The sequence below is a fragment of the Canis lupus genome, chromosome 7 (genome assembly GCF_048164855.1).
Source record: "Canis lupus baileyi chromosome 7, mCanLup2.hap1, whole genome shotgun sequence".
Taxonomy (NCBI): Eukaryota; Metazoa; Chordata; class Mammalia; order Carnivora; family Canidae; genus Canis; species Canis lupus.
This window is the reverse complement of record NC_132844.1, coordinates 26,187,702-26,476,059: the sequence shown is the minus strand read 5'-3', so window position 1 is coordinate 26,476,059 and position 288,358 is coordinate 26,187,702. Positions and strand designations below refer to the sequence as shown.

General features: G+C 37.3%; 1 long non-coding RNA gene and 1 pseudogene across 1 annotated transcript; one reads left to right on the top strand and one right to left on the bottom strand.

Annotated features, from left to right (window-relative positions):
* The first annotated feature begins 210,275 nt into the window (after nt 1-210,275).
* Nucleotides 210,276-210,458, top strand: LOC140636256 (metallothionein-2 pseudogene; annotated as a pseudogene).
* A 20,592-nt stretch (nt 210,459-231,050) lies between these two features.
* Nucleotides 231,051-234,697, bottom strand: LOC140636258 (uncharacterized). Its single transcript, XR_012033553.1, has 2 exons — nt 232,023-234,697; nt 231,051-231,206 (listed from the first exon to the last, which is right to left on the bottom strand). It is a non-coding gene; the product is annotated as an uncharacterized lncRNA (long non-coding RNA).
* Between the last annotated feature and the right edge of the window lie 53,661 nt (nt 234,698-288,358).

The following is a 288,358-nucleotide window of genomic DNA, read 5'->3' as shown; positions in this document are numbered from 1 at the left end:
CCACTAGATGCTGAGTGTTGAGGCCCCTCCTACAGGAATTCGTAGCAGATCCATGGGGAATGAGCTGTGCTTAGGTACCCAGCACACACTCAGGTCTGTTGAGCTCAAAGATAGGCGGAGGCTCCATTAGGAAGGTGGGAGTTGATATCCAACTGCTAAATGAAGATTCTGAAGGAGCCTGAACCCACCCCACATGCATCATGATGCCTTTCCTAGAGGAGAACATACTCATTAGTCATAAATAAGTCCTGTGAAATGCCTCCCACATCCCACGTGAATATTCAGACATCGTGCTTAGCAAAAAAAGAAAAAAGAAAAGAAAGGAAAAGAAAAGAAAAAGAAAAGGAAAAAAAAGAAAGAAAAAAGAAATCTCTACCTTTTGGTTTTTAGCATGAGTTTGCTTATTATTAGATTTCATCTCCTGAAAACATTTTTGCTATGATATCTGTTAAACAGTTCCTCCCTGATATTTCCAAGTGAAACCCAAATATTCGGGCAAAGACTTGTGCTTCTTGGGTCCCATCAACTCTTCTTTGTACTCCTTTTACTCCCTACTACTAGAGGCCTTCCCATACTGGAGGTTGGTGAGGTGCTATGAGAGGAAATCTCATAAAGATGGGTGGTAGGGAAGCAGATTTCCTTATGCTGCTAGCATCTAGTCGTGCAAGTTGTCAGTACATAATTCTACAGTTGTTTTACTCCCCATTTATTCAAGCAGCAAACATTTACTTAATAGTTACTACATAGCAGGCAGTGTTCTATACATTAATGGGGAAAAATGACTAAGGCACTTCTCTTTGCTCTGAAATTTGTATCTGATCAGAATTGTGTCTATCTTGGCTCTCTGATCTTTCTTCCACTTCATACCTCTACTGCTTTGTGTACATGTAGTACTTAAAGGTCCATAAAAGATCATAAAGTAAGTAAAGCTATTTTGAGGGTAACTAAGGTAACAAAAAATAGAAAATAATCAATTTGTTCTCATCTTTCTGACATCTTCACGAACTCTTTTTCCTGGGATACAAGAAGCAGAGAAGTATGGCTTAAATAAAGACTATGCTAAATTCTCTAACTCCTAGGTCAGAGAAGACACAGGGGTCATCAGGGCCCATGGCTGTAGGGTTTGGTTGGGAGCCACGCAGCTCCAGTGTGGAGCATGAGACTGTGTCATTGCAACATCTCCTGTGATGATACCTCAGGAGCTGCCCTTTGCTCCAGATGAACCTTGTTAGTTGTGGCCCTTACTTTTTCAGCCTCTCATCTATTTTGGTAGTATGGCTTTATGTGAAAGAAAACTTGATGTGGCTCTAGAAATCTATGAACAAATAATAAATTATATTTGGGTGAAGTTATAAAGGCAGTTCAGGCCCATAACAGAAAAGAAAAAGCCTCTGCAAAATGCCTAAAACACACCCAGAGAAAGAATTGTGTATGTTGCCTTTTCACAAGCCTAAGATGGCATTCACTTTGACATGTGTCATCCCACTCAAAACTTCCAAAATCTGATGATGTATTAGTTACATCAAAAGCACAGTAGAAAGTAGATCATAGTCACTTGCCCCTGTGATGACTGGAATGACTATGTGTTCGAGCAAAGACGTGACAAATAAGAATGCATTAATTTCACAAATGCTAAAGTGATGCGGTTTAAACAAATCATAGATGACTTTAGTGACAGTGTTGTTTTTCAAGTACATAATAAATGAGAGGGATATTCTGAAGTGTTCTTGCTTCCGTGAGCCACAGCTATGAAGAGAATTTATTTCTTAGGGACAGGACAAAGACTTTGAAGCAGTCAGAAATGCATCACAGTCTGAAGGAATGGCTATTTTACATTACAGAAATCACTTTGTGGTGGTTTTAATAACACTGTCCTGGGAGGCACTAACATGGGCTCTTGTCTCTACTGTCACTAGGTGTCGACAAGTTATTTCACTCAGTGTTCTCATCTATAAAACGGTAAGCGTCCTAGCGTAGACATAATGGGTCCATAAAACCATCTTGTGGTGATTTTTCTAGTTCCTAGGTATACAATAAACAATTTGTCATCAGCTTTCAGAGTTTCTATTTTAGCTCCTTGACCCATGGACTTTAGTATGCCATGTGTGGTAGCGAGGGTTGAATGGAAGTTCCTAAATTTCCCTCTCCGCTCCCTCCCAACCCAAATCGCAAAGATGTGGGAGGCTAGAGTGGAGGGGTAATGATTGTCATCACATTCTCCTTTTACCCACTTGTTTGACTTATGCAAACGATGTAGGATTAGCAATGAATTATTCCAAGTTTAATTAGCAGGTATCTTGAATTACAATTGCTCCTCTAGATGGAATGTCTTTACTGACATAAATAGACAAAGTCTTTGACACCTATTATGTAGTTACAGATCTGGCTACCTCCAAATTCATAGTTAACAGTGTAGCACATTTCAGAGAGTGGGATCTAACTTTGTGAGAGGAGGCCAAAGGGAAAGGGCTGGATGTTGCAACTGTAAGTAGGGGGGAGTTAATCTCTCATGGTGTAAACTTTGACCACGGGACATACTTAACGGGAGAGATCCAGGCAGATAAATAGCAGATCCCAGGAGGGATGCTCTATAGCTTGTAAGTATGTGCATCTAGAGAATGAGGGGAAAAAAAAAAATCTCTATGAGAATTGAAGGGAATACCTTGGTTTCCTTTCTCTTACTGACAGATTGTTCCACATTACAACTTCTTTGCATAGTTTGTCCAGGCTCATCTTGCCTGGCTGAGCAGAAATGCCTTGTCTTTTCACGACTCGTTTCAAAGGCCTGGCCATAATGATTAATCATCAGCTTGTATTGTTTCTTATCCTTCCCTGGATCACTTTTCCTTCCCTCACTTTTTGTCCCCAGGGATTGAATCTCTTGTCCTGTTATTGACATAAGGTAATAATATTATTGAATGAAATGCACTTTGCTTTGAGCAAATGCCTACCCATGCCTTTCGGTCAAAATGGGAGGCAGGGATTGGTGAATTGAGGAAAAGAACCGAAACGTACATGCTATTAGATGGCTCAAGATGTTGGTTTAACACAATACATCCTCATCATCGAATGTACTTTTATCAAGATATTCTCTCTCATCTACACATCTTTTGATTTTGGAGTGAGAAAGAAACTTGTAGAATATGAAAGTGGATCATAGATTGAGAGTTAGAATCCTTGTTTGCCTGGAGTTGGGCAGAGACTGAAGAGGAAGCACCATGTCTTATAATGGAGAAGGAGGGAAAGCCACAGACAGTGATGCTCACAGGTGGTTTGTGTGTATTTAGGGGAAGGATGAAATAATAATGGGGGAGAGTCCTATGCCACTAATATCATGTCTTTGCTCCTTGGTGCATGTTTCATAGATTTCATATCTATGCTGTTATATACCTTTTAAGTCTAAACAAAGAACTTCTCTAAAGGGTTGGCTAAGCCAAGACAATGAGTCTAGGAAGAGGGATCTAAGAAAGTGACTCACAGGGAGATTTTCTGGTGAACCTGGAGTCGTACTGTATTAATTATCACTTATTATGCTTAACTCAGGGTAAGGAGCTGGCCTGGTCACTCCAGAGGCAGAAGGAATTTCAGAAGAAGGTGGCAGTGGTCATTAGCATCAGATACATACAGGTAAACACAATTATGATGAGATTGATGAAAGTATTGACATGACTGGAAATAGAGACTGGGATTTCTGGGGCTCCAAAATCATAACAAAAAGTGTCATGATGATGAAAAAAGTTTCATGATGAATAAAATTCACAAGGCTTCCAGTGTTGGGAGGCTAGATTTTGTATCTCAGCAATCTGTATGGCTTGTGTTGCATTCTAGGTTAACCTAAAAAAGGCAGAGTGATGCTAGGGAAGCTTTAGGGAGCTCCATGGGAAAAACAATGCGATACCTTAAACTTCACATTTGCATGTTTGATCGAGGCTCACACAAAATAAACTGTGTACATGGGGCTGGGGGGCTGGGGATGTGAACTTCCTTAAGACCTAATTTTTTTTTTATTGGTGATAAATAACTAAAATTGGCATTGTAAAATTATAAAATTAAAACTGACATCACACTTTGTTAGACCCAGAGTTTCATTTTGTTTTTAATTTATTTGAGAGAAAGGGTGAGTGAGAGAGAGAGCATGAATGGGGGCAGAGGCAGAGAGCAAGGGAGAAGCAGACTCCCTTGTTGAGCAGGGAGCCTGATGCAGAGCTTGGTCTCAGGACCCTGGGATCATGACCTGAGCCAAAGGTGGATGCTTAACCAACTCAGCCACCCAGGTGCCCTAGACCCAGAGTCATTTAATATTTATATACTAGAGAGAGGTTGCCTTTCTTTCAGGATCATTGAAGGCCTACTGGTGAGGAACAAGGATAGGAAAAAAGTAGACAAAAATATGTTTAAGGAAAAAAAAAAAGGTAGAAATCTAAATGCAGATATCTTGGCATTCAAGCTATTATTGTCCCCAGCCTAGTATCAAATATCTGTTGATAAGTGGGGAGTGGTTGCTTCAAAGTATTCTTGCTCATTTGTAGCTTACTCTATCATATTTTAATATTGATATGTAGCAACTTTAATGCACATTTTTACTTCATTCAGCTGGTTCATTTATAGGCTTCTTCCACAGAAGCAAGATCTCATACTAATGTAGGTGCAAATGATTTCCTGTAATATATGAAATAGCTCTGTTCTGTTATTGGCACTCAAAGGCTCTCACTTTTAGATAGCCTTCCACACGAGGCCTCTAAGTCGACTTAATCTTATAGGCTATTTAATTTTGTAGCTGCTCTGAGAGATCTGGTGGGACTGGAGATCACTTGGACATTAAACCTGAGCTCCCCATGAACTTCTAGAGCCTCTGGGCTGTATGTTCCCCTGAAAGCCTGACAGCCAGAGCTGGGGGCTCTGGTAGTGGTAGGATGAGGAAAGGACAGATTCACACCCAGAGATGGGGGGGAAGATGGGGAGAGACAAGCAGACAAACACCCTCACTCCATGGTGAAGACTTGCAGACTAAAGAGTGCCTGAAAATTGTCAGTTGTCAACTCGCTGCTGGTGTAGACCCAATAGAGCAGATGCTCAATTTACCCAAAAATAGAAAGATGGATGGGTGGTGATATTCTAGAGTAAGGAAAGCAGTGAAGCAGTGTTTTCTTCTTCTTCTCTTTCCTCCCTTGTTTTATAATATACCTGTCTGAATTTGACATTATTTTTAAACAGACTATCTACTCCTGTGCTAGAAAAGGAGAGTGTTCTGATATGCAAATTTGGGCTATATTAAATGAATAGAAAGGAAGACTGTGATCAAAAGATAACATTTTTTTCCCTACACATAGTTTCCATTTTCATCGATTCCCCAAACTCCTCAAATTTTTAAGTTCTTATTTTTCTTCTTATTTGAAGAAAGGTAACTATTTGCCTGGATGGATTTGTTACCTGTAGAAAAGGACACATTACAAGGCATTGGGAACTTGCTGCTTTTCTTTGCTGAAGAAAGAATATTGTACAACTTCATAGAACTTAAGCTGAGAAAATATCATTAAATATATACTTTTAGGTAAATACCAAAAGGAATGTTTAAGTTTTCTTCCTTTACCCTTCAGAGTGCATTCTTATTAGGGATATGTACAATTAAGTAAAAAAGGAACAGGCAAGGGATACACAAAATCAAAGGCATGGGAAAAGTTATTTTTGGTTGGAGGAACTAGATTGGGTTCCTCCAACCTACACTTAAACCAAGGCAGTATACAGTTACAGAACTTCTTGCAAACTCTGTGTCCTCATGCCCCAGTTGTACATAATACCCCTTTCTCATGGCCAACATGCATTTTAACTTCTCAAAGCTTCTTAGTTACAAGAATATTTTTATTTTATTTTAGTAAGAAAGCCTCCACTTGAGAAAATGTGACACCCAGCCAAGAAGTGTTTCTTCCTTCCTCTTATTGCTTAGATAAGTCCTCCATAAGTAAAGTTCAAAAAAGAGTGGCAGATGCCTGTTGAGATGACACTCTGGCAAATTAGACAATTGAACATGTTTGTAGTATTACATGAAATTTCTATTTTTAATAGTGTTGTCACAAAGTTGTACCACAGGTACATGGTTCAGTTGTGAGTTGCCAGTTACTACTGGTTAGATGCCTTACCCAAGGGACCAGACCTAGTAAGAGAATGAGACACTTGTGGTTTTGATGGAATGTCTGTGTGTGGTTCCATTTATGTAGAACTCAAGAGTGACTTTCTTGAAGATCTGTGTCTATGTTGATGTTTGGTCATCTCAGCTTTGATGGAATCTCTTGAAGTTATCAGTGGATGTTCTTTTGGCTAAGGATCTATGTCAAGTAATATTTTTGTAGTTCTCATGAGATTTGGTAAACTACAAAAGCCCTTTTATGAAGAAATATGCTTGGAATCACAATTCTGTTTAAATTCTTTGGCAGTAATTTTCCATCATACACTCTTTGTACTTGCAGACTCCATCTACTCCAATCTACTTCCTTATTGACTTAATATGAAATAATTTCCAAATTAAATATCATAAAAATTATCATCTTTAAGTTCTTGTTATATCACATTATAGCAATTATTAAATTTATAATATTATTTCAAATGTAATAATCATTAATTAATATTTATTTCACAGCATTCCAAATTCAAATAGTATTGCTATTGCTAAGTTACCCTTTTGGATCCCCTTCATACTGATGATTATGGTAATACAATCATCGACCTTTATTTAATTTTGTATCACATAGATCTCACAATGTAAATATGGCAGCTAAAACTAACCTCTCCATGTTTCATTATTCCTAGGAATCAAAAATCTTATATTAAACCAATTATTTGCTTCCTTTGTGCCCAGACAAAAATCATTAAATAGTTAAGGTTGGGTGCTATCTTAATTCATGATCAAAGTTGGAGGAGCATTTTATTAACAACTCTGGCTTCCATGAAGAAATATATTTCCCTTAATGTCCTTTACTCTGTTCTACTCAGGGCAAGAGAATTGACTTTTCTGATTTGAGAGTTTGAGGGGAAAATCTGAGTGTGCCCCCGGCTCAGTCCTTCCTTTTCCCTATCTTATTGTGATGTATCCAACTGCAGAGAGCACACACTGCTCTGCTCCTCCAAGCTGTCTAAATTTCAGGGATAGGCTCAACCTTTGTAAGGAGATGGGAAACAGAGGTGTCCTTCAGTGATCCTTCTCTGATCCAATATTTGGTGCATGGGCTGAGGATCTTAAGAAATAAATAAGGAGTGGAATTTGGGAAGAAAAGCAACACCCAGAGATTGAAACTTTGGAATGGGTCAGGCCATGGTTTTTTGTTGTGTTGAGTTTGGCAGCTGTGGGTGTCTATATTGTGTTATGCTGTCCATTTTTACAAATTGGGCAGAGTTGAGGGTAAAGGGGCTTTTCTTTTCTTTTAAATTGGTGAAATGGACTTTTAACAACAAATGAGTTTAGGTTTTAAAGTATAGGCTGCTTCAGTTTGGCTTGATATTACAAGAAAGCTGGGATAAGATTAGACCTTTCAGGTGTTGGTTAGACAGACAATATTTGCTCTATTGACAGTGTGTTCCAGCTAGGTTAATAGGCAGGAATTTTAATGTCAAGGGATCTGAGTTCTGCATATCTTACAGAGCATTCATGGTCCTTGAGATTTCAGTTGTACCTGCCAGGTCTAAGTAGGCAGCTCTGGATTGGCTGCTTAAATTCCATTTTACATTGTAGACCAAGAGAAGACAAGGGAGGCTTTAGGCTAAGTTTGGGTTAATGTGGCTTATCATAAGTGTGGGTTATTCCCTACCATATCCCTTCAAATTTGTTTTCTTCTTTCTTTCTTTCTTTCTTTCTTTCTTTCTTTCTTTCTTTCTTTCTTTCTTTCTCTTTCTTTCTTTCTTTCTTTCTTTCTTTCTTTCTTTCTTTCTTTTTCTTTCTTTCTTTCTTTCTTTCTTTCTTTCTTTCTTTCTTTCTTTCTTTCTTCTTTCTTTCTTTCTTTCTTTCTTTCTTTCTTTCTTTCTTTCTTTCTTTTCTTTCTCTCTTTTTCTTCTTTCTTTTATATGGAATACTTCACGAATTTGTATGCACAGGGGTCATGTTAATCTTCTCTATCATTCTAGTTTTTTAGTATATGTACTGCTGAGGGAAGTACTGGCTCTGAATTTCTTAAAAACAGAATCTCTACCTTTGACTTTAGTTTTCAGAGAGCCAAACTCAGAGTCCAACTGAAGAAGTGTGGTAGATTTTACTAATAAAACGATAAAAGGGTTTAAAGCCCTCATTATGACAAAAACATGCCAAAGTTTTCAATGAATTAATAAAGTTACCACAGACCCAGAACCTGGGAATATAATGAAAAAGATGTTGTCCAGGAATTTCCTTTTTCTAAGGATCAGATTTGCCTAGAAATCAATAAGGAGCTGGAGTAATCTGAAAATAATTCCTCAAAAAAAGAGGTCCTATTCAGTCCAACTAATAAAAAAAAGTAATAGAAGAAATAAAATGAAATAAAAACTTAAGAGGCTGATGAACAAAAAGAGAAAGAGAGAACTTTAAGTGAAACACAGATATTAGAAGGCAAGCTGAACAGCTACGAAGGGGAAAATGAGACCTTGAGAGCTGCAGGTCAGCCCCTACCTCTGTAATGGGAAAGATGACATGTAGCCAGGCTTACCTGCTGTTAAAGGACTATTTGAAGAATGGGACTTGTTTTGCATAGTAATTAGATTAGAAAAACAAATATAAACCCTAAACAGTATAACAGAGAAAGAAGAGCATCATTTTAAGCACTGACTAGAATGATTGCCTGAGTGAGCCAGACCTCAGGACACAGTGAGAAAGGTGTTTTTTTTTTTTAAGTTTCTATTTAAATTCCAATTAGTTAACATACAGTGCCATATTAGCTTCAGGTGTACAATATAGTGATTCAACACTTCCATACAACACTTGGTGCTTATCACAACTGGCAGTTCCTTAATTCCATCACCTATTTCACACATTCGTCTCTCCACCCAGCTCCCTTCTGGTAACCATCAGCTTGTTCTCTTAAGCTTTAGCTGTAGAGTCTAAACCAGGAATGGGTGGAAGACCACCTTTACTCTTTCTTGCTGATTGTCCTTTCATCTTCCAAGGTAGCATATTACCTGCATCCCAAATTCAGGTCACTATCCCATGGATAGTGAGGAGGAGGATAAGATCTTTGTATATAAAACTTCTTTTTTTTAAATTTTATTTTTATTTTATTATTATCTTTTAAGATTTTATTTATTTATTCATGAGACATGCACACACACACACACACACACAGAGACATAGGCAGAGGGAGAAGCAGGGAGCCTGATGTGGGACCCGATCCTGGGACTCCAGGGTCACGCCCCGAGCCGAAGGCAGACGCTTAACCCCTGAACCACACAGGTGTCCCTTTTTTTTTTTTAAATTAAGATTTTATTTATTTATTTGGGAGAAGGAGAGGGTGAGTGCATGGGTGGGGGCTGAGAAGGGCAGAGGGAGAAGCAGGCTCCCAGCTGAGCAGGGATCCCTGACCTGGGCTCAATCTGAGAACGCTGAGATCATGACCTGAACCAAAGGCAGATGCTTAACTGACTAAGCCACCCAGGAGTCACTATAAAAAAAACTCTAAACAGCTCCCAGGCACTCGCCCTATATAAAATCTATAAAAACCTTAAAACAAAGACTAGTCAACTACTAGGTATTGTCAAAGAGACTTCTCAGGAGGATGTCAAAGATGAGAAATATTAAATTCCAAAAGTGAAGTGGTAGTGTTCATAGAACACAATGGGTAAAGCAGGAGAAATAATGATACAGTTTATTTAACTAGTTGTATAGTATTTTGTTGTTTAAAAATACTTTCATACATCTCATTTTCTCAGAGTCTCACAATGCCCTGTGTATGGGATTGATTACTTCTAGAATTATCAATGGTGGAACTAAAGCTCAGCAGGCTGTTACTTGCTAAAGGGCATTCAACTAGTAATTGAGTTATAATCCAGATCTCTGAGTTAGGCCATTCACCTTACTCCTCTGGACCACACATCTTCACAGCCCTGAGCCTGAGGACTGAACAATGGTAACGTGGGACCTGGGTAAGGTAGTAAGATAAAAATGTTTTGCACTAATACTGTCAGGTTTAATCCGATCAGTAGGGAAATGGAATAGAGAGGCCAGGCAAAAGTTGGTCAAAACTGGCTTTTAATGGGTTTTAATGGGTGCTCTCAGGGGAGGTTCTGTAGCCCGCGGGAGAGGGAGGGAGGGAGGGAGTAGCAGCCTGGGGAAGTCACCCTTAGGCAGGTCACAGGAGGGTTTATAAGGAGTTTTTGGTGGGAGAGTTGGTAGGGCAATATGGGGTGAGGTTTCCTTATTTAGTGGTGTTTTTCAGGTTTTCGGTCTTTTCCAGGTCTTGTGTTTTGTGTTTTGTGTTTTTTTTTTTTTTTTTTTCCGGTTAGGGCAAGAGTTACCGGTTTTGTAAGCTAAGTTAGGGTAGGGCGGCAAGGCGGTGTTGGCAGGAAGATGGGGGTAGGGTGGCATTATTGGGAGGTTGCTGGCCTCCGGTGGGCTATTTTGAGGTCCCCAGTCTCGCCAGCCCAACAAATACTATGAAAGAGAGCAAGTGATCAAATTTGAAACTTTGGCATTTTAAGAAATCCTTGATAAGTGATTCTATTTGGTGTGAAGAACTAACAGTATTTTAAAACAAGATTTTAAACATATTTGAGTGGATTCAGAAAATTCTTACACATGATAAAAACACTCCTCCTCCAGCTAGCCGGCACAGTTATTATTATGAATAATTTATGTTTCTCTGGGGGATTTTGCTATTTATTGCTCTTAATTATTTGCTTTTCAAGTGCCACTATAGATTCCCTGGGAAAACTCTTGAGGGAAGGAAGTTGTCATGCTGGGGGAAGCATCAGCCTGATGACTCGCTGGCACTAAAGCCCTGGGTCTGCGGGTGACAGCAATTACCCTTCATTAGCCAGCAGAGCTGATGGAGCAAAGTTCTTCTAAATGGGCACTTGACATGGGCATTAACTTCATCTTTTCCAAAGAAAAATTTCTCTGGGGAAGAATGTACAAAAATAGAAATGGAGCATTGAAAAGAGAGGAGAATCACAAGCTGTTTTTATTCTTTGTACTAAATCAAATATTTTATTAAATAGCCTAAGAACAATGTGGGCACTGAAAAGAATAAGTTAGGGGATGCTATATTTGAGTTCTGTTACAAAGGTGCCATTAACCCACTAGGATTTGTATGCCATCGATTCTTAATTTGTAAAATGGTGTGGGAAGTGGTAATGAGGAAGATTTGGACCAAATATAGGAAGTCTTAGTTCAATACCAGGGGGATTGGACTGAACAAAAGACAGTCGAACTACAGAAAAAGAAATGCCTTGAAGCGGTTGACTCGGGCAATCTAGGTTAAATCCACAATTTCTTTAGCTATCCTTTTAGCATCCAGAGAAAAGTGGTCAAGAGTTAAGTTCCCCAGGATCATAAGAACAGAATGGTTGTGAGCAATTCAAATCTGCTGCTATAGCTCTAGAGTACCTCCTTACAGGGGTGAGGGGTGGTGTAGGGGGATGGTTCTGAGATGCCAAAAGGGCAGCCATCTGGGTCATGGATAATATGCAGATGGCATGCATTAATGCCAATCATCTGTGACTTCCAGACTCTTTGTCATTGCCAGTTCCTTACTGATTATTAAATATTTTTAATACTTAGCCTAGTCTGGGGTTGACTTTAGAGTTAAGATAGCTACTGACCAGCTGTGTCAACTTATTAGCCTCTTAGAACCTGAGTTTTTAATAAGAAGGTTGTGCTACAGGACCTCTACATTTTTTTTACTACTGCATGCGTTCTCTGGTGTTCTGTACCTCAGATTCTCATCTCCTGGGGTGCAGGTCAAAAAAATTAGTTCCAAAACATAGTACACAGTAGTGTGTGTGTGTATGTTTTTTTTTTTTTTTTTTTTTTTTAACATCACTGAATACCCATTAACCACTATCCTAATGAATTGGAAGAGTCAAGCTAATGGTTCTAAAAAGAGAGGATAATTGGGAAACAAAGCCAGCAACATGATTCTTTGCACAAATCCTGGTACACCCAATCCTTAAAATCAGTAGAAGATTATGTTAATATGCTAATATGTTTCTTTTATAAAAAGCACAACATGATGGTCACTAAAGGAATAAGAAGTTGGCAGCAGCAGAGCTCTAAAATTAATTTGAATCATTAATAAGAGTGAATTAGATATTATTTGTATTCATAAAACCAAGCCCCATTCTGTTGGTTTTGGAAGGACTAAAGACTCAGCAAGTGCATGCTTAGGTAACTACGTTAGCAGTAGAGTAGTGCGTATATGTGTATATATAAACACATATACATACCTTGACAAATGAACTAAATCTTATTTTTCCTTCATTTTATAAGTTGCAGTACAACATCCCTTCTGAACGCTAGAGATTGGTGTGTGTGTGTGTGTACACATGCATATTTAGAACAAGTAGAACTTGGCCTGGAAGAACTAGGTCACTGGTCACATAGGTTACTGACTCATGGAAGGACACTGCCCTCCAGAGGCTGGCCTCACTCTCCTTTGCCCAAATCCCACTTGGTCTGCACGGGCACTGATGCTGACACATTAGTTTAAGTTTCTGCACAAAGTAGTTTTAACATCACTGTCATATTCGGGGTAGTGAGCCCAATGTCTTCCTCTAGGATGCAAATTGAACTACTATTTATCACCCCCACTAACAAGCATGTAGCACTTGGGTTAGAGATAAGATTATTATTGGCCTTGTTTAAACTCTAGAGTCAGATGTTGGGCAAGGTTTAGGGGATGGGTGGTGAGCCCTAAAGTGAGTTTAAAAACAGCAAGGCCCATGCTTATCTCAGGATACTTGGGCACAGATGAACTGTCCCTGATAATATGGAGCTTTCCCTCTGAAGAAATGCTATAAGGGTTAATTTTATGTGTCAGTTTGACTAGGTCACAGGATGTGAGAGTCTTTAGTTAAACATTATTTCTGTATGTCTCTGTGAAGGTTTTTCTTGATAAGATTAGCATTTGAACTGGTAGACTGAGCAAAGCAGATTGCCTTCCACAAGGAATCATCCAATCCATTGAGGGCCTAAACAGAACATAAAGGTGAAGGAAGCCAGAATTCACTCTCTCTGGCTGAGCTGAGACATTGGTCTTCTCCAACTTTCCTACTGGGGCTTTACCATAAGTACCTCTGGTTCTCATGTCTTTGGACTGTACTTCTGGATTTTCTCGGTCGTCAGCTTTCAGACAGCAGATTGTGGGACTTCTAAGCCTCTGTGATTGCTTGAGCCAATTCCTTGTAATAAATCTCTTTGTACTAGAAATCTCTTTCTAATAAAATATTTTTCTATATATTGATTCTGACTCTCTGGACAACCCTGACTAGTATAGATGCCTTTATACCTGCATTTCTATAGTCACCAGCCAGGTGAGACAGGAGCCTTTTGGTCAGTGGGAGGCAATGCCTAATAATGTCCTTGCGTGCCAAACTGACACAGGCCCAAAAATCACGAGTCCATTTCTCTACTGCTGTCATTTGATGTTTGGCCCACTTCCAGATTGAGTGTTCTGAATCAGAAGACAGCACTTTCTTTGCTTTTTGGCATCAGATACAGCAGTTTGAGATTATGGGGAGGATTGGTTTGTAATATTACATCTACTTTTTGGTAGATTCTAACCTATTCTACTTTTTGTATCTTAGGGACAACAAACACTTTTTAATCCAGAGACAATACAGGGCACCTGGATGGCTCAGTTGGTTGAGTGCCCGACTCTTAGTTTCAGCTCAGGTCATGATCTCAGGGTTGTGAAACTGAGCCCTGAGTGGGCTCCATTCTCAGCAGTCTCCTTGAGATTCTTTCCCCTTCATTCTCTCCCCTTCTATTCCTCCCCCTACTTGCATGTGTGCTGCCTCTCTCAAATAAATAAATAAGTGACACCTTAAAAAAAAAATCCAGAGATAATAAAGAAAAAAAAACTTGGATAAAAATTGTGATAATAAGGCAGCCCGGGTGGCTCAGCGGTTTAGCACTGCCTTCGGCCCAGGGCCTGACCCTGGAGTCTCAGGTCTAGTCCCACGTAGGGTTCCCTGCATGGGGCCTGCTTCTCCAGCTGCCTGTGTCTCTGCCTCTCTCTCTCTCTCTCATGAATAAATAAATAAATAATTTAAAAAACTGTGATAATAATAGACCGTTAAATCCAGGGAGAGTCTTAATATCTTACTGTCTGCAGTCTTGGGTAGGAATAAGTAGAAGTCTGGTTCTTGGGCAGGATGGTGAAAAATGTCTTCAGAAAAGATAGCAAAAGGTGGAAGAGGATGCTAGATCAGGACTAGGGATTGGCTGAGCACCCACCATGCTCTCTACTCAGAGCTTAGTTCACCAAAGAGAAACAAAAACCACTCATTTATGCACTTTATATTTATTAAGTTCCTATCTTGTGTCAGGCACTATTGTGGGCACTAGTTGTGACCAAAACAGACTAAAATCTTGCTTTCATTCATTTTATATTCCAGTGATGCTCAATCAATATATAGATGCTACTGGGAGACAGTGTAGTGTATTAGAACAGGAATGGGTCTTGGAATCAAACTGTTTAAATCCCGGCTTCACCACTTTCTTGATGTATTACTGGGATGGTTAAAACAAACAAACAAACAAACAAACAAGCAAAATAAAAGCCCCTTTCAATTTCAATTTTCTAATCAGTAAAGTAGGGACGATAAATGGCAATAATGTATGTAAAGTCCTTGGCCCAGGTCCAGTACATAGGTGAGGCTCCACCCAGGGAATTTTTTTTTTTAATGGATCAGTTGTTTAATTAGGTTCTTTGTAAGAAATTTAGAACACGAATTTGTTTGTTCTAAATATTTTTTTCACCCAGGGAATTTTTATTGACTTGTTGGCAGACAGAATTGTTTAAAGACAGAGAGGAAGAAGAGTTAGTGTTCACTTTTCCCCCAACTCCCATTTACATTGCCCTGTTTATTATTCTTTTTTACTTGGAGAACTTGGAAACCAGTTTTGCTGCCCTTCTAGTTATTGGATGGAAAATGGGAGGCATTGAAGAGAGAGAAGATAAGAAGCATGATACAAATCATAAAGGACAGAGCTACACATAAGTAATAATTGCAAATTCATGCCTGCCCAAGGACAAATGCCAACACATCAATGTTAACCTCTTTCTGGTTTCCCTAGGTGAGTCTGTCAGGAAGTAGCACACTGGGTATGTTTCCAGTACTTCCTTCAGAGAGTACAAGTGTTGGAAACTCCTATTTCAAGAACCTGGCAGGAAGTGAAGGAAGAAAAGAGGAGGACTCTTGTACTTAACTTATCCTTACTGTCATCATTGTTATTGTTGTTTTGCTTGTCAATAGACAGATGGTCCTAATTCTCACTTGGAAGATTCCAATAAGTATGTAGGATGCCTACACAGAAGTCAAGTAGAAAATAAGTACACCTTGGAATGAGGCTTAACTCTCATATTCTTAGAGGTTTATCTTTTCTCTCTCTCTCTCTCTCTTTGTATGTCTGTGTCTCTTTGGTCACCTTGTAAATATCTATATTTATGAACTACACTACCCACTGCAGCTAGTTACCTTCTCTGGCATAAAATGACCAGTTCCCCCACCCTACCTCCAGCACTAGGGCAGCATCTCTGGTACCTGTAGCACCTTGCCTACGCTTGGGAGAATCATCCTATTCAATCACAGATGTGTTTATGACATTTCTGTAAGAGCAAAGAGTCTTGTTTTTTCATGTGCTGGATTTACTTATTCACTTATTATTATTTTTTTTTACCAGTGAAAAGATTTCATTTGTATTCTGATTGCTTTTATCTTTAATTTCTTAAAAGAATGATGACTTCCATTTAAATTATTAGAAAAATTTCCTCATATAGAGTGAGGAAATCCTCTTCCAAATAAAATTTTTCAAAACAAATCCTTCTCCTGACAATTCGTTATACTTTGTTGTAAATTCCAAGGATAAGCTTGCTTTCCCCGCATGAGAAAACAAAAGAATACAAAATATTTCATCTCAAATGTTAATCTCAAAATTATAGGTGAACTGGGGAGGCACCATTCCTGAGAGGCCATTGGGTAGGTAGTTAATTCCTACCCAACCAATCTCAGCTCACTGATTTATTATCTAATGCAAAATTTGGGAGAGGAAGGGAGGTTACAGGAGGTTGAGAAGATTCATAGAAATTGATCTGTGCTGTGCTTGAAGGTTGGACTTCTGATTAGCATATAAACAGTGTGCTATTTCCTTACCTGATGGCCATACTTTTATTTCTACTATTCAATTACAAAAAGAAAATCAGTAGGTGTGAAATAATCTGAGACTTGGCCTTTTGGAATTAGAAATATATAAATTGGGGAAGAGAGGCTGAATTGAGGATCAATAGAAGCACCTGAGCCCACTCCATGAGGTTGACACACATTCATTGGTCATTATGGCATCAGAAATAGGAAACAGTTCTTTTTTTTTTTTTTTTTTTTAGATGATTCTTTGTATACTTGGGCAACTGGAGGCAAGGTAAAAGTAGCAGAACTGAAATATGCAGACTATTCTCAGAAGCAATTAATCTATGGAAACTCAGGTTGGATTTGTGAACTAGAATGCCCACAGGATCAAGGCAGGGATTGAAAATGTACAAGACTGATAAAACCTGGTAAACAGCAAAAGACATCAGGAAAGTTGAAGGCCATCAAGGAGCTCATGCCCTACGTGAAGAGATACTTCCTGTTCAGTCTCCAGTGTTGCTATGAGAAGTTAGGTAGACAGCACGCTTATGAGAGCACACACACAAGTTGTGTCTTTCCACAATGTCAGGTTTATTCAATTGTAAAGCAAAGCTAACATAATTGCAAAGCAGTTACAGGATTCCAAATTCAATGGTATTTCACTACACATTTAACTTACGTTCTTATACATTGCACAAAGCAAAGCACAATACAAATCACACAACAAAGGATACAAGGGGAAGGAAGTTAACCAACCAAATACGAAGTCAGTCCAGAGTCTGCAGTTGAGATGAGACCTCTGTCTGGTCTGGGTCAGCTCTCAGTGCAGGGTCTTATTATGTTTAAGCAGTAGAGAATCTCTTTTATGTTTAGAGATCAATCGGGCAGAGCCTTTGGCAGCAGTTGCCTTTTTGATGTGGTCTGACGTGAAAGGGTCAGCATCTGGAAAGTCTGACAGTCTGCTGCAAATATACTCCCCTTTTAAAGGAGTTTAATCAGTCTTATGCCTTGGCAGACTGCTGGTTATCAGTTCTAGGTGTCATCAGCCTATTCAGAGTTTGATGATGGCTGGTCTTAGCTGCAATGCCCTTGGCTGCTTATGTCACTGCCTGACATAAGTCACTGCTTGCCATGAGTGACTCCATCTCTACTTGTTATGATCCCAGTAGCCCAAGATCTTGCAATAATTTTAAGAAGTTATTTAAAGAGGATTTCATGACCAGTCTCTGAGTTCCAAATGCTGTCAACTAATTTAAATTTTAAAACTTTGTGTAGGGTAGATGATATTTTTAGGACTTGAATTTAGGCCATAGGCTGGCTACCAATTCTCACCTTTGCTATCTGATGAGGAATAATGGAGACTTTTTTGAGCAAGGGGAGTAAAATTTATTCTTTTATTCATCCATTTAACATCTGTCTGTTGAATGCCTACTATACTCTAGATTCTGTGACATAGTACCAGCCTTTATAAAACTTACATTCTAATGAGGAGATAGATTATGAATGAAAAAAGAAATAAGTGACATAATTCAGGTAGTGATAAGTTTTATGGAGAACAGAAATTAGGCTAAAGGGACAGAAGAGGGTGCTATCTTGAATATCACTCGCAAAGGTCTCTATGAATAGATTCTACTAGAACACAGACCCACATAAAGTAAGGGGGTACATCATGCAGTGTGTGTTTGTATGAAGTGGGAAGTGGAAGAAGGAAGCTCCAGGCAGAGTGCAAACACTCTGAGGCAAAATTGTGCTTTTGTGTACTGTATCTAGGGGAGGAGGGCCAGGAGGGCTGCAGCAAAGTGACCAGCAGGCCTGTCAGGATCAGAAGTAGCAAGAATTCATGTCACATAGGCCACATGGAGCTACTCTTAAATACTGTGCTTTTTTCAAAGTCCAATTCAAAGAGGGATAGTTGAAACAATAGGGAAAATATTGATAGTGTTTGAAGCTAGATGATGGGTACATGGATTACCAGAGAAATTGCTGTATCTTTTGCTTTGTGTAAGTTGGGTAATTTTTAAAACAAAAATTTAGGAAGTTCCCATTCAAGTTTTATATTTCCCTTTCTTGTTCTGATTGTTTCCCTGAACTTTCAAAGTACTTTTTTTTTTTAAATAACTCAATCAAACGGTGACTTGATTTTTTTAAAAGATGTTATTTATTTATTCATGGCACACACACACACACACACAAGCAGAGACAAAGGCAGAGGGAGAAGCAGCCTCTATGCAGGGAGCCTGATGTGGGACTCGATCCTAGGTCTCCAGGATCATACCCTGGGCTGAAGGTAGTGCCAAACCGCTGGGCCATTGGGGCTGCCCTTGATTTTGTAATTTATTTATTGTCCTGTATGTGTCTTTTCTTCTAATTTGTTTAAAATCAGGACCATGATTCATATTTCTTTTCTTTCTTAGCATTTAGCATATTGCTAGACCCACAGAATTCACTTAATAACTATTAATTGATGGTGGATTCATCCAATATTTCAGTGTCTTTTTTATGCCCCACTGTGTGATAGATAAAAGTGAGAGAAGGGATACTAAGATATGATTCTTGTCCCCTAGGAACTTCCAGTGTTCAGGTAGACACTGATGATACAGGATAGAACGTTGAGAATTTATTAGGGTGCATGTAATAAATGTAAAAGGGGGAATCTAAGGGCTAGATATGCAGAGATACTGTTGACTCTTCCATGTAAAACTGCTCTGTTCATCCTTACCGTCTATATCTGCTGGTTACCAAGTGAAAACAAAATGAAACAAAAATACAAATAAAAACTTCTATTCTAATATGGTGATCTTAATTTGATATGATAAACTTTTAATAGTTCCTTTGGGCTATGTTCAATGTCTTTAAGAAAAAAAAAGAAACACTAGTGCCCTAGACTTACTTGTTTTCTTTTTCTCTCTCCATGACCCAAGCAAAAATTGCACTGAACAACGTTAAATGAGTAAAGAAGATTTTATTTAGAGCTATTGCAATAGGGGAGAGAGATTGGAACTCAGTCTGAACTGAATTCTGCTGAAACAAAGAGTGTGAGCATTTTTAAGCATTGACCACCTGTGTTTGCTAATTGACTTTACCCAAAGGAAAGTAAACGTTCTCCTGTCTTTAAGACAGGAGGTAGTTTTGTCACTGGAGCAAAGTGTCTGCTGAAGTTAGGCCCATGGGAACCAGAAGATAGGTGTACTATCTCCCCCTATGCTTACATTTCAAAAGATGGCTACTAAATCCTTGAGAAAGACATTTCTGAGTTGTAAAGCTGGCAAGAAGCTTTTTAAAAGATTTACATATATCTCAAAGAGGCAGAGAAAGAATTTATGATGATAAATTTTCTTAAGTAAGTTCTATAAGGAGAAGAAGGTCAAGGCTTAGAGCCAGGAAGAAGTCTATCTGATGTTTAGTCAGGCTGAAGTCCATCTTGTCACTACCTTTTCCTCTCCAACATGGCATTTGGGGGTATGGGAAGGTATCTTGGAGATTGTGATGGTGTGATCCTCAAGTCTTCTAGTTTCTCTGTCTCCATGATGATGTCTCTCATCTGCCTGACTGCTGATTCTCCCACTTGCCCTTATGGCTGAAGTGTACTTGTGTGACTTGTTTTCCAGCCCTTTTCTTGGCTTGATAAAAGTCTGGAGCAATGTCTCTCAATCATGAATAATCCTCCCACCCCCAATCAAGTAGAGAGTATAGAGGTGGGCTGGGCATGGACAGTATGTGAAATAAAATCTTCCATGAGTCAAAACATGAACTGGAACAAAAAGTCTTTTGCATTCAGGATCTTTTTCAATGTATCTAACATTCCTTCTTTTTCCTAAGCAAACATCTGAAAAGGTGAATGGAGCATCTACGATGATTCTAACTCCACTCCTCTATTCCTCTTTCTGTCTCCCTTCTTCCTGAAATACTCTGGGACTGGCTGAAACAGGCTTCTCTTTTGTCTTCCCTACTTGATATCTTCATTTTTCTGCAAGGCAGACTTGGGATCCAGCCTGTACAGGAGGAAAGGACTAAGTACTTCGGGGAGACAACTCAAGTATTTGAGATAAGCCAAAGGAATTTGGAAAATATTCAGTCTAGTCTGCTATTTAAGCTTATTGTTTTGCCCTGGAATTTAAATCTCAAGTTTTGGCCTCAGAGAGTAGAAGGCTACAGGCAATATGATATAAGAAAACTAAAAGGCATCAATCTAATATTTGCAAAATGGGATCCTCATTGTAAATGTCTACTTCTATTTTAGAAGGTGCTAAGGAGAGTATCCTGGTGTGGGTGAAGTGTGAGCTTAAAGGAAGAGTAAAGCAAGAGATAAGGAAGTTTGAATATAGGCTGAATATGGTAGGAAAGCCAAGAGGCAGATAAATTTTCAATTAAATAAAATTAGATTTAAAATCTGAAAATATCACTGGAGTGGAGAAGTGGGGGACTTTCCTCAGGAGACTTTAAAATTCTGGAGTTTGTACAGGTCCAGGTGACATGATTTCTCAGAAATATCCCTCAGCTAGTGGGTGAATTCTAGTTTTCATTCTGGAGAACCCATGTTATACTCCCAACATGGCAGTATGTAATAAAGTGGGGTAACCAAGACTAGCATCATCACTAGGCACAAATCCTGTTGGAATATTAGATGGCTTGCACTAAGTTGCACTAAGTTGCACTAAGGTTGTAAGTTCCCTGTCCTTCTCCTTCTGCTTACTAACCCTCTACTCACACCACACTCATACCTATTCTCTCAACTAAGCTTAGTCTATAGGTAATTAAGGTCTATGCAAATATATGTTTATATATATATGTGAAACCATGTATATATATGTATATATATGTGAAACCATCTCAGCAACTTATTTTTGAGAGATTTTGGAAACATCTACATATTAGTATGTTGAATTTTCATGAAATAAATAATGTGATGAGAAGCCCCAAGATAAAATTTCCTTAAATAGCTCACAGTCAGCGATCATCTCCACGCACAGAGCCCATGAGGTTCTCCATCTGTACAATCAGCCCATAATTCGGTTATTCACACCACATTTCTCTTTGAGATGTCTTTTTTGGGGGGTAGAGGAGAGAGAGAGAGAGATAGAGATAGAGAGAGCATGAGCAGGGGCAGGAGGGGCAAAGGGAGAGTGAGAGAGAGAATCTTAAGCAGGCTCCACACCTAGCATGGAGCATGACTTGGGTCTTGGTCTCATGACCATGAGATTCAGGTCATCCTGAACCAAAATCAAGAGTCCCATGCTTACTCAACTGAGCCACCCAGGTGCCCCGGGATGCCTTTTAATGTACAGGGATCAATACATGTAAACCAGTACTTTTATTTAAATGCCATCTCATAAAGACAGGCAACACAGCTAAACCCTTCCCTGAGCAAGTGTATTCTAATATATTCCTCACAGATGGCAAAACCTTCTCTTCATCCCAGTCACTTAACCAAATTTACTCACATTTATTTCTCTAAAAGTTATCTACTGCCCACTGAAGAAATGAAACATGCAGAAATAATTTTATAGGAGAAAAAACACCTTGGAATACACAAAAAATCAAGTCATTTTTTTCCGAGGCTGCCTTCTTCTCAAGAGTTTATCTCTGGTCTCTGAATTTCATAACTAGTGGTCTGTCAGTGGGACAAGTTGAGGTAGAGAATATATACACACTGTGAGGTGAATATGAAGAGTGAGGTGGAGAAGAGAACTTTTTAGAAATTTTATCTTCCATTCTCATTTTTTTTTTTCTGATGACTTTTCAAAACCTAACTGGCCCTGAAAACTAATTTTCTTCCTTTTTTTTTTTTTTTTTTGTATTTTTAGACCAAGTAGGGCAAAGGACAATGATGCAAAATAACAAAGGCACCAATCATGAAAATTAGTATGTTCAATAGCCTGCTTACCATTATTTGCAATTTGAAAACCTCTCTCCAATGTTTCTTTCCACTTATTATGGGCGTGTCTGATCAATGTTTTGCATGTGATACAATTTGATTATCTGAAAACTCACAAAATATAATTTCTTCTTTCTACAATTGTTGTCCTAATATATTAGAGGTGGAATCCTGAAGTTGTGCATGTTCACAGTTTTTAGATTTTTCTTCTCACTTCCATCTCTCTTTCCTTACCCTTCTTCTCCCTCTTCCTTGTCTCTATAGTTGAAATAAAGGAACTTTAGCATTAGACTGAATTGATTTTAAGTTCTTACTCTCCCAGACACTGATTATTTAGTTTTGAGTAAGTCAGTTAATTTTTTAAATACCTCTGGTGAAAAGTGGGCAATATTGCTTTCCTTGCATGATTCCTTTAAGATAATAATTTATCAAACAAATATTTTTTACTTACCATATATAAGAAACCATATTGATGTGCATATCACTGTGTTTTGACATGCATATCAAAATACTATCTAACAAATAATCTAATTACTTGGCATTACAAATAGCAGACTTTATCATGGGCAAAGCCAGGGCAAATTGCTAGTTATGACTTGTGATCTAACTCATTAGTGCAATGAGGATAGGTCTATTCCAGGACTGTTAACTTATAATCCATGTTAGTTATTGTCCATGGAAAGGGTGTAGCTTCAGGTGTGAGCACTTTAATCTTATAATAATCCACACCCCTCCCAATTGTCATCACGACAAGCCATTTGGTTTAGAGAATGGACAATGGGTAACATAATGAACTTCTGTATATGTATTTATTTAGTATACCAATGTATAAGGCCTTTAGTTCTATTCCTAGGGAGAGGATATATGTGGAAGACTTTCTTATCAAAAAGCTGTGTTAAAAAATAGGTGAGATTGAGTTAAAAAGGCTAAGAGCTAATAGAATATCTTCCTTATCCTTCTTTATATTGGCATTTCCCACCTGCTCAGCTTTCCCTTTTCCCATCCCACAGTAAAATTTTAGAATTCCATTGATATTTATTTTCTTTGGAACAATGGAACTTGTTTGTTTTGCAGCTATCAGGCAAAATAACTGATCAGCACCTCTTTTATGGACTAAACAAATTATATATCACTTTTCTGGGCACAGAATATTCCAGGGTGAAGGGGTATGTTACAGTGGTTAAGAGTGCTGGCACTCAAATTCCAGGTGCACTGTTTTCCGGTGTGTCCTTGTGCAAGTTATTTATCGTCACTGAGTCTCAAGCCCTTGTCAGAAAAATAGGGTTTATTGAAAGCATCAAACAGAATCATGACCTATAATACTTAATACAGTGCCTGCATGTAGTAGACACTTGAAACATTATAGGTATTATTATTAGGATTGCATAGGACTTTAATCTTAATTATGGCTAGGTACATTGCAATGAACTCTCCCATATGTGAAATTTTTATTGGCCATTCATATACTATGCTGATTCAGTGGGCCTCTTATTTAAGACAGATTTATAAATGTATGGATTTCAGAACTGGACTTCTCTTGCTGCTTAAAATAAAAGTTCAACATACTTTAGGATATTATGGGGAATTAGGGAACACTTTCTAGAAGAACTGATTTCCAAATTGAGGCTTAAAAGATGAATAGAAGTCAAAGAGGGAAGAACGAAGGGGAAAAGCATTCAGGGCAGAAGTAACAACATATACCTAAACCTGAGGATGGAGGTAAACAAGGCAAATTCAAAAAGATGAAAGATATTAAATATGCTGTCACATAGCATGCTGCATTTGGAGAATGTTCAGAATGAGCTAGAAAGATGAGTCAGTTCAGGTCTCAGAGGGTTGTACAAGCCATAGTAAGTATTTTGGACTTTATTCTAAGGTACAAGGTAGACAGTGCTGGGTATTAAGAAAAGGAGAGGAACAATTAGGTCTGTATTTAGAAAAATGTATCTGGGCCACATTGTGGAAAATAAGTGGTAGGTCAAGTTGGGAAGCATGGAGAAAAGTTAAGAGGGTGATTCAGTTGTCCAAGTTAGTGAAAACAGTGGCCTGGAAAAGTGGAATGGCAGCAATAATGGAGAAAGTGAATCTGGGTATAGATTCACTAGGACATGATGGTAGATTAGATATCAGTGATAAAAAAAAAAGATATCAGTGATTAAGAAAAAGAGGAGGTGATGACAACTACCAAATGTCTTGCTAAGACACTGGCATCACCACTGGGTTACACACACACAAACAAAACAAAACAAAACAAAACAAAACAGGAGATCTTAGGTAGGAGGTTATTATCTCCACATTATCACCATTTTGGACAAATTGGTAGCATGGGTGGGGATGCGCGAGTAGTTGGATGTGTGAGTTGGAAGCTCATGAGAATTTAGAGGAAGATTTGACATCTAGGTGAATTGCAGAAGGGTGGGTACAATGATAAGACAGATTTATAGTTGATAACCACCTTAGCCACAGTCATTCAGGGTTTATTAGTCTAGACAAGTATCCTTAGACTCATGATTTAAGGTTACGGTTTTCTTTCCTGGCCAACTGTTAGAATTGGAGAACATACATTTATTTGTTGTTTTTGTTTGTTTTGTTTTGTTTCTTTGTGTGTTAGTTTATGAGAGAGAGAGAGGAGAGAGAGAGAGGGGGGGGAGAGAGAGAGAGAGAGAGAGAGAGAGAGAGAGATCAGGGGCAGAGGAAGAGAGAGAGAAAGAAAAACCCAAGCAGACTGCTGAGTGCAAAGCCCCATACGGGGCTCGAGCTCATGATGCTGAGATCAGACCCCAGCCTAAATCAAGAGTGACATTTAACCAACTGGGCCACCCAGGTGCCCCTTGGAAGCTCAGGAGAGAAGTCTGAGCTGTAAATATAAATTTTTGAATCATCATCATAGACATGAGAATTGAAGCCGTAGGAGTAGCTTTGATAGACCAAGATGAATATGAGGAGATCATAACTTTGAAGAACTGGTTATAACCTTTTACAGTTACATGACAAAGAGAGGGAAAATACTGGAAAAGAGAGTGAGAAAATATGAGAACAAGGAAGTAAGAGGAAAACTATGAGAGGGTGGTGGTATAAAAACACACAGTGGGCAGGGAACATTTCAGGGAGAGTGAAGTGATCTCCAGTGTCAACATGACTGCTGATAGATCACATAAAAGTAAAGGAAGATAGAAGCAGTGAGTAGGAATGGGTAGAAAAGAGAATGTGGGGATACCAAGAGAGGATAATTCTTTCAAGAAGTTTGGTTATGAATGGGTGACTAGGGAAGTTGATGGAGGAGTGGAGAGAGAATTTTTGTTTTGTTTTGTTTTGAAATGGGAGCACTGGAGCAGGTTAATTTCAAAGGGAAGGAGCCAGTAGTGTGAGAAACTGAAGATACAGGGATGAGAAGATGCCTGAAAGATCCAAGTCCCGGAGAAAGTGGGAGGATAAAATTCAGGCACAGCAGAGGATTGATATCAGATAGGGGAAGAGATTCATTTTTCCTGAATGGGAAGGAAGGGAGGGCAGGGGGTGGATGCAGATAAGTTTGCAGATTTAGTCTAGGAATTGAGAAATCCTGTTTTCTCTGAGAATGAGGAGAAACCATCTGCTGTATACAGAGGCGTAAGGTAGCAGGACTGTAGTTGTAAAAGTGAAGGTCATAAACAGTCCTCTGCAATGAGTGGAAGAGAGCTTAATCAGGGAAGGGCAGAAATTTTGACTGTGGCACTAAGATCTCTGATCAAGTAGGAGCTTATGATTTGCAAGTAGATCCTATCTTCACTTGAAGTGGGGGGACTGTGTGGTTTTTCTCCAGTAGCCTGGTTTGGGCTCAGGGAGCTGGGCATGTAGATTCATTGAGGGTTGAGTTTTTTTTTTTTTTTTTTTTTTTCTAGGCAAGTTAATGGAAAGAAAATGGAGCAAAGGAATAGGTAAGACAATAGTTGATATGACAGGACATGAAACCCATTATGGAAAGGAAAGAAAGTGAATAGAGAAGGCTGTTGATTGGAAAGGAAAACAATGAGAGGGGAGGTCAAAGAAGAGTCTTGGTGAAGTCAGACAGCAGCTGAAATGGGAGTACCTGAGTGGAAAGGCTGAACATATAGGTAGTTATGGGAACACAGTTTTATCGAGGAACTTTACTGATGACCTTGCTGAATTCTGCCTTTTACCTAGCTCAATTTGGCTGATGCTATTTAAAAGTTATGGTTAGTGAATCTCCTATGATTATGAATAGAATGTTTCTCACATTGCCATAAAATGTTCACAGAATGGTAAACGTAAATATCAGTGTGAGATAACTGAATGCAGTGGTTAATAGCTCAAGACTGGAGGTTGGATAGTCGGGTTAAAATTTTCTCTTGAACCTGTTTTCTTATTTATAAAATAGGGGTAAAATGGTATTTACTAAAGAAAAATAGTTAAATGACTCAACAAACATAAAGTATTTAGAATAGTTTGGGGCACATGGTAAGTATCCAGTAAATGTTAGTTATTATTACCATTACCATTATTATTAGAACTCATCATCCTGCTAAATCCAAAAATTTTGTCTGATTAGCTCATTTTACAGATGAGGAACCTGAGATTCATCAACAAATACTGAAATTCCCAAGTCAGGCAGTAAAATTAGGTCTATATCCAGGTCTCTAGATTCTTAGTCATTCTCTATCCTTTCTGTGTCATGATGTTTGGATTTTAGCTACTTACAAGTCACCAGACCTATCCACAGGCTCCTGCCCCTGAAACAGAGGAATGTATAACACAGAGATGCCCAGCAGCATTCCTCCCCAGGCCTCTCCTGTGCCTTCATAGTAGGAGGCAGTCATGCATAAGAGGCAGTGCAAGCAAACCCAAAGATCTATGGCAAGGTCACCGAACTGCCCCTTCACGGGCCTTGTGCCATCTCGTCATAACAAAGACAATTTCACTTTCACAAGCTTCACTGCATTTTCTGTGAAATGAAGGCAACAGCCGTTCCCATCCAATTTACTGTCCTGTCCAGATGGTGCCAAAAAAGATATAATTGAAGTCATTGATGGTATTTTAAAGTCGGGGCTCTGTAAGCACCAACACTTTCCAGGCTTTTATTGTTTACAAAGTCTTCCAGCCAAAATTAGATGCAAACTGGCCTGTCCTGCTCTGAAGTAATGGAGCTAATGCTGAGAAAAATTGGTGATTACTTTCTCAATTCCTATGCCTCCAAAGATTGTGTGCACAAATTTCTCTGACTGATGGCCTCTGGATCTCTGTCATGACCAAATACTCAGGCAATCCTTCTTAAGAAGTGTATCACCTCTAAAATTTGCCTAACTTTATTATTAAGGAACTTACACTGAATCCTTGAAAATCATACAGGGCAAATCATGTTGATGAGATTTCCAAACCAATTTTGGGTTCAGGTGGCCTAATTTCATTCAAATCCCTGTGTGCGCCAAATCAGAATCTTGATTTGTGGTTTCTCAGCTGTGCATCAGCCTTTCTACACAATAGTCAGATTTTTTGTTTTGTTTTGTTTTGCTTTGACTTATTTTGTTGTGGCTGTTGCTGTTATTTTTTTCTTTCTAATTGAAATTAGAAACAAAGACTATGTGAGTTATGTATAGTTGCCACATTTGACATCACAATATGTATTTAGGTCTAGAGAAGTAGCTACTAACCTCCACTGTACATCAGATTTGCCTGGTAAGCTTTTTTAAAAAATAGATTTTTGGGTGATATTTTTCAAGAATTTACAAAGTGGTTCAAATGTAAGGCAAGACTGAGAACGATTTCTCTAGACATGTACTTCCCAAACTTTAATGTTTATATAAGTTTTTATTCTGAAAATGTGGTCTATAAATTTGCACCATTGACATCACTCAGCATATTAGAAATGCAGAGTCTTAGGTCCTACTGCAGATCCACTGAGTCAGAATCTGTACTGTAACAGGATTCCAGATGTGTCATGTACACATTAAAGCTTGAGAAGCCCTGTTTCCTTCTATAGACCATGGCTTAGTATGCTGTCACTGAATAGATGTGCCTGAATGGCATGGAAATCCCAACAAATAGACTTCCCTGAGTCAAAGATCATTAAAGGCTTTTTCATATTACTACTAAATTTTCAAAAAAGTGAGGTATAAAAATGTCTACAAAAATGGTTCCAGTTATACAAAATGCAAATAAAAATAAAGGAAATATATTTTATCGCTGAGTTATAAAAATGTGGGTCATTTTTATTTCTTTACATTATCTGTATTTTACTCATTTTCTAAAATCCTATAATCAGAAAAAGAAGATTTGGGGCAGCCCAGATGGCTCAGTGGTTTAGCACCTGCCTTCAGCCCAGGGCCTGATCCTGGAGTCCCAGGATCGAGTCCCACGTCAGGCTCCCTGCATGGAGCCTGCTTCTCCAACTCTGCCTGTGTCTCTGCACCTCTCTCTCTCTGTGTGTGTACCTCATGAATAAATAAAATCTTTAAAAAAAAAAAAAAGATTTGTTTTTCCTCTCTCTGATTTTTTTTGTATATTTTTTTTATTGGAGTTTGATTTGCCAACATATAGTATAACACCCAGTGCTCATCCCGTCAAGTGCCCATCTCAGTGCCTGTCACCCAGCCAGCCCAACCCCCCACCCACTTCCCTTTCCACTACCCCTTGTTCGTTTCCCAGAGTTAGGAGTCTCTCATGTTCTGTCACCCTCACTGGTATTTCCACTCATTTTCTCCTTTCTCCTTTATTCCCTTTCACTAATTTTTATATTCCCCATATGAATAAGACCACATAATGTTTGTCCTTCTCTGATCGACTTACTTCACTCAGCATAATACCCTCCAGTTCCATCTACGTCGAAGCAAATGGTGGGAATTTGTTGTTTCTAATGGCTGAGTAATATTCTATTGTGTATATAGACCACATCTTCTTTATCCATTCATCTTTTGATGGACACTGAGGCTCCTTCCACAGTTTGGCTATTGTGGACATTGCTGCTATAAACATCGGGGTGCAGGTGTCCCGGCGTTTCATTGCATCTGTATCTTTGGGATAAATCCCCAGCAGTGTAATTGCTGGGTCGTAGGGTAGGTCTATTTTTAACTGTTTGAGGAACCTCCACACAGGTTTCCAGAGTGGCTGCACCAGTTCACATTCCCACCAACAGTGCAAGAGGACTTTCTCCACATCCTCTCCAACATTTGTTGTTTCCTGTCTTGTTAATTTTCCCCATTCTCACTAGTGTGAGGTGGTATCTCATTGTGGTTTTGATTTGTATTTCCCTGATGGCCAGTGATGCGGAGCATTTTCTCATGTGCTTGTTGGCCACGTCTATGTCTTCCTCTGTGAGATTTCTGTTCATCTCTTTTGCCCATTTCATGATTGGATTGTTTGTTTCTTTGGTGTTGAGTTTAATAAGTTCTTTATAGACCTTGGATACTAGCCCTTCATCTGATAGGTCATTTGCAAATATCTTCTCCCATTCTGTCTTAGTTTTGTTGACTGTTTCTTTTGCTGTGCAGAAGCTTTTTATCTTGATGAAGTCCCAATAGTTCATTTTTGCTTTTGTTTCTCTTGCCTTCATGGATGTATCTTGCAAGAAGTTACTGTGGTAACAGGGTGTTGCCTGTGTTCTCTAGGATTTTGATGGATTCTTGTCTCACTTTTAGATCTTTCATCCATTTTGAGTTTATCTTTGTGTATGGTGTAAGAGAGTGGTCCAGTTTAATCCTTCTGCATGTGGATGTCCAATTTTCCCAGCACCATTTATTGAAGAGACTGTCCTTTTTCCAGTGGATAGTCTTTCCTGCTTTGTTGAATATTAGTTGACCATACAGTTGAGGGTCCATTTCTGGGTTCTCTGTTTTGTTCCATTGATCTATGTGTCTGTTTTTGTGCCAGTACCATACTGTCTTGATGATCACAGCTTTGTAGTACGACTTGAAATTTGGCATTGTGATGCCCCCAGGTCTGGTTTAAACAAGACAAAGATCCTATAAACTTTCTAAATTTCTCATTATCATTTATTCTTCTTAGTCCCTACAGCGAAAAAAATACAGTTTAATGTTGAAGTATATCTAGAGATGTTATTTCAACATGTTTATTCTCTAGGCTTTTCTGTTGTTAGGCAAAAAAATCTGATTTTTAAAAGAGCAAGAGGTTCAATATCTCAGAGCATATAGTGATGAACTTCATGTCAGTCTTGAGGAAAATCCCAGGGAAAAAATTGCATTCATAGAGGGTGGGAGGAGGTAACTGTTGGAGGCTGGCATAAGTAACACAAAAGTGATGCAGGATTAACACTATTTTCTTTTATTGCCAAGTCAACAGAATGATAAAGAAAGATGATGTTTTAAATCTTATCTATCTCACTTTTCCCCAAAAAGTGCATTTCATATTATTTGATTACAATATTAAAAATATCAAGAACTGTGCCTTGAATGATATTATAATGGGTAACGATCAGTCAGTATCCCAGTAGGAATGAAACATTCAAATAGGTTCATAGAAGAGCATTTAATAAGGGACAATTGCAAAGTTGGAGTAGTACAGAGGGATTAGAAATAATGGAGACTTGCTACAACCTGGTGCCTGCAGGTGTGAGGGGAAGAGGTTACGAGAAGGCAGAGAGAGCTCCTGTATGGAGGTTTGACAAAAGCCATGGTTTTAATAAACGGAACTAAACCACAGCAATCTGGGAAAAGGAGTTACTTCAACTACAAAAGGGGCTACTCACTCTTCACTTCTGGATTTCACCTGGTATCTAACAAAGGTTAGAGGCTAGGGAGCCTGTCCATGCTGGTCAGCCTCCCTTAGCGCCAGGCATAGCAGTAAGTAGATTCACAAATGCACATGGAAAATATTAGTCATAAGCCTAAGTGGATCCCTCCTGAGTTGAAGGATGGGAGAGAATGTGAAAGAATTGGTTAATGGTTTAGAAATCCTTTTATGGCTTTGCATCTTTCAACATTTCATCTATTATTTGAACATACAGAGGATATGTGTAACAAATTTGAAGATGTCACAAAACTAGAGAATATAGGAAATATCAGAAGACAGAGTCAGAAGTCAAAAGAATGATGTTCTGGTTCTAATATGAAACATTTAATGGATATAAATGGAAGGCCAGCATTTGAATTAAAAACATAAAATGTCTCTATAATTGTGAGAGAGATATGACTAAGTAATATCGCTTATCATTAAGATTTTTTTAATTGACAAGATATGTAATTGACTAATATGTAACCAATCAGTCATGTGAAAAGACTGCCCCTGCAAACTAACATGATTTTAGTCTGAATTAGAATCAAAGTGTACGGAAAGAGGGGCAAAAGTCTCACTCTATTCTATGCTGAATGGGCAGTAATGATAAAATGAATTATATGAGGATGCCTGGGTCGTTCAGTGGTTGAACATCTGCCTTTGACTCAGGTCATGATCCCAGGATCCTGGGATCGAATCCCACATTAGGCTCTCTGTGGGGAGCCTGATTCTCCCTCTACCTGTACCTTTGTCTCTCATGAATACATAAAATCTTTTTAAAAATGAATTATGTGCAGGGGATTTAGGGTGGTAAATATTTAACCTGGAGAATGAGACTCTGTTCAGGAAAGGAGGTAAAGGAACAGATTCTAGGGTAAGTTTCCAAATGTCTGAAGGACTCCCTGTAAAGACTGGTATGACTTTTTTCCAGCTCTGGGGGCAGAGGGTCATAGGCACAGGGAACAGAAATAAGATTACATAAAGGATGATCATCTGAACGATCCGTGCCATCTGAAAATTAAAAGGATCTGCCCATGAGATGGTAAATTCTTTATCTTATTGAAACAAAGGTTGAATGACCACTTACCAGATGTACCGCTAAGAAGCTTGGTTGTTGAGAACTGTGTTCTTTGTTAGCTTGGAGGTGAGATCCCACCACACCTGAATCCACAGGGTTACAATGGACCTTTAGTCTTATTTTCTCCTCTATGCTTCTATCAATACTGCATGTTGGTGGTTTCTGCACTTCTCTTTCCCAGAGCTAAGTAGAAATAGAAGCTTAAGCTGTGGGGTTTTAGAAGGTTTTTTGAAGCTGTAGATCTGTTGTTCCTAATTTCTACTAATGGCTTAAATCTTCTCAATAAACATTAAGTGCCAAAGCAGCTCTTCTGATCTCCTACACCAGTCGCTCTTTTTAAAGAAAAAGCAAGCTCTAATTCCAAATATAATATTAAAAACAAGTTTTGACTTAAGCCTTCATTTAGTTAATTTAAGTTTCTGTCTATAAAAGTTCAAATAAATTTAAAAAGGTATAAATGAAAGCAAAAATCTCTAGAAATCCTACCACCCAGAAATAATCACTATCAATGTTTTGGTGAGGATTCTTTATGGACTTCTCTCTGTGAGTACCACCATATGGCTTTCTGGATCCATGGAAAGATAATTTTACATAGGCGAGTTTATATTATACATGCTGCTATGCCATCTGCTTTTTATATGGAACATCATGTTGTTGAAATACTTCCACGTTAGTGAGTGCTTTTTAATGCTCTGTATGGATATGAATATCATGTGGATATGAATATATAGCTATCTAAATAAAACATAGTAAAATATTTAAGATGCATGCATTGGTTCTTTTAAAAATGGACTACTAAGAGAATATGGTATCCCAGCTGATACAATTTCAGCTCCCTTTCTGGATGACAGCAGTCCTCAAGAGGACAGGTCCATGAATATGTAGCAAGGCCACATGGGATGCTCAGAAAAGCTGGAGATATAAGGCTTAAGTGAAAATTATCAAACTATCAAATTCAAGAATGAAGAAAAGTATTTATGGACTCATTTCTATGATAAGATGAAAATTTAGTATTTTTCTCTCTTCTATCCTCCTTACACATATTGAATGGATTTGCTTTATTTTTAATATGCTTATTTTTTTTAGTGTCTATCAGATTATATTATCTGAAATCCTTGAAGATCTAAAGATCTTGTTTGTTTCTGTTAAGATCTCCTGATCATTGGATTTTCTTCTGTGCTTTGTTGTTTTGAATTCTGAGCTCATCTTCTGTGAGCCTTTATCTATATATAAATGCTGTGACCCATGGGCCAGAAATGTATCTCTCCAAAGAGACTTTGTTTTTCATTATGCTAAATGTCCCAGGGATTAATTTATAAGGTAATTTTTATTTGAGGGGCTTTCTACATCATGTACGTAGTATAAACTCAAAGCACACTTTCTATGAACACAGGTATGCGGTTACTATAATTTCTTAGAACCCTGGCCGGAGTACAGGCCTTTTTGTCATCTTGTTATGCTGGTGAGAAGAACTTTTTAAATTTTCTCTTCCATTGAGGGTTCTGGCTTACACTGAGGCAGGGGGGCTTTAGAAGGAGCAGTTATCACCATGCTCATTAGTAGTAAAATACTGAAGTTTTGTTCCTGAGACTGACACTAAGACAAAGATTTTGTTCATTATCACCACTTCTATTCAGTATGGTATTGGAAGAACTAGCCAGGGCAATAACGCAAGAGAAAGAAATAGAAGGGATATAGGTTAAAAAGGAAGAAATAAAACTTTTTACTCTTAGATAATATCATTGTTTCATAAAGAATACAAAAAATATGTAAACTATTATAAATAATAGGTGAATTTAGCAATATTATTAAATACAAGTTCAACATATAAAAATCAATTGTGTTTGTATATAGTTGGTGGCAAACAGTTGAAAAACAAAAACAATAACATTTATAATGGCATCAAAAAATACCTACTAATAAATCTGATGAAATACATGTAAAACTTCGACATTATTAAAAGAAACAACGGGAAAATTAAGGAAGACCTAAATGAAGAAATATACATGGAAAGATATTGTATGTTAATGTGTTGGAAGATTTGATATGGTTGTTGATTCTCCTAAAATTGATTTGTGGACTCAATGTAGCCTAAATCAAAATCACAGTAGGTGTGTGTGTGTGTGTGTGTGTTCGTGTGAAAATTGGCAGGCTGATTCTAAACTGTATATGAGAATGCAAAGGACTGAAAAAGAACAAATCTGGCGATCTTCCTCCATCAGACTTTAATTTACTATGAAGCTGTGATATTATAGTAGTTAAGACATCTTGGCATTGGTGCAAAGCTAGAAAAAAGAACAATGGTACTGAGATGCCAGAAATAGACACATACATATATGGTCATTTGGTTTACTAAAAGGTACCACTTCTATTCAATGAAGATAAAAAAGTTCTTTCAATGAATAATGCTGGAGCAATTAGAAACGTGGGAACAAACAGAGTCTATGACTCCTATATCAAACCATATACAAAAGTTAATTTGAAGTGGATCATTGACCTTTAGCTTCTTAGTGGAAGCTAAAAATAAAATAAGCTCTAGAATAAACTAGGGAAATATTTTAATAACCTTGAGGTCACCAATGTGTTGGTTTGTAACTCTCTCTGGAGCTTCTCTGTTTTAACCTGAAACTGGCTCCTGTACTCGGCAGGGAGAGACTAAAGAATGAGGAAGACCACTTTAGGTTGATAGGAGGTATATTGTAATAAGCAAGGGATGTTATAGATGAGGCTTGTTTTGGATGGCAGCAAAATGAATGAATCCTTGCTCCCACCTGCAAAATCTTAAAAATTTATAAATTTTTATATGTAAATATAAATTTATAAATATATAAAATTTAAATTTTTATACAAATTTATATAAATATATATATATGTTTATAATATAGCGTGTTCTCAACATCACTATCTCAAGGCTGTATCCTTGGAGCAGCCTCTGCCAATGGGAAAGACAAGAATCACCTGTATTTCAAGGACAAGGGAGGTGGTGAAGAGCCTCTGAGTGCTTAGATCCAGCTTACAGGTCAATTAGTGGTTATGTCTTTTTAAAAATATTTTATTTATTTATTTGAGAGAGAGAGAGAAGAGAGACAGACAGACAGACAGAAAGCACAGGCAGGAAAAGGGGCAGAAGGAGAGGGAAAAGCAGCTCCCTGCTCAATGTGGATCTCAATCTCAGGACCCTGGGATCATGACCTGAACTGAAGGCAGATGCTTAACCAACTCATACACCCAAGTGCCTCAGGTTATGTCTTTTCAATGATGTTCCTCAAAACTATAATTCTTAAAGAAGACCAAAACTACCAAAACTACCAACCATAAAAATGAAAAAAAAATCCAAAGAAATATACTGTTGGACTTTATTAAAATTAAGAACATCTTTAATTAAAGACTATCTGTTTGACTTCAGATAAAGTACTGAACATGTGGATAGGAAGTCCTTAGATCAGAAGTTATTGGCCATGTGAAGGTCTTATCTAGAGAGTACTTGAAGAACTTTTCAAAACTAATAAGAAAAAATAAAAGGTACCAATAAAGAATAGGCAAAAGATTTGAACAAGCACGTCACAAAAGATACAGCCAACAAGCATATAAAATGGCTCCAAATGATCTGTAATCAGAGAAATGCAAGTTAAAGCCACAATAAAATATCACCTCCTGCCTATAGGAAGAATTACAATTTTTAAAAAGTTGACAATGCTTATTGTTAGTGAGAATGTGGAACAACTAGAATTCTCATATATTGCTGGTAAACTGGTTCAACCACCTTGGAAAACAATTTGGCAGCATCTATTAAGTATATAGTTAACTTATGACTCAGTAAACCTACTCTTAGTTACATATCCAAGAGAAATTAGTGGCTTTTTGCACTAAATATGTACAAAAATACTCACAGTTGTTTTGTTCTTAATAGTCAAATACTGGAAATGACCCAAATGTCCATCAAGAGGAGAATGGATCAGGAGGGGGCAAGCTGGCGGAAGAGTAGGGTCCCCAAGTCACCTGGCCCCACCAAATTACCTAGATAACTTTCAATCATCCTGAAAACCTATGAATTCGGCCTGAGATTTAAAGAGAGAACAGCTGGAATGCTACAGTGAGAAGAGTTCACGCTTCTATCAAGGTAGGAAGACAGAAAAAAAATAAAGAAATAAAAAAGCATCTGAGGGGGAGGGGGCCTGCGAGGAGCTGGCCAAGGCCACTTGGCGAGAGCCCCCAGGACAGGAAAGCCCATGGCGGAGAAGCAGGAGCTTTACCAATCTTCCCGGATGGAAAGGCACTCCCAGGGAGTTGGAGCAGGATCCCAGGAGGGCAGGGATGCCCTCAGGCTCCCAGGGGCAGTAACAGAGGACCTGCGCCCCAGAGAGAGCACGCCACACTCCGCGGGGAGCTCCCTAAAGGGCTGCCCCACGCCCGGCAGGGCCCCAGGAGCAGCTGGGAGGGTGGCTCCGCAGGAGGGAGCTGCGCGACCCGGGAGCACGATTCCAGCTGCGCAGGTCCCAGAGCCCAGGGCACCGGGGGGCACAGCCCAGGATCCGGCGCTTCCCCCGGGACAGGCAGAGGCGGGGAGGGCCCAGGACAGCAAGGACGCTCCAGCCTCCTGGGCAGCTCAGAGCTGAGCAGATCAGCGGCCCTGCCCCCAGAGTATCCAGGCCCCTGCAGACTGAGAGCGACCCTAGTTACTGCAGCAGCTGACTCTAGGGCTGGAGAGCTGGCCGCCACCACTGTTGTTGCTCCTCCTGGGGCCTCACAGGATAAACAACCCCCAATGAGCCTCACAGTGGCCTCACAGGATAAACAGGATAAACAATTCCCACTGAGCCTGCACCAGGCAGGGGGCTGAGCAGCTCCCCCAGGTGCACACACCTGAGAATCAGCACAGCAGGCCCCTGCCCCAGAAGACCAGCTAGATGGACAGGGGAAAAGCAAGTTGTTGACCAAGCAGCACTGCAAAGTTCCAGGGGAAGTCAAGGGATTTACAGTATATAGAATCAGAGGATACTCCCTCTTGTTTTTTGTATTCTGTTTGCTTCCCTCCCTTTTTTTCCTTATTTCTTCCTTTTTTCACTTCTTTTTCTCCTTTTTCCAGTACAACTTATTTTTGGCCACTCTGCACTGAGCAAAATGACTAGAAGGAAAAACTCACCTCAAAGTAAAGAATCAGAAACAGTCCTCTCTCCCACAAAGTTACAAAATTTGGATTACAATTCAATGTCAGAAAGCCAATTCAGAAGCACAATTATAAAGCTACTGGTGGCTCTGGAAAAAAGCATAAAGGATCAAGAGACTTCATGACTGCAGAATTTAGATCCAATCAGGCAGAAATTAAAACTCAATAAATGAGATGCAATCCAAACTAGAGGTCCTAATGATGAGGGTTAATGAGGTAGAAGAACGAGTGAGTGACATAGAAGACAAGTTGATGGCAAGAGGGAAACTGAGGAAAAAAGAGAAAAACAATTAAAAGATCATGAGGATAGGTTAAGGGAAATAAATGACAGCCTCAGAAGGAAAAAATCTACGTTTACTTGGGGTTCCTGAGGGCGCCAAAAGGGACAGAGGACCAGAATATGTATTTGAACAAATCATAGCTGAGAACTTTCCTAACTTGGGAAAGGAAACAGGCATTCAGATCCAGGGGATAGCAAGATCCCCCACCCCTCTAAAATCAATAAAAACTGCTCAACACCTCGGCATTTAATAGTGAAACTTGGAAATTCCAGAGATAAAAAGAAGATCCTTAAAGCAGCAAGAGACAAGAAATCTCTAACTTTTATGGGGAGAATATTAGATTAACAGCAGACCTCTACACAAGACCTGGCAGGCCAGAAAGGGCTGGCAGGATATATTCAGGGTCCTAAATGAGAAGAACCTGCAGCCAAGAATACTTTATCCAGCAAGGCTCTCATTTCAGAATAGAAGAAGAGATAAAAAGCTTCCGAGATACGCAGAAACTGAAAGAATATGTGACCACAAAGCCAGGTCTGCAAGAAATACTAAGGAGGACTCTGTAATAGAAAGAGGAAGTCCAAGGGAACAATCCATACAAACAGGGACTGAAGAGGTACCATGATGACACTAAATTCATATCTTTCAATAGTAACTCTGAACGTGAATGGGCTTAATGACCACATCAAAAGGCGCAGGGTTTCAGACTGGATAAAAAAGCAAGACCCATCTATTTGCTGTCTACAAGAGACTCATTTTGGACGTAAGGACACCTGAAAATAAAAGGTTGGAGAACCATGTACCATTCAAATGGTCCTCAAAAGAAAGCAGAGGTAGCCATCCTTATATCAGATAAATTAAAGTTTATCCCAAAGACTGTCATAAGAGATGAAGAGGGACACTATCATACTTAAAGGATCTATCCAACAAGAGGACCTAACAATAATCAATATTTATGCCCCAAATGTGGGTGCTGCCAAGTATATCAAACAATTAATAACCAAAGTTAAGACATACTTAGATAATAATACACTTATACTTGATGACTTGAATGTAGTGCTTTCCACAATCGACAGATAGTCTAAGCACAACATCTCCAAAGAAACAAGAGCTTTAAATGACACACTGGACCAGATGGATTTCACAGATATTTACAGAACTTTACATCCAAATGCAACTGAATACACATTCTTCTCAAGTGCACATGGAACTTCCTCCAGAATAGACCACATACTGCATCACAAATCAGGTCTTAACTGATACCAAAAGACTGGGATCGTCCCCTGCTTATTTTCAGACCATAATGCTTTGAAATTAGAACTAAATCACAAGAAGAAGTTTGGAAGGATTTCAAACACATGGAGGTTAAGGACCATCCTGCTAAAAGATGAAAGGGTGAACCAGGAAATTAGAGAAGAATTAAAAAGATTCATGGAAACTAATGAGAATGAAGATACAACTGTTCAAAATCTTTGGGATACAGCAAAAGCAGTCCTGAGGGGGAAATACATTGCAATACAAGCATCCATCCAAAAACTGGAAAGAACTCAAATACAAAAGCTAACCTTGCACCTAAAGGAGCTGGAGAAAAAACAGCAAATAGATCCTACCCCCAGCAGAAGAAGAGAGTTAATAAAGATTCAAGCAGAACTCAACGAAACAGAGACCAGAAGAACTGTGGAATGGATCAACAAAACCAGGAGTTGGTTCTTTGAAAGAATTAATAACATAGATAAACCATTAGCCAGCCTTATTAAAAAGAAGAAAGAAAAGACTCAGATTAATACAATAATGAATGAGAAAGGAGAGATCACCACAAATACCAAGGAAATACAAATGATCTTAAAAACTTATTATAAGCAGCTATACACCAATAAGTTAGGCAATGCAGAAAAAATGGACGCATTTCTGGAAAACCACAAACTACCAAAACTGGAATAGGAAGAAATAGAAAACCTGAACAGGCCAATAACCAGGAAGGAGATTGAAGCAGTCATCAAAAACCACCCGAGACACAAAAGTCCAGGGCCAGATAGCTTCCCAGGGGAATTCTATCAAACATTTAAAGAAGAAACCATACCTATTCTACTAAAGCTGTTCGGAAAGATAGAAAGAGACGGAGTACTTCCAAACTCATTCTATGAGGCCAGCATCACCTTAATTCCAAAACCAGACAAAGACCCCACCAAAAAGGAGAATTATAGACCAATATCCCTGATGAACATGGATGCAAAAATTCTCAACAAGATACTAGCCAATAGGATCCAACAATACATTAAGAAGATTATTCATCATGACCAAGTGGGATTTATCTGTGGGATGCAAGTGTGGTTCAACACTCATAAAGCAATCAATGTGATTGATCATATCAACAAGAGAAAAAAAAAACTGTATGATCCTCACAATAGATGCAGAGAGAGCATTTGACAAAATACAGCATCCATTCCTGATCAAAACTCTTCAGAGTATAGGGATATAGGGAACATTCCTCAACATCTTAAAAGCCATATACAAAAGCCCAAAGCAAATATCATTCTCAATGGGGAAACACTGGGAGCCTTTCCCCTAAGATCAGGAACAAGACAGGGATGTCCACTCTCACCACTGCTATTCAACATAGTACTGGAAGTCCTAGCCTCAGCAATCAGACAACAAAAAGACATTAAAGGCATTCAAATTGGCAAAGAAGAAGTCAAACTCTCCCTCTTCGCCGATGACATGATACTCTACATAGAAAACCCAAAAGACTCCACCTCGAGATTGCTAGAACTCATATAGCAATTCGGCAGTGTGGCAGGATACAAAATCAATGTCCAGAAATCAGTGGCATTTCTATACACTAACAATGAGACTGAAGAAAGAGAAATGAAGGAGTCAATCCCATTTATAATTGTACCCAAAAGCATAAGATACCTAGGAATAAACCTAAGCAAAGAGGTAAAGGATCTATACCCTAAAAACTATAGAACACTTCTGAAAGAAATTGAGGAAGACACAAAGAGATGGAAAAATAGTCCATGCTCATGGATTGGAAAAATTAATATTGTGAAAATGTCAATGCTACCCAGGGCAATTTACACATTTAATGCAATCCCTATCAAAATACCATGGACTTTCTTCAGAAAGCTGGAACAAATCATCTTAAGATTTGTGTGGAATCAGAAAAGACCCCATGGGAATATTAAAACAGAAAGCCAGAGCTGGGGGTATCACAATGCCAGATTTCAGTTTGTCCTACATAGCTGTGGTCATCAAGACAGTGTGATACTGGCCAAAACCAGACACATAGATCAATAGAACAGAATAGAGAATCCAGAAGTGGACCCTGAACTTTATGGTCAACTAGTGTCTGACAAAGCAAGAAAGACTATCCACTGGAAAAAAGACAGTCTCTTCAATAAATGGTGCTGGGAAAATTGGACATCCACATGCAGAAGAATGAAACTGGACCGTTCTCTTACACCATACACAAAGATAAACTCAAAATGGATGAAAGTCTAAATGTGAGACAAGAATCCATCAAAATCCTAGAGGAGAACGCAGGCCACACTCTTTTTGAACTTGACCACAGTAACTTCTTGCAAGATACATCCATGAAGGCAAGAGAAACAAAAGCAAAAATGAATTATTGGGACTTCATCAAGATAAGAAGCGTCTACACAGCAAAAGAAACAGTCAACAAAACTAAAAGACAACCTACAGAATGGGAGAAGATATTTGCAAATGACCTATCAGATAAAGGGCTAGTAGCCAAGATCTATAAAGAACTTATTAAATTCAACAAGAAAGAAACAAACAGTCCAATCATGAAATGGGCAAAAGACATGAACAGAAATTTCACAGAGGAAGACATAGATATGGCCAACAAGCACATGAGAAAATGCTTCACATCACTGGCCATCAGGGAAATACAAATCAAAACCACAATGAGATACCACCTCACACCAGTGAGAATGATGAAAATTAACACGACCAGAAACAACAAATGTTGGAGAGGATGTGGAGAAAGGGGAACCCTCTTGCACTATGGGTGGGAATGTGAACTGGTGCAGCCACTCTGGAAAACTGTGTGGCGGTTCCTCAAAGAGTTAAAAATAGGTCTGCCCTACGACCCAGCAATTGCACTGCTGGGGATTGACCCCAAAGATACAGATGCAGTGAAACGCCGGGACACCTGCACCCTGATGTTTATAGCAGCAATGTCCACAATAGCCAAACTGTGGAAGGAGCCTTGGTGTCCATCGAAAGATGAATGGATAAAGAAGATGTGGTCTATGTATACAATGGAATATTACTCAGCCATTAGAAACAACAAATATGCACCATTTGCTTCAACGTGGATGGAACTGGAGGGTATTATGCTGAGTGAAATGAGTCAATCGTAGAAGGACAAACATTATATGTTCTCATTCATTTGGGGAATATAAGTAATAGTGAAAGGGAATAGAAGGGAAGGGAGAAGAAATGGGTAGGAAATATCAGAAAGGGAGACAGAACATAAAGACTCCTAACCCTGGGAAAAAAACTGGGGTGGTGGAAGGGGCGGAGGGTGGGGGGTGGGGGTGAATGAGTGACGGGCACTTAGAGGGGCATTTGACTGGATGAGCACTGGGTGTTATTCTGTATGTTGGCAAATTGAACACCAATAAAAAATAAATTTATTATTAAAAAAAATAACAAATACCCACTATTTGCTTCGACGTGGATGGAACTGGAGGGTATTATGCTGAGTGAAGTAAGTCAATCAGAGAAGGACAAACATTTAATGGTCTCATTCATTTGGGGAATATAAAAATTAGTGAAAGGGAATAAAGGGGAAGGGAGAGAAAATGAGTGGGAAATATCAGAGAGGGAGACAGAACATGAGAGACTCTTACCTCTGGGAAACGAAAAAGGGGTGGTGGAAAGGGAGGTGGGTGGGGGGTGGGGGTTACTGGGTGTCGGGCACTGAGGGGGACACTTGATGGGATGAGCACTGGGTGTTATGCTATTCGTTGGCAAATTGAACTCCAATAGAAATAAATATAAATAAATAAATAAATAAATAAATAAATAAATAAATAAATAAGGAGAATGGATCAAAGTGTAGCATATTCATATAATGGAATGTGACACAGTGAAAGAAATAAAAAAAAAACAGGAAAAGGGGAACTATTAATACACGCAACATGCATGAATAACATGACATTATGGTGAGTGAAAGAATACAAGAGTGTACACTGTATGATTCCATTTATATGAAGTTCAAGAATAGGCAAAACTCATCTATTGTGATAGAAATAAAAATAATAGTTAACTGCAGAAGACCAGTGACTGCGAAGGGGTATGAGGATAAGTTGTGAGTGATAGAATTTTTCTGTATCTTGATCTGGGTGATGGGCTATAGCCTGTAGATACCTAAAAATGCACCTAGCTACATTATGCACTTAAGATTTATGAACTTTATTGTCCATAAATTAACCTCATTTAGAGCACTAAGTGAAAATATAAATATTAGTTTATAGAATTGTTACTAAGCTGCTAACGACCAAAACAGCCTCTGACAAAAATTACCACCAAACTCAAAACCTTCAAAAAAGTTGTCTACCAACTCTAGTAATTTTCTTGCCATATATGCACTCTTTATTGCATTCTATTTTTCACACATCCTCCCCAAGTGTCTTTCTGGGATCGTCATTACGCCATGTGGTTAGATCCAATAAGTATTTTTCAATCCCTAGTATTTTGACCTTTCAGCAGCCTTCAGTACTATTGAACAACTAGTCTTAAAATATACTTTGCTTTTTGGCTTTTGTGATATCCTTTTTTCTGGGTTTCCGATTAGCCCTTTGGTTGTTCATGTTCACTCTTCCTTGTCTAACTAATCTTTAAGTGTTACTATTTTTCAGAACTTAACCCTGGTATCTCGAGATTTCTCTGTATCCTTCCTCTCTCCTTTTTTGCAACTCTCTCTATATCATTTAGGATATTTAAATACTATCTATAAGTCTTTGATGCCCAAATTTTTAACATTAGCCAGACTTCTTTTGAGAGCTACAAGTATGTAGGTTCAAAATCCTATCCTTTATCTTCATTTGGAAGTTCTATAAAAGCCTCAAATGCAACATGCGCAGAAATACACTACTGACCTACCCCACACTCTGACTTGCTCTGTGTCCAGGATTCACTACTTCAAGTACATATTCCATGATCTACACAGTTGCCCCTCTTTAAATTCTTCCCTCCTCAGACAGTCTAGAAAAGAATTAAAATTTTCTGAGAAACTGTCCCTGTTTTCTCTGTTTGCTTTGTTTTGTTAATTTACATTTGACGAGTTTTTAGTGCTTTTTTTTTTTTAAATAAAGACTTCCAATTGAGGTTTTGTGCAAAAATTTATTAGATTTCATTCTTAAATCACAGCACACATATTGCAATAAACCTTCTTTTCGAAGCCATTTTTGATATCACTTAGAAAAAATGATGTTAGGAAAGTCCTATGAATAGTACAGTAATCTTCCCCCCATTTTAAAAGTAGATATAAGTTTTCAGCCTTTAAAGGCCTTGAAATTCTGAGAAAGCCACTATTATTTAGTAGAAATAAGGGAAAATAACCGAAAAGCATCATATATATATATTACACATATTTGTATTTCAGTGAGTTGAGCTGATGTCAGAACTTGTTTCCATTCATAATAAGTTTATTCTTAGATTTAAACTCTGTATGCTAATATTGGAAGTCTTTTCTAGGATAACGTAAATTCTTTTTAAAAGTAAGATTTACTGGGCAACCCAAGTCGCTCAGCGGTTAGCGCTGCCTTCGGCCCAGGGTGTGACCCCAGGGTCCCGTGATCAAGTCCCACATCCGGCTCCCTGCATGGAGCCTGCTTCTCCCTCTGCCTGTGTCTCTGCCTCTCTCCCCACCCCCCCCCCCCCGTCTCTCACAAATAAATAAATAAATCTTTAAAAAAAAAGAGTAAGATTTACTATACAGACATCTTGAGTAAATAAATTAGCTGATAGTGCCAATCGATTTATATTTCTGGACACATTCAGAGAAGTCTATTTTCAGATTTTTGTAATCCTTCTTCTTTGCTCTACATCTGAAATTATCTAGAGTTGTTACTAAAGTTCATGGCTGTAAGAATAGTAAGAACTACTATTAAAAAGACTCATATGGATATTAGTCGGTCAACATTATAAAGAATATAACTAAATTATGTGGACCTGTAATGTACTCCTAGCTGTGTTTTATCCTCTTAAAACCAGGATGTGAGGAAGGTTATTGTCTGTTTGTACTTCCATATCTATTATACACTCTTTTCCACACGCTCTGTGCTCAGGGTGACTGCCCTTTGTATCCTGGGCACATAAGCTCCCTATTTTCTTGATCTGTGTGAATTCAGAAGGAAATGCTAGCAAGTGATGGAAAGGTTCTGGAGAGAGAGATATTTATCATTCCCCCTCACTCCCTATTGGACCATAAATTGGTTTGTTTTGTTTTGTTTTTGTTTCTACACTGAAAGCCATAGCCTTTATAAGGAGGTTCTTTATCATATCCACAGATTTCTCTCTTAGTTCTGGCAACTGCCCCTTTTGTTTGTCCTTTCATGCCCAATGGTTCTCACCTCTATGCCATTTGTGAATTTAGGGATATGCATTCTTCCCTAATATGTCAGTAGTCCCTTCATTAAACTCTCCTCAATCACGCCATTCAACTGTGCCATATCCTTTCAGGACACTGCTGATACAGACAATTCAGCACTTGCCCAAACTTGGATCATATGTTCATCCAGGTCCAATTCACCCACTTAGTGTGATGGCTGCTGAAGTGTATGGAATAGGCTTCTTAGAGAAAAGGGACCATGACTGTGCAGACACTCCTAAAATAAATCTAATAAATGATCATTCACTTTTTAGGTCCTTCCTGCTTAAAGCTATGGGGTGTCAAACTTTCTTTAGCACCAATAATCAAAAAATCTGCTTATTACCACTGTAAAAGGCTGCCATTTGCAGAGGGCAGAAATTTGCATAGGAACGCATGATACTTGATTTCTAATCTTAGTTTTGCTATCAACCAGCTGTGTGATTATAGACCTGTCTCTTTTCCTCTTAGAGTCTCGGTTCCTTCTGTAAATTAATGTTTTCATACCAGATGTTTTATAAGATCTCTTCTGTTTTTATTATTCTATCTCAATTTATATTATTCACTGCATGTTATAGATTACACATATATTTATATATTATATTATGTACATAAAAGTTTCCATTAGACTTTTATTAGAATAAGGAGAGTATGATAGATCAAAATTAAGCAAAGAACTTTCGGAGTTTTTATTTGCCCTTGCTCATATTACATATATAGAAATGATTGAGAGAGGAAAATCTGCAAGAGCTCAAAATATCCTGAATTCTATTAGAAAAAATAACCAAACTACTCTAGAGTAATTATACAAATATCATTAAAAATATTACTTCTTTTTCTGTAATCAAAACAAATGTTAAGTTACTGTCATGTGTAACAAGATATAGGAACTTTCCGAGTTCATAAATTGAATAAAAATTATGCTTATTATTTACATCATATCTATTTCTAAAGAATTAAAATTTCACTGTTTTAAAGGAATATTTTCATTTTTAAAATTAGGAATGAACTTTAATGAATGTATTATTATCTTATTGGCAGTTAATTTTTCAGAGAGCAAATGCAACAGTTGAGACTTGAAAAGCAGTTGACTCATCTTTTACTCTTTGACTTTCTAAGTCTCTAGAAAAGCTTAGTGCCTTGATTTTTCTCACTTAAACATTTTTATAGGGAAAGACTAACATTTTCTTGGAGTATTTATAAGTTTTTGTTTGTCCATATATCTATCACAGGCCTTCTGCTTTCAGTTAGAAAGTCACTCAAAGAAAACCAAGTGAACTAAATTTTACAATTATAAGTCCCTTTCTGGGGGAAAAGAGGCCCATGGCTGTTTTCTTCACTGGCATTTCAGCAATAGGAAGTAAAGGAGAAACCAGCCAAACTTTTATGTAGGTTGGTGTGATGGATTAGAAGCTATAGATACAGAGCAGCCTTCATCTACCCATCATAGACCTTCACCAAGTATGCCAGGAAAATAAGGTTGGGGCCAGGGCAGAAGAGATGAGGGCCATCTATGTGAGGAATCTCTTAGTCATTGAGGTGCCTTGTTGGTCTGCATCCCTTTATAGAGTCCAGTGGTTATTTAAAAGTTGAGGAGATCCTTCTGTTCCTAGCATTAGGAATGATAAATTTGTGACAGATTTGATCTTTTAAGGTTATGGCTCTTAAAACCACATACTCAACCATAGTTACCAGAATGTGTGCTCTATGCTCAGAGGCTGTATGGGGGGGGGGGGGGGGAATCTTAATTAATTTCGTTTGGCACTCTAGACTTAAAACCTTGTATTGTTTAACCTAGACCCTTTAGGAGAATTTCACTAAATGTGGACTATTACTATAGTAGCTAAGTTAGCAGGACAGAGTCTGAAAGAGAAATAAATCTATACGTTTCATTACTGATCTCTAGGTAAGGAAGTAGCTAAAGAAAAGAAAAAAAAACTTCTGTAAACTTGCCTGTTATGTGGATATAGCAGGAGATTTTTTAAATGTTCATTTTATTCTTTAACTGGGAAAATCCAAAGTGCTGTTTTATGTGAAAAGTCTCTATGTGAACTTATTAAAAATTAGATCATAGTGTATAGTGTTTCTTGGACGGTTTTAGTAATATACAACTGCACAGGTGGACTTCCTGTCTGTGATGATAGGCCATTTATTAGGCAAGAATGGAATCCTGTGGGTTGAGATGGAAATGTACGGGAAGACCCTAATTAAGCTGGGGGCACTGAGCTCCTAATTTCTGATGAATCTTCTTTTTCAGTAGAAGAGGTCTGACCCTCAGAGGAAGTGGTTTCCCTACCCCTATTAATAGTGGCTTCTCCACCCAGTGGTACTTCTGCCCACGATGGTATTGGCCTTTCTACCTCTATCTGAGAAAATTAACCCTGTATGGCCTGAGGAAACAGTAATGGTCTTCCCTGAGGCAGTTGCCATGCAAGACAAGGCAGATTTCCCTGAATACCCTCATCAACATTCTTTGCTTCTACACCTATAATAGACTGACGTCCTAACAGGACCTAAAGGTAAACTGGTCAATGAGAAGGTGTGCTACACTCTAAAAGAACTACTTGAGTTTTCTACCTTATACAAGCAGAAATCTAGAGAATATATGTGGGAATGGACACTAAGGGTGTGAGATAATGATGGAAGGAAGATAAAGTGGCATCAGGCTGAATTTATTGATATGGCTCAGATTTAACAGATTGTATCATTGGTTGGCTGAAACATGGACCAAGAGATGGCTCACTGTGAACAAACTGGAAATGCCCGACATCTGTTGGTTTAATGGAAAGGAAGAGATTCAGAAACTTAGGGAGCTTGAAGTGTTAGAGTGGATTGGTCATTTAAGACTTTCTCACTCATCCTGGGAAGTCCAAAAGACATATCTTTCACCAATACTTCGAGAAATGAATTTGCGGGCGTAGCCCCAGCATCCTTGAAGTGCTCTGTGGTTGCTTTTCTCTGTAGACCAGACCTTACAATGGGAGCCATAGTGATTCAATTGGAAAACCTAGATGCAGTAGCAATAATTGGATCCTGGCATAGCAAGGGCCAGTGGTGGCACTCAATGGCCAAAGGCAAGGTGGCTTGGTTATCATAATGGATAGCAGAGTCAAAGCAGCAATCTGAATAGCCTGACTCATGCAGACCCATGATATTGGCTATTCATGGTGTTCCTAGAAATGAAATAGATAGAAAATCTACTAAATTCTTACATACTTTAAATAAGCATAAATGTTCTAGGTCAAATGAAAAAATCTAATTATAAAAACAGAGGCACATTCCCTCAAGAATTCCCAGACAATCCAGTTTACAAACTCAAAACCTCTTGAATAAAGGAAAGGCTGAGTCCCTTTGAGGAAGATGCCCTATTCATCTTTCTCCCAGACTCCCCCAAAGGCACTATGGCCTTTACCAGGGTAACTGTATATTAGGGAAAAGGAAATCATCAGGCCTTTCAGGTAATATTGGACACTGGTTCTAAACTGATACTCATTCCAGGAGACCCTAAATGTCACTGTGGCTCTCCGGTATCAGAGTAGGGGCTTATGGAAGTCAAGTGATCAATGGGATTTTAGCTCAGGTCCATCTCACAGTGGGTCCAGTGGGTCCCCAAATCCATACTGTGTTTATTTCCCCAGTTCCAGAGAATACAAAACTGGAATAGATGTAAAGCAGTCAGAGTCCCCACATTGGTTCTCTAACCTGTGAAATGAGGGCTATTATAGTGGGAATGGCCAAGTGGAAGCAATGAAAATAGTAAATGAAAACCAATACTATATTCCTGGAGGGATCTCAGAGATTAGTGCCACAATCAAGGATTTGAAAGACACAGGGGTGGAAATTCCCACCACATCCCCATTCAACTCTCCATTTGCCCTGTAGGGAAGACAGATGGATCTTAGAGAATAACAGTGGATTATTGTACCCTTAACCAGGTAGTGACTCCAAATTGTAGCAGCTGTATCAGATGTAATTTTATTGCTTATGCAAATTAATACTGGTACCTAGTATGCAGCTAACTATTGATCTGGCAAATATCTTTTTCTCTGTCACTGTCCATAATGTCCACCAGAATCAATTTGCTTTCAGCTGGTGAGGTCAGCAGTACGCTTTCATTGTCCTAGCTCAGAGGTATACCAACTTTTCAGTTCTGTCATAATTTAGTTTGCAGAGATCTTGGTTGCTTTTCCCTCCACAAGATAAAACTCTGGTCCTTTACATTGATGGAATTATGCTAATTGAACCTAGTGAGTGATAAGTAACAACTACTCTAGCCTTATTGGTAAGACATTTGTATGTCAGAGGGTAGTAAATAAATCCAATTAAAATTTTAGGGATCGAATGTTGTGGGGCATGTCAAGAATTCCCTTCTAATGTGAAGGATAAGTTGTATCTGGCCCCTCCTACAAACAAGAGGCATGAAAGCTAGGGGGACTCTTTTGATTTTGGAGGTAATGTATTTCTCATTTGGTTATTGGTCTGTCTGGCCCATTTGCTAAATAACCTGAAAACTGAAAAGCTACTAGTTTTGAGTGAGGCTCAGAAGAGAAGGCTCTGCAAACTTTACCACTTATACCATTGGATCTGATCCAGTAAATCCAACGGTATTTGAAGTGTCAGTGGTAGATAGGGGTGCTGTTTGGAGCCATTGCCAGGTCCCTACAGGTGAATTGCAACACGAATCTTTGGGTTTTGGAGGAAGGCCCTGCCACCTTGCCATCATCGACAGATAACTACTCTCCTATTGAGAAACAGCTCTTGGGCTATAGTAGAGACTGAGCAATTGACCATGGATCACCTTCTGCCAAGAAAAGAACCATGACCAGCTGAGGTTTGTGCTAAAGGCAAAGGAAATACAGAATGTGTAGGAAAAAATGATGGAAAATACCAGCTATGACCATGTGACTACTTACCCAAATAAGTACTGTGATTATGATGAATATTTCTCATTATTTTGTTATGAACATACTTGTGGGCATATATACATATATTAAGCAAATATCTTCTTGTTTTTCCTTGTTATTTAAGGTAAAATGTGTTGAGTTCATATCAGTATCAATCTATCATCTATTTATCTACCTATGATTACTAACATTTATTTATTTATTATTTATTTATTTATTTATTTATTTATTTATTTATTTATTTTTAAAGATTTTATTTACCTATTCATGAGAGACACAGAGAGAGAGAGGCAGAGACACAGGCAGAGAGAGAAGCAGGCTCCATGCAGGGAGCCCGATGTGGGACCCGATCCAGGGTCTCCAGGATCTCGCCCTGGGCCAAAGGTAAACCTAAACCTCTGGGCCGCCAGGGCTGCCCGTGATTACTAACATTTATTGAGTGATTATTTGATGCTGAGCTCTGTGCTGTGTTCTTTTAAATTAGTTTTTCTATGTATCAGTATTTAAATATTGTTAACTTTGTATCATAATATTTAAATTTTGGATATCAAAAGAGTAAATATTATTCAAAGATTTTACCTCCTTTTCTGCAGAAGGGATTGGTACACATTCAATTACATACAGGATAGTTTTATCATGTTAGTTAGAATTATGGCTTTAAAAAATAAATAAAAAAGAATTATGGCTTTATTATTGTCTTTCTTTGGAGATTAAGTAAGGTTTAAGAAATTGTGTCATATAGATAAAAGGTGGATTTGTGATGGTTAATTTTATGTGTCAACTTGACTAGGCTACTGGAAATCTGGAAATCCAGATAACTGGTAAACATCATTTCTGAATTTGCCTATGAGGGTGTCTCCAGAAGAAATTAGCATTTGAATCAGTAGACTGAATAAAGAATATTGTCCTTACTAATGTGGTGGGTAAGATCCAAGCCACTGAGGGCCTGAAAAGAACAAAAACAGTGGAGGAATGGTGAATTTGTTTCTACTTGAGATGAGACATCCATCTTCTCCTGCTGTCAGACATCAGTGCTCCTGGTACTTGAATTTTGAGCTCAAACTGAGACTTGAAGTCTGATTCCCATGAAGCCAGTAATCCATGAGCTCAACAATTTATAGGTATCATCACAAATCCTGCCTATTTGGGGAAACTGGCCATGGTCAAGAAACTGAATGTTAAGATACTGTTACCAATTCCTGTGACTGTTTTTTTTTTTTTTTCATTCATTCAGGGATTTATCTGATGCCTGCTATGTACAGAATACTTCTCTAGGAATTGGAAATTCACTAGAATCAAATAATCACTCAATAAATGTTAGTGAAAAGGATCTAGGAGTTTTCTGACCTCATAGGACCTACAACCTAGCATGAGAAAGAAAGACAATAAACAAATCAACAAATTAATAGATAATATATCAGATGGTGATAAAATGCTATGAAGAAAAATAAGACAGGAAGAGGGGACAGGGAGGCATAGAGGGCAGATTTAAAGAATTTACATGAATCAATAAAAAAAGTCTAACACTACAAGAATACAGAAGATAAATCAGTAGGAATACAGGCATAAGTTATAAACAGGTATTTCACAGAAAAAGAAAGCTGAGTACCTAATAAACAGAAAAATATATTAGTAGTTATTAGGAAAATAGAAATCAAAATAATGAGACACCATTCCTTAAGATTCCATTAGATCAAATTATAGTCTGAAAAAAAGTTTTGGCAAGGCTGCAGAATAACAGGAACTCTTATCCACTTTTGATAAGTTGTATAAAAATTGGCTCAACCTCTTTAGAAAACAGTTTGGCATAATATACTGAAGTTGAATAGATGCATACCAAACAAATCTATTCTTACTACCAATGTCAGGATAAGATACATAATGCTTTGGGTAACAAACCCAGGTGACCTAAAATAGCAAAGGTTTCTGTCTTACTCGTGATGCATGATCATAGTGGGCTAAATGGAAACCTGACTCTATGTCATTGTCACCCTTACTTGGAAATCCATGCAGACTGAGCAGCTGCTATGTGGAATACTTCCAGGCACCATAGAAAAGGAAAAAGAATATTGCATATATTGCTTCTGAAAGCTTCTGCCCAGAAATGTCACACATCACTTCTGCTCACATTTCATTAGTCCAATATGACCATATCTAAATTAAGTGAGCAGCAAAGTGTATCATAACATGAGCCCTGATGGGAAACAGCAGCAGAATATATGTGACCAATGCTAATGACCTATACAGTATACTCCTTCGAGAAACTTTTGCACATGCATGCCAGGGGTCACCTAACAAGAATTCCAAGCAGCACTGCCTATAAGCATGAAGTTTCCACCAACAGTAAAAATGGATAACAAACCATGTTATGTTCAAAATGAACTACTAAACATCAATGAACAAAACAAACCATCACTATATATGTTGTTATAGTTAAATCTTAAAATACTGAGTGAAAAAGAAAGTCATAGAAGTATATTGTGTTATTCATTTATGCAAAGTGCAAAATCAGGAAAAATCAAACAACATACTGTGTTGGAATCAGTTGTATGTGGTAAAACTATACATAAGAGCAAGAGAATGATTAACAATACAGGATTTTGGTTACTTCTGGACTAGCAAGAAGTAGTGGACGAAAGAGGATATCAGAAGGGAGTACACACATGAGGCTTCAAAGATACTGGATATGTTATAATTTTTTAAAGATTTATTTATTTATTTGAGAGAGATTGGGCATGAGCAGGGGGAGGAGCAGAGGGAGAGAGAGAGAATCTCAAGCATACTCTGCACTGAGTGCAGAGCTTGACTCTGGGCTAGATCTCACAACCCTGAGCTCATGACCTGAGCCAAAACCAAGAATGGGATGCTCAACTGACTGAATCACCCACGCATTCCAATATATTCTATCTTTTTAAGTTGGCTGGTGGTACATAGGTATTTTGTTTTATTTTTATTCTTTAAAAAATATATATCTTAGTCTGCTTGGGCTGCTATAACAAAAATTCTAAAGACTAGGTGCCTTAAACAACAAATACTATTTTCTCAGTTCCAGAGGCTGGAATTCTGAGATGAAGGTGTTGGCCAATTTCATTCCTGGTGGGAATCTTCCTCATGGTGGCCTAACACTATATTCTCATATGGCAGAGGGAGAAACCATCTCTCTTACAAAGGCACTAAGGCTATTCATAAAGGCTCCACCTTCATGACCTAAGTACCTCCTAGAGGCCCCATCTCTAAATAATATATATAAAATATCTTGCATGTATGTCATTCCACAATAAAAAAAGGAGTCTTTTAAGTGATCCTTCCTGCATGGTGAGTAGTTTATCTGCCTTTAATGGTAGCTTCTTGGATTCTCACCAGCTAAGCATACGTACCCAGTGCCAATGCCAAGAGATTGACCTCCTTACATGGTCTCATAGAGGGGAGAGGGTTGAATGCTACTCTGAAGACAACTGACTTTTATTGGGCTGGCCATATCAACAGAGAAGAATGTTTTAGGATCCTGAGAATAGTTTTCTCTGACCTGTCCTATGGTCCAATGTAGTTTAATAGATACCTCATATTATAAATTGTTTACGAAGGTAACTTAGAAGATGTTTAGCATCTGTCCTTAGAAGTAGATGGTAAGAAAGCAAAGAGTTCGTATGTGGCACATGGAATGCTCCCACTCCTTCCAGCTGTTTGTGAAGCTTTTCGTACCATTAGCAGAGATGAAAAAGAGAGCAGAGCAAAGCATGAGCTATGCAGATATCAGAACTCTTGAGTCTCCTTGGGTCCTTGCAGAGCTGGAATCTGGATGGTCCTCTTGCCAAGAACACACCCCAAGAGAGCAACTGTGATCTTTGGCTGAAGTCACCCAATATGTGGAGGGACCTGGGCTAACATTGGACATGTCTTAGTTAAAATGAAAAATCAGTGCAGTCCAATGGGAAAATGGAGTTTGTTAAAAGACAAGCAGGAATAGAATGGCTTGGTCTCTATTCTCTGTTCCACTAACTAGAAAGAATGTAGAACCACAGAATCATAAACATTTTGTTATTTCAGACACAAAGAACTAAGGGCAAATATGTAAACTTCACTGATTGTACTGTCTGCAGAGGCAAAGTGGAGTGAAAGGTTATGATAATTTTCTGGGCAACAAAGGTCATTCCACCATTCTAAGTAAGAAAACATCTTGTAAGGGGCACCTTGGTGGCTCAGTTGGTTAGGCACCTGCCTTCCCAGGGTCATGATCCCACGGCCCTGAGATCAAGCCCCACACTGGGGCTTCTTCCTCTGCCTTTCCCCCTGTTCCTGCATGCACCTTCGCTCTCTCTTCCACATGCTCTCTCTGTCTCAAGTAAATAAATAAGCAAATAAATAAATAAATAAAATCTTAAAAAAAAAGGAAACATCTTTTTTAAAAATCTATATTCTCTACAGTTGTTATCTATCTGTATTTCATCAATGGTAATTGCATAAATTGTACGGCAGTGTGACCTAATGAAAAATAGACTTTAAACTTCCAACCTTGGGATCCCTGGGTGGCGTAGCGGTTTGGCGCCTGCCTTTGGCCCAGGGCACGATCCTGGAGACCCGGGATCAAATCCCACATCAGGCTCCCGGTGCATGGAGCCTGCTTCTCCCTCTGCCTGTGTCTCTGTCTCTCTCTCTCTCTCTGATGACTATCATAAATAAATAAAATAAAAAAATAAATAAATAAACTTCCAACCTTGACACTTGTTAGTTTGTGTGACTCTGTCCCAGCATGCTTTTAGTTGCAAATTAATATAAAAAATAATAATAATTGGTTAAACCATTACGCCTCAAACATTAATGTGTATATGAATCACCTGGGAACTTGTTAAAATACAGATTCTGATTCAGTAGGTATCAGGTGGGGTCCAAGATTCTGCATTCCCAACAATATCCCAAGTGATGCTGATGATGCTTGCACACAGACCACACTTTGAGTAGCATAGGCTGAAATACTAAGTATATTTATGAAGTACATAGAAAGAAGTGCAGATGTACTTGGCTAATTTAATAGTTCAAAGATGTCATAAGGACTTACTTACTTTTGCTTTGCCACCTTAGAATAGCAGTGACAACTTTTGATTGCAGAATGGCTTTAGCAGTTTTCATATCAACTTCTCAGACTTCGGTTTCCAGAGGCACTTTCTCCTTGGCCTTCAATTGACTCCCTTTCTTATTTTACAAGTGAGAATTGCACCACCAGTCCATTCCTAATTCCATAACTGGCAAGAGGAATGGGGTTACCTCTTGATAGTCTTCGACTAATCAATAGATTTCCCCCCTTTCTGCTACCATTCCTAGCCTGTGGAGGGAATTGGCTTTCTCCAAAAGGAGACTAGATAATGGATAGATATATGATCTACAGTGTCTGCTATGATCTTCAGCAAGTTATGTTAAATGAAAATACATATGGCAGACAGGTTGGATCCATACTGCTGGGGTGGAAAAAGATCCCTCATAGGTTGTATCTTGGGCAATGAAATGAAAGCAGAACTCTCAACAAATTAAGGAGTAAAATCATTTAGCATGGTAAAGTAAAATCCACTTAAGTCTAGGTCCAAGATGCCCAGACTGTGTATGTTATAATGAACATCTGTTATTTTGACACCCAGTATCCCTTTGCCTTTCTTCTATATGTACAGTATGATTTCTGGAGGGAGACCAGTTCTCCACCTCTCTCAACTCCAGAATAGACCTTGGCTAAGCTAGTCACAATTTTCATCCCCTTAGTCATGGTCATTGGTTTAGGGATTGGCATAAGACCTAACTTAGACCAAACAGGTTCAAAAAGATTTATTTTAGGTATTTTCGTTTTACTGTAGGGGAAATAATTCTTCCTTATGTGTTTTTAAGAACAAAAAGCCAAAAGAATTAGGGCTCATTAGAAACCCCAAACAATCCAGGCTAATTTCAATAATCAATGTCTATATAAGCCCAGAATATATACTTAAAAATATTGGTTGAATTGCCATGTCAAGACCCAATATGCAGTATTTAATGAAGTCGAGTATATGGATAATTGATGACCTAATACTTTCAGGTATGTACCCTAGAGAAATCCTCACACAAGTCAACATGCGTCATTGGTGGTGGTAGCAAGAATTTGTAGCAATCTAGGAAATCAATCAATAGGGAAAACATTTTTTTAAAGATTTTATTTATTCACAAGAGACATACACACAGAGGCAGAAACATAGGCAGAGGGAGAGGTAGGCTCCCTGTGGGAAGCCGATGCAGGACTTGATCCCAGGACTCTGGGATCATGACTTGAGCCAAAGGCAGATGCTCAACCACTGAGCCACCCAGGTGCTTCCCAGTAGGCAAACTAATCAATAAAATATTGAGTATACAATACAATGCTATCTCTGAGTCAGCTTTGAAAACCATACTACATTAAAAAAAGGAGTCAGAATGGGAATACGACAAACAAAAAAGGAATGGGAATTCAGTACCACACCAATCATATAAAAAATTCAAAGCATACCTGTGGCAGCCATGAAGTTGTGTCACTTGGATCTCCCTTCAAGAAAGAGCCTCCTGTTCAATTGCTGCAAGTGCAGTTGGCTGAAAGCCTCCATCTATAGAGATTTCAGGATACTCCTTAGATTTTAAACTGAGGCTACATTACTCTAGGTATGTACCCAAAGTCTGAGCCTGGTTGCAATACTAGGGACCTGGTCATTTTTGCCCAATGTGGGGATCTACTAATGGGCTATATTTGCTCTGGAGTTTCCCATTGGGGTTGGCTGACAGTTTTTCAGGGCACCATTACCTGAATTGCTCCTTCTCTCATCCTGCTCTGCCTTCATTTCTTTCATTGGTGTCAGTGGTGGGAAGATAAAGTTTATGAAAAGCCCCAACAGGAGAATTACAGTGCAAATCCTTGATTTTCTGAAGTAAAGCCATGTCATCTGTAGTAGGCAACAGCCTTTGAAAATTAGCTTTTAGCATGCTACAAGGCCCTAATGAAGATGAAACATTTGGCAATGGAACATCAAGTGGTCATGCACTGGAACTGCACATCACAATCTGGGTTCTATTAAAGCCACTATGTTGTAAAGTCCGATAGGTCCAGCAGCAATCTATTGTGAAATGATTTCATTTCACAATGAAGAAGATACATCTAGAATCAAGCTTTAGTAGAACCAGGTTATATGAATAACTACATGAACAGGTAGCCTAGAAAGCTATATTATCCACCATTGTTGCACAACCTCCCAACCACCTATGGCTATATAGGAGGATCCTCCTATAAAGCCACCCAAAGAAAGGAAAAAGTCCAAATTTGGTTTATGGATGCATAGCCCTCCTATGTGGATGCAACTCCAAAATGGAATGGCAACTGCATTATAATCACACCGAAGGGTAGCCTTAAAAAATAGTGGTAAGGGAAAAATCTCACAAACTGGTAGGTTTTAGGTGATGTACAGCTCATCTACTTTGTGCACAAAGAGAAGTGACCCAAAGTGAGAATATATATAAGTTCATAGGGAGGGGTGAATGGCTTGGCTGGCTGGTCAGGAGCCTTGATGTGTGAATAGTGGAAGGTCTGGGTTAGAAGTATGGTTGGTCTAGTTAGAGGTTTCTGGAATGGATGGACATATGAGATGAGGACCTTTGTATCATATGTAAACACTGGAGAAATCACCCACCTTGGGAGAAGCACTGAACAATCAAGTAAAGAAAATGGGTTGGCCAGTGGACTTCGGCAATTTTGTCATTGGTGATCCCAGAAATGGCATGATGAGCACATGAAGAAAGGACCACCATATCTAGTAATTGGTGCTTTCTGAGTGTCTCAGCATGCCTACAAAAGACATGAGTGAGTCGTCATGTGGTACTAATCCTCAACAAGGATAATGGGCCACTTTTTGACTAGTGATCTACATCAGACACCTTTTATCCTGCTTTCTCCCCTTTTCCTTTCATGGGTCAAATCTAAATCACACTCTGAAGGCTTTCCTGGCCCAGTTCTTCTCTCCTCACCCCTGTACATAGGCATTACTTCTTGATAAAGTATTAACTCTCTAGTCTCCATCTTAGTATATATTCTCCAGATGACCCACTGAAACAATATCCAAAACAATACTATATATTGTTTATAGATATATTTATATGCAAATAATTTTGAAGCACATTAAATACATCAGAATTGGTGCTTATAGGGAGGTGAGGGGAATGTAATAATTTGGGCCAAAATAAAAGGAATAAAAGAAGAGCCAAGATTAGATGGTGAACTATGTGCCATAAATAGAAATATGGCTGATTATGTCAATCCAGTTATGTGCTTCTGAGGTCTACCGTGGAAAATTTATAATTTACATTTCTTGTTTTTCTCCTGAAGGCTGACTCTTTTCAGCCCATCTGATTCTGATTGGACAGTGATAGACTCAGGGCTGACTCTAGGGTGGGCTTTTGTCAAGCAACTTCTCACTTTTCTCTGAAGGAAGAAAGAATATCCTTAAGTCTAGTTACCATAACTTTCCCAAATGGGTTTCAGGATTCCTGAATGTAGGATATATTCTGTAATATTTCCCAATTTTCTATTTCTAAAAGAATGTTCAACAGTCCTAAATGTGGAGCTAAGCTCCGGTGGGTTTCATGTTTTGTTTTGTTTTTTCATTTGTTTGTTTTTTTAATACCATCCCCAGCACCCAACCACCACCTTACTTCATGCTCTTCTTCAACAGCAACCTTCCCATATCTTTACTACCTAATTTTGGCTATTTCTACTCATCTGAAGCTGGGAGATCCCTGTTCTTGGATCTGTAAAGACCTCCCTCTTTTCCTATAGATTTGGTTGACCTACAAAATTTGAAAGAGCATAACTTTCTACAGGGATCTTCCACTGTATAATTCTTAAAGGATGGTTAAGGGTGTCCTTTTTTTTTCTCCCAGGTTGAGCATACTCTGACTTCAGGTCACAGGTTTCTGTCATCTCTTCCCAGTTCCTTCTTCCTAATCCCTTGCTCATTAAAGGAGAACCAAAAAAGACTGCAGAAATTAAGATAATTATTCAAAATTATTTGCAAAACAAAGGGTCCCCTGAGCTTTCTGTATTATTCCTTGTGGTGAAGAAGTGTGATGCCTCTTGGACATTGGTACATTGGAAGCCAGTGGATTCTGTTCTTAGTTGATAACCTAACTTCCCATGATGAGCACATGATGAGCTGTGGCTACAATTGCTGTTGCTGATTTGTCTGAATTTTGGGACAAGAACATTGCCCTTTAGAAAGTAAGGACTTCTTTTAGATGCTTCTCTAGGAAGAACTTTGGGTAAAATATTAATACTCTTAGCCCAGCCTAACTTGGGGGTAGACTCTGTAACCATCAGAGTCATAAAACTGAATTTCACTTTACATAATTCTTTTCCACAGCACATGTGAGATATGTGAAGTCCATGTGGCTTGGCACTCTCGGCCATACATAAGGAATGCATACTTAAAACATTCATATTTGTCTTTTCTTTTTTCCTTCCCAAGAGTAAGTTATAAAACTACTTTCTTTCTGAGATGCCTAAGTGGCTCAGTCAGTTAAGTGTCAGACTCTTGATTTCAGATCAGATCATGAACTCAGGGTCGTGGGATCAGGCCCTGCCTTAGGCTCTGTGCTCAGTGAAAAATCTGCTGGAGATTCTCTCTCTCCCACTCCCTCTGACCCTCCCCCCAATTGTGCACACATGTGATCTCAAAATAAATAAATGAATAAATAAAATCTTTTAAAAACCCTACTTTCTGTCAGTTGCCTGAGTACTACTCTCAACACCTTCATAATAATAAAAATTTTTATATTCTCAATTCTAAGAATTTTATAGCATTTCAAATTTTCTGAAGTGTCTAATAATGGATGTATGTATTTGATATGGTAGTGTGAGTTTTCTTCCCCTAATATATGATGTAATTTAAAATTGCTAGCACTTGGGGTCCAAGAAAATGCAACATTGCTGCTCAGCTTCCTATATATGCCATGAAATAATATGACCCTAATGGACAGGGAAAAATCATCCTAGTGACAAAAGATCCCTATGAGGTATAGCTCAAGGTAGAGATACTGGAGAGAATTTTTTGTTCCAAAAAAGAACCTATAATATCATTCCTTAGGATTATGATGGTTCCCTTCTAAACAGAAAACGTTCTCCAGGTAAACATTGGGACGGTATTCTAAGTACCTCTCTATACACGCAAATACCTGGGGAGCTTACTAAAAAATATAAAGACGTCACTATCACAGATAAAATTTGAATCGATCTGGGGAGGGTGGGGAGCAAGTATGAGTATTTTTAAAAGTTTCTCAAGTGACACTAATGTGCAGAGAAGTTGAGAACCAATGTGCTAACATCTTTGTTTCCAACAAATTCCTTCTTTAATAGATATTAATGAACACAGGACAAATGTAACTTGTAACTCAAGATTATATCTGGTGAATATTTTCCTCTGGAGGAGAAGTTTGTTAATAGAAGAAAAGGAGGGACGCCTGGGTGGCTCAGCGGTTGGGCACCTGCCTTCCCGTCAGGTCGTGATCCTGGGATCCAGGATTGAGTCCTGCATCAGGCTCCCTGCAAGGAGCCTGCTTCTCCTCCGTCTGCCTATATCTCTGCCTCTCTCTCTCTTTCTGTGTCTCTCATGAATAAATAAATCTTTAAAAAAAAATAGGAGAAACGGAGCTAGAAGTGGAGTTAGAAAGTACTAAGGATGTATTTCTACTCCAAAATTGTTCAAAGGGCCCCTAACTATACCTCCTGACTCTCTGGTAGCTGGATGTGTCAACTCAACATCAACAAATGAGAACTCTCTGAATAACTTGTGATTTTATGTTAATTGACCCAAATTGGGTCATTTATAATTGATTTTAGAATTTAAAAGAGCATAATGATTTATCTGACTCTTAGAGTGGACACATGTTGATGGCATTCCTAGTTTCCCTTCCTTTCACCTACTACATGTGGTCCTGGTACTCTGCCTGCCTAACAGTAGAGGTGGACATGTGATACAGGCTAGTCCCTAGTTCATGTGTCAGTATTTTCCTAAAGTAAAGTCTCAGAAGTAAAATTACTGAGTTCTAGAATATGCATATTTTCCATTTAGGATATATCTAAATGCCCTCCAAAACTGGTATATTAACTTACACTTTTGTGAGAAGTGAAAAAAAAACAGTTTATTCTTTATTTAATATCATCAGACCTAAAAAAAACTTTCTCTTTACATTTTTAAGAAAGATTTTATTTATACTAGAGAGAATGAGAAAAAGAGAGAGAGAAAAAACGAGCAGGGAAGAGGGAGAAGCAGACTCTGTTGAGCATTGAGTCCAATGTGGGACTTGATCTCAGGACCCCAGGATCATGACCTGAGCTGAAGGCAGATGCTTAACTGACCAAGCAACCCAGACACCCTCTGTCTCTAAATTATTATCTCTCTAAATATTTATCTTAAAAATTATTTTATTTTATTTATTTTTAGATTTTTAAAAATTTATTTATTAGAGACACAGAGAGAGAGAGAGAGGCAGACACACAGGCAGAAGGAGAAAAGAGAAGCAGGCTCCATGCAGAGAGCTGGACACGGGACTCGATCCCGAGTCTCCAGGATCACACCCTGGGCTGAAGGTGGCGCTAAACCGCTAAGCCACCGGGGCTGCCCCTATCTTAAAAAAATTGAAATCTAAAATGTATGAAATGATATCTTTGGTTGCCTTATTTTGTGCTTCTATGGTATTAAATGAGTTTAAGCATGTTTTCAATGTTTATTGGACATTTTTATTGTCTACTGTGAAATGTCAGTACTGTGAAATGTCTACTACTATCCTTTGGCCATTTAAATTGTAGTTTGGAGTTTAAATTGATTTTTTATGAAACGCAGTTTGACTTTGAATTTTTGATTATTTCATGAATTTTTGCTTATATCATGGGGCCTATATCAAATTAAATTTATGAAAATTTATTCAAAGAAATATATTATTAGATATTATGTCAAGAAACTTCATCATAGCACTGATTACCATTTTAACGAAAAAGAAGAACCAAAAGAGATGTCCAGCAATAATGAATTTTTAAATAATTTATAATAAATATATAATTATTCTTCAAAAAAAAATTATTCTTCATATAATGATGATGTAAGAGATAATAGTCACAACATATAGATAAGTAATTTTTAAAAAGAATGTATAATATATCCCCACCTTTGGAAAAGTAAGTTATATATGTGTATATGTATATTTTTTTTCAAAAGGCTAGAAGGAAGTTTAAAAACATGACAAGCTAAAATCATAGGTAATTTTTCTTTTTCTTCTTGTTGATGAACAGTATTATCCAAATTTTGTATAAAAGACCTGTATAACTTTGTAATGAGGCAAAATAATAAATTTTAACTAGTGATCAAACTAAACCTTTTGGTTGGCCAAACAAAATTTGGCTATCTTAATTTACCTCCTTAGTGTTTGCATTTTAAATGTGATAATCATGCTGTTTTATTGAAATTTGCATTGGATTTTTGCCGAAAGTCCATTGGCATCATGATGCTATAATCTACAAACATGGTAATCTAATAATTAGTAGAAATTATATACTTTAAGAAAATGAACTGTATTAAGTTCTGCAGCTGCTTCAGTTATAATCTAGAAGTAAATAATAGCAGGCTTAACCCTTTCCATCAAGCTTTTGAAACACATTATAGTGTACTATGAATATTATTGCTACCAATTGAGTCACAGAATAATGAAAACAGCACACACTTGATTGTTGGTAACCATTTCCTTAAGATCTTGATTCCTACTGTAGGATCCTTAATTCTGGTCTGAAATGGGCCAATTTATAATCATGCTCAGGAAGGAGAACTGTTCATGGTATGTTCTTGTAATGTTTTCATGACTGAGCCATATGTGGCTATTTAGGAAAGGGTAAATGAGTAATGGCACCAATACTGTTATTTAGCCTGTTAACAGAAAAAAATCACAACTTTTCATTAAGTTATTAAAGACTCATTTTATTGAGATAATACATATTTCTTGGTTGTTTTCTACCTGTTGCTTCACCTGAGGGAAATTTGTACCTAAAAATTAACTCTATCCAAAGTTGCTGTGAATGCCGTAACAGAGAATTATTTATTGGTCTCTAGAGACATAATAGATATAAAGCCTTTATATTTTTCCAGTTTCTACATTTTTAAAATTTAAATTCAATTTGCCAACATATAATACCCATTGCCCATCCTGTCAAGTGCCCTCCTCAGTGCCCATCACCCAGTTACTCCATCTCCCTACCTACCTCCCCTTCCACAACCCTTTGTTTGTTTCCTAGAGTTAGGAGTCTCTCATGGTTGTCTAGCTCTAATTTTTCCCACTCAGTTCCCCTCCTTTCCCTTATTAATAATACCTTTCACTATTTCTTATATACTACATATGAGTGAAACCATATGATGATTTTCCTCTGATTGACTTGTTTCACTCAACATTATACCCTCCAGTTCCATCCATGTCAAAGCAAGTGGTGGGTATTCCTCTCTTCTGATGAGTGAGTAATATTCCATTGTATATATAGACCACAGCTTCTTTATCCATTCATCTTTCAATGGACACCAAGGCTCCTTCCACAGTTTGGCTATTGTGGACATTGCTGCTATGACTATTGGGGTGCAGGTGTCCTGGTGTTTCACTACATCAATATCTTTGGGGTAAATCCCCAGCAGTGTAATTGCTGGGTCATAGGGTATCTCTATTTTTAACTCCTTGAAGAATCTCCACAGTGTTTTCCAGAGTGGCTGTACAAGTTTGCATTCCCACAAACAATGCAAGAATGTCCCTTTTCTCCACATCCTCTCCAACATTTATTGTTTCCTGCCTTGTTAATTTTCACCATTCTCACTGGTGTGAGGTGGTATCTAATTGTGGTTTTGATTTGCATTTCCCTGATGGCAAGTGATGCAGAGCATTTTCTCATGTGCTTGTTGGCCATGTCTGTCTTCTTCTGTGAGATTTCTGTTCATGTCTTTTGCTCATTTCATGATTGGATTGTTTGTTTCTTTGCTGTTGAGTTTAAGAAGTTCTTTATAGACCTTGGATACTAGTCCTTTATCTGATAGGTAATTTGCAAATATCTTCTCCCATTCTGTAGGTTGTCTTTCAGTTTTGTTGACTATTTCTTTTGCTGTGCAGAGCTTTTTACCTTAAGTTCCAATAGTTCATTTTTACTTTTGTTTCCCTTGCCTTCATAGATGTATCTTGCAAGAAGTTACTGTGGCCAAGTTTGAAAAGGGTGTTGCCTGTGTTCCTCTAAATGTCTCACATTTAGATCTTTTCAATGATTTTGAGTTTATATTTGTGTATGATGTAAGAGAATGGTCTAGTTTCATTCTTCTGCATGTGGCTGTCCAATTTTCCCAGCACTATTTATTGAAGAGACTGCCCTTTTTCTTCTGGATATTCTTTCTTGCTTTTTTTGAATATTATTTGACCATAGAGTTGAGTGTCCATTTCCAGCTTCTCTATTCTGTTTCATTGATCTCTGTGTCTGTTTTGTGCCAGTACCTTACTGTCCTGATGATCACAACATGTAGTACAGCTTGAAATCTGGCATCATGATGCCCTCGGCATTGGTTTTCTTCTTCAATATTCCTCTGGCTATTTGGTAGCCATACAAATCCATACAAATCTTAATATTATTTGTTCCAATTCTCTGAAGAAAGTCCATGGTACTTTGATAGGGTTTGCACTGAACGTGTAAATTGCCCTGGGTAGCATAGACATTTTCACAATATTTATTCTTCCAATCCATGAGCATGGAGGCTTTTCTATCTCTTTACATCTTCCTCAATTTCTTTCAGAAATGTTCTGTAGTTTTAAGGGTATAGATCCTTTACCTCTTTTGTTAGGTTTATTCCCCGGTATCTTATGCATTTGGGTGCAATTGTAAGTGGGATTGATTTCTTAATTTCTCTTTATTCAGTCTCATTGTCAGTGTATAGAAATGCCACTGATTTCTGGGCATTGATTTTGTATCGTGCCACATTGTAAAACTGCGGTAAGAGTTCTAGTAATCTTGGGGTAGAGTCTTTTGGGTATTCTATGTGTAGTATCATATCATCTGTGAAGAGGAAGAGTTTGATTTCTTCTTTGCCAATTTGAATGCCTTTTATTTATTTATTTTTTTTGTAGTCTGATTGCTTGATGCTAGGACTTCTAGTATTATGTTGAATAGTAGTGGTGAGAGTGGACATCTCTGTCATGTTCCTGATCTTAGGGGAAAGGTTCTCAATTTTTCCCCATTGAGAATGATATTTGCTGTGGGCTTTTCATAAGTGGCTTTTAAGATATTGAGGAATGTTCCCTCTATCCCTACATTTTGAAGAGTTCTAATCAGGAATGGATGCTGTATTTTGTCAAATGCTTTCTCTGTATCTATTGAGAGGATCATATGGTTCTTGTTTTTTTCTCTTGTTGATATGATCTATCACATTGATTGTTTTTCGAGTATTGAACCACACTTGCATCCCAGGGATAAATCCCACTTGGTTACGGTGTATAATCCTCTTATTGTACTGCTGGATCCTATTGGCTAGTATCTTGGTAAGAATTTTTTCATCCATGTTCATCAGGGATATTGGTCTGTAGTCTTCCTTTTTGGTGGGGTCTTTTCTGGTTTTGGAATCAAGATAATGCTGGCCTCATAAAATGAGTTTGGAAGTATTACATCCCTTTCTATCCTTCAAAACATCTTTAGTAGAATAGGTATTATTCTTCTTTAAACATTTTGTAGAATTCCCCAGGGAAGCCATCCGGCCCTGAACTTTTGTGTCTTGGGTGGTTTTTGATGACTGCTTCAATTTCCTCCCTGGTTATTGGCCTGCTCAGATTTTCTATTTCTTCTAGTTCCAGTTTTGGTAATTTGTGGGTTTCTAGAAATCCATCCATTTCTTCTAGATTGCCTAATTTGTTGGCATATAGCTGCACATAATATGTTTTTAAAACCGTTTGTATTTCCTTGATATTCATTGTGATCTCTCCTCTTTCATTCAGGATTATATTAATTTGAGTCTTTTCTTTTTAATAAGGTTGGCTAGGGGTTTATCTATTTTATTCTTTCAAAGAGCCAACTCCTGGTTTTGTTGATCTGTTCCACAATTCTTTAGATTTCTATTTCATTGAGTTCTGCTGTAATCTTTATTATCTCTCTTCTGCTTGGTGTAGGCTTTATTTGCTGTTCTTTCTCCATTTCCTTTAGGTGCAAAGTTAGCTTCTGTATTTGAATTTTTTCCAATTTTTTGAGGGAGGCTTGTATTGTAATGTATTTCCACTTAGGACTGCTTTTGCAGTATCCCAAAGATTTTGAACAGTTGTATTTTCATTTTCATTAGTTTCCATGAATCTTTTAAATACTTCTCTAATTACTGGTTGACCTATTCACCTTTTAGTAAGATGTTCTTTAACCTCCATGTGTTTGAGTTTCTTCCAAATTTCTTCTTGTGATTGAGTTCTAGTTACAAAGCACTGTGGTCTGAAAATATGCAGGGAATGATCCCAATCATTTGGTATTGCTTGAGACCTGATTTGTGACCCAATATGTGGTCTATTCTGTAGAAAGTTCCATGTGCACTTGAGAAGAATGTGTATTTAGTTACATTCGGATGGAATGTTCTGTGTATATCTGTGAAATATATTTGGTCTAGTGTATAATTCAAGGCCCTTGTTTCTTTGGTGATGTTCTGATAAAGAATCTGTCATTTGCTGAAAGTACTGTGTTGAAGTCCCCTATTATTAGTGTATTATCTAAATATCTCTTACTTTGGTTATTAATTGATTGATATACTTGGTGGCTCCCACATTAGGGGCATAAATATTCATGATTGTTAGGTCTTCTTGTTGGATAGACCCTTTAATATCATATATTGTCCTTTTTCATCTCTTACTACAGTCTTTGGGATAAACTCTAATCTATTTGATATGAGGATGGCTACCCCAGCTTTCTTTTGATGACCATTTGAATGGTAAATGGTCCTCCAACAATTTATTTTCAGGCTGAAGGTGTCCTTAGGTCTAAAATGAGTCTCTTGTAAACTCATATAGATGGGTCTTGCTTTTTTATCCAGTCCAATACCTTGTGTCTTTTGATGGGATCATTTAGCCCATTCATGTTCAAAGTAACTATTAAAAAATATGAATTTAGTGTCATTGCATTACCTATTCAGTCCCTGTTTTTGTGGATTGTATCTTTGGGCTCTTTCTTTCTTTTAGAGGGTCCCCCTTAATATTTCTTGCAGAGCTGGTTTGGTGGTCACATATTCTTTCAGTTTCTGCCTATCCTGGAAGCTCTTTATGTCTCCTTCTATTCTGAATGACAGCCTTGCTGGATAAAGAGTTCTTGGGTGCATGTTCTCACTTAGTACCCTGTTTATATCATGCCAGCCCTTTCTGGCCTGCCAGGTCTCTGTGGAGAGGTCTGCTGTTAATCTAATATTTTTCCCTACATAAGTTAAGAATCTCTTCTTGTGGGATGCCTGGGTAGCTCAGGGGTTGAGCATTTGCCTTTGGCCCTGGGTGTGATCCTGGACTTCCAGGATCAAGTCTTACATCAGGCTCCCTGCATGGAGCCTGCTTATCTCTCTGCCTGTGTCTCTTCCTCTCTCTGTCTCTGTCTGTCATGAATAAATAAATAAAATCTTCAAAAAAAAAAAAAAAGAATCTGTTGTCCTGTGCTGCTTTAAGAATTTTCTCTTTATGTTTGAATTTTGTAAGTTTCACTATTAAATGTTGAGGTATTGAACACTTTCTATTGATTTTTTGGGGGGTCCTCTCTATCTCTTGGATCTGAATGCCTGTTTCTTTTCCCAGATTAGGGAAATTCTCAACTATGATTTTTTTCAAATATACTTTGTGGTCTTCTCTCTCTCTCTGAGCCTCTTATGAAATCCCAATTAGAAGTTTATTCTTCCTTCTCAAGCTATCATTTATTTCCCTAAGTCTTTCCTCATGGGCTCTTAATTTTCTCTTTTTTTCCTCAGCTTCCTTATTTTCCATAAACTTGTCTTCTATGTCATTCATTTTCTCTTCCAACTTATTAACTCTAGAAGTTGGAGTATCCAGTTCAGATTGCATTTCATTCAATCTATTTTTAATTTCTGCCTGATTAGATCTCAATTCTGATGTAATGAAGTCTCTAGAGTCCTTTATGCTTTTTTACAGAGCCACCAGTAACTTTATAATTGTACTTCTGAATTGGCCACCCAGGGATCCTGGATTTCTGACATCATATTTAAATCCAAATTCTGTAACTCTGTGGCAGAGAGTATTGCTTCCGGTTATTTCTGTTGTGGTGAATTCTTCCTTCTCGTCATTTTGTCCAGTGCAGAGTGGCGGTATGAACAAGCTGAGTCAAAAATATCAACCATGACCTGAGTAAAATATACCCTAGATGATTCCAAAGAGGTCAGAGACTAGAAAATAAAAGAAAAGGAAGAACAAAACAAAATAAAAGGGCCACTAAAGTGAAAAACAAATTTTAAAACAAAGTAGTAAAAATAAAAAACCAAAACCAAAAAACAAGAAGGGAAAAAAAGAAAATAGAAAAAAGGGGGAGGGGATGGTGGTGGTGAGGAAGTGGTAGTGAGAGAAAATTTAATCTCCCTGAAGGGACCGAGAGGGTGATCCTTTTGGTTCTGAATGTATTTTGTTCTGTATGTTAGAAGATGCTCAATCCCAAATTTATATAAACCAGCAATACTTATATAAAGACCTAAGCTTGACCACAAAAACATAAACAAGATAAAGGAAGGGGACAGAATGGGAAGGGAGAGAGAATATAATGTCACAGAATGAACCAACATGGTGTTTCTCTTGGTTCTGGGTGTATTTTGGTTGTGTGTTAGAAAGTACTAACTTCCACCATTGTAAAATAAAATGAGATAGAAAAAAAAAAACAAAGAACAAAAAAACAAATACCCATATTTCATATATCCACTAAAATTCAAATGAATACATTGAAGGGATCTAGAAGTGAAAAATATATCTAAGACATGTAATCGTAGAAATATGAAAGTCAAAAAGGAAAAAAACTTAAAAACGAAGAATTGGTAAATATTGTAGTTAAGATAGGAAAAGAGAAAACATATTAGAAATTTTTAGTCTGATATAAAAACGAGTCGTAATTAAAAAAAGAAAAAAGAAAAAAGGACCCTCCAGTTCTTTTTACTATTTTCCCTCAGTCCTGGAGCTTGTTCCAGTAAACTTGGTGCTGCTTGTTCAGTAAACTTGGTTTTCCCTTGTTCTTCCAGCAGTTCTTCTGGGGGAGGGTTCTGCTGCATTGATTCTCAGTTGTCTGTGGATGGGTAGAGATGCCTCACCCCTTGTCAGGTGTTAGACTCAGTATGAGCTGTTTATCCTGTGACACCTTTGTTCCCAAGGGGCCCCACCTCTTCCAGGCACATGGTGAAACAAAGAAAAAAATAATGGCAATGGTCAGATTTCCAGGTCTGGAGTCGAGCTCCTCATCAGTAACTAACTGCAGTTTCCCAGTCTGCACTGGCTTAGATGCTTCTGGGGCCTGGCGCAGATACACTGATCTGTACAGCTTGAGGGGCGCCCAGCAGCAGGAGAGTTCTCACTTTCCTGTGCCCTCCCCACTTCCACCTGTCCCAAGGGGAATGAAGGATATCCAACTTTGTGCACTCTGGTGCCCTCGGATCCAGGGCCCTGTGCCACAGGACCTGCAATTCTGGGGCCTGCCTCTCTCAAAAGGAACAGAGGATAACCACCTCCATCTGTTGCCAGGCTCTAGGGTAAAGGCTGCTCTGGAGCTGGCCGTAGTAACTGTTGGGTTTTTCCCAAATGCCCTGGAGGGCTGCGGTATCCAGCCCTTTCCCGAGATCAGACCTCCGTTTGCTGTGAGCTTTCCCCTGGGCAACCCTCCTCTTATAGTGACTCCAGGAATCTTGGTGCTTCACTGCCCCTCCTGAGATTCAGCCCAATTTCCCTGCTAAATGCTTTTCCATCAGGGAAAATTCACATGTGGATTTTTAAAGTTCCCACTTCTCCAGGGCTGGGCTTTCATGCCCCAGAGGCTTTCACCCCTCTGCTTTAGTCCTGCTAGTCACGGTTCCCCTCCCCCACTTTATTTCTTTTTTTATTTTTTTTACCTTCCTACCTTGTTAGAAGTGAAAACTTTCTCTCTGTAGCATTCCAGATCTTCTCTCTTACATCTCAGGTTGAATTCATAGGTATTCAGGATGTTTTGAAAGTTATCTATGTAAGTTTGTGGGAGTTGATGAGTTGAGGACTGCTACTCTTCCACCATCTTGCCTTGGTCTCTAATATAAAGCCTTTAAAGGGGTTTCTGGAATATAATATGTGGAGATCCCTGGGTGGCTCAGTGGTTTAGCAACTGCCTTCGGCCCAGGGCATGGTTCTGGAGTCCCGGGATCGAGTCCCGCATCAGGCTCCCTGCATGGAGCCTGCTTCTCCCTCTGCCTGTTTCTCTGCCTCTCTCTCTCTCTCTCTCTCATGAATAAATAAAATCTTAAAAAAAATGTGTTTAAAATCAAGAATATATTAATTTCTTTTGCAGAGAGTAATAGAAAATGAAGAAATGATTGAGCATGAAACTTACAGTCTTTTTTGTTATCTGAATCACAGTCACAAATTTAAATTTCTAGGGGCGCCTCAGTGGCTCAGTGAGCTAAGCATCCAACTCTTGATTTTGACTCAGGTTGCCATCTCAGGGTCCTGAGATTGATCCCCAAGATGGGCTCCACACTCAGCACGGTGTCTGCTTGAGATTATCTCCCTCTACCTCTGCCCCTCCCCATACTCGTGTATACCCTTTCTCTGAAATCAATCAATAAATAAAAATCTTAAAACATATATATTAAATTTCTAAACAGCAAAAACATAAACACAATCTATATATATTTGTATGCTATTATTTGTCAAGTGACTCGTGTTCCTCTCCTTACATTTTCTCCTTCACTTTGAAACAGATGTTTGTCAGCCCCTGTCTATATATATGGCAGAAGGTGAACAATAAGAAAATTCTGTGGTGGTCCTAGTATATATTTGAGACAAACATTCACCAGTGCTTTATATTTGGGGAGCTGATTTAGTTGCCATCACCTCTAATAATTCTTCCCAGGCCTTCTTTTTCCTTATTAGAAATATTTTTGTTATACAATAAGTATTAGAAATCTGTGCCTCAATGTAAGTTGAAAGACAGTAATTCCTGCTAAGTATCCCTGGTAATAAGGCCTTCAGATACCTAATTTTTGAAGTGCGAGAACTCTCAGATGCCTTTGGAGGTGTGACCAGATGAAGCCTGGGGGCTTCATACATTATCATACATTTTTCTAGAAAACATAGCTAGGAAAATTTCTACAGGATGTGCCTTTATCTTACAAATGGAGAAAGAAAGATAGTAGATAAGCCTCAGATACTTTTAATCAGCTCAAAACAGGGGAGGACTAGTTCCAGCCTCCACTTTTTAGGATTCATGCCACATACAGATAGATTGGAAGGATCTGAAAAAATTGTGGGAAGCAGCTAAATTATCCTCTTGGTCCTGCCCATTTCCTCAATCTGGCACATTGGAAACTTGATGGAGTCTCCAATCTGGGCTCCAGTGTGAGTCTCTCATCTGGATAAGGAGAACCATTAAGACTATGCCTGGGCAGGCAATTGAAGTCATCTTGAAGATGTGAAGCTACATGCACACCTCTACCCAGCATTTCAGACCTGAAGGTCTTCACATGTCTTCCTTCTGGATGCAAGTTTTGTTTTGTATTCTTTCTAGCTTTCATGGAATGATCAAAGGAGAATATTTAGGTGATTCCTCAGACAGATAATAGTATCCGTTCTTATTTATTAATTTCTAATTCTTTATTGCCCTTGCCAGTTATGGTTAAGCTATGCTTCTCAGCTTGCAAGTCCCATTCCAGAGTTCCCAGTATATGCCATAAAATAAGTTTTTCTACTCAGGACACTAAGTTACAGGCTCACTGCTCACTGATGCATAGTTATCTACTGGCACATACTTCCTAGTTCCTGTTCCCCAACAGATTCCAGAGCAGTAAGACAAATGATCTGAATTCCTAAAGAACCCTTGGTTGCTATGGGTTTCCATCACCACCTTGGACCTTGCCATCCCTACAGTGTTTCTGAGGAATGTTCTAATCATTGTCCAAAGTACCTTTTATGCCTAAGTGTATCTCAAGTTCCTGGGAGAAAGCAGTCAGATAGTTGATCACCAGGTCTGAGTATTGCCAGTTATAGAAAACCAGTAGTGCCAGAATCAAGTACCCTGGCTGAGAAAAGACACAATTGAGCCAGTCCCCATATCCATCACTATTCTCTGGCCTCATAAAGAAAGGGCTCCAAATTCATAAGCAATTGAGTCTATTAAATGTTGTGTTAAATGGAAGTTCCCAAGTAGTAATTTGGGAAAAACTCCCTTTGTAGACTTCCTCAATTTAATGTAATAAAAATTCTTTCTGAAATCTTCCACTTGTCTCAAATAATAATTTCAATTTTGGTGCGTAATTATATTTTCAATCTTGGTTGGATGGCATCCCCAAGAATCACAGTTTTCCACAGTAGTGGAAACAGTAGTTTCCACTGGGTGTCCTTTATCCTTTTTATCCCCTTTCACTCATGGTGAAAAACCATATTGGCTCATATTTACAGCAATGATTTTTATACCAATTATAGGTAGAGTCTCACTTAGTTTCAAAATCAAGCATGATACTTCCCTGGACAATCATTGATCATTCTCTTTATGGTTCTGAATTTAAAAAGAAACAGTCCAAAGAAGACTTCTCACTTTCAGAGTTCTCTCAGACATTTAAGTGTATATAGAAATTCTTATTAAAATACTCTGTGCTCTCCCATTCTTCAGTATCCTTAAATTCCAAGAAACTCTCAATTTCTTACCCCAAGAGAGTTCTCTATCTCATCCACATGTGTTTTCCCAGCATTCTGTTTACTTACACATCATTCTGAGCTGTACCATCCTCTCAGAGCTCATCACTCTCTTCCCAGTTAGAGGTCTCGTCCATGTGCTAAATCTTGGGAATTTTTTCCCTCATTGGGTATGCTGTTTTCCTTTCATGATTCTGCAACTCCTATCTTTCTTTTTATCTTCAGCAAGGAAAATGGGTATATTTTGAATCCTAAATATTAGTAATTTATATCCCATCACACATGTATTATTTCTTTTTATAAATTTTAATTCCAGTATAGTTAATATACAGTGTTATAGTAGTTTCAGGCATACAATATAGTGATTCAACAATTCTGTACATTACTCAGTGTTTCTCACAATAAGTGTACTCTTAATCTCCTTCACCCATTTCAGCCAAACTGTCATTCACCTCCTCTCTGGTAGCCATCAATTTTCGATAGTTAAGAGCCTGTTTTTTTATTTTGTTTCTAAATTTCTCTTATGAGTGAAATCAGATGGTATTTTTCTTTCTCTGACATATTTCACTTATTATGCTCTATAGATCCATCCATCTTGCAAATAGTAAGATTTCAGTCTTTTTACGGCTGAGTAATATTATAATATATATACAAGTCACAAATTCTTTATCCATTCATCTATCAATGGATATTTGAGTTGCTTCCATATCTTATATCTTGGCTACTGTGAACAATGCTGCAATAAACATAGAAGTGTATATTATCTTTTCAAATTGGTTTTCATTTTCTCTGGGTAAATATCCAGTAGTGGAATTACTGTATCATATGGTTTTACTTTTTTTTTTTTTTTTTTTCTGAGGAACATCCATACTCTTCCACAGTGGCTGTACCAGTTTGCATGTGCATGTATAGTGCATGAGGATTCATTTTTCTACACATCCTCCACAACAGTTGTCTCCTGTGGTTTTTATTTTAGCCATTGGAAAAGTGTGAGGTGGTCTCTCATTGTGGTTTTGATTTGCATTTCTCTGATGATTAGTGATGTTAAATTAAGCATCTTTTCATATGTCCATTAGCCATCAATCTGTCTTTAAAGAAATGTCTGTTCTTATAATTTTAATTGGATTTTTTGATGTTGAGTTTTATAAGTTCTTTATATATTTTGGATAGTAACCCTTTATCAGATATGTCATTTGCAAATATCTTCTCCCATTCTGTAGATTTCCTTTCAGTTTTGTTGATTATTTCCTTCACTGTACAGAAGCCTTTTATTTAGAAGTAATTCCAATAGTTAATTTTTGCTTTTGCTTTCTTTGCCTCAGGAGACATATCTAGAAAAATGTTGCTGTGGCCAATATCAGAGAAATTACTGCCTCTGCTCTCTTCTAGGATTTTTATGGTTTTACATCTCATATTTAGGCCCTTCCTCCATTTTGAGATTATTTTAATATGTGGTATAAAAAATTGGCCTAGTTTCATACTTTTGCATGTAACGGCCCAATTTCCCCATCACCATTTGTTGAGGAGACCTTTTTCTCATTGTATACTCTTGCCTCCTTTGTACAATATTGACTGTATAATCATGGGTTATTTCTGGGCTATTTTGTTCCATTGATTTATGTATCTATTTTTGTGCCAGTATCATACTGTTTGGGTTACTATAACTTTGTAGTATATCTTGAAATTTGGGATTGTGGTACCTCCAGTTTTGTTCATCTTCAAGATTGCTTTGGCTATTGGGGTCTTTTGTGGTTCCATACAAATTTTAGGATTATTTGAATCTTTACAATACCATTATTATTTTTGTCCTTTTTTTCAAGTGACAAGCTGGTTCAGAGAAACAAGATCATACAGTGTGTAAGTACAGGAACTTGGATTCAATCCATGTCTGTCTGGCTCAAACTGCCTCTGAAACAGCAAAGCAGTGGCACTGCAGCAGTGTGAAGTTTATTCTGGTTTCCACTGCCATTATCTTCCAGATATTATCCCTTTTATAAAATAAAATTTAAAAGTCCCAAATCATATTCACAGATTTGTTCATAAAGAACAAATGTTTGCACCTGGTAATCAACTGCTTGACTAATTGAAAAGAGGAAATAGATTTTCTTCTAAAAATATTATTAGTGATAAATGATAAGAGAAAGAGAGCAAGAAGGCCCCAGGCTTCTGGTCCATTCCCTAGGAAATTATTCATTCTGCCAAATGAACACACCAATCTTTGAAAAACCTTGCATCATTCCATTTTACCATTCTTAACCCACCTGGAGCCCAGCATATAGTGGACATTCAATAAGTGCTTCTTGATGAAAGAAAATATGTATTAGACTTTTCTTCAGTACTGTAACTGCTAATTTATGACCTTTAATTTTAACATGATAAGACTAATTTTTTCTGTGTCTAATTTTACTTCAAAACTCATGGTTTTCATTTTCCTTGACTTTGGTGTTACCAATACTACACTCTTCAGTTATGATTCAAGTTTCTGCTTCACTCAGACAACATGATAAGAAGGAGAGAGATTTTCCTGAAGGATAAGAAAAAGGAAATCTAAAGAAAGACACGAAGTTTTATGTGTATGAGACAGTGGCATTTAATGAATGAAGACCTGAAACACTGAAGAAAATGGGAAAAATCTAACATAGAATTAATTTGAGCAGAAAGAAAAGTGATAATGGTGAAAAGTGTTTCTTGGGCAGACACTTCCCAGAAGTGCTATTAATTTAGAACAACTCAAAGCAAGTGGTAGTAATAGGTTATTGGCTCAAGAGTAAAGAAGGAAAAAAAGGTTAAAATGCATGCTATACTCATTGAATTAGGCATCTAGTCCAGGGCTTGATTTTGAAGCCAGCACCTTAGCAAGCCTGCCATTACAGGCTTGGAAACTTCTAAACGTGGAGAATCACAATCTTCAGAAAATGTCTGTTGTATTGCCAGATGGCTCTGTCAATACATTTTTTCCTACCCTGAGTTCATGTCTCTCTCCTCATATATTTTCACCCATTTATTTTAAGTCTACTCCTTGGAACCAGATGGATAATGTTCACTTCCACATATGGTCATTTCTTATCTCTTTGAAGAACACTATCTTAGACACAAGTTTTTGTGGACTGCCTCTACTCAGATAATCAATATGCTGTTTTCAGTGCTATCTCACTGAAAACAATGGTAACAATGAAGACATATATTTGAATAGTTCTTGAGAATTTAAGCTGTATTTCAGGGTGACAATATTGTATGATAGAAGACAGGTCATGTTTCCCAAATCATTTTGGTAAAATAATAATTTTTTTAAAGATTTTATTTATTTATTCATGAGAGACACAGAGAGAGAGACAGAGACATAGGCAAAGGGGGAAGCAGGCTCCATGCGGGGAGCCCAATGTGGGACTTGATCCCTGGACTCCGGGATCAAGCCCTGAGCCGAAGGCAGACGCTCAACCTCTGAGCCACCCAGGTGTCCCAATGGTAAAATAATTATGTCATAACATACTAATCTTACTTCCAAACATGTTGAAATGTGATGCATTTTCTCATTTGAGTTTTTAATGGTTTATTTTTAGGATTAAAAATTAATATAATGTGGCCCATTCAAGCCTCCTTTGTTATTTTGTTGGGATCTTAGTCAAACATGAAAAACAAATACTTTTCCAAAATTATGCTGCCATTATTGTTTTGAATTACTCCAGTAGGAAATATGCTAGTAATAAAAGCCAGCCTCTACTAATATTTCTAGTGACTTCTTTGTAGAAGTTTACTTAGTGGTTTTATTTTATTACAAGAAAAGAAATAATTGAATTTAATTTTGATTTTTTAAATTGTGAAATATATCACTTATGCAGAATAGTATGTTGTGATTGCTTTTTGGTGTTCCAGTTTGGCAAGTCTCTTTCTGGTTAGGGTGAGCTACAAGTGATTTTCTCCCAGTTGGATGGACAGTTGCATGACAGAAGGAAGGCATTGGTTATTTGTGGCATGCACACCCCTTCTCCCAGTTATTCAGTGAAACACACATCTAGGCTCTTCGATGAAAGGATTCTGTAGATGTGAATCACGTTGGCTTTAAGTTAAACAAAAGGGAGATTACTCATTATGAGCCTGCCTTGATCAGTTGGACATTCTTTAAAACAGAATTGACGGCCTTCCCCGAGCTCAGAGCCTCCAAACAGCAGATAGATTTACAGCTTCTCTCCCTTCCCATCCATCTTTCTTCCTGAATGATTCCCTATGGACAGCAATCTCTAGCTCCTGCCCCTGGGATTCCAGGCTACATATGATTTTTCCTTTCCTGCTTGCCTGCTCTGTGGACCTGACATTTAATTAGCCAGGCCCCACTATTATATTTGCCAATTCCTTATAATAAATTCATGTATACCTTTTACTGAGTTTGTTAATCTGATTGATCCCTGGCTGATACACATATATATACATATGTATATATAGTTTAAAAATATTAGAAATTAAATCCTATTCATCATCAACCTAAGCTAAGAAATAGAATATTACCACCTTCTCAGAAGCTCCCAATGTTTCCTTTCTTTCTGCACTTCTCTTCTTCCTTCTTCTCCAGAAGTAACCACCATTCTTTCAAGTTAATCACTTCCTTGTTTTTCTTTAGTTTTTACTACATATGTAACCAATAGCAACATATTGGTTAGTTTTTTAAAAATACTGAGTAGAAAGTACATATCTGTGTAAGGAACTGATAGTATTGCCACTATTAGATGAAATCTCCCAAGTAAAGATAAGTCAAACATAGTTACTGGATTACTGTCCAGAGAAATCAGTGAGCAAGGTCATGAATAAACCTTGGGAAATTTAAAGCTCAGCACAGGGAAATGAAAGCTAGGTATGGACACCTAACTATTACTGGCTCTAAATTCACCACAGAATATGTACAGTTCTCCAGAGTAGGTCAAAGAGAACTCATCCAAAGTGAGTACCCTCAGCCAATTCACACAGCAAGGCATGGAGGACTTAGAAGGTATTCATTAACATACAGCGGGAGTTTCATTAACATATATCAAGACAAGCCAAGAATAGAGGTCAGACTCCCTTGGGCATTCTGTTCTGATGTTAAAAAGATGTAGAATGGTAGCTAGCAGGAATCTTGAAATGACAGCCTTCCATGTCTATCTCTAAATCTCACTCTTCTGGCCTGTTCTAATTCTCAGCTGTCATTGTATACCCTAGGTCTTTCCTTTTTTTGTTTTAATATCTGATTTTGGTAAAACATATATTCTAGTAGCTTCTTGAGAAAAAGTGCATTGTTAATGAGATTCTGAATGCTTAAAAATTTTCTTTTACCCTACTACTTAATTGATAATTTGGTTAGGGATAGAATTCTAGCCTGAAAGTGAGTTTTCCTTAGAATTTCAGATGCATTGCTTAATTTCTTTCTTCTAGGGTTGCTGTTGAGAAATCCAAACTCACTCTGATACCTGATTTCTTGTGACTGTTCTGTTTTGTTCTGAATCTTGTGCAACTTTTATTTGCTCCCAATGTTCTGAAAGTCCACAATGACACTTGCCTATATATATTTTTATCCATTGTAATGAATAGATAAGGAACTATATGAAGACTGGGCAGCCAGCCTCCTGGTTGTTAAGTAGAGAAAGACTGGGGTCTCAATATTTTACATTTTATGTGCAGTCATTTAACATAATATTTTCCAGACAGTACTCATGCCCTTAAATGTGCCTGGCAATTGCAGAGACACTGCAGAACATAACTCCCAGTCTTCATGGTGGTGTGTGAGGGTTCCGGGAATCGAGGCTTGAATAGGCTTCCAAAGCAGATCTCCCTCAGCCCTCTTTGTTTGATCACCCATCCTGTCACTCTCAGTTCTATAGGTACCTGATGCTGGTAGGTCCACACATTTGTGAGGGTTCTGTTTGGGAAAATGGATTGGCTCCTAGCTGTCTCCACCTCTAGCTTAGAATTTGCTCTTCTCAGACCAGTTACCTCTCTTCTATCAGCATTTCAGTTTCTGAGATTGTGTTGCTGCCTTTCGTCTTTGTTATTTCTAATCTTGTGAGTTTATGTCTTCAAAAAAAGATTCTCTATACTATAGTTTTAGTGGAGTTTTAGGATGCAGCAAAATCATATGTGTCAGTTTAATTAATCATCACCTTTCAGTTCTCAAAATCATATTTTTAAAAAATTTCATGAATTCAGATTTCTTAAAAAAGTTAGAAAAGTTAAATGTGCAGTGAATTTTATTAGTTCAAATTTTTTTCTTGTTTTGGCTATTTATGGGATAGATAGTATTGATATTGCTAAAATGAAGACATTCAGGGAATGCATAGACTCAGAGGGAGACATCAGTGTTCATTCAAATATGTTAATTTTGAAATCATTATGAATCACACACATAAAATGAAAATAGGTAGTGGGTATATGCGTCTAGACATCAGAAGAAAAACCCAGACTAAACCTAAGTTTAAGAGCTAATGACATATATATTGTGTTGAGAGGCGGTGTTGAATGAAAATGGAAGATTTTAATATGACAGCATTTTTCACTGAAATTGTTATTGAGGTGGATATAGATTCACATGCACTGATAAGATTAATACAGAGATCCCATGTTCCTTTTACCCAGTTTCCTTCAATGATAACTCTTACAAACTATAGTACAGTATCATAATCAGGATATTGACATTTATATAATCTGCCAGTCTATTCAGATTCTCTCAGTTTTACTTGTACTTATTCGTGTATGTGTATTCAGTTATTTGTGATTTTATTATATGTATAGGTTTGTGTGTTCCACTACTACAGCTGAGGTATAGAACATTTTTTGAAAGAAAAATATTTTCAAAGGCTTGGCAAAACAAGTGATATCAAACTTCTAATTTCATGGTCTTAAAAATTCTAATTTTGCATCAGAATTTTCCTTATCTTACACTCAAATATAAGAACTCATGAGTGGCCCTGGATAAATTTCAAGAGATGGTAGCTTCTGATAAATCTCTGAATACCCTGAACCTACCAAACCAAATTTCATTTCCTTCCCAAGTAACTCCCACTCATTTGTCCAGTGAGGCTGTTTCTGTTTTGATAGAAGATTTATAATCCCTTTACCTAAGATAGAGTGGTTTTTCAAAGGAAACATTTTCCTCTTAGTCATCATCATCATCATACCCTGCATTATCTCCAGATCTTTAATTATAAGCAAATTCTGGCATTTCTCAGATGGTCTAAGCAGCAATGCAGGTTGTCTTCAGCAGCCTTCCATTTGGACAAGATAACCTAGCAGATCAACTCATATATCAGTGTCTGGTAGTTAGGAATGTGGCATGGATCATATGGCAGGCCCCAAAAGGGAACCACAGTAGAGAACTCTAGAGTTTCAGAACAAAGCCATCCTATTTTTGGCAAGTTAATTATTTCCTCTCAAGAAATAGCTCCTGGATTGCCACTGGACTCTGGTAGCCACAGCCTCTGATCATGAGACTTGAGCTACCCAACATAAACTGGATACTACCAGACCCATTTAGCCATAGAATTAGGTAGGTGCTGAAGCATTCCAACATTAGTCTTGAAGGCTTACATCATCTCCCAGTGCATCTACTTCTGACAAAACTGCTGCCACTCTTTTAGCCTCACAGAAAATTCTCTGGAAGTTGATTAAAATGGAAAAACTTCAAGTCAGATCTATGAATGAATCTGTATAACATGGTAACCCCAGGGGGACGTGGACTATTATGCTGTTATATCTGTCTCAGGAATAATCCCCAGGGACACTGGAAAGAAAGAATTTCAAGGAGAACATGTCCATTACATACATTTTCTGGAAGAAGAGATGGTCTCACAAAGGCCATCTCATTGGCATAACTAATAATTTGGTTCCATGATCAGAGAAATAAGATTGGAGAATTAATTACATGAAGGTTTGGCAAAGGACAGAAGATAGCCCTTCAAAATGGCACCAGAAGTATAGTTATGTCCCATGTGAATCCTGAAACCTAAAAGCTCCCACTGCAGTGGAGTTAACTCACTCTGAATAAGTTGTTCAACCTGTTTCTTCATTTACCTCAGTCCTTTTTAATGGGCTCAGGATCCAGCTGGCCAAAATGACAGGAATCATACTATAAATGGAGTAGACCATAAGTCCATGGGTAGAATCTTAACTGTCCCAACTATTGAGCAGGGGTTGGATATAGGATAGATATTGAAAATAGAGCTTACTGATCTGCTGGTGTTTTGGAGAGGTGAGATAGAGGGAAGTGTCAAGAATGACTTTAAGGTTTTTTGCCTAAGCCAAAAACAAGGTGTCATTTACTCCAGGAGAAAGAGCAAATTTAGAATGAGCTCATGGTCTAATCTAAAAATCAGTTGATTCCATCTAGGACTCTAAATCTTAAGCAAGTGACACAGAGATGAAGGAGACACCGAATTCATCATGATTGCAGTGGCAGAGCCAGACCAGACTGCTGCTGACCACAACTGTCCTCTCTGATGCCCAACTCCCAGGTGCTCCTGTGATCTGACCCATTATCCAGGCCCTGATTCTCCAGCTTCTCATTCATTTTGTCTTTGTAGTCTTTAGTCCCTTTCCAATGAATGCCATCTAGCTAGACTCAGTGACAGTAGAAGCCTGACTGGCAGGATGGGTAAATATGCTATGAGATAGTTTGTAGTCAGCTGATGGTCTGAGGACTACTGGCATCTTGCTGCCATAGCAACCCAACTAGCAGAAGCCAACTGGGGTTTGTTATTTTGTTCTAGACATATTTGTTATAGACATAAAATGTGATATGTATGTTTAACTTAAAATATGTTGTCTTGTGAGAATATCAAACATAATAATCCCTGCCTGTCAGATCTCCCATCCTTACCAGGTAACTACACTTATAGGAAACAACAATCCTTACAGTATTCTTAAATTTGATTGAATGAATTTTATAGAGCCTTTAAACATAATAATGACCCTCAGTATAAGCAGATTGCTTTTTACCAAATTTCAGTTTAGTAAAAACATTCTTGGTCTGGGTAGGAGCAATAATATAATATTCTTTCCTTGCTTTGGAGTTTTTACTTTTTATATCTTGTTTTATTATACATTTTCTTAAAAACTGCTTCAATTGTGTGTGTGTGTGTGTGTGTGTGATTAATCAATCTTCATGGAAGATTATAATTAAGCTATACTAATATGTGTAAGTCTTTCTTTTAAAGATATTCCACAGGTCATACCTAGCATAAAAACACTCACTGCTGAAAAATTATTTCGATATATTATCTAAAATCAACCTGCTTTAATTTACCATAACTCTCATTTGACTTATCATTAATAGAGATTTTGAGTAACCATATTTCTTCATGTCAAGCTCAGTGTAATGAACACATTTATTTTATGGATCATTAATTTCATTAAGTTCCTTTGTAATGAGTAGAATTTTCAATGCATCCTATTTACCTGTGAATCCATACCTCTCCAAGTGTCATTATAGAGATAAAGCAATTGTTAGAAGAGTAACAGTCTACTTTCACATATGTATATAGACATAATACATAATTGCAAATTCTGAAAATGCCTTATTTTACCAAAAGATATTATGGTCCCAGATTTGGACAATATCCAAATTTGTTTATGGTTACAGGTAACATCCCCACCATGTCAGTTCATTTAAAAAGATATGCCTTTGTTCAACATCATAGGAATTGTTTAAATTTGGTGAGATGAGGATGGATGGATTCCTAGGAATAATGAACCCAATTATGGGTAACCCAATTATGGGTTTAATTAATATCAATAGTGCTCCTAACAGTGCCTTAACACTAATTCTTCACACAATTCTCACAGTTTCACAGAATATGTCTAAAACTGACCATTAAAGGTTAATGAAGCTTGAAAATTACTGCTTCAAACTGGCTCTTTTTTCCCCCAAAACCAGTATGGTTTTAAAATTTGGTGATATGGAGATAGCATAATGCTAGAAGTATCTTTAGAGTAAAAGTGCTAGAGTAATGGGGAAACCCACAGGGACTCAGAATTCTTCATTGCATCCCAATATCATATATGTCTCAAACGACCTCATCCAACATAGCACCATGGAAGGCAGGGAAGGAAGCAGAAGGAAAGAGGAGAAAGGACAGCACATTGGGCAGCTTTGCTGAGACACAGATTCAGGTGGCTCCTGGGAAATGGGAGAGCATCTTCCTCAGGACCAGTGGTTTCATCAGGGAGGGTCATGGATAGGATTTCCGTCAACCCATAATTTTCATTTTATACTAAGTCACATTTGCCCCTAAAATAAATTTATTTACTTACTTAAAGATTGATTGATTGACTGATTGATTGATTTGAGAGAGAGAGAGAGGGAAAGAGAGAGAGCAAGTAAGGAGAATACTGAAGCAGACTCTGCTGAGTGAGGAGCCTCATGTGGGGCTCAATCCCAGCACCCTGAGATCACGATCTGAGCTGAAACCAAGAGTCAGCCAGTTAAGTGACTGCACCACTCAGGCACCCCTCACCTTCAAAATTTAATTTAAAACTATGTTTTCAGTCCGGCAAAGGAATTGCAAATTTTCGTTAGTGGATTAACTGACATAGCAATGAAGTAGTAAGGTCAATTAACAAGATTATTTGAAGAGAAAATTTTGAGAAGACAAATCATAATTATTTCTGAAATTAGTCCACTGTTTCAGACGTGCCTGATGCAACTGATCCATATTTGTGTAGTCAGGCATCAAAATCAGTCTGCTATCACGGACATTTTCTCTTGCAATTTAATCATCAAGATTCCTGAAGTAATTTATTTCTCTGGCAGCATCATAGCAGGGCAATTATGGGTTTAATTAGCATATTCCAGATATTTTCTTTCTCATTATAAAATAAAAACAATATAGTAAATAGTGCTCCTAACAGTGCCTTAACACTAATTCTTCACACAATTCTCACAGTTTCACAGAATATGTCTAAAACTGACCATTAAAGGTTAATGAAGCTTGAAAATTACTGCTTCAAACTGGCTCTTTTTTCCCCCAAAGAACATTTTAAAAATAATGTGCCAATCATAATAGCCTAATATATTGTCTTCTAGGTATCCAACTGCCCACCTACCCTTCGAACAAATGAATGGCTGCCAACAGGACACTCCAGCAGCTGCTGTATAGGATTATATTATTTATTCCACCTCCACAGGCTCGCTACTTTTGTTTCCTCACTTGAGACAACCCCACTTCCTCCTCCTTAATCCAAATCTCAGCCAGCCTCTAAGACCCAAGTTCGACTTTCTTCCTCAAATCTTGTTTATTCTAGGTGTTATTAAGTTCTTACTCTTACAAATTTTTATAGCATATTATTACAACATGACCAATATTTATCCATGACAAATATTGTTTATCTACTAAGTTCCAGGCATTATGGATTGGAAATATGGAGATTTTAGGAAAAAATATGATTACTATTTTTTAGGACCTTGCTATTGCCCTGGAATATATATTTTGTTCTCCTATCCAAATATAAACTCTTTTTTAAAAAAGGGATCACATTCACATCTAGTATTTTTTTTTAAGATTTTATTTATTTATTCATGAGAGACAGAAAGAGAGAGAGAGAATGAGAGAGAGGCAGAGACACAGGCAGAGGGAGAAGCAGGCTCCCCACAAGGAGCCCAATGCGAATTGATCCCACATCCTGGGATCACGCCCTGAGCCGAAAGCAGGCGCTCAACCTCTAAGCCACCCAGACGTCCCCACATGTAGTATTAATATGACCCCAATATCCAGCCTCAAGCTTCTAATACAGAGATGAAGACATATCTATTACTGAAATCAATAAATCTTACATTTCCTAATTATACATAGAGTCTAAAGGAAAATAATACCTCCCTATAAAATCTCCAACTTATCTAATGCCATTTTCATAGCTTCTAGACATCAGAAACTGTATTTTCCATGTTTCTCTAGATGAATTTCTCTGTGCCTTTGATCTTTGGCACACTATATAATAGTTTATTTTACTTACAGTAAAGCAGAATGATAAAAAATATAGATCCAGGGGTAGAGTGTCTGGATTCAAATTTTAGAATCTTATACATATGACCTTGACTCATCTAAGTTTCCTCATCTGTAAAATTAGCATAAATGTATGTCAGTTATAAGGTAGTTTTGAAGGTTAAACAAGCTAATGAAAATAAAGAATCTAGAAAACTACCTGTCACAGAGTAAACTCCTGGAATTTCTATTCATGATCATTGTACTTACTTACAGTACCATCAAGAGATAATCAAGTGTTGTTATTTCACTTCTACAGATGACACACTTGAAAAAGAGGGTATTTGATGTATTATGAATTATGTTAGAAATAATTTGTAAAGCCAGAATGTGAATTTCCTGAATTCACTGGTTTTGAAATAAGCATTGAACTGTCCTATCTTCTTCTGCAGGACAGTTCTGCTGCAGAACAGTTCTGCTTTCAGGTTCAATCCAGGATGCTGTTAGGTGTTATGAAACTGCATGAAAAGGATGAATAAGACATAGTTTCTTTTCTCAAATAGTTGACTCTCTGAGTTGTGCTGAATACTGTACACTACTTTGTCTTGCAATCATGTTACTATAATGGATGTTAGTGGAATTTTCCTTAACCAAAATCATAGAAGTACACCATTGATTCTATTGTACTTGAACTTTCCTATAACAGTAATAACATGTGAATCATTGGGTTTCGGGTAGAAATGGTGTCTCAGAATAGTGCATAAGTCAGGACTCCTACTGACAGATTATATGATCCAGCTGTTTATTTTATTTTTTTATGATTTTATTTATTTATTTGAGAGAAAGAAAGAGCATGCGCAAGCAGGGAGAGGGGCATAGGAAGTGGGAGAAGCAGACTCCCCACTCAGCAGGGAGCCCCATGATGCTAGGATCAGGATCTGAGCCAAAGGCAGATGCTTAACTGACCGAGCCACCCTGGATCCAGCTAGTTTAAGTGGGAAAGGATTTATTTAAAAGTGTAGACAAATTAAAGAATTTCCTTAGGGGTCAGAAAAATGATTTCATAGCAATATGACCAGGAAAAAGAATAGCTAAGAGAAATGACTAACCATAAAACAGAATGGTGTGGTAGAAACTCCATTGCTGTCTCTCACATAGCTCAATGTTCTATGACATAGAGCCAGGGCATTGAAACCTCCACTGTTGCTGTCTTCCAGCACCAAATTCCTTGGCTAACATACTTTCAAAGAGACCCACTAGCCATGTATATAGCTACTTCCTCATATTGGCAGCTTTTTCCTTCTAAGTCTTGGCAGAGATGTACGTGCTTGGCAAAATCAAAACCACAACATAAACTTGACTTTCAAGACAGGTAAGGTTTTTCTTCTTCTTCTATTTTTTAATTGATGCATTCATAAGAGACATACAGAGGCAGAGACACAGGCAGAAGGAGAAGCAGGCTCCATGCAGGGGAGCCTGACACGGGACTCAATCCCAGGACTCCAGGATCATGCCCTGGGCCAAAGGCAGGCAGGCACTAAACCACTGAGCCACCCAGGGATCCCCAGTTTTCTCCTTCCTCCCCTTCTTCTCCTCCTCTTTTGTCCTTTTTCTTTTTAAAGTTTATATCACTTAAGTTTAAGATACCTTTGGGGATTATTAAGACCTGTCTTATATATACTACTTCTACTTTTTGAGGGGTGTTTCTGAACATGCTCAACTTTATGAATGATGGATCAGAAATAACATACACTTTGTAGTAAGGCAGTTCAGGTTCAAGTCTGCTGTCTCAGAAGTCAGGCACTCAGTAGCAAGTCAGTATCTGTCTATTCTCTATCAAAGAGAAAATACATATTTGCCAAAAAGGGCATAGATTTGCTCCACTATCACATGAGTCTGTTATGATTCTTCACTTAGGATGTTCTAGAGCAATGAAATCTGGCTATAGACATCTGTCAGTCTGTGTGGTTTGTTATAACAAAATATCATAGTCTGGGTGGCTTCTAAACATTTATTTCTCACAGTTCTGGAGGTTGGGAAGTCCAAACCATGGCACTAGCAAATCTGGTGACTGGTGAGAGCCTAATTCCTGGTTCACAGATGGCCATCTTTTTACTGTTAACTTCATATGGCAGAAGGGAGGATGTCTCTCTAGGGCCTCTTTTATGAGAGCACTAATCCCTTTTAAAAGAGCTCCATCCTCACAGCCTAATTATCTCCCAAAGGTCCCACCTCCCAAGACCATTACTTTAAGGGTTTGGATTTCAACATATGAATTTTAGGGGAAGATATGTATTCAAAGCATGTGAACCAAAATCTTATAATCTTGTGCCCCTATGTATATAATCAATTGATCCAATTTTAAGCAATTGATGCAAATGTAATCCAAGAGAAAGATATAGCTTCCCATGTCTACAAATGATAAAGGATCTCTGCACAAATAAGTTAGTAACAAAAATTACCCATTAAGGTAATTACATAGCTTAATTTCTAGATCAATGAACCATTCTCTCAGAACATGAAGATAAATTTAACTGTATAATTAATGATTTTAAAAGCTAATGGTAGAAGGGATACAAGCATTATTTAGATTTATATAGTACAGCAAAAGGAGGCTTCATCATCTCATGGTGATGAAATACGTAGCAATTTTGTTCACATAGACACTTCTTGAATGTCAGTGGCAAGAACTTGAGCCCTCACCCCTCAGTCTAAAAACAAACAAACAAAAAATAATCTTTTATTGGCCAGGGATTTTTATTCACAATCAAAGTGTTATGTCGCAGTCAAAGGAGTGGACTTTGACTTTGAAATTTAGCTTACCAAGCTGGCTCATACTCACAGTGTGGAGGCAGAAAAGTGGAATTGAGAACCAACTCCAGGCAAAGGGCAGATTAGCAGCACAGAGATGATGTAGAGGGCAAAGGAGTCCCTTGTGTACCAGTTCAGTGTTCAATACTTTCTCTCTCTTAGCCTGAGGAGGCTCCCAAATCAATCCCAATTTTTCCAGCAAGTTTGCAGAACACTGATGTAGGAGACTATGAGTAAGGAGACTAAATTTATTTACCTTTTAATTGTTTAAAGAGCACCCTCATCTTTACTATGTATAATTTTTTCTATGTCCAGTAGAGGAGAGGAGCCCTTTGGTATATATGCATGTATGTGTATATTTACATGTGCTTCTGTGTGTGTGTGTGTGTGTAAAAGCTAATGTACCTAATATATCTAAGATCTAATATATATAAGCTATATATATATGTATGTGCCTATGTACATATGTATATGCATACACACACACACACATACTATGCAAGCCTGTTTGGACTAATACATTAATGAGGCTGCCATTTTCAAGAATGAAAGATGTTCACTTTTAAGTAGTAAAAAATTAAAATAGGAGTTGTTTCACCCAAATGAATGTTTGTTTGAAATGTGAGTAGAAGATATTTTCACATAGAAGAGGCTTCCTGAGCCCTTGCCTAAGGTAGGCTACCATGATTAACCTTCTCTTAGAATTCCTTACCAACCCCTCCCCAACTTCTACATTTCAGGGTAAGAAAAAGTGAGAGACTAGCATTGCAGAGGCACACCATCTATCCCTCTCAATCATATTGACATTGGTAGAATCTTCTGGATTGCTGTCAGATTCTTTCATATAGTGCATCTCTGTCTCCACTCTCCCCAACCCCTCACTGTTTGCATAATTTTGGTTGAGATCTACAACCCAGAAATACCCACAGACAGTGCCTACTAAACCAGAGTACATGAATGACAGTGTTATCCAGCAAGCCTGTGAGGGAAAGAAAGATGGTCACAAACTCACTCTTCGACAGTCTTGCCCTAGAGGAATTACTTTGCCTAACGTGATTAAAATTGTATGTGGCATGACTGTCTCTAGAGAAGAAAACGTGCTCCAAGTCACTACATTGTGGCACATTTTCGAGATCAATGTGTGCAATTTCAGAATGAAGGATTTCTGTCACACACAATGGCCTAATCAAATTAAGTTAAATAAATGCATCATGAATGCATATTAAATTTAATCAAAAGCACAAAGTTGCATGTATAACATATATTTAAATCAGAAGTGGCCATCCCTGGTCAATGAGCAGATGAACACAAATTCCTACCCAATAAGGTTGTGTGAAGGCCAAATATGCAGTATTCAGTTTTCTGGATCCCCAATAGATTTCTGTATATTAATATAATATAATAAATATAATATAATATATAATATATTAGCATGGTTAAAACTGGAAAGCTTAAGGGAAGAAGCGAATGAAAGGGCATCAAATAAATGAGGAAGAAATTAAGAGAGGAATAAAGGAGATCAGATGAGAAAGTTAACAGAAAGGATGAAAGAGTTATAAAAGAAAAGAAAAGTGTAGGGCTCCTGCATGGCTTAGTTGGTTAAGTGTCTGCCTTCAGCTCAGGTTGTAACCTCAAGGTCCTGGAATAGAGCCGCATCTGGTTCCCTACTCAGTGGGGAGTCTGCTTCTTTCCCTCTACTCCTCCCCCTACTCATGCTCTCTCTCTCACACACACAAATAAAAAAATTTTTTTTTTTTAAAGTGTAATGGAGAAGAATGGGAAGAATGACCTCTCAACTCTTGCAAATAGTCTATAATTCACAGTTGCATGTTTGGCCTTCACAACAACCCATTTGGGGTTTTGTGTTCATTTGTTCATTGATCAAGAATATTTTACACCTACTCTGTGCCAGGCCTTATAATGGGTTCTGGGAATAAAACAGTGGACAACAGAGATATAGCCTCTTCTATCATACAACTTATATTTTGGTATAGAGGGACAACAACAGCAATAAAGTCCTAAGAAACTAAGTAAGTAAGACAAATTTTAGACATGAATCTCGGAGTTTATATTAATTTCCTGTTGCTGTGATAATAAATTACCACAAATTTAGTAACTTAAAGCAATACAAATTAATTCTCCTATAGTGGTAGTTGTGGACCTCAGAAATCTAAAATGGGTTAGCAGGTGTCTGTCCCTTCTGAAAGCTCTAAGGGAAGGTCCATTTTCTTGTCTTTTCCAGCATTTAGAGGCTGCCTGCATTCCTTAGCTCATGGCACTGCTTTACTGTTTCTGCCATCACATTTTTGTCTCTGATTCTAACCTTTCTGTTTTCCTGTTATAAGGACTCTGGTAGCTACAACAGACCCACCTGGATAACCCAGGATTATTTCAACATCTTTTAATTAATCACATCTATCAAGGAACATATTCACAGGTTCCTGGGATTCGGACAAGGACCTCTCTGGAGAGTCATTATTCAGCCTACTGCAGAGCCTTGAGTGAATTGTTCAACTGCCCATATGGTTTAGACCTTCAGTCTTCTGAATCCAAATGCACTAATCTTTCTTCTTTACCCACATCCTTTGTTCATCCTCCACCTGCTAAAGAAATTGAAGTCCATTTTGACATTCTTTGATGTTTTCTACAGTTTTAGCTACCCTCCTTCACTCATGTTGTGTTCTAAAGCTAGAGAAAACAAACCTAATTTATTCAAGGTAATAGTCACCGACAACTGGTTAATGCGTCCATCTATTCAACAACTATTTACTGAGCACCACTTCCATGCTAAATCCAAAACGAGAGTGGAAAACAAAACAAAGGCTGCCTTTGCCTGGTTGGAGCATTTAGTCTTAGGGGAAAGATAGATATTAAACTAACACATAGATAATTATGCATTCTAGTAAGTGGTAAGAAAGAAATGAAAAGGGTTTGATGACATTATAATTAGGGAAGTCAATTAGACAGGGAGGTTAAGGAAGGACTTTCTCTGAAGGGAACACTGAAGCACAGAATGACACATGAGCAGAAATCTTCCTTGCAAAGGTAATGTGAACAGAGAAAGGTCTGTCTGGTATGGGTGGGTGGTTGCTTTTATGGGCAGGGCAAACTCCAAGGCCCTGAGATGGAAAAGAGCTCGATAACTTGGATAATTATTTAAAAATTCATGTGACTAGAGAATAAATTGTCACGGACAATGCCTAAGATAAGATGAGCTGATCAAGGTTAAGGAGGGTATAGGTCATATAGGCCACAAATAGTGGGGAAAAGTTGGGTTTTATTTTAAAGTTCATTGGGAAGTTATTGAAGGATTTTAAGGTGAGAGCAAAGTGATCTAATCATAGTTATGCATTTAAAAGATATGGTGCCTGAGTGGCTCAGTGCTGGTTAGGCAGCCAACTCTTTTTTTTTTTTTTTTAATTTCTTTTTATTGGAGTTCAATTTGCCAACATACAGCATAACAGCCAGTGCTCATCCCATCAAGTGCCCCCCTCAGTGCCTGTCATCCAGTCACTCCCAGCCCCCGCCTACCTCCCTTTCTGTTAGTTTCCCAGAGTTATGAGTCTCTCATGTTCTGTCACCCTCACTGGTATTGCCCCACTCATTTCCTCTCCTTTTCCCTTTATTCCCTTTCACTACTTTTTATATTCCTCAAATATATGAGACCATATAATGTTTGTCCTTCTCCAATTGACATATTTCACTAAGCATAATACCCTCCAGGTCCATCCACATCGAAGCAAATGGTGGGTATTTGTCATTTCTAATGGCTGAGTAATATTCCGTTGTATACATAGACCACATCTTCTTTATCCATTCATCTTTCGATGGACACCGAGGCTCCTTCCACAGTTTGGCTATAGTGGCCATTGCTGCTAGAAACATCGGGGTGCAGGTGTCTCAGTCTTTCACTGCATCATCTGTATCTTTGGGGTAAATCCCCAGCAGTGCAATTGCTGGGTCATAGGGCAGGTATATTTTTAACTCTTTGAGGAACCTCCACACAGTTTTCCAGAGTGGCTGCACCAGTTCACATTCCCACCAACAGTGCAAGAGGGTTCCCTTTTCTCCGCATCCTCTCCAACATTTGTTTCCTGTCTTGTTAATTTTCCCCATTCTCTCACTGGTGTGAGGTGGTATCTCATTGTGGTTTTGATTTGTATTTCCCTGATGGCAAGTGATGCAGAGCATTTTCTCATGTGCTTGTTGGCCATGTCTATGTCTTCCTCTGTGAGATTTCTGTTCATGTCTTTGGCCCATTTCATGATTGCATGGTTTGTTTCTTTGCTGTTGAGTTTAATAAGTTCTTTATAGACCTTGGATACTAGCCCTTTATCTGATAGGTCATTTGCAAATATCTTCTACCATTCTGTAGGTTGTCTTAGTTTTGTTGACTGTTTCTTTTGCTGTGTAGAAGCTTCTTATCTTGATGAAGTCCCAATAGTTCATTTTTGCTTTTGTTTCTCTTGCCTTCATGGATGTATCTTGCAAGAAGTTACTGTGGCTGAGTTCAAAAAGGGTGTTGCCTGTGTTTTCCTCAAGGATTTTGATGGATTCTTGTCTCACATTTAGATCTTTCATCCATTTTGAGTTTATCATTGTGTATGGTGTAAGAGAATGGTCCAGTTTCACTCTTCTGCATGTGGATGTCCAATTTTCCCAGCACCATTTATTGAAGAGACTGTCTTTTTTCCAGTGGATAGTCTTTCCTGCTTTGTCTAATATTAGTTGACCATAAAGTTGAGGGTCCACTTCTGGATTCTCTATTCTGTTCCATTGATCTATGTGTCTGTTTTTGTGCCAGTACCACACTGTCTTGATGACCACAGCTTTGTAGGACAACCTGAAATCTGTCATTGTGATCCCTCCATCTATGGTTTTCTTTTTTAGTATTCCCCTGGCTATTCGGGGTCTTTTTTGATTCCACACAAATCTTAAGATGATTTGTTCCAACTCTCTGAAGAAAGTCCATGGTATTTTGATAAGGATTGCATTAAATGTGTAAAATGCCCTGGGTAGCATGGACATTTTCACAATATTAATTCTTCCAATCCATAAGCATGGAAGAGATGGACTATTTTTCCATCTCTTTGTGTCTTCCTCAATTTCTTTCAGAAGTGTTCTGTAGTTTTTAGGGTATAGATCCTTTACCTCTTTGGTTAGGTTTATTCCTAAGTATCTTATGCTTTTGGGTACAATTGTAAATAGGATTGACTCCTTCATTTCTCTTTCTTCAGTCTCATTGTTAGTGTATAGAAATGCCACTGATTTCTGGACATTTTGTATCCTGCCACACTGCCCACTTGCTGTATGAGTTCTAGCAATCTTGAGGTGGAGTCTTTTGCGTTTTCTACGTAGAGTATCATGTCATCTGCGAAGAGGGAGAGTTTGACTTCTTCTTTGCCAATTTGAATGCCTTTTATTTCTTTTTGCTGACTGATTGCTGAGGCTAGGACTTCTTGTACTGTGTTGAATAGCAGTGGTGAGAGTGGACATCCCTGTCTTGTTCCTGATCTTAGGGGAAAGGCTCCCAGTGTTTCCCCATTGAGAATGATATTTGCTGTGGGCTTTTCGTAGATGGCTTTTAAGATTAGGCAGCTAACTCTTGATTTTGGCTCAGGTCATGATCTCTCCTGGGATGGAGCCCTACCTTAGGCTCTGTGTTTATCAGGGAAACTGCCGGAAGATTCTCAATCTCTCCCTCTCCCTTGGCTCCTCCCCTTGCTCATGCATGCTCTCTCTCTTTCTTTCTCAAATAAATAAATATATAAATAAATCTTTCAAAGTAATAAATAAAATAAAAGATAACTTTGCTGTTGGGAGAACAGACAAAGATCCAGTGTGGAAGCTGAGACATTAACAAGGACGCTGCTATAGGGAGATGATGGTAGCTTGGACCACAGCTGGGCTGAGAAGGAGGTGAGTAGTGGACAGATAGGAGTGCACTGTGGAGTAGAAGCAACAGGGTTTGCTAATGGATGAGGTAGGGGAGTGAGGGCACATACATATCAAATTTGACTCACATATTGCAAGTTTGAGAATGTAGGTAGGGTCCAGATCTTTATGGAGAAGAAAAAGACCAGAGAATGAATGACATTAGGGGAAAAAGTCAATAAATTCCTCTCTAGACCTCTTAAGTTTGAAATTTTTGTGAAATTTCAAGTAAATAAAGGTAGAGGAATAAGTCTGGAGGTCAAAGATAGCCTAAGGTGGGCACAAGTTTAGAACCTAGTGGCATAGAGGTAGGTATTTAAAGCTATGGGGGATCCCTGGGTGGCGCAGCGGTTTGGCGCCTGCCTTTGGCCCAGGGCGCGATCCTGGAGACCCGGGATCGAATCCCACGTCGGGCTCCCGGTGCATGGAGCCTGCTTCTCCCTCTGCCTGTGTCTCTGCCTCTCTCTCTCTCTCTGTGACTATCATAAATAAATAAAAAATTAAAACAATTTAAAGCTATGGGGTTGGATGAGATCAGCTGGGAAGAGTGTGAAAGCAGAAAAGGAAAGGCTAAGGAGAAATCTCTGGGAAATTCAAACATTTAGAGTTGGAGAATATTTAGGGAGGAGAAGGCTGAAAATTAAGGCCAAAGATGTAAAGGAAAATCGGGGAATTACGGTGTCAACAAAACCAAGAGAAGAGAGTGTTTCAAGAACAAGTAGCTCACAAGGTTCACTATAGCGAACATTTGTTTTTGTCAAAAACAAACAAACAGGCAGCCCAGGTGGCTCAGCGATTTAATGCCACCTTCAGCCCAGGGCGTGATCCTGGAGACTCGGGATCGAGTCCCACGTCCGGCTCCCTGCATGGAGCCTGCTTCTCCCTCTGCCTGTGTTTGTGTCTCTGCCTCTTTCTCTGTGTGTCTCTCATGAATATGTAAATAAAATCTTTAAAAACAAAAACAAAGGATCACAAAGTTCTAGTTTCAAAATCTAGAACAGACAAGTACAGTTGAAGATTACATGTTAAGAATTTCTCATTTGTTTTTAGGGAAGCAAAAAGTAGCCCTGGCTGCTGGAAACTGATGGTGCTCACAGCCAGACCATACTGTTCTCCTGTTGGACATAAACTCATGGAACATCAGACAAAGTCACTCTGACACCAAGATAAAGTGAGCTAAAAGAAAATCACCATGAGGTCCAAAAAATATCAAATACCCTCTGTACTTGTACTTGGATAAAATGAGTGCCTGCCACTTCTTTACTAACTACAGCTTTATCTGTCCCTCGTGTAGATTACATTTGTTCAGATACTCAGTTACAGAATTATCCGGGCTTTCTGACAGTACTCAATCCAGATTGAGCCACTACTTCCTTAGACCCTCCTTCAAATATCCAGCCAAAGTCTAAATCCCATAATAGCTTCTATGTAACACCCCTTACTGAGAGGCACTTCGTAGCTTCCCTACAGTGAATACTACCCTTCAGTGCTGGAGGTCTGCAAGGAGTCCTCTAGCTGAAGGGCACTGACATTTCCTAGTCCCCTAAAAAATACACAATCCACGTATATAACCAGTTAATAAAAACACTAAATTAACCAGAACTCCCCATTACCCAATCATTCTAGATCAATTATATCTATTAGTTATATAAAAATTACTTATTACTCCTAAAATATTTATATTATAACTTCCTCTTGGTTTCATTAAGACCTCAAATACTTCTATAGACCTTTATTTTTTTCCTATTCTTCACATAGTACAACAGAGAATTCCTTTCTTTCCGGTCCTATAGAGCTAGTTGGAAGCTCAATGTGATTTTGTCACTAAATTGCCAGAAGATCATAAATAGGAAGTTCCTTCCTATTTATAAAGATTTAATCAAACTTCCAACAGAATACTAAAGGATACTGTTCACATGTTAGTTGTCATGTCTTCCTAGTGTCCTCTGATCTATGACAGTTTTTCAGCTTATCCATTTTTTTGGAACCTTGACAGTTTTGAGGAATACAGTAAGATCAGGTATTTTGTAGAATGTTCCTCAATATGGGTTTGTCTGATATTTTTCCATTATTAGACTGGGGTTATAGCTTTTTAGAAAGAACACCATATCGGGGGTTACTGCTATCAACATGACTTATCACTAATAATGCTAACCTTGGTCACTCAGTTTAGGTGGCATCTTTCAGGTTTCTTCATTGTGGTGTAACTAATTTTTCCTTTTTAATAATACATTCTTTGGGAGCAGGCCACAAAGCTCAGATCTCTCTCAGTGTGAGGGAAATTAAACTCCATGTATTGGGGATGGGGGATGAAAAGGAAGTATCTATGTATATCACTTGAAAGTCTTTTGTAGAGAAGATTTGTCACCTTTCTCCCATTTATTTATTTGTTCCATTGTGTATTTATTGCTGAATGGACCCTTGGGCATTTATTGACTCCAGAATTGTGAGAAAGAACTATTTCTTGTTTAACCCATTCAGTCTATGGTGTTTTGTTATTGCAGTCTGATCAGGTTGAAGAAATTCCCTTTATTACTAGTTCGATGATTTTTTTTTTTTAATAAATCAAGACTGCATACTGAGTTTTGTTTCCTCGCCTGTTGAAGATAGCTGGGATCAATTTGGGCCCCTGATTCCTATATTGTAGCCTGGAAACTCTCCAGCCACTGATCTGGTGTAATTATGCTCTCTTTATTTGCCTTCCAAGAATCATGTATTTTGTCCAGTTTTCTAGTTTATTGAGATGGGAGGGTAAATCAGATTCCTGCTACTCCATCATGGGTAGAAGTAGAAATCTTTATTTTGTTTTAATTTTTAATTTGTTTCCAGTAAGTTTGAAACTTTCCTCTTTATTAACTTTTGTAAATCCTCCTTGTCAATTGTCATGAATCATTTGCCCACGTATCTATGAAAATACTTCTCTTTTTATATAGACTTATATGATACATTGAATATAAAAGGAACAACTTTCTAAATTATGGAAGGAGAGAGTTAGCAGTCACTCCTCCTAAAACCTTTTCTACCCCCTACTCTACCCACTCCTTATTCTCCCCTTAGATGTCTAGCTCTACTTTTAACATTTACTCATTTTTCTTTTTATTGTGAATGTTGTCCTGTTGATAAATATTTGTTTCTCCTCACTTCCTTGAGAGGACTTTCACTTCCCCACTTGAGTGAATCTTGTGAGGCTGTCAATCAAAGATCCTAACTCCCTCTCCACAGATGTGTCCATTTGGCCCAGTTGAGCCAATCAGAGACCATCTCCTAGATATAGGCCTGATATATTATTTAAGGAGAGTTGATCCAAGTCCTTGAAAAGTAGGTTTATGTATACTCTTTAATAGTGAGATTTTCCTCTGTTTTTCTGAGATTAGGAGAACTAAGAACAATGAAATCCTAAAGCTACTAGATTTTGTCTTTTCACCTCCATGCAGAAGGCATACAGGAGATAGAAAATAGCACTGTGGAAAGGAGATTAAAAGATGAAGAGAGAGAAAAAAGGATCTTACTCATATCATTTGGGACCTTGGCAACACCTCAGATCAGTCTCCTCAGCATATCAATAATACATTCCATTCTATATTTCAGTCACTTTGATTTGGGTTTCTGTTACAACCAAAATTCCTGGCAATTCCAAATTCTAGATGGTTAGCTTTCTGAAGTTGCCCATGACTGTTCTAACACAATATCAGTGTAGCACATCTCTCTACCCATGGCTTCAGGTATCTTTGGAGCCTTGAATAGTGTCTATAATAATAAATAAAAGATCGAATGACAGAGGAAAACTGCCCCCTATATTCTGCATTTTAAATCCACCTACCACTATTACTGCACGTGGAGGACATATAGATGGCTTGGGATGGGTTGAGAACGAACTCACTGAAGGAGGCATCATACATTTGTAAACATGTAGAGAATCATCTCTGATGTAGCTCAGAGAAGAAAATGCATTCAAATAGGTTTTTATATAAGATCTATTGCTTCACTTGATGACTTTGTTGTTACATCTATAAAGGCTTAGCATATCATGTACTTTATTTTAGAGAGGAAGCTATTTTATTGATTTTGCCCTTGCTCACCAATTCTCACCCAAGCAACTCTGTCAGTTTGCCTCTGGTACATCTCTGGTCAATCATCTTGATTCCTGTTTGTTGAAGGAAAATCACTATAAAGGCATCTTGAATTCATATATCTTAAAAGATGCTTTAAAAAACCAATCAGCATTTCTATGTCATTTCCAATAACAAGTGAGAATACAGATGTGCCTATATTACTCAATACATAAAAAAGTTCTTCTGAGCTTTTAAAATAGGTATACAACTGTCAAGCTTTTTGGATTTTAGTAAGAATGTGTACTTTAACTCTTCAAATTATTTATTTGTTCAATTCTCAAATATCTTATTTTCATAAGGAATAGATTTCTTTCCTTTAGCTGAAATAAAAATAAGCCACTTCATAATCAGCCAGGTCTTAGGAAGATTTTTAAGAGAAAAACCAAACCTCTTCCTTCTTGTTTTATGTCCAATATTTGATTCTCTGGGTTTTGTTATAGGAAATCTCCCAGTCTCCTATACCTTTATATTTTCAAGCTCCTCCTGAAAGAGAAGAGTCTCCTAAGAAGGACTTTCTTCTCAAAAAAAAAAAAAAAATCCAATTCTAAGCATTATGCCACATCAGATTTAAGAAAATTTTAGATAATACAAACTTTGTCATTCTAACATTGATTTATGTGAGAAAAATACAAGTCTGTCTAAAAATATTTCCCCACCCCTCCAATAAAACTTAAATCTGAGCTGATTGCACAGATGGCAATCAACAAAGTGAAAGAAAGGCCACTTAATTAGGAGGTGTATACTTGCTTCATGATTGAAAGCAACTGACGTTGGAATGAAACAAATTTCTAAATCTGAGTTGTATGCCAGACTGAGAAACAAAGAGTGATGAAAGATATGAGACTTTGAGGAGAGAGGAAAAGAAGAAAGATACACAGAGACATGAAAGAGTAAGCATCTGGTTTATCACAGAAATTTATACTAAATTGGTATGCCAGTTGGGCTGGCTTCATGGACATGTGACCTGTGCAGTTACACAGGCTCCAGTTCCAAAGGACCTCCTTTTTTGTTTAATGCTCTGCTTGCCATATTGAAGTTCTCTCTAATCATTGAACCAGGGGACCCTGCATTTTCACCTTGTACCATGTCCCACAAATATGTAGGTGGTCCTCATCCTAGTTCAGTTCTAGGACTTCTTAGCTGTCTCATCTCTCATTTCCACAATTATTATTTTCTAGCACCAACAAAGGAGTGAAACTGGCTTTCTCACTTACACACATCTTGTAGCTACAGTGAAATTCCATTTGCAAAGTAGAAATTTTGGACATTTCCACTTCATTGTTTCTGATAATCTGTCCCTTTAAAACCAACAGAAATTTGCCTCTACCTATGAGTCCAAAAGGACAAACTATTGAATCATTCTACCAAGTCATCTGATTCCGCTCTTAAGAATTCAACCTTGATTGTACTACAAAGCTGTGATCATCAAGACAGTGTGGTACTGGCACAAAAACAGACACAGAGATCAATGGAACAGAATAGAGAACCCAGAAATGGGTCCTCAACTCTATGGTCAACTGACATATATGTGACAAAGCAGGAAAGACTATCCACTGGAAAAAAGACAGTCTCTTCAATAAATGGTGCTGGGAAAATCTGACAGCCATGTGCAGAAGAATGAAACTAGACCATTCTCTTACACAATACACAAAGATAAACTCAAAATGGATGAAAGATCTAAATGTGAGACAAGAATCCATCAAAATCCTTGAGGAGAACACAGGTAACACCCTTTTGAACTTGGCTACAGTAACTTCTTGCAAGATACATCTATGAAGGCAAGAGAAACAAAAGCAAAAATGAAGTATTGGGACTTCATCAAGATAAAAGCTTCTGCACAGAAAAAAAAAAAACCAGTTAACAAAACTAAAAGACAACCTACAGAAAGGGAGAAGATATTTGCAAATGACCTATCAGATAAAGGGCTAGTTTCCAAGGTCTATAAAGAACTTATTAAACTCAACACTAAAGAAACAAACAATCTAATCATGAAATGGGCAAAAGACATGAAGAGAAATCTCACAGAGGAAGACATAGACGTGGCCAACAAGCACATGAGAAAATGCTCCGCATCACTTGCCATCAGGGAAATACAAATCAAAACCACAATGAGATACCACCTCACACCAGTGAGAGAATGGGGAAAATTAACAAGGCAGGAAACAACAAGCATTGGAGAGGATGTGGAGAAAGGAGAACCCTCTTGCATTGTTGGTGGGAATGTGAACTGGTGCAGCCACTCTGGAAAACTGTGTGGAGGTTCCTCAAAGAGTTAAAAATATACCTGCCCTACGACCCAGCAATTGCACTGCTGGGGATTTACCCCAAAGATACAGATGATGCAGTGAAAGACTGAGACACCTGCACCCCGATGTTTCTAGCAATGTCCACAATAGCCAAACTGTGGAAGGAGCCTCAGTGTCCATGGAAAGATGAATGGATAAAGAAGATGTGGTCTATGTATACAATGGAATATTACTCAGCCATTAGAAACGACAAATACTCACCATTTGCTTTGACATGGATGGACCTGGAGGGTATTATGCTTACTGAAATAAGTCAATTGGAGAAGGACAAACATTATATGGTCTCATTCATTTGGGGGATATAAAAAATAGTTAAAGGGAATAAAGGGGAAAGGAGATGAGTGGGAAATATCAGAGAGGGAGACAGAACATGAGAGACTCCTAACTGGAAAACAAACAAGGGGTTTCCAGGAAAGGGAGGTGGGCGGGGGATTGGGGTGGCTGGGTGATGGGCACTGAGGGGGGCACTTGATGGGATGAGCACTGGGTAATATGGTATATGTTGGCAAATTGAACTCTAATTTTTTAAAAAAGAATTCAACCTTGATATTTTAAAGAGCAGTGTATGTAAAGCATCATGTTCATCATTATGGCAAACAGAGAAGGACAAGAGGCAGAGTCTCCTTTCAGAGTTCACAAACTCGAGTGGAGGCAGATGTGACACAATAAGGACATGAAGGAAGAGGCGAGGAAAGGGACTTCGGGCAGATGGAAAAGTGGTTATTACAGGCTGAATCCACATCCAGAGTGAGGACAGTGGGATCATAATTTGAGAGATGCTTTTATACTGTCTCAAAGATAAAGGAATGAGTACTCCTTTGCTATAAAACAGAAGCAACCTACTTCACAGAGTAAGTTTTAAGTGTGTAGAGAATGCTTGAAAAGTGCCTAGCCTGGGGGCACCTGGGTGGCTCAGTCAGTTAAGTGTCCAACTCTTGATTTCAGTTCAGGTCATGATCTCAGGGTTGTGAGATCAAGCCTTGTGCTGAGCTCTGTGCTGGGCATGGAGTCTACTTAGGATTCTCTCTCTCCCTCTCCCTCTTCCCCTCCCCACCCCCCCAAAAAGAAAAGTTCCTTGCCTGATGCATACCACATATTAGGTACTTGATAAAAAATATTTTTTCCCACTAATTATTGGTTTTTTTTTTTTTTTTTTTTTTTTTTAATTTTTATTTATTTATGATAGTCACAGAGAGAGAGAGAGAGAGAGGCAGAGACACAGGCAGAGGGAGAAGCAGGCTCCATGCACCGGGAGCCCGATGTGGGATTCGATCCCGGGTCTCCAGGATCGCGCCCTGGGCCAAAGGCAGGCACCAAACCGCTGCGCCACCCAGGGATCCCCTAATTATTGGTTTTATAAAAGTAATTGATGCATTTGGATGAAATGGAAAAAGACTGAAAGCCCCATACCTCATCATCTGACCAGGTCATCCCAGTATCTAGAACATGCTCAGCACTAATAAACAGCTCTGGTTCCAGCCCTGGTTCTGCCATTATCTTGGCATGTGATCTTGGGAAAACTCTCTAAAATTCTGGTATCCTACCCCTCAAATGAGATAGTTAGATTAAATTATTCCTTAATATTCTTTCAACTCCAAACTTTGATTCCAAGAAAGTTACTTTCTTCTTCTTATTTTTTGTTAAATAACTGTTAAAGATATTCAACAGTCCAACTCTTCAGAGGTAATTCGTATTAAAGTTTGGAAGTAAACATTTTGAAATTTTCTAAAATGTAATTTGCAGTCTTATATACACCATGAAATTCATGATGCAAATAAGATTTAGCAAATTACATCTTTTTCTTTATACATTCTCATATCTAATCCTTTTTTTTTTTATTTTTGACAAAATAGTATTCAGTTGTTTGGATCTCTCTATCTCTCTTTCTTGACCCCCTACCTCCCACACGTAGAAATTCAGGTTATTTCCAACTTATTTCCATTACAAAGAATGTTGAAATGAACATCTTTACATATATACTTGAACGTATTAATTGTTTCAATAGGTGAAATTTCTCAATATTGAGGTGGTTGGTAAAATGCTTATAAACATTTAACAGATTTCTTAGATATCAAATATCCCTCCATAAAGTTGTGCCAATTGTGTTCCAATTAACACAGAATCCCCTAAAAATTCCAATTCCCTACACTCTCATGATCAGTGGCTATTTTCAGTGTGATAACATTTTTGCCTATATGTAAGCACTAAATGTCTTTTTGCTGTTTTAATTGGAATATTTGAATTATTAGTGAAGTGGGACTTTTATATGACTTATCTGCATTTCTTTTTCAGTGAACTATATATTTGATTAATCTTTCAATTAAGGTATATCTTTTTTCTTGTTAGTTAGTAGAACCTTAAAAATATGCTTTATACATACAAGAATTTTCTCTCAGTATGACACTTATATTTCAATTTTATTTATAGTATTTCTTGCCATTTCTTGCTATAGTATTTCTTGCCATCTTCAGTAATACTTTCACTATTTTTGCAACCACTTCTGTTAAACATTTTCCCTCAGAGTTTTTAAATAACATTTATAGTATCTTCCCCAAACTAGAATTAGAAAAAAAATATTTTGTCTATTGTTATACTTTTTCTAACAATAGACAAAAACACTTTGTCTATTGTTAAATTTTATTTTTTTATGTTTTGACACGTATTCTACCAGGAATTTATTTATCTATAAGATTTGAGATTTGAATATAACCCTGTTTATATTCTCAAATGAAGAGCCAATTAGTTTAGCTTAATTTATTGAATAAACCATCTTGTTTTCCTTGATTCAAGATATCACCTGCATCACATATTAAGTTCTAATATTTATTTGAGTTTCTTTCTGGGCCCTATTTTTGTGAACAGCTGTTAGATTGTAGAATAAATATGTGCCTACACTCATGGAGTGGTGAGCTGCAATTATACAGCTTTGTACAAGGATATTGGCAAAAAGGTTTTTGAGATGTTCAAACTGAATGTGAGTAGGAATACGTGCATGAATTTATGTGTGGCTGGTGGCTCCTGAAGGATGTTCTGTGTGCCCTTGTACCAGTTTTGTGAGGGATAGAAGATGCAGAAGAGTGAGCTCAGCCATGAACATGACATCATCTAGAGAACTGCAGCTGAGGGGGTAGGGCATGTGTCAGTGAGGAGTCCAACCAAGTTCATCCCCACTTTCTCAGTCCCTCCTCTGTGAGGGTCTCACCTCCACTCATAGTTGTCAAACTTACATGACTGATTACCATCTCAGCTGGGGCAAATCCCTGCCTTCAGAACCAAATCTTGCCTTTTATGCAATCACAGGAATTCGGGGGAAAAAATTCAGTCACTAGAACTTGGCACCCATTTGCTGTAGCATCAGAAGACAGACCAAAATGAGATTAGGTGTGGCTAGAACATAGTAGAAGATAAAAACCATAGTTTAGAAAAGAACTCTGAAATCCCTCCTATTGTCAGAAAATTCTCCCTTCATAGGAATTTCAGACGGCACATTGCTTCCTTTGGACAATATATCCCACATTTTAAGTCCTGGGGAAACATGTAGATGAATGATTTATCCTTATATGTAATGTAAATCTAAGTTAAGTTCAAGAAATCCTTACTTAAAAAATTTATTTGTATTCTCCTTCAAGCTGTTGCACTTGACTTAAGGATCCAACCAAAAATAAATACATGACAAATTGATTTAACATTGTTAAAATAGCTACAAGAGATGCATTCAATGTAATAAAAAGGAAATGACGCTGCTGACATATCCATTAACCCAACTACTCAAAAATTTAGAGCACACCAGTGAGAACATACTAATCTAATCAATAGACAATTTAGAGAATTGTATTCTAATTTTTCAAGAAGTTATTCAAGAATAACATCTTTCATTCTAATAATTTAAAAAAATTCTTTTAAATTTTAAAAGTTTTAGCTCTGAGTAGCTCTGGATTTATAATGATATTTGTATGTGGTATAGAATTTGCATATCTGTGAAAATGAATTAGTTCCTTGAACTTCAGTGACCTAACCAAATCCTCCTTTGTAAACTGCTGACATGCTGGGGGGCCATTTTTAGTTTCTCTCCAGAGAAATTCCTTAGAGTATTTATTTGTGTTTAATCAGATATAGCAACAAAGATTTGGGGCCAGGGGAGGGATTTTAGGAATGTATAGTTATGTTTTATATAGGGTTACAGCGAGTAAATTGCAGCTGTACTTGATCATATTTTAAATAACTATATATTACATCTTGTCTTGAGACCCAAAAATTACAACAGTCTCCATTTGGGTCAGTTTGGGAAAATGCTCTTGGATAAATTTTCATACTTTATCTGTATTTCCAAAATACAAAATGCTATAAAAAATGCCATAAAAATGTTAACAAATTTTAGCCATGGACTTCTGAAAACAAGAAAGGTGTGTTTCTGATGGCAATGTCCTGGCATAGTGCCTAGCATCCAGCCAATGCTGGAAGCTGAGCAGATAAAACATGTCCTTATTTGAGATCTGAATCCTCAGGGTTTAGTCTGTATTTCTTTCCTGCCACCTCACACCCTAGAAGGACTTGAATTTTTTTGTGAAGTATGACTCTCCTTTTAACATCGTCCTGTTTTTTTTCTTCTTCCCTTGGTCTTCACTTTTTTTTTTCCTGAGATTGTTGGACAGAATTTGCCTTTTCCTGAACTTGTCATTCTTCAGAATATGTAGGAAGACACATCCTTTTGGCTACCATCTCTGCATAGCCAAATACACAAATCATGACTCAGTAACTCCACAGAGTAAGTGGGTACCAGATATATGGGTAATTCACTACTTGGACATCTCCATTGTAGCCAGTAGAAAACACAATTCAGGACATAAACATAAGTTTTGGGGTTTATTTTCTAGAGTTTTCATTGATATAGAACGCTAGATAGTATATTTCTATTCCACTTGTTATCTCACTGTATATGTATAAGCTGATGGTTTTGTTAGATTATCTACATGGACTCTACATTTCTACATAGTGTTGAGACTCTAGAGAGTTCTAGTTATCAGATGAAAAAGTCAGTACTCCCCTTTTCCTCAGTTTACAGACATACTACAACAAATAGCGAGAAAGCTATTAACTGAACACTTCTGAAGACCCAGGGAGATGGCTATTTTCTACCACGTAACTTGCACTAACTCTCAATTCACAAGATATAATTCAAATAGTTTTTCAGGTTCCAGCAATTTTTTGGATCTTCCCCAGAAGGCTACTTTGTTAGTATGAATTGGGAATGTGATAAAGAACACATGGAAAACACTTGTCTTTGTCCTGTGGTTATACAGCCATTGCCCCCTATTTCAACTGCAGACAAGCTCTGTGGTATCACCAGACAGGATCCTCCCTGTCCCTGGTACACACTCTCTAATGTCATCTTCAGCCTTTACCTGTTAGAACTATTATCTAACTTGCACTATTCTTTAGGACCTTCTGGATCATTACTGATGGTTTTCTCTATGTGTTCTTCTGGGTCCTTTATTGTCTTTATGTTTTGGAGCTTATTTTTTTTCCAGTTGTCTCCTTAAATGGCTAACATTTATTGAGTACTATGTGGCAGGCACTATTATAATTTAATTCTTTTGAGTTCTACAGTGACCCTAGAAATGAGGAAGTATTACTACCCCATTTTGTATATGAAAAATCTGAGGAAAAGAGAAGTTAGGATTCTAACCTAGCAGTCTAGTGCCAGAGTCTGGTGCCAAAGTCTTTGCCTTAACAACAATGCTATACTGCTTCTTTAAGACTTATCTTCTAAAAATATTAATTTCCACTTGCCAGTTCAGCTTTATGAGTCAAGCACCACATTGGAGGCACATTTGCTTGAAATTGGTAAATGCCAACAGGTAAAGGATGCTATTATAAGTTATGACAATGTCAGTCATTTTCAACTACAGAAAAATTTCCCTAGATGATACCATTTGAATCTGATACTGAAGCAATTGTGTTGTCTGTTCTCAATAAAGACAGAATTCTCTGTTAAAAGGTACATTATTAACCAAAACGCTTATTGGTTAAATCTTAATCACAGATTTAAATAAAAACTGTCCATTGAACTTAATACAGTGCCTGATATATAATTAGCCAAGCAATAAATATTGTTAAATGAATGCCAAAAAATAAAAAGAGTAAATCTTAAAGAAATACAACCCCTCAGGCATGGTTTAAATACTTTTTCTCATTGAAAAGAAACCCTCATGCACTGTTGGTGGGAATGCAAACTGGTGTAGCTACTGTGGAAAACAGTGTGGAGGTTCCTTAAAAAGTTAAACAGTGTGGAGGTTCCTTAAAAAGTTAAAGAAGTTATGATCCAGTCATCACATTACCTGATATTTACCCAAAGAACACAAAAATACTAATTCAAAGGGATACATGCACCCCTTTGTTTATAGCAGAATTATTTACAATAGCCAAATTATGGAAGTATCCGAAGTGTCCCTCAATAGATGAATGGATAAAGAAGGTGTAGTGCATATATATAATGGAACATTATGGAGCCATAAAAAGAATAAATCTTGCCATTTGCACAACATTGAGGGAGCTAGAAAGTATAATGATGAGTAACATAAATAGAGAAAGGCAAATACTGTATGACTTCCTTCATATCTGGAATTTAAGGAACAAAACAAATGAACAAAGGAAGAAAGAGAGAAAACAAAAAATAGACTCTTAACTATAAAGAACAAACTGCTGGTTACCAGAGAGGAGGTGGCAGAGGGATGGATAAAATAGGTGTTGGGGATTAAGAGTACACTTACCATGATGAACACCAGGTGTTGTATGGAAGTGCTGAATCACCGTATTGTATACCTGAAACTAATATAACACTGTTTGTTAACTACAGCAGAATTAAAACAAAAAACTTAATAAGAAGTACATTATCGGGATCCCTGGGTGGCGCAGCGGTTTGGCGCCTGCCTTTGGCCCAGGGCACGATCCTGGAGACCCAGGATCGAATCCCACGTCGGGCTCCCGGTGCATGGAGCCTGCTTCTCCCTCTGCCTGTGTCTCTGCCTCTCTCTCTCTCACTGTGTGCCTATCATAAATAAATTTAAAAAATGTTTAAAAAAAAAATACATTATCTCATTGGACTCCAACATTATCAACTGTTGAGGTTTCTAAATCCATTTACTCTTTCTCTGTACACATATGAAGGCAAATTTGCCACTTTTACCTTGGACTTTGCCTACTCACGGCTTCCAACTGGTCACTTGCTACTTGCTCATTCTGGCATTTTGAAAAATTTGGTTACAAATGATGTTAAAGAATATGCCTTTATCCTTGGCTTAGATAAATATTGTCTTCTTAACACCAATTATTTCTCAATGAGAGCTTTCTCTTTTAACTGGTACTTCTATGTTACTTGTTTAAAGAGCAAAAATTCTAGTTTTTTATGCAATTAAAAATTGGTGATTGGAGTTTAACCAATCACCTCCATGGATGATGGGAAAGTTTTGTAAAGTACAATCCCACATGCCACACTTCCACATGATATATTTCTCCATAGACTATTTTTTTTCTCTCGGAATGTTACTTTCTTTTGGAAAAGCTGTCCATATGTCTTTCTTTCCAAATATAGTGTTTCAGGATATTAGCAAATTTCTTTTGTACAGAATATAAATATTTCTCATAGAGGTCCTAGGTGATGACCAATAGTTTGTTTATTAAATCTGAGAATTTAGGAAAGGATCAATATTGGTTTTACTTCTCTGGGATACATTTGATAAAATAACCATTTTATGTTATATGATGTTTTCCATGTGTCCACGTGCTTATCATAAGAAAATAGTTTTGTCTTGTACTTTTTATGTTTTCCCAACAATACTTCACACAAGAGTTAGTGCACAGCAGGAATCCAATAAATACTTACAAATTAACTGAACAGTTTTATTTTTAGTAGATTTAAATCACTATGCAATAGACTCTTCTATTCCTGACAAATAGTGGACTATATTACCTTATTTATATAACTAAATAACACAACATCAAGTTTAAAATAAAAACTAAGTTTTTTTAGATCTGCTATGAACACCCGGAGTATTTTTGATGTTCTTATGTGTTTTTGAATGCATTAAAAAATACATGTAGATATAACCAATTGAGTTTACCTTTTTTTCAACTGAATTCCATGACAGATGTATTAACTGTAAGTTCATTTTTTATAAGCTTTCTTCTATTTTCACAAACACGTTTTTAGTAATAAAGGTAATTCATGGATACAGTAACAAATTTCAAACAGCAAAGGAGGCATGATATATAAAATATAACATTCTTCCTTTTATTGATTCCCTGTGACAGCGGCTCTGCTCCACCTCCACAGATAGAATCTTCATTAACCTTTTCTTCTGACTTGGTGTTTCTTATTACTGTCATTATACTTCTGTTTCTGAATTTATAAACTTTAGACATTATCTATTTATCTGCAATGAAACTTGAAGAAGTTGTCACATTAATTTTCCTTTCACCTTTCTTTCTCAGTCAACCTCTCAAATATTTTTAGATATACATTATCTTTACATTTCTAGGGTTCATAATACAGTAATCTATCTCTATATCTGCCACCTCTTTTTATGTCTATATTCTCTCACATAAATCTAAGTCTTCTATGCTTTGCCAACAGGATAACTTAAAAAATGAAACCCCAAATGGCATGTATAATATAAACATGGAAACATCATTCTCTGCAGAATTAAATATTATGGCAGAAGCCATAAATGAGAATTCTATATCAATAAAACTTTACCATTCACAGGAGAATCTTCCAAGAATTAAGGCCTAATGAATATTCTTTAAGTTTAATGCCATTTTTCTTCTCTATTCTGGATCACATATCAGTATTTGGTATATCCCACACTACTCTCATCCTGAGGTTCTTGTTTTGTTTGATTGTGCTACTTCCTTGACTATTTTGAAAGTAAACTAAATTCTTACTTGTCTGGAAATGTGTTTGAAAATCTGTGATATAAAAATTTTAGATTCAAAATCTTTTACCTTAAGAACTTCAAAAATTTGCTCCATTTTCCTTGGCATTCCCTGTTAGTGATGAGAAATCTCAAGTTGATCTGGTTCTATTCTCTCACAAGTAATCAGTTTTTCTCTCTCTGCTCTCAGGATTTTTAAAAATAATCCTCGGAGTTATAAATCATCAATGGGATATATCTATAAAGGACTATTTTTCAATGTTTTTGGCATTTGATAGACTTAAGACTGAAGACAGAGACATGTTCCTCTTTTACCTCTTTGATTATGTTCCTTTATCTTTTGTTACTCAGGAATCCTATTTCTCAGACTTTTTGTTCTAGGTGTTCCATCATCCATATTATTAGATTATAGTTTACCAGATAAGTAATCAGGTGTGTGCATTTAATAATGTATTCTATCAAATGAGTATGCCTTAATTCGATAATTATATACATATTTTTCAAGACTCCTTTTTTTTTCATTGCCCTCCCACACACACTTTTTATAAAGCAATGTGTTTTTATAAATATAACAGCCTTTTAAATTTTCCAGAAAAATAGAATTTTTAAGAAGTTCACTTTTGGTACCTGAATTATCTTTGGTTTCCCCAAGGGCAGTTGTTCTGTTTGTTCACCTTAGAGCTTTTTTCTCATGCTAATAATTTCCTGTAAAAGTCTGGAGATCTTTGGTGATTAAATCATGTTGAATAAAGAAAGTTTGTTGCTTGGTATGAATGGCTGGAAAGGATTTTTTTCCAGGGACTGGAAAATCCACTCTTTCTTTTTTTTAAGGATTTTATTTTTTTATTCATAAGGGATAGAGAGAGAGAGAATGGCAGAGGGAGAAGGCTGCATGCAAGGAGCCCGTGAGGGACTTGATCCCAGGACTCCAGGATCACTCCCTGGGCTGAAGGCAGGTGCTAAACCACTGAGCCACCAGGAATCCCCAAATCTACTTTTTCCTAATGGCTCCTTCTTGTGACTAGATGGGCTCACCGTAGGCTTTGTGTGACAGCACAGGGCATTTCAATGAGCAGGTTTTCTTCAAGGCTAAATAATGACAATAGAAAGGCCATCTAGGATCCCCATAATTGCCAAAATTGGTGGAGGGAACCGAATTCTAATAGCAGAGTGCTTTATTATTTCATTCTTGGGTGCAGTTACTTATTCCTTTCTTTCCTCCCTCCCTTTTTTCCTCCTTCTTTATCTTTTCTCTTTTTGAAGTCTGGACTTAATTCACTGTTATGTTTTTTCACTTGCCACAAAACCTCTGATGTCTTGTACTATAATTTTCTCTGCTGTGATTTCTCCCTCAATCCTATACCACTTGAAATGTGTCAAAATGTCCCAGTCCATTGATGGTACTTCTGTTTTACAGTGTTATTTTGGGTTTATCCTTTTTAGAAATATGTCCTCCTACAAAAGCAAAAATTACTATTGGGGCTTCATCAAAATAAAAAGCTTCTGTACAGCAAAGGAAACAATTAACAAAACTAAAAGGCAACGTATGGTGGGAGAAGATATTTGCAAATGACATATCTGATAAAGGGTTAGTATCCAAATCTATAAAGAGCTTATTCAAGCTCAACAGCCAAAAAACAATAATCCAGTTAAGAAATGGGCAGAAGACATGAATAGATACTTTTCCAAAGAAGACATCCAGATGGCTAACAGACATATGAAAAATGCTCACCATCACCCATCATCGGGAAATACAAATCAAAACCATGATGAGATACCATCTCACACCTGTCAGAATGGCTAACACAAAAAACAACAGGGTTGACAAGGATGCAGAGAAAGGGAAACCTTCTGGCACTGTTGGTGGAAATGCAAACTGGTTCAGCCACTCTGGAAAGCAATTTGGAGATTCCTCAAAAAGTTAAAAATAGAACTACCCTATGATCCAGCAATTGCACTACTAGGTATTTACCCAAAGGATAGAAAAATACAGATTCAAAGTGGTATGTGCACCCCGATGTCTATAACAGCAGTATCTATAATAGACAAACTATGAAAAGAGCCTAAGTGTTCATAGACTGATGAATGGATAAAGAAGATGTGTTCTATACATACAATCAAATATTATTCAGCCATCACAACAATATGAATAGATCTAGGGTGTACTATGCTAAGTTCAATAAGTCAGAGAAAGATGAATACCATACAATCTCACTCGGGTGGAATTTAAGAAAGAAAACAGATGAACATATTTGAAGAGGGAAAATTTTAAAAAATGATAAAGGTAAACAAGCCATAAATGTCTCTTAATGATAGAGAATAAACTGAGGGTTAATGGAGGGAGGTGGGTGGGGAATGGGCAAGATGGGTGATGGGTATTAAAAAGGGCACTTGTCGGGATGCCTGGGTGGCTCAGCAGTTCAGTGCCTCCCTTTGGTCCAGGGCATGATCCTGGGGTCCCAGGATCAAGTCCCACATCGGGCTTCCTTGCGTGGAGCCTGCTTCTCTCTCTGCCTGTGTCTCTGCCTCTCTCTGTGTGTCTCTCATGAATAAATAAATAAACTGTTTTTAAAAAAGGCACTTGCGATGAGCACTGGGTGTTGTATGTAAGTGATGAATCACTGGATTTTACTCCAGAATCCAATATTGCACTGTATGTTAACTAACAAAATTTGAGTTAAAAAGATATATATCCTCCTGTCATTTCAGTGGAATTTGGAGTGAGGGATACAAGGGGGGAGAAGAGGATAAACTGGTATTTTGAGCAGGGAGCCTGGAGATCATTTAGAAATGTATACCATTTTGTGTTGAAGTAAATGAACTAAGTTCATAATATATCTTATCTTTGGCTTTCACTCAGATGTAGGTTTTTCCAAAGTCCCACTTTCCCTCCAAAGAGCATTTTAAAAACTATTTTTAACAAATATAATGATTGTTAAGCATTTCCAACAACCATTTATAAATTAATATTTTAATATCGGAAGGCAAATTAAAAGCACTAAAGATGAGATAAACTTTCATGACAATTTCTACTATTCTTGTAATAAGTTACATTTGACAGTTTTTGGCTTAGATTATAGTAGTACCTTCTAAAGAAAAGCCCCATTTTCTACACCAGCCAAAGTACAAAGAAAAACTAACTCCCTGAATGACAATATGATCAGTGCTATTTATTAGGATCCTAATAGCTTCCTTAATTAGGTCACAACACCTGACACTTTCTGTATCATGTTTCCCTTTACAAGAGGTAATGTTTACTCCTGTAAAGCTTCTGATCTTGCACTCACTCCAATAATTGGCTTTGTGTATCATTTCTTTCTTTTTTTTTTTTTTGTATATTTTTTACTGGAGTTCAGTAAACACCAGTAACACCAGTAACACCCAGTGCCCATCCCATCTAGTGCCCTCCTCAGTGCAGTCATCCCATCCCCCTGCCCACCTCCCTTTCCACCACCCCTTGTTTGTTTCCCAGAGTTAGGTGTCTCTCATGTTCTGTCATCCTCACTGATATTTTCACTCATTATCTCTCCTTTCCCCTTTATTCCCTTTCACTAATTTTTATATTCCCCAAATGAATGAGACCATATGATGATTGTTCTTCTCCGACTGACTTACTTCGCTCAGTATAATAGCCTCCATTTCCATCCACATTGAAGCAAATGGTGGGTATTCATCATTTCTAATGGCTGAGTAATATTCCATTGTATACATAAACCACATCTTCTTTATCCATTCATCTTTCGATGGACACCGAGGCTCCTTCCACAGTTTGGCTATTGTGGACATTGCTGCTATAAACATCAGGGTATAGGTGTCCTGCCATTTCACTGCATCTGTATCTTTGGGGTAAATCCCCAGCTGTGCAATTTCTGGGTCATAGAGTAGTTCTATTTTTAACTCGTTGGACTATGCGGGGTCTTTTCTGATTCCACACAACTCTTAAGCTTATTTGTTCCAACTCTGTGAAGAAAGTCCATGGTATTTTGATAGGGATTGCACTGAACATGTTAATTACACGTCTATGTTAATTGGTAGCATAGATATTTTCACAATATTAATTCTTCCAATCTATGACCATGGAATATTTTCTCTCTTTGTGTCTTCCTCATTTTGTTTCAGAAGTGTTCTGTAGTTTTTAGGGTATAGATCCTTTACCTCTTTGGTTAGGTTTATTCCTAGGTATCTTATCTTTTGGGTACAATTGTAAATGGGATTGACTCCTTCATTTCTCTTTCTTCAGTCTCATTGTTAGTGTATAGAAATGCCACTGATTTCTGGGCATTGATTTTGTATCCTGCCACACTGCCGAATTGCTGTATGAGTTCTAGCAATCTTGGGGTGGAGTCTTTTGCGTTTTCTATGTACAGTATCATGTCATCCACGAAGAGGGAGAGTTTGACTGCTTCTTTGCCAATCTGAATGCCTTTTATTTCTTTTTATGCCTGATTCCTGAGGCTAGGACTTCTAGCACTATGTTGAATAGCAGTGGTGAGAGTGGACATCCCTGTCTTGTTCCTGATCTTAGCAGAAAGGCTCCCAGTGCTTCCCCATTGAGAATGATATTTGCTGTGGGCTTTTCATAGATGGCTTTTAAGATGCTGATGAATGTTCCCTCTATCCCTACACTCTGAAGAGTTTTGATCAGGAATGGATGCTGTATTTTGTCAAATGCTTTCTCTGCATCTATTGAGAAGATCACATGGTTCTTGTTTTTTCTCTTGCTAATATGATCAATCACACTGATTGCTTTATGAGTGTTGAACCAGCCTTGCATCCTGGGGATAAATCCCACTTGGTCATGGTGAATAATCTTCTTAATGTACCGTTGGATCCTATTGGCTAGTATCTTGTTGAGAATTTTTGCATCCATGTTCATCAGGGATATTGGCCTGTAATTCTCCTTTTTGGTGGGGTCTTTGTCTGGTTTTGGAATTAGGGTGATGCTGGCCTCATAGAACGAGTTTGGAAGTACTCCATTTCTTCCTACCTTTCCGAGCAGCTTGAGTAGAATAGGTATGGTTTCTTCTTTAAACATTTGATAGAATTCCCCTGGGAAGCCATCTGGCCCTGGACTTTTGTGTCTTGGGAGGTTTTCGACTACTGCTTCAATTTCCTCCCTGGTTATTGGCCTGTTCAGGTTTTCTATTTCTTCCTGTTCCAGTTTTGGTAGTTTGTGGCTTTCCAGAAATGCGTCCATTTCTTCTAGATTGCCTAATTTATTGGCATATAGCTGCTCATAATAAGTTTTAAAATCGTTTGTATTTCCCTGGTGTTGGTGGTGATCTCTCCTTTCTCATTCATGATTTTATTAATTTGAGTCTTTTCTCTCTTCTTTTTAATAAGGCTGGCTAATGGTTTATCTATGTTATTAATTCTTTCAAAGGACCAACTCCTGATTTTGTTGATCTGTTCTATAGTTCTTCTGGTCTCTATTTCATTGAGTTCGGCTCTAATCTTTATTAACTCTCTTCTTCTGCTGGGTGCAGGTTTTATTTGCTGTTTTTTTCTCCAGTTCCTTTAGGTGCGAGGTTAGCTTGTGTATTTCAGTTTTTTCCAATTTTTTGGGAGATGCTTGTATTGTGATATTTCCCTCTTAGGACTGCTTTTGTTGTATCCCAAAGATTTTAAATGGTTGTATCTTCATTTTCATTCGTTTCCAAGAATCTTTTAAATTCTTCTCTAATTTCCTGGTTGACCCATTCATCTTTTAGCAGGATGTTCTTTAACCTCCACGTGTTTGAGTTTCTTCCAAATTTCTTCTTGTGATTGAGTTCTAGCTTCAAGGCATTGTGGTCTGAAAATATGCAGGGCACAGTCCCAGTCTTTTGTTATTGGTTGAAACCTGATTTGTGACCCAGTATGTGGTCTATTCTGGAGAAAGTTCCATGTGCACTTGAGAAGAATGTGTATTCAGTTGCATTTGGATGCAAAGTTCTCTATATATCTGTGAAATTCACTTGGTCCAGAGTATCATTTAAAGCTCTTGTTTCTTTGGCAATGCTGTGCTTATAAGATCTGTCATTTTCAGAAAGCACCGTGTTGAAGTCTCTCAGTATATGTGTATTATTATCTAAGTATGTCTTTACTTTGGTTATTAATTGATTGATATGCTTGGCAGCTCCCACATTAGGGGCATAAATATTCATGATTGTTAGTCTTCTTGTCGGATAGACCTTTTAAGTATGATATGGTGTCCCTCTTCATCTCTTGCTACAGTCCTTGGGATAAACTTCAATTTATCTGATATGAGGATTGCTACCCTAGCTTTCTTTTGAGGACCATTTGAATGGTAAGTGGTTCTTCAACTTTTCATTTTCAGGCTATTGGTGTCCTTAGGTCTAAAATGAGTCTCTTGTAGACAGCAAATGGATGGGTCTTGCTTTTTTATGCAGTCTGAAACCCTGCGTCTTTTGATGGGATCATTTAGCCCATTCACATTCAGAGTTATTATTGAAAGATATGAATTTAGTGTCATCACAATACCTATTTAGTCCCTGGTTTTTTTTTTGGATTATTTGTTTGGGCTTCCTCTTTCTGTTACAGGGTCCCCCTTAATATTTCCTGCAGAGCTGGTTTGGTGATCACATATTCTTTCAGTTTCTGCCTATCTTGGAAGCTCTTTATCTCTCCTTCTATTCTGAATGAGAGCCTTGGTGGATACAGTATTCTTGGCTGCATGTTCTTCTCATTTTGTACCCTGAATATATCCTGCCAGCCCTTTCTGGCCTGCCAGGTCTCTGTGGAGTGGTCTGCTGTTAATCTAATCTAATTCTCCCCATATAAGTTAGGGATCTCTTGTCTCTTGCTGCTTTAAGGATTTTCTCTTTATCTTTGGAATTTGCAAGTTTCACTATTAAATGTCCAAGTGTTGAATGTTTTTTATTGATTTTTGGGGGGAGAACCTCTCTATCTCCTGGATCTGAATGCCTGTTTCCCTCCCCAAATTAGGGACATTCTCAGGTGTGATTTGTTCAAATACATATTCTGGTCCTCTTTCCCTTTTGGTGCTCTCTGGAACTCCAATTATATGTAGATTTTTCCTTCTGAGGCTATCATTTATTTTCCTTAATCTTTCCTCATGGTCTTTTAGTGGTTTTTCTCTTTTTTCCTCAGCTTCCTTCCTTGCCATCAACTTGTCTTCTATGTCTCTCAGTCTTTCTTCCACCACATTAACCCTTGTCATTAGGATCTCCAGTTTGGATTGCTTCTCATTTAATGGATTTTAAATTTTGGCCTCATTGGATCTAAATTCTGCAATCATGAAGTCTCTTGAATCCTTTATGCTTTTTTCCAGAGCCACCAGTAGCTTTATAATTGTGCTTCTGAATTGGCTTTCTGACATCGAATTGTAATCCAAATTCTGTAACTCTGTGGGAGAGAGTACTATTTCTGATTCTTTCTTTTGTGGTGAGTTCTTCTTTCTAGTCATTTTGCTCAGTGCAGAGTGGCTAAAAACAAGTTGTACTGGAAAAAGGAAGGAAAAAAAAGAGAAAAAAGGGGGAAAACAAAGAACAAAAAAACAAAAAACAAAACAAAACAAAACATGGAGGGGTATCCTCTGATTCTATATACTGTGTGTACCTTCGCTTCCCCTAGAGCTTTCCAGTGCTGCTCGGTCAAGAACTTGCTCTTCCCCTGTCCTTCCAGCTGGTCTTCAGGGGAGGGGCTACTGTACTGATTCTCAGGTGCGTGCATTTGGGGACCTGCCTTGGCCCCTGCCGGGCGCCGGGCTCACTGGGAGCTGGTTACCCCATGAGGCCTCTGTCCCAAGCACAAGGTGACACCGGGAGGAACAACAGCAGTGGTGGTGGCCAGCTCTCCAGCCCTGGAATCAGTTCCCCCAGTAACCACCACAGTCTCCCAGTCCACACTGGCCTAGATGCTCCCGGGGTGGGGGCGTTGACCTGCACAGCTCGGGGCGCCCAGCAGCAGGAGTGTCCTTGCTGTCCCGGGCCCTCCCTGCCTCTACCTGTCCCAAGGGGAGCGCAGGATCCCAGCTGAGTCCCCTGGCGCCCTGGGATCTGGGGCCTGTGCTAGAATCGCGCTCCCGAGGCCACGCAGCCTCCTCCTCCCCCGGAGCCCCCGCCTGACCCACCGGCTTCTCCCCCGCGCTCCAGCCCTTCACTGCGCTTGGCCCACGGGGTGTGGGGCGCTCTCCCCCAGGCGCACCTCCTCTGTTAGTGACCCCGGGAGACTGGAGGCCTCACCGCCCCTCCAGCGATCCTGCCCGAGTTCCCTGCTAAGCGCCTTTCCGACCGGGAAGAACCCGGTGCAGATTTTTAAAGTTCCCGCTTCTCCGGGGCTGGGCCTTCCTGTCCTGGAGGCTCTCCCAGGCCTTAGCCCAGGTCTCCTGGGGGGCCCCTCCCCTACTTGATTCTGTTTTTTTTTTTTCCGCTTTCCTACCTTGTTAGAAGCGAAAACCCTTCTCTCTGTAGCGTTCCAGCTGTTCTCTCTTTAAATCTCAGGTTGGATTCATAGTGTTCAGGATGGTTTAAAAGTTATCTAGGTAGGTTGGTGGGGCCAGGTGAGTTGGGAACCTTACTCCTCCTCCACCTTACCCTGCCTCCCTTGAAGAAAAGTTTAATCATACTATTCTTTCATATACTGATTAGGAATCTTCTCCTTCAGAAAATGAATGGGAAATATCAGAGAGGGTGACAGAACATGAGAGACTCCTAACTGGGAAACGAACAAGGGGTAGTGGAAAGGGAATGGGATGACAGGGTGACGGGCACTGAGGGTGGCACTTTATGGGATGAGCACTGGGTGTTATGCTATATGTTGGCAAATTGAACTCCAATAAAAAAATATAGAAAAAAATAATTAAAAACAAAGGAATCTTCTCCTTCAAATTGGTAAAGACATTTTTATTTTAATCCCTTACCTCAACAGTTATCAGAAAGAAGACAGAATATAAAAGAGAAAAAATTTCTCTCCAATAAAGCAAATATAATATTGATATTTTACAAGTAGAGCTTGAGAGTTTAATCTGAAGGCATCTCTGTTGGTGTCTTTGCTGTTCACTGTTCAAGACCAAAGTCTTCCTTGTCCCTTTGGATGAGAATGCAGACAGATCCCATGGGTTTTCTGGTCATTCTCATATAATTAGAAGTTCTCTAATGCCCTCAGCGAAACAAAAAAGAAACTATCGGGATCCCTGGGTGGCACAGCGGTTTGGCGCTTGCCTTTGGCCCGGGGCGCGATCCTGGAGACCCGGGATCGAATTCCACGTCGGGCTCCCAGTGCATGGAGCCTGCTTCTCCCTCTGCCTGTGTCTCTGCCTCTCTCTCTCTTTGTGTGACTATCATAAATTAAAAAAAAAAAAAAGAAAGAAACTATCTCATTTCACTAATGAATTTGTTCAGTCCAACGTAGTAGAAAAATTAGTCTTCATACAAAGGTAAGTTTTCTCCCATTTCTTAAGCCAGGCTCAGGGAGGCACCTGCTGCAAGAAAAGAAGAGATTATTCTCTCCATCTTTGCCTTGGTCTTCTCCCTTCTTTCCTCTTCTCACTCTCCATGTCTTCTGGGGCGTGAGAAGGAGAGAGGGGAGAAAAACTGGTCAGTGAAGACATTAGTAGACTAGTCCTGTCTGGGATAGGTGATCTCTGGGCCTTATTTAAAACCAACTCAGTGTCAGAGGACACTTTCAGGGATCCAGTTCAAAGTGACAACATTTCTGAATATCTCTTGTCTATCACCATCTGGATTTTAAAAATGCATCTCTATTGTAATTACTCAGCACTGTGCATCTTATAGTGTCCTTCCAGTTCCTGCCTGCTAAGGCCTTCTTGCCCCATAGGCAGGTGTCTTGAACTAGGTCTAAGAAAAGTCACCCTCTGTCTCTCATTTATGGGCCTACATCTGGCCCATGGGGGCACTTATACATCTCTGGCTCCAATAAACTCTGGTACCTTGCATTGTACCAATGCAATTCTCTTATTCATGTGCCCTGCTCTTAAAGTGGCCTGCCTGAGTCCCAATCCTTTTAGATTTCTTCATGTGTGAGTCAGAACAGAGTCCTTGAGTTGATCAAGCTCCAGAGGATCTCAGAGGACCTGATAAACCTCCTTTCCTTAAGCTTAGAGTTAGGGACAGGTCCCCTTCCTCATGCTTACTAGGGGGAGAGGTGGCAAAACTTAGGATCACAGCACACCAAGGATTCTTTCCTCAAATTCTCTCCTATGCTTAAGGCCTTTTTTATTGTCATGTCTAATTTTTTTAAAGGCTGTCCAACCAGGAGTTGAAAAATACTGTTTTTTTTTTTTTTTTTACTATACCCCCTTTCTAAGTCCTCCTGGTGGCTAAGTATTCATTTTGTATTGTGCTGTTATTTGCCTCAGGGCCTTGGCCAAAACCAAGACTCAAATAGTTATTTGTGTGCATGCTCTTATGAAAGGAGATAAACATAACTACAGAGTACCAGGCACACCTGCCAAACACTATGAAATCTGGACCACAATAAAAGAGGAAGTTCAGATCTAACCCTAAGTAAGGAATCAAATTTCCTAATCATAAGTAGCACAATTCTAAAGAAGCCTAGTCAATTGTTCTTTCAACAGAACAAGGTGTAGGGATGTGGGTTATCCAAAGAAGAAATGGAAAAGGTTTATAGAGAGATCCGGATTCATACAAACAAATAGCAGAGGAGGGAAAACTAAAGGAATAAGTATACTCTCAAACCTTTCCACTGGGGACGCCTGGGTGACTCAGTGGTTGAGCATCTGCCTTTGGCTCAGGGCGTGATCCTGGAGTCCTGGGATCGAGTCCCACATTGGGCTCCCTGCATGGAGCCTGCTTCTCCCTCTGCCTGTATCTCTGCCTCTCTCTCTGTGCCTCTCATGAATAAATAAATGAAATCTTTAAAAAAAAAAAAAAAAAGATAGCATGGTTTCAGCACTCTCAGGGACTCCCTGATCACCAGGCTGTAAGCATCACCACCTCCCCCCACCCCCCCAGTGCTGCCTCCAGATCCAAAGTCTTCCAGAGTCTCTGCCTCTCTCTGTGTCTGTCATGAATAAATAAATAAAATCTTAAAAAAAAAAAGAACCTTTCAACTGTTCACAGCCAAGCCTCAAGATGAAGTCTTTTGTGTTTTAACTAGCAACATAGAAGAAACCCATTAATAATCATCATAACTAACACAATTTTTTTATCTGACAGGTATTTCTCTATGTGAATTTACATGTACCAACTCATTTAATCCTCATAGCAACCCTATGATGTGGGCATTGTTATCTCAGCTGAGTCACAGTGATAGTAAGCAGTTTGCACAAGGTTATCCAACAAGCAAATGTTGGAGCTAAGATTTTTAATCTGGTAGTCAGACTCCAAAGACTACTCTTAATCCTGACTCTAATGTTATGATTCTTTGAGACTGGAATAGTTTAATCAACTCATTTCATTTTTTAAAAAATTCCCCACTAATAGCTTATAGCCATTAAAATTTAAGTAAACAAAATCAAGTTTCAGCCAGTAGTTCTAGAGTTCTTGACACTATCATCAGTATTCTAGAAGAATACAAATATGGGTAAGACATAACCTCTGTCCTCAAAGAACTTAAAGTGAATTGAAGGTCAGTGATGGATAAGAAGGAATAGATATGCCTTGATCTCCGTGGTAGTACAAGATTTTTTTTTTAACTTGCACAAGATTTTATAAGTACCATGTGAAAAATCAACAGGGTGCCACAACATGGTAAAGTGAACATCTCTTGTTGTCTCAATACTTACACATAGCAGGTGCTCATTCAATATCCACTGACTGAATAAATAAATGCATGCAGTTCAGAGGAAAGAACAAAAGATTTTGGAAAGATTTCATGGGACTTAATTATTTCTATTTCCTTTAATCTTCCTAGTGCTACAAAGAAGCTATTGTGATCTTCATTTGCTATGAGGATATTGAAGTGCAGATTGATTAATACCTTGCCCAAGTTTACATGAGTGTGAGGAAGCAGAACTGAGATTCACCCTGCATCTGTGCAAGACCCATCTCTTTTATCCACTGTGCTGCCCCATGGGCAGGAGGGAAGCCATCTTTGGGGAGGGGAACAATAGAAGCAAAGTAAGGGTGGCTGTGAAGGGCTGAGCAGGTTTGCAGGACAGTTGGGGTGATGGATGCATGGAATTCAGATGTAGTGAGAGGGAAATGAAGTCCCACAGGCAGGTGGGGCCTGGACAGAGGCACTGAGGAAGCCAGACTGAAGATTTGACATTGTAAACTGCAGGGAGCCACTAAAGGTGTATGGGTAGGCGCTACCATGGATCTGGAGGACATCCCCTGGAAAAAGTGGATAATTGATCTGAGAGAGGGAAATAAGAGACACAGGAGAGGCTGTGGCTCTTCTCATAGTGAACAGCCTCATTTTCTTAGTGAACACTAGTGGTCAGTAAAAAAAGAAGCAGCAGCAGCAGCAGTGGCATCTCAGTAATAGTTAAACTATACAAAGACTAAAAGGCATATGATAAATGCATCATAAAGATGAGTATTTAAAAAAATGAGTATTTGACAGAAGCAACAGGCATCTCTAGTGCTAAGTCAGAGGCTGCGGAATAATAAATACTTGCTGTGTTCTAAAGTGGGATGATGACTCACACATATATGTCTTTGAGAATTGCAGCCTTACTTTGGTATAGAAAAATGGAAGGGGGAGCACAACAATTAGAATTTTCTATAATTATTATTTAGAAGCAGAAACATAGCAACAGCAATTTTCCCCTCGTTCTTTTTTTGTACATTGGTTAGCACTTGAGGTTCAAGAGTTTAGCAGAATGAAGGAAAAGATTGCAGTTCTGACAACAGGAGCCAAGGGAGAGTCCCACATGTCTGAGTATATCCAGCAAGTTTGGTCCACATGCTTGTTTCTGTTTTCTCCCCTCCTCAAGTGTCCTCGAGAACAAAGCTGAGCCCTGCATTTCCTTTGTACCCTCCTGGGCTGGAGGCACAGCAAGAACTTAATAATTGCTTCTTCAAAGGGGATAATAAACCACAGACAAAAAAGAAGTTAACAGTTAAAAGGACAGTATGATATTTTAGAACATGAGTAACATTTACATAAAAGGGGTCTTATTCTCTCCTTGTCAGAAAAATGTCCCAAAACTGTCACTTACATATGACTAGGATACTCAGAGGCAAAAACATTTAATGATTTGGACTATGAGAGAAATACAAATCTCTTGCCCCCCTTTTCAAAAAAGGCACACTTTGGGGATAGGAAGGGTGAAGAGAGAGAATGAGAAAAGAGTAGAAAGGGTAAGACTTCTTTTTCTTCTTTGCATGTGCCCAAGTTGACTGAAGCAGAGAAAGGAGTGTTCACAATCTCATTCCAGATGCACAGACCATTTACCCAGGGGTCTCTTATCAATGCTGAGAAATTTCCTAGCATAGGTAAAAATATTATGGTCTAGTTTCTTATAGAGAGAGAGAGACTCATCACACAAATCTGGAACTTTTCCAATATCATATAAATTGTTAAATTCCTTCCCAAATATGCCCACATATCATCTGTCTTCCAGTTGGACACTATTTTTTGCAATTCATGTTGCCAATAAATGGTTTTTCATATAGATTCACAGAAATATTTTCTGAAAGTGTCTGATGTCTTTGAATATTATTTATTTTAGCAAATATTCACGGAGCGCCTACTTTCTGCCAAGTACTGTGCCAGGTGTTGAGAAACAAAAATATTTTCAGACTCCGTCCCCACCTACAAATAATTCAGTTTAGTGGAAGAGACTGACACGTATCAGGTAACTATTCAACAACATGGCAAGCACAGTAATTGTGATTTTCACAGATAATCATAAGGATAATCGGGAGAAAAGCCTAATCTGATCTGAGTGGAGAGGGAGGTCAGGGAAGTTTTCTAGAGCTCACATGCTTGAATAGATTTTTTAAATGGTGAAGTCTTAAAAAAAAAGAAGAAGAAGAAGTAAATGAAAAGAAGGGATTAGACTGGAGTTGTATGATGAGCAGAAAGAAGATCATAAAGATTAGCATGGAGGTATGAAATAATATGGCATATATGCCAAAACACATATATTTCAGGGATGCTGGAACCATAATCATTGGGCAAGGTGCAGAAAGAGTTGGAATCAAGCAAGTCAAGGCACACATGAAGGATCTTGAGAGCCTTGCTCAGGGGCTGGGACTTTTTCCTATTAGGGGTAGACAAGGAGTCAATGAAGACTTTCAAACAGGTTAATGATATCATCCAATTTGTTTTTAAATAAGTATCTGCAAGTATTATTGTGTGTGAAATGTTTGAAGAAGACAAGAATGGAGATAGTGAGATTAGCTTCTAAGTAGTAGTTGAGGCTACACATGATGTAGTCAGTGAGTAAAGGAATGGACAAAAGGAGATCAGAGAAAAGTTTAAGAACCATGGAAATTGGTGATTAACTTGATATTGAGGTAAGAGAGGGGGAAAGTGAAGACTTCAAAATGAATGCTAAAACCAAGACTACAAAAGGAGAGGGTGGGAGGAGAGAGGGCTGCTAAGTTGAATAATTAATGGTGTTTGAGGTGCCTCTGGGACATCTGAGTTGGAAATATCAACCAGACAGTTGGATAAATGGATATGAAGTTTGAAGCAGATTCTAGGCTGGAGATTCAGTCTGGAGTCAGTTAACCACTTCTGCTTGCAATCCACCATAAATATCCCACTTGCAAATGCTGTGCAAATTCACTTTTCTTAGTTGGAAAATGGCATATGACTGGCTCACGATGACATTCATGTTTAGTTCTTCTCTTAGCGTTTTGTGAGATTGTGATACTCTTAACATAAATTCTGAAAGAAATGTCCATTAATAAAACAATAACTTTCTCATGCACTCATTAGAAGAAGAGAGCTTGAAGATATAGACATAGAAATGAAGATAATTAGAAATGAAGTTGTCTCTTTTTCTAAAACTCAATGTTCAATGGGATTAATCATAATTTTACTGACTACTTAGCTGGATGTTGATAGAATCAAGGGAAGTAAGGCAATCTCAAAGAGTAAAAAGGCTTTCACTGTCAATAGGTTAAAAAATACCAAGAAGTTTCATAGTTTTAACTTAGGCATCTAGCTACTTACAAATGCTTACTTTCTTTCATAGACAACATGAGAATAAGTCTATCAAAGAAATTGAAACTAGGAAAAGAATTAAATCTGCAGCACCTTTTTGTCATGTATTCAGAAGCCCAAGCTTCATTTGGCAGTGAGTGCATCCTCAGGGAATATCCATTAAGTCATCAGTGACACTGGATCTAGAACTCCAAATAGTGTTTGGTTTGTATAACATCAGAGCATTGAACTAATTCAATTGCAAGGGTAAATGCTAGGGGTGAAAAGGATTTGAAGGATAGGAAAAAGAATAATTAGGACAACTGTCAGATTTAAAACATGAACTAATCATTTCTACCAAGAAATTTGAGAGATGCTAAACCTAGCAAAAACTGCTTTTTGTCATTGGGAATGTGATGATATTGTTGTCCCATGATAAAACCACATGGAATGAAGTTAACATTCCCCTGGTTCCACTCAGTCTCATCATATACATCATCACCCAACTTGCCACTCTACAAAACACCCTCGCTAATTTTCTCTAGTTTTCCATGGAGTCAATAGAGTTTTTATTTACTTATTTCATTTTTGTGCTTATTTTATCTATCTGGTCACTACAATGCCCTCTGTATCTTTCTGCATCTGTGTTGAGTTGGCTTCCATTTAAAGCTGCCCTTAGAGTTTCACAAACGGTCCTACAGAAAGCTGTATCCTTGCAGAACAAGGATGGGAAAGACAGGATTTTGTGGTCAAGTAAAATGGGAAATACTGTATTCTTCATTTTCCTCCTGGAGTTTCAAAAGGAACATTAGCAGACTAAAAGCTCTGCAAAAATGGAAACTGCTTAACCTTTTAAATCCAGCTTTACATTTATTTGGTCACAGACCCCTTCTCTTGGAACAACTTTTAACTGCCTCAGAAACCACTGGATCTGGGGATCCCTGGGTGGCTCAGTGGTTTAGCGTCTGCCTTTGGCCCAGGGAGTGATCCTGGAGTGCCGGGATCAAATTCCACATCAGGCTCCCTGCATGGAGCCTGCTTCTCCCTCTGCCTGTGTCTTTGCCTCTCTCTCACTCTCTCTCTCTCTCTCTCTACCTCTCTGTGTGTGTCTCTCATGAATAAATAAATAAAATCTTAAAAAAAAAAAAAAAAGAAACCAGTGGATCTACTGTGGGAAATAATCCCAGAGGATGGAAGCCTCACACTAAACATTAATAAATGGGAACTAGATAAATGCTTTAATATAATTCTGTTTGTTCTTTTGTTTGTATCTAGAGAACAGAAGAATGATAATAAGCAGACCTGAATTTCATCCCTGAATGTAGAGCATTAAGCATATTATTTTACTTCTCTTTTCCTCACAAGGTAATGTTGTGACTACGGTAAGTTAATACATATTCAAGTATTCTGGGAAATAACAGATGTTATTTATTAAGTGCTCACTGTGTGCCAGTATTATGCTAAACACTCTAAAACATCATTTTTAAAAATTCTCATGATGACACATAAGAACCAAATTTTGCATCTTTCATATTCTTGGTAATAATGATTGTCATATTTTAGGTCTGGCAGCTTATCTAATTATTCTTTTCTCTATCCTTCAAATCCCTTCAGTCCTTGGTACCATTATTAGTGTAAGTTTATAGATTTAAAACTGAGGCTTACAGAGGGGAGTAACAAACCCAAAGTTAACCGGCTAGTAAACTCCTAGTAAACTAGTTACTTATTTTATTCTTGTTTTTATTTAATTTCCCATTAGTTAACATACAATAGCATAATAGTTTCAGGTGTACAATACAATGATTCAACACTTCCAGATAATACCCAGTGCTGATCATGACAAATACCCTCCTAAATCGCATCACTATTTAACCCATCCCCCACCCACCTCCTTTCTGGTAGCCATTAGTTTGTTCTCTATAATTATGAGTTTGTTTCTTGGCTTGCCTCTCTTTTTCTCGCCTGATAATTTGCTATTTCTTAAACTCCACATACTAAAGAAATCAGAAGGTGTTTGTCTTTCTCTGACTTATTTCAGAGAATAGTGAAATAATACTCTCTAGCTCCAACCACACTATTGCAAATGGCAAAATTTCATTTTTTTTTTGTGGCTGGTAACATTCCATTATATGTATACCATATCTTCTTTATCCTTTCATCAGTTGATGGACACTTGGGCTCTCTCCATAATTTGGCTTTTGTAGATAATGCTGCTATAAATATTGGGGTGAAAATGTGCCAGGAGTTTAAACCCAGTATGTTCAACTCCAGAACACAGCTCTTAGTCACTACTGTTATCCAGGCTTATGGCTTAGGGAAATGGCAACATAATTATTTAGGTATTCCATAGATTTCAATTTGAACTCTCCCCATGAAATAAACTATTCAAAAAGTTGTTTTACCTCACTGAGGGAGAGAAGAGCAAGATTTTGTCTTCCCAGGCTGGCTGTCTGCTTTCCATCCTGTCTCAGGAACAGTTCAGTGCTGGGTAGAAGAGGTGCAGGTTGGGTGCTAGAGTTAGCCATGGCAATGATGCTATAGACCTAAGATGCCACTATGTTCCCAACATTAAATGTGCAGTATATCAACACTGGTGCTGAAATTTGTGAGAACGATACTTTATTTAAGAAAGCTCAATAAAATATAGACATCCATGACAAAGCTGAAGATATTTTTCATTATCCCATGATCACTGGTCAGCAAGGACCATAAGTTATTATTCGGTGCATCCCATCTCTCTCTGCCACACCAAAGCCATGGTTGTGAGAATGAGGCCTAATGGGGGTTTGTTCTAACAGTAAAAGTGGAGTGAGAAAGGATGAGAGAATTGTTTTTTCATCCATTCAAATAGTATTTACTGAGTATCTACTGTTCTAGACTTTGAGAACTCTACAGAAAAAAGAACCACGTTGTGAAATTTATATTTTTTGATGGATGGGATAATTGGTCTTAATAATAGGATTGTTGCATCTAATTACATCTCCATTAATCATCATGTGACTCACCTCTATTCCTGTGAAAGGAGTATATATTCTATTTGGCTCTTTGACTTGGTGGTTGGTACATGATATGCATTGGCTAATGGAATTTGAGCACATGTGACTGTCACGTCTGAGCAGAATTTTTAAATGAGATTGCCTGATTTGTCTCTGTCCCCCCTTTATATTCCTCTCCTTTACCATAACAGCACTTCACCTTAGAGAAGGAATGTTTTTTTCAACTTGAGTCCTGAAGTGGAAGCAAACCTAGCTGAGCCTTGGGTGTGCTCAGGAGAGCCAAGAACTGCAGCCTACCCAGAGCCATCATGTAACATAAGCAAGGGATAAATGTTTGTTGTTGCAAGCAACTGAAATATTGAGGTCATTTGTTGCTGCTGCAAAAACTGACTGATAAACATACATTTTGGGATACAACAAAGTGTAAATATATAATATATCAAGTAGTAAAAAAATCTATGCAAAAAAAGTAAGCAGAATAAAGTGAACAGAGTAACTGTTTGGAGATGGAGTTTGATATTTTATTAAAGTAGTTAGGTGAAGTCTTCTCCGGCAGAGTTGCATCTGATCAGAGATCTGAAGGAAAAGAGGTCAGGAAACATGCATATGACTGTAAGAAAAACATTTCAGACAGAGGGAACATCAAGAACAAAAGCTCTTTGGGGACAGGAAATGTAGAGATTGCATGTAGTTTGAATAATTTTCAGATGTAACAGGCTACCCTGTTAATTATCTAGAGTATTTGTAGATGTGAAATTGTGTGCGATTGTTGTGTGAGATGGAAGACATTATAGGATTATGGGATTTTATTTCTGGAAAGACCTTGAAGATCATCATCTCATATCCTCATTTTGCAGAAAAAGAAATTGAAACTCAGGGAAGGAAAGAGATTTGCCTAAAGCCACACAAGCAGAAAGAGCTTGCATAAGGTTTTCTGACTTAGACTATAAGACAAGGGATGCCTGGGTGGCTCAGCAATGGAGCCTCTGCCTTCGGCTCAAGGATCCATTTCTGGGGTTCTGGACCTGCTTCTCCCTCTGCCTAAGTCTCTCCCTCTCTGTGTGTGTCTCTCATGAGCATGTATGCATGATAAAAACCCACAGCTTAGCAATTGATCCATGAAGAAGTAATACAGTCAAGGGTTGAGAGGAAACAGGTGATGGTCCCTATAACATCATCTGAATAGACTAACAACAAACTTAATTTCCCAAGACAAAGCTGTGTTGGACTCAATTGTCACCATTGATCCAACCATAGCTATTTTCAGGGTAACTGAGCTTTTAAATGATTGAACCATCCTTAAATATAGTTAGTTAGTTAAATTTCCTACTTCTGTCATCAAAATATATTTCTGGAGAATCAATACACAAACATTTTATAAAGGCACTAACAAACATATAATTTAAAAAATAATCTTACCCCAGACTCCTCAGATTTACAGGGCTCACTACCTCAAAATGGAGTGTTTTCTTGATGATATTATTCAAGTATAAATTCTACTCAATGGTAAATAATTTAAAATGTCATTTATAGGTAAAAATATATATGAATGGAGCACAAAAATGACTTCTATTCTTGAAACATGAATTAGAAATTTCTGATTTCCTGCTAAGGCCTGTTTTACTCCCCTTAGCCATTGCCCTCAATGATTTGGACTCCTCTGTGGTGAGGATTATGTCTGTGGAAACCTTTCAGAAGTGCTGTGCTAGTCATATTGCTAGCTACTGGCCATAGTGTTTTATGTTGACCTTTTAAAGCCTCATTTTTAAGTTGATTCTGGCTAATTTTGCCCCTGAATTTTAGTTCCTCAGGAAGAGACTTCTAGCATCTGTTCACAGCATAATCTTTATTCCAAACTGTTTCCATCCATGGAAAAAAGTATATCTTGCCATTTGGCCAGCAGATGGTCATAGTGCTTAGGAAGCAACGTTTTTCCACATCAATTTGTCTCTCTCATCTTTATAGTCCTGACATTCTCCTTGTCAGGCAAAGATCCCAGAGTTTTGACTCTTTATAACAAGCCAGGATCCTGCAAAGTCTGCAGGGTCTCTACACAAGTTGTGTGTGTGTGTGTGTGGGCGGGGGGTATGCCTATTTTTCATATATCTTTTTCTTTCTTTCTTTCTCTTTTGAAATTTTACTTATTTAATCATGAAAGACACAGAGAGAGGCAGAGACTTAGGCAGAGGGAGAAGCTGGCTTCCTGAGGGGAGCCTGATGTTGAGACTCAATGCCAGGACCCTGGGATCACGACCTGAGCCAAAGGCAGAGGCTCAACCACTGAGCCACCCAGTCATCCCTCTCTTTTTCTTAAATACAAATTTTCCCCTCTGTTTAGTAAGCCACATCCCCAGTGTTTAAATTTCTTGTTCCTTTAATTATGATTCATAAGCTTTCCCCATCTACTAGGACCATTTCTTCTTGACATTAAAATTTTCTTTCTATTATAGCAAGGAACTGATCAAGGAAATAAAAGCAGAAGAGCTGCTCTTTCAGATGGCAGCTATAAGAATTTACTAACACCTTTGGGGTTTTAAAGGTAACTTTCCAAACCCCAGTTTCTCACAAACTTTCAGAATTCTGTAGGTCTTCATTTCAAAAATGCAACTGAAATATGAACAGAAAGTCAAACTAATTGTATTTACTATTAACTAGGATTTTAAACCTTTCATATTATAAAATGCAGAGAAGAAGTCATAAAATACAAATGTATAATTTAATAAATTATTGTCAAGTCCCATGAAAGCTTTGTGATTTTATCCTACTTTCAAGTTAACAGTTCAGTCTGCCTTACTTTCATAGATGGTGCTAGAAGTCCAGAGATTCCTGGGTCAGAGACAAAGGACCTTATTACGGGCATAGTGGAAAGCAAGAACCCTATTGATTCCCCTTCCCACAGGGCTAATGTGGACTCACCCAAGTGGATGCTGACCACACAGTAAATTTGCATCAACATTAAGGAACTCAAAGCTTAGAAACCTCAGCCTCAGTCTGCTTGCCTGTCCTTTGCTCCGAAGGGAAATTTTATCTTTGTTATGTTGGACAGCAAACAAACCTACCTGCTGGTCCAGAGGGAGACACTGTCTTCATCTTCCAAAGGATTCTCTACATGATTATTTTTGAAGGCAAAGTCTAGAGCAAAATCTGTCAGTGCCTCCATTCACAAGACATGTATAAATGTGAGAGACCCATAGAGAATTGTCTCCAAAGAATTATTACAGGGTAATAACTCATTTAAGCACCCGGGTGAAGAAACTGAATAGGGAAAGCATGCCAGCAGTCTCACACTTGCACTTTTTAACACAACCCACTCTCTCCACTAAAAGTAATCCTGACTTTTACAATAGCTACTTCTTTGCTTTTCTTTATAGTACCATGACTGTGAATGGAAGACACACACATGAAAAAGTCATGAGGAGAAAAGAAGTTTTACTTGCAAACTTTGCTTACCAAATTAAAAAAAATGGTCAAAAAGTTAAAGGAGAAGACCCAATGTTGCATGGTGACAGATGGTGACTTTGCTTATCGTCATGAGCACTGAGTAATAATGTTCAGAATTGTTGAATTAAAGTGTTATACACTTGAAACTAACATCATATGGTCATATACTTCAATTAGAAAAAATAAAGTCAAAAAATGATAAAAATAAAAACAGTAGGGCAGCCCGGGTGGCTCAAGTGGTTTAACGCCTGCCTTCAGCCCAGGGCATGATCCTAGAGACCCGGGGTTGAGTCCCATGTCAGGCTCCCTGCATGGAGCCTGCTTCTCCCTCTGCCTGTGTCTCCGCCTCTCTTTCTCTCTGTGTCTCTCATGAATAAATAAATAAAATCTTTAAAAAAATTAAAAATAAATAAAAATAAATAAAAACAGTAAAAAACCAACAAATAGTTTAAAAAGGGAAAAATCTAAAGCTACTAAGGTTTCAAAGTTTATATTTAGTTTCTTCAGGGTGGAAAACAACATTTTTTATAGGACATGTAAGACCATTTTATTATTTTTTAAAGATTATTTTTTGAGAGAGAGAGAAAGTAGGGGGAGGGGAAAAGGGAGAGAATCATTGAGCCCACTCCCTGCCTAGCACAGAGCCCAAAATGGAGCTCCATTCTATGACCCATGAGATGATGATGAGCCAATACTGAGTTGGATGGTCAACCAACTGAGCCACCCAGACCCCATGTATCAGTATTTTAAAAATCAGAGATATTATTTGACTAGAGAATTAGTAACTTAACAGAAAACAGCTCACTAGATAGGGTGACCCTGTTGGGTTTTTTGTTTGTTTGTTTGAATTTTTTGTGGGAGAGATAAATCTCAGAATTTATTTTTTTGTTTTGTTTTCATAATTTTACTTTCTGTTTTTTTTTTTTAATTTTTTAATTCCAGTATAGTTGACATACAGTATTAGTTTTAGGTGTACTTCCATGCAAGACCTGGTGCTCATCACAAGTTCATTCCTTAATCCCCATCATCTATTTAGCCCATCACCTTACCCACCACCCCTCTGACAACCGTTAGTTTCTTCTCTATAGTTAAGGGTCTGCTTATTGGTTTTGCCTCTCTTTCTCTCTCTTTCTCTTTTTTTCCTTTACTCGTTTGTTTTGTTTCTTGAATTCCACATATAAGTGAGATCATATGGTATTTGTTTTTCTCCGACAAGGATACAATGTTTTTCTTTCCTTGACTCTCAGACTTGATATACACATTTCTTACTTATAATAAAGCCAGGGCTAGGTGTCACTTTTGGGCTTGCAGTCCCTCCTTATGGTCAACCTTATCCCTAGGATGTATTTAACCATATACATTTTGTTTTGTTTTTAAGCTGTTTTCTGATTCAGTATCATTTATTTGCTGTTTTATTCATTTGGCCAATTTTATTTGCATAGATACAACAGGAAATATTAATATACATGGAACTTCGTATTGTCTGGTTTCCAGAACTGGAGCCATGTAATACTAAAGCTTGAGAGTTAGCTCCTGTCTGGGAACTTAGTAAAGCCCCTGGGGTCATACTTTTGATCACTTTCATATGGCAGTATTTCCTTGACTCTTATCAACTCAATTCATTTACTTCAAAGATAGGAGTCCCAAATTTGCAATTCTCCTCTATCCAGATTCTGCATGGATTCCCTAAATTACAAAGGTATCCTCAAGTTTGTCAATGTCCCTGTCCCAAGATTGATACTGTTTGCTATCTGTAAAACTGATATTCTTTTTTTTTATTTTATTTTTTATTGGAGTTTAATTTGCCAACATTTAGCATAACACCCAGTGCTCATCCTGCTAAGTGCCCCTCTCAAAACTGATATTCTTAAATCAAAGTTATTGCTGGTCCCAGGCTGGGTTCTGGGAAGGGCATTGTGCTTACCATTACTCCATCTGAAGTTTATTATTGAGTCTTAATAGTAGGATTTGAAACCTGATAAAATGCAATTTTTTTAAATGACATTCCTGGCATAATAATGTTAGAATTTTGAATTTAAATTTTTTAACTTCTGCAAATAACTACGTGGTCATGAAAAGTAAAGGAATTCAGTAAAGTAGCTTTAAAAATATTTAACCATTTTTCTGAATACTGTTGTATACAAGGGAAACCAGCATCCATTATTACTTTTTCATTTTTTATTTTTTAAAAAGATTTTATTTATTTATTCATGAGAGACACATAAAGAGAGGCAGAGACATAGGCAGAGGGAGAGGCAGGCTCTCTATAGGGAGCCCAATGCAGGACTTGATCCCAGGACCCTGGGATCATGACCTGTGCCAAAGGCAGATGCTCAACCACTGAGCCACTCAGGTGCTCCCATTATCCTTTTTTAATTGAAATATAGTTGACACACTACATTATTCTTTTTGATAATAATTTTGTCTAATGATTTGTAAGCTTACAAATATATATTAGGAATTTTATTTAGTATATCTTTTTTCTGAATTTTGAGGAGTCAGTTTTTAACAAGATATCAATTAGAAAGTATATCATTCTAGTTTGTACAAGCCTAGCTTGTAAAATTAAGGGTTACGGAGAGATTAGAGAGAGAAAAAAAGGATTTTCTTATATATCTAACAAAAAAAATGAAATGTTAACTACAATTACATGAGGTTCATGCAGTTGTAGGCAATTAATTTTATTTTGCTGATCTGGAGTTAAGCAGTCCACTTTCACAAGGTCTTGTGTTTCAAGAATGAAGTGTTCTGGAAATCCTGGTGTCAGTCCTCACACCATCTGAGAGGTTTCCCTTGGTGGTGACAAGGCCAGCTTCTCCTGGGAAGCCCGCAGAATGCATCCACTTGCATTCTCATCAATCATTTAAAGTACCTGGAAGAGTCATTCACTGAGGCAATTTGGATGCTTCTTCGAGAAAACTCAGTTTCTAATATCAGGCTTGTCTCGAGTTACTTCAGGCAAGTGTGAGTGAAATGTGAAGACACCTCATTTATTCACCAAGCTGAGTGACTGTTCACTATGGTTATAAGTTATTTCAAAGGATTCAGTCACTAATTATCCTGAAAAATAAAAATAGATGGAGAGTAAGGGCACTGCAAGTCTCTGGGGTTTTCTAATTCATTCTCTGAAACTGTGCTGTGAGTACAGGTTTTGATCGTCACCAATTAATGGGAGTATTTTAAAACAAGGGAAAATAAATTTTAAAAAACAAACAAACATGTTGGGACACCTGGGTGTCTCAGTCAGTTAAGTGACCAACTCTTGATTTTGGCCCCAGTCATGATCACAGGGTTGTGAGATCCAGGTGCCCCTCTCCACAAAGCTCTGTGAGAAAAGATGACCAGGCCAATTTGATTCTTCTCTTAGGAACTTTAATAGGGAAAATGAGTTGATAATGAGTAATTAATCAGTAGAAATAGGAAATGAAAGAGAATTTAGAAAAGTCATAGTGTCCTATGTACAAACCAGAGATAAGGGGAAACAGAAATTATAAGTAAATAGATATTGAAAAAGAAAGAAGAGGTGAAAGGTGATTGGTAGATGCTAAAGAAGTAGACATTAGTTATGGAGCCTAGCATGACTTTAATTCCTATGGTCCCAGGAGGCCCTTGGATCTGGTTCCAGTTGTTGTGAGGCCAGGCTATGATTATGTTCCTGGATGCCTATAAGGAATCTTTCTCGATTTCTGTCCTATCTATAGCTATCTTTTAAAACTTCTTCTTACTTGAGGGAAGTTGAAAGAGATGATCTAGAAAACTCTATATTAGTTATATTTCTCATGTGGGACTTTTAAGTAATGTTTCCCTTCTGTAGGCCCTTGGCCTGTGGAGGTTGACCTTCATATGCACCTGCACACAGCCCTCCCCCGCCTCGCCCCCCGATTTTACTTCACATTTGTCTCTCAGCAGACAAAAGTTGTTATGTTCAGTTCTTTAAAAGGGCCACTGGCTGTTAGGTTTTTACATTTTCATCCATAACATTTATCAAGAGAAACTGTTTTTACTGAAAACTACCAAGAAGGATGTAGCACTGCATGTTCCCAAATGGGAGTATTTGTGTCTTCACACATCTTGATGAAGGGCACCAATGAAGCCAAAGGCTAAAAATACAACAGCAAAGATAAGACATGGTAAAAATAAAACTTACAACATGTGATCCTGAGGGGATAACAAGGATGGCTGTTTTTAAATTAACACAAACCAGACACTGAATAATGGTTTTAGTATAAAACTTCACTCTCTCCCTGGTTTAAATACAAAGTAGACACTCTCTAGTTTGGTTTTGTAGGAACTTTTCCAAGTATCTCATCCTGACTGTGTGTTCTCATTGGTAACTCTGTTATTACAGATATATTAGCCCCTGAACTTAAATAGCTCTGTGGGGAGAACTCTTCTAGAAGAGATCAGATCAGCCAACAAAACAGATTTACAGAGTAGTTGCTCCACACTTGAGAAGGGACCAAGAGCTCAGCAAATGAGGAAACAGGGTTATTGAGCTGAAGTGACTTTCCTGGGCTCACGTAGCTCTATGGAAACCAGAATTAAAGCACAGACACTGTCTCCCTTTTCTCTAGGGCCTTGTCCATTTATTCATAATTTTCTCCAAAAAATCTAATCAGCCTTTACCAAATTTTGACCTATCCTGTCAGGTTGTAGGCCAGGGCATACAGTCTTTATGATGTGTCATCTCAACACCCGTGTCCTCTAGGCATTGAAAGTAAATATGACTCTGCATTTTATGGAAAGCAAGTAAGCTGATGTGAAAACAGGACAAACACAAACCTAGGGAAGCATTCAGATCTGGAAGTATGAGAGGCAGGGAGGCATGAATGGGAGGGAAGTATACCATCACTGGAGATGAGGGGTGGTACACACAACATTTGGCCTACTTACTAATTTTTCTTAGACCTTCTATTGGCTAAAATGAAGTCAGTCTGATTTTCACTATATGCTGATAGAAAAAGAAAAAATAGATGACATAATTATGGGTGCACATGATTTTATAAGATGTGGATGATGAAATTAGGAAAGCCAAAATAAGATCTAAGCTTTGTGTTGCAGGAGATATAAATGGAAATGAGAAAACATTCTTAATATAGAAGACTAAAAAGAAGATAAAAGAAAATGATTTACATTCATTGGAAGGAGCAGAGTTTTATCTTAATGCTTTTTAAAAATGTTTATCATATGAAAAAAATAGGAATTCTGATAATTGAGAAGATGCACAGGAAGCTTACCTTAAATAAGAAAGAAAGAAAAACTTTAACTCTCACATAGCTACGCAAAGTGAACTTTTCCAAAACATAAATCTGATAATGTCTCATCCCCCACTGTTGTTAAAAGACCAAAATCCTTAATCCGTGTCCAGGGTTTCACCTCACATGGTCTTTCTGAACCTCTCTAGCCATCTAATTTATTTAATTTCCTCCCTCTTCCAGAATTTGCCTCCAAGCCATGCTGGTCATCTTGGCCACCTTCCAATCCACCTATCACATTGTTCCTTCCTGCCCTAGGGCCTTTTGTAAGTGCTCTTTCCTTTGCCTTAATAGTCCCCTCTCCCCCTGAATTCCCACCTTCACCTAGTCAGCTCTTACTCCTCTTTCATATCTCAGCCAATACCTCATTTTCTCAGGAAAGACTGCTCAATTCTCTCAGCCCCAATCTAAATTGAGTTACATTCTTATGGCCAATGTGGTTTTTTTAAATACAAATTATGATAATTATACAGTTACATATAGTGTGTGATCATTTGAATGAGTCTACTCGTGTCCCCAAAACAAATTATAAACTCTGCCTGGGTAGTTTTCACTTCTGTTTCTGCTCATCAATGTTACCCTGAGTGTCCATTATAATATCTGCTATATTTTTGTTGTGTCAATTACCATTTGTTCAGTTAGTATTGAATGTTATGGATTACTTAAGAATCAGATTCTTAACCAACTGAGTTACCCAGGTGCTCTCAGTGAGATATATTTTTAATGGAGCAGCTCATAAACATTTTCCCAAATAGACTGTAGTACCAACAAGGGAAGATTTTCTGGGGTTAGGTAACCTCTTCCAGACCTGGAAAAAAAGTGTGGTAGAAGACCACCACTGAGAGATTTATTCTTAAAAATCCAAAAGATAAAATAAATAAATAAATAAATAAATCCAAAAGATAATTCTCTTGTAGAATTTAACCTGAAGATTAAATAAATTAATAAGTATAATAAATAAATTAATTACTAAGCATAATATGTATAAAATATGTAAAGTAGTATCTAGGCCCATAGTACAGCTTGAATAAATATATTATTGTTATCATTATTGTTTTTTAAATCAGCAAAAAATGTAACTGCTTGTTTTCAAGAACCTGAGATTCTTGTATAATGAGAGGGCTGGTGTAGAAAGACAGTAAGAGTTTTTAATAAACTGTAAGAAAAGGCATTTTAAAGCCTAAAGAACAAGACTAGGAGTCAGGAGACGGGTTCTGGTTTAAGGTCTGTCACTAAGACCTTAGGTATTGACAAATATTCTTTGCTTGACCAAACTTTAGTCAGTGAACCTTCAGAAACTTCTCCTATGACCCTCTGTGCATTTCTTTGTAAATTCCAGTTTTAGCAAGAACTCTGCTAATTTAGTTGAGCAAGAATGCCCCACCCCTGTTACTTGATCACCCTAGATATCTGATTATAACCCCTCACTCCTTCCTTTAGTCTCTGATCACCCTGGCCTACCTGCAGCAGGAATTGTATTAGGTTAGCTTGACTAGAATTTTCCCCAGTCTTGATTTCTTCTCTTAGTAAATTTCCTTCCACTGACTGTCTTGCTCCTTGGCTATAAATCCCCACTTGTCTCTGATGTATTTGGAATGGAGCCCCATTTCTATACTGGGTCTCTTTCCACCTATTACAATAGTTCTGAATAAAATTTACCACTTCTTTTATGTCTGGCTCTGGTTTTCTTTGACAGTGCACATTGGAAAGACTTAACCTACCTGAATCTTAGTTCCTTTGGGCCATCCTCATCATTTAAAGTTGTGTGATCTTCCCAAGTAAATCATCCTTCTGTGATAGGTTTTCTTCATTTAGAAAGTTTTGATTATTTTGTACTATGCACTTTTTGTCATTTTCATATAGTACTTACCATTAATAACATACTTACCACCACTAATAATAATTTTTTCTTTATCTTTTAATTTTTTTTATTTAAATAAAATGTGAAAAGGAAATTTTACATTATTGTCACAACTGGAAAACTAGTATCATAGTCCAAAAATAGGACAGTAACTATAAAATTTATAGTTACTGAAAACTGAAATGTTCTTCTTACATAAAATATTGAAGAGAACCAGAAATAAGCCATCCCTTTCATTGGTAATACAGTGATATTTAATGGCATATCAAGGAGCCACCTACAGTTAGCCCAAGATCATCAGTAGGATATGAACACATCTCAAATTTTGAAACACATAAATCTAAAAATTGGAGGGTATGATAAAAATATCTTACCCCCATGGAGTTTCTGAGAATAAAATAAGATGCAATATTTAAAACCACTTAAATTTTAAAATTTTATATAGTCATTGCATATCAAAAAATGAGTAACATTTATGTATTCATCTTGATTTTCATGTTGTAAGGGACAGAGACAGGCTGTGGTAATCTTGAGAGGTGGAAGTTTATTTTTAATGGAATAATAGTTGCATCTTAGCTCTATCTTCTCTGGTATCTCCTCTTTCTCTCTATGCTATCTGTGTGTGTGTGTGTGTGTGTGTGTGTGTGTGTGTGCTTGTACATGTGTGGATTGCAGGTCTATTGCAGTCTTATTTTCATCCTCAATCTCCACTAATCATTGAGATCTGCTTATCAGTTTGGTTAAGCATCATGTAATATGAAATGCCCCTACTGGACAGTTTTGTCTCAGTCCTTGCTCTCTGGGTTATCCTAACCCAATTAGGATAGCTGCATTAGTTTTCAGAATATTACATGCTTCTTTTTTTCAAAAGAACATTAAAGAGGAGAGTTATCATCTGATATGATAAGGCTTTGGGTCCTCTACAGTGCAATAAACAAAAGGGTTTTACAAGTTGATATTCACAATATACTTGTTACATAAACCATCAGAAATCTGAGTACAAAATAATGGTAGGAGGTGGAGAAGTGGTGGAAACACCAATGAAAATGAGCAAATGACATGCTGAAGATCTGCACTTATTTTGCAAAGGCTAGATTATCAGGCTTTGTTGCTTCCTTCAGTTCCTGCCCTCCCTCTCTGCAAACCTGTCTTCCACTTCTAGTTCACACACATGCATGCATACCCACATTTGTATTATTAAAGAGGCTACATTTTTATTCCAAAGCAAATTCCAAAGTACAAGTCCCCAAAGACATTTAAGCAGCTATTCAGTGGCTCATCCCTCACTAAGACAGACTATCTTCTTGTTTTGACAAACAGCTGGGATATCTAAAATAGGAGGTATCCTCATCTGATGTCAGACAACAGATGGGATCTAGGCTCACATAAATGCTAAACATACTCAGCCACATTCATTCAAGATATTGTGCACTCTGAGGACCTTGCCAGTTAGTTTTCTTCTAAATTTATAGGAGGATAAATGGAGGTAAAGGGGGAAAAAGACATTTCTTTGGTAGAAATTTTAAGAAGTCTGAAAGGCAGGATGAAATGAAATGTTTTTGGAGATGAAAAAAAAAAAGGGCACACAAAGCGTACAATTTTTAAAGAGGGAAAAGATTGTGGTGGGCCTCTAGAGGCAAATGAGAAGTCAGAGAAATGGAGTACAACATCCACTCCAGTGAATAGAACAAGACCTCCCCCACCAATCCAGGATATCTCTCCCAGAATCAGTTGAGAGGATTCCTTACAGGTGTGGCTCAATAGCTTTAACATGTATCAGAATCACCTAGAGGGCTTTTTGACAGACCGCAAAGCTCCATACACAGCTTCTGCTTCAGTGGGTCTTGGGAAAGGCACAAAAGTGTGCATTTCCAACAAGCATCCAGGTGATGCTGACTCTGCAGGTCCAGGGGCTGCACTTTGAGAACTGTAGTATGGGCTGGGACTTATACCAGATATCTCACAACAAGATAGGCAAATGAAGCCTTTCGAGGAACACTTTAAAGATGAATAAGCAAGATAAACTAAGACCCAGAGAAAGTAAATGATTAGTCCAAAGTCATATAGTGGGTAAATGAAAGACCAGATCTTTGTTGACTAAAGTCTGTGCTTTTTCCACTAAACTCCTTTGTTGGAAGGAAATATAATGAATCTTAGCTGGTAACAAAAAGGGACTAGCATATATATATAATTATAATGTGATGTGAACTTCTTTGTATTATGTACGACCATATCCAGCTAATTCCTCTAACCACAAATTATAAATGTAGGGATTAACAAAACATCGATGATTTAATAATAACAGGAAGAAAAGTCAACTACATTGCATCAAACAAATGCAAAAATCCTTCCATTTACATACTCATACCTCATTCTTCCTCCTAATTTTTTCCTAACTAGAAAAAATAAATCATTATTTAACTGGGTAGTGACACAACAGCTTGATAACTGTGAATTTATTGTCAACAGAGTCACTTTCTTTTTAGAGAAGGCAGTTACAAATTTGTCTTATGTGGACCATTGATCCATGACGGAGGTTTTCAGTTTGCAGGTCAGAGTAGTGACCATGATTCCAGATGGGTTCTGCCCGGAACTGAGAGCTGCTCTTTATTTCTCAATGCTCAAGCATCTCCTGCTATTATAGAGGGTCCAATAAAATCTTGGAGCAGGTAGGAACCTAGGAGATGAGGAAAATTCAATTTACAGGTGCAAAAACTGAAGCTCAAGATTGTATAAGTGAGTTGGTCAAGGCTACCCTGGGGTGGAACACAGTTTTTCTAAATTTTATTCTAATGCTTTACAAAAATTTTCTCCAGACCATTTAATTAAAAAAACAACTTTATTGAGTATCCATTAAAATTATAGAATCTCAGATTTTAAAGTACTTTATAATCTAAAACTCTATTTGAAATTTTTATCTACTTCAAATTTTTTCTACTTTATTTGTTTATCTACTTCAAATTTGTATTTTAAATTTATTTTTTGATATTTAGTTTTCTTTAAATTTGTAGAACAGATATATACTACCTCAAAAAATGTTAAACATGTGTGATGAGATGAGTACTGGATACTATACTATATGTTGACAAATTGCATTTAAATAAAATTTTTAAAAACAAAAAATGTTAAACAACACAATAATATACCTAATAACAATGAATATATCTATACATCTCCCATCTAACCATTCTCAATTGGTATGGTTCTTACCAGAAGTTCTGTGATACATTTACATGTGTTCGTGTTTATGTGTAGGTATTCTCTTAAAGTGTCTATGATGTATACATCTCACTTAACATTATCTCATAGACTGTATTGAATGCTAAGAATAGGGCTACATCATTCTATATACTGACTTGAATAATTACCCTTTTAGAGATTACCATATGTTCTTTTAAAACAACTTTCCTTCTATAAGCATTTATGTTGTACTTTATTTTTTTCTTAAGAAACAGTGTTGAGGTAAAAAATATTGTTGGAGGAAGTTCTGATACTATTATAGGTGCTACAAGACCATGGTAGCTGATCCTTCCTGCTGATAACAACTATTTATCAAAAACCAAATGCAAAACCCCCAAATACCTGAGGACTACACAGTAAACAATAGCTGGTGAATTGTGGAAGGGAGACAAATCTTGGAGAAGTGATTTCCATTTACTTTCTCCTTTCTCCAGTGACTTTGCCGTAAGGGTAGACCTTGGTCCTGAAGAAGCAGCTGAAAATCTGATAGAAACTCTCTTATCTCACCAGCTTCCAAGAGCAACCTTGGAAAGCAGCTCCTGTGGTCTAGAAGGTGAAGCAGAGATCTCAGAGACACTGAGGCTGAAGAATTCTGAATTTAGTATAAGAGTTCACACAAGGGTCAGGCTAGAGCCTGAGACTACATATGTGTAGAACCAACCCAACCAGCTCAGTAAAGACTTAGGAAACTGAAATGAGATTTGAACCCCTACACAAACACCAGCCTTACACCTAAACAACACATCAGTGAGGCAGACCCAAACCAGTGGAGCAAAGGCTTCTAGAACTGAGCTGGGATGTGAAACATTGCCCAGAGAGGGCAAGACAGAACTTACAGTTAGAACTGAACCATGTGAATTGCCTACTTAAAGAGAAGGTATTAACTTTCACAGGTGATTATAACAATACACAGATTCTACACAATTGATATTCAAAACGTGGAGGATACAGTTCAAAATCACATAACATGCAAAGAACCAGGGAAATAAGATCAATTCTCATGAGTTAAAAGAAAGAATATACTTGAAATGAATGAAAATATATCCCAGCTAAGTAATAGAAACCAGAAAAAAATAGAAGTTTTAGAACAAAAATATATGATTTTTGAAACAAAAGATTCACTGATTAGGCTGATTAGTAGATAGAAATAATAGTGAAAATGACAATGAGGTTGAAGAAAGTTCAATAGAAATTATTCAATTGGAAGAACAGAGAGAAAAAAATAAAAATTAAAAATTAAAATAATATAGCTTCAAAACTTGTGGAAAAATTCAAAAGATTATGGGACATCTGGTGGCTCATCTGAGTGTCTGCCTTTGGCTCAGGGCAGGATCCTGGGGTCCCGGGATCGAGTCCCACATTGGGCTCCCTGCATGGAGCTTGCTACTCCCTCTGCCTGTCTCTGCCTCTGCGTGTATGTGTCTCTCATGAATAAATAAATAAAATCTTAAAAAAAAATCAAAAGATTAAATATACATGTAGTTGGAGTCCTGGAAGAAGAGAAAAAGAGTGAAGCAGAATAAAAATATATGTGAAGAAATAATGTCTAAAAACTTCCCAAATACATAAATTTACAAATTTGAGAAGTCAGTGAATGCTAGACAAAATAAATTCAAAGAAAATCTTTCCTGCATACATCATAATCAAACTGAAGAAATCCAAAGCTGAGAAAGTCATAGAGGGCACAGCTAGAGAAAAAAGACACATGGCATGCCAGAGAATAGGATCCATATGGTCATGGAATTCTTTTTTTTTTTTTTTTTAATTCATGAGACAGAGAGAGAGAGGCAGAGACATAGGCAGAGGGAGAAGCAGGCTCCATGCAGGAAGTCTGTGGAACCCCATCCCCCAGACTCTGAGATCATGCCCTGAGCCAAAGGCAGACACTCAACTGCTGAGCCACCCAGGCATCCTAGGTCATGGAATTATCATCAGAAACCACAGATAATATAAAGCAATTTACACAAATTTACATAACCATCTACACAACAAAACAAAGACATAATTTAAAATGCTTAAAGGAAAAGAGCCTGTAATCCAAAATTGAACATCCAGTAAATATATTTCAAACATTAAGGTGAAATAAAGACTTTTCAGATAAAACAAAACTAGGAGTATTTGTTGCCCACTTACTTGGTTTGCAAGAAATGCTACAAAAAAAAATTTTTTTTAAGCTGAAGGGAAATGTTACCAGGAGGGAAACTTGGATCTTCAAAAATGAAGGAAGATCATTATATATGGTAATTATATGAACGATTTTATGATCTTTAAAAATATGTAAGACTGTTTAAAGCAAAAGTTGTAAATTTGGGGAAGAGTCTACATAAACACAGATATAATGTATACAAAAATTATTAAAAAATGGAAATGATTAAGGACCTATATGATTGAAAATTTCTGAAGTTTTTAATGAAGTGGTGTAATGCCAACTCTAATCATTTCAGAAAATGATACATGTGTTGCAATATGTGGAGCAACTCCTAAAATAATAAAAATATAGTCGGTGAGCCAATTGAAAATTTGAGATAGAGTATTAAGATGTTCAGTTAATCCCCAAAAAAGGCCATAAAGAAAAAACAAAGGAACAAAATCAGAGGATACAAATGGAAAACTGACAATGAAAAGGCAGATATAAATATAACCATATCAATAATTACATTAAAGGTTAATGTTTTAAATACTCATATAAAGAGCTGCTATTGAAGGAGTAGATTTTTAAAAATCAAAACCAACTATACACCTAAAAGAGACCCACTTTAATAGAAAAACACAGACAGGGACTCCTAGGTAGCTCATTGATTGAGCATCTGCTTCTGGCTCAGGGTGTGGTCCCAGAGTCCTGGGATCAAATCCTTTCATCAGGCTCCCCTTCAGGAGCCTGCTTCTCCCTCTGCCTGTGTCTCTGCCTCTCTTTCTCTGTGTCTTTCATGAATAAATAGATTAAATGCTTTTATTTTTAAAAAAAAGATAAACACAGTTGAAACTAAATAGATGAAAAAGATATGTTGTACAAATAGTAAGCATAAGAAGAATAAGTGGCTTTCTAAATATCAGATAAAAAACTATAAAAAAACTGTATTAGTAGTGATACACAGAGATATTTCATCATGATAATAGTGAAAATCTATCAGAAAGATATAAAACTTTTAAATGCATTTGAACCTAGTGAAAGAGTCTCAAAATACAGTAAAAAAAAAAAAAAAAAACAATAAATATTAAAGGGAGAAATAGACAATCCCCAAATCATAGCATAAGATTCAAATACAATTCATAGAAAATCAGACCAAGAATATCTGAGATGTAAATCTGAACACTATCCACCACCTTGATCTAATTGACATTTATAGAGCACCACATCCAGCAACTGCAGAGTAAACATGTTTTTCAACTGCAAATGGTATAATCACCAAGTTAGACCACAGTCTTGGACAGAAGGCATGTATCAATAAATTTTTAAATATTTAACTATTTTAAAGTTAGAGAACACACTCTATATTATTTCAGTTACAATAAAAATATCAAATTAGAAATAGCAGAGAATGGCATCCAACTGGTAAATTAATAACAATACAATATCTTGGAAAAACCCAAACATCTACAAATAAAACAACACACTTCTAAATAATTCATAGGTCAGAGACCAAAAAAATCACCAAAAAACTGGAAAATACTTTGAACTAAATTATATTAAAAATACAACGTATCAAAATTCAGAGATCCAACTAAAGCAGTTCTTTGAGAGAAATTTATAGCTTTTAGAGATTATATTATGGAAGAAAAAAAATCTAAAACCAATGACTCAGCACTCTACATTAAGCAGCTGGAAAAAGAAGAGCAAAGTAAACAAAGTAATTCAAAGAAGAGAATACTGAAGATAAGAGAAAAAAAATAAAGATAAAACAGACAACACAGAAAATTAGCAAGGCCAAAAAAGTAGTTCTCTGAGAAGACTTCTTTTAAATTGAAAAATCCCTAAGGAAACTTCCTACAATCCTATCTAAAATCCTATCTAAAATGAGTTGCACCTCAAATCTCATAAACATTAAATAGATAATAAAAGGATACTAAGAACGATTTTATTCCAACAAATTCAACAACTTAGATGAAATATAAAAATTTATCTTAAAAGTACAGCTAGTTAAAATTGACAAAACAAAACATCTGAATAGCCTTATATCCATTAAAGAAATGAATTCATTATAAAAACCTATAAAGAACTTCAGGCCCAGATGTTTTCACTAGTGGATTATGTCAAACATTCAAGGAGAAAAGTCATAAATATCTTTCACAAATATTTTCAGAAATGGTAGGGGAAAAAATCATGAACAACTCATTTTAGGAGACTAGCTTGACTCTAATACCAAAACTTGACAGACGTTACAAAAGAAGACTACAAGCCATTAACTCTTGTGAATATAAATACATTATATAAAAACACTATCAAATCAAATCCAACAATGTAAAAAGGAGAGTATATCACAACCACATAGGATTTATCTCACAAATGCAAGATTTTGTTAGCATTTGGAAATCAGTGTGAGTCACTTTATTAACAGAATAAAACAGGTCAAGAAAAGTCATATGGTTTTCTCCCTAGTTGCAGAAAAAAATATTTGCCAGGTTTCATAATAATAAGTCTAAGTTATATGGTCTTAAGGGATGCATGAAATACTTTTATTAACTTTTACATTATTTCATCTTAGTTATTTAATGCTCAGTAGTTTCAGAAAAGGAAGTGACTGAATTGTACAAGGTGGCAAAAGGACATTAGATATTAGGTAGACTCTAGTGGAACATAAGATTTTAGGGCCCAGGAAAAGAAGAAACTGTTTTTACAGTGTTGTGGGGTGACTGTATCTTCCTGAAGTCACTATGGAGGGATTTGCAAGAACACATTAGGTCTGCCATGCTGAGAAGCAAATCAACCAGAGGGTATTTAACATTAAAGTAGTGAAAAGTAATGGTAGTATTTCTTTTTAGTGATTACAATTGAGCTTCTGCTTAATGTAATATTCTATGATTTAAGTATTCTGGATGCTTCAAAATAAACCTGGAAAAAAATGAGCCACCTCAGTGTTTACATAGCTTGTGTTTATATTCAATTCAGATCAATAAGCCAGTAGATACATCAAAACAACTGTAGTATATGTAATAATGACTGATTTCCCCCTGAGGGACAAAACTAATCTAAGCTCTCTGAAACCTAGTGTATCATGTCAGTCCCATGCCTTCAAGTTTTCTCTGAAGTGTGACTTCAGTTTTTGATAAATGTTCTTTGATAATGTGCATCTGTAGTGTTGCTTGCTTGGAAACAAGTATAAAATGTGAACAGGTTGAGTAAGCAAAATCATTTGTTCAGAGTCTTCATTGTATTATATTAAGCCTTTGCTGGGCACTGGTTATACTAACAGTCCCTGCTGTTGGATTCTCCCAACTGACATGCACGGTTCTGAGTGGACTTAGCTGCCCCTGCCCAGCCAAGATGACTACCTTGGCTCCTAAGAGAAGACACTAAGATGAATGTAACCTGGATCTTCTCTAAAATGGTGGAGAAAATCTCCCTTCGGTGGTTTGTTGTACAAGGACCACTGGCATATACATGGTGCCTTTCATTTCTATGTGGGAACTACAGGAGAAAGGATGAATAGAGGAAAAAAGCTTAGGAGGAATATTTTTTTACCCCATCCTATTTCTCCATCAGTATAAGTAGCAAAAACCTTTAGAAACTTCAAAAGGACTACGTGACTATTGCAAAACAAGGAGAGGGGGAGGAGCATTTCAGATGAAAGGTCTGTTTCTTCAATATATGAAAATACAAAAGAAGAGTGATGCATAGGACAATTACGGCAAAATGAATAAAAATGAACACAGCTAGGGCAGCTCGGGTGGCTCAGCGGTTTAGCTCCACCTTCGGCCCAGGGCGGGATCCTGGAGACTCCGTATCAAGTCCCACGTCAGGCCTGTCTCTCTCCTCCCCATGAGACCTATCTCATGACCAAAGCAAAGCTGTAGGATTGACCCTCCCTTCCACATTAGCTTCCCCTTGAAATTATCCTTCACAGGGCAGCCTGGGTAGCTCAGCAGTTTGCTCTGCCTTCGGCCCAGGGCATGATCCTCGAGACCCAGAATCGAGTCCCACATTGGGCTCCCTGCATGGAGCCTGCTTCTCCCTCTGCCTGTGTCTCTACCTCTCTCTCTCTTTCTGTGTCTCTCATGAATAGATAAATAAAATCTTTAAAAAAAAAAAATGAACACAGCTAGGGGTGCCTGGGTGGCTCGGTCGGTTGAATGTCCCACTTTTGATTTTGGCTCAGGTCATGATCTCTGGGTCATGAGATCAGGCCCCAAGTTGGGCTCCACGTTTAGCAGGTTGTCTGCTTGAGATTCTCTCACTCCCTTTTGCTCTACCCTTCCCCCTCCTTCTCTCTGAAACAAACAAACAAAATCTTTAAACAAACTCCTCCCAGGTCAGTCTTATAGAATCATCCCTAAGATATAGTCAGGAAGAGTCATGTTTTCCTTAAGAAAACATTAAGAGGTGGGACACATACCTTAACTCGGATTTATTTTCTTAGTATAGGTAATACAGAATGCCGTATTAGTTTCAGGTGTATAACTTAGTCATTTGACAAGTTTATACATTATGCTATGTTCACAGGTATAGCCACTATCTCTCCCATTACATCATTATTACAGTATCATTGACTATTTTCCTTATGCTCTGCTTTTTATTCCAGTGACTTACTCATTCCATCCCTGGAGGCTCCCTCTCCCCATCACCCATTTTGCCCAACCACCACAACCCACCCCTACCCTCTGGCAACCATTAGTTTGTTCTCTGTATATATAGGTCTAATTCTGTTTTTCATTTATCCTTTTTTTTTTTTTTTTAGATTCCATTTATGGGTGGAATCATGTGGTATTTGTCTTTCTCAGCCTGACTTTTTCGCTTAGCATAATACCCTCTAGGTTCATCCATGTTGTTTCAAATGGCATGATCTCATCCTTTTTATGGCAGTGTAATATTCCACAGCTTCTTTATCCATTCCTCTATCAATGGATACTTTTGTTGCTTCTGTGTCTTGACTATTTGTAACTAATGCTTCCATAAACATAGAGGCGCATATGTTTCCAAGTCAGTGTTTTCCCTGGGTAAGTACCCAATAGTGGAATTATTGTATCATGTGGAAGTTCTATTTTTAATTTTTTAAGGAACCTCCATATTGTTTCCACAGTGGTTGCACCAGTTTGTATTTCCACCAATGGTACACAAGGGTTCCCTTTTCTCCGCATCCTTGCCAACATCTATTGTTTTTTGTCTTCTTGATTTTAGCCATTCTGACAGATGTGAGGGTGATATCTCATTTTAGTTTTGATTTGCATTTCTCTGATTAGTGACATTTACCATCTTTTCATGTGTCTGTTGGCTGTCTGTACATCTTCTTTGAAAATATGTCTATTCAGATTCTCTGCCCATTTTTAAAAAGGATTATTTGTTTTTCTAGTTTTGAATTATATAAGTTCTTTGTATATTTTGGATATTACACCTTATCAGATATATCCTTTGCAAATATCTTCTCCCCTTAGTAGAGTGTCTTTGTGTGTTGTTGCTATGGCTGATGTCAGAGAAATTACTGCCTGTTTTCTTCAAGGACTTTTATGGTTTCAGGTCTCACATTTATGTTTTTAACCCATTTTGAGTTTATTTTTGTGTATAGTGATAGAAAATAGTCCAGTTTCATTCTTTTACATGTAGCTTTCCATTTCTCCCAGCACCACTTATTTAAGAGATATTCTTTCCATTATATATTCTTTCCATTGTATATTCTTGCCTCCTTTATCATAGATTCATTGGCCATATAAATGTGGCCTATTTCTGGGTTCTCTATTGTGTTCTGTTGATCTATATGTCTTTTTTTTTTTTTTTTTTTTTTTTGCCAATACCATACTGTTTTGATCACTACAGCTTTGTATTATATTTTGTAATCTGGAATTGTGACACCTCCAGCTCTGCTCTTTCTCAGGATTGCTTCAGCTATTTGGGGTCTTCTGTGGTTCCATACAAATTTTAGTATTATTTATTTTAGTTTTGTGAAAAATGTTGTGGGTATTTTGATAGGGATTGCACTGAATCTATAGATTGCTACGGGGTAATATGGACATTTTAACAGTATTAATTCTTCCAATCCATGAAAATAGAATATCTTTCCATTTGTTTGCATAATCTTCAATTTCTTTCATCAATGCTTTATTGTTTTCAGAGTACTGGTCTTTCACCTCTTTGGTTAAGTTTATTCCTAGGTATTTTATTATTTTTGGTGTAATTGTAAATGCTGTTGTTTTTGTAATTTCTCTTTCTGTGACTTCATTGTTAGTGTATAGAAATGCTACTGATTTCTGGGTATTAATTTTGCAAACACTTTACTGAATTTATTACTTCTAGTAGCTTTCTGCTGGAGTCTGTAGGATTTTCTATGTATAATATGTCATCTGCAAATAGCTTGACTTCTTAACTAATATAGATGCCTCTTTTTTATTTTTTATTTATTTATTTATTTATTTATTTATTTATTTATTTATTTTGTCTAACTGCTATGACTAGGACTTCTAGTCCTATTCACTATGTTGAATAAGAGCGGCAAGAGCGGACATTATTGTCTTGCTCCTGACCTTAGAAGGAAAACTTAGTTTTTACCCATTGAAGACGATTTGAGCTGTGAGTTTTATATATGGCCTTTATTATGTTAAGGTATGGTCCCTCTAATACCCTTTTGAGGGTTTTTATATGAATGGATGCTGTAATTGGTCAATTGCTTTTCTTGCATCTATTGAAAGGACCATATGCTTTTTATCCTTTCTTTTATTAATGTGGTGTATTATATTGATTGATTTGTGAATGTCAAACCATCCTTGCATCCAGGGAATAAATCCTGGTAATGGTGAATGATCTTTTTAAAGTATATGTGGTTTTCTAATATTTTGTTGGGGATTTTTGTATCTCTATTCACTGGGAATATTGGCCTGTAGTTTTCTCTTTGTGGTGTTCTTGTCTGGTTTTGGTATCAGGTTAATGCTGGCCTCATAGGATATATTTAGAAGCTTGCCTTCCTCTTCTATTTTTTGGAATAGTTGGAAGACAATAGATATTAATTCTTTTTTAAATGTCTGGTAGAATTCACCTGTGAATCCATCTGGTTCTCGACATTTATTTTTTGGTAATTTTTTGATTATCAATTCAATTTTGTTACCTGTTATCCATCTGTTCATATTTTCTATTTCTTCCAGGTTCAGTTTTGGAAGATTGTGTATTTCTTGGAATTTATCCACTTCTTCTAGGTTGCCCAGTTTGTTGGCATATAATTTTTCATAGTATTTTCTCATAACCCTTTGTATTTCTGTTGTGGTCATTGTTACTTTTCTCTCATTTCTGATTTTGAGTCTTCTCTCTCTCTCTCTCTCCCTCCCTCTCTCTCCCTCTCTCTCTCTCTCTCTCTCTCTCTCTCATGAATCTGGCTAAGGGTTTGTCAATTTTTGTTTATCTTTTCAAAGAACCAGCTCCTGGTTACATGATTTCTTTCTTTCTTCTTTCTTTCTTTCTTTCTTTCTTTCTTTCTTTCTTTCTTTCTTTCTTTCTTTCTTCTTTCTTTCCTTCTCTTTCTTCTTTCCTTTTCTTTCTTTTTTTTGTCTCTATGTTATTTGTTTCTGCTCTGTTCTTTATTATTTCCTTTCTTCTACTCACTTTGATTTTGTTTGTTCTTCTTTTTCTAGTTCCTTTAGGCATAAGGTTAGATTGAGTTTTTTCCTGTTTCTTTGAGGTAGGCCTATGTTTCTATATATATATCCCTCTTGGAACTGCCTTCACTATGTCCCAGAGATTTTGGGCTGTTGTGTTTTTGTTTTCATTTCTCTCCATTGATTTTTTTAAATTTATTTTTTGATCACTTCATTGACACATTGGTTGTTAGTTATCATGTTATTAGTCTCCACATGTTTGTGTTTTTTCCACTGTTTTTCTTATGATTTATTTCTAGTTTCATACTGTCGTGCTTGGAAAAGATGCAAAGTATGATTTCATACTACCTTCTATTTTTTTTTTAAGTTTTCTTTTTTTTAAGATTTTATTTATTCATGAGAGACACAGAGAGAGAGAGAAAGAGGCAGAGACAGAGGCAGAAGGAGAAGCAGGCTCCATGCAGGGAGCCTGACGTGGAACTCAATCCCGGGTCTCCAGGATCAGGCCCTGGGCTGAAGGCAGCACTAAACTGCTGAGCCACCCAGGCTGTCCTTCATACTACCTTCTAAAATTTATTGAGGCTTGCTTTGTGATCTAATATGTTATCTGTTCTGGACAATGTTCCATGTGCACTTTAAAAGAATGTGTATTTTGTTGCTTTTAAAGGGACCATTCTGTATATATCTGGTATGTCCATCTGGTCCAATGTGTCATTCAAAGAAATTAGTTCATTATTGATTTTCTGTCAGGATTATCTATCCATTGATGTAAGTAGAACATCAAAGTCCTCTATTATCATTGTATGATCACCAATTTTTTTTCTTTATATTCATTAATATTTGCTTTATGTATTTAGGTGCTCCAGTTTTGGGTGCAGAAATATTTATAATTGATATATCCTCTTGTTGAATTGATCCCTTTATCGTTATGTGATGTTCTTCCTTGTCTTTTGTTACAGTATGTGTTTTAAAGGCTGTCTGATATAAGTATTGCTACCATTGCTTTTTTTTCTTTTTCACTTCCATTTGCATGGTGAATATTTTTCCATTCTTTCACTTTCATTCTGTATGTGTCTTTAGGTCTGAGGTAAGCCTCTTGTAGGAAGCATATAGATGGGTCTTGCTTTTTTATCCATCCACTACTCTTTGTCTTTTGATTAGAACGTTTAGGCCAGTTACATTTAAAGTAATTATTGAGGGGAGCCTGGGTGGTTCAGTAGGCTAAATGTCTCTGCCTTTGGTTCAGATCATGATCTGAAGGTCCTGGGATTGAGCTCCATATCAGGCTCCCCACTCAGTGGGAGTCTACTTCTCCCCCTGCCTTTCCCCCCAGCTTGTGCTCTCTCTCTCTCAAATAAATAAATAAATTTTTTTCAAAAATAAAGTAATTATTGATAGGTATGAACTTATTACCATTTTTAAATTTTGTTTTCTGGTTGTTTTTGTCATTCTCATTTGTTCCTTTTTCTTCTCTTACTCTCTTTCTTTGTGATAAATGAGTAACAATAGTGTTTTGTTTAGCTTTCTTCCTCTTTATTTTTTGTGTATCTGTTGTAGGTTTTGGGTTTGTGGTTACCATGAGGGTCATATATAACATCCTAGAATAAATAGCAATCTATATTAATTTGATGGTTATTTAAGTTCAAACACATTTTTTTTTTAAAAAAAGGAAAAGAAACAAAAAAATCTGTTCTTTTTATCTTTCCTTTTAACTCTTTTTTCTATAGTTTATATATATATATTGTCATATTTTACATATTTTTAATTTATATTTTTCTTTTTATTTCTTTTCCACTTAAAAAAAAGTCCCTCTAACATTCCTTTTAAGGCCAGTTTAGTGGTGATAAACTTATTTATCTTTAGTTTATCTGGGAACTTTCTCTCCTCAAATCTGAATTTACCTTGCCAAGTAGAGTATTTGGGATTGTAGGTTTTGTTTTTTTTTTTTTTTTTTTTTTTTTTTTTCCCCTTTTAGTACTTTGACTGTATCATGCCCATTCTCTTCTGGCTTGCAAAGCTTCTGCTGAAAAATCAGTTTTCCCAATCTTTTGCTTCACTCTTGCTGCTTTTAAGATTCTTTAACTTTTGACATTTTAATTATGTATTGTGGTGTGGGCCTCTTTAGGTTCATCTTGTTTTGAACTCTGTGCTTCTTGTACTTGGTTATCTATTTCCCTTCCTATGTTAAGGAAGTTTTCAATTATTATTTCTCCAAATAAAGTTTCTATGCCTTTCTCTCTTTTTTCTTCTGGGCCCCTATAATGCAAATGTTTGTTCACTTGATGTTATTCAAGAAATCTCTTAAGCTATGCTCATTTTTAAAAATTCTTTTCTCTTTTTGCTGTTTAGTTTGTGTGTTTTCCATTACCCTGTCTTTCAGGTTGCTGGTATGTTTTTCTGCATCAGAAGATCTACTATGATTACCTACTGTGTTTTTTGTTTCAGTTATTGTATTCCTCAATTCTTATTGGTTCTTTTCAATATTTTCTATATCTTCACTGAGGGTCTCACTGAATTCTTACATTTTTTTCTCTGGAGAAAAAAAGATACAGGCAGTATCTTTATGGTCATTATTATATATTCTTTATCAGTCATATTGCTTATCTCTGTTTTAGTTAGTTCTTTTTCTGAGTTTTTTTCTTGTTCTTGGAGTTGTTTCTCTATCTCCCCATTTTGCTTAACTTCCTTGTTTGTTTCTATGGATTAGGTGAAATGGCTACTTCTAAAGTTGATAAAGTGCTCTTGTGTATGGTATACATTATGCAGACTGTGTGCTTGGTCACTTTTTCTGGCTGGCTAGAGTTGTGGCTATATATAATAGTTACTCTTTTTTGTTTGTTTGTTTCAGGTGTACAGTATAGTAATTGAGCACTTTCATACAACACCCGGTGCTCATCACAAGTGTACTTCTTAATCTGCATCACCTATTTGACACATTCTCCTACCCATCTTCCTCTGGTATACTAGTTACTCTTTTCAACTGTGGCTTTTTACAAAAAGAATAAAGAAAAAAATAATAATAATAAAAGGAAAGAAGAAAAAAATTTAAAGAAAAAATAAAAACAAGATGAATTTTAAAATGTAAAAAAAAATCAAATTAAAAAAAATAAAAAGAAAAACTACAAAACTGCAGCAAGTTTTCTGTGTTCCATCACAACAGGGGCTGGTGGGACTTGTGGACCTTCTTTCTGAAGTCACAAGCTCATTGAGAAAACTGAACACCCATTATGGGTGTCTTGCTTCTATCTAGGCTTTTAAGGTGGGGTAGGAATGTAAACTATGTGGTTCTCCCTTCCCTCTGACCTGGAGAGCTTTCCCATAGCTCCTCTGCCCCTTGGCAGAATTCTAATGTCTCTTTTTATGCTAGTTGCTTTTGTAAACCACATCTTTTCTTCTGTGCCGAGGACAGAGGGATATGTATTCTTCCCCACTGTCATTTGTAGCAATGGGTATGGGGATTCCCTTTGTTACTGTGTCTCCATCTCTCTTGCTGTTCTCTTGCCATTCTATCTTTGTTCAGTAGCTGTTCAGTCAGCCCTCAGTTCTTCTTGAGGAAGAACTATTCTATTAATGGGTGCAACTTGGTGTGTTCTGTGGAGGTGGTGAGTTCAGAGCCTTCCTATGCTGCTATTTTGAATAGAAACTCAACTCAGGTTTTTAAAACCCAATAATATTGTCCGGAAGCACTGGCCTCCTAGCCTCTCTTACCTCTCACATTCCTTTTTATCAATTGCCCAATCTGGCTTTTTCTTTGATTCACTTGTCTTTCTTGTTTGGATTAGTTTCTCCTCCTCTGGCAGCTACTCTCCCACTGTAGTTTTGGTTTTCTGGGAAATGACTCCCAACTAGAGAAAGGAAACTTCTTTCTTGGTTTCAGTACATTGCTTTGTAAGGACAGCCTCTGTAAAGCCAGCCTGTCTTTGACTCGGCCTCTGAATTTTGTCTGCACAACCCTTAGTATCAGCCCCTAGGAAAATAAATCCTCATCAAACTTTCATTCAGCTAAGCAGCCACTTATTCATCCAATCAGTCCATGCCTCGGGTGAAGCTTTCAGGACCTTCAGTATTTTTCACGGATTCTCAAATCCTGTCCTGCACTATCGCCCTTCTGCCCCCTGCTCAGACCTCCTTACAATGCTTTTGTCCTTCTTTCTTTACCCTTCCTAATTCATAAGCTAATAACAGATGTTAGAGATGTAGAAGTAAGAAAATCTTCACTCTCAGTCCCAGAGAAGATGGAGTAGGAGGATGAAGAAGTAACTGCTTTTAGAATCCCAAATTAGAGCTTCACCAAACATGTTTTCCCATGGAAACATTATTATAGATGCTTTTTATAATGTTACAAATCACATATATTTTGGACCAGGTAGCTATTCATGGGCCATCATATGGCATGCAATCAGCAAATATAACATTATTTCTATTGGAAATATGTCCCATGATTCCAAAAACTAACTTTGGTAAGCAATGTAGTCATAATTGGGAACATCAGAAAATACATGAAAATAGTTTTTTTCTAACATATTAGTTATTGAATAAATCTACATTCATCATTAAAAAGTTCAATTAACCCAATTCTATTTGTTTATAAAGAAAAATATGATTAAAGTTTTGTTTCATTAAAAATTAATTATAGGATTATAACTGAAATACCTATTTATTTATTCTATCCTATCATTTATTCATTGTGAAAGTTATTTAGGTTGTAAATCTTCCAAGGAGTTCTCATTGTTTAAGTACATACATGTTCTTAATTTCTGGTTTAATTTTAAAGTCTACTTAGTTCTCTGATCAATAGTTTCCTCAAATCATCATAAGAATCTGCACAAACATTTCAGTTCAAACAGAAGTAATGTTCTTAAATAGCTCTACAAAAATAAATAAATAAATTAATTAATTAATTAATTAATTAATTAAACTAGCTCTACACTAGTTTTGTTTTTTAGAGTTTTTGTATCTTTTTAAAATGTAATGAGAAGAATATTGAATCATGCACATGTAAGAAATAACTTACAGTGTTAGAAATAATCAAAAACTCTCCTAATAAAAACTATCCTATTTTTATTGAATCAAATATTATATAATAACTTGGGAGAAAAGTTTTATGCATAATGTAATATATTCTGAGAAAACCAGCACCATGGACATCTGTTGTTTTTACCAACTTACCATTCTTTTCTCCTTTGACAAAAACATCCTCTTCTCCTCTGGGGCACCATGCCTCCATCTGGTCCTCAGTTGCTTCTATCATAGTGTCCTGTCCATACCTTCTGATACAAAAGTGATCATGTGGCCCTGGCTGGCCAATCAGAGTATCCATGCCTCTCCTTACAGTGACCCAAACTGGGTGAAAGAGTGCTTTCATAATATAGGCCTATTGGTGCTAGAGAAAAAAAGCTTTCTTTCTTAGGATCTTGAACCATAAAATAGTAAAAGACACAGGTGTTTCACTTTCTTTCCATGCCACTTTGAAGAAGAATCTATAATAGAAAAGGTGAGGTCAACACTCAAGGAGAAGCAAAACTAAAGAAAAAGAGAGGAAAACGGAGAGGGCACAGATGAAACAGATTCTCTGAATCCAGCTGGGCCTGAAGTCATACCCACCTGAGACTTCCTAACAGTTTGGACAAACGAACTTTCATTTTATGTAAACTCATGTGATTTCCCTTCTAATCTTATAAATTCACGAGTCTTAATACACCAAGATGGAGAGGAAGGAAGTGAGACTTCCATTCACTTCAGGGTCTTCTCCATTTGAAGGTATGCTCATCTGAATTAATTTTCCTCAACCAGCACCTAAAAAGACTTGCAGGTCCTCCTTGTTCAAAAAGGAGAAAAGTCCGTGGCCAAAGGGCCTCCAAACACAACAGTGGATGAAGTGGGCATCTCCTTCTATCACTTTCTCTCTCTGTAATCTTGGACAAATTGCTTATTTTTCTAGGTCTCCATTTCCTGATGTCAAAATAGGCATTGTTACTATAATTTACCTGGTTCATAGTTTTCTTATGAGAATTAAATGAGATGTTGTATGTAAAGTATAAGATATATAACACATATTCAATCACTCTTAGCTATTATTCTATAAACAGATATGATATAAGGCAATATGTGAGGTGCTATCATTGAAGTGTTGACTAAGACACTTGAGCTACACAGAGAAGTCTTTTCCACATTCTTCCTCTTTGTGTTGCTCCTATAAGGCTAATAGAGCCACTTTTCTCAGTGTAAATATGAGAAGTTTCTTGGGAACACTTGTCAGCCCAGTCCAGATAATTTTGCCTTGAGCAAGGTAAAGGCCCATAATGGAAAAGCTTTGACCCAGTGAGTAATCCAAATGCTTACTGATTAAACTGTTAATAGAATAATAATGAAGGAGTTAGAGGGGTCTTTAAGATGCTATTGAGTGTTAGTTAAAAGCATCAAAAGTTGATAGATTTTAATTCCACCTCTGCCATTGTTAACAATAAGATTTGGGACAATTTACAAAGGCCTTTTAGCCTTGCTTTCTGGATTTATGAATAGGGATAATAGTAATTATCTTAAAATCATTGTACATGTAAAGACAATGTATGTGAAATGCTTAGTAGAAACCCTGTCCATGACGGCTTGTTCATGCTGCATGTAGGGAATTATCGTGTCTTAGAGTCACTAAATGGATCACAGAGGGTAAAACATTATTAGCAAGGCATTTTTTGAGTCAGGAGGATGAATTGGAGGAGGGTCTGGGAAACATGACAGAGAGGCGCAGTGTGTTATCTGAGGTTTTTCAGTCCCAGGTGCCTAAAGAGGCCCTTGACTACAGGGCATCCAGAGAAATTGTGAAAGACTTTGAAATGGGAACAAATATATCAGTGTGTATCTTGTCTATTTAGCCATCCATGGCTGTCCACCTTTCATTGTCTTTGAGCTACAAGTTGTAGAAAATTGATGATATAGACAACTCTTACAAGGAAAATGTGTTTCTGGTGAAATGCAATTTATTATTTCCCTTTGGATTGACTCATTTTGCATGGACATAAATTCATTTCAAAATTCCTTATTTCCTATAAATGCATGGTTTTTGAGAATTCTCCTTTGAACTGACTATAACATCTTACTAGTTCCCTCACTAATTAATAAGGTAAATCAAATTTTGACATGTGTACATTTTATGTTTGTATCACAGTCACAATTTTATCATCTTTTTTTTTAAGTTTTTTTTTTATTTATTCATGAGAAACACACAGAGAGAGAGAGAGAGAGAGAGAATTCCCCAGCAGGGAGCCTGATGCAGGACTCTATCCCGGGACTCCAGGATCACATCCTGGGCCAAACCACTGAGCCACCAGGATTCCCCATCATCTTTTTTTTTTTTAATATTTTTATTTATTTATGAGAGAGAGCCAGAGGCAGAGAGAACAGGCAGAAGAAGAAGCAGGCTCCTTGCTGGGAGCCCAACATGGGACTCAATCCCTGGTGTCCAGGATCACTCCCTGAGCCGAAGGCCATGCTAAACCACTGGGCCACCCATCATCTTTTTTAAAGATTTATCCCTTAAAAGGGGCTCTCTCAATTGCATGGGGGAGTCTCTGACATTATTATGCTAATTTTGCAATTGAGCTCATGCCTCCTGCGTAGTCCTTTTAAAGGTAAAAGGACATTACCGGTCTCTGCCTTCAGTGCCTCATTGGAAGCATCTTCTGCCAGAGACATCTTGGAAGTTTCAGAAGGGAAACTCAATTACCAAGGATCTGTATCTTAGTCCTCTGATTCTGCTTCTTTGCTGTTGACACTCCCTGAGGGAAGGCCCTGTTAATGGAGGCCCACATTAGTCTCCAAGAATTCTTGAAAATGGTCACCTTGCCCTTGATTAAAGATACAGCTAAACCTATTCTGATTAAATGTTTTTCAGTGTAACAATCATGTTTCATTCAGTAAAGTATTGTAATAGCCCACTGGTTATTTCAAATTGCAAGAAGCACTCTCATCCAAAATTATTTCTTTTAATGGTTAATAAATAAATTTTAGATGTGAAGACAAAGATCATGCTGCACATAAAGGTTTTCAAAAGAGTGATGTAGACTCCAAGACAATTGCAATTAGGAAGAGGGAACAGGTGAGGATGATGAAAACTCTTTTAAAAGTAAACACAGGGACTCCTGGGTGGCTCAGCAGTTGCGCAGGTCATGATCCAAGGGTCCTAGCATCGAGTCCCAAATTGGGCTCCCTACATGGAGCCTCCTTCTCCCTCTGCCTATGTCTCTGCCTTCTCTCTGTGTCTCTCATGAATAAATAAATAAAATCTAAAAAAAGTGAATACAGGCAAAAATAAAAAAGCAGTCTCTTACAGTATTTATACCACAATGTACACATTTCACAAGCAATCTCATAGTAATAATAAAAATACTGGTGAGATCACATTTCAAATTCGTGAGCTAGAATTTAAGAATCCTCAAACCTGCCCCTCATGTGGAATGAGCTACTGTCTAGTTTGAGGTATGCTGCTCTCCTACAGAAAAGCCCCTAGGGAGGCTGCCTCATGCAGGAAAAGCATTGACTCACTGGCTCTCAGTCCTTGGCTCTCCTTTTCCAACAGGCAAACAAAAACAGACAAAATACCAAGCAAGGCATTTAATGACTATCGGTGCTGGTACGTTCTTAACCTATCTGGTAGCAGGATTTTTGTTTCTTAAACTCCATGGTATAATCAAACTAAGATGAATGATGCTAAATTTAACCATAAGAGCCAAATAGTTATGGTCATATAAGCCAGAATTGAGCTAAGGGGAGGCCAATGAACATTTCCAACTCTCATAGCCTCTCAAATTTTTGTGATTGTCCTAACTGGAATGTTTGTTCTTAGTGGCTCCCCATAGATTAGGATATGCCAAGACCTGTCAGTGTCCCAAAGGTGTGAGAAATGCCCCCACACCTCAGGCTCTGAAAGGACTATTAATTTCCTGTTCCTTTAGCAATCCAGGGCTAAGTGGAAGCCTGACTGGCAGGCAACAAGAGCTGGGAAAGTGGGATATTCCATCTAGTTCCTAACAGGCAAACAGGAGTTGGGTGTTTTGGCCTGTTCATTCTTGCTAACCCAAGGGAATAGTTGCTAGAAGTGCTTGTGTGTTCAAAGAGAACCACTTCTTTGTTTTGTGTGGTCCTGGGAGACTCATGAATGTCAAACCCTGTCAGTTCCTAGAGCAAGGTTAGGTGATTTGGCTAGTCTCTTGGGGGATAGCAATAACAGCTGGTGTGCTGGATGTGTAGACTAGCTCCTTCCAGGCAGAAGCTGGAGACTTAGTTTTACTATGAGATGAATTAGAGGGAGACAGCAGGGGACATGGCCAGCAGACATTTTAGGTTCCTGAGAGAATCTCAATCAGCTCCCATATGCAGGCTTATTAGAAACTGGACCTTCGGGCAGCAGCTGGGAAAGTATGCAGTCAAATCCTTTCCAGGACAAAATTGGAAGATGGCACGTTTGCCTGCTGCCCCTCTGCACTGAGCCCAGGGAAAATAGACCTGGGACATGCTTGTGTGCCAGTTTTGCTGCTTCTTTGTTTTCTATAGCCTTATGGGACTCATGAATCCAAACCCTTTCAGCTCTCAGAGCTGGATGATTTGGGGGTCAATCCTTCATGTGGCAGCTTTTAAAGTTAGGATGTTAGATGTGGAGTCCAAACCCTCCAAATCAAATATAATGGCTCATTATGGGTCTCTGTGAACAATATCCAGAGCTAAATATTGGTAGTAGGGTCAATTGTCAAGAGAAAGATTGGACTGTTTTGTAAAGGAACATTAAATATTTACCTGGCCACATCATCACTGGGGCTGAGATGAAGAGTCAGAGCACTTGAGAGAGGTGGGATCTGGGACCAGAACTACTCTGGGAGTGAAGAATGAGGGGGAAATGATCAAATTCATAAATGGTGAATTAAAGAGGAACAACCAGAAAGATTTGAGGAAATTTTTGACTTCACTATCTTTCCAGCCACTCATGACTCCTCCCAGATCCACCCTGAGGTGTGCTGTATGCTATGAACTGATGATAAGAGAGAGAGAGAGTCCCTAACAGTGATGGGCCAGAAGGCCAGCAGAGCACAGGAAAATGAAAGCCCATTTGGCAAAACTACAGGAAAGGAGTTTCAAGCAGGGCTTGAAATATCTTTCTTATACAATAAATGTATACCAATGGAGAGATCTAAAGACAATTTTATTTTTTAATTATATGCTATTTTGAATTATCCACTGAATTATCTTTTAAATACTAAAAAGCTGATTGCAAGATTCAAGAAAGGGATTTTCTTAAATTTAAATTCACCAAATAGCGTTATTTGCATAGGTTTGTCCTTTTATATTGTCTAATATAACGTAATAGACAGTTTTGTTGTTATTTAAGATGTATTACTGAGTAGCTACTACATGAGGAAAAAAAATTTAGTCAAATCACTTCTTTTTAAACTCACCCTCCAACACAACTCTGGCTTTTAGTTGATCTTGCAAAGGATCCAACTATTGACCTCATGTTGTCTTGAAAGAGGAGGAAATACAAAAGTCTTTAAGTACTGGACCTTTAGCAGTGGTCAGGGCAATTACTTTGAGCAAAGACAGAGTGTGACATGTGCGAATTCCTGCTCACAACTGTTTATGGGCAAGAATTAAGGTGACAGGGGAAATGGCTTTGGGTCAGTCACACATTTAAAAGTTCTATTGAGATACCTTATTAAAAAGGAAAAGGAGTTTATTTTTAACACTTACATTGTCAGATTTTGCAGTTCTTTTGATTGAAGGCATTTAGTGAACAGTATATTTTTCAATGACCTGTGACATGAAATGTAACAACTTCTACCTCAAGAAGTGAATTTAAGCCAGACTTAAGAGCATTTTCAAAACCCCGGTATTTGGGATACAGGAATTGGTTTTTAAAAATAATAGTAACTCTATTTCTTATTATGGTAACCCCAACTCTTATGTCTGAATCCTAGGTAATGGCAAGTCAATTCTTTTCAAACTATAAATTGAATTTTCTCCCCTCATGCTCCCTTTCAATTTAGCAACAACAATAATACCAAGAAGTTAATCTCCTTAAATATCTTTTATGAAGAAATATTATAGAAAATCTCAAATCAAAAGGATTTTTTTTTCTAGTTGGCTAAGTTTAGTTTAGTTTAGTTTCTTTTTTTTTTTTCTCCCCTGAGATAGAAGACACCAGGGCATTGAAATACTTTTTAAAAAACACTCTGTACAAGTCATCAATTTTATGAGGTGAAAGAAAGATATTGTCTTGTGCAACCTTTTTATTTTCACATGACAAAATTGAGGTTCAGAAACAGAACACTACCCTTTTCACTGGGCTTCTGAGCAAGCATTTCTTGCATTGTACTATACCTCCTATGAAATTATTGTTCAATTGTGTTTTGAATTATAGCTTTTTGAGTTGTAGCACTCTTATTACAATATGGTTAAATGGATCATGAGAAGAGATCTTTTCCACTTGGTCCATTTGCATAGAAATGATAGTCAAACTTCAAGATATAAAAGTGATTACTAAAAGAGAATAGCTCTAGAAGCAAAAGCCTTGGACAGATTCTTGGGGAACACTGACATTAAGGGGCAGAAGAGAACTGAGAGCCTGTGGATGAGACAGGGAAAATGTCTTTAGAGTTTAGGGAGAAAATTAATGACATATTGGGGATTAGAAGTCAGATTGGAAGATAGACATGGTCAAGAAGGAGAAATAAAAAAAATAAGTATAAAGAAGTTTGGAGAGAAAAAAAAGAAGTGGAGGAGAAAGGGAAGACCCAAGAGTAACTAAAGGACTAGTGCTAAGAAAACATTTAAAAATACAAAGGACTTGTTTATCTATGCATGAAAAACAGATTGCAAATATAAAATTATAAGAGAAAAAGCAGATTATTGATGAAATGAGCTCCTAGAGGAGAAAGGAGGAAATGAACCTGACAACCTAGAGGAGGGATTACTGCTTCTCTGGGACAGTCAGGAAGAAGATGGAATGTGAAGAAGCCTCATCAAAAAGCCTTGGTCTTAGTAAATTACTAGTTAAGGTCATCAGTCAAGAGGAGACAATAATGGGGATGGTAAACATTTGAAATGATCTTCACCAGGTTTTTGAGAGCAGTTGCTCTTGCTTGAGCCAGACGTTTTGAGGTGAAAGTCCCACATGTGTGATAGTACACTTGAGAGAGAGAAAGGAGGGAGGGAAAGCTGATGTTTGCAGAGAAAGAGCCAAGGAAATGAAAAGCAGTCTGCATTCTGACACTTTATACACCCATTTATTGGAATCAGGATGTCAAGAATGTGACTTTGACAAAATTATGATAGTCTCAGGACCCCCCTAAGAAAATGTCATGCCCTTGTTGCACTTGTGCACATCCATGACAGTGCAGTGAAAGAAGTGAATACAAGCAGGTAGGAAAATAAGGAGAGGCTCCAATATAGATCCTATTCCTCTCCTACTTTGGTGTTATCATGTTTACATAAAAGAGGGTTTTCCACTGAGAACATGGTTGAGGAGATGGATGGGTGACTCTTGAAGTCAGAGTGGTTAAGAATTAGGAATTGCTAAACCAATAAACATTTTTTTAGATTTAGATTTAAAAAAAAATGAAAATCCATCATAGAATCAATCACTGAGTCCTTTGAAAGTGTACACCAGCTCCTTAAAGCATTGTCTGAAGGAAAAAGAGCATGAGCTAGCTGCTTTACAAAAATCCTGAATGTTGGAGGAGCGTGTGCCAAGTTAGAGTTTGAAGATTATTCTAAAACTTGAATTTAAAATCCAGTCTTTATACCAACTGTGTTAAGTATAAGTCCTGGGCTACCACCAGCCTACAATTGTAACCGTTTTTATGGAACACAACCTCACAGTTGGAGAGTATTTTATTTGCGATACTTGCAATGTTTTAGCCTCATCTAATTTTCACCCACTGAAAAAAAGTATGACTGAGGGGTTTTAACTGACATCCTTGGCAACAATAAATGTAAATTCTGACTTTCTGTTATACTAAGGAAAAGATTTTAGGTCATAATGAAAGATTTCAACTGGATGGGGCTCTTGCTGAAGCAGAAGGGGACGTATGTTTCAATCTGAGAGACATACCCGAGGTCCTCATCACTTACAGAGGTTTTGAAAGAAATGGAAACATGTTATAATAATATGGAAATATTAAGAGCTTTGGAGCATCGGGTCTTCAGAAAAAAAGGCACATGAGAAGTCTCTGAGTTTCTCCTTAACACCTTGAATGTTTTCTTTAACAGCTCAAGTATTTTTATTCCAGAAAATAATTTTACATCACCTCTAGAATTTTCTTGCATATAGGCTCCTACATAAAAACATAGGCTGCTTAGCTTCTCACTCTTACCCCTACCCTTTTGCTTCGTGGATTTCTCATTATTCCTGTCGCACAGATAGCTAGCTGCCCACTAGCAATTTGTTCGTTGCTTCTATATTGTAAAGTGGTTTCTAGAAAGCACTGGCCCAACCAAGAATTATGTTTCCCAGCTGCCTTTGTTTCTAGGTGGAAAAGCATGACTAGTTATTACCTCTGGAATACGACTGCAAGTACTGTGCATCATTTATCCCCACACAAGTGAAGTGGTAATGTCAGATAAGTAGGTGTGCCTTTTCCATCTTGTTTTTCTCATCCTTTAGAGGGATGCAAAATATCATGAGGCTTAGGTGATAGTAGAACTACAAGATGTGAAAAGGTTGGGTCATTGAATTACCATGTGGAGGAAAGCCACCAGCCACCAGGGAACCAGTAAATCCATGTTGAACATGTACATGAGTGAGAAATAAACTTACAGTGTGTGAAGTCATTAAGTCTTTGGAGTTTATGCATTGTAACAGCTAGCTAGTATTACCTTAACTAATGTTCATTAGTCACCCATTTCTCTTGCCTCTGTTAATGTATTTCCTCTGCTTGGAGTGCACTGCCCTTTTTGTTATGTGCCAAATAGTGCTCAGGGATAGAAAGGTGAGCAAAATAGACAGCTTATGTTCGTGGAGCATGCAGTATAATAAACTGCAGCTTATCCTTCAAAGAAAAGCTTAATGTCACATAATTAATTTTCCCTAATTTTGTCCTCTTTCTTCACTCCTTAAGCAAAATTAATTTTCCCCTTATTTGTGTTCTAGTAGAAGTCGGGATCAATAACAAGTACAACTGTGCAGGTTTCAGTCCTGGTCTCAAAGAGGAGAATAATATGAGCCTAAACACATGGACCTAAAAGTTTTATACATTTCATCTTCTGCATTGTGGGCTCATACACATCAGGGACTATGTCTTTTTGGTCTTTATAAATGTAGCTTAGAGCATGACAAAGGCTTAGTAAGGGTTTGTGGAATGAGACTACTTGTTATCCACTGTTCTTTTTAAAGAAGAGCTTTATAAAGTGGCATTCATTTTTCCCTCCTGGTTCTGGGGTGCAAATATTGATGTCACAAAAAGGAGCAGGTTTAAAATACACTAAATATAGATCCATTATTGGAATGATGCTTACTATATAAACATTCAGGACTCTTACGTCTCCAAAGCAGAGTGACATTTTTTAGAACTAGACATCAGCCGGTAACTCTTCATCAGATTCCAAAAACAGGTACTTTTCTGACTCACAAGATATTTTTCTGTTTTCTGCAGATTTCCTCATAGTTGCCATTCACAGATAATCATTTGTTAAGTCACACACACACACACAAAAATCAAACAAAATTGTTGCGTAACAGAATTGTGCATTGCCTATAGATATAATCAGTTTCTAAATTCTTATAACCTTATGGACAGGAACAAAAGGTGCATCAGAAGCTTAGTAATGGGGATAGTGAGCATATAGGAGAAAGCTGTGAACAGGGTGACTGGGTTTAGGCGATAAGCCTAGTGGTCTGGACTGGGCAGGGCTCACCAGCATTCTTACTATGGTGTCCAAGGGGAGCGATGATCACCAGTTTACTTCCAAACCAATGCTATCTCCAAGGATCTGATCTGATCATTGGAATAGAGAAATCAGAATCTCCACATAATGGTGATGCTGATGTTGAGGAAAATGGGCTGAGCAGCACATAACCATAGGTGTCGGGATGGACTGGGATGTCCAGGAGAACTGGGGTCAGTCAAGAATGGCAGCAGTATCGCTGGTCCTGTGCCACACCATTCCTCACTTGCTGCCACTATTTCTCACTCCTCTTCCATGGTAGCCCTGGATAGTGGCACTGAGCTTCTGCTTAACACCCTGCAATCCAGTTTTTTTCCATTTATGACATGGAGAACTTTTCTGTTTTCTTGTCTTTTGATTTAGAGACAAATGATTTAGGTCAATAATCCCTTCTGTGTTTTCACAATTGTTTTAAATCTGTCATTCCCTGATCTTCAAGTTTTCTTTATTCCTTCCACTTTGTGTATGTCCTTTCTGCCCCCAGTGTTACAGCTTCACTACCATTGTCATTTGATGTGGATTTTCTCCCCATCGCTATGATCTAGCAAACAGAAAAAACACAGAAGAAAGAAAAAAGTAAATATGTTGTTCACGTAGAGCCATCTTTTATTCCCTCTCATAAAGGAAAATACTGATTTTGGAACCTTCTTCTCTTTAATTTAAAAGGTTCTTGGTGAAGAAAAAGATGATTAAAATTGCCAAGAGAACTGAGCATTATTAAAGGAAGAGAGGAGAGGGCAAGGGGATCAATAAGTAACAAAGCTATAACAAGGTCTTCATCCATTGCATATGGACAATATGCTGGGTACTTTGCAGTCCTGCTTTGCTACCTTCCTCCCTTCCTCCCTCCTCCCTTCCTTCTTTCCTTCCATAAACACTGACTGAGTCCTAAGCATATGCCAGGCACTGTGATTCCACATCCAGATGTTAGCCCTTTATTCACAATCTACCCAACAGTAGCCAGATTAGCAGTTCTACAAAGTCTTTAGAAAAGTCAAGTCCATTTTTTTCAAAAGAAAAAAAGAAAGTCTGGTGTTAAATAACCTTCACTATGGACAGTTCCCCCCACTACCATGGGGAGTACATGCCTTTTGTCTCACAGTCCCTGAAGCTACAGAAATGGGAGAGAGGCAGCCACCTTGTTGCCAGAAGGCTGTGATGTGTTTACATGCAGTGCTGCATGGTAGGATCAGTGAGACAGTGAATGCCCTGTTTATAAACTGATTTTTATCCCTTCTCTGGCGTTACTGCATTTATGTAGTTTTAGAGAAAAGATAGGTTGAATGTACACAAAATCAGCGGTTTACCTACTTAATGGGAATAACAGTCATGTAGCCTAAAGGGAGATTTAACAGAACTTGAGATGTAAAATCTCACAGTCACCTTCTGCTTAGACCTTGGCTCTGTAAATAATATGTTTAAGAAAATATTCCTGCCTCTCTTTTGCTTGCCTCAGCTCCCACTCTCATGGGACTGAATTTGGGGATCGTGTATAAAGTATATGCCATAAAAATAAATCACAAGCAACTTCTTTAATATGTCTGCTGACTTCAGCTTACCTTTGGATATTTTCTCACCTTCCTGGCTCTGCCTTTTCTCCTGTTTCACTGACATTGTTAGCTCTTCAGTCTCCCAGAAACCTTTCTGGTTGGCTTCCATCTCCCCTGTTGTTTCTTTCCAGGCTCTCTGGAGGCCACTTTCCCTCTGTCTTTCCCTTGAATCTTGCTGTTCTCTAGATTTCTGTCTTTGCCTCTCCCTCCTTCTCCTCAGAGGACCTCATTTATTCCCATGGTTTTTTGTTTTATTCTTTATGCTGATGGCACTAAAGCTCTAGTTCAACACAGCTTTCTTTTCTGAACTCCAGACACATTTATCCAAACTCTCATTTGGTCAGACCCATGGGCTCATTAAAAAAATATGTCGGAAACTGAGCGTATTATCTTTCTACTCCATATTCCCAGGCCTGCTCTTCCCAAAATGTTTAACTTGACAAAAGGCACCACATCCACCCAGGTGTCCAAACAAGAAGCCATCTCAAGTCTTGTCCTTCACAACTCATATCTAGTCAATCGTATGATCCCTCAGCCCTACCTCTGGGCCAAGGAGCTGTTCACTTGAATCTCTCCTCTACGCCCATGGCCACTGCCTCTGGAAGGCCTTGACATCTGCCTGCCTGACTGCCATGGTCTCCTCACTGCTCTTTCTGTGCCATTTTTCATCCATACAGATACCAGAGTGACCTTCCAACAGCACAAACCTAGCCATGTCAGTTCTCTTCTTCGGTGTCCTCATGATGAATTACAATGCACCCAGGATTTGTTTTAATCAGGTATTGTAAGGCCAACAGATCTGGAGACAATAGCTATTAAAAAGACAGTTTGTTGCTTAATTTCCTAAGAGGAAAGATCATGCCATACCATGCAGGGCCACACAGGAAGCACCAGAGTTGGTCAGGAGCTGGAAGGGGATGAAAGGAAAGCACAGGACAGAGCCTTTACTGGGGTTTCACAGGAAAGAATGAGCAACAAAGCATAGGTACACAGTAAGTTTATGACTGGCCAGTTTGAATAATGTGGCAGGCTCTGGGCTAGGGGTGGTCCCCAGTTGTCTGGTACCTGGCCCTGTGATGATTCAGAGAGGGGGAAACACTGACTTGTTTTCTGAGAGTTTGATAAAGGAGGTGTTTGGGATATTATGGTTGGTTTACATATCAATTTGTGGTTATTGTTTGTTATCTCTAGAAGTTAGCAAACCCTGGGAGGGACAGTCCCTCCTGGGGTACGCAAGGCCCCCAGGATGTCAAAATATCATAAAACATAGAAAATTTTTAAAAAACATTATTAAGGGCAGCCCTGGTCGCTCAGCAGTTTAGCGCTGCCTTCAGCCCAGGGCCTGATCCTGGAGACCCGGGATCGAGCCCCATATCAGGCTACTGCTTCTCCCTCTGCCTGTGTCTCTGCCTCTCTCTCTATATGTGTCTCTCATGACACAGAGACAGATATATATATGCACTCCCAAACACTCCAGTTCATAGGTAACAGGAAATCATGGAAGGATTTTAAGCAAGAGAATATGCTTTTTTTTTTTTTTTTTTTTTTTTGCCTTTGGAATAAAGTCAGACTTCTGTGAAGATTTCCAATCTCATCAATTTATCATTTCCTCTTTCCATTGTGTTTGCTGTACATTGCCCTATATATGCTCTGCTCTCTCTTGCCTATGGGACTTTGCACAGACAGTTGTTCCCTTTGCCTGGAAATGCCCCTTTCATCCCTCTTCCCCTGGTTAATGCGAGAGCTTCCTTTAAGATCAGCTCAGATATTATCTCTCTGAAAACCTCTCATACCCACAGGCCTTCATTAGTTACCCTGTTATGTGCTCCCACATCACCCAGCACACATCCTGAACTGCAGTGACCTGTTGCTTGTCTCTCTGTTAAGCTTGACTGGAACCTCCTGGTAAACAGGCAATGTGCCATCTCTGAATCTCCAGGGCCTGACCCAGACCATAGCAAGCACCCTATAAGTGTTTGTTGGAATTTATAAATGAACAAATGATTTATAGGGAAATACTGTTATAATTAAAACTAACACATCATCACATCAGAGAGGGATCCTTTCTATGACAGCTTTTATTTGATCTGCAGTAAGACCTGAGTATTCTATCTCAGAAGGCATCCTTGCCTGTACCTCCACTGGAGTTTTGACCACATCATATATCACATGGTTCCATCATAGTTTGTTTCTTTCAGAAACCATACATTCTTAGATGACAGAGGAGTCTTGCTGTTTTGTTTTTGAACTTCTAACAATGCTGGGCACATAGCACAATTTCAAGAAATATTCAATTTGAAATTGAAAGATAAATAAGCTATGGATGCTATTCCAAAGATGATCTTAAAATATTCCAAAGAAAAGTAGCATTTTAACTAAACTTTTCTTATAAACATAGTTCAGTCTTTATAATTTAAAGCCACCACTTCCACTTTCCATTACCAAAACAATATACATCCCATAAGAAACAACCAAAGACATTAACAATAGAAGAAGAGAAGGTACCACTTATGTTCATTGTTTTCAGAGTCTTATCTTCTCCTTTCATATGCTGACTAATTAAGGCTATAAAATGACTAATGTCTCCAATTGTTTAGATGTCTCAATATGCCATCATATTTTAATCTCTATGTACTTTCTCAATTTTCAACACCCACACTTCAAAAATCTTAAATTACATAGATGTTCTAAACCAAAGAGGGGAGGGACACCTGGGTGGCTTAGCGTTAAGTGCCTGCCTTCAGCCCAGGGCATGATCCCGGTCCCGTATCGGGCAGGCTCCCTGCATGGAGCCTGCTTCTCTCTCTGCTTATGTCTCTGCCTCTCTCTGTGTCTCTCATGAATAAACGAATAAAATCTTTAAAAAATAATAAATTAATTAATTAACCGAAGAGGGGAAAATCGCTTTTGTATTAGGGGGGCTATAAAATATTATTGACAAGAAAACTGGAAAACAAAACAGGAAAACATGATGAACCATGATTTAAGCAACAGACTTATGAACTTTGGGAAAGAATCTCAATCCCAGTTAGAACAAGAAAGAGAGGAAAGCAAGAAGATTCTCAAATTTAACCCAATTTTACTTGAATGTCAGGGCTCTGTATAGTTAGTATTGAGTTTTTGTAATATGAATACATTAAAAATATTTTGCTTGTGCAGTGGTAACCAAGAATCATACCCCAATTAAAAAATAATAAGAGATAAGCCAAGTAAGTATATAAATTGGGATTCATTGCAAATGAAGGACTCTTTCAAGCTCCAGAATTTAGAACTTCTTTAGTTAGATAAACCATAGGCAAGACGTTGGCCATTTGCCCAACCCAGGGCCAAGATGACAATGAGATATATATAGCTTGTAAACTAGCAATTACTTCTTGGCTGACCTTTCATATTGCTGAAAGATGTGCTTTCTCCACAATGGCTGTCACTAAATCTCTCCTGACTTACCATCTCTGGTATATCATGGAGTTCCTTAGAGTGTTTGTCTTCCCTTTGCTTCTGGTGTATTTTCCTTGCTCCAACTAAGCTCTCTTAAATGCCCTCAAGCCCTCCACTTCTTCTTACTGACTAATGTGGCTGTGTCTACCTAGCAAATTAAACTAAAAGTCCATGAGGCAAGACAATCCCTTGCTCTTTGGAACATACTTCCCTCCAGCTTGACATTCACATACAAATAACAAAAATAGCTCTTAAGTTCGAGGCCCTAGGAAAACTGGGAAAAGGTGAAAATCTTTTTACATTAGAAATTCAGTGGCTGTTTTGACAACAGTTATTTATTACACATCCCTTGTACTATTATTGGCAAGATGGAGGGACAGTTTCAGTGAAATATGATGGCATATAGTAAACTTATTTTTCTAAATAAATAGAGAGACCTGTGGATGAGGAAGCACACAGGAGGCATATATAAGCCTTTCCAGAGGGATCTAGGAAGGCTTTCTGAGGGAGAGCATGACTCACTGGAGTATTACAGAGGGATTTGGGTTAGTCAGATAGAGTGGACTGGGGGTGGGTTTCAAGCAATGTAGGCAGCAGAATGTGCAAAGGCAGGGAAGCCTCAAATCATCTATCCCAGGTAGAAGATATCTGCTCTCCTACTCATTTTTCCAGCCCTGAAACAAAAGAAAGCCACATTGGGTATAATCTAAGCTCTTTGTTTACCGAATTTTTATAAAAATAAGATTGAGTTAATATTAATATAGAATTCTTACTTGTGTCAGTTATTGAGCTAGATAGGTTACTATACACATTTTATTCAGTTGTCAAAACAAAAATTGAGAAAAGCATGATATTCATTCTCCAGAAGAGTAAACTAGGGTTCAGGGAGGTTAAATGGGTTGTCTAGAGTAATACAACCTGTGAGTGACAGTCTGGATTTAATCAGAGACCTAGACATTAAACTCCAGAGTCTGTGTTTGTTCTTCTTCATCACGTGGCTTACACAAATACAGGAGCAGCTGAGAGGAAGCGGTAATCTGTCAGGGAACAAAAACCAAAATAAAATTCCTGTGAAGAAGTTAATGTAACCCTGGATTACTGTTAGTGACTCTCTCCTGGTGCTCTCTCCACTTCACATGATTCTGAAGTGTTGCATGTTTGACTGCCAAAGGGCACGGGGGTCTTCCTCCCCAATTTGCTGTGACAAAGGGGTGGCTCAGTTCTAGACCTGATATTATATAATAGTTAATATCTGCCTTGAGCTTACTTATATATTATCTGATATGATTTTCACCATTGTGCTGTGAGGTTGACACAGTGGGCATTGATTTTGTTATTATCATCAATTTAAAAATAGAGAACTTAAAAAAATAAAATAAAATAAAATAAAAATAGAGAACTTGTTGCCAAGAGAAACTGTATGTTTCCCTCTAGTCACATAGTATAGTGAATACATGGCAATGCCAGAAACAGAACCCAGGTCAGACCAAAACAGGACGAATGAAGTCATTACTGAGAAGGCAAAATTTAAGTTTCTAGTGTGCTGGCAGAGCAGAGCAATTGAGGAAAGAGAGAAAAACAGCAGCTGCTCTCACTAAATCCTGAACATTTAGGGTTGGAAAGAACCTGAGGCCTCATCTGCTGTAATAGGGCTCCTGTGACAGCGAGCAATTGTGTGGTCCTAGAGGCCAGCGGGAGACACAGCCCATAACATGTTTGGAAGCAAAGAGGGCCATTGGGATTGTGGGGACAGTGGCCCAGCACTGATGGGATGGGATTTACAGAGCATTTAGGAATGCTCCTCCCCATTGGGAGGGAGGATTGTCATGCAGATGGAAATCAGTGTCTCAGGTCAGAAGCTGAGATGGGCTGGAAGCCAAGTAGTAGCACAGTTCTCTTATTTTCTCTCCCAGACTGCAAATGAACAGTCTACAAATAAATATACCTTTCACCTATTTTCGGGTACATTTAATAAAAAGATTATAAGAATTATTACCAAGGAAAGAAGATACCTTGGTTCTAATCTAAGGGCAGACAACAAGTTTGCTTTTATTTTGACTATATCAATGAATAGATAGTCAAATGGAAAGTCAAATGGAAAATTGTCAAGAGATTCACAGAAAATTTTGAGTAGGAATTAAAATCTATTCACAGGGAACCGGTATCATACATGTGTGTGTGTGTGTGCATGTATGTGTGTGTGTGACAGCATGTATGAAAAACAGAGAATATCCTACCAGAATGTATGTTTAATGTTGAGTGTCCATTGTTGCTTTATTCTGTATGATGGCATATCATTTCTTTTTTTTTAATTAAACTTTTTTTGAGATAATTTGACAGAGAGAGAGAGAGAGCCAGAGAGCACAAGTAGGAGGAACTGCAGCTGAGCATCTGCCTTTGGCTCAGGGCATGATCCTCAGTCCAGGGATTGAGCACCCCATCAGGCTCTCCAAGGGGAGCCTGCTTCTCCCTCTTCCTATGTCTCTGCATATCTCTCTGTGTCTGTCATGAATAAATAAATAAAATCTTTTTAAAAAAAGTTGAAGAAGTTTCCCTCCATTTCTATTTTTCCTCAGAGGTTTTATCATGAATGAACATTGAATTTTGTCAAATGCTCTTTTGCCACTAATTGATAAGGTATATAATTTTTTCTTTAGCCTGTTAATATAGTAAAAACCATTTATTGATTTTCAGATATTGAAGCAGCCTTGCATCTCTGGAATGAACCCCAACTGATTATGGTGTATTATTATTTTTACATATTGCTGAATTTTATTTTCTAATATTTTGTTAAGGTTTTTTACACCTATATTCATGAGTGATAATGGTCTGTAGTGTGTGTGTGTGTGTGTCTGTCTGTCTGTCTCTGCTGTCTCTCTGATTTTGCTATCAAGGTAATACTAGCTTAATAAAATGAGTTAGGAAAGGTTCTCTTCTATTTTCTGAAAGATATTGTCTTCAGTTGGTGTCAATTCTTTAAATGTTTGGTAGAATATTTTAGAGAAATCATCTGGGCTTAGAGATTACTTTTTTCGAGTTTTAAAATTATGAATTCAACGTTCTTAATGATGTCAGTGCTATTCAAATTACATACGTCATCGTGGGTAAATACGGCAATTTATCTTTTTCAAGGAATTGGTTCATTTTATCTAAATTGTCAAATGTATGTGTACAGGATTCTTCAGAGTAGTCCTTTGTTATCTTTTTTATGTGTTCAGGGTTTGTAGTGATATTATTTCATTCTCCATATTGGCAATTTGTGCCTTCACACCTTTTTCTGTTAGTCTTGTTAAGAGTTTGCTGATTTTTGATCTTTCAAAGTACCAACTCCTTGTTTTATTTATTTTATTAATGATTTTCCTGTTTTCAATTTCATTAATTTTTGCTCTTTATCAAACTCTTTCTCTGCTTGCTTTTATGGCACTTGTCTTTTTCTAGGTACATTTCATTTATAGCTTTTTTTAGTGATTGCTCTGTTATCATATATATATATATATATATATATATATATATATATAGTCTCTAAACTATTGGTGTCATTCATTTTACTGGTTTGAGTGAAGTATAGAAATCTTACCTCCATTTTCATCCGTGTACCCATTCTCATTTATAATAAAATTGTCTTAAATATTTCCTCTACATACAGTTAAAACCACAGTGTTCCCTCCTCAGTGTCCATCACCCAGTGAGGAGGGAACACTTGTGGACACTTGATGGGATGAGCTCTGGGTGTTATACTATATGTTGGCAAATCGAACTTCAGTAAAAAAAACAAAAGTGTTCTAATTATGATATACTTAATTATATAGTGTTATAATTATGTTATATTTAATTATAGTGTTATAATTATGCTTCAATTGCCACACATAATTTAGAAAACTCAAGAGGAGAAGAGAATCCTATTGTACTTTCATATATTTTTTGCTACTGCCTACTTTCATCTTTCCTGATATTCCAAGTTTCCTTTTTCCTTTTTTTCTTTTTTTATTGTTTCCTTTCTGTTTATGGAATTTCCTTTGCCATTATTTTAGGGTAGGTCTGCTTGTGACAAATTCTCATACTACTAGTCTTTTATCTGAGAATGTCTTGATTTCCCTTTCATCCCTGTAGGGTGTTTTTCCAGATACAGGATTGAGAGGTTGAGAGTTTTTTCCTTTCAGTACTTAAATAACAGTATGCCATATTCTTGGCCTTATGGTTTCTGATGAGAAATCTGGTGGATTTCTATTATTCTTCTCTATAAGTAGAGTATTCTTTCTCTCTAGCTGCCTCCAATTTTTTTAAATTTGTCTTTAGTTTTCAGAATTTTAATTATAATGTATCTTGGCATATTTCTTTGAGTTTATTCTGTGTAGAGTTTGCTCAGCGTCTTGAATCAGTAGGTTTATGTCTCTGCCAAATTTTACAAATTTTCATCAATTATTTCTTCAAGTTTTTTTGAGGCGTGTGTTTTCAGAACTCCAATGACATTAATGTTAGATTTTTTTGTTGTAGTCCTATGGGCTCCTGAGGCTCTCTTCTTTTTTTTCTCTTCCTTCCCTCCTCCCTCTCTTCCTATTTCCTTCCTTCTTTCTTCCTTCCTTCCCTTCTCAGTCTGTTTTTTCCTCTGTCATTTAGATTAGGTAATTTTTATTGTTTTAACTTCTGTTTTACTTATACTATCCTCTGCCTTCTCCATTCCACTGTTCAGCTCACCAATTGCAGTTTTTATATCAGTTGTTGCATTGTTCAGTTCTAAAAAATCCATTTAATTTTCTTTTTATATTTCTTATTTCTTTACTGGGACTCTCTATTTCCTTGCTGGGGCTTTCTGTTTTTTACTATTTATTTCCAGTGTGTTTGCTATTGCTCACTGAAGGAATTTTATTATAGCTACTTTAAAAATCTTTGACAGATAATTCTAGCATCCCTGTCATCACAATGCTGGCATCTATTGCTTGCCCCTTTTCACTCAGTTGGAGATGTTCCTGGCTCTTGGTATAATGAGGATTTTCAACTGAAATCTGGACATTTAGAGTATTGTGTTACAAGAACCTAAATCTCACTTAAAACTTCTGTTTCAACTGTTATTTTTTGACACTATTTTGGAAGGAAAAGTTGAGACATTGTCACATTATCTCCAGGGAGAAGCAGAAGTTTAGGTTCCCTACTTATCCTCTGTTGATACCTGAAAAAGGGGAGTTCCTCATTTTTGTTGCAAGGGGGTGGGTATTCAGGCTCCCCATGTGGTCTGTATTGAAGGGAGAGCTTGTTATCAGTGGACTGTGGTGAAAGTCCTGATGTTCCCCTACTTCCCTGACAATATCCCAGCACAGAGTGGGAGGGATCCTCATTACTGTCAGATAGTGACAAATAACTACTAGCACTGAGGGGAGAAGGGTTTGTTACAGGCTGATACGGTGAAAGTCCCAGCTGTCTACATGGGCTTCTGTGACACTACATGTGTGTGGATGTTGCTACACCTTATAACAACCTTAAAAAGTTGGAAATATGAGCTCCCCACTTGGCCTTTGCTGATGTGGGCAGGGCTAGAGCTACAGTTTTTTCTGTGGTGTTCAACAGGACTCAGCAGTTATTGATTTCTAAAGGTTTTCTGTCTTGCTAGGTTGCTCCTTTCCTGATCTTTTGGCTAGAGAAAGCAGGTTGTACAGAGGGTTTTTTTTTCTTTTGGCTATGGCACTGGCATTTCAGATTGTTGACTTCTTTGGTTCCAGGTCTGGGATATAGGAGGTAAAACAGAGACCCAGAAAACTTACCAGTATGACATTCTTCACATCCCAAGACCTCTAGCTAGGCTTCCTTCCCCTCTCCATCTCTTTTCACCTTCTTATACATGTTTGATATATAATGTCCAGAGTTTTTTAGTTGTACTTTGTGAGAGAAATAGGAAAAGTTTATCTACTGCCCGTTGTTTTTGAAGCCCATCACAGTTCTTTAAACTGCAAGCTGAGAAATGTGAGCAGACCTGACAGGGAACCCTGCCTCAAAAAGCATTCAATGGATGTCCGTTTTATATTTTTTAAGATTTATTTATTTATTTATTTATTTGAAAGAGAGAGAGAGAGAGAGAGAAAAGGAGGAGGAGGAGGAGGAGGAGGAGAGGGAGGAGCAGAGGGAGAGGGAGAGAAAATACTAAGCAGATTCCACACTGATTGTGAGCCCACCACAGGGCTCAATTCCACCACTCTGAAATCATCACCTGAGCTGAAACCAAGAGTTTGGCGTTTAACCGACCATGCTGCCTCTCCACCTTTTTTTTTTTTAAGTGTTAATGATACTAGGAAGCAACAGGTAAGTTTCCCTGCAGGAACTCAGGCACCTATGTTTTTAGTGTTTAGAGAGAGAGTGAGAGAAAGAGGCATTATACAGGGCTTAAACTCACAACCCTAAGATAAAGACCTGAGCTGAGGTCAAGAGTCAGATGCTTAACCAACTGACTCTTGGTCCAACCCAGGTGCCCCTAGGGACATACACCTTTAATGGAGAAGCTTCATAAACATCTTCCTGAGCAGACTATATAGTAGCAACAAAGGCAGATTTCCTGGGGTTAGGTAACATCTTCCAGACCTAAACAAAAATGTGGTAGAAGCCTACCACAGAAACTCAAGCTGGAGGATCATCCTGAGGATTGAAAATAAAAAATTAAAAAAATCAGTCTTTAATCATACAAAATAGTGTTTTCATGTAGATTTTATCCTCTGCCTTTTATGACCAAAAAGTTAGCCCCAAAACAAGTCAAGCATTTTTCTCTGAAATGTTTGACATGAAAAGAGTCCTGTTGTGTAAGATAGAGAAGGGAAAATTTGCATAGGCCTGTGGTGATGGTTACAGTGCCTTGTTGCTCCTGCTGTGACAGCCGTAATAAAGGCTTTAGGACTCATCAATAAACTGGAATCAAGAGGGCAGGTTGAGGCAAAGAAGTTAGAAGAGCATCTAGAGAAAATGGGCAGTTCAGAAGATAAGGGTTAAGAGATAATTCTGAGAATTGCAAAAATTGAGAACTAGAAGGGAGAAAGCAGTTGTTCTCTGGAGGCAGACAGCCTTTATTCTAACAGTAAGTAAATAATTTCTGTTGGAATAAAATCTACCACTTAGCCCCAAATACGGAGTAAAAACTCATTAAAGTTGCAATAAAATTGTTATATTTTCCTCTTCCTTTCATTCTGTGTATAGACTTCTCAATTCTTTGTAGAAAGCAAGGTTATTACATCAAAAGATAAGTAAATTAAAGGACAGTATGCTGTTCGTATTGAAAAATATTTTGTGTTAGGTTTTCCAGTTTTGTTTTGTTGTTTATCTTTCAAGTTCTAGGACACTGGTACATTATGAAAAATCTGTATCAAACAAATTCAAAACTTTGGAATAAATTTTAAAAATAATAAATTAAAAATGGAAAGAATGCAAAAATATTTGTCAGAAAAAAGTGACTGAGGATTTATTCAGCCAAAAAATATAAGTAAAAATATTGTGGAGTTAGATCTGACAAGTAATAAAAGTAATTTGTTATTATTTTGGGCTTTAGGACCCTGTGGAATTTATCAAATTTTTACAATTTGTAATTTACTTGGAATTTCTTATACTGAATAAACATTCACTTCTGTTTTTTTTTTTTTTTTTAATTGTCTAGAAACATAAAGGAGTGAGGAGCAAAGACCTTTGGAAAAACACGAAGAAAATTAAGTATGCTTGATATGCCCTAAGGTTGGTGGGGAGAGAGCACATTGCTTTTAGCACCACTCATAGATAATAAATGCTCACAGCCCTCATCCTCCTACTCTGAAGAAAGCCAGCCCTGGCCACAGTCTTTTACTCTGCTCATACCTCTGTAACCACAGCACCTAGACAGGCAAGTAGGGAGTCAGAGCTTGAGTCCCATTTTAGCTAGACTTGGGTATCAAGCTACTTTATTTTAATAGTCTGGCTTCTCCCTCCTTCTCCTCTCAAGACACACATCCCTCTGCTGCCCTTTATGGCTGTATAGCACTCTGACTGCCCTGCATTGGACTTGACTAAATCATTTTCTGCTTTCTTCTGCCTATCCTGTATCTGAATGTCTAAGAACATGTTGCTCCAATAGATAATTATTGGTTGGTAGATTCAGTTAAAATACAGGCCAGTTATTCTGTTTCATCTTTGAGGCAAGATAACATCCAAGACCAGGTAAAATATCCATATCACCAAAAGGATCTTTGGGAGTAGGGCAAAGAACGGAATGTCTGGTGTATAAAGACTCTTGTGCAGGAAAAATGTCTGACAGGTATATCCAAAGTACTCCTTAGATCATCAGCATTTGGCAGCAGATGAAAGCTGCAGCTTCAGCCATCACACTGGGCTAGCTTTCTTCTCATCCGTTACTATGTCACTGTTGGATACCTCAGTCCCAGATAATGGGGCAATGATATTTCCCAGGGTTTGCAGTGCTGTGGATCCTAAATAGTACAGCTGTTTCTAAAAGAAGATACTTAAAAAATCTAAGGCAGTTTCTCCAGAGTAGGGTATTGTATAAATGATGAAGTACATGATTTCCTCAGTTTTGGATATTCTGATTAAACTTCCATCCTTCAGAAAGAAAAAAGGATTATTAAACTCAAAATATATTAGAAGTTGGAATTTAGCCTCTATATCCCAACCTACCAGTCACTCCTTGAGTGATATTGACAGAAATCCTTAAAAGGGGAAAGCCAAGTATATTCTCCCTCAGACAGACAATAATTGGTGCATTGGCCTTGATTCTTGTGACCTAGAATCAATTGCCTCTTCCTTTGGAGTATTATCAAATAGACATTTTCCCCCTGTATCTGGGTATAAATAGGGAAACAGTTTAAATAGCAAAAATGTGTTTTAACTGGATATAGATTATAAAGTAATAAATAAGAATGTAAGAGACAAAAATAAAAACTGAATCCATGATGAAAATAAACTAGCTTATGTCTTCCAGAGATTTCTCTGTATTCGATTCTATGCTAGGTGCTTAATATTCCTCAGTTAACAGAATTCTCACAACAAACCTCTGATTTATTTTTATGCTCATTTTATAGATGAAAGGACTATGATTTAAGAGTTCACGTAACTTGCTCAAGGCTTCACAGGAAGTCAGGATTGGAATCCAGTTCTCTCTGACCCTAAAAATCCATATTTTTTAATTATCCAGCCTAGTAGTCATTACTAGTCTAGTAGTCATTACCAGTAGGATTAAAAAAAAAAGTTTCTTTCTTTCATTAATAAACATATTGATATTTTTCTATAAGTCAGTCCTTTATTTTGATTTATCTATAGATTAAAATGCCCGAAGATGTCATCCTACATAATTATAATTAAATTTCAGATATTTATCATAATAATCACTGAAGAAGAAATAAATTAAAAAATAAAATGTAAAATTATGGTCTCAATATTTTAGTCTTATTATGAAACAAATTAATGACCTGTCTGAAATAAGCGTGGTGATATTATTTAGACAGACTAAATTTGTGTGCCCCAAACACAAATATTTCATCTCTGAAATTAGGCACTATATTACTTAAAAAATTCTCCTTCATTTCATGAGTAGAAAGACAATGGTGACCTATCTTTAGGGAAGATTATTTCCATTATTTTCTGTAATGGTCCATAAACTTTGCCCCCACAAAGGGAAATCATTCTGGTTACAGATTTATTAACATAGAAAATAGATTCAAGCAGTTCAGGTGTATCAGTCAGTATAAACTAGGTAATGCTCAATAACAATAAAGTAATGTCAATAACATAAAATTTCAGTGATTTCAAACAAAGATTTTTTGCTTTCTTTCCAATCAATAGGCTGCTCTGCTAATCCTAGTCATTCAAACACCCATGCTGATGGAGCAGCTACCATCTCAAACGTTGCTTAACACTTCTTTCCTGATTTTGACAGATGCTGTGGTTCCTCAGCCTGTGTCCCCTGGAATTCCCTTTGTATTGCTATGATGTCAGTCTGACTTTTTTCCAAAAATCTAATCTTGTATCTTTGTTAAAGAGTTGCCTTAGGCTATCAGAAACTAATTTGCCTGCTTGCTGAGGGCCAGAAATGATTCCAAATTAAGAAATTAATATCACCTCAGGGCCCTTAACAGAAACTAGTGGTATGAGGGACTAAATACCCTACCTCTCTTGCCCTTCTGCTGGGATAATTCTGAGGTAAATTTCCAGAGCTCCCTTTGAGGATCAAGTTTTCCTTGTCCACTATAGGAGCTCGTTTAATTGCATGTCCCTTAATGGCTGTCTGTGCTTCTCTAAATCATTCACACCAGTCCCCTGATGATATCTGTACCCCTAAATAAACTGTATCCATTCCATCCTTTTCTCAGAGTCTAGCTTCGGGAGGCAACTAAGATAATGAACAAGTGTCAATTTAGAATAAACGTATTTTGCAATGGATACAATTTTGGAATTAAGATAAAGGAAGAAGGAATATCACCAAAATGAGTTGTAAGGAATCTTGTGGGAAAATAGTGTCAGGGCCCTAAGAAGAGCACAACATCTCTGCAACATTCTCTACTTGAAACACTTGCAGGAAAACACATTAAAGAAATTCTTCATACTAGAACCCTCTTTCAGAGAATAAAATAACCTATAATCAAGGTTCTGTGAAGTCCTGAAAATCTTAAATAGATTAAATATTAAATGTATCCTTTAGTTGAGAATTTCACAAATGTGTTTCAGCACAGAAACTTTTCCCCCCAAGGAGCCCTATAAATCACACTTTGAAAAACATTCATTTAAACTGTATTGTGAGGGAGAATAAAATGTTTTTTTTAAATAATCAGATTCCACTAATTTAGAATTTGAAAATATTCAATGTAGACCAAGTTAAAAGGTCATTGCTTTTTCCATAAAAAATACATTAGCTAAGACTTAAACATATTTCAAGAGGTTATTCTTATCTAAGACAATAGTTTTTCAAAAACTTGAGTGGAATCCATTGTTGTCTAAAGGGAGGATGTCAACTTCAAGGAAATATTACTTTCTTATTAAAGGATACAGTTTACTTAAAAATCCTGGAAGGCGATCAATTGTTTGATAAATGTTTATCTAAAACCTACTATGTATTGGACACTAAATATTTTCATAAATACTTTATATTGCAGATGAATTTTCATTTCAAATAGTTTTCCAATGGAAAGGAAAAGAAAAAAGTGTCATTGAACTGAAGTCTGAGATATATCAGTTATTTCTGGTTTTCTTTTTTATTTTTAACATTCATGAATTTTAACATTGGGAATTTTCCCAGGAGCTATTAAAAATTCAGATAATTACAGGATTTAAGATAGTTTAGATATAGCCTAACTTAAATGATTAAGATAGAGAGCTAGGTATAATTTTGGAAGTGTTTTAATGCATATAACAGCACAGCTGTGGTGAGGTGGAAAAATTATTGATGAAAACCAGGAGAACTCTATAGCCTGATGGGCCTGATAGCAGTATGATTTAATTTCTCTACATCTCAATTTCCACATCTGTAAAATTATATAGGTAGATGGATATATCAATTAAAATTATAAATATTTTTATATTATGTATTGTTATATATGTATTCTATAGGAGGATTTTTGTGAGGATTAAAAGAAGGAATGCATACAAAAATGGTCTTTGAATTCAAAAGTGACAAACACATATGTGTTGATTACTGTTGGATAAAACCACTTGGCAAATTTGTATTTCTCTGTTCTCTGTCAGAGAGTAACACTGGGGATCCTCTTGCCTGTTCAGATTTGCTATAGCCCTTTGGCAGCTGGTTCTTAAAGAGTGACACATTAGAGAACTGAATTATGTCATTCTTGCTAGTATAATATTATCTTAAGCAATTACCCAAATTAAATGACTTTGGTTTTTTTGCTTTTTGGTTTGTTTGGGTTTGCGGGGGAGATGTATTATTAATTATTATTATTATTATTATTATTATTATTATTATTTAGATTTTATTTATTTACTCACGAGAGACACAGAGAGAGGCAGAGACATAGGCAGAGGGAGAAGCAGGCTCCCTTTGGGGAGCCTGATGTGAGACTTGATCTCAGGACTCTGGAATCACAGCCTGAGCCAAAGGCAGATGCTCACCCACTGAGCCACCCAAATACCCCCACGTTTACTTGATGTATTATCAGATATTTGGATTGAGAATTAAATTCAAATGCCTACAGCACTATTGAATACCTGGGATTTAGGGCAAGGTACTTTACCTATCTGACCTTTAATTTCAGATAATTATAAAGTAATAATAATAATGAATCAAATCTCAGAGTGCCTGGGTGGTTCATTCAGTTAAGCATCTGACTTTTGATTTTGGCCCAGGTCATGATCTTAGGGTTGTGGGATCAAGCCCCATGCCAGGCTCCATGCTGGCATGCTGCTTAGAATTCTCTCTTGTCCCTCTTCCCCTCCCCCCACCCTCATCTGCACCCTCTTTCTCTCTTAAATAAATAAATACATACATACATACATACATAAAATATCATGAAGTTTTTATAATAATTAAATGAGATAATACATTCAAGCATGTAACACACAGACTAGCACAAAGAAGGGTCCAATTACTGTAATTCCTTTCTCCTCCCTTGCCAATGAAGAGCTTACTTATTTTGTGAATGCTCCATGCCCAATACTGCTTCTGATTTACAGGCAATGTTCAGTAGTTATTGGTTGAATGAATAAATGATTACTCAACCTAAGTTCTGGGGAGAACAGATGCCCTTTCAGGTCAAGTCCAGATTTTCAGTCTGATTCTCCATATTCACCAGAATCTAGCCTAACCTTGTCTCCCAAGCTCTGCTCCTCTAGCATGGTAGAATCAGAAGTCCTCCATGTCCTCATGGTCTTCTCTCAAAATAATGTTTGATTTGCCTTGCTCAGCCTTCACCAATATTGTTCCTTTTTTTCTTATTGAAATCTCAACATTTACTTTAAAATACTTCAATGCAACCCCAATGTTTATAGCAGCATTATCAACAATAGCCAAGTTATAGAAAGAGCCCAAACATCCATTGACTAAGGATAGGATAAAGATGTGGTATATATATGTATAATAGAATATTACTCAGCCATAAATAGAATGAAAACTTGGCATTTGCAATGATGTGGAGGGAGCTAGAGAATATTATGCTAAGTGAAATGAGTCAGTCAGAGAAAGACAAATACCATACAATTTAATTCATATGTGAAATTTAAAAGCTACAAATGTAAAGTTGTTTAAAAGAAATCAGATATAAAAGAATAAATACCATATGATTCTATTTACATCATGTGCAAAACAGAGAAATCTATTATATTTGAAATCATATAGTTAGTTACATCTAAAAGGAGAGAAGAATGCCTGATTGGCAAGGGGTACAAAGAAATATTTCTGAGGTGCTAGTAATATTTTATTTCTTAACCAGTGTGGTGGTGGCTGTGTTCACTCTGAAAATTCCTCAGGTTGTATAGTTTTATGTTTAGTAAATTATGTAAATAGTTTCTTAATAAGTTTATTTAAAAAGAAATATACGTATATATTTGGGTTTGCCTTTTTTGACTTTAAAATGGAATTAGATTGCACATATTCTTAAATGATTTGTTTTTTTCACTTAACATTCTTATTATGGAATTGTACATTATGTATGTATTTATTTTATATGTTTATATATGCAACTAGAGCTTAGATCTCTGTATGATCATTAGGTCATTAGATCTCTGTATAATCATTATTGTGCTTGAAGAAAAGCACTCCTGCTGTTATTTAGGGAACAGATTTGAGAGAAAGACAAATACCATATGATTTCACTCATATGTGGAATTCAAGAACCAAAACAAATGAAAATAGGAAGGAAAAAAAAGAGAGAGAAAGGAAAACCAAGAAAGAGACTCTTAACTATGGAGAACAAACTGATGGTTAACAGAGGGAAGGTGGGCAGGGGAATGGGTATAATAGGTGATGGGAATCAAGGAGGGCACTTGTGATGAGTACCAGGTGTTGTTTGTAAGTGATAAGTCGCAGAAACTAATATTACATTGTATGTTAACTGGAATTTAAATAAAAACTTAGAAAAAATAAAATAAAATACTTAAACATAGATATAATGCTCTATGTGTGCATGTATGCATGAGTTTATGAGACAAAGAAAGAGAGAGGGAGAGAGAGATGTGATTTTAATCTATATACTCTGGGGGTAGTTATTGTCTTAATTGGGAAAACACACTCCAGGGAGGAGGATTATATAGGGTTTAATCCAAAACCTCCAGGACAAAAAAAAAAAAAAGCTTCCAGGGCTCAGCTCTCTTGGTTTCTGACCAGTAACAAAGATTTTGTTTATTAACCTAATAGACATTAGTCAAAGATTTGCATTAGTAAAATTTCATTAGGAGAATATATAAATATGTTATAAATATATATAAATTATTTTAGTGACACAGCTTATTTTTTTCTATAAACAGGATGTAAGAATCTAATAAGCCCAGAAGTTTTATACTCTTCAGAATAGCATTTGAGGCTTGATTCCAAAGGGTACTGTATCCATTCCTGATTCAGAGTTCTGACACCTATTAGCAGAATCCAAGCTTTTCTTTTCTTTTCCTTTTTTTGAATAAACATTAAACATTTCATTCAAGGTGTGGTTGGAATATCTAAAAAGGAAAGTGTTTACAGTGGTTTCTATGACTGTTTTTGCACCTAAGTGATAGTAAATAGTTGCATATGTGGCAAAATTCTGTTTGAGTCTGACTTCACTGTTCCCTGGGAGGGAGATAGTTGTAGGGAGGAGCCCTATAATCCTCATCTATTTCTATGAAAGGCCCCCCCAAACCCCAAATAATTGTAAACAACCAAATTAGCTCAAATCAGTTGTAAAATGTGGCCCAGAAAGTATGGTGGCATTTACATGGATTGTTAAGTAAAAGCAAGACACAAATATCTTTTCTAGAAGGAAAAATTTGAGGATGAGAAAACAGCATGGACTTGTTCCCATGTTCATCTAAATGCATATGTTGTATAAAAGTAGACAGAAGGAACTCTGGGGGCTATTCAAAACAGATCTTGGTGATCTGCTGGTGAAAAATTAGAACAGCAGGAGCAGCAAGATGGTCTAAATTGAGGGAGGGAGATTGTTATTACCTCTCCTACTTCATATTTATCTCGGCATACGTATTGTAGGAAGTAAAATAGAGAAAAATATTGTTGCCATGATGGTGATAGGATGCTTATCAATATTTGGAAAAATATGAAAATTATAAGTGAAAGTAGCTCAAGTGATTAATAGAGAACTGTCTCTGTCAACAGCTAGATTCCTGACATAAGACCTTGCATTCACTGCCCTCCTGTTTACACTCACTAACCTTTGTCTTATATTTTTCCTTAAGCCCTTTCAGGCTTACTTCTTAACTCAGGTGAATGAAACTCAAAACCATCCCTCAGGTGATGACAACTGCCCTGACAAGACCTTCTGCTGGCCCAGACTACCCAGACCTTTTGAGTGAAACCCACCTGACTTATGCCTGCACAGATGGACCATACAGTGACCTCTGGAATGACCGACAACTACCTTTATGTCACTATAATACTAAAATCTCTGGGGCACCTGAGCGGCTCAGTCTATTGACATCTGACTCTTGGTTTCAGCTCAGGTAGTGATCTTGGGTTCCTAGGATGGAGCCCCATGTAGGCTTTGAGCTCAGTGAGGAGTCTGCTTCTCTCCCTCTCTCTCCCTCTCCCTTGCCCCTCCCCCTGCTCATGTTCTGTGTGTCTCTCTCTCAAATAAATAAATAAATCTTTAAAAAAATAATACTAAAATCTCTGTGCAAAGAGGAGCTTCAGCCTCATTCACATAACATACAATATGTGTATAGGCATGTTTCCTTAAGCATATGCATGACCTTATGCCCACCTCTACATACAAGGACAAGGCTTCCCTCTCTGATATTTATTCTAACCCTAAACAAAAGGAACCCATTCACCTTCTCTCCAGGGAGTCACAGCTTTGGAAGCCATTATCTGTGATCATCTTATTTGCTGTAAATAAGTTTTCTTTGACAACTCAACCTGGTGCAGTTTTTCACTCACCAAGGAGTGAACTCATATTGGTTTGATTACATCTCCTTTTAGCCCCCAACCAGGCAAGGCAGCAGATCACTGACAATTTAAAGAGTAGTCAGGCACCGGGCTGGCCCAGTCCATAGAGCATGCACATATTAATCTCAGGGTATGATTTCAAGCCCCACATTGAGTGTGGAGCCTACTTAAAACAAAATATTTAAAGATTAAGTAATTACAGGGATTTGCAGGGGAGTGAAGTTACTAAGTGAAGAAGACACAGTTTATACACAAGTTAAAATCCATCAAGAAGGAATTTGTCCAGTGAACAGAGAAAGATGTTTGGCTTGGTTAAATTATCTCATTAAGGAAGGAGAAACCTCTCAGATGATTTGGTGTATTGCAAATTAGCTTACCTCTGCAATTAATTCTGGGGAAAAAGGGGGGGGGCAGAAAGCTTGAATTTATCACAGAGATATAGGCTAGAGAAGACAATTTCTGACTTCATTACTTAATGACAGTGGTACTAAAGGAAAGTTGCTGGTTGGGATTCATATTGAGGAGGATGATATTTATTCTCAGTCATAGTACTTGAGAAGGAGATCAAATATGTTTTAAATTTGTAGACGCAGTATGGTTTGTTTATACATGCTAGATTGAATACATTTGTAAAAAGGACCAAGTACTAATTAAAACCTCCTTAAAGCAATTTTTAAATACTGCTAGACTTGCAAACACAAGATTTGTAAGTTGAACTTACAAGCATAATAACAAAATAGAGGTTTAATTCATAAATTGGTAAGTTAAATAATCCTAAAAGCAAAGGCAATCTTCTCCATAGCCTTTCCAAAAACAGTAGCATTTATTGTAGCTACTACAGAGTATATTTGAATGGCTAGAAACTAATTACAAATTAGAATTTTTAGCAGAAAGAGTTAGAGGTCCCCAGAGAAAGAAAGAGTAGACATAGCTTTTGGACACAAGATAATCATTTTAGGTCCCCATCTATCCACCTGCCCCCCATTCTTCCATGATCTATGCCTTACCAGTTCCTACTAGTCCTAATATACTTCTTGTGGAACTTCCTAGAAGGTGTCAGAAGTACAAAGAAATGCAAACACCTCAGTAGTTAAGGAGTTTAAGGGAACAAAGGGAATGCAAAAACTAATAGTCTCTATGAGGACACAAAATAGCCTAACCATATCAGAGACAGTAAATCAATGGTGAAACTCCCAGTGCTATTTCAAAAGTAAACATTGACCTAATGTACATTTTGAGTTGCTTTTGCAGGATTGAAACATTGGGTTCATGAGGTTAATGAGGTAAAAACTGTCACCAGCAAGACTCCCACTGACCCATCTTTTCACAGAAATGTTAACTTCTTTTAGAGGCAATGAAGAAGAGCTCCAGTGGCCTAGACCAGTTTAGCTGCACTATAGACTCAAACAGGCACAGATGGACTAGGAAAAGACAGATAGTTACCTCTTCCTCATTATAATGTTAAAGTCTCCACCCAAGGAGGAGCACAATCCTCATTAACATAACATGATGCTTGTATAGCTATGGTTCCTACATAGGCATGCACAATCTTATATGTACCTCCACATGCAATGATAAAACTCCCTTTTCTGAATATTCACCTTAACCCCAAATAGAAGAAACCCACTCACTCTTTCTCAGGAAGTCATGGCTCTGGAAGTTATTCCTCATGATCTTCTTGGTTGCTGCAAATTAAGTTTCTTTTGTGGGACAATTCTATCAGTGTAGTCTATGAAGCTCACCAAGAAGCAAACTTACGTTAGTTAGGTTACAGAATGAATAAGTAAGTGTTTAGTTTAAATCCAGGGCATGGCTAGTCCATGGGATAGAAATGTGTGGCTCCATTTGAAATAAGGAACACTAATCTAGAAAAAGGTATTAAATAAAAAAATGAAAAATATGCCTAACTATAAAAAACCTCCGGTTAACATATGAGATAATCTTTGTTTATCTATGGTAAAGTCCCATAAATCATATAAACATATATGTTTGTGGACTTTTTTTTTTTAAGATTTTATTTATTTATTCATGAGAGATACAGAGAGAGAGAGAGAGAGGCAGAGACACAGGCAGAGGGAGAAGCGAGCTCCATGCAAGGAGCCGGATTCGGGACTGGATCCCAGGTCTCCAGGATCAGGCCCTGGGCTGAAGGCAGCACTAAACTGCTGAGCCACCCCGGCTGCCCTGTTTGTAGACTTTAAAATCATGTTCAAATATTTTGAGATCTCAAAATAGATTATATGTTTGGAAAAATACTAAACCGATTGGTTGATATCATGAAGTTCTAATTTATTAAAGAAATAAATTATGAAGGAATAATATAAATTAAAATGTTAAAGCTTATATGGTAGAAATATAAAGGACATTGTTTGAATCTTGTTACCCATTTGTGCGTATGTTTGGCCAAAGAGACTTGGTAATCTATGAACATGCTTGCATGCTAAAAGTGTATCACATGTAACTGTGTTTTTAAACAAATTATACTCTTTTGCTTCATAGTCTTAAGACCAACTAACCAACCACCCAACCAACAAAACTCCTGTCACTTTAATATAAGCAAATAGAAAAGTCTGTATTATAAACCAATCAAAGAGGTGGGATAAGACCCAACTATCCCCATATTTCAGTAAATCATGATACAAACATTTATTTTTTTTCTACAAAATATATTCTAAATTTGGATTTATACATACAATGTCTTTTAAAATTTAAAATGTGATTTTAAAGTAATGTATAAGAAGAGATTTACATTTAACATTAATTCTAAAGAACAATAATTTAATATTTTTCTCTGTGATAATGATTATAGTTACTACAGAATGCATCACTGAGCATTTGAAGCCATGATACATGTAAATTTCACAGAAAGTTTAGTTTCTACATTAAGATTAAATCATAAAGCTTATTTAAATGTGATATAAATATGAAATTGCTAATAAAATTAGTATTATGATAAGAGTATGTTAAAAGTTACTAAAAACTAGAATCTTTTATGAATTAGCTTTAGTGAAAGCCCGATAGTAATCTAAAAATATATATCTATATAATATAATATAATAGTTTCTAAAACAACTTTCTGGGTAAAGCTTAATGTAAAATATCTGACACATTTTTTAAAGCAATAGTATAAATCTAATTGAATATTATCTTTTTAAAGATTTTATTTATTTATTCAAGAGAGAGTGACTGAGGTAAAGGAGTGGGGAAGGGAGCAGAGGAAGAGGGAGAAGCAGGTTCTCCACTGAGCAGAGTGCCTGATGCGGAGCTCAATCCCAATCCCAGGACCCCCAGATCATGACCTGAGCTGAAGGCAGATGCTTAACCAACTGAGTTGCCCAGGCAGCCCTTGAATATTATTTCAATTTAGATCATATTTCTTAACATCCTTAAGTGCCTTTAGATGTTTTTATTTTTACAGAATTGGATTAATGTATTTTTGTGTTTAAATAAAGGAAACTAAGACTTCAGTTTTCTTGCTATATTGCCAAAAATTAAAAGTAGGATGTTAGTATACATTTTGAAGTTTCCAATTTAATTAATGAACCAAAAGAAGATTTTAAACAAACCCTCAAGAGTTCATTGCAAAGCATATGCAATTCCAAGATAATAATTTTCTCTTTGATGCCTCTGGAAGAATAGTAAGACCCTCATAACTTAACCCAGGTCAAACTAATACAAACTGGGGGAATGCTATGATGATACATTAAGCTGGTAAGAATTCTGTACATGATAGGAGGGAAAAAGAGATATAACTCAGAAAAGGGAGCAAGATAAGTTAAGAAGTCTCAATAGCAGACAAAATAGCAGAGTTAAAAATTGTATTGAGTAGAGCTTCTGCTTCCAGAAGAAAGAGTAGGCATACTTTTTTCCCTATTCCTCGTACTAAGTACAAATCCTGATATTCTATGTAAAACAAATAAGAACGCTGAAAATTGGACAGAAGGAGACAGACCATAGGGACCTTGGGACCTAAGAAACAACATGGTGGTGAGTTATCTGGTTCTCTGGGTTTTCTCTGGCTTTATGTATCATGGACATGGAACTGAAGAAGCCAGAAAACCAGAAATATCAAAGACAGACAAATGCACAGCCAGATAAAAACCCACTACACTCTTGCTCTTCCTAGCCAAAGGACTAATAAAGGAGCAACCTAGCAAAACAAAACTTCAGGCAATAATTGTTCTACTGCCAAACACCACGGGAAAAAAACTGTGGCTCTGCCCCCACCCACAACAGCAAAAACTGAGTGGGAAGCCTTGACTTCCATCCTTGAAAAGCTATAAAGAGATGCCCTAACTTCCCTGTTGGAGAGGTATCAGAGATGTGGAGTAGGCAGTCAGGTCATAACCAGAACCCCACCAACTGTAGTACCAGTGAAGATCACTTGACAGGCCTCTCTGTTCCTCCCCCACTTTCTAGGAGAAGAGGTTTAGAGGAGAAGACAAACAGTATTCTTACCCCGGTTGAATAACAAAGCTACCCTCCCACCACAGCAGTATCATTGGAAGTTACAGGTGAGCTGAAATTCTGACTGCCTATAGCAGTTATGAGGAGCTTTCCCCAGCTTGAGTGTCAATGGAGTACAGTGAGAACCTGGACTTCTGCCTCTACCTGACAGTAACAAGATAAGCAGTGCACCCATTCCCTCACCAGCTGGGTTAGAGGAAGCCATCTAAAAGAGAAGGTTTAAATAAGATGCAGCATTTCATAATGTAAAATCCAAAATGTTCAGGTTGCAATAAAAAAGTTTCATCATACAAATAACAAGGACCATCTCAATTTTAATATATAAAAAAAAAGGATGATCGGGGTGTCCAGGTGGTTCAGCTGGTTAAGCCTCTGCTTTCAGCTCAGGTCATGATCCCAGGGTTCTGGGATTGTGGCCTACACTGGGCTCCTTGCTCAGCAGGGAGTCTGTCTGTCCCTCTACCTGCTCCTTCCCCTGTTTGTGCTCTCTTTTTCTCTGTCAAATAAATAAATGAAATCTTAAAAAAAAAGAGAGAGAAAGAGAGAGAGAGATGATCAATAGATGCTGTGGGAGTTTTTATCAAGTGCAAAGTTAGAGGAAACAGTCTGCATAAGACTATCTTTACTTTTTTTTTATTTAAATGTTGTTAGTTAAATACAGTGCAATATTGGTTTCTGGAGTAGAATTCAGTGATTTATCACTTATATACAACATCCAGTGCTCATCACAAGTGTCTTCTTTAAAACTCATCATGTATCTAGCTCATCCCCCAGCCACCTCCCTCCCTCTCTCCTTTTTTTTTCTTTTCTCCCTTCCCATATGGTCTCTGTTTTCTTTTTTTCTTAAATTCTACATTTGAGTGAGATCATACGGTATTTGTCTTTAACTGACTTATTTCACTTAGCATGATACACTCTAGCTCCACCCACGTTGCAAATTTAAGATTTTCACTAATTTTGATGGCTGAATAATATTCCATTATATATATATTACATACATATACTGAATCTTCTTTATCCACCAGTCTTTGGGCACTTGGGTTCTCTCCATAGTTTGGTTATTGTTAACAATGCTACTATAAACATCAGGATACATGTACCCCTTCAAATCTATATTTTTGTAGCTTTGGGTAAATACCTAGTAGTATAATTGCTGGATTGTAGGCTAGTTCTATTTTTAACTTTTTGAGGAACCTCCAAACTGTTCTACAGAATGGTTACACCAGCTTGTATTCCCACCAACAGTGCCAGAGGGTTCTCCTTTCTCTGCAACCTCACCAACACCTGTTGTTTCTTGTATTAATTTTAGCCATTCTGACAGGCATAAGGTGATATCTCATTATGGTTTTGATTTGTATTTCCCTGATGATGAGTGATGTTGAGCATCATTTCATGTGTCTGTTAGCCATCTGAAAGACTATCCTTACTTCTGACATGGACTACAAGTGTAGAAAGTTACTAAAATTGCCCTCAGATTTGAATGTTCACTAAAAGGATTCATAGAACTCACTGAAAGTTGTTAAATTCATAGCTATGATTTATTATAGGGAAGGAATACATATTAAAATCAGCCAAGAGAAGAAGCACATATGGCAGAGTGCAGGAAAAGTACCAAATGCAGAATTTCCCATGTCTCTCCCCATAAAGTCAGGATAACATTACTCTCCTGGCATTGACATGTGACAATATGCAAGTATCTTCAACCAGGGAAGCTCATAACTGAGTCTTTGCTCTACAGAATTTATATTGCTGCTCAATAACATACTGCCTATATGGTTGACTATTAGCCTCTAGGCCTGTCAGTGATGGAACTGATGCTGTGTGGCCCAAAATCTCTATCACAAATCACATTGTAAGACTCTCCAGTGATCAAAGCCCTCAGGAAAAGACACACTATCAGACATGGAATACTAAGGGTTTAGAGTTCACTTTCTAGTAGCCAAAAGAAAGGCCGACTGCCTTTTGGAGTACATTGATGTCAGCAGAGATGAGAGAGATGTTTGATTTATCTGTCAAAGATTTTAAAGTAGCTATGATAAAAAAAAATACTTAAATGAGCATTTATGGACATTCATTTAAAAAAACAGAAAACATCAGCATAAAAACAGAAGATATTAAGAAAAATCAAGTGGAAATTTTAAAACTAAAAATTATTTTTAAATTGCAAAAAAAAAGCCAATAGACAAGTTTAACAGTAGAATGTAGGAGAAAAAAATCCATGAACTAGAAATGAGAAATTACCCAGTCTGAATAATAGAGAGAAACTGGGTTGAAAAGAAATAAACAGAGCTTCAGGGACTTGTGGGATAATAACAAAAGAACTTATCTTCATATCATCAGAGTTCCAGAAAGGAGAGGTGAAAGAGGGTAGGCTGAAAAGGTTCTTAGAGAAACAATGGTTTTAACTTCTCAAATATGGCAGGAGACATAAACCAACAGATTCAAGAAGCTGAGCGTATCTAAACAGAATAAACTCAAAGAAATTCATGCCAAAACACAGCATAGTCAAACTTATGAAACTGAACACAAAGGAAAAAACCTTGAAAATAGTGAGAGAGGAATAAAATCTCACCTATAATAGGCGAACAATTCAAATAATAGCAGATTTCTCATCAGAAACCGTGAAGAATAAAGGGGCACAATATTTTTCACATGTTGAAAGAAAATAACTGTCAACTTCTAATCCCATTTTAGCAAAAATATCCTTCAGGAATGAAGGGGAAACTAGCATTTCTCAAATGAAGGAGAATTAAGATTTTTGTAAGCAGAAATTCCCCTTAAAGAATACCAAAGGAAACTCTAAACTGAAAGAAAACATTAAAAGAAAGAAACTTGGAACATCAGGAAGAAAGAATAAACACTGTAAGTGAAAATAAGGATGAATACGATAGACTTTCCTTCTGCTCTTGAGATTTCTAGTTATGTTTGATGATTTTTTTAAAGATTTATTTATATATTTATTCATGAGAGCCACAGAGAGAGGGGAAGAGACATAGGCAGAGGGAGAAGCAGGCTCCTTGTGGGGAGCTCAATGCAGGACTCAATCCCAGGACTTCAGGATCATGACTGAGCCAATGGTAGATGCTCAACAACTGAGCCACCCAGGTGCTCCAATGTTTGATGATTGAAACAAAAATTCTAAATGTATGCAGAGGAAATATCTTAACAATTATAAATAGTGAAAGATAGAGGAACATAAGTCATTTTAAGATATCTATAATTCTTTTCAACTAGTTAAAATGATGACACAAGTAGTACTAATAGATACAACATAATACCTACAGTGACCACAAAAAAAGCTATATAAAGAGATACATTCTCAAAATTGCTATACAAGAATCAAAGTGAAATTCTAAAAATGTTCAAAAATATCTCAAAAAGCAGATAATGCAACATAATAGAAACTCAGAAATAGATTCACATCAATATGCCCAGCTGAGTTTTGACAAAGATGTAAAAGCAATTCAATGGAAGAAATGTAGCCTTTTTAACAAATGGTGCTGGAGCAATTGGACATTTGCAGATAGAAAAAAAAAGTTGAACTTAGACCTCACACTGTACACAGAAACTCAATTTATCATGGACTATAATATAAACATACAATCATTAAACTTTTATTTTAAAAGGTAGGAGAAAATCTTCAAGATCCAGGGCTAGGTAAAAAATTCTTAGACACCAAAAGTATCATCCATAAAAGGAAAAATGGATCAATTGGATTCCATCAAAATGAGTTTTACCCTCATAATGAAAATATTAGGAGGATGAAAAGACCTGTCAGAGTAAGAAAGAACATTTACAAGCAAATATCTGATAAGACCAGTATCTAGAATACATAAAAACTCTCAAAATACAATAGTAAAAAAAAAAATCCAATTAGACAATAGACAAAAGACATGAAGAGACATTTAACTGAAGAGGATACACATATGGCAAATAAGCACATGAAAAGATATTTAATATCTTTAGTCATTAGGGAAAATCTAATTAAAATCACAATCAGGGGCACCTGGGAAGTTCAGTCAGTTAAGAGACCAGCTCTTGACTTCAGCTCAGGTCATGATCTCAGGGTCGTGAGATAGAGCCCCACATTGGGCTCCCCACTCAGTAAGGAGTCTGCTTGGGATTCTCTCCTTCTCCCATTGCCCCTGTCCCTGCTGGCACTCACTCTCTCTTTCTCTCTTTCTCTCAAATAAATAATAAAATAAAATAATAAAATAAAATAAAATAAAATAAAATAATAAAATAAAATAAAATAAAAACCACAATCAGAATCTCTACATGTTTGTCAGAATTGCTAAAATTAAAATAGTGACAACACCAAATGCCCATAAGAGTACATGGAAACTGGATCATTCATATAATGCTTATAGGAATGTAAATGGTATGGTCACTCTAGAAAACAGTTTAGTAGCTTCTTAAAAGCTAAATCTGTGGGGTGTCTGGGTGGTTCAGTCAATTAAGCATCTTCCTTCAGCTCAAGTCATGATTCTGGGGTCCTGGGATAAGCCTGCTTCTCCCTCTCTCTGTGTCCCTCTCCCTGCTCATTCTCTCTCTCTCAAATAAATAAATTAATTAAATTAAAATCTAAACCTGTAACTACCTTATGATCCTGCCATTGCACTCTTATGAATTTACCCTAGAGAAATGAGAATTTATGTACATTATTATTTATAGCAGCTCAATTTGTAATGGCTCAAAACTGGAAACAACTCAGATGTTTTTCATCAAGTGAATGGGAAACAAACTGTGATACTGCACACAATAGAATCAGCAATAAAGAGTAAAACAGTTGATAAACACAACATGGATGAATCTCCAGAGAAGTATACTGAGTAAAAAAGCCAGTTCCAAAAGGCTAAATACTGTGATTCCACTTGTATAACATTCATGAATGACACAATCGTAGGCATGAAGAACAGATAAGTAGTTGCCATGGGTTAAGAAGGTGGTGGAATATGAAGGAAGTGGGTGTTAACTATAAAATAGCAGACTACAGTATCCTTGTATTGGTAGAGATGTTCTGTATCTCAATTGTTTCAATATTAATAACCTGATTGTGATTTGCACTATAGTTTTATAAAATGTTACCATTGGAGGAAAGTAATTAAAAGTTACAGGGGGATCTCCATTATTTGCATAGGATTTTTCTATATTATTTCCTACAACTGCATGTGAATCTACAATATTCTCAAAACAATTTGGACATCATATTGAGGAGAGCAATATGCAATTAATCTATTTTAAAATTCACAAATCCATATGATATTCAACATTGAAAAAAAGTACAAATTACTTCAAATGTATTTTTCAAAATGTTTAATTAGACAGGTCTTTAGATTTGACTTCCAACAGTGCAAATAGAAATGAGCTAAATGACACCACAAATAAAGCAACCATACAAAACCAAAAATCAAGATATTCTACAAGATAAATGTCATGAACATTCAACAGAGTGGCCCCACAATAAACAGCATTAAATATTAAGACTTAAGACGCATAAAGAAGGTGTAAAATGTGACCTTAGATTGAATCTGATTTTCACAAATCAGATTCAAGGAAATTTGGGGAAAGACAATTTGGAAAATTTGGTTGAGCATGATGATACTCATATGAAATGAGTATGATCAGATATTATTAAGAATTTAATTTTCCTAAATGTAATGGTATTATTTTGGCTATGTAAGATGACAATCTTATTTTTTAGAGGAGCACACCAGAAATATTAAGAGATAGAAGCTATTTGCCTTAAGAAAAACCTTTCAGCTCGTCAAGTGTGATTTGTATGTATCTATCAGTTTATATTTGATTCACACTATAGTGATTTTCGGTTGCCCAATTAACTGGGAACATGCTTTCCAGAGATGGTCAGCTATGAAAATAAAATGGCCACATATCAGAAGTAGCTGCTGCAAATATCTTATTTTTTAAACCTCCAATCATCAATATAGGTTTCAGCAATTAGTATCATAGATACTAGAAATAGTTTTTCATTGGTTAAATTACTGATAGTAATTTAACAGATAGTAGGGATACATTGGTTTGGATAAAATTACTGAAGAGGAACTCTCTGCCTTCATATTAACATGATATAAATAGCAAGTTCAATAATGTAAACTCTTAGAAATGGTACTGGACCCACCCCAAAATGACACTGGGCTAGAAAGAAGGTAATTTCTCTTTCTGCTCCATTAATTTTCTTTTAAAGAATTGTGTTTTACTGAAAGTCACAGATTTGACAAATTTTGATATTATATTGACAGAATTATGCTTATAATCAATTTTCATTTCTTAACTGTAGATATAGTTCATTGTATTTCTTGAAATAAATTTTGATGCTTTAAAATATGTCCTCTGTTAGGCTAAAGTTTAATTCAAACAGTAAAGATTTTCATCATATGAAGCATAATATTTTACAGGAAATATATTTTGTTAATTATTTTGTAATCATTTCCTTTACTTAGATATTTCTTTGTTCTTTAAATCTCAGCTGATTTGGATTCATATGCTTAGAAATCATTTTGTGAAATGTAATATTTTTCGAAAGACAAGTCTTTCATTTAGTTTTTTCCTTTTCATCATTCAAAAACAAATATGAACTTACATGAAATAACTATTTCTACTTGACTGCTCCCTCTATATAGACTTTTTATGAAATGAAAAATTAGCTTGATAATCGCTAATAGTTATTAATGATAATATAATTATAACAGAATTATCTTGACAATTGTTTTCTTCCGTGCCTACATGAGAAGATGATGCACTTAAGCATATAATTGTTCCCTCCTAATTGGAACCACTTATGCCTAAAGATTTAGAAATTAATGGGAATGCCAAGTTGATGGGATTCAATTCAGGAAACTAGTTCCTATCATACTTTTAATAGACATTATGTGTAGAGAGATTTTAAACCTTTTGAAGCCTGATAAAAACTATTGGCCCTTTCCAAGAAAAATCATGTACAAACAGTCAAAACTTTGAATCCAAAATCAAAAGACCCAGAGATTGTCTGAAACTCATCATATAATAACTGAGCATAAGTTTCCATACAGTAGAGGAGTACAGAAAAGCAAATTTTAAAGATATGCTATAACTGCTCCTTCGTACCCAAAACTGTGTGAACACCAGTAATATCCCTTAGAAACATAAACTAGTATATTTCCTTTTTTTCCTGTTTATAGGTTTAATAGGGATTAATAGAAACTAACAGGCATAAAAACCTTTTAAGACCATCTACTCCCACCTTTTTATTTTTATCAGTGAGGAAAATGAGACCTATAGGGTAAGTAATTTTTCCAAGATGATACCAGTAGTTAGTGGCAAAGCATGTGAACTCTTCACAGACCAGAGTTCGTAAGCCATGCTTTCTCCTCAGGAAAAGGAAGATCATATACTCTGATCCTGTCTTATGATGCCTCTTCTCTAATGTTAGTGCTTATATGTTTAGGACTGCAAAGTTGTAAGGGTTAGAAATATTTTAAGTATATATCTACTCTTTGACATACTTTTTGGAATGTCCCACTAAAGAATTAAATATTTAGGGGCTAAAGTTAGTAGCATCAAAACCTATTTTGCCAGTGTAGAAATTAGCACCAGAATTAAATGGCCAGACCCTCTGGCAATGGAAAAAGGGTGTCTATTTGCTAGGCAAATCTAGTTCTGAGAGGCTGCACCATTGGTATTCATAACCTTGATGAATTTACTATGACTCAGACATGGAGATTCAAGCTTGCAGACTTGAAAGCTGAATCTGTCAACATTTCTAGTGTAATATTGTCTCTCAGGGGCTGCCACACATTAATCAACCTTTCCAAAACTGGAGCATAGAACCAAAAGCCAGTTTGTTAAATTGCAATGAGAAATATACTGCCACATGATCTGCCTTGGAGGCAAATCTACAAGGAAGTCAAATCCTCAACAGAAAGTTGTTTATGGGGTACCTGAGTGGCTTCATTTGGTTAAGCATCTACCTTCAGCTCAGGTCATGATCCCAGGGCACTGAGATCAAGTCCCGCATCAGTCTCCCTGATCCAAGGGGAGTCTGCTTCTCCCTCTGCCTCTCTATCTCTCATGTACAAAACAAAAATAAAATATTTTTTTAAAAAGTTGTTTATAGAACTTGAGTTCAAATAAGGGCAATTAGATGAAGTCAAGGTAGCAGGCTAAGTGGTCCAAATTACCTATCTCACAGTAAGGATTATATTGTTGATGAAAAACAGAATGCCTAAATTTTATTCTCTCTCTAAGGGCTTTGTAATTTAAGTTTTAGGGCTTTATATCTTACTTTAGGCAAATTCCAAGTAAATTGGAGTCCTTCTCTTTCACCATGTGCTTAGATCCAGCACAAAGGTAGATGTATAATCTGGCAATAGCAAATTCTCTCTCTGTACAACTTCATCTGTGGAGGGAAGGAATCCCTCAAACTCAGCTTCTAGAGTGTTTATTCCACAACTTTGTCTTCATCTTTACTCGGCCCAGGAGCAAGGGACAGAAAACCAGAGCTGACTAGTTGGAAGTAAGACTCAATTTGATTTCCAAGTAACAAGAAGGTTGAGAGTTTTAAAATTAATTTACTATTTTTCTTTCTGAAAATGTCTTCATGCCTATACTATTTTTACCTATACTTTATTACATCTATTTTGCCATAAATGTATAGGAATATAGAGACTTTGGACTATATGACTGCTCATTGAGTCAATTACTTCACTTTACAGATGATGAGAACGAAATCTAATAATTTTCAGTAATTTGTCCAAAGACACACAGCTAGTCAGGAGTGAAGGAGGACTGAAATTTCACCAGAGTTCTGCTCTTAGACACAGGTAAGCATCTCAGAGGATCCCCTGTCTTCAGAATCCCCTCTAGTGGCTGGGGCTGACCAACAATGTTGCTTGACAAGGGTGTCCTGGTCCTCAATTGGGAACCATATGAGTCTCATTACTCTGTTTTGTCTACAAGCCTCTGTCTATCTTTCTACCCCACACAGAGGGTCAAACAGATGTCCTGAGAAGCCCTAACACATAGCATGCAGTGGTGTCCCAGGCTCACATGGCTGGACCCCAATTCCAGGTAGAAGTCTGATAAGCAAATTGCTTTTATGATCCAGCATGGTTCTTATTTTGCAGGGTCATGCAAGAATAGGCATCAAAAGGGTCCTGGCATGATAATTTGGGTAACTCTCACTCATAGTAGACACAGGATGAATTCAGAGTTCTGGCCTATAAATAATCTACAGCTGACACTTTGGATTGAGCCATGCGTGTGGATTCCTGTTTTGACTATCACTTGTTCATGTTCCAACCACAGTACTACCTCCTGTCTATAGTACCAAAGGGTGGTAAGGATAGCAGCAGGCATTCTTTAAACCATGCATCTCCTGCCACTGGCACCAAAGACAGTCACCTCATCCCTTGTAGAGGCTTTAAGCCACTTCAGTCCCAGTCCTTGGGATAATTACTCCTGTATCCTTTGAGGGCTTTCAAAACCATTGCTCTGCAAAGACTAGACTTTCCAACTAATGTTCTTTTCAGCCACCAATCAATATGGTGATGGCACTGCATATGATATTGCTCTTCTCACCCTACAACAAGATCCTTACCTATCCTACTCACTGGTAGTATATGGGAGGTAGTATTATGATCAATACTGAAGTAAACCACAGACTAGACATTTAGTTATTATAGCCTAAATATTTCAATAAAATACAGAAATGGAAGTTGTGTTCTGTATTTTCACAACAAAACTCCAAATGGAAAAATTTACCATGAACAGAAACAAATTATTGTTCACTTTTTCTTGAAGTAGGAAGATATGAAAAGAGTCAGGAATGGAGGTTTTGGTAATAAAGAAGTGCTTCCTGGATCTGAGCAGAAAATCAAGGGACTTAGATACTATAAAGTATATTTATATGCACTGATTGGACAAGAAATAAATATCTAAGTATCTCTTACATATTTATTTTTCTAAATCTTTATTGATAAGCCACTATATTTTACATGTACTAATTAATTTTATAATATAATTTATATCGAATGGCTTGTAAAGACAAGGCCCCACAAAAAGTATTTCTCTAGGACTTCACAAAATTTAGGGATATCCCTGCTTGAGCTTTTCCTATCTTAGCTAAGGCTTTCAATTTTATGAAATATTACCTTTGATCTTACATCTTCCAAACTTCAGTTATATCATTGACTGTAACCTTCCATGGATATAGTCACTTGGGTGTTTATAAGGTAGCATCCCAACAAGGCAGCAAAGCTTTTGAGCACATAAGCCATAATTTATTTTATTTCTATAATCCCTAAGCACCAGTGCTTTTCACAGAGTGAAAATTGAATGGAGACTTCTGCTCCTAGGAAGATGTAGTAGACATCTTTTACCCATTATTCTCAGAGCATACAAATAGAAACCCTAGATATACATACGAAACAAACATAAGAACACGGTGAAAGGCGGAGAGAAAAAGGCAGACTGGCTAGGGACCTCAGGATCTTAGGAATCACATGGTAGTAAGTTCCCTGGAGTTTTCTTTTTGCTTCATATTATCTCAGACATGAAGCTACCGAAGCTAGTAACCTAGAAATGCAGACCAAAAAGCCCAAATAAAAGGCTGTAATTTAGCTTTACCTCCAAGGACCAGGGAAAGGGCAGCCTAGCTCCAGAGAAATCTTTTAGATAATAACTTCCCACTTTAGCTAAACACCACAGAATAAACTGTGGCTCCATCCCCATCCACACCAATAAAAATCAAATGGGGAGCCTAGACTTCCACCTCAGCAAGGCTATAACAAGGCTTCCCAACATTCCTGCCAGTGTGATATCAGAGAAGTCCAAAAGGAATTCAGAATGTCCACAGCCCTCCTCTCAGCAGTAACAAGACACCCTCATTTCTGCTGCTCTTGTGTCAGAGGAGGGCAAGTTGAGAATCAGGGCTTTCATCTTGACATACAAGTAATAAAACTACCCCTGCTGTACTGCTAGTGAAGATCACATAGGAATCTGGAACTCCCAATCCTACTCAGCAATAAGGATATACTTCTACTTCCTTTTGGCAGTAATAAAGTAGCACCCCAAGTTCCCTTGCCAGAGTAGTATCAGAAATTCCCAGCTAAAACAGGATACTTATTTAAGATCCAGACTCTCACAACATTATACCCTAATAGTCCAGATTTCAGTAAAGAATCAATCATGACACCAAGAGCCAAGAAGATCTCAAACTGAATTTAAAAGGCAATTAATTAAAAAATATATAAATAACAAAAATACAAAGGCAATTAATAGATGTCAACACCAAAGGACACAGGTATTAGAATTATCTGACAGAGATTTTTAAAGTCGTAGCCATGATAAAATGCTTCGTGAGCAATTACAAACACACCTGAGACAAATGAAAACAACAGAAAGCTTCAGTGAGGATATAAAAAATCTCAATAAAAAAGATAAGATATTTAAAAATCAATTATACTTCAGTAAAGCTAAGAGAAAAAAGGAAAGGAGATATAAAGAAGAATTAAATGGAAATTTTAGAACTCAAAAATAAAATATCTGAAATTAAAAGAATAGTAGAAGAGCTCAATAGCAAATGTATTCTGGAGAATTAGAGGAAAGAATCAGTGAACTAGAAGTTAGAATAATAAAAATTACTCAATCACAGCAACAGAGAACAAATAGACTGAAAAACAAATGAATAGAGCTTCAGACATCTGTGGGACTATAATATATATATTATAATATACATATTATTTATTATTTGTGTCACTGGAGATCCAGAAAGGGAGGGGAAAGAGAGTGGAATGAAAAAATACTCAAAGAAATAATTTCTGAAAACTCCTGAAAATCTAGCAATAAATACCAATGTACAGATTTAAGAAGCTGAGAAAATCCTGAACAGGATAAATTCAAAGAATCAATTCCCACAATATATCATAATTAGGCTTCTGAAAACTAAAGACAAAGAAAAATTCTTGACAGCCAGAGTAAAATACCTTACCTACAAGGGAAAAACTATTTAAATATCAGCAGATTTCTTATGAGAGACCATGAAGACCAAAAGGAAGTGGTACATTATTCAAGTGCTGAAAGAAAAGAAGTCAACTCAGAATCCTATAACAAGCAAAATATTCTATGGAAATGAAGGAAAAATCTAAATATTCTCCAATTGGGGAAAAGAATTTGTCTTAAAAATCAACACAAAAGAATGATAAAGAGAGTTTTATATACAGAAAGAAAAAAATAAAATAAGGAAACTTGGAACATTAGGAAGGAAGAAAGAAGAGGTAATACAGGTAAATACAATAGGATTTTTTTCTTTCCCTGAGTTTTTAAAAATATGCTTCACAATTAAAATATAACACTGTCTGATGTAGTTTTCAGCAGGCAAGTTCTGTACAGCTTTTCTTAGATTTACCTAAATATTTCTTTTCTTTTCTCTTGAGAAAATATAAGTGGTATTGTATTTTCAATTTCAGTGACTATGTTTTCATTACTAGTACATAGAAATTCTATTGGTTTTTGCATATTTATCTATATCCTATGATCTTGCTGAACTCATTTATTAGTTCTAGGAGATTTTTGTAGATTCCTTGGGATTTTCTATATAGACAATCATGTAATCTGTAATTAAGAACAACTTTATTTCCTCCTTCCTAATTTATATGTCTTTTATTTCCTTTTCTTGTCTTACTGCAATGTCTTGGGTTGATAGAAGACACAAATTACCAATATCAGAAATGAAGCAGAGATCATCACTACTGATTTCATTAAAAAACATTAAGAGGTGGACAGCCTGCGTGGCTCTGCGGTTTAGCGCCACCTTCAGCCCAGGGCCTGATCCTGGAGACCTGGGATAGAATCCCATGTCGGGCTGCCTGCATGGAGCCTGCTTCTCCCTCTGCCTGTGTCTCTGCTGTGTGTGTGTGTGTGTGTGTGTGTGTGTGTGTGTGTGTGTGTGATGAATGAATAAATAAATCTATAAAAAAGAGAGAGGAAGAGAAAAAGGGGGAATATATCTGCTTCTCTCTCTTCTAAAAAAAAAGCATTAAGAGGAGAAACATATTAAGAGGGTAATAAAGGAATACTGCAAACAACTCTATGCCCACAAACTTGATAATTCAGACAAATTGGACTAATTCTTTAAAAAACATAAAATACCAAAATTAATGCAAGGAAAAATGGACAATCTGTCTATATCTAATAAAGAAATTGAATCAATAATCAGTTTCCCCAAAATGAAGTACTAGATTCCTTTATTTCACTGGCAAATTCTACAAAACATTTAAAGAATAAATGACATAAATTCTCTATAATCTCTTACAGATGATAGAGGCAAAGGTAACACTTCTGAACTCATTCCATGGAGCCATTATTATCCTAACACCAAATTGGCTAAAGTGTTACAAAAAAGGAAAACTAAAGACCAATGTCTCTCATGAACAAGGCAGCAAAATCTTCTTCAAAATTATAGCTAATGTAATCTAAAATACATAAGAAAAGTTATACGGGACAGTGAAGTGATATTTATTTCAAATATGTGAGCTAAGTTCAATATTTAAAAATCAATTCATTTATTCCACTTCATCAACAGGCTAAGAAAGCAAAAATCATGTGATTAAATCAATTGATGCAAGAAAAAAGTATGTGATAAAATACAATACCCATTCATGATTAAAAAAAAAAAAAAAAACTTTTAGAATGGGAGTAGAATTGAATCCCTCAGCTCCATGAAGAACATCACAAAACCCTATAACTATCCTACTTAATCATGGGAAACTGGACTCTTTCTTCAGGAGATCATTAACAGGGCAAGGATAGCCCTTCTCACCACACTTACTCTATGTCATACTGAAAGTCTTCCTCAGCAAAATAAGACAAGAATAATGAAACAAAGAATATATATATTAAGAAAAAATAAATGACACTTTTTGTAGTTTTGTTGACGGTTTTAGCAAAATATAATACTATCTGATATAGTATACACTGTCAAAACCATTTGTAGTTCCTTATTTGCAGATGACATGTTTGTCTATATAGAAAACCACATGGACCCTCCTCCCTAAGAAAACAAAACAAAACTCCAGGACCTAATAAGTAATTATTTCAAGGTCACAAGATACAAGGATAATATACAAAAGTCAATTAATTTCTTATATATATCAAAAATTGAAATTTGAAATTAACAAGCTCACAAAACTCAAAAAAGTGGGGAAAAGGCAACAATCCAGTTAGATATGGGCAAAAGACATGAAAAGTCATTTCATCAAAGAAGCTACAAAGATAACAAAAAAGCATGTGAAAAGACGTTCAATATAATTAACAATTAGGGAATTATAAATTAAAACTACAATAAGCTATTACTACGTATATCTATTAGAATGGTTAAAATACAAAATAGTGACTTGACTTCAATGCTAGTGAGGATGTAGAGAAATTTTATCATTCATAAATTTCTGGTGAAAAAATAAAATGGTAACAGCTACTCTGGGAAATGGTTTGGCAATCTCTTTAAAAACTAAATTTATCCCAGAGAAATGAAGACTATATTCATACAAAAATCTGTACACCAAAATGTTTATAGCAGGTTTGTTTATAACAGCCAAAATTGAAATAATTTAGGTATTCTTCAGGGGTGAATGGTTAAACTATTTACAATAATACCAGAGAATTCTAACTGATAATCAAAAAAAAAAAAAAAAAAAAAAAAAAAAACAACTACTGATACCTGCAACAACTCAACTGAATCTCTAGAAAATTATCCTGACTGGAAAAAGACAAAGATTACATACTGTGTCATTCCATTCACGTAACATTCATGAATTGACAAGACTATAGAAATGAACAGATTAGTGGTTAGGAGTAGTGAGAATAGAAGGGAAGTGGTTGTGTTTATAAAAGCTAAACATGAGGGATCTTAGTGGTGATGTAAATGTTTCTATCTTGACTGTATCAATGTCAATATCCTGATTGTTATATTGTCCTCTGGTTTTTCAAGATGTTACTACTGGTGGAATCTTGGTAAGGGTAGACGAATCTCTATTATTTTTATAACCATATACAAATTTACAATTATCTCAAAATTAAAAGTTTAATTGTGAATTCAATGAATGCTTATTCACTCAATCAAATCAACTCTAAAGAGGGATCCCTGGGTGGCGCAGCGGTTTGGCGCCTGCCTTTGGCCCAGGGCGCGATCCTGGAGACCCGGGATCGAATCCCACATCGGGCCCCTGGTGCATGGAGCCTGCTTCTCCCTCTGCCTGTGTCTCTGTGCCTCTCTCTCTCTGTGTGACTATCATAAATAAATAAAAAAAATTTAAAAAAAAAAAACAAAAACAAATCAACTCTAAAGAAAGAACTTCCGTTTAACTATTTTCCAAAGGCCACAACACACCCACACATTCATGCATACATAATAAAATGAAAATATGTTACAATGCATTTCCAACCAATTTGTATCACCTGAGGAAAATCATGATATGTCATATGAAAAATATCTGTTTAAAACTCTAACTTTGTATACCCAGAACCTAGGAAGTATGAAGAAATCAGCCAAAGGCTTAAAGATAAATGGAATAGACCTTGTCTCTTCCTTTTATTCCTGTGACTTTTATCTTTATACTTTTGTAAACTGTAAGTATGTTTTGCTATAAGCTGGGACTTGTGATATTTCCCTGATAATGCAAACAATAGTAGGAAAATATAAAATGTCCAAGAAGATAAATACATGTGGACTTAAGAGAACTCTGGCCTAAAGAGATTATTACATTGACAATAATAAATGAATAAAACTTATGTTAAGAAATCGATATTTAGAAAGTTAGTCAATCATGAAAAGTTTTAACCTAGGAATATTGAAACTAAAGACTTTCATCTTTGGTCCTCCCATAAAAAAATAAATTTAAGATTGAATAGCTGATTCTCATTTTATGCTCAATTCTAAACACTCTTATATTTTTTCTTTTAAAATTATAAAATAAAGTTAACTAATTTAACTTTGAGACAGAATATAAATTTGAGACAGGAAAAAAATCAAAGTTCTTCAAAGTAATTTCATTAATCAGTCAATATTTAAGTGCACTTATGTTACTTAAAATACAGAGTGAGCAGAACAGACTGTAATCCCTGCCCTAAATCCCTGCCCTCATGGAATACTTAAATTCTAGCAGTAACCATTCTAGGAAAAATATATTAAGAAACACTTATATATGTATATATAAAATTGAAGTATAATTAACACACAACATTATATTAATTTTAAGTGTACAACATAAGAACCATTTTTACAGTATTGATAGTTCTGTAAACATAGAAAGACTGAATTGCTGTTGCTTTGGAAACCATAGTTTCCCTAAGTCCTTGTTCACAATATCTCAAAACTGCAAATGTTCATTAATAGGTAAGTGAATAAACAAACTGCTATATTTATACAAGGAATTATCATCCAGATATGAAAAGAGAATGAACTACCGATATAGGCAACAAAAAGGATGAATTTCAAAAACATTATTCTGGTCAAAAGATGTCAGACACAAAAGAGTACATATCATAGCATTCCATCACATGAGACTCCAGAAAAGATAAATCTACTCTATAGTGACAGAAAGCAGATCAGTGATCGCTCAGGTCTCAGCTTGAAGGAAAATGACAAGAAAAAGGAAAATGGAAAGAGATAGTCTATATCTTGATTATGGTGTTGGTTATGGGGGTATAGTTTTGTCAGAACTCATCAAAATGTACTTAAAATGAATGCATTTTATATGTAAATTGGTCCTCAATAAAGTAAAAATTCATGTAATTCATATTACAAAATAAAAAAGAAATAAGCAGACTATTATTAGAATTAACAGAATAAATGAGAAAAGAACATAATCATGAAATTAGATGCAGAAGAATCATTTGAAAAAATCAAAACTCACTTATAATTAAAGAAAAAAAAAAGCCTCAACAATTACAAATAAAAGTCTATCTAAAAAACAAACAAAAAAAACAAGAAAATCCCCTTCAATAAAAGTTGGAAGTTTCCCAACCTTTTGAGTTTGAGTATAAGATAATGTCTATTATCATTACTTCTTCCCAGTATTGTATTGGAAGTTCTAGCCAGTACAATAAGAGTAGACAAAGAAATAAAGTCACAAGGATTAAAAAACAATAATATCATTATTCACACATGCCATTATTGCTTTTATTGAAAATTCAGAAGAATCTATAGGTAAATGAAATTTAGCAATAGCTTTGGGAGAATATATGAATTAATTATATGCCTATATGTTTAGAACAAATATCTCAAAAGAATATTTTGAAAAATATGAAAAAAAAAAGAAAAATATGTCATTTACATATATTCCATGCTGATCTCCACCCATAACCAATATTCTGACTGGAACAGCCCTTGTGCTTATTATGATTGCAAGATGTCCTTTGGCAATAACCGTCAGAAAACTTTGAGGGAAGAAAAGTCTCTTACTCACAGGTCCTGGAAGGCAGGCATATGGCATACTTGCGGCCACACAGAAAGGTTATGGTGGAGGGGAGCTGTGAGCACATCACCTGGGGTTTGGCTTTATTAGGGTTGAGAGTGATGGTATGCCTTTCAGATGCCCCTTATACTTTTAATGTTTTTATATTTGTTAAAGCTTGCTTTGTGGTCCTACATATAATCTATCCTAGAGAATATTCTGTGTGCACTTAAGAATGTGCATTCACATGCTTTTGGATGGAACATTTTGTATATGTCTCTTAAGTCCATTTGGTCTATAGCATTATTCAGGCCATTTTCTTTTTTTTTTTTTTTTTTTTAAGATTTTTATTTATTTATTCATGAGAGACAGAGAGAGAGAGAGAGGCAGAGGGAGAAGCAGGCTCCATGCAGGGACCTGATGTGGGACTCGATTCTGGGTCTCCAGGATCAGGCCCTGGGCTGAAGGCTGTGCTAAACCGCTGAGGCACTGGGGCTGCCCAAGTCATTTTCTTTTTAATTTTCTCCCTGAATGATCTATTCCGTGTTGAAAGTTGGGTATTGAAGCCCCCTATTATTATTATATTGCTGTCTATTTCTTCAGTTCTATTAATATTTACCATAAGTATTTAGGTGCTCCTATGTTGAGGGCATATATATATTTACTTTCAAAAGATAAAATGTCTTGCATTAGTGTAAAATGGGTGTAGCTCCTGCCTGGCCCCTGGGCGGGATCCTGCTCAGCCACGATAGGCTCCTGGGTTGGCAAAGCTGGCCCTGGACTATGGCTGAAAGAGGACTGAGCTCCAAGGCTGTTTCAGGCTTTGCAGCCACAATTGAGGTCTGCAGCCTGGCTTCTAAGGCATGAATGAGCAGTTCCCTGGGCAGACTGGACTGTGTTCTGACCATGACTATTGAGGCTGGAGCTGAGAATATGACTGTTTCAGGATATCTGGAGGAGCAGAAATGTCTCCCCACTGGGTCCTATACTGGCAGGACTGCTTGTGGAGTGTGGCTGGGAGAACCGAGAGCCCAGTTACAGGGCCCTTTCAGAATCTACAGATGAAAGAGTTTGGGCTGAAATTAGCTGAATGGTTCAGGGGCCCCCCTCTGAGTACACAGCCAGGACTGAGGTCTGTATGGCTATTACCTAACACATGTGGGCATGACTCCTCCTACGTCTTTCCTTGTATGGTTGTTGGTGGCAGAACTAAGGCCAAATAGAGGGTAGCTGAGCCCTCTGGGCTACAGAGCCGTTTTCAGGTCTGTAGCTGGGACCACGGTTACCAAGTCAGTCACTTAGGAGCGGCCTTGTCTTCTTAGAAGGGCTCTCTTCAGTGTTGGACTGGATCAGGGTTTCACAATAAAATGAAGGGTACACAAGAACTGGCTCTACTGATTGATGCTGGAGGACAGGGGCTAGATGGTGGAAGAGTAGGGTCCTCAACTCATCTGGTCCCACAAACTTGCCTAGATAACTTTCAAAACATCCTGAACACCTATGAAGTCAACCCGAGATGTAAAGAGAGAAGATCTGGAATGCCACAGAGAGAAAGGTTGTCACTTCTAACAAGGTAGGAAGGTGAAAAAAATTAAAAAGAAATAAAGTGCAGGAGAGGAACCACAACTAGCAGGGGCTAAAGCAGAAGGGTGAGAGCCTCCAGGGCAAGAAGGCCCAGCCTGGAGAAGTGGGAACTGTAAAAATCCACAGGTGAGTTTTCCCTGATGGAAAAGTGCTTAGCAGGGAAATTGGACCGAATCTCAGGAGGGGCAGTGAAGCACCAAGATTCCTGGAGTCACTGTAAGAGGAGGGGCCAGGGGCAAGCTCACAGCAAACTGAGGTCTGATCTCAGGAAAGGGTTGGACACCGCAGCCTATGCTTTCTCTCGCTGCCGCTGTCCCCAGACTCCAGCCACCTCTTCTTGCTATGGATCCCAGCTGCTCCTGCGCTGCCAGTGGCTCCTGCACGTGCGCGGGCTCCTGCAAATGCAGAGTGCAGATGCACCTCCTGCAAGAAAAGCTGCTTCTCCTGCTGCCCCGTGGGCTGTGCCAAGTGTGCCCAGGGCTGCTCTGCAAGGGCGCATCGGACAAGTGCAGCTGCTGTGCCTGATGTAAGGGAAAGCCTGTTCCCCATGAAAATAGAGAGACGTGTACAAACCTACAGGTTGTTGTTGTTGTTTTTGTTTTGTTTTGTTTTGGTGCTTTTTGTTTTGGGTCCAACTCTGACCCGTTTGCTACTACATTCCTAGTTATTTTCCCTATAAAATAATACGTGAATTATAATAAAAGCTGTCGACTTTTTTAAAAATTGGGGAGAAGCCCCCCAGTTAGGAGGGCCGGCTCCAGAGCAGCTTTACCCTAGAGCCTGGCAACAGACAGAGGTGGCTGCTTCTGTTCCCTTCCGGAGAGGCGGGGCCCAGGAGTGCAGGTCCAGTGGCACAGGGCCCTGGATCCAAGGGCACCAAAGAAGACAAAGCCAGAGATCCTGCGTTCCCCCTGGGACAGAAAGCAAGAACTCTCCTGCCGCTGGGCGCACCCAAGCTGTGCAGATCAGTGCACCTAGCAGGCCCCCAGAAGCATCTAGACCAGTGCAGACTGGGAGACCGCAATAGTTACTAGCAGGGAGCTGTCGCCAGAGCTGGAAATCTGGCCATTGCCATTTTTTTTTCCTCCGTGTTTCACCATGCACCTGGGAGAGGCAGGGTCCCTAGGGAACAAAGACTTCAAGGATAAACAGCTCATACTGAGCCCAGCACCTGGCAAGGGACAAGGGACATCTCCACCCGGGCATAGACATCTGAGAATCAGTGGGGAACCCTCCCGCAGAAGAACTGCTGGAAGAACAAGGAAAAAGCAAGTTAACTGAACAAGCAGCTGGAAAGCTCCAGGACTAAAGGAAAATAGGATATAGAACTAGAGGATCCTTTTTTTTTTTTTTTTTAAATTACGACTCATTTTTATAGCTGGCTAACAATTTCCAATGTTTTTTTCTCTTGTCACACCTTAACGACGATATTTTGCCAAATCTTTGTTTTTAAGTTTTTTTCCTTTTTGACTTTCATATTTCTACAATCACATGTCTTATATATAGTTTTCACTTCGGGATTCCCTTCAATGTATTCAATTTAATTTTGGTAGGTATGTGAGATATGGGTATTTGTTTTTTGTTCTTTGTTTTTTCTGTCTCATTTTGTTTTACAATGGTGGAAATTAGTACCTTCTAACGCACAACCAAAATACACCCAGAACCAAGTGAAACACCATGTTGGTTCATTCTGTGAGATTATATTCTCTCTTCCTTCCCATTCTGACCCCCTTTTTTATCTTGTTTATGTTTTTGTGTTCAAGCTTGGGTCTTTATATAATAAGTATTGTTGATTTATATAAATTTGGGATTGAACATCTTCTAACATACAGAACAAAATACACTCAGAACTAAAAGGATCACCCTCTGGGACCCCTCGGGGAGATTACATTCTCTCTCTACTACCACCTCACCACCACCATCCCCCCCTTTTTTCCCTTTTCTTTTTTCCCCCCTTCTTTGTTTTTTTTTTTTTTATTTTCACGAGTTTGTTTTAAAATTTTTCACTTTAGTGGCCCTTTTTTTGAATTTTGTTCTTTTCTTCTTTTTCTTTTATTTTCTGGTCTCTGACCTCTTTGGAATCATCTAGGGTGTATTTTACTTAGGTCGTGGTTGGTATTTTTGACTCAGCTCACCCATACCACCACTTTGCACTGGACAAAATGACAAGAAGGAAGAATTCACCACAAAAGAAATAACCGGAAGCAATACTCTCTGCCACAGAGTCACAGAATTTGGATTTAAATATGATGTCAGAAATTCAATTCAGAAGTTCAATCATAAAGTTATAATGGGAGAAGATATTTGCAAATGATGAATCAGATAAAGGGCTGGTATCCAAGATCTATAAAGAACTTATCAAACTCAACACCCAAGAAACAATCCAATCATGAAATGGGCAGAAGACATGAACAGAAATTTCACCAAAGAAGACATACACATGTCCAACAAGCACATGAGAAAATGCTTCACATCACTTGCCATCAGGGTAATACAAATCAAAACCACAATGAGATACCACCTCATACCGGTGAGAATGGCAAAAAATAACAAGACAGGAAACGAAAAATGTTAGAGAGGATGTGGAGAAAGGGGAACCCTCTTGCACTGTTGGTGGGAATGTGAACTGGTGCAGCCACTCAGGAAAACTGTGTGGAGGCTCCTCAAAGAGTTAAAAATAGACCTGCCCTATGACCCAGCGATTACACTGCTGCGGATTTACCCCAAAGATACAGATACAGTGAAAGACTGAGGCACCTGCACCCCAGTGTTTATAGCAGCAATGTCCATAATAGCTAAACTGTGGAAAGAGCCTCAGTGTCCATAGAAAGATGAATGGATAAAGAAGATGGCATATAGATACAATGGAATATTAGCCATCAGAAGAGATGAATACTCACCATTTGCTTTGACATGGATGGAACTGGAGGGTATTATGCTGAGTAAAATAAGTCAGGCAGAGAAGGACAATCATCATATGGTTTCACTCATATGTGGAATATAAGAAATACTGAAAGGGATTATAAGAGAAAGGAGGGGAACTAAGTGGGAAAAATTAGAGAGGGAGACAAACCATGAAAGACTCCTAACTCTGAGAAACAAACGAAGGTTTGCAAAAGGGGAGGTGGATGGGGATATCGGGTAACTGAGTGATGGGCACTGAGGAGAACACTTGATGGGATAAGCACTGGGTGTTATACTATATGCTGGCAAATTGAATTTAAATTTTAAAAAATGTAAAAATAAATAAAATATAAAAGTTAAAAGAAATCCCTATACTAGTTCTGCAATTTCTTGTGAGTCTAAAACTATTTCAAAATAAAATCTTTACTTAAAAATCAATGAAAGAATTATGTAAGAATTTACTGACTATTTGAAATTCAAAACAAAAATATTGTCTGTTATTTTTTGTAAATTGTGTGCTGTGCATTATTTGTATCAGTTAACTCTATGATCAACTTATATAAGTATATATACACATCAGGGCCTGGAGTAGGCACAAAACTTAAAGGAGGCTCTAATTCTCAGGGTTATGCAAGTGTCTCATGCTAGTCTCTGCACTGATATGCTTATGCTTATAGATCTCTCATTCTACCCTTACCCCTCCATTGGAGGACCACTTTTTAAATATTTATCAACCCATCACTACCTTCAAATAAATACTAGTTTCATTTGTTATGTGAACAGAGACTGTGTCATGAAAGTGTCCTTAAAAAGTTTCTTGGCTTGTAATTGTATCAGCTTGTCCCCCCACCTCTATTTTTTTTTATCCAGTTCTATTCTACAAGAATTTATAAGGACTAGAATATGGATGCTTGATCACTGTGACCTTGAAACTGGACATCTATCTAAATGGAAAGATGAAATATATCATTTCAAGTGGAGGAAAAAAAGCAACTTTAAAAGAAATGAGAGAAAAAAAAAAAGAGAGAAAAAAAAAATAAATAAATAAAAGAAATGAGAGATGTCAGAAAGTCCAGCAGGTTCTGGAACAAATTCTCCAGAGAGAAGAATAATCAGAAACTGGAGAGATTGAATCAAGCCAAGCAACAGATATATAGTATATGATAGGAGGCTGAGGCAAGACTATGGAGTCAGCTCAAAAAGAAAAAAGGACTTCAGGGAGAAGTGGAAATGCAACCTTTTGTTTATTGGGAAAGAGAATCAAGGAATATTTCCTGAGTTCTACATAATTGAAAAGAAAAAAATAACCCTTTTCATTGGGAATAATGATCTTTCTCACTGAAGAAAGGTAAATTCAGCTCCCCATTCTTTACTTGTAACTAAGAAATTTGCCTAGTCTTTATTTTCCTACAATTATTATTTATGTTATGATTGATCACTGTTCTTAATGAAATCTTATGTCATCAAATTCCGTGTAAATAAAACTTACAAAAAATAAAAAAAGAAAACTTACATGTAGAATAGAATTCCATATAAATATTCACATGCAGTGTGCTTCTTTGCACGGTTCATCTCATGATAAGTCAGAAAATAGCTTTGGGTTTTAATAGTAATTGTGGATATAATCAAACTTATTTCTCACCTGCATTCATCCCCTCTTTTGCAATTAACATCTCCCAGCCTTGATTCTCCTCCATACACCATCCAAAAGAAAAACAACCCTGTGATTGAATGAACTTTCACAGGTGCTCTTTTGATCACAAAAATCCAAATTTAAAGGATAGGTAATTAATTAAAATTCTTTTGTTGTTATTGTTAGAAGGTAATGACAAATGCATATTTATGAAAATCACGTTTGAAAAAATTCTGGGTATTTTTCTTTTCCTACATTATGCCAGGAGTAAAGATCAGTGCTTCAGGGACTGATATCAGTAGTGGTTTCTGACATTCCTCTGCTCTTTGCATTCTCAATTGAGACTGAGTGTCTAAAAGGTTTCTTTAAACAAATGAGGCGTTAGTTGTTTAGTTATGTTTCACTTTCCCTAGTGGCTACTGAGCATCTGGTGAGCCCTCCCAATGGTGTTGGCAAGGCTCTTCTTTTGATGAGTGACTGAAAATGTTCAACCTGTTACTCAGCAGCAGCATATAATGACTGCCAGCAAATAAAAAACTTCCTTTGTTTCCCATTCTGCTTCCATTGCCAAATGAATGTGTTGCGCTAATATCTAATAGCCTTTACCAGCTGTTGAGTTCTGTTCTTTCCAGTTATGATTACTTGGGCTTTCCAGTTTCCATATTGTCCTGCCATTTTCATAGTGGGGGTCTCAGAGACATTGCAAGAGACTCTTAAAACTCTGAAGCTTCATTAAACCAAAGTAGTCCTATCTTCCACAGTTCCCACACTGCAACATCTCCACAAACCAACCTCTCACCCAAAGTTATCTCTCACCTGGTAAATTTCAGAACACTTTCTAATGCCTTTCTTTTCTCTACTTGCCATTCGGTCTTTGGACAAAGGTACATTTAACTTACAGAAATGATTAGCTCCTTAATAGTGGTGTAGAAATCAATTTTTAAAATTAAAATATATGTTAAATCACCTAGGGACAATTATTGCATAAAAGAACTCCATCAGGATTATTTGATAAATCGACTCCTTTGTGTATCAAATGACCATCCCTAACTTATAAATGTGAAAAACAAATATTCATATGTTATCTCTCCTTGACTATTAAGTACTCCTGCAGGATATGTTCTCACTACAATCTCCCACGTCAGGGCATTGACTTGAAGGCTGACCAGAATCAGTATTGATTTCTGTTGTTTGGAAATTCTTTGGTTTTTTTTTTTTTTTCCTTTTTCTTTGCTTTTGAAGTGAAAGTCCTGGGCTCTTTTTCCTGGAGACATCTAGCATAGGCAGCAGGGTTGATATGAGGGGAGCACACTAGAATACTACTGTCCATCCTGATTGTCCAGTACCTTGCTTAACTGGTCACTAAAGTTTTTGCTATCATCGCTTTTCACAACACAGTTTTTATTTCCTTTCAACAAAAAAAATATAAGGTATTAGTGTCTTGGATCAATCATCTAATAAATTGTTTCCCAAACTGTACAAGATATGCTAGTCACTTGAAATTTTCCTTCAATATGTATATGTTACTGACCAATAGCTTATCCATACTGGGCATACTATTTCTTCTTACTAACTACAAATGCATAGAAGTTATTATCTATATTAGTAGTGAGATTCGTTAAAATATTCTTTATGAAATATTAAAAATAGATGTAATATGAAATAAATATATGAATTCAAAACATCATAAATCATAAATTATTTGAGTTTTTCTTTGAAGTACATTTTTTTTCAGAGGAAGACAGCATTCACAGTAAAAACAAAATGTCTATTTTTAAAACTATTATTACATTACTAATTATTTTGTAAAGGATAGTTCTCTGGTCAAACAAGTGTTAAGAATTTTTCTATCTCTATTCTATCTTTTGAAGATTCCTGAAGAACATATGAAATTTTATAACAAATTAATGGATTTAAATCTAACTGAATAATTTCTAAATCTGTATCTTCATGGAATATTTTCTATGGGGTATGCCTAATAACAAAGCTTTGGGAAATGCAAAACAAATACTGTCTACCTTGATGTCATTTGTGAACTCAGAAGATGGGTTAACAGTTAAAATCTGGCACATAAGCCATCAAGCATTCTATATAGTGCCTCAACAATTGGAACATTATTAAATAAGAGAATTCCAACAAAGAGGGAGGCCTTTTATTTGTTAGATATTCTAAACCTACTATATGAGAGGGAAGGAATGAAGCCAGCATTTTAATAGCTATGATATGATTTTCATGACCTGAGGACTTAGGAACACACAAAGTCTGGTTTTTCCCATCTCCAAAAAATAGAATAAGTCACTACGGATTTTGACTCTCCTGATAGCACACCTATGTATAAGGGCTGCCCATACAGGATAGCAAAGATAAAAATGAGTGGAGACAAAGTGGTCTTTGCTTTGAGATTAAATTTACTTTGACATGCTAGATCTAGTGCCACTTCCATAAATTAGGATTTTCCTAATGAGACCTTCAACATGTTTGACTGACAAATTTCCCTGCCTTTCCAAACCCTTGCAATATAATTAAGGTACAGATTCCATAAATGGCAATAAAGGAAAGGATCCAACTAATACATGCAAGGTATCCCACCATATGTTCCTATTAACAGAGTCAAAGCTAAGGAAAGATTAATAAAAACAATTCTCTGTCACAATAAAAACATGGAATTTACTCCATAAAGTGACGGTGAGTAAAAACAATGGCAAATTGTAGAACAGATATATTTGCCTGCTTTGCTTGAAGGTGATTGTCCTCAACGGCCCATGTCTATGACACATCAAGAAGAACCTGGGATAAAGAGATCCTACATGCACACCATATCTGAAACTCTGAAATACCTGAAATATCTAGCAAAATCTTAAGTTTTCCCATGTGGAACACAAGTCTCTAACTTTGCTTAATTATCTTTTGCCTGCTATTACACTATCCTAGCATTATATTTATTACTTTTATTCTATACTTTGGAACACTGGTTAGATCTAACTTGATTCCTTTATGCAATTTAGCTACAATTTGTTTGTGCTATTCTCTAGACACTAATAGATTATATTCTGTATTTTTTTCTAAGATAATCCACCCAATTCATTTTTTCAACAAAAATTTGTTGTGCACTCCCTATGTGTCACACATGATTCTAGGAACTTTGGTTATATCTGTTAATAAGGCAAAGATCCCTGATCTGTGGTTCTTATACTCTAGTAGGGAAAGATAGACAATAAACAATAAGTTGAAGGAAAGGCTAAGGGAAAAAGAGTAGAGTAGGGCAAGTAGGGTGGGGAGTGTGGGGTGACCCTTGAAACAGGTAAGAAAATTAGCCAAGCAGACATAGAGAAAGAAAGATTCTGGGTACAGGAAACAACTGTAACACAGCCTCTAGGGTAGGGCATGCCTGGTGTGCTGGAGGAAAACAGAGGCCAGTCTGGAGGACAGACTGAGGTACATCATAGGAAAGGAAGTCAGAAGGAGTGCTGGGAACAGGGAGACCTTGAAGGGCCTGTGGGCTGTGGAGGAACTTTGGCTCTGACTTTAGTGAGATGGGGAAACATTTGCAGGGTTTGAGCAGAAGGGTGCCCTGATATCATGCATATTTTATAAAGATCATACTGCCTGCAGTAAAGAGAGTAGACTCTGGGGGCTGGCTAGGAGAGAAAAACAGGAAACCCATTAAAAGGCAAGTGCCAGGGGCACCTTGGTGGCTCAGTCTGTGAAGCGACTGCCTTTGGCTCAGGTCCTGATCTCAAGGTCCTGGGATCGAGCCCCATGTCCAGTTCCCTACTCAGCGGGGAGTCTGCTTTAGCTCTACCCCTCCCCCTTCTCATGCCCTCTCTCCCTCTCTCTCAAATGAATAAATAAAATCTTTAAAAAAAAAGGCATGAGCCATAACCCAGGCAAGATATCATGATAGCTTGGATGTGGGTAGTAAGTAACATGAAGGGGGTGAGAACATGTGAGAGGAAGCCAAAAAGAGGACTCAGGGATGACTCCAAGTCTAGTCGCCTGAGAAATGGTCATCAGTTCAGATGGGAAAATCGTGAGTGGAATAGGTTTGAGGAGTAACGATTAGGAAGTCTGTTTTAAACACATCAAGTTTGAGATGTCTTTTAGATATCTAAGTGGATATGTAAGTAAGAAGCTGGATACATGTGTCTAGAGTTGGGGAGAGTTTTATCTCTGACCTAATGCTCTACTCAAAACCAATAATTCATTCATCCAGGAAATTAGTACATTTCCAATGTGGACACCTTAAAGGGTGAATTTTGATGGAAGCTTTGAAAACAAATTCTCTTGTTCTGGATCTTAACTAAAACATAATTGACCTGATTTTGATTTGATTCTCTCACCTTAACATTCCAGGCAATGAATCAGTGAAACTTCTCTAGATGGCAATGACTTTCTGCATAAAAACCACTATTCATTCATTCATTCATTCATTCATTCATTCATAATAAACATTTATTTAACTCTTACAACATGTAGGGCTCCTATATTCACCCTTATCTAATTTGAACAGGAAAAATAGCCAAAGGGTCAGGGGAAAAATGAATTTGAAAATAAATACCTTGTAGAACAAAAATTAGAAGGACAGCTTGGGGAAAGCCTGGGTGGCTCAGTGGTTGAGCGTCTGTGTTTGGCTCAGATCCTGATCCCAGGGTCCTGGGGTGGAGTTCCACATCAGGCCTGCTTCTCCTTCTGCCTATGTCTTTCTCAAGAATAAATAAATAAAATCTTAAAAAAAAAAAAAAAGGGACATCCTGGCAAATCCCTGATTTTGAGAAGAATGCACTGAGGTAACCTGATGTGAAAGTCCCATTTCAAAGAACATTAATGGAAGCAAACAAAAGCACTGTCTGATGCTATGTGAGTTTCTGTTGCCCACAGATGATTATTGAAGTGTTTTAGATTTAATATATGCATTTTAAGTCATAGGATTCTTTAGAAATTAAAAATTGTCTTCACATATTTAGGGTTTTAAAAAATGGAGAAAGCAGAAGATGAAATCAATAAACTAACTTTAAATATTATTTTAAATGTTGCTCTTTATTTTAAATTCCATGAAACATAGTCCTAGAAGGGTGAGGATCCTTGCAGAGAGAATGCAATAGATAGCAGATAGTAGTAGAGGTCCATTAGAAGTAGAAATTCAATTCCATAAATATGTGTTTAGTGTCCTCCATATTCAAGGACTGATTGGAAATACGACGAGTAAAGAGAAACAATCCCTCTCTCCAGTATTCATAGCATAATAGGATAGACAACTTCACATATGCACATCAATGGCACTAATACTAGGCTGACTATGTTAAATAGGGAAAAAGGAATTAATTGTGAGAGTAGTATGATTATGCTTCTTAGAGGAGTAAGGACTTCTGCTAGGTCTTTAAAAAAATGCTACTACTACTACTACTACTACTACGAAGGACTGGAAATCAAGATGGAGTGGAATTTCTATGCAGAGAGAACCTGAGTATAGGTCTGGAGACAGGAATGAAAGGCATGTATGGGACAGTTAAAGTCCAATGTTAGCAGAGCATTAAAAAGGTAAAGGCTAAGCAAAATGTACATATTCAGACATGTATAAATACATAATGCAAGTGAAAACACTTCAGCATAAAAGCTCAGTAAGTTAACCGAATGTTAGCTTGCATTTGAATATAATTCAGAAAGTGTGACAATAACTAAGAATGAGATGAAAATGGTTTGGGAAAAAGTAAAACTTAGTAAATATGGATTGACTCAGCTAGTGCAAATTTTTCAGGCTGCATACAATTAGAGGTATTTTTAGAGCTTTTGAAATAAGTTTCAAAAGTTTTATTGAGATATACTTCACAAATAATTAATGGCATATATGTAAAGTGTATCGTTTGGTAAGTTTTGATATATGTATATAGTCAAGACACTAATTCCACGATTGAGATAATGAACATATCTCTCATTCTCCCAAACTTTCTCATGTCCCTTTGTAATCCTTCTCTCCTTCTCTTCCTCTCAATTCCCAGACAACCAATGATTTGCTGTCAATTATAAATTCCTAGAATTTCCTAGAATTCTACATAAATGGAATTCTAAAGTATATTCTCTCTTTTGTCTATATCCCTTCACTCAACATGAATACTTGAGAGTCAACCACAGTGTAGTTTGTATCATTAGTTCATTTCTTTTTATTACTGAGTAATATTTCTTCATATGGATATACAACAGTTTGTTTCCAGTCACTTGTTGACAGACATTTGGGCTGTTCCAGTTGGGGACTTCAAATAAAACTGCTATAGAACATTCATGTACAGTCTTTGAATGAACTTATGCTTTCCTTTCTCTTGGGTAAATATCCAGGCAAGGAATGCCTGGATCACATGGGAAGTATACATTTAACTTTTTAAGAAACTGACAATTTTTTTCTAAAGCAGTTGTACCATTTTACATTCTCACCAGCTGTGTAAGAGTTCTAATTCCTCTACATCCTTGCTAGTATTTGTATAGCCTGTCAGAGGCTTATCTCACTCAAACAATCACACACACAAAAAACCTTCTCCACAGATAGGCTAAGTTCAACAGACAATGTTTTCAATAAATTTAGAAAATACCAAATATCCACATTATTCAGAAAAATAGACTGATGTCTTGGAAAATAGCTAAAAGAGTTAAAGGGAGGGACTTCTAGAAAATAGGATGAGAAGGGGGGGAGAATACCACTGATATTTACTAAATTTTACAGACTATTAACTTTTTAAAAACATACCATGGATTATTTTAATAGAAGATTAAAATATTTTTGAATGAATAAACCAAAGCAGTCTTAGAGATCTTTTCACAAATGCAGTAAGAACCCCATTATCTATTTTTAATTAAAATTTACTATAACATTAAATCCTTATTAGTTACTTTGTATTTTCAATATACACTGTGACTTGATCATCATAATTAATATATTTTTGTAGCCCTAAAATCAGAAGAAGCATTATTGCAGATAACCTAGAGATGATAAAGTATTCAAGAATCTCTGTTTATCCTGAGCAGAGTTCATAGTAAAACTATGTATAAACACTATGAAGACAAGTAGTTTTTATAGTTATTAGCCACACTTCATTAAATGTTTCACTTTTGGAAAGTACTGGCATAGATTAAATTTAAATAACTGACAAAGTTTAGAATCATTTATAATTAAAGACTCACAGCTTTAATTCATGTGTATTAGGGTTGCGGAGTCTCATTATTGCTACTGTGACTACTCTGATTACAAAACAGATAAGGCCTGGAGAAGCACATGGCCTTTGGCTTCAGAGCCCAGGTTTAAATCCCAACATTACAATTTACCAGCTATGTGCCAATATATGTAAAGTGATGTTACAAGGTCTCAGCTTCTTCATTTCTAAAAATGTTATTAGATTACCTACTTCTTAAGACTACTTAGAGGAATAAGTGATCAATAAAGCTCAACTACTGTTATTACCTGGGATTCATTATTGTAAAACACCCCAAGAACTAAAAATTAAGTATTATAGGGGGTTTTAATTGAAAAGTGCTTGGATTTTATGAATATCCATGCCAATTAAAACAACTAATTATTAAAATCCTAAGAGAACTCAAGCGATTTTACAGTGAGAAATAGATATCAACCTCTAGTTAATTAGTTAATTGGTATACGCTGACTGCACTAAATTTCTTTTGATTCACTATTATTCTCTTTACAAATGGCTGACAGCATATACTCTAGGCAAAGCACTGGAGCTAATGTTAGTTCTACAAAGATTTTAAGTCATGGCTTAGTGATGAAGAGATAAGATTAAATTCTGTAAGCAAGAAAAGTGTATTGACTTCAATCTTTTTACTTCAATTTTCGAATTCACCAACTCTTTTTTCTGCTGTTAAGCCTGTCCAACAAATATTTTTAATCCAGACATTATATATCTCCATTTTGGTATTTCCACTTTTTTTGTAAAAATGTTTATTTCTCTGCTGATAATTTTTCTTTGATCATTTTGAGCATATTTTCCATTATGTCATTGAGCAGCTACAAGAGCTATTTTAAAATCCTTGTTTGTTATTATCAACATGAGGATCAGAGTCCATTGATGGTCTTTTCTTTTGAGAATGGTATACCTTTTCTCGTTCTTTAAAAAGAACTTTCGAATTGTACTTTGATTTTGTTAATGTCAAGTTCTGGTGACTGAGTTCTGTTATAGTCCTCTGCTGAGTGTGGTGATTATTTTTGGTTTAGAAGTCAGTCACCTTGTTTGGACTAAAACTGTAAATTCTGTTTCTTGAAAAGGAGCTCAAAGCTTATCCAACTTTTTAAATCCTGAACTGGGCTGCCCAAATGCACATGTGTGATCCAAGGATCAGACAGATGTTTGGGTGTTTTATACACAGAATTTGTTTCCTCTTCTCTCTGATTCTTGCTTTTCTGCAGTTCTAGCCTTGATTTCAATGGTTTTGGGATGCTATGAAATCTGTTTTTTAAGCAGCAGGATTACATGTTTTCTGTAAGTTTTAGTCACCTCACATAGCATTGACTGAGTCTGTCCTCAACCTATAATCCATGAAATTCAGGAAACTCCTCATATCATTCATTTTGTCCAAATGCTAACTCCCCCCAGAATCAGCCTGTTTTGTTTGTTCTCCAATGACTTCATGTGATTGACCTTTGTATTTTTCCCAGAGATTATAGTTATCAATCAGAGCTTACTCAGACATACCAGAAGCAGAAGCACACAGACCACTGATTTTACTTTAAGTTCTACTCTTTACAAGATTTGAGCAGAATTAATGGTAAGGAATGTAAAGATATCTGGACTACTCCCATGTTTTCCAAGAGAATGAAACTCTTATCTGGTGGAATCAGATTCCAGAACACTGATCAGACGGGACTTACTTGTGGGCAAGCTTGCTATTTGCTCAAAAGTCATCCTAACTCTTTAAACTGAGTTGATGCTAAATTCCAGAAGTAGAAAAAGAAATTACTTTGCTTTCTTTTCTCTTTCTATCAGGAGCACTTAAAAATAATTGTTTCATCTTTAGGTACTTAATTGAAACTAGATGTAAATCTGAGTTTGGAGAAAAGGACCTCAGATCTAGGCCATATTCAGGAATCCTGAAGGTCCTACATTACAGTTTGGGAAATAAGTGTCCTTGATAATTGCTTTTAAGTATTTAGTTTTCTTTTATAATTTTCTCTTGAGAAATTCACAGGAAGAGTGTTTATAGACAGCAGAATTTGGACATTCTGGGTTCCCAGCTAGAAATCATTTACTAGGTTCTCCAAACTTTCATTAAGGCCCTAAGTAATGACAGCCAGAAGAAATGTAGCAGAGAAAATTTTGTTGGAGCAGCTCACAATTTCTTTGAAACTAAACAGAATTTTAAAAATCTTTAAATCTTATATAATCCCAAATCACGACTAAATTCCCACAATAATTAGCACAGCAGGGGCTAGAACTTAGATGTGTTCACTCCAGCCCAGTAAGTTTTTAATACTACCATAAGCAGATAAGCAGTCTATAAATCTACAGTCCCCAAGTCAAAGATCTTTGTTACTCATGATTAAACTTCAAGTCCAACTGGAAGATCTCTGGATTTTTGTTCCATTAAAACTGCTCCTATTTTAAATTTGAGAAATTTCTTGCAGTAATAAAGTTCCTTATGTAGTCTGGTAGCTTTAAAATCTTACTGAGGTATAATATCATTTATTGACATTTAACATTGTCAATTGACATTTCAGCCCTTATTAGTATATGTCCCATCTGCATCACAGCTTCCTATGCTCTCATTAAAATGGATGAATTGTGTCTTAATACATATTTTCTTTTATATTAGAAATCTTGCGATCGGATAGTCAAATGTGAATATTTTATGGTAAACATTTCCCCCTCTGCCTTGAATTTTTTACAAGTTTAAACAACCCCTTACTAAAAAAATAAAAATTAAAAACCCTTACTTAACCATATAAGCTACTTTTGTAAGTTTCAACAAAGGACATTTTTCTATGCCAACTATTAGGACTTATATGAATATGCCTCAGGTTATCTGAAAGTAAATCTGTTTTTATGATAATTTACAATACTATAAATTTTTTTATTTAAATAAAAATGGCTGATTGTTATAGAGTAATACATTATTCTTTGACTAAGTCTGGAAATGCTGACAAACTATTTAACAACCTGGCCTTATTTAAGAATGAATCAGGGGAACCTGGGGACTCAATGGTTGAGCATCTATATTTGGCCCAGGTTGTGGTCCTGGGGTTTCAGGTTGGAGTCCTACATTAGTCTTCCTGGAGGGAGCCTGCCTTTCCCTCTGCCTATGTCTCTGCCTTTCTTTCTCTGTCTCTCATGAATAAATAAATAAAATCTTAAAAAAAAAAACTATAAAAAGAATGAATCAGTTTTATAAATGCTTCACAAGTTACTACACTTCTGTAAGATCATCCTCCCCGTTAGAAATGCTACGTAGGGCAAACCAAATACAGAAAGCCAATTCCTCCAAGATCTATTCGTAAAAAGCACCTTTCTAAAGGCAACTGCACCATCTTTGACTGATCTGCTGTTCTCCGACTCCATCAGGCCTACACCTAGAAGAGCCATGTGAGGAAACATGCCAATGGTCTTATGAGCAGCCTCAACACGATGGCATCATACTGCTCAGCCCACAGCTAGGAGTTACACAAAGTATGTTCCAGCTCAGAACTTTCCAAAATGACATCTTAAATCTTCTACGTTCTCGAATTCTCACTTAAAACCTACATTTGTTTTCCCACCTTCCGTCCTTTCTTCTTGTATTCAGCAAACTAATCGACCAAGCTGGAGTTCTTTGCATGTGAACCTATGCCTGATACATCATTTATAACTGGTAAAACCATTTTTAAAGAAAGAGAATATGTCACAATGAGTGAGGTAATTATTTTTTTATGCGGTTGACTTTTTAGTCAGCTGTACTGCCTTTGTTTTATCAGGATGTAATCATCTACTATTCACACAGAAATGCAAAGTCATATTAAGTACAAAGTGTAGATGTCTTAAGTGGGTTCTGAAAATGGCAAAGTGTGGTAATCTCTGAAGCTGGATGATGAATTCATGGTGGCTCATTACCATATTCTAATTGTATGTTTGAAATCTTCTACATTAAAAACTAAATGTAAAAAAATAGAGAGAGGATTCTTGAGTACAGCAAGTCCCTCTGGAATCTACCACTTCAATGAGACCTTTGAACAAATGACCCCTTAAAGTGCGCAGTTTGCACTGTGTTAAACTGTGTTTGCATTAATCTCCTACTTCCAGATATCTGTGGTCTGGAACTCCATGGAAATTGGAAAATCAAGTAATTAGTGGAACAAATTCCCTTTCCTACGACACTAATTTTTGAAAATAGAGTCCTTATCATCTTTATCATTCTTATGTCCTAAATACCCTTCACTTGGCATTTAGCTATTATAGAGGTGATGTGCACATTGTCACTTCTGGTGTTGACTATTGTGCCACCAACCTTGATCCTCCCACACTCATTACAGAAATGTAACTTTTCCTTGGAGAAATTTGAATGCCACTCTAGTTATGGAGCTTCTGATCCCTGGTTCCCTTGTCTAGAATCCTCATTACCTAAGAATTCCAGATTTATGAGGAAAACCTGCTAAAATTTCTAGAATTAAAATTTTATGTTGGGGTGATTACTGAACAGTAAATTGTAGAACTTTAAAAATAATCATTCATCCTTTTAAAGACTTGAAGAATTCCTTGGTATTTCTTAGCAGGTTTCTACTTATTGGATATATTTCTTTAACAGGAAATCCTCTCCCTTAGTCCCGAGCTACATATTTCATACTAGAATTTAGTTTTATAGGTGCTTAACTTGATCATTTCCATTGGGAATTAAAAATGTAAAAATTTACATTTTTACAATTATTTCAGTTGAGTACTGAAAACATGCCAGGCATTCTTTCAAGTGTTAAGGATATAAACAAAATAAGGAATTCTAAAGGAGCCTATATTTAATAGGGAAACAAACAATAAAAAATAAATAAGTAGCATGCCATATGCTAAAGAGTACTCTGAAAATAAAACAGCAAAAGAGGAACAGGGAAGCTGAGAGAGGGAGTTAATGTTTTATAAAGGGTGGCCAAGAAATACTTCATTGATAAGTTGATATTTGACTCCACAGAGATTTGACATGAGAAACAAGCAATAAAAATATTTGCAGGAAGAATGTTACAGACAAAAGGAACAGCAGAGATTTTAAAGCAGCAACATGCTTAGAGTATTCAAGGGACAACAGGAAGTAGGATGAGATAATAGAGTGGGCCAGGTTCTAGAAGCCCCTGAAAGGAAATTATCTTATATACTGAGCCAAATGGAAACCATTGCAGAATTTCCAGCATAGGAATGACAGGATACAATTTGTCTTTTTACTTGGATCCCTCTGGCTACTGTTTTAAAAACAGACTATAAAGTGGCAAGGTTACAAGCAAAGAGACCAAAGGAGGCTAATGCACAATCCAGGCCAGAGATCAAGACCAAGTCCGTTGCAAGAGTAATAGCGGTGGATTTGGTGAGTGGTGATTAAACTCCAGAAATATTTTTAAGACAAGGTCAACAGGATTTACAAATAGATTGTGTACAAGGTATAAGAAACATCAAGAATGACTCGAAGTTTTCTGATCTGAGAATAAAATAACTGCCATTTGCTGAGAAAGGGAAGACCAGGGGCAGGTAAAGCAGTACATAGGCCAGGATTGGTTGCTTCTTACTCCTTTTTTTTTCCCCCAAATTGCATGAAGTTCACAGGTATATTATAAAAGCCATGAGATAGCAAGGTTTACCACCACCTTCTCAAAAAACACAAGAATGGGCTTCCAAGAGCATTTCCTTTATACTGTCTCTACCCCATACTTCTCTCTTAGAACACGGAAATAGGAAATGCGAGTTTGAAAATTTGGCATATCCCTTCTGAAAAGCTGTGAACTTAAAATATTAAAAATATCCAGGGGCTCTTTTCTCTACCATGTCAAGTATATACAAACCCTTTTATCCCTCTATCCTTTGTCCTGTCATTCTCATTGCTCTTTCAGAATTCTAGGTGTGCTCTTTGGAGAAACATAAAGGTCCAAGGACAGATGTGTCTCATTCAGGGTACAGGTTTGTTCCAAGTGACCATGTGGGCCCTACCACCTGTCCTGAGTTTGCATCCTCTTGTTTTATTGCAGAGATTCTCAAAAGTAGTTGTCCATAACCAGAAGTCAGACATAAAAATTTCAGGCCCCTCCATCAACAGGATGACTTCCCCCCTAAGAGCTAGAGAGCTAGAGCAGGAACTCTTTTCTACAGAGATCATAAATACTAAGCTATCTCATCAATCATTCATCACCACATTGCCACTTTTCTTTGAAATAAATATACCTAATGATTTGCCTCTAAGGTACTATTTCTTAATCTTCATTCCCAATATGTGTTTATCTTACTTGGTTTCCTGCATCTCTCTTGAAAGGCTATCCTTGCTGGACTCTGGGAGAGCTATTCCCTGCCCTATACAGCCAGGATAGGGGAGTGAGACCACTGGAGCTACAACGGTCAGTCCACTTGATTGTGAACTTTGACTCTACAGCAAAACAGTGTGTACAAAACAGCTTTCAAAGGGTTACAATGTGCAACTCATCATGCTAGAAAGGGATAAAATGTAGAAAAAGGCTTGAAGGCATGTAAAACCTCACAATTTTTTCTGTAGACATACTAACCACTCTAAGTCAGAAAATATTTAGTATTTTAAGATAGAAAGTAAGATCTATGAGGGCCGAGAGGCTGCAAACTGCCTACAGCTCTCAGATAAAAGAGTGCCTCATGAGAAGCCAAAGTCAAAGTCTCTTCCAAAGGCTCAGATGAGTACAATGCAGATACCAACTGAGTTCAGGGCAGAAACAGGATTGAAATGGCTCAGAAGCCCATCATACAGAGAGAAAGAAGGTTACTCAGCAAGAACAAGATTCCCAAGGAACCAGGTCATGCATAGGTAGCCCAGGGAAATAGCATGTGACAAATCATAGGTGTGGTGGTGGGAAATCAAGCAGGATGGGGCCTTGGGTCAATAAGAAAATCTGGGTTGAGCCTGTAGATGGAAGGTAAATACATCAGGAAGGCAGAAATCTTGCCTGGCAGGATAATCACCTCCACTGGGATTTCTGCCTGGATTCCCCCTCCCTCAGCTTCATCACACCAAGCAAAATTGGTATCTCCCCTGGCACCACCATATGCTTTGTACATTAAGTGCAAGTATTCATGTTGTATGTATGTTTATGTGCTTCCCCCTGGGCAGTTCTCAGACACAATGAAAGTTCAAACAACACTTGTGGAAGTAATTCCCCCAGTACAGAATCCAGCTTAGCATCATGTATTGCATTTAGTTATCATGTCTCTCGGGCTTTTTATGCTAGGATATTTCCATAGTCTTTATCTTTCAATGTTATTTATGTTTTTAAAGAATATAATATTTTAAAAGAAATTATTGCTCACTTTGGATTTGTCTGGTGTTTTCTCATGCTTGGATTCAGGTTGTATATTCTTGACTGGAACACTTCATAAGTGATGTTTTATTGTTCTCTGGGTGTTGCATCTTGAGGTACATCAGGCCCATCTGCCCCTTAATGGTGATGGTTAGCTTGTGAACACAGTCAAGATGTTCAATTCCCTACTGAATAATCACTGTCTTTTTCATTGTAATTAATAAGCAATCTGGGGAGACATTTTAAGACAACATAAATTTAACAAAAATTCCCCCTTTGGTTTAGTGCCCATTGATGGTGCTCATCTGAACCAACTTTTAATATGATGGTTGCAGAAAGGTGACCTGCCAGTTCCAGCATTCCCGCATTTTACCATCTGCATTTGGCATTTTACTATGAGCAAAGATCTGCTATCCTCTTTCATCAACGTATTTATCCTTCATCAATATATTAGAAAATGGATCATTGATTCCAACTTTTTCAGGAGTTTGTAATTCATTACTGTCCTTAATTATTTTAGTGCTCAGAGTATCATAGATTATGATATGGGAGCCCCAACAGCAGCTTCTGTGTCTTGTGACATGTCCCTTCATTTTTTGACTACTTCCTTACTTTCTAACTGTAAGATATTTTAGGTTCTTCTTGTAATCCACATTGTCCAAGTTCTGAAATTAACCATTTTTTTTTGAGGAGCCTTGGTGGTTTTGTTTCTAATGGGTGATGGTATTACAGATCAAGGTCTGGGTGCTAAGTGTGCTCATTGTTGGGGTGTGTTTGCTTCTTGTTCCTAGTGGGTACATCTAAAAAATATATCCTCATGTATACACACACACACACACACACACACACACACACATACACACGGATTTATGGCTTCCAGAACTGTAAGAGAATAAATGTGTATTTTTTTAAGCAACTAAATTTGTGGTTAAAGCAGTCATAGGAAACTAATACAATTGTCTTCTGCTTTCTTTGCATTGAGAAAAGACTTTCGGTGCCATCAGTTTTCTTCTTGTGCTCCATTCTTCAAATGTGCTTCACCTTTCATGACCAAAAGATAAAACTAAAATACAGAAGACAGATTATGTAAAAGTATTATATGAATGTTGAATTTCCTGAAGTTGGTAACCATATTGTGTTTATATGAGAGGATATCCTTGTTCTTTTTTTAAAACAAAAATATTTATTTATTTATTTATTTTATTTTAGAGAGAAGGAAAATGAGGGGAGGGGCAGAGGGAGAGGGAGAGAATCTCAAGCAGATTACTTGCTGAGCACAGCCTGACACAAGGCTTGATCTCATGACCCTGAGACCATGACCCAAGCAGAAACCAAGAGTCAGATACCAAACCAACCAAGCCACTCAGGTGCCCCAGGATATATTCTTATTCTTCAGAAATAATACAGAAATATTTAGAGGAAAAGGACTATGTAGATAACTATATATCTATATATCTATCTATCTCAGGGGCACAAGCCAGTAATAAAGCAAATGGAGTAAAATATTAGCAATAGGTGAATTTGAGTAAAAGATATACAGGTGTTCTCTGTACTATTCTTAATCTTGCCATTTTTCTGTGACTATGAAATTATTTCCAAATAAAGTTTTAAGAAATAGCATTGTTCACTGTCATTTTTAGAATTAGAAGATGTAGCAGAAATTATTGAACCAACAATAGACCTCTTTGAAATGGAAATAGTACCATGAAGAACTTTAAAAAGAGGCATTACTTCAGGCAGATTTTTGTTGACTCGTTTTCCAACTATCTCATCTCGAAAATTTGCATACCCAACAGCAAACACATTAGGATCTTCACATTAGTCCTCCTTCTGAATTCAAACATGAATGAGTCACTATTAAGTAAACCCACCCTTTACAGAAATCCTTCAAAATAAAGGATAAAGGTAACAATATATTAAAGATTTAAAAAATTCTAGTAAAAACTTGACCTGAAGAATCATAACTCCAAACTATGGGCTGATATTTTATTGATATTTACAACACAGGATTAGCAACCAAAGAAAAATAAAATCCATGAATAATAAGGCTGAAGTAGACTCTAAAACAATTGCTAATTATTTCAGCCAGGGAACACACAAATTTTACATAATTAGAATTAGACATTTTATTTACTTAGAATCTTCTCTATTAACCTTGAACAGGAACTTTCTTCTCACAGGCTGGGTTCTCAAAGCAGAAACTTAAATGGGACTAAAGATGAGATGTGAATTAGGAGTGAGATGTGTATCACATTACCTGTGAAAGGTAGAGGAGGAAGCAGATTGGACAGAGAAGCCAGAGCACAAGCCTGATGAAGCCTTAGCCAGCCTGCTAAGGAGCTCCGAACTAACAATTGCCCTTCAGAGTTATCCTGCATTATGCAGGCCTAATTGGACACACCTTTACTCCTGCCTCGCTCAGTCACTGGTTGTGAGATACCCTTGGGAAGGACCCAACCTGAGGAGAGGTACTGTCTGCAGTGGAGGCAGAGCCTGAAAGAGCTGCCAGCTGGAGGCTGTTAGCTCATCACGCTTCCTAGAGCTGGGCAACAAATCTTTCCTTGAAGGGTGAACTTGATGGCGCATATCCATTTCTATCTACCACAGTTGACTCTTTGTCCCATTCACCTCCACTTCATATACATTCAGGGAGCAGCTCCTCTAGAATTTCTATAAACCTCTCTTCTTGAGGGAATCTTAGAAGAGGGACTAACCACACCCACTGTTGTAGCTGGTCTCGCGGCTACAAGTCACACATTGTCTCCCTCCCTCACTATCCATTCTAGCTTTCTTTTACCCTCCAGAGCCACCTCTCTGGTCTTGCTGGCTTACTAAGTGGTGTGACACAGACCCTAAGAACTCTCCATGATTCTAGGTTGTCCAAAATCTTTTGCCATTACAATTGGCAAAAGATGCCAAGAGGTACCTAAATGGATCACCCAAGATTCTACACATTTTTCCATGTCTCTTATTTCCCCCAATGATCAGTGTCAATTACCCCTGCCAAGACAGTGACTTTTTTTGCCTGCCAGTCTCTAGACACAAGGAACACAAATGCCCTGCAAGCACTCACAGCTTAGAATTCAATGAGATGCTTCCCCGGTTCCCTGGCTAAACTGCCCCATTACAAGAAATCAGGCTCTTATTCCTGCAAAACCCAAAGGTATAGGAATAAGAAGCATAAAGTTCTCCAATGAATCATGCGGAGTAATAGTAAGTGCAGTGCAGTCACTACTGCTTCTACTTCCTGATTCTAGAACCCAGTACCAAACAAAGGAACAGTTCCAAGTAAGGGTCTCAGCATTAGTCTCTGTTCTTGATTGGACATTCAAAGGCAGCAGTACCTAGATCAGTAAGTTTGAATCTAGGCTGTTGGGCTCACATGTAACCACCATCTCTGCTGCCATGACCACTTTGTTCATTTGCCTATTATTTTTTTAAATTTTATTTATTTTATTTATTCATGAGAGACACACAGAGAGAGAGACAGACAGACAGGCAGAGACACAGGCAGAGGGAGAAGCAGGCTCCATGCAGGGAGCCCGATGTGGGACTCAATCCTGGGTCTCCAGGATCAGGCCCTGGGCTGAAAGTGGCACTAAACCACTGAGCCACCCGGGCTGCCCTCATTTGCCTATTATGACAACACTAGGCTGGTCAATGATGAAGGCTGGCCGGCGTATACCGTCCAAATAATTTTGTATACTTCTCAGTCTAGTACTTCAATGATGGATGCTCTCTGGTGGGTAGCATGTGATACAAAAATCTTTATACTTCCTGGACACTCCTATATGTCCATCTATATTTCTCTAACCCGAAATCCTTGTCATCAAACTTACTATCTTTTCACTCCCAGCCAGACCGTTCTCCATGTCTATGAGTCCATATACTTTCTAATTCAGGCTATTTCTCTTTCCACAAATCGTAGGTGACTGGGATAAGGTGCACTATCTGAAGTCTTGCCCATTGGGAACAATTTCCCTTCACCCTGTCTTCTAAGCCTACCTCTGGGTGGACTTTAATGTAGTTGCTCTCTATTTTCAGCTTGAGCCCATATACAAACTAATTTTGATATACATATGTAAGCTTTTCCCTGCCCCTTCAGATGTTCTATTGAAATCCCCAACACGACCATAGGTGTGAATTGGAAACAAGGTGATAGTGCAACAGAGGTGGATACTTAGGGGCCCAGGCAATGTGCTCCCAGTTTGCTTATGCTTATTGATCCCAGTTGCACCACTTCTGTCTTATGAAGGATTGTTTTGTTATTCACATGGCCTTGTGACTGCATCATCTCACAGCTGGCTCCCTAATCAGCAGATTCTAGATCTGAAAACTGGCTTAGGTCTAGAAACTAGAAATGAGATTGTGACCTTTTGTAATCAATTAGGACAATAATCCATAATTTCTTCTTATATAGACCAAGGGGTAGTCTTACTGGCTTCCCATCTAGAAACACTGTGTGTTATTAATCATCTCAATTATAATAGCAACCCTCTAGTGTCTGGCAGTGAAGTGTCACCACCAGGTCTTTATTGTTTCAAGCTTCTGTCATCTCCACTTTTAGCAGCATGCCATATTCAGGAACAACCTCACCTACTGTCAGCTCTGGCCTATATAGGACAACTATCATTGAAATCCTTAGTGATGCAAGTGCCCCTCTCACTGGTGCACATTTATGGCCTTGGTAAACGGTGTGTCCTCCAGGCAATCTGTGGAACCCACTTATCCATTCTAGCATATCCAAATCCTGAAGCCTTTAGGCCATTTCTCCACTATCTCCTATAGCAATTCTGCATTTCAACGTTGTTTAATTGTAGGCTATGATTTTTTTTTGATACTTCTAGAATTCATCCTAATCATAAATTTGCATCATCTCTTGTCAAAATGTCAAATTCTGTATCTTGGGAGAATGTTCACTAATCAGATCTTATCTTCTGGTCCCCAATCAAGCACTCTCAAGATCCAAGCTCACACACATGTATCTGGCTCCCACTAGAATATATTGGTTAGATTTTACAGTTCCTTTGGGGTATACTGTCTCTTCTCTGCTTCAGACCCATAGCCGTCATTGGATTATACTGAGAATTAGTCCTAGTTCTAGGAGTAGTTGACAGAATGGGAGGAGGGAGCAGATCCTGATATGGACACCCGTTGCCTTGTGAGGGAGAGGTCTCTTCATTGTCTTCTAACATGGCATTGTGCTGGCTTTTAATAGGAAGGTGTGGATCCCCAGAAGTGGCCCACACCAGTTGATTTAAGGAGTCTGAGAAATCAAAATATTTGGGAGTATCCACTTACTGTTTCCAGACTCCATGTCAGAATCTCTAGTTTTCCCAATCAGGGCTCTAACCTTGGCTTAACCATCTGCCTTGGATAGAAGGTTAATATTTTCTTCTAATGCAGCCACTCTATTAAGTTCTCAGACTTCCTCCTCTCTTTCTCCATTTTTCCTCTTTCTTTATCTAGTTTTTCTTTAAAAGCAGAATAGGTTCATTGGAAACAATTTGAAAAATGTAAAAAGTAGAATAACTTATCCATAATCTCACCACATGAAGAAAATAGTTGGTATGTTTTCTTGTAGACATTCTTCTATATGAATCTGGATTTATATATATATGTATAGTCCCAGCTTGAATCTAAACTGAGTACCCTTGTGCTGTAGGCCCTGGATACCAACAAAGAGATCTGAAGTAAAGAAAACTGACAGAACTCTTTGTAAGTACATATAAGACAGCATCAGCGCCTTCTAGGCACAGCAGGTGAGACTGAATTATGCAAATAGAGGCAATAGACAGCAACATTTGTGACACAAACAATCATGAGGCCTCATTTGCACTCATAGACTAGTGAAGCAAAGAGAAATTCAGGCCGCAAATGTTATAAAATAGGTATCATACACTATATACAGTTTTGTATCCTTCATTCTTAATTTTTAATAAGTGGTATTTCATATCATCAAAATACTTTAAAAACATACAGAGGCTGTTCAACCATACCATTTGATATGAGCCGTCACACAAAGACCAGAATGACCGTGGAAATGGGTTTCAGGCATTGACACTTTCACCTGGGCTTCTGAGTGAGGGATCCAGAGTAACAGAGCAATTCTTTTTCTCTCCCTAAATCTGGGCTAGAAACATTACAGAGTTTGTTTCCTTGTATAAGCAAAAATTGATTTCTAAAGAAGCTTAGGAGGATCATACAATTATTACTCTGTATTGCTCAATGCTTTCATGGGGCTTACATCAATATTCCCGGACAGTCTTTTATGATGCATTTTAGTATTTGCGATGTTATTGGTCCAAATTTCTCTGCCCTGTATCCCTACAGAATGTGCTGGTCCTGCTAAATAAATGTTATCTTAGCACTTGAAAACAAATTTGAAATACCTAGTCTGTTAAAATGCTTATATAAATTATTCTCATTGTTTCCTTCCTCAAGCTTCTTATTACCATTTGTATGATGTGTAAATAAATTGTTTGTATTTAAAATCCTATTCAAAAGATGGACAGAAGAGCCAACTAAAAACTATAAAATGAAATAAAAAAAGTGTGACCCCTAGGGTCACATTTATGCATGTGGTTGGTACTCTGTGACATGCCACTGCTGAACTCACAAATCACAGACCTTACAACTTGTTCTTGGCACTCCAACTCCTCCTCAATTGGATTATATGTTTCAGTATTGAGCTGTATGAGTTATTTGTATATTTATATAATTATTTTGTATGTAGATATAGATATATATTTATATAATTATATATTATCCCTTGATCGGATATGCCATTTGCAAATGTCTTCTCCCATTCAGTAGATTGTCTTCCAGTTTTGTTGTCTCCTTTTCTGTGCATTAGTGTTTATTTTGATGTAGTCCTAGTAGCTTATTTTTGCTTTTGTTTCCCCTGCCTGAGGAGACATATCTTGAAAATGTCACTAGAACCAATGTGGGAGAAATAATTGACTGTTCTCTCTTCTAGGATTTCTATGGTTTTAGGTCTCACATTTAGGTGTTCAATTGACTTTGAATTAATTTTTGTGCATGGTATAAGAAAGTGATCTAGTTTCATTCTTCTGCATACAAATGTCCAGTTTTCCCAATACCATTTGTTAAAAAAACTGTCTTTTTTCCACTGTACATTCTTTCCTCTTTTGTTGAAGATTAATTGACCACATAATCATGCATTTATTTCTGGCTTTTCTATTTTCTTCCATTGATGTATGGGTCTATTTTTATGCCAGTACCATACTGTTTTGATTACTATAGCTTTGTTGTATATCTTGAAATCTGGGATTGTGATTCCTCTAGTTTTTTTTTTTTTTTTTTTTTTTTTTTTTTCTTTTTCAAGACTGGTTTGGCTGCTCAGGGTCTTTTGTGATTCCATACAAATTTTAGTATTATTTGTTCTAGTTCTATGAAAAATGCTGTTGGTATTTTGATAGGGATTGCATTAATCTGTAGTTTGCTTTTGGGTAGTATGGACATTTTAGCAATATTTGTTCTTCCAAACTATGGGCATGGGATATCATTCCATTTCTTTGTGTCATCTTCAATTTCTCTCATCAGTGTTTTATAGTTTTCATAGCATAAGTCTTTCACTTCCTTTGTTAAGTTTGCTCAACCACTTCCTTGGTCATTCCTAGGCATTTTATTATTTTTGATGCAATTGTAAATGGAATTGTTTTCTTAATTTCTCTTTCTGCTGCTTTATTATTAATATATAGAAATGCAACAGATTTATCTATCTTGATTTTGTATCCTGTGACCTTACTGAATTCATTTATCAGCTTTAGTATTTTTATGATGGAGTCCTTACGGTTTCCTATATGTAGTCATCTGCAAATAGTAAAAGTTTTACTTTTTCCTTACCTATTTGGATATCTTTTATCTTTTTCTTCTTGTCTGAGGGATATGGCTGGGACTTCCAGTACTATGTTGAATAAAAGTGGTAAGAGTGGACATCCTTTTCTTTAGTTATTTTATTTTTTAAATTTAATTTCAATTAGCCAACATATAGTATATTAGTCTCAGATTTAGTGTTCAACAATTTATCAGTTGCACATAATACCCATTGTATATTTGAGAAAGAGAGAGAGAGCAAGCAGGGGGAGAGGCAGAGGTAGAGAGGAAGAATCTTAAGCAGACTTTGTGCTGAGTGCAGAGCCTGAGGTGGGACTCCATCTCATGACCCTAAGATCATGACCTGAGCCAAAACCAAGAGTTGGATGCTTTACCAACTGAGCCACCCAGGCACTCTATGGCCTTTATTATGTTGAGGTATGTTGCCTCTAAACCTACTTGTTGAGAGTTTTTAACATGAATAGATATTGTACTTTGTTAAATGCCTTTTCTGCATCTATTGGAATTATCATGTTTTTTATCTTTTATTAATGTGATATATCACTTTAATTTGCAAATACTGAACCACCTTTGCATCCCAAGAATAAATCCTCCTGATCGTGGTAAATCATTCTTTTTTAATGCATCCTATGACTTGGTTTGCTAATATTTTATTGAAGATTTTTGCATCTATCTTCATCAGAGGTATTGGCCTGTAGTTCTGTGTGCGTGTGTGTGTGTGTGTGTGTGTGTGTGTGTGTGTGTGTGTCTTTATATCCAGTTTTGGTATCAGGGTAATGCTGGCCTCATATAATGAATTTAGAAGCTTTCTTTCCTTTTCTATTTTTTGGAATCATTTGAGAAGAATAGGTGTTAAGTCTTCTTTAAATATGTAGTAGGACCTACCTATGAAACCATCTGATCCTGGACTTTTGTTTGTTGAGAGTTTTTAAATTACTGATTCAATTTCATTGCTCATAATCAGTCTATTCAAGTTTTCTATTTCTTGCCAATTCAGTTTTGGTAGGTCATATGTTTCCAAGAATTTATCCATTTCTTCTAGGCTGTCCAATTTGTTGACGTATAATTTTTCATGATAATCCTCTTAGAATCCTTTGTATTTCTATGGTGTGAGTTGTTATTTCTCATCTTTCATTTCTTATTTTGTTTATTTGAGGGTCCTTTCTCTCTTTTGATGAATCTGATTAAAGGCTTATTAATTTTGTTGATCTTTTCAAAGAACCAGTGCCTGGTTTCATTGATCTGTAATATTGTTTCTTTAACTTCTATTTCATTTATTTCTGCTCTAATCTTTTTTATTTCCTTCCTTCTACTCGTTTGGGGGTTTTGTTTGTTTTTCTCTCTTCTACCCTTTAGTTGTTTTACTTGAGAATTTTTCTTTCTTCTTGAGGTAGGCCCATATTGCTATAAACTTCCCTCTTAGAACTGCTTTTCCTGCATTGGAGTGTTTAGTTCATTCCCTTTCAGTAATTCAGTAATTATGGGGTAAGTATGTACTTATTGCCATTTTGTTGCTTGTTTATGGTTGTTTTGTAGTTCTCTTCCTTTCTTCATCTGCTGTCTTCTCTATGGTTTGCTGGTTTTCTTTAGTGATGTACCTGGATTCCTTCTTCTTTTATTTTTACATATCCATTACTGATTTCTGATTTGTGGTTACCATTAGGTTTGTGTATATCATCTGTATATAATAGTCTATATTAAGTTGATGGTTGCTTAAGTTTAAAGCTATTCTTTATTCCTCTATTTTCCATGTTTTAGGTATTTGGTCGTACTTTAGATCCTTTTATTTTGTGAATTACTTGACTGATTTTTATAGAAATACTTAATTTTGCTGCTTTTGTGCTCCCTGCTTTTCTTAATCTTATTTACAGTCTTTCCTTTCCACTCAAAAAGACCCCTTTAACATCTTTTGTAGGGCTGAGTTAGCGGTCATGAATTCTGTTAACTTTTTTTGTTTAGGAAACTCTTTACCTCACCTTCTGTTCTGAGTGGTAGCCTTGCTGGATAGAGTATTCTTGGCTGTAGATTTTTCCCTTTAAGCACTTTGAATATATCATGTCACTCTCTTCTGGTTACAAAGTTTCTGCTGAATAATCAGCTAATGGCTTTATGAGGTTTCCCTTGTATATAACTGTTTTCTTTAGCTGCTGTAAAAATTCTCTCTTTTTCACTACTTTTGCCATTTTAATTACTATGTTTCTTGCGGTGGACTTCCTTGGGTTGATTTTGTTGGAGGCTCTCTATGACTACTATATCTGGATTTCTATTTCCTTTCCCAGGTTCAGGAAGTTTTCAGCTATTATTTTATTTCTTCAAGTAAGTTTTTTTCCCCTTTATCTATCTCTTCTGGGATCCCTATTATGTGAATGCTTTTATGCTTGATGTTGTTGCTGAGTTCCCTAAGACTATTTCATTTTTAATTACTTTTTTTCTCTCTTCCATTCAGCTTGATTGATTTCTATTGCTCTGTCCTCCAGGTCACTAATCTGTTCTTCTGCTTCCTCTAGTCTATAATTTTTCCACCTAGTGTTTTTTTTTACTTCAGTTATTGACTTCTTTATCTCTGACTTGTTCTTTTTTATGTATTCTATCTCTTTGTTAAGGGTCTTACTGAGGTCTTCCACTCTTTTCTCAAGTTCAGTGATTATCTTTATAATCACTACTTTAAATTCTCAGTCAGGCACATGGCTTATCTTCATTTTGTTTAGCTCTCTTGCTGTGGTTTTGTACCATTCTTTCATTGGGGACATATTCCTCTGTCTCCTCATTTTTTCTAACTCTTTATATCTGTTTCTCTGTGTTAGGAGAGACAGCTATGTCTCCTGCTCTTGAAAGCAATGACTTTATGAAAAAAAGTTCATGTAGTGCCCTACAGTGAATATCCCCTGTTCACCAAAATCTGATGCTTCAGGGGTATCTCCTATATGTGTTGTGCGTAGCCTACTCTTATGGTTGAGCTGCTTTTGCCTTCTGTCCAGTCATGTGCAATTACTCTCTTTGCCTGTTGTAGGTGAGGTTTTTGTCCCTGTGTTGTTAGTGGGACAGTCTGGGGGCTGCCTTGGACCTGACTTGAGTTAGACCAGGTATTTATCAGAGATGCAGTAGCACCAAACTGTAGAGCACTCTCCTTATGTTATTCCCTAAAAAGCTTTCATTGGTGGGTTGGGTGGGCCTTCAGCCAGATCAGTGGTCTGCCCTCAGCCCACTGCTGGTGCTAACGTCAGACCGGTGTATGTAATTATCTTACTCTCTTCCCAGAGCAGGAGTCACTTCATAGTGGTGCTGACCCTTGTCAGGGCTGCCTGCACACTGTTAGGCTTGTGATACCACTTTGGATGGGCTCCAGCCAAGGACATATTGGAGGGGGCAGGTTAGCAGGAGAACACCAAGGCAGGATGTGCAGTGTGAGGAAAGTTTGTGTTGGTCTGTTGTGGGAGAGGACCTGGAACCAAGGCCTAGCTGAAAGGGACATATTGACAGAACATGGAGGTAAGGCACACTGTAGCAAGCTAGCTGGAGAGTGATCATGCTGAGCTGGTTCCTGCAAGTATCTGTGTATCTAGGCTGGGAGGTGGGGGGATGGAAATGGCACCTGCCAAAAACTTTGTTCTTGGTGAAATTTCCCAAAGATCCCTGCCCCTCCAACACATGCTCTGAGATTAGTAAACAAATATCCCTCCCATATACCCCAGGCATTTTTTTAAGTACTGCTTTTATGCTTGTCTCCATGGGGCTATTTGTTGTGCTCTCTTTTCAAGGGGAGGGACTCAGTTTCTTATCACCCTCCCAAGATCTCCCAGAACTGAGCCTGATGATTTTTAAAGTTCCAGGTGGTAAGCCTAGCTGATTGTAAGAACTCTTAAAATTTTGCCCCTCTGGTTTTCAAAGCCAAATTTTATGGGGATTTGTCTTCCCTAAATGGAATCTTCATGCCTGGGGGGCCTGGTGTGAGTTCTGTTTCTTTCCCATCTCTACACCTGAGGGGTCCTTCCCTCTTGTAGACAGTCCTCCAGGTCCATTTAGCTCCTAACTTCATCTCTTCCCTTCCTACCCTCTTCACTGTAGCCTCTTTTCTACATTTAGCATGAAGAATCTGTTCTTCCGATCTTTCGGTTGTTCTCTGGGTTATTTACACTGATGTGGATGTTATCTAATTGTATCCATGGGATGAGGTCAGCTTAGAGGCCTCCTACTCCACCATCTTCCCCAGAAGTAGACTTACCACAAATTTTTTTAATGACTCACCTCCTTGGGTTGAAGGACATCTTGGTTCTTTCCAAGTTTTCCTAATTATGAATAAAGCTGTTGTGTGCAGGTTTTTTGTAGACATAAGTTTTCAACTTTCGGGGGTAGATATCAAGGAATTTAGGTACTGTATCATATGGTAAGAGTATGTTTAGTTTTGTATGACTGCTGAACTGTATTCCAAAGTGGTGGTATCATTTTACATTCTCTCCAACAGTGAACAAGAATTCCTATTGCTTCATATCCTTGACAGCATTTGATGATGTCAGTGTTATTGGATTTTGGTCATACTAATAGGTGTGCAGTGCTCCTAGTTTGTTTTGCTTTGCTTTGTTTTGTTTTAACTAACTCTGTTTCTATCTCAGAGCCCATCCCAGGGCTTTCACACATGCACAACTTCCAGCTCAAGTCTTCTCCCTCTGTAGAGACAACTCATTCTTACAGACATAACTTTTTCTTGACTCCTGTAGGCCTAGCCCAAAGATTTCTCCCTGAAGGATGGCTTCATTGAAAAGTCAACTGGTTAAATCTTCCAATCATACACTCTCAGAACTCACTAGATCTCTCCTTCATAACACATATCATGAATGGATTAAATAATTACTTGTGTTGCCTGATGCTTAATTTTCTTCAGCAGTTCCATGAGAACAAGGACTACTCTTTCTTGCTTAGCAATGGGTCCCTAACCACTGAAGTACTGTCTCTCATAAAGTACTGTTGTGCCCAAGATTGCAATCCGAGAAACCACCAAGGAGCCAACACTGATGCAAGTACATGAGGGTTTATTAACAAGTTCGAGCTTGGGTCCAAGTAAACCCAACACAGCAGAGCAGGGACTTGGACCCCGAGGTGGGTTCCAGCTGGGTTTTTATGGGCTGGTCTAGGGGACCTCCAGAAGGGGTGGAGGAATTTCTCAAGTTCTGTTTGCATTCTGATATGGGGCTTTCAAGGGCACTGAGCTCTGTTCTCATCCTAATAGGGGGCTTTCTAGGTCGTTAAGTTGTTTTTTCCTGTAACTGAAGTAAGGTAAAGTTCAGCTTTTATTCACAGGGGCCTGAGATGGCTGTACTTGTGCTAATGCTGAACTTAAGGTGGAACGGCCTTAATTTTCTCAGCCTCCACAGTAGTCCTCAATAACTATCGGTTTAATTAACTAATGAATAAATAAAAATATGTTCACAAATGGCCATTAGACTAGAGTTCTTTTGTCAACTATGTATATTAACCACACAAGTGAACACTGCCCAACAGGACCCCATTAAATATCTTTATTTATAATCTTCACTGATGGTTTGACGTCAAAATTTATGTTGTAGATGTTATGAAATTTGTGGGATGCATCAGAATCTTAAAAATAAACATAGTAAGAAACCATAAAAAATGTTTTTAATACCATATTGTGAGATAAAACCTATTATACAATCTTAAAAGAATGAGTGGATTGATGAATTTCTTCCAATATCAATGCATTTAGTAAATGCTTAGAGATGTCAGTAAAACCCTCAGAAAAAAAATGACCAATATGAAAACAAACAAAAAAAAACAAGTTGTATTGAATTTCCTATCATCAAGCCCTAAGATTACCTGAATCTAAAGCCAGGCTATCTTGTCTGGCAAGCACACATAATTCACAGGAAGATTGGAACATTGAATTAGAATCAGTGTTGGAAATCAGATTAAAGGAAAAATATCTTGGAGAACCATTTACCATTCGAATGGTCCTCAAAAGAAAGCAGGGGTAGCCATCCTTATATCAGATAAACTAAAATTTACCCCAAAGACTGTAGTGAGAGATGAAGAGGGACACTATATCATACTTAAAGGATCTATTCAACAAGAGGACTTAACAATCCTCAATATATATGCCCCGAATGTGGGAGCTGCCAAATATATAAATCAATTATTAACCAAAGTGAAGAAATACTTAGATAATAATACACTTATACTTGGTGACTTCAATCTAGCTCTTTCTATACTCGATAGGTCTTCTAAGCACAACATCTCCAAAGAAACGAGAGCTTTAAATGATACACTGGACCAGATGGATTTCACAGATATCTACAGAACTTTACATCCAAACTCAACTGAATACACATTCTTCTCAAGCGCACATGGAACTTTCTCCAGAATAGACCACATATTGGGTCACAAATCAGGTCTGAACCGATACCAAAAGATTGGGATTGTCCCCTGCATATTCTCAGACCATAATGCCTTGAAATTAGAACTAAATCACAACAAGAAGTTTGGAAGGACCTCAAACACGTGGAGGTTAAGGACCATCCTGCTAAAAGATAAAAGGGTCAACCAGGAAACCATACCTATTCTCCTAAAGCTGTTTGGAAAGATAGAAAGAGATGGAGTACTTCCAAATTCGTTCTATGAGGCCAGCATCACCTTAATTCCAAAACCAGACAAAGACCCCACCAAAAAGGAGAATTACAGACCAATATCCCTGATGAACATGGATGCAAAAATTCTCAAAAAATACTGGCCAATAGGATCCAACAGTACATCAAGAAAATTATTCACCATGACCAAGTAGAATTTATCCCCGGGACACAAGGCTGGTTCAACACCCGTAAAACAATCAATGTGATTCATCATATCAGCAAGAGAAAAACCAAGAACCATATGATCCTCTCATTGGATGCAGAGAAAGCATTTGACAAAATACAGCATCCATTTCTGATCAAAACTCTTCAGAGTGTAGGGATAGAGGGAACATTCCTCGACATCTTAAAAGCCATCTATGAAAAGCCCACAGCAAATATCATTCTCAATGGGGAAGCACTGGGAGCCTTTCCCCTAAGATCAGGAACAAGACAGGGATGTCCACTCTCACCACTGCTGTTCAACATAGTACTGGAAGTCCTAGCCTCAGCAATCAGACAACAAAAAGACATTAAAGGCATTCTAATTGGCAAAGAAGAAGTCAAACTCCCCCTCTTCGCCGATGACATGATACTCTACATAGAAAACCCAAAAGTCTCCACCCCAAGATTGCTAGAACTCATACAGCAATTCGGTAGCGTGGCAGGATACAAAATCAATGCCCAGAAGTCAGTGGCATTTCTATACACTAACAATGAGACTGAAGAAAGAGAAATTAAGGAGTCAATCCCATTTACAATTGTACCCAAAAGCATAAGATACCTAGGAATAAACCTAACCAAAGATGTAAAGGATCTATACCCTCAAAACTATAGAACACTTATGAAAGAAATTGAGGAAGACACAAAGAGATGGAAAAATATTCCATGCTCATGGATTGGCAGAATTAATATTGTGAAAATGTCAATGTTACCCAGGGCAATATACACGTTTAATGCAATCCCTATCAAAATACCATGGACTTTCTTCAGAGAGTTAGAACAAATTATTTTAAGATTTGTGTGGAATCAGAAAAGACCCCGAATAGCCAGGGGAATTTTAAAAAAGAAAACCATATCTGGGGGCATCACAATGCCAGATTTCAGGTTGTACTACAAAGCTGTGGTCATCAAGACAGTGTGGTACTGGCACAAAAACAGACACATAGATCAGTGGAACAAAATAGAGAATCCAGAAGTGGACCCTGAACTTTATGGTCAACTAATATTCGATAAAGGAGGAAAGACTATCCATTGGAAGAAAGACAGTCTCTTCAATAAATGGTGCTGGGAAAATTGGACATCCACATGCAGAAGAATGAAAGTAGACCACTCTCTTTCACCATACACAAAGATAAACTCAAAATGGATGAAAGATCTAAATGTGAGACAAGATTCCATCAAAATCCTAGAGAAGGGATCCCTGGGTGGCGCAGCAGTTTGGCGCCTGCCTTTGGCCCAGGGCGCAATCCTGGAGACCCGGGATCGAATCCCACGTCTGGCTCCTGGTGCATGGAGCCTGCTTCTCCCTCTGCCTGTGTCTCTGCCTCTCTCTCTCTCTCTCTGTATGTGACTATCATAAATAAATAAAAATTTTAAAAAAAATCCTAGAGAAGAACACAGGCAACACCCTTTTTGAACTCGGCCATAGTAACTTCTTGCAAGATACATCCACGAAGGCAAAAGAAACAAAAGCAAAAATGAACTATTGGGACTTCATCAAGATAAGAAGCTTTTGCACAGCAAAGGATACAGTCAACAAAACTCAAAGACAACCTACAGAATGGGAGAAGATATTTGCAAATGACATATCAGATAAAGGGCTAGTTTCCAAGATCTATAAAGAACTTATTAAACTCAACACCAAAGAAACAAAGAATCCAATCATGAAATGGGCAAAAGACATGAACAGAAATCTCACAGAGGAAGACATAGACATGGCCAACATGCAGATGAGAAAATGCTCTGCATCACTTGCCATCAGGGAAATACAAATCAAAACCACGATGAGATACCACCTCACACCAGTGAGAATGGGGAAAATTAACAAGGCAGGAAACCACAAATGTTGGAGAGGATGCGGAGAAAAGGGAACCCTCATACACTGTTGGTGGGAATGTGAACTGGTGCAGCCACTCTGGAAAACTGTGTGGAGGTTCCTCAAACAGTTAAAAATATACCTGCCCTATGACCCAGCAATTGCACTGTTGGGGATTTACCCCAAAGATACAAATGCAATGAAACGCCGGGACACCTGCACCCCGATGTTTATAGCAGCATTGGCCACGATAGCCAAACTGTGGAAGGAGCCTCGGTGTCCAAGGAAAGATGAATGGATAAAGAAGATGTGGTTTATGTATACAATGGAATATTACTCAGCTATTAGAAATGACAAATATCCACCATTTGCTTCAACGTGGATGGAACTGGAGGGTATTATGCTGAGTGAAGTAAGTCAGTCGGAGAGGGACAAACATTATATGTTCTCATTCATTTGGGGAATATAAATAATAGTGAAAGGGAATATAAGGGAAGGGAGAAGAAATGTGTGGGAAATATCAGAAAGGGAGACAGAACGTAAAGACTGCTAACTCTGGGAAACGAACTAGGGGTGGTAGAAGGGGAGGAGGGCGGGGGGTGGGAGTGAATGGGTGACGGGCACTGGGGGTTATTCTGTATGTTAGTAAATTGAACAACAATAAAAAAATAAATTAAAAAAATAAAATAAAATAAAAAATAAATAAATATAAATAAATAAATAAATAAATAAATAAATAAATAAATAAAACATATCTATGCAACCACTGACCCTACCTGGCTCCTTCTGTCTCAGATGTCCTCAGAGAGGTCTCCTGCTTCCCCCTTCCTGTACTGAATTCAGCCATTTAGGTTAAATTTTAGGCACATCTTGTGCTACATAGAGTCTACAGTGCACACACTGCCCCCCAGAAACACAAGCCTCTCATCTGAGCCCATATTTCACATTGAGGAAGAGAACATAAGCACAGGAAGTCATCCAAGTTAACGTGAGGGAAGAACATCCCAAGATTAGATGAGTTCCTTGGGACAATGGGTCACTGAAGGAACAGGATGAAGCTAAGGAAAAAGGAGATTTGGGGGGAAAAGTCCCATGTATCAGAGGAGAAAGAACAGATGAATGGGATTCTGGAGGTGTCAATAGCTAAGATAGGAATGCACCAATATTTTGGCAGTAACACAACATCCAGACAAAAGATGAACAGTAACTAGTCATAAGACCAACCTATGATACAGGAGTCAGAAGGGTTCAGTGATGGAAGCAGAATAAGTTGTGGTCTTTGAAAGACAGCTCCATTTCAGTTAAATGTGAAAATATTGAAGAATGTCTAATTTGAAACCAATTCTCTTCAATCAAGAGGCCTTGTCCAGAAAACTGAAGGGGCAAACCCTTTTTGTGCCTTCTGGATCTCTTCCTAAAATGCCTACTTTGCAATTACTAATCCTGGTAAGTACCAGGAAAACCTGTGGAAAATTCAAACAGGATCAGGACTCTTTAGGTTCCAGCAAGAATGAAGTGCTGGCACTCTGTTGTTATAGGCAGAATTCTAAAGATGTCTCCCAAGAGCCTTCCTCTTAGTTTTTCCGATAAACACTAATCTAGTACTTTTGTGGGAGGATTTTGCAGATGGAATTAAGGTTACTAATCAGTGTACTTTCAAATAGATTATCTTGGATTATCTAAGTGGTCCAATATAATACACAGGTCCTTAAAGTCAGAGAGATGAAATATTATTGGCTTTGAAAATGAAGGTGAGGGCCACAAGCCAAAGAATGTGGGCAGCCTCTAGAATCTGAAACTGACCTTTGACCAACAGCCAGCAAGGAAACAGGGACTTCAGTTGTACAAACACAGGAACTGAATTTCACCAACAACCTAATGAGCTTGGGAGGGAATTCATCACCAGAGCCTCCAGAAAAGCACACAGCTCTCCCAACACTATGAATTCAGTCTTGTAAAACCAGAAGCAGAGAAAATATCTGAACCAACTCAGATTTCTGACCTACACAACTGTGAAAGAGTAAATTTCTATTTTTTTCAAGCAACTAAGTTTGTAATAACTTGTTATGGTAGCAATAGGAAATTAATACACTGGCTTGTCTACACTGACACAAAATTAAGCGCTATGTTTATTTCTGATTATAAAAGAAATATATTTTATAGAAAATTCAGAAAAGGTGAAAAAGTGAACACCAGGTTCTTTAAAGTAATAAACTGAGATCCACACTATTTTGCAGTTAACATTCACAACAATCACCACTGGTCTGCACCACATGCCCAAGTTCTAACTGGTAAAGAAAACACAAAGGAATTAAATAAGAAACAAGTTAGCAGTTTTATTTCATAACTACCAAAATATAGAAGTCCTTGGTAAATTTGGATTCCAAAGTTCACCCCTGAAACCAAGGTTAAATAAGAGCCTCTTAGCTCTCTACTGGAAGTTGAATCCTAAGAATTTCATAGCTCTGAGTGGTCACCCAATCAGGGGAGGATACATGGTGAATGAGAAGACCCTCTCCTCTGAGGGGTTCTTTTTAGGATGGTTGGCTGAAAGGAGACTAGAAGGCTAAGAGTCACTGGGATTGAGCACAAGAAGAGCCAAGAGACAGAGGTGGGGAGAGGGGGAGAGAGGGAGGGAGAAAGTGAGGAGACAGATGGGTGTGGGTTGGAGAGAGAGTCCTATCACAACAAAAGTGTTGAGCAAATGAATGATCTGCCTAGCCCAGGGGTCTACTTTCTCCTCTCTCCCAGAAGGTATATAAAAAATACCCACAGACACCTGAGCATGTACTTTTGGGTCTCAAAGCCCTTCCACACACTCAACTGTATTAGAATTCTCCAGAGAAATATAAAATCTCTTCATACATATACATGAAGAGATTTATTTTAAGGAATTAGCTCATGCAATTGTGAGGGCTGACAGGTCCAGCAGGCTAGAAACTGAGGGAGCTTATTATATTCTTGAGGCAGAATTCTTTCTCTTTGAGAAACCTGTTTTTACTTTTAGGGCCCACTCATTCTGTTACGTGTAATCTCTAGCTCATCTACAACTGACTGTAAATGTTAACCACATCTGCAAAATCCTTCACAGCAGCATCTAGACAAGTGTCTGACCAAACAATTGAGTACCGGAGCCTAGTCACAAAATTTTACCACCACATTTACCAACCACAGGTCAAAAAAATCTCTTCTGACTGCATTCAATATGGAAAAATCTAGTTCTATTTCATATCTGTACATAAATTCTTTTCTTGAGCATTTCATCCAAAATGTCAATGCATTTGGCTATTTATTTAGAACTGAGGAACTAAAAATAAATTCTCAGTGATTTTGCCTGTATCTGATATTAATAAACTGGCAACTTAATCTAGCAACCGATTTTGCCTTCATGGCACTTGGGTGGTCCTGTTAAAAAATATTAATTTTCCTGTTCATATGTTAAAACTCAGCTTAGACATTACCCTATATAAGGAGTTTTCCTAGATCTTCCTACATGTAATTATTCTCCTTGTTTCCTATGCCGACTTCTATCATTTTCTTGAGACTTGGCTAATATTAGAGTCATTGTGATATGTGTTTGCTCTCCCATTGGATTATAAGATAATATATATAATGAGGGTTAACATGAGCTGAGCAAGAGTGCCTGTCACACGTGGTAAGCAGATATTTAATAAGCATGTACTGTTTCCTTACTCCTGGAAGGAAGCAATGTCTAATTTATCTTTGTAGACTTCCATGACCCCAGCAGTGCCATGCATATGCTCAGAAGCACTTATCAAAGTGGATTGCATTTAATTCAAAATCATCAGATTCTAAATAAACTAAAAGTCACATCATGTCTTAGATATATGAATGCAGGCTCAGTTTTTTTAATAAATTGTTAATGGGAACTAAAAATGTCGTATGTAATTGAATACTTGACTCACTGCCGTAATGGCCATTGCACTGACAATAGTGATAGTAGTACTTTATCTAAATTAATAGGTTCGCTATCTGTTTATTATGCTCCCTTCACCCTCCCAAAACATTACTTGATTCATAAAAATTAAAGCTATTATGTGCTTCTTCAACAAATACAAACTAGCATACATATTTTTCTCTTACTGTTACATATGTCAGATCTCATATTGCATCTATTTTCAACCAAAAAAAAAAATTTGTTCCACCCTTACATACTGAAATGCAGAAAAAAATCCTGTTGATAACAATTAATATGTAATTTGTTTTTATATTAAAATTTTTCTTTTTCTAACCTGTTCCTGTTAGAGTCCCTGTTTGCCTTCTTCTTTGAGGGTAATCCTTCTCTATGTCTTGGTCCTCTCAGCTGGTTTCCTGTTTCCCAAACCTACATCTTCAATTGCCCATAGCATACTCCTCCTTGAACGTCCATCTGGCTGCAACTATGAAACACTTCATCTTCTCAGAGAGAAACAGCATCCTTTCCTTACTCCCCAAGTCACTAATCACTAATGCCATCAGTCTTCTCTGGGTCAACCAGGCTCATTCAGGCTTAACAATGCAGACACACCTTCTGTTCTTTCCTCTCCCTCATGTCATCTCAGGTTTCACATTTATCCCTTTCTTTATTTCCAGTTTCTCTCCACTATATCTTCCTTTTTTCGTGCCACCTTGCATATTTCATATTCTTAGTCACTCCACACATAAACTATTATAACAGTGTCTAATCTATTCCTCAGATAGCAATTTCATCACATTGTTCTTGTCCCAAAACTTCAATGATTTCTAAATTTCCTAATAATCTCCTTCAAAGGTGTTTTTCTTTCTTCTACACATTCCTTTTTATTCTTTGTACATTTAGCTCATTTCTTCTTCCTCCTAAAGCCTTCTTTTGCCCACCCAGCTGGAAAAGACCTCTTCTTCCACAAAATTTAGTGTTTATTCCACTCATTTAACAATAATTATGTATTATCGTATCTGCTGTGGTTCAGGCTGTTACTGTTATTTAAATTTCTTCCTTTCTCCAACTGGAATGTAAATGCTGACTCTGAGGAATAGTAGGGAACCAGGAACTTAAATTTCCCTCTGTCCTTTGCATATTTAGCCTGGTATTAGACACATAAGTAGAAACTAAATAAATAGGTACTGCTTGTTTTTTCATTATTCCTTTTATTGCTATTAAATATTCTGGCATCAAAATCTAAAATATCCTCAATGTTCAGTTGGCTTTGAGTAAAAAAGTAATAGAGGAGGAAACAAGCTAATCTATTTTCCCCTTTACATACTATCTGTTGTTTTTCAACAAAGAATTTTGCTCATATTATGAATTTGAGTGTGAAAGCAGACCCATACATTGCATCACAAATTTCTCATTAACCATCCCCAAGAAGTATATAGCATGCTGATAAGGTCTTATTCATCACAAGTATTTCCTGGAGGAAAAAAAAAAAAAAGATCTGCACCATTCTTTTACTTTGAAACATGGAATGTTGGCCTTTGCACATTTGCAAGAATTTGCCATAATAGATAATGCCAATCAATGGTTTTATTAATGTCATAAGCCAGATGAGACAGCTACTCACAAGGCAGAGAACAATGGTCAAAATTGTCCTCTGCTCATTACAGCCCCTTTTGAAAAATTTACCATCACAATTATCCATTTGTGTTCCATTCCTCTAGGTGATGAGATGGTGTGGGCTTTAGTTCTGCTAATCACCTCCAGCTGATGCTCTCAGTCTCCCAGAGTTATACAACCTTTGGCAGTGTATCAGAGCAGTAGGAAGGGAAAGATCACAATGTCTGAGTTAGGAAGAGAATCTCAGTCTGAGTTATGATTTGTTAAGGGGTAAATTATGTCTCTCTCTCCCTCCATATTCATGTGTTCAAACCATAACTCCCTAACTCCAAACTCCAAATGTGACTGTTTTAGGAGAAAGCATCTCTAAAATGTAATCATTTAGGGGAGCCTGGGTGGATCAGTCAGTTATGCATCCACCTCTTGGTTTTAGCTCATGTCATCATCTCAGGGTTGTGAGATTGAGCCTTGCATCCGGTTCCTTGCTCAGAGGGTAGTCGGCTCACCTGCTCTCTCTTGCACTCATGCTCATATTTCTCTCTCTCTCAAATAACAAATAAATCTTTAAAAAAAAAAAGAGAGAGATGATTTAGTTAAAATGTGGTCATTAGGGTGGGCCCTAATCCAATGCAACTTGTGTTCTTATGAGAAAATGAGATTTGGACATAGACATTCCAAGTAAGAAGACTACCTGAATCCACAGGAAGATGGCAATCTACAAACCAAGGAGGGAGATCTTAGGGAAAAAAAAAACAATCCTGCTGATACCATGATCTCAGACTTCTAGTCTCCAGAACCATGAGACAATAAATTCCTATTTAAGTCACCCAATCTGCATTATTTTGTTTCGAGAGCACAGCAAACTAACACATGATCCAAAGGAAAAACAATGGGCAAGCAACTAAAGCTTTATATTGGCTTGTTTGCTTTGAACTTATAGAAGGACATTGTGAAACTCTTCTTAACAAGACAAATCTTGATATTTTAAATTTCGATGAATCCTGGACTCCTTCCAGGAAAGCTAGAAGGTAAGATTATGGAAGAATGAGCAGGAATAGCTTCCAGTGCTCTGGCTTCTGCTGCCTTTCTATCATCCCAAATGTCCACTGAAAAGACTTTTGGGGTTTTTTTTCCACTGCATAACATATAAGAATAGCATCAGTGATTTCTCCCCTCTTAACTCCTGAGCACCATAGCCCAATCATAACTAGAAAGAAATAAACCTTGTTAACTCAAAGCATCATTCTGTTAGCAAAGTCTACTCACTTGGTTTCACCCATTGTAAAGGAATTTTGTCTCTAGTAATAAGTAGGGTCCAAATGTCTATATGCAATAATTCCCAAGGGTTCCTAATTTATGGGGTTTGACAATGATGAAAGAATTTATTGAAAATGACTTTATCAGTTTGAAGTCATGTGAGTGCATATATTTATAACATCATACTTTCTTTTTTCATATTTTTCTCAAAATAATTTTAGGGGACTAAGCCTACACTCCCTAGCTGAAAATGTATGCAAATTACTTTACATACACTGTTAAGCCAACTTAGCAGCATCTATCCAGAGTTCTGATATCTTTTTTGTTTTTTTCACACTAAATATTTGGAGATAAATTCCAAACAGTGTCCAAGGCACATGGCCTGCCCCAGAATGAATCCTTCTCACTGTATTACTCCCTGCGTGAGTTGGAAGGTCTCTGTTTGCATTCCTGATCAGGGACAATCCCTGTTATTTTTTATTAACCCTAGCAGTGATTTTGTAATATCGTAGCTCTGTCTCTCTAATTTGCACACCCTGTTTCTGAGTCTCTTTGGCAGTTACGTTCTCTCTGTAGAATCAGTTGTTGTTGCTTTTATTGCACCGTGATGATAGAAGAGAAAATGTAAGGCTGTTACTGGTCAGGCAGAGTTTTAATGAGGAAAGCAAATTGCTAATCTTCTATACATTTTTGTGGGATGAGTTTGTTTAGGTTTTTGTTGGTCACAGAGGTATGAGTGGGTTGACATCAGCCTTTGAAGAATGTTCCCTGGAACATGTCCATCTCTAATTGTCTGACTTCCTAAGTGTCGGTCTGTTGGCTGGTTGGCTTTCAGAGGCATATTCAAGGAAGTGAGATGTCATTGCTCAACTAGAGATGTTTAAAGACAGTTCTGGAGTTTGCTTGTTAGCACAGTCATAGAACCATCATTCATTAATTTAAAGTTTAAAACCTGTTCTGGTGGTTGTTGCCATGGCTATAGAGGAATAAGAATTTCCCAGGAGGATGCAGATTTTTGCTACTCTCAAAATTAAATGCTGCAAAGCTCAAGCCACATACAGACCAACATGTGTCCATTAAGTTTAGGAATTTCACCTCAGGAACAATTTCAATGGAGTAGATAAGGAACTAAAATATTATAATTCTGCACTAACTTATGCATACTCACAATTTTCTCCAAGACCAGGAAGCAGAAAGGAAAAAACTCGATCAAGGAAAATACAAAAAGGAATGATAAAGTAAAGCTAGCATTTACTGAAGGCCTGTCATATGCTAGCACTCACTTATTGAACCATTTACCTCCTAGCTGTGTCTTAGGATGATGCTAAGGCATTCAGCTACATGGTGGAACAGTCGCAGTCTATCTTCTCATCAATAATTACAGCTTCAAATACAAAAGATAACTTAAATTTTATAACAGCATGTGGGAAATACTTCTTTTGTGTTCCTTATCATGAAGTTCAAATGTCCACAAAATAGTGTGGAATATACAAGCTGTTTTGTTATACGAAGAAATTTGCTATAACAAATTTTAATCATCATGGCATTTCACTTTGATTATACATTTATAGGCCAAAAGAAACAAAAATATGAATATCTATAATGAATTCAATAGGAATTATTCACTGAAATGTTCCATCTTCTTAATTTAAAACCACCACTCAATCCCACCAAGTTCTGTTTATGAATTTGCTGAGCATTTTCCTATTTAAATTAATACAGCCATCTTTCAATGTATGTCCTACAGGGATATAATCTTTCTATGGTTCAGGAGCTCCAGATGGACCCCTATCAGGCCCCCCAAAATGATTAATTCTACTACACAGTGTGGAGAATAAAGGTTTTTTAAAATCATTGAAAGTAAATTCCTCCATCTAAAGGCAACACAATATCTTTGAGTGAGAACAAACAATTTGTTCTGATAATCAAAGGAAAAGATCTCTTGCCATATAAACTAGACAATGTGACACTGGCTGCTGGTAGCAGATGAGTCCATGGGATTCATGCAGCAGATTGATAGTCACTCTGGGACAGCTGAGGGAAGGTTCTCCAATATCATCATCAGGGAAAAAATATACAGTGGGATGAGAGGGGCAGCACTCCCTAACCCAGAGAGAGACCTTAATGGGGAAACATGATTCCTCAAAAACAATGGGTATAAGTTGGGTTGATTATTGATTACAGGGCTAATCACAAAATGTAAGAGAGCTTTCCCCTCAATATCTAAATGAATTCCAGCAGGAGACATGAAGGGATGAAACCTAGCCAGGATAGGGCATTATCATGCAGCCTGGTCCCAAAAAGTTCATCTGGTTCTCCTTCATGAAACCCAAAGTTTCAGCAAGGCTTTCTGTACCTCCAAATAGAGATGGCAACAGATCTAAAACCCCATGCCTCCTATGGGTCCCTCCTCCGTGAAGCAAATGAAGTATCTGAGATCCACAATTACTTGAAGATAATTCCAATAGCTACAATGCAACCTGTCCAAAAAAATTTTCCTTGGGCTGCCCTTTTGGAAAATCAAAGCCCTGGGAAGAAAAGAAGTCACTATTTAACACGTCACCAAAGGGATGGTAAGAAAAAACCATGTAACCAATATCAGGTAGCAATTGAATGGAGACCCAGGTGAAGACTCCATTGGTAGGTCTTTAAAATTCAGTTGGGAAAGCAATTTCCCCATAGACAAGAAAGCGTGCAAGTTTTTTTTATCTATAATGAATTCAATAGGAATTATTCACTGAAATGTTCCATCTTCTTAATTTAAAACCACCACTCAATCCCACCAAGTTCTGTTTATGAATTTGCTGAGCATTTTCCTATTTAAATTAATACAGCCATCTTTCAATGTATGTCCTACAGGGACCTCACAAACATAGCCATGTAATAAGACAAGTAAAAAATGAAGGAAAAATTAAGAATCTGAGCTCCTCAAAAGACAAATAGGGTTAGAAGTACACTAAGCCAGGAGCTAAAAAGCCAAGCCCAACTCCTCTTGATTTTTAGTTCTCATACCTTCATCTCTGAACCATGAAACATTTTAAGAGCTGAATAACTTAAAATTTACTGATACCTGGTTCCAAATAAAGCTGTTCTCATCACATGTTTTTGGTTCTTATTCTGCTATTCTCTAGAAAAACATATCTTTTCATATTTGTCTTTAAGTGGATGCTATATATAGAATGGAATAGGAATAGATGTACTTCAAATCTGTGCCAAGACTGAGACAAAAAAGGAAATTAGGTTTTATTGTATTTGTATTACCCACTCATCTGTTTCATTCCTCACATTTCTGACAAAATGGAATCATTTAATGCTCCCTTGAAAATTGCTTTCAGATTCTCCTATGAAACTACTATCAATGTCAGAAGAAGGACCACAGAGCAACAGCTAACAAATTACCCAACAGAGGTTTTCTCCAGTCTTTAATGTCAAACACAATGGTCCTTTGGCCAGTCATTAACCCCCAGAAATGGTTTAGCAGTCCTCTTTTACTTCTGCTTTAGTTAAACCTTTATCCATTCCTTAAGTGTCCCTGATAACATTAGAGTAACTTGATATTGTTTCTGTATGCATTTGCCATCTATGTAAAATTCACTGAATATGTACCGAGAAGAGTTAAATAGCCTCCTTGTTTTTCCTGAAGCTGTATTATTCATCACAGCTAAAGATACTAACTAAGACATTCCTAGTAGCCCTTGAACAAGGAATTCTATATAGTTTCTCCATTAAACTACAGCACAGAGGAGTGGGTAATACATAGAAGTGATGCCTGCACCATCCTCCACACTCTTCTCAGCCCTCACCAAGCTGTCAAGAATCTGACAACAATCTGACACCATGTGACATCTTCTGGCCTCAGCTGACTTCACCCTACACCAGACTCAGACTCTTTCTCTTTTTTTGGTCCCAGTTCTTTCCTCCTCTTTTAAGTCTTCTCCTTCCATATGTTCCTTTTGGTCCTCTCCTCCTCTCTTAAACCTTCTCCTTCCATTTGTCCCTTGAAGCAAGTAACTATCTCTAGGTTGGTGTTGGGGCTCACCACAGACCTATGATATAAGGAAAATGACTCTGAGCAATGACTTAGAATATGACTTAGACTCTGAAAATGACTTAGATTTTACTGGGACTTTGCTTAGATTGTCTTATCACTTAACAATTCACAACTAAAAAATGTTGTCTGCCTCAGGTAAGTATAAAATATCCTGAGTAACTACAAATGTAAATGACAGAGTTAGAAACTCATGACTTCAAGATATAACCATTAATGACAAAATGTGAATTTCAACCCATAGATTTGCAATACAGGTAGATAGTCATCTATAAATAGAAGCTTTAGGTTCTTTTCTTTAAAATAAGAACTCATCTTACTGAAATTAAGATAGTCTGTTTTTACTAACTTTGAAAAATCCCATTAGCTGAAGGAACCAAATCATTGGACTTTATCATAGTCCTTGGTGTTTTAACAGTAAGATATTGATGGTCACAACTGGCTCTGCATGGTGAGCTTCATGAACACATAAAGCTGAGGAAGTGAGAATTTCACTTTATCCATAAACTACACTGTCATAATTTTTATACTTTCTTCAATACAGAGCATATGAAAGCTAGATTTATAAAAATAAATTCTTATAGAAAGAAAACTTTTAGACTATATCTCTCTCAAGTATTGTAAAGCATCTCAGTCACATGAGGTACTCTATCCACATCACTGCCTAAAGTACCTGATGAAAATGACCACCAACTGTGGCAACATGAAAATAATTTGTGACTTTGACAAAATAAGTTGTAATGGAGTAAAAGGAATAGAAGCTCAATGAGAGTAGATAAAGGAGAAAACAGGAAGTAGAAAAAGAAATACTGAGTATGAGAAATTGTGTTGTGTCTCATTCTCAAATAAATGAGACCATAGTTGGAAGTAAACAGGAATTTTTAAACGCAGGATATCCTGAAATGTATTTGTATATACAGATATTTGTGTGTATTAAAATCCATAGAAATATCTATTTTATTGCTTTTTATAAGTAAAAGAAGGAAATGGAGAAAAGGAGGAGCACAGTCAAAAACAAAAAACAAACAAAAAAAAACAAGGGCAAGGGCCCTTAAAATGTGAATTCATGCCTCCACCTCTAAAGAAACAGAAAAGGAAAAATTTAGAAACTCTTAAAATATTAAGTGGTTCTCACTTCCACCAAAACAAAATAAAACATGCATTTGGAGTCTAATCTCAGCAAAAGGACCCCTTCCCCTTACACCAACAAGCCGATCTCCCTAGCTTAAAATCTTATTGTCAGATTTAAAACTGGCCATTCCTAAGAAGTATTCATTCAAAAATAGTATTGAATTCCTACAGTTCCAAGCCCTCAAATAATTATAGTAGGATTAATAAGGGTCCCTAAGAACATTTGAATTTAATAGGGGAAATAAGACTGAGACACACAAAATTAAATGCCAACAGAGACAAAAATACAAGATCTGTCACAAGACGGTTTTCAGAAGTTGGTGTAATAAGCATTTGGAAGGCATTTTCTCTGTTTATTTGAGGATCAGAAAAGGCTCCTCGCAGGTGGGAGTGACATTTGATCTGCATACTGAGGGAGGTTAGAATTTAACTAAGTGGTAACAATTTAAATACTGGTATTGTGAGTAAAGAGACTAACCTGAACAAGAACATTACAGGGAAATAGAGGCACAGCATGGTGGAGAATGATAAATAAGCCAACCAGCCAGGGCAGGAAGGGCATTTGGCACATAGTGGCAAGTTGAATCCAATAAAGAAACAGGAAAATGGTTTCCAGAATATAACCATGGGCAATTTATTTCATGTAATATTTAACAAAATTATATTCTAATATAATAAAGGGAGATTTTAGTTCTAATAGTTCTAAGTAGTTAAATTTGCCACAAGTCTTGCGCTTTAATATATTCAAAGACTACATCATTAAATGGCTTATGTTTGTGTTTTTAAGAAGGTGGCCATCTGATGAAGCTTTCATTTCCCCTTATCTGACATTGTTCCTACAGTTTGCAAGTTCATATTCTTTGATTATAACAGTTTGAAAAAATTTCATTTGTTTCATAGCTCACCATTAGTAAGGTCACACAAATTTATTAGGAATGCTGTCAAATCTGGGGAAACTTCCATTAAGGACTTTGCCATTGGCAGTAGTGGTGGTAGTAGTCTGTGTTTACTTGTATGTTGTCTTCATATGTAAGTTCTAATACTTGAAAGATTCTCTCATAAACTAGCTTCTGGTTATTCTGTACATTTCAAATCTTATTTTTCCTCCACTCTCAATGTACATCCAGAGTTGGGTGCTATAGGACATCATAACATGACTTCTAGCCCTGTTCCTTTGTAATTCAGCACAAGTAGTGGTAAGCACATTCCTGGAAGCTCTTTCTCCACCACAACAGCTAATAATAGCTAATCTAGAGTTTTAAATTACTTTAAGCCATATAAATACATCCCCCGAACACCAAACTAAATCAAATTCCCCTTAGCTGGTTCCCAAAATGCCTGCAACCACTCCAATACCACTCAATGTGAAAGTACATATAAGTAGGAAACAACAGTGTTAACTAGTTAACTACTATTACAAATTATACAAAATGATATGACCATGTGTACACATAGTGAAGCCACTTCTATGCTTTAGAGGAGTCCCTGCAAAGAAGGGGCACTAAAGTTTAAGATTAATAAGATCATATTAACTCCATTTCTGAGTATCTGCATTTAAGCAGTAAAATGGAAAAGAAAATAATAAAGACCAAATGGCCTCTAGCCTTCTTTATTCAACCTTCAGAGAGTGATTTCCATTTGTTCAATAGAGTACCCGATATTTAAACAATACAAATTACTAGAACATATGATCCTCGACAAGGTGGTCAAGATATACACATATGAAACAACTAGAGTAACTCCTGATAAATACTGCTTACTGTGGCCATATTAAGACATAGAAGTGATAAAAGGGTGGGATGTCCTAAAGTTAGCTGGTAGTGGTAAGAAGGTCAGGGAAATCTTCCATAAGGAGATATAATTTGAGCCTACCCTATGAGACATAAGTCCGATCAACCACAGTGGGAAAGGTCTGAGGACAGAGCTCTGTTTCACAGCTCAGCCTCGGCAGCTCTGAAAGAAGGGGGTGGGGAATCTATCAACATGTTGATGCATTAAGAATATCTGCCATTGTATTCCAGGAGTTACTGTACCCAACTCCTTTTCGAAAGGACAATGTCTCCATTTAATAGTAGTCTACTGAGAGGGCAGCAGAGATTTGCAATCAACATCCATTTCTATTATATGTTTTTAGTGTAATAGATTTCTTTGTATCGACATAAGAAAAGCAATGCTGGCTTGGGCTGTGGGCCAGACTATGGAAAAAGGCCCCATTATGTTGAATTGGATGTTATAATGGTATTTGATAAATTGGTGATTTTATCTGTGGGGCTTGGCACTCTTGGAAACTAGCACTTTTCCATAACTTTTTTTATCCCTCCACTTTGGAACACTCTTGTCCCTTTTATCACTTGGCTGGTGTCAAGCAGATTGTCAAAATTATTGTTTACAATACTGATATCCTCAGAGCTGTCTTTATAGATTTTTTTTCCTAAGAGGATTTTGAAATAATACCAGTGCACAGTTAAAATCGAACAACCATCTCCCAAACTTCCAATAATTAAGTTATAATGTGATCTTCATTTCATTCCCTATACAACATCCTCTATGACTTATTTAAAGAATGTAACAAAAGAAACATAAGTGAGAGGATTCGTGTTTACCATTTGAATACTTCTCCTTGAAAACAGAATTGCTGTGATCTCAGGTATATTTCTTTAATCAGATCTTGACAAATATTTGTTGCCTGTGACAAGGACCAATATAGTTTATAGAACCCACTCCTTTCTTTTCCCTTTCTCTTTTAGGATTACAAACTAAAGCTGAAGTAAATTTAAAGTAATCTTAAAAAATTAAAAAATATATCATAATCGCAGAACTACTTGGGATCCAGTAAGTATTGTTGAAAGAAAAGCATGCCAAAGAAGGAAAGTTTTAAAAAAAAAAAAAAGAAAAAGGAGTCTGGTTAAAGGGGGAGAGAAGCCAACCATTTATATGTTAATAACCTTTCAGGAAGAACTATTGAATTCACATGATAGAACTATTGTCATGAAATGTATGATTTGCTGAAATATTGGAGAGATGCAAAAAATAAGAACTCTTTAATTAACAGGTAGCTTTAAGCCAACAAGACATTTACTGTTAATTCCGCTTCATCTTTGGGGGTATGTTTCAAGACCCCCAGTGGATTTCTGAAACTAAGGATAGTACCAACCTCTATATACATTTTGTTTTTTCCTATACAAACATACCTATGATAAAGTTTAATTTATAAATTAGGCACAGTAAGAGATTAACAACAATAGCTAATAGTGAAATAGAACAATTATAACAATATGCTGTATAAAAATTATGTGAATGTGGTTTCTTTCTCTTTAAAATAGTTTATTGTACTGTACTCACCCTTCTTGTGATGATGTGAGATAATAAAATGCCTGAGGTGAATGTGAGGTAAGGAATGTAGGTATTGTGACTAGCATTAGGCTACTATTGACCTTCAGACTATATGTCAGAAGGAGGATCATCTGCTTCTGGACCACAGTTGACCTCAGGTAACTAAAATGCAGAAAGCAAAACCACAGATAAGGGAGGAATATTGTATTTTTATATTTATTTGCTTCTACCTAAAGTAAATTAGTGATAGAAGATGGTCAACTTCAGAAAATTTCTCAACTGTATCATTTTTTAAAAAAATATTTTATTTATGTATTCTATGTATATTCTACGTATAGAGAAAGAGAGGCAGAGACCCAGGCAGAGGGACAAGCAGTCTCCTTGCAGGGAGCCCGACGCGGGACTCGATCCCGAAACTCCAGGATCAGGCCCTGGGCCAAAGGCAGGCGCCAAACTGCTGAGCCACCCAGGGATCCCTCATTTTGTTTTTAAAGAAATAATATTTATTTAGCCTGAAACAAAATGTAATCAAACTCCTATAGACTATAACTCAAATGTAATTTTTCTTTTTTCTTATTCCCCAACCACACAGAGAAGTCTCCAGGAAAGACTTCTAGAATATCTCCATACAATGGACCTGATGATCATAGATAATCCCTACTTTTAAATAGCCTTGTACTTAGAGTCCACATAAAATTTATCATCCAAATGAGAATAGTTTTGAAATTAAAAGGGAGCACTATTGTCAATAATTAGGCCAGAGAAACAAATTAACTGAGATCAATAGTCTCTAATGGTACAGACTGAGCATTGCGTCTTAATTTAAACTCCCTGATTTGAAATTAAACCCCTCCCCCCCCCCATCCCTAAACCTGTCCTGAAGGGCTAGTCTAACTAAAAGGCTTTGGCCTTGAACTTTTGCCCCAGCTAATTGGACACCAAAGCTGGAGCAAACCAATCAATCCTACAGGCTAGGTTGTGCCAATCAGACTGTTCCCTTCCTGAATTTGAACAAAGACACCAGAGGATGATGTATACAGATTAGAAAGGTTATATGTTGAGTCAGTGCTGGATCAGCCCCACAAACCAGACAAAATTACAAGAGATCAACAGTACAGAAAAAGTCATGCTTGAGAGGAAAGTCAAAAATATGAGAGAAAGAGAGATGAGGCATCACAAGCCCTCGAGAAACCTAACTTTGCATTCAATCCTCTGACTCAGTTGAACTTAAAATGTGTTCCTCAATTACAAAACTAAATATACCCTTACCATATGACTCAACAATTGTGTTCCTTGGTACTAACCCAAATGAATTGAAAACTTACGTCCACCCAATAACCTGCACAGGTTTATAGCAGGTTTATTCATAATTGCCAAATGTTGAATGTTTATAGCAGCTTTATTCATAATTGCCAAAATTTGGAAGCAACCAAGATGTCCTTCGGCAGGTAAGTGGATAAATAAACTATGCTGTATCTAAACAACAGAATATTACTCAATGCCAAAAATAAATGAACTATTAAGCCATGAAAAGACATAGAGGAAACTGAAATGCATATTACTAAGTGAAAGAAGCCAACCTGGCTACATATTCTATGATTCCAACTATATAACATTCTGGAAAAGGCAACACTGGCAACAGTAAAAGGATTAGTGGTTGTCAAGGGTTAAGAAGGTAGAATAAACAGCCAGAACACAGAGGATTTTTAGGTGAAACTAAAAAAACTATTTCCGTGAAACTATTCTGTATGGTATTATAATGGCGGATACAATGTCGCTATACATTTATCCAAACCCAAGGAATGTACAACACCAAGAGTAAACCCTAATATAAGCTATGGTCTTTGGGTAAATATAATGTGTCAATATAGGTTCACCAAATGTAACAAATGTACCCCTCTGGTGGAGGATTAATAATGAGGGAGGCCATGTACGAGTGGGGCTGGGGGTATATGTATTTTTGGCTCAATTTTGCTATGAAGTTAAGACTACATTAAAAAGTCAATTTGTTGATTTTTTTCAAAGGTAAAAATAAGAATATACACATTTCTGCTAAAAGAGATTATCTCTAAATGGTGGAATTAATGGGTGTCTTTATTCCTTTCCTCTTTTTACTTGACAATTCCCCTCAAAATTAAGTTTTGGTTTTTTTTTTAAATTTGCTTCTCAAATATTGTATTTTAAAAAAAATCATCCTTTAAATAACATCTATTTATACTTGACTATCTTAATTGAGGTTTACTTTATGCCTCAACACTACTTATGACTGGAACATAGAAAAGATATGAAAATGCTTTATCTTCTTATAATCAAAGCTAGAGCCATTTATCCTGAAGAATAAATAATTCAGATGTACTCTACATATTTACATCATATTATAGGCAAAATCCTTACAATAAAGAAACTCTAATGTTACCTACAAAGGTTAAGTCCTTTTCTTTTCTTCTCATTTCTTTAACTGATGTAAAACAGTAGTAAACCAGAGAAAATAATTAAATATTTTGAAAATGGTTTTTAAACCATTGTTGGACAAACTACTTAACTGCATCCTTGAGATCAATATGAAAAATATTGGGTAACATAACTAGATGGCTCAGAGAAGACTATTTAGTAGTTAAGAGCTTGGACTCAGTTTCAGATTGTCTGGGTTAAAAATCTTAGCTCTATAGTTCTTTTGAAGGTGATCCTGAGAGGTTACTTTGATTTTAAGTTTCAATTTTTTCAATTATAGGAATGAAATCATAATGTAGTACCATCTTTATAGGGAATTATATTAAATAATGTATGCAATGCAATTATTGAAGCACCTTGCACTTGATAAACAATTATCATTAGAGTGTAAATTAATGTATTAATGTCAAACTCTGAAAAGTCACAAGAGTTGTGTCCTAGAACTATGTTCTTTTCTGTTACTTCTATCATTTTTCCAGAGAAAGGATAAAGACAAAGATGACATGATAATGGTCACTAAGTGTCTTTTGAACACAATTTAGAATACATTTAATCCAATAACTGCCTGAATAAATATTCAAGTTTTTTCAAAATACTCAGAGGATATCTAGAAGCACAAGAATAGAGGCATCTGGGTGGCTCAGTTGGTTAAGTATACAACTCTTTTTTTTTTTTTAACTCTTTTTTTTTTAAGATTTCATTTATTTATTCATGAGAGACACAGAGAGAAAGAAGCAGAGACACAGGCAGAGGGAGAAGCAGGATCCATGCAGGGAGCCTGACGTGAGACTTGATCTGGGTTCTCCAGGATCATGCCCTGGGCTGAAGGTGGTGCTAAACCGCTAAGTCACCGGGGCTGCCCAAGTATACAACTCTTGATTTCAGCTGAGGTTATGATCTCGGGGTCCTGAAACTAAGCCCTACTACATAGGACTCCATACTCAGTGGGGAATCTGCTGGAGATTCTCTCTCTCCCTATCTGTTCCTGCCCCCCTAAAATAAATTAAAAAATAAAATCTTTAAAAAATAGAAGAACAAGAATAAAATTTAAACAAAGATAATTGTAAAACCCTAAGCTTTTTTTCAAAAAAAAATTCAAGGCACAAATTAAAGCTAGAAGAAAATTTCCTTAATTCAAATTAAAATTAGGAGTTTTAGTTACATATAGTTCTATATGAACCACAGTGTAAGCCTAGTTACTCTTAACTACTCATTAAGTTTTAGAGATAGAGGATTATTAATTATTAGAACAGAAGAGGGTGGCAAGATTGATGAGGTATTCTGACAAAGATTTTTTTTTTTATTTAAAAAAAATGAGGGAATAGAAAATGTTTGGTTTCAAAACGGAGCTACTTATGAAGGCACGCAGGAACTCAATTCACCATTATGAAATATTTTAAAGGAAGAGAATGTAGATGTTTTCTGCTATTTCAGAAGGTAAAAGTTGAACCAATGTATGGAATTCAAAGAAACAAGTATCATATCAATATAAAATTCAATTTAAGAAAGAAGTATGGGTCAGTCAGGTGTGGGAGTGGTGGATCAGTCATAATTGAGCTATTCGTTGCAGAGTAAAGAGCTTTATAGAAGAGTCCTGACCTGAGACAGAAATTTGAACAAGATAATATCTAGCTGTCCTTACATTTCCAAAATTCTAAGGTTCTAAGATTCAGTTCTTTGTTCACTACTGAACTTGTCTGTTGAGAACAGCTTTTCCAGTATGATACTAAAAGAAATATTTTAGGAGCAGAAGAGATCATCTAAAATTAGCTTTAATTTCAGAAAGAAAATTTTAAAATTAGGTACAGATGAAAATATCTACAATATTCTCCTATAGGAAAAGTACAGAAAATCTTATCATTTTAGTTTTTTTTTTTTTAAGATTGCTTTTAACATTATAGATTCTTTAGAGTGTTGGTCAAATAGAAGAAATATCTCCTCAGAAGTTGATCTACTACAGGGGCACCTGAGTGGCTGAGTGGTTGAGCGTCTGCCTTCAGCTCAGGTGGTGATCCTGGGGTCCTGGGATCGAGTCCTGCATCCTGTTTCTGCCTCTCCCTCTCTGTGTCTCTCATTAGTAGATGGATAAAATCTGAAGAAGAAGAGGAGAAGGAGGAGGAGGAGGAGGAGGAGGAGGAGGAAGAAGAAGTTGGTCTACTATATTAGCAAGTCTAATTCTATATACCCAGGCTTCTACTGCAACACCTTCTTCTGAGTGACAGAGAATTTTGTTTGTACCCTTTGCACAACTCATCCTCATTTATTTATAATTGGATTTAACAAGCTGCTCAGTCTTCTCCAACAGCATGACAACACCACCATGAAGTCTGTCTCTCAGGCTCCTACCATAAGCACTGCAAAGGCTCTCCATTGCAGTTAAAGTCCATTACAGTTTCCTTTTCAAGACCTAGAAGACTCCACGTAACTGGGCTCCTATAATCATTTCCCCCAACTGTTCCCACAGCTCCTCCCCATGCTTCTGGGGCTCCAGTCACAATGGCTCCATTCTATGGGTAACATTCCCAATGCCTGGAACTCACTTCTCCACTTTCTTTAGTTTTCAGCTTCAAAGCCACTTGGGAGTGGCCTCTTTTAAAAGAAGCATCAAAAACTAGCCTCACCTTTGCCCCTGATTTGGTATTTTCTTAGCCCCTTGTTTGTTACCTTCATAAATCGTATCCCAATAGATAGGCCTTTCACCTATTAGTTTTGCATGTGGTTTATCTATCCCCTTTCCTGCAATCCAAGCTCTAAATGGAAAAGAACCTTGTCTTTTTTGCTTACCACTGTACCCCCGCACTGAGACAGTGCCTGGCACATAGTAAGAGCTCAATAATTAGTAGTTCAGTAATTGGAAGAAATATCCAGTCAAGTATTACAGATACCAATCTAATGCATTTCCACTGGCTCATCCAGGTCCCCACCCTCTGTCAGCCAGATTATCACAACTTCCTCCTAATTTCACTATTCTGCCTATTTTTTCCTCTGACTTCAATCCATTCTCTACACTACAGCCAGGGAAAATTTTTTAAATGCAAATTAGATCATTCATGTCTTCTGTTTAATTACTCTTTAACGGTCTACTATTGCTAATAAGACAATAATGCTAATAGTACTTAAAATACAAAACATTTACTGAGCAATTACTGGGTGCCATGCACTTGTATTACTCACTTAGTCCTCATAAAATCCTTTTAAGGTATATATTATTAGTCCTATTTTATAAATGAGGAAAACAAGGCACAGGAAAGCTTAAAACCATAATATGGTGCACAAACACCTCTAGCCCACACTCATCTCTCCAATCTCATTCTATATAAGTCTCTAGCTTACATTAGCATGTAAAAATACCAGATGTTTTAATCAGGAACACAATAGAAATGGACTTTGTCTCACCTTCCAAGCTAGACTGGGCTACTTCCTCACCTTCAAAAGGCTATATCCTCTGCATGAGACTTTCCCCCACCTAACTATGCTGCTACCCAGCAATCCTCCTGTGTAGATCTAAATGCTGTCTATCTTTTGGAATCCTGCTGCAATCACTCCTCTATGATTTTGCCCCACTAACCTTAATCCAAAACCTTTCACTAAACACCTATTAATCTCATTGTTGATAATAGCCACTTGATAAGTGCACAGTCTCTTATTAGTTATTTATCTGGTTCCTTGAAATAGCTGTCTTTTTGTGTGCTCATCTCTCAGCAATAATATAAACACTTCAAGAGCAGGGATCACATTTTACTCTTCATTCTTCTCTTGCATAGTCCCTAGCATACTGCCTTGTAGGTATGTCTTATAGGAGCCTAACAGGTATCCATTGTTTGATTTGTCAGTTTTCTTCCCACTTTATGTGATCATTGTCAGGAGAAAGTTAGGAAATATCTGGCATTGAGCTCCTAAATATTTAGCTCTCCAGCATGAATCATGGTATTTCCATCTCATACCTAGAAGAACTAGTATTCTACTAATTATAGAGTACAGCTGAGAAAATCTTTTTCACAATTTTTTTTTAACTTGGAATTATCTCCATACAAGTTCTGTCACCAGGGAAGGTAGAAAAACACTGAGTACAGCTCCCAAAAGCTATGTTTTCCTCATGTTTGACACATCATCACACACACGTCTGCTATGCCTCTGATAGCATAGCTTTGCAGACTCTGTTTCTATGGTAATTTTAAGCTTATATAACACCAGCTCTTCATAATCTTTATGAACATTTCTTAACTTTGTGAAAATTACATACACTTCAACTTCAAAAAGACTCAATTAATTGTGTAGACATTAAGGCAATAATTATGAAATAAAGCTATATAACAATATGAAAATGTTATAATATTAAGAGACAAAGGAGTATGAATTTGGATCTGTGCTGAGATTATAACCATAGAACATGTGAGGAAGGTGCTCTTGGGGGCTTCCCAACAGCCATCCTCATTCCTAACAAGACCATAGTTCCATGCACATATCCACCTTCTCCTCAAGACCTTATGTTCTGGGAAATCTGGACCCAGACTATTCCCAGTTCAGATGATGGGTCACAATTAGGTAAAGCCAAAGACCTTAGCCTGAGGAAGCTTTTGAGGTGCCAATGCCTAGCTCATCCCATCTTCTCCCTCCCTTTTTCATACCCCCTCCCTTCCAATTTTGACAGTTCTCCAGTGGGACCTGAGAATTTCATTTTGAACAAGTTCTCAGGTGATTGTAATGAAGTCACACTTTGAGAATTCTTTGCTCTTGAAAATAAGCTCTTCTATGGAAATTTGTTTTATATGTGATGCCCTGAACTGTGGTAATTTTGGTACCAACCTACAGGTGGTACCAACACACACAAGAGGATGAAGTCAAGAGCCTCTCAGAGGAAGATGGAGGTAACTTGAAATGATTACTGCAATCCACCTACATAGGCACTTAATACGTGAGTTAAATATTTTTTAAGCCATTAGAGATGACACATTTGTGTCATGCATTGAAAACATTCCACCTGATGTCTTTCTAAGGTAAAAACAATTGTTTCAAATGATGGAAATATAAGTATTTTTCTTTCCTGATATGCTTCTTATGCAATAAATGTCACAAAAAATAATTTGTTTGATTAAATCTCTAATATAAAATGAAAGATAAAGATGAGACTATTTTACATATTTACTCCATTACATACTAATTCTACCACTTTTTCCTGTGGTATGTTTTTATTTTACAAAATATTTTCTATTGAAAACCTCCTTCAGAGACAGGATACCAAATTTGAAGTCTTTCTTCTCAATTTCCAGAAAAGAGTCATAGAAATGCCTCAAGATGAAATAGTTCTTCAGAGAGATATATTGGCCTGATATCAAGAAGTGCACAGCAACCTGCTACATTAAAAGAGAAAACTGAGGACTTTCTATATTAGGACTATTGCCCTGAAGCACTTCTTTTAACTCTGTTAAATGAGTTCCATGTGTGCCCCCTATCCCTTTGCTAATGCAAATATCTAAATTTAGGTAAAAGGGAAAGAATACCTAAAACTTCCTCCCACCACCACCTTTCTTATTGTGGCATAAAACTGTTGTAGAAAACATTTTCTGTTGGTACCTAAACACCCATTCCTACTCTTCCTGGTGTGTCTTCCACTCTAGAGGCTGGAAAAGCTAAATGTTCACTTTCCCAATCTCCACCATAGGTATAAGTGGCCACGTGACACAATTCTGGCTAACGTACATAAGAAAAAGTCTTCTATGAAATCTCTAGAAAAGTTTTACCTTCCTAATAAAAAGGACTCGCAGTGTCTCAAAGTGAATAACTCATTATACAAAAGGTAGAGAAATGGGGAGATGAAATTTACATAATATTTTAAGCTATATAGGAAAAACAGTGCTATTAGAAGTAAGTTGGACTAGAATAACTCAACAAAAACAGCTTTAGTGGGATCAATTACAAGTTGAAAGTAAAATATGGTAATGGTGCCATCATCTAATTACTGCCAGGAAGACAGATGACATGTCAATTATTCAAAAGCCAATGTTTTTCATTTTTGAATGGGCTTACCCAAAATTTAGCTGGTTTATATTTTACAGCCATTTAGGAACAGACAAAATCACTGGGATTTTTGGGATACATTTTGCAATCTATTTTCTTTTGAATGTTCACCAAGAAATTATATTTAAATCTACAGATTTCATAGATGTTTACTGAATTAGTTTTTATGGTTGAGTTAACTTTTTTCCAACACCCACCTTAAAAAATATCTAAACTAAAATTATTGCATTTAGGCCCTTAGGAATAGAAGTTTATTCCTTGCATCATTAATTTTTCACCGTGCTTGAGCAAAGCAAAACTACTATCTTATACATGTGAATTACCTGGGTTCATTTATGGAAGTGGAATCCTTACTAGGATCTCCAAATTTGAAAAGAGAAAGTTAGTCCTACTTTCCAGTCCACCTGATTGTAAAGGAGTAAGATTCTGAATTTAACCAATAATCTGAACTGTCTGCACTGCAGGAACTTATAAAGGAACCATAACCTCATATTCAGTGTTTCCCAGTAGCTATCAAAAAATTCCATTGAGAGGCCCTCTCAAACTTAGTATCCAAGGACACATATACACACATACTTCAGGATGAAATTCAAAGCAAACATTAGATTATGGATCCTGGTTATCAGACTAAGCTAAAGTGCAGAGCAGTACTTGGAGATCTGCACCCAAAAAAAATCAAGAACTCAGGAAAGCTACCCAAAGAGATTTACATCTTAGGGAAAAGAGAAAACCTTAGCAAAAGCATTAGCATCAGTGTGACAATCAAAGCCATGAGTCTAGGCAGGACATAGGATCAAATACATTGAACTAACATATTTTCCCCAGTCTATAGTTGCTGATTTATTTTAACAGCAAAAACCAGACTCCACCGTGGAGGTGAGAATAATCTGCTAAGGAGGATGAAGTTAATAGCCTGGAAAAAAAGGTAGCAATAAATTCCAGTGAATGAACAAGTAAGAAGAACAAAAGCAAGATGGTTTAATAGGCACACACACACACACACACACACACACACACACACACACAAACCCAAATGGAGTTCCTTGGTTTTGAGGGGTATATATATTATATTCTTACCTTTCCTCATAAGTTTTCCCTCATATTTTTGTTACATTATTTTCCCAATAAATGTAACCAGTCATGCAGAATCTGAGCAGCTCCTTTCCAGAGAAATACAAGGTTACAACTGTTAACTGCTCTTGTAGCATTCTTCCTGCAGGTCCCTATCCCATGTGCTTCATGTCATTCTACCTCCAAGAAGTACAGTGACTGAGGCCTGGTACCAACCAAGAAGTGGGCAGGCTGCATCTGTGACCAAGAGGCTGTGTCTACAGTTCCAGCCTTTGACAAGGGTCAGGAGGACTGGCATTTCTCAGAATGATAATCTCACCCCTACAGCTTCTGAACAAAATAAGAAATAAACAGAGTATTAAATGGGCATCAAAATGTTATATGTTTTCCAGCAAAATTATGTTGAAGAGCATGCCTTTAACCTGCAACCTAAATCAGACTTCTCTTTCATCTAAAAATGAATCTAATCACTAAGGTTGAGTGGCTGAGTAAAGGCAGCTCACCCTACACAGGAACAAGCCAAGTCTGGCTTTCCTTAGAGACCAGAGGGTGAATCTCTTCCTAAGGAAAAGCAGTCAAAGAGGATGTAAAGGGGGACGAAGCTACCTCCCAACATTTTCTACAATGTGAAAGTTCCCATTTTATAGGTCAAGAGGAACATGGGGAAAGGAAAAAACTGGTCCCTTCCTTACATTTTCTGACTTACTGACCCAGCTGTGGCCAGCCAGGGGTGTGGTGGATCTCTGCAAGAGGAGAAGAGCAGTTTATCAGGGCAGCCTTGCCACCTCCTTCCCCCTAGAATTGCTCCTTTGTTTATTCTTTTTAGAAAGATGGTGGCATTTCAAGTTTCTCTCCCCAGGGAGCTCTCAAATGTGTTGAGACCTCTAAACTAACTCTATGACTATGTTTTACCCAAAACTAACAATTTATCCACCATTCTACTTCTCATCTCAAATTATGCCCAGCCATACTGTTCAAAGAGCACAACAGAGGTTTTTTAAAACCCACATAACAAGGAAAAAAATCAACAGTATAAAATATGCCTCAAATTCAGGCAATATAAACCCTTCTATTACAAACTTTCTAGATGAAGAAATTTCATCTAGATTTCAAAATTTCTAGATTTTGGACTTTAGTTTTCATCTAAAGATTTTTCTTTTCATCTAAAGAAAACTTCCAAAATCACAGACGCTTGTGAATTAAAGACCAAAGAAATAAAGTCTCAAAGTCTTCCCTCCAAAATGTCTTATTCATTTCACTTTCAGCCATGAGTTTTTCTTGGTAGACTTGCCTTGGTGGAATTGGAGTTCTTTTGACAGTGGAACCTGGGCTTTCTCTCTTAGAATGCATGGAGCTCCTACAACATTGTCTCTCAGTGGTTACTGTGAAGCAGAGACTGGATGGTCTATGGGAAAAGGGGGTCATCAGAGCAAATATTAAAGGAGAGTCTCCAGGCCTAGAGGATATGACACATCTCTGTCATTTATTCAAAGTCCAGGACCTGTGGTCCCAGCTGGGTCAGAAGAAATCTCACCTCAGTGGGTTGCTGATGGTCCCTGTGGGTATGAGCCATGGTGGGGAGAAAGGTAGTAGAATTGCAGCAGTTCCTTCTCCTGTCGGGTGGCACTTGAGATATTCTGGTCTTCTTGTAAAATTTAGAAAATTGCTCTGGGTGACATCCCCAGCCATAACATCTTACCCAAGGCTGTCTTATTCCTCATCTCATACATTTAAAAACCTTTAATTTCCATTTCCCTTTGAAGCCCTTCCTTCTTGGTACACAAATGCTGTGCTGAGCATGGGATCTGTCTAGAAAGAGGCTCTAGAGGCAGTGCCTCCCTGACTTCAAATCAGAGCATCCTGCATTGTAGCAGCCTTGCCTTTTCCACAGTCTCATCTTCTGCTTCTGTCTCTGCATTTTCTCATCTGTGGCAGAGTCTCAAGACATTTTGAGTCACAGAGTCACAGAGGCTGCGGCCAGTGCCTCTTGCTCTTTAATGTCTGAGGCCTTCAAAACCTGCTTCTTGAAGCAGTTGCTCCCTCATCAGCCCACCTGTCTCAGCAGGATAATCACTTCTGGCAATCTCCCACATTGGAGGTCCTCCTAATGCTTTGAAGACTGCTTGTGAGGGTGACTATGATGAACCAGTAGATCCTGGCTTGGATTATACAAAAATCTTGAAATCCTCAGCTCTTTAATTTTCCATGATTCCAGGACATCAATTCCATTGCATCTTTCTTGGTAGTCGTGGAAACTACATCTAGCAGTCACGTTTCCTCTGATATGCCCCTACTCCTTTGAAGTTAGCTTAACTGATTTTTAACATTCTAACCTACTTCTTAAATTGGTTCCTTTTCTCTTCTGCTTGTAAGTCTACATTACTTACTGGATATCAGCACCTTCTTATCTTTTATTTTCCCTTTGTTTGGGGATCTAAATGTTTATTTTTCCTACGCACATTTGAAGTTCTTTCTGTCAGTCCACCTGCCCGTGTCCTGCCAATAGTGGGGGAAAGAAGGACATGGGATTTGGGCCTCCCTCAAATGCAAATGTATCAGGATGTTAAATTTGGCTTTTCCTGGCGCTGAGGAATTTCAGTGGAGACCTCAAAGGTCCATAAATACAATGTCTGTCAAGGACTCCCAAAGAGAGGTCCTACACTATGCTCAGCAAGCTAAGAGAATGGGAGCCCAGGTCTGCCAGCATTATGGCTCACCCGCCTACAGCTTAATGGGGGTGATATGAGAGATGCCAGGGAAGAAGGATTGTTTTGGAGGATTGTCAGTGGACTGCACAGAACCTCATACCCCACAGAGCATGCAAGAGAGATCTTTCCCCATTATTTCAGGCTAAGTGAAAGTGAATTTTGAGAGAACCACAAGGAGAACTTGTCACATGTTCCCTGGCACTCTTAAGAGGACAGAGACAGACTTAGTTTCTTGGGAAACTAAGATAAAAGCTAGAACCTGGTTCTGTAGCTAGAACTACCTCCTAGCACTAAGGAGAAAGAAACCTATGGGAATGGCATTCACTTTTTTGATGATAGGGCAAGGATGCCTGAGATTTCTCATGTCCGAAGGGACCTATGGTGACTCATTTTTTTTAAAGGTTTATTTATTTATGATAGACATAGAAAGAGAGAGAGAGAGAGAGAGAGAGAGAGAGAGGCAGAGACACAGAAGGAGGGAGAAGCAGGCTCCATGCCGGGAGCCCGACGCGGGACCTGATCCCGGGACTCCAGGATCACGCCCTGGGCCAAAGGCAGGCGCCAAACCGCTGAGCCACCCAGGGATCCCCTGGTGACTTATTTTTAAAAGTACCCCCCGGGACGCCTGAGTGGCTCAGCGGTTGAGTGTCTGCCTTTGGCCCACGGCGTGATCCTGGAGTCCCGAGATCGAGTCCTGCATCGGGCTTCCTGCATGGAGCCTGCTTCTCCCTCTGCCTGTGTCTCTGCCTCTCTCTGTGTGTCTCTGCCTCTCTCTCTGTGTCTCTCATGAATAAATAAATAAATAAAATTAAATCTTTAAAAAATAAAAAATAAAGTACCTCCCTCAGCCTATTGGGTGAAGGGACCCAATAGGGATCATTTGTTTGGGATGGTCTATAAGAATTCCAGTGATTGAGCTAGATATGATATATAAAATAGACATTGACCACAGCAATGTCACTATAATTAAGAGGTCTCTAAGAAGTAGATCTCTCTCTCTCTCTCCTACACACACACACACACACACACACACACACACACACACATTTGAGGGGCTTAGGGCAAGAATACAATTAAAGACCCACCTATGATTACCTAAATACTTAATAGTATAAATCACGCTAATAAATTTTTGAATAAAATGTTTCATCTTCCTGCTTCAAAAATATAATTTCAGAATGATCTAGAAGACAAGATTCAGATTAATAATTTTCAGACTCCACGGAGTTCCGTGGCAGAGTAAGGCAGCAGGGGGCATGTGGAGGGAGGGATTTGCCAACCCCCAGTCTCCAGTCTGGATTTCTCATCTGGACTCCTCTCTGCAGTGCAAGGAGATTCCTGTGCTTGCATATGAACACCCAAACCCAAATCACCAAGCTCTGCCCACTTACCACCGCCAGCAAAAAATCACCCTTGACCATCTCTTGGGGGCAGGAGTGCACACAGTGGGCGTGGCCTATTCTTGGAAAATCGACCTAGCAAAGAGGTAGGAGCAGGCACTGGAAAGCAGGGTCAGAGCCACTTGGAAAAGGATTCCAAGGCCCTAGCACAGAGAAGGGGTCTGGAACGGAGGGCATCTAATCCCATTAGACTTGTGGATTCTTCACTCTATGGGGAGGTGCATAACACAGAATGGAGGCCAGGGCAGGGGCCCCTGGTTGAGTTTAAAGGTGATACCATGTACCTACTCTGGACACATACACACACACACACACACACACGCACACACGCACGCACTCATATCACTGGAAAAAGAGCTAGCCAAAGTGTCTCCACCACATCCAGAAGGAAAAACGTCATTAGAAACTTATAGCCTTATAACCTTATAATCTTACCTAAAATGTACAAACTATGCTTCTTGCAAATTCCCTCTCCTCTTCTGGCTCAAGCTCCAAATGTTCAGAAACCTCATCTTACAACTGAGGAAGAGAAGCATGGTGTGGAAAGAGAAAAGTCCATCACATGGCCTCCCCAATTACAGGCTACCAGCCTGAATCAAGCTCAACCAAGGGGAGAAAAAAAGATAACAATCAAATGAAGTTTGAAATTTTGACTAGTAAACACTCAACTGGTGTTTGTAAACTGGACATCTTAATTTCTAAAATGAGCCTGTTCTTTGTTTCAGAGTCCTCAAAACTCTAGGACTCACCTTAGGTTTTTTTAAATCTGGGAGTATGGAAAAACAGAATCTGAGACCAAGTTTTATTTATTTATTTTTATTTTTTTTATGAGACCAAGTTTTAAAGGGCACAATTAAAAAAATTTTTTTTCCTCTAGCATCTCAGTGTCCTGCACCTAGCTCATTCAGTATACAAGTGCATGCATGGCTCAAAGAGATAATAATGTTGTAGGAGTAAAGATTCAGTAAGAATATAGAACTTGGTTCTTTTTTTAAAAAAAAAATTATTTATTTGTTTATTTATGAGAGACACAGAAAGAGGCAGAAACACAGGCAGAGGGAGAAGCAGGCTCCCTGCGGGGAGCCTGATTCTGGGATCACAATTTGAGCCAAAAGCAGACGTTCAACCACTGAGCCACCCAGATGCCCAGATAACTTGGTTCTAATTATCCAAGGATGAGGCAAGTCTATGGCACAGGTATACAGCAGCTCAGTATTAAAAATGTTATATAATAAATGATCCAGAGTACTTGCTCAGAGGTCAATCACTGCCTTTTACATGACTATGTAAACATAACTTTATAGGTGTTAGTACACTTTTCCTGCTGTTAATATAACCCAGAGGGTCCTTCTTAAGATGTCCTCAGGGCAACCTCCTGTTTAGAACAAGAAGCAGGAAGCTGAAAACAGATCTCATGAGAAGCCTCAGATATGCCTCAATAGTATTGTATATTTTTCTATTAAAAAAAAAATCCACACTCTGCTGAGATCTTTGGTATTGTGTTTTTATCTTACATTTTTATCATAGCATGCAGGTTCCAAATTGATTTTGCAATGTGACCTATTAAGTGGAAGAAATTTTTACATGCAGCATTTTGAATGTACATCAATGAAGCAATCTTTGATGTATGCTTTAAAATATTTGAATAATTTTGACAATCAATGTATCTAAAAATGAATGTAATTTAAATTACTGCTATTTGGCATTTGCTAGTAAACACCATGCAAATTCATTTAAACCCTTTCTGTTTGAATTATCACCCCTCATTGTATCAAGTAGAAGTGGCTAAAAATGGCCTACTAACACACACCAATGGGATTTTTTATTGTTTGTAAACCTTTTGCCTACTATTGGCTGAATGACACAGGATGGTGCCCTTCTACTATAGGTATCTGAAGAGTACAATTTACACTGTTTGGCTATTACACATTACTATGTAAAATGAGAAGCCTACACTTCCAGTATTACTTTACCTAAAGACATTCTTTTTCTGTTGTGGGAATTACTTCTATACCTATGCCCTAGGTTTGTTCGTTCTTTAGCATAACATGTAGTATATTCTGTGTTTATTTTCTGTACCACTGAAACTACTCATCAGGAACTGATTTCAGGAACTGAAATATACCAGAGATAGGATGATATAGACTATATTTTAGTTAAGATTGAGTCACATTTATTAATACTCTCAACACATGTGGTATCTATATCTAACTGATTAATTCTAAACAGGGAAGTAAAATTCTCAATACTGAATAAGCTATAAAACCATATAATAACTCCTACAAGCCTATCTAGAAATAAGTGGTTAAATTGGTGATTCAACTTGGGTTAATAATTGGTGTAGGCATATTTGCCTTTGTACTTGTTCTTACAGATAGTTATTTGTTGTATCATCAGACTACCCTGATTTAGCTTGAGACAAGTGCATTTGAGGGGGGTGCTATGAGGACCAGCACTATGAAGTGTTGAATGTTCCCCTTCTCATTTTTCTCCTATAAGAATATTAAGTCCAAAATATGTTTTAAACTACTGTGGGTCCTTCTTTAACCTTTAATCTCTAAACGAACTTACAAAGTATTCTAAGCATAAGCATTGTTTCCTTATTCCTTTTCAGCTTCTGTATTCATAACTTCATTGAATTTCCTCTACCATAACCCAGGATATGGTAGATAGCCTGGCACTAAGGATAGGGTACATCTTTATAATATGGACAGCCATTCACTACCACCCCACCTCGCTTCTCTTTAAGGCAAAATCTGCCAGCCTTCCGTAGTTGTATGGAACTCCTAGCCATAGTTCCTAAAATCCAAAACCATGATAATATATATAATCAATAATCCTGAGCTAACTTGTGTGTGTGGGGGGGTGGAAACTACAGATGCCTGTGAACAAGCTACAATATTGTAAGAGATTAATCTCTCCAGTTTCATCTTTGCCCCTAGATTCAGTTCAAAATAGCATAAAGAACAGAACTGAAAGCAATACATGCAAAGCATAGCTCCCTTCACAGTTATATTCCAGTGTTTGGCCTCTGTTGGAAAATATAGTTACAAGAGCAAAATCTTTTCACTATCTAGTTAGAGGATTGATCTCTAGAAGATGTCAGCTGTGCCCAAAGCGTCAAAGGTGCCAAGTGAAGATCAAGATATAGGACCATGAAGCAGAAGCTCAACTCAGAGATAGATGAAGCCGTGGCAAATATGAGTAGAATAGGTGAGAGACCCATGAGCCAGGAGGTGAGAACAAAGAAGAAAGTCTAAGCTGTCAGCTACCAAAGCAAGTTACCAGCTTAAAGAAGTGAGTTCAATGTTATGAAAGGCAAACTGGGTTTCTAAGACTAAAGCAAGGAACATCTGGACTTCAGGAATTCAGAGAGGGTAAGGCAATAGCCATAATAGCTGATAAAAGGAATAAGCTGGATCCAGAGCCAGAAGAGAACTTCCTCCTCATCTTTTACACTTTCCTACAGACTGTTGAGCAGAAAAGAGCTGAAAGGTGCATGCAGCAACCGCAGTATGGGGAGCACAGGTATCTGGGTTTAGGTATGTCCATATTACAGCTAAGTGAGAGAAGAGAGCTGAAATGACAGCAGGCAATGTAAGGCTTCATTTATCACAACAGTCATATAACAGGGACTTTCATCCAGTATAACAGGACTGAGCTGACAAATTGGTTAGTTAACTGAAAAAGATAGATGGTTAAACCAAAAGATCATTTAAAAATGATACATGACAGGGGTGCCTGGATGGCTCAGTCTGTTGAGCAGTGGACTCTTGATTTTAGCTTGGGTCATGATCTCAGAGTGGTGAGATTGAGCCCCAGGTCAGGGTCCTCACTGCGCTGGGTATGAAGCCTGCTTAAGATTCTCTCCCCACCACCCCACCCCGCTTAGCTTGTGCATTCACATGCTCAATCTTTCAAAGCAACAGGAAAAAAAAGATACATGACACCTACCATACACAATTTATTTTGACCAAAAACACATTAATTAGCCAAGATTTTGGTTTAGAACCAAAATTTTCATTAGCATATGGCTTCACTGATTGGAATTCTCTGCTGTCTTTTCATAACTGATGATACATTATCTATTGCTGTCTAGTTTTAAGTCTTTTAAGTAAACCAAGAATTTAAAGGCACTTCAGATTTTTATGGCTCCCCCTTCTCTGACTTTTATAGTTATTTTATCCACATCCAATTTTATAACAGCATTTTGTTTGGGTTTTGGCAGCTTACTCTTTATCTAGTTTTTTTTTATACAAGATATTTAACTTCTTAAAAAAAGAAATTTTAACTTATTTTCTGCATTGTTGTTAAATACGTAATATCTAAATAAATTATGAAATAGTATAGCATAAACAGGCACAAGATCAAGCACAACCTACTTTTGATAAGCATACAACCAATAGAGAGCACAATTAATCTGGGAAATTAGTTGAATGACAGAAGACTGTGATCTTATATTTCTAAGTTAAAACTGTGGGGGTTTTAAATCTACTATACTTGACAATAGCTTCTTGAAAATATAGAAAGATGTAAATGGAAGATTAGTTTATTCGTGGGGAAATATTTCTGGTATTTACTAGGACCTCAATATTGACAAATACCAAGAACTGGTTTAGAGTGATAAAAAGATTATGCACAGATATCACAAACAAGTTTTACTTATCTAAAGGATAGAGAATACAGTTGGTAAAGAGAGGCATTCAAGATATCAGCAATATTTTCCTGGTAAGATGGAACCATCATATCATATAAAGCCAGCCCTCACCATCGAGTGTTCAGTGAGTGAGGCTCAATTGCCCTCCTCCAAACCGAGCTTAAATGCAAGTCTTTTTTTTAACATATTTATATACACATGGCTGGAACGGTTCTGCTAATGGACCAGTCTGTGTGCTGGAGACTGCCTCTTGTGAGCCTGGTGCAACTCATCACAACAGAATATCAAAACAGAGGAAGGTATGGAATAATCTATGAAGACACAGACACACTCCTGCCCTTTCTGAGTTAACCCAGCATAGACTAGTACTTTGTTAAAAATGGAACAAACATCAGTTAGACAATCTCTGAAGGTAATGCTGATGATTCTCACACCAATCAGAGGTCTATAGATGTTAGTAGAAAAAATATTTCAGTCAAGACATTTGGAGAACACCTGGCTAACCCAAGTTAAAAAGGTTTAATTCTAGCAAAGAGAATACTTAATATTCCATAATATTTAATATTAATTATTAGGAGGATTCTATAGCTAGCAAGGTTTCCTGACTAATTTCAATTCAAGCCTTTCTTTCTCCTGTTTATGTATTTCCCAAGATCTGGATTCTATAGAATATCATTTGGGAAATGCCACTGCAATTAATATCCTGTGTTTCATGTCTGTGTTTGTTCTGGCTCCTAACTCTGAGGGTAGGAATTCTTTACCTTATTCTTGGGTTTCACAGATGATGTTAAAATGGGACTTTTAGACCATTGTCCAAAAACCTGCAGCATTTTGAGAACTGATGTGAATTAAAAACAGAGTCAAATATCGTCTCCATCTTTGTTTATAGTCAGAAACTTATACACATTGAGCAGTTAGATTAATACATGCTAGTCATAGTGCTAACAATAACAAAACCCATTATTTATTGGGTACCTGCTATATTTCATATGCTGTGGTAGCTTCCTTATGTATGTGATCTCATTTGAGTCTTCAAATACTAATAGATATTTATTTTTTTTATTATTTTCTTTTTTTAGAGAGAGAGAGAGAGAGAACATGCATGAAGGGGGTGGGATGGGCAAGTGGAGAAGGAGAGGGAGAGACACAATCCCAAGCATGCTCCATGCCCAGTGCAGGGTCTGATGCGGAGCTCAATGTCACCACCCTGAGATCATGACCTGAGCCAAAATCAGGAGTTGGTGCTTAACTGACTGAGCCACCCAGGCACTCCTAGTAGATGTAATTATTCCCATTTTCATATAAGAAAACTGAGGATTAAAGATGTTAAATCCCTTGCCCAAAGCATTCAACTAGTCTCAGAGATAGAATTGAAACTCAGATCTCTTAATTCTCACACATGTTCTCTCTCTTATTGCCTCACCCATACATCTCCCTGTGCATAAATGTTTGTGCTATAGTAGCTAAGGAAGAGAGATGGGGCATTCAAGAGAAGCTCATGAGTGATTGAGACTGAGACTAACAGTGAATAATATGCAAATTTTAGGTAAATAAAGGAAGGAGAAAAGCCGTTCCAAGTAAAAGGAATAGTATAAACAAATGTGGATTGGGAACTGAACACAGTTAAGAGACACATCATTAAAAAAAAAAAAAAAGAGACACATCATTAATCTGAAATCATTTTCTTTATAACCAAGAAATTACTAGGTCAAAATACAATGCACGAGAGGCTACATGGTCAACAATAAGACTGCAAAGTTTAAGAGACTCAACGATGCTCATGAATCTGCCCTGAGAGAGGTAGGGGCCATTCGAAGAATGACCAGCAGCCTCTAGACAGATTCACTTCAGGTTGGTTAGCCTGGCCTGAGGTCTCTGGGAAAGGTTCTACCTTCAGGAAAACATAATGAAAAAGCTAAGAGCAGCCTTGCTCTTTCTAAGAAGCTAAGAACTATGATGGGGAGAGGGGCAGGATGATTCCCCTCCAACGTGGAAGAGTGTTTTAACTGTATGGATTTTTGTCTTCTCGACCTCTCTCCCTTTCCTGGAGAGCCACTACAAACAGAGAAAGCAGCAAACATACAATAAATGGTGACTGAATTTCACATAGATTAACCGGAGACTGGTCTCAAGGTAAATGTACTAGGCTAGTCATACTACTTTTCTAGAGTTGATAATACTTTTTGGTAACTCTAGTCCTGCCCTATTGCACTACCATCACTTCTCTCTCATGAATACGTGGCTAATCTTCTGCTTTATTTCTCCTTCTGGTAACAAAGCGTCTGCCCATGGAATAATCACTAGAAGAAGTCCTCTGTGTTCAAAGCAGTATTCCTAGGTTAAATATTTGTCCAGCATCTATTCATCTATTGCCATCATACTATTTGTTTACACCAATTTGGTAACCAAAAGATGGATGGTTAGCCCTGAATCAATTACTACAACAGTTTCTGAAGCTTTAAATCATTCAACTTATTTATCAAGGATATATTTGTTCTGCCAAAGCTTCAAGATAAGCCTCCATTTAGGACAGTATCAGGTGTTTAAAAAAAGTCATCCTTTCTATAACCTATCTTATAATGTTAGCCAGTTTTAACAAATGGCCTTAAAGCTTTTATTTAAAGTGTTATCTACTTAAAATGATACTGCCCAATTATCAGAGAATAAGAAGTGAGTTATACATATCCTAAAATCTACATTTTAGTACCAAGTGATTCACTCTGAAGACTAGATGTCATTTTAGCCATGAATTCATAATCCTTGTTTAACTGAACAACAAAGCACCCAAAACAAAATCATAGTATTATAGATGCATCAAAAACAAAAATAAAACAAGTGGTATATTTCACTGCAAATATTTGAGAATTTGAACAGGATAGGAACATGTATCTCACAAGTAGAAACCCTTCCACATTTTGATAAGATATCAAAGCATATATAAATCTAATCAAAGTATATATAAATCTAATCCCCACTGGGTAAGAAAATGAGCCCAGTAAAGAATTGCAGACTTCTGGCATTTCATTTCTTTGATGGACATTATGCTAAGATCTGACACTTCTACTGAGATAAACATTTTTTGCAAATAACACATCTGTGCATCTTAACAATAGATGTGCATTACTTGCTCTAAAATTTGTTAAATGTAATTTAAAAACTTAGAGGTAAAATTTCACCAAGAAACAATTGAATCATATAAAAAATCCTCTCTTAAACTTTCAGCAGTTTAAACATTTGGTAATCCTCTGAATCTGTTATTACCGCTCATAAGTGACTCCAGTTTTAAAACACGAGGTGAGCCGGATTCCAGTTTGTCTATTTTAATAATCATTTTAGTTTAATGTGCCTAAACCATTAAGAGAGTGAAAATGACTGAAGTTTATATAAGGATTCTATATTAGTTTGCTGGGGAGGGGGGCATAATAAAATACCGTAGACCAGGTGGCCTAAACAACAGAAATTTATTTTCTTAAAGTTCTGAAGCCTGGAAGTCCAAGATTGAAGTCCTGGCATGGTTGGTTTCACATGAAGTCTTTCTCCTTGGCTTGCAGGTGGCTGCCTTCTTGTTGTTGTGGCCTCACATAACCTTTCCCCTGTGCCTAAGTACTTCTTGGGTCTTTTCCTCTTCTCAGAAGGACATCACTCCTATTGGATCAGGACCCCATCCCTATGACATCATTTAACCTTAACTACCTCTTTAAAGGCCCTACATCCTAACACAATCACATTAGGGGTTAGGGCTTCAACTTATGAGTTTTGGGGGACAAAATTTAGTCCAGAACAGATCCATTTCCAATGATCACTTGTTGAGTATATTGGTAATATTCAACATCAACAAGCATCTACCATCAACTTCATGATCATCAAGTATTTTGCAAACGTCTAGTACCTGCTTTGCTAAGCAAGTTGCTAACCAATAAAACTTTACATTTTTATATACTTCACAGTTTATGAGGTACCTTCAGGTAGGCTTTCTCATTCAATCCTCATAACTACCCACTCTAATATAAGTCAAGATTATTATCCTCATCTTAAAGGTGCAGGACAGACAGGGAGAGACAGACTTGCCCAAGATAGAGGGGATAATAAATGAATACAGGACTAGATATTTGTCTCCTGTTGTTTCTTTTAACCCCAAATTACGATACTGATTAAATTTAGAATGGCCCTACCTTGGAAAAACTGCAGTCATGAATAATAGGGTGAACAATATTGGGCTAGTTGTGAGTTATTTAAAGAATGAAAAGTTTGAGTTGGATTCTATGGCCATAAGCAATTTCCCATGACTGACCATCTTCAGAACCTGTCACGATTATAGTCTTAGGGAAAGAATACAGTAAGGAGTCTAGAAGTAATGGGCATGTAGTAGGTCCTCTATTAATGTATATTGAGTGAATAAATATTTAATAAATTCAAGAAGGCCTAGTAACTGACCCACAGAGAGTGTTCAATGTTGTTGAATAAATAAGTGAATGATTAAATGGTAGAATTAACTTATTTCTAAGGATATGTGATACTTAATGGAAATGGAAAGCATTTCAGAATGTATCTTGCCACCTACATCTTTCTGGCTCAGTTCAAGAAGCTCCTCAGGATTCTCTAGTCCCTCCCCATGTGCCCAAATCCCTTTCAGCCTATCCCTAAAACATTACTTCTCATGGTCTTCTTAATCTAAGTCATGTGCATAAATCTCAACCTCTCCTGTTAGACTGTGAACTCCCAAAACACAGGGTCTTTGTCTTATGCTATTCTCACACAATACTTTACACATGATAGGCACATACTACATATTATGGAACTGAATCAAAGTTTGCTTATAACCCACAGTCAAAAGTGGGAGCTCCCTTTGAGGTCTTTGGAGGATTAATGCTTTCTTTCACACTTGTATGCTCTGATCTTATCCTCACTAGTAGATATATATTGATTTTTTTTTTTAATTTCAGAAAAGACATCTGAAATGGTGAAGCATTCCCTCACCTGGAATAGTGAAGAAATTCCTCTATGTTTTGAAGCTAAAAGGAAGGTAGACTTTACTTCCTTAAAACTGTCTGGTTTTTCAATTCAAAGTTTCACAAAAAAATTTTTTTCTATTTCAAATGTTCAGTGATATCAGAAACACAAGGAGGTTTTAGAGACTATTGAGAAAATGAGGTGATTTAGAGCTGCAGTTACATATGCGATAGCAAATGTAAACAAGAATTTGCAAAAGATTCCTCAAACTAGAAAAAAGTTTTCCTATCCTAACAACTGCAAAACAGGAGCCAGCTTTAACAGGTATAAATTTAAAACACTCTGAAAATCTTTTTTGGGCAGGAGCTGATTGAAATGGAAATTTCATACAACAAAATTGATTATATTTGAAAAATGTAGAACTATAAGAAGAAAAATGAAATACAAATGAGACTAGGTTTCAAAGATTTCTATTGAATGTTTCTCTTTAGGCTTTTTTTTATAGAAAATTATAAAAATTTATAGAAAATTATAGAAAGTTATAGAAAATTCTCTGGCTGCAACTGTAGAGAACTGTAGGGCCTCAGAGAATAGGTATCTGTCTAATGCAGAGGAAGGGCCATAAAGTGAGCCAGATTCATGGTCACCACCTAAGCTAACAAATTGATTCCAACCATCAAGGCATTAAAAATTCACTTTGGACTTTCCAGCACCAAAACTTGGTAGATACTAAGGTCAAGAATCCCACACATGACCCAACTCTCATGCCCCATCTTGTTTGTGAATCTGCCTCTCCCTTTTCTCTATTTGGTGACAAGTAAAGAAAGTTAAAGCAGACCAAATGAGACACAGAATAAAATATTTATTCAAAATTTTATACTCAAAAGCTAGATTTGTTGTAATCTTTCGCTGGGATTTGATTATTATGTATTTCAAAGACCAAATGCCTTTTAAAAATCTAAATAGAATTTCACTGAAGTAGAATACAAGGAAACTCAAGTGACTTGAATTTTATTACAGTGTAATTTTTTTAGAGAGAGTTGTGATATTAAAATGCCATTTGATACAGGAGTTTTAACGATTGGAGAGATGTAGCTGCACAGAGCTGTAAATAAGATCATTTCAGAACAATGACATTCATAACAATCCTAACTGGGGAGAATAAATGGTACATGGTTGTAGTTATCACTTTGTCCAAAGAAGGAAAACCTGTCATGTTTGGTTCATATACAGACACTGATGCTAAGCATCTCTTCTTTCCTATCTTTTAAAGCAATAGTTCTCCATAAGACAAATGGCAGGTGATCAGTGGAAGATGCCAGGAGGAGGAAATTTGATTTAGTTGGAGAGGTTTTTAAATTACAACACCCTCTCCTCATCTGTGCCTGAATCAGATGCAAAAGAAGAGGGAAACAACTGTAATTTGAAAAAGCTTCTAAGATTATTTCCACTAACCTCCAACTCTTATCAGAACAAACAAACAAGGAGGACCTGTGTGACTCAGTCGGTTAAGCATCTGACTTTTGATTTCAGCTCAGGTCATGATCTCAAAGTCCTGAGACAGAGCCCCACGTTGAGTTTCCTGGGCCCCTCCATCCTCAACCTTTGTGTCTTCTGACCCTATGAACCCACAAGCAGTCTGTTAGTCAACACCACCATGTTGCCAAGTCTAGTGGCCAATCCTTTATTCATTCTCTCAGTAGCAGCTAACATGGTTAAATATTCCTGACCTGACATTCTCTTCCTTGTTTTTGTGACACTATACTGCCCTAGTTTTCCTCTTACCTCACTGAAAATTCCTTGTCAATCCTCTGCTAGGATCTTCCTTCTCCATCTGACCTCTGGTTCTTCTTCCTCTATCCTTCCTACTATAAATGTAAGAAATCTCTGCTGCTTTATCCAGAGTTGTTTCTTACGTCATAACTCTCTCTTTCTCTTCCCACCCCTAAGGTGAATAAATAACATGCATGTGCTAATGACTTCCAAACTTACATGTCTGGCCCCCAAACTATTCTCTGAGCTTTTGACTTGTATATCAATCACTCACTTGACATCTAAAAGGCAGCCCAGAATTAATCTGGTCAAAATACACCTGTCTCTCTTTTCCTAAATTGTGATTCTCCTCTAGCTTGCCCCACACTGCCCTCTCTGATGTCTCATCTTTGCCTCATGACTTTTCCTTCCTCTCATCCCAGCCCAACAATTAATTAGTAAATCTGGCCTTCAGTCAATCTAGTTGTTTTCATCTACTGCTATCACCTGGTGCAAATAACATCATTTCTCCCCCTGGTGAGCTCCAGTCTTATATCGGTCCAGTGCTGATCTCAGGTATGGCTGGATCCTATCTAAGGGAGATTGTAAGTCAGCAAGCCCAGTGACTCATATTTCCAGGGTAAAAGCTAGTTCATTTGGGTTCGAACATGAGTTGTGTTTTCCCAACCTATGGCATTTCACTTTCCTCCTACAGTTTCCTGGGTCTTATCTACTAATATCTATTCTTCTGATTCCATACTGTAGTATAAAATATACGTGTAAGAGACAATATTGCTTCACTCAGTTTTTAATAAGAATGAATACCTCAGTCAAAAATATAAAAATATGAAAATGTGAGATTCAGGCATCAATCAGCCAGAAGAGCTGCAAAAGGCAGTGTCAGGGTGTGCATGCCAACAGCTTTTGTGTATCCACTGAGCCTACAAATGGCATTACTGTGTACAAGATCTCAGAAAGAGAAAGATGTCTCTGTACCTAATTAAGCCTTAATGATTGATGTGCTGGCTCAGCTAAGCACCATTTGGTGCCTGTGTGTGATAGTTTAATATTGTCTTCCAAGTGTGATGCAACTTCCTCTTCCGTGACTCTGGAATCTGTCTTACAAACACCAATGGCCATAATATGTGCATAGTCTACAGTGCACACTTAATGCATGATTTGAAAAGCATATAATTTCAAAAAGTTAAAGAAAACCAGGAGAGCTTTCCCTGTGAGTAAACCCCCACAACACATTGATTGTTAATAAATAATAAAGCTAATCATCATTCACATAATATTTGCATTATGAATTCTAATTCCTAGAGTGTACAACATTTCTTCAAACTGACTTTAAACAACCAACGCAGTTGGAAGAATTCATCTTAACACTAAAGATACAAAAAGGCTTTTCACTGAATTAATGGAGTTTTGGGACTTTGTCAAAATAACTGAGATCTTACAGATATAAAACTGTAAGGATGGGATCCCTGGGTGGCATAGCGGTTTGGCGCCTGCCTTTGGCCCAGGGCGCGATCCTGGAGACCCAGGATCGAATCCCACGTCAGGCTCCCGGTGCATGGAGCCTGCTTCTCCCTCTGCCTGTGTCTCTGCCTCTCTCTCTCTCTCTCTGTGACTATCATAAATAAAAAAAAATAAAATAAAATAAAACCTTTAAAAAAAAAACTGTAAGGAAAGATATATTGGAAATCCAAACAGAAATCCTTTGATTAAAATTTTGATTTCTTATTGTGACTATTTTCTTACTTATGACAATATGGTGGTCCCCCCTTACCTGTGGGGAATACATACTAAGACCCCCAGTGGGTTCCTGGAGCCATAGATAGTACCTGACCCTATATATGCTGTGTTCTTTCTCATATATACAAGCCTATCATAAAGGTTAATTCATAAATTAAACACAATAAGAGATCAAGAACAATAACTAATAATGAAATAGAACAATATATTGTAATAAAAGTTATGTGAATGTGGTCTCTCTTATAATGTCCTATTTTAAGGTGATGCTGCACTCACCCTTCTTGTGAACATGTGAGATAATATAATGCCTATGTGATAAGAGAAAGTGAAGTGAATGATGTTGCACTGTGACACAGCATTAGGCTACTACAGACCTTTTGACAACACATCAGAAGGATCATCTGCTTCCAGATTGTGGTTGACCGCACACAACTGAAACCACAAATAAGAGGGGTTTACTGCACATTGAAGCACTTGAAGATCAAGCAGAATTTCAGTCTGATAGCATTTGTTGACATGTCTCTGTTCAAGTGGATAAAACTTAGCACAATAAACACAAAATCAATTTTTTAGTCCACATTTTCAAATTGAATATTCTAAGTCACTTTTATGTTACTTCTATATAAATTCAACTCCTTTAACTTAAAATCAGAATCTTTAAAAATATTATTAGCTTTCTAGCTCAAAGAATGAAAATGATAAAAGCAAGCACTCTGCCTGATTTGTAAGCATAGCCAATTCTCTAGACACTTATTTTTCAAATTATGGATATAGCACATTTTCAATTGCTTCTCCAACTTGTTTTCTGCTGCCTTGAACCATTTCAC